We start from the raw sequence: 288,358 nt of genomic DNA, 5'->3' as shown, positions 1-288,358 counted from the left end.
AATTTGTAAATTTATCAACCGAATCTATAACTTGTTTACAAATGAAATGATCTAAGGATATGAATTTTCCAGGAGTGTGAGCACTTTGAATTGAGTTAGGTATTAAGCTTTTAAAAAATATCCGTCAAATGCATGTGTCCTGAAGAATTATTTTTAACAAAGTGAATTGCTCTATTTTGATGATTATTGTTAGAAAAATGGCATTTTCTTCCTTTAGCTCAAATAGCTTCTAAGCCAAAGAACTAAGTACTTTGGCTCAAGAAAGGCAGTGTGTTTCACAAATATGCATAGGTTCTACCCCCACCCCCACATTGTCAGACAGTTTTACATAAAGTTGATTACTTTGGTAATAGTTTGAAAATAACTATACATATCCTCATTGATAAATCTTAATACGAGAAATTATCTGAAGAATGTCACATATCCAAATGACAGGAGGCTGCACGTTTTCAACTAGTGTTTATACACCAGAGCTTCATCCTGATATTGACTGAGCTCTGCTGGTGAAGTGGTCAGTGTAATTCTCCATCACTATTATTTTTATTTTCAAAAATCCATCAGTTATATTGAAAATTTCTCTCAATGTGGCATTACCATCAATAGGTTTGCAAAGTAACAAATTTTCCCTGACTTCAGTTTCAACAACATTTTCAACTACACTTATTGATTCATCCACCTGCAAATCAAAATGAGAAGATTTTATTTTCTAAATTTATTTTTCTCAAATATCCTGAGATGGGGAGAATTCTTCTTTCTATTGTATTCTATCTGTAAGCAGAAACCATTTGAAACGTCTTTGCATGTGATTCACCAAGCATTGTTTCAATTGTATCAATAACTGCAGGTATCGCCATTTCATCAAATGATATCTTTCACATTTTACAATTCATAAGCAATCTTGTACACAATGCAAGCAGTCCTTTTGATTTTCCATAGAAGGATTTTTTTAAAGGTTAAGTTTTGCTTATTGAAAGCATGTAATTTTCTCTAGAAAAATTCTTTTATTTTGCCAACACTACTAGAAAGATAAAGTAATTTTACTCATAAACAAGTTATAGTTTTAGTTAATAAGTCTACAAATTTTTTTTCATAATTCCCCATTTTAAAATGTGTACTTTCAAGATATTTCAATTTATTAGTTTTTATGTTATCTAAAACAAAAAGATCCCTACAAAACAAACCCAATAGTATTTCTTTTTATCAACAATAAACTCCAGTGATAAATATGGTGATTTGTACTTTCTAGGTTTGGGCTTTTTACTGTTCATTTTTGTATTTCTGCTGTATAAACTCAGTCGATTCTCTCTTCAAAATATTTATTTGTCCATTATGAAGAGGTATTATTTCACTTAAAAATAGAAAAAAATTAAGATAATTAAACTTTAATTGTTTATTTACATTTAATTTAACTTGAAATTTCCAAATAATTATGACTTTTCTGGTTGTTTTTAGAAATTACAGCTTTTTGTAAATTAGCTTATTGCCCTGTACTTATCAAAATGGATCACCTTGAGAAATATAACAGCTAGTATGGTATTTTTAACTTTTATGTGAAGATCACATTCAAATTCAGCAAGCATGGAGCAACACATCCATGTTAAAAGCCTAAACTAATGTATAGTGATATTAGCAGACCATATTCATAATAGTATTCAATTTCAAATTTGACCTTATTTACACATTGTACTCCATTATATTCACTATTAGTTGGAACAAATTTCCCATGTTAATTTCACTTGTTGACTTTGATTTAATTTTTTTCTCTATAAAAAAAAAGATTAAGTAGGAGCATACTCAAATATTCAATGTTTTTGGCCAGTGCTTTACCTTCCCCATGCTCCCTGTTGCCACAAAGATATCAAGTAGATCTCTACCCTAACCCTTCCCCCAAATTATAAATGATGACTTACTTGTAGGACTACCGTAGAAATATTTTGGCCAATTCATAAATAATAGGTCAGCTGGGTGTCTCAGTAGATGGAATGCTGGACCTACACAGTCAGGAAGACTCATCTTCCTTAGTTCAAATCTGGCCTCAGGTACATACTAGCTGTGTGACCTTGGGCAAGTCACTTAACCCTGGTTGCCTCAGTCTCCTCATCTGTAAAATGAGCTGGAGAAGGACATGGCAAACCATTCTAGTATCTTTACCAAGAAAACCCCAAGTGGGGTCAAGAAAAGTTGGACACGACTAAAATGACTGAACAACAACAAATTCATAAATAATAATATTAGCTCATGTTTTATAGTGCTTGCAACAACTCTCTGAGGTTTGTACAAATATTCTTATTTTACTGGTGAAAAGAAAATTCAGAGAAGTTGAGCAATTTACCCATGGCTAACAATGGTCAAAACTGGCATTTAAGCCTGTGTTCACTAAACTACAAGAATGAAAGAATTCAGTGTTATAGAAAGGCAGGAGTTAATAGGTCTGGTTTTTAATATTGGCTCTGACACCTAACTCACTGTGTGACCTTGGAGGAATCAAGTGCCCCTTCTGGACCTCAATAAAATAAGCAGATTGAGTAGGTGACGTCTAAGTATCTTTTTAAATAAGAGAATGGGGTGTAGTGGGAAGAATGCTAGCTTTGGAATTGGGGTGAAGAAACCCGGCTTCAAAATTTGCCTCATTGATCTCTCCAAATGTTTCCCTATCTGTAAAGCGAGGCTGTTAATGTTTTCAATGCCTTCGTCATAGTGCAGTTGTGAGGCTCAATATTCCATTAATTCTACTTCTCTTTTCCCTTAGACTGAGCAATGATTCTGTGGCCACGAGAGGGCGCCCATTGCCCATGTCAACCTGGTACTACCATTTCTTAAGTTTTGAAGTTTTTTTTTTTTCCTTTAACTGAGACTGCTTCTCAGTAATGTCTTATTCTAGAATGTCAGAGCTGGAAGGGGCCTTAGGGATCATTCAGTCTAACCCTCTCCTTTGGCATCTGTACAGCTTTGATAGTAAATTATCTATTATACAGAAAATCTACCTCCCTATAAATTCTACCCATTGCCTCTAGTAATGCCTTCTGGGGCCAAGCGGAGCAAAGCTAATTCTTTTCCACCTGACAGCCCTTCTAGGATTTGCAAACAGCTATACATTTTCTTCCTCAGTCTTCTCACTCGAGGCTTTCAACCATTCCCTATTTCTTCAGCCTATCACAATTTTTACATTTCACTGGTTGACTTCTTGACATGCTCCAGCTTGTCCTTCTTCCTGAAATGTGGTACCCAGGGCTGAACACCAAATCCCAGATTGTCAGATGTGGACAAATTACAGCAGGACTTTCAACCTTCTTTATTCTGGATACCATCCATTTACTAATGCAACTAGATTTTCATAAGCTTTTTATGGCTGTCACATCCAATTGTGGACTCATACTGAGTTTTCAGTCCACTAAATCTCCCAGGGTTTTTTTCCCTATATGAACTACCTTCTAACTATATGTTCCCCAGCTGGTATTTACACAGCTGATTTTTTAAAAAAAACTTCTTCCCTGGATCTGTGATTTTATTAGTGTAGCAACTCTTTCCACTGGTGCAGATCACAAACCATCGCTGCTTTCTCATTGTATACAACTCTTATACCCTCCTTTAAATTCTTGCAGGGGTCTGCTCAATGTGCTGTGCCTTCCAATAGGTCTATAAATATGATATATGTACCAGGGTAGCATACGCTTTAGACGTTTGTTTATTGTTCCTTCTGGCAGGGTCCTATATCTCTTTGATATATTTTCCACTTTTTCTGGGACACAATTTGTTGTCAGTAATATGATAAAGCCTATTTTATACCCCCTATGCATCTCTCTAATACTCTGGGTGATCCAGAATATTAATTCTTTGTGGCATTATGTATTACATAATTTCTAGGCATTTAGCATCACTGGAAGATTTCTAAAGACTTTGTTCAACAGAAAGCTAGTGGTCATTGCAAATGTTATGCAATTTTTCAGAATCTGTCTTGCTCTCTTATTTGCATGTTTCATTCTGACCTCAGTTCATTGTCCCTCTATGATATCTACCCGAGATATGTGTAATACTGTTAGACTGAAAAATAAGCATTTCATCTACTTTGTTTTTCTATTTTTATCGCTGGGCTGAACTCTTTTATGTGATTGTGAATCTCATTTAAGAGATTTAATCTTCAATGGATTTCACATTTATCCCTAGATACCTTAGGTATATAGTAGGTGCTGAATAACACTTGTTGAATTAAATTCAGTCCATTTTTCCTTCCATTTGTTAATATCTTTATGGATCTCTTTTCTGTCATTTAATGTTTTACTTGTCCCTCATAGCTTCATGTCACTAAAAATTTTATGAGTATGCTATCTATGTCACATAAATCATTGCTAAAAATGCTCAATGGGACAGGGTCACTAAGAAGATCCTTAGACATTTCATTAATAATTTCCATGTAATTTGACATTTATCTTTTAATCATGATTTCTGGAGTCCAGACTCAAACAGCTCCTACCCCAACTGTACTTACTATTATTTAATTCACAATGCTCCTTACAATCCAAAACACCATTATAGGAGATTTTGTCCAATTGTCTTTCTGAAATTTAGGTATACTATTTCTGTGGTACTTCCTGACATACCCTGTCAAAAAAGGAAGTGAGATTATTTTGGCATGACTCATTCTTAAAGAACAAGCTCCCAATGATCTTTGTTTTCCTTTCTAAGTACTTACAGACCATCCCTCTAATAATCTGTCCCAATAATAAACAAATTAACAGAGAAATAATAAGTAAATTAATAAATAAGTAAATAAATAGATAAATACTTTGCCAGGAATTACCATCAAGCTTATCAGCATGTAGTTGGAAAAGCCTACTTTATTTTCCTTTTTGAAATGTGAGATAATGTTTGTTTGCCTCCAGTTTTGCAGCATTTTCCCATTTTCTATGATTCCTCAAAGTAGTACATTAGCAATCACAACCAGAAATTGCTTTAGTGCTCCAGGATGTCATTCATTTATTCAGGTTACTTTGAATGCTTTAAGGGCAGCTATAGGATCTCTTACCATTTCCAAATATCTTGAGTTTCAGGTCCTGTTAAATATTTTTTTTTGCATCATCCTTAGTTGTCTGAAGAGTGCTATATTTAGTAGAGGGAATAGAAACAAAATAAGTAGTTGTGGGGTTTTCACCAACCATCCTTCCAAGCAGGAAGGAAGGAAACAAGCATTTACTAAGGGCTTACTATGTGCTAGGCACTGTGCTAAGCACTTGACAAATATTATCTTATTTTATCCTTGCAACAACCCTGGGAGGTAGGTGCTATTATTATCCCCATTTTATAATCAAAGAAACTGAGGCAGATAGAGGTAAGAGACTTGCCCAGGGCCACACAGATCTAAGGCCAGATTTGAACTTGTGTCTTCCTGACTCAAGATCCAGTGCCCTATCCATTGTAGCACCTTTCTTTTCCCCCTAACATAATAAATTAAAAAGTCTTTCTTATTGTCCTTACCATTTATGACAAACAGTTCTCTGAGGGAAGGTATTTTTCCTCTATTTCCTTGTATCACCTAGTAGGAACTTCATAAATGTCTGTTGAATTGAATTGGGCAGTGGTGGATACAGCTACAAGGCCTCGTAAGGATGTAATTGCCTGGATCTTCCAAATTAAATTTAAAAAAGGAAAGGAGGAGAAAATGCCACCTACCTATATTTGCCAAGATAGTTACCTTACAGAGGATTTATGGTTATTATACCAAGATTAGTAGTAGAGATGCCCAGCAATGAACTGGAGAAAAAATCCAAGAAATATACACAGGATCATAGATCATAGATTTTGAGATGGAAGGCAGCCCAGAGATGATCTAATCCAACCTTCTTATTTTATAGATGAGAAATTGGAGACCCAGAGAAATTAAGTGACTTAGCCAAGGTAATACAGGTAATAATTAGCAGAACTGGAATCCACAAAACAACAAAAAATAAAAAAAAATAGATGTCTATAAATAAGTGTGTAAATTAAGGGTTATAAACAGAGCAAACTAGCGATCCTAACATAAGGACTAAAATTTATCATATAGCTAATATTGGCACATGTGGGACCCAATACTGAAATATGGCTCTGGAGTGGTATAACTTAGTCAAAAGACATAGAACAGACAAAAAGGGTAGCATTATGCATTAAGAAAAATATTTACATGAGGAAATTCTGGGATTAGATGGGCCAAGTGATAGACAGCACTTGGGTGAACGTTGGCAGAGACAGAAATAGAAACTATATTGTCATTGATATATACTAGAGACCACCTGGATGGAAGGAGGAAGTAGATAAGGAATTTAGCAAAGTGATTATAAAGCTAGTATGGAGGTATGATACAGTAGTGACAGGACACTTCAATTATCTGAATATTTGCTGGAGCTTTTTTACTGTCGAAAGCAAACAGCTAATAATTTTTTCCCCTCCCTTAATGATCCTTCAAAAGGTAGAGAAATAACCAATTGTGGTAGGGCCAACAGAACTTTAGCTGCTACAGTGTTTTTCGTAATGCATAATGTCTGGTTTAATCATATGCCATATATACTGATGTGTTCATTAATTAGAATTTTTGTAACTGCAAGTTCCAACTTAAGGGGAACAATATTGTTTGCTAGAGCAACGTATGTGTAGCTATGTTGCTTAATAATAAGACAGGGCAGATAAATGGTACAGTGGATAGAGTGCTGGGTCTGAAGTCAGGAAGACTCATCTTTGTGAGTTGAAATCTGGCCTCAGACACTTACTGTCTGTGTGACCCTGAGCAAGTCACTTAACCCTGTTTGTCTCAGTTTCTTCATCTGTAAAATGAGCTGGAGATGGAAATGGCAAACCAATCCAGTATCTTTGCCAAGAAAATTCCAAATGGGGTCATGAAGAGTTGGACATGACTGAATAACAACATTAAGAGAGCTCTTTAAGGTTTGCAAAGCACTTTATATGTATGATCTCATTGGATCCTCTGAAGAACTCTGTCAGATAGGTGCTAGAACAATAATCCCCATTTTAAAGAGGAGGAAACAGGCTGAAAAAGGTTAAAGTGACTTGCCTGGGGCCATACAGATAAATGTCTGAGGCCAGATTTGAAATTGGTTCTTCCTGATCTTGAGCCCAGTACTGTCTGCCTCCTAGTTGCTGAAATTAAACTGGTAGATTGAGGTTTTTTTCCTCCTGAATGTGAGAATCTATGTGAAGCTCCCTCCATCAAAATGTAGGTCAGTTTTCATATGTAGAATCCAAGGGGAAATCTAAACTCCTCAAAGCAAAGGCTCCTTTGATCTCCCTTGATGAGTAAGCCTCAAGCAACCAACAACTCCTTATGATACTTTGAGTGTTTCCCCCAACTGATCTCACTATTTTGCCTTACATCCCCAGACTGTAGGGAACATCTCTCCCCATTTCCAAAATGTAGATAATATTCAGCTCAGCCCAAGTGAAGTAGATTTTTAGTAGCATATTCATTTTTAGTGATAACAATTTTCTTCCATCCAAACCAAAGAAGGATGAGCCTTCTAATCCCACTCAACCAATCACTGTCCTAAAATCTCTAGGAACTAGAAAAAAATGAAAACATCTCTAATGTTATGGGCCATTTCTTGTATAAGAAGGAAAAGCCTGGGGGGTAGAAGTAGAGGGTGAGCTGCTTATCTTCCCCTCCTTCGGATCTTGCCCAGATAGTTGGGGGAAAGCCATCTTTCATCCTGTGACCCTCCTCAGGAACACTGAGTATTACCATATATCCTTTCCTCCTTAGCTACTTGGAGAATTACTGTCCTTTTCCTTCTTCCACCCTCTTTCTCCCACTGACCTGAGACTGCAAACCTCTTCTGGAGAGCATCCCATCTTTCCACTTATCCTGAGACCTTTAATGGCTAACAAGTATATACTGCAATAAACCTCTTAGATCCTTACATTTTATGAGTGTGGCCCACTTATATCTCCCAAGGCTATGGCAGTTTATCACAAAATCACTCATTTAGGGAACAATTGTCTCTAAATGTTGGAAGCAATGTGAATAGGAGAGTCTGATTAATTTTCCGCTTTGATTATTTTCTGTGAAGCCCCAAAGTACACCTGACTCACTTGGAAAAAAGGAGTAAGACCTAGACACCAATACAGTGACCAAATCTGACAGTATAAACAACATTCTATTATCTTATTCCACGAATCTATGCCAAGAACTGGTAGATATGTTTCATTATCTGTTCTCTTGGACTAAACTTAGTTATTTTAAAAAGGCATGTGCAACAGAGGGATGCAATGACAGGTAACTGGGGGAAAATTAAAAAGTGTGATATGATCCTGTAAGGATATGTGGATGGATGGGTGGATAGATAGATAAAGGCATTTACTAAGCACTTGCTATGTACCAGGTACTGTGGTATGTGCTGAGGAGACAAATGCAAGCAAGCAAGATAGACCCTGCCCTAAAGGAACTTACATTCTAATGGGGAAAGATGATATTTAAAGGGGAGCTGGAAACAAAGGGAGTGGAGTTTATTGGTAACCACATGGGAGCATGGTGTGCAGGTAGCAGGGAAGTGGGATAGATGCTTGGTTCCAGGCAAGACGAGGGAGCTTACTTAACAGAGCCCCGCAACACAGAGGCACAATCCAAGGTTCTGTTAGAGGGAGATGATGAAGGGTGAAATGGTGGCAGCATGATGGGGAAATGACTGGGAAGAAGAGTGTCAGGAGCTCTGGTTATTTCCCATTAAGGCATCTTTTCCATTTAAGGAGTCCTCTATCTTTTCGAAATGAAATAGTTGTCCCCATTCATGCCTTTATGCTATTTGGACATTTTCAGCTTTTTTAGGCAGGCTCAGCGTCAAGAAATACTTGGGAACCTTTAAAACTTTTTTCACGTGAGTTCTATCTTCCGCCCAAAGGGCCTACTCTCCCTTCTGCATTGAGCCTCCAATGTTCACTTTTGTCTGAGTAAGGGTGACTCTTTCCATGGGTCTTCTCATTTCCCAGGGCCTGGGTAGGGTGCCTCCCACTGTCTTATCCCACTGAGACTTGGGCTTCTGAAGGATTCTCTTCACTCCTTTTCCCCTTTGATCTTCCTTTTCCTAGTCTTTCTCTGGGCTACGGCATGCAAATTAGTCCCCTACCGCAAGAAAGCCCTGGAACCAAGGTGGGGAGGCAGGGCAAAGTGGATCTCAATATAGGCTATGACTCTTCAGTGAGAAGGGCAGCTCTGTTGCAGTGGTGAAGATTTGTGTGTATGGAGTGTAGGGAGGTGTAAGTGAACGTGCAATTAGTTATAGGGTTGTGTGTGCATTTGAGTGGGTATATGAGTAAATAACTGTGGATAAATTTCAGCATGGGGGTATATATAGCTGTGAATGTACATCAGTATGTTGAAATGAGTAGTGGGGGTATAAATAGTTATGGCTATAGATCATGGTGTGGGTAGAGGTGGGTAGCTGTGAGTATAGGTAAGTTTGAGGCTATAAGTTATATGAGGTTGTGAGGGTTTGTGGTTGTATATATATAAGTCACTCTGTGTGTAGGCTGGTGTGTGGGTAACTTCCGGAGCTAGCAGGTTCCAAGAGTCAGTCCTCCTCCCCCCTCCCCTGCTGTATTCCATATCCAAACAAATACCAACTGGGAGATTCCACACATCCCGACTTGACTGCTCTCATTCTTACCCCTTTTTAGAGTAGGGTTAAGTTGCTGAGGCTGGTCTCTGGAATGAGCTCAGAGACATGAGGGAAGTAGGGATGACTGCAGCTGGCAGCCTCTTTGACGAGTTTGTAATCAAACTGAAGGGGCAAGAGTATGAGGACTTTGATATCTGGCTTATTGGGACGTAGTCTATAGAAGGGGGGAAGGGGAGGACTGGATAGACCTGGGTGTCTGTAATAGGATAGGAGGTCTTTCTTTGTCAACTCTTAGGCCAGTATGGCTGGGATACCAACAGCTGGTGGGGCTGGGGGTGGAGGTGGTCAGGGATGAGGAGTAGAACCTATTCTCCAATTCTTGAGTTTTGTTGTAATCTGCTCTCTTCATTCGTACGGCTCTGAAGGGGTCTCCTAAGGTGCTGCCTGTGTTAGAGAGGAATGTGGAAGCCAACCTGCAGGACCCAGAGGAAGGTGGTGAACACAGAAAGCAGCAGATCCAGAGAGAGAAAAGAGTACTGCCCTGGGATTTAGAAGACCTGGTTAGAGTCCTCATAAAACAAGAGGCTGGTATTAAATGATTTCTTAGGTCACTGCCACACCTAAAATTCTATAATTCTAACATATATAACAAGGCATAGACTGGGGGGGGGGTCATCACTCACCATAAGCATCTCATAGGATTGAGGACTGGAAGGAACTTTAAGCATCATTCAGACCAACCCCCTCACCACAAAGATGAAGAAACTTCAGCTCAGGAAAGTAAAATAGATTAGTTAAAGCAGGTTTGAATGACAGAACCAAAGTGTGAAACCAGATCCTCTGACTTCAAACCCAGCATTCTGCCTGTTGTACCGTACAGATTGTTGAACTTGGCAGTGTGGTGCTATAGAAAATGGCAATTCTAGGGTAAGAAAACTTGAGTTCAAATTTAATTTGTGTTAACTTAAATCTTTGTGACTATTGAGCAAATTACTTCCTTTTTCTGGGCCTCAGTTTTGCTTCTCGGTAAAATGAAAGAGTGATAGGTCAGAGGTTCTTAATCCTTTTCCTGTATCATGGACCCCTCTGACAGTTTGCCTGTGGACCCCTTTTCAGAATAAAGTTTTTAAGTTCATAAAGTAAAATACAACAGTTTACAAAGGAAACCCATTGTATTGAAACATAAGTTATCAAAAAAAATTTCAAGTCAAATTCATGGAACCTAGTTAAGAAGCCCTGAAGTGATCTCAAAGGTTACTTAACTGCTCTAAATCCTACAACACATGTATGGTGAGTGGCAGATTTGTACATTTACCAAGATACCAGGGCCTCACTAGCTGGGTCATCTTGCCATCTGCCCTGAAACTGGGTGCTTTCCCCAGCATTAACAGCAATCCTCACATTGAGTTTTGAATCTGGCCCTGGGTTGGAGCTGTCTGGACTGGAGAGCAATTCGATCCTCACCTCAGCCCTCTGTACTTAGCCCAGACCCCACAGCTTGTTTTTAATCCCACTCAGCCACCCACTGAGAATGGGCTGGATCCTACCATCAGTCCTGCCAGTGTATGGGTCCCTCCAGCCCACATGCCATTTTTTTTTTAGCCTCTTGGTGAGGGAACAACAATCAATTCAGTATTACCGTTGCTATTGGGAAAGGTGTGAATCTACTCACAATTCCTGTAATTGCCTGAGGGATTCCCAAACTTATTTGTCCTACCCCCTTTAAAAAAATTATTTAGCCCGCCAATCTATTTTCTTTAACCCTTTAACTTTTTAAAAAATTTGCATGATTTCTAAAAAAATATAATTTTTTTAAAAAGACATCTTAAATATAATAATTTATTGTAAATTTGTGGTTTTTTTTCCTGCATTGAAATTTTGATGATGCAATACTGCATCATGTAATTGTATTATAAACAAGTCATTACAAGCACATATGCCTGCTGATGCATGCTGGACTTCTGGACAATGGGAGACATGCTGGCCTGCTCACACTTGCATGTTAAGACCTGTTGGTAGACTTGACCACTGCTCCATTATAACTTGCATTTTGTGTGTTTATTTGGAAAATAATGTAATCACTACGACTTTAATTCTGTTACACAACGGATGAAATATGTATGAACGGTTTTTCAGAAATTTCTTCTCTTCTTTCCGTAAGCTTCCACTGCCCCTTTATTTTTTATTCAATGCCTTCTGATTGTACTGGAGGCTATACTGCCCCCGGATCATTCCAATGCCCCGCCCCACCCCAGGGGATGGTATTGCCCGCTTTGGGAAGCTATGCTAGACAAAGTTCCCTTCTCTGACTGTTCCCTCACCCCCATAGACATTCTACCCCCCGAGATAATGCAGTATCATAGGATCATAGATTTAGACTGGAAGGGACCTTGGAGGCCAACTAGTCAAAACTCCTCCTCCAAGGCAGGGACTTTTTTCTTTGTATCTCCAGCTCCTAGCAAAATGGAGTCATGGAGAGATGGCAGTGACTGAGTGTGACCATGACATCTTCTACATACATAGTGTTAGACTCAGAGTCAGGAAGACCTGAGTTTAAATCCTGTTTCAGACACTCATTTTAGCTGAGTGACCCTGGGCTAGTCATTTAGCTTCTCAGCCTTGGTTTCCTCATCTATAAAATGTGATGATAATAATAGCCCCTACCTCAAGGTTATCATAAGGATCAAATGAGTTAACACCTGTTTGTTGTTGTTCATTCTTCCTTTTTGAGGAGGACCTCGAAGAGGATCTTGATTTGCAAGTGAATTTGGATTTAATTGAGGCAGGGCTGTGCAAAGTCATCAGCCTCAGCAATTCCTCCAGAGTCATTGGAGTCCCAAATGGCAAGACATAGGTCAGGACAACTGGAGATGGCCCAATGCAGTGGGAGATTTTTTTTTTTAAAGCAAAGGGTTCTCCCAGGTCTCAGTTTGTCTGAGGCAACACCCACTCAGTGATTAAAGGCAAAAAGATGACCTAGTTTGCCTTCACAAAAGAATCAGTGTTAACACCTGTAAATCACCTGGCAAACCTTAAAAGGCTAGCTATTATGAGATGTTTGCATATTGTCTCTGTGAGCTTCTTGAGAACAGGGACACTTCCTTCCCAGTACTTAGCATTGTGGCTGGAACATAGTAAATACTTCATAAATGTTGCTCACGTGACTGGTTTGGGATTTACCTTATTTAAAGAAAACTTGAAATATGAACATTTAGATTTGTCAAGTTGATAAGTTAGGAGAATAATATTTGCTTTACAAGAAAATCTACTATGGGATTTCCTTTGGCAGTCTTTCCTGGGGCCATTTAAAATACAATTCTATTACCCTAAATTCAATTTGTAGGCAGCTTTTAAGGAAAATGCCTACTATACAAAGTGAGGACTGAGAACCAGCTCTCTAGTGGATACCTCTGAATCAGTATCTAAGACTGCAGTAGCACATCACCTGGAAGACTGGCTTTGGTTCCTAGGAAGCTATCCCCTCTCCTCCCTGACAGTCTTTGAAAGTTTGTGGTCTCCTGGCTGAGAAATAAACCACATCTTGTCATAGTCCTTCTGGGCTGCTTCTGCAAACTAGGGGATTGATGGGTGGGGCAGCTGGAATCTGGGGTTAAATCATACAGGAAATTGGTTGTATCAGCCATAGGAAAGAGGAAGCTTGAGCAAGATAAGTATCAAGGAGAGAGTATTACCAAATTTAAGCAAGGATAAATTTGATCCATACTGAGGGAATACTTTCAAATAATGCCTATTAAATGCCTATCTTTTTCTTCTTTAAAATTTTTTAAAATTGGTAACTTTTGTTTTAACGTTGCATAAATTTCCCTTCATACCCCTTCCTTTACCCCTCCCAGAGAACCATCCCATTCTTAATTTTGAATCCATTTCAATAGCTCTTGACCGTCTTTTAAAGCAGGAATTCTTAATCTGGATTTCATGGATGCCTTAGGTTTCAGGTAGTTCATGATTTAGAAAAAAAATTGTATTTAAATGGAATTTGTTTCCTTTGAAATCCTATGTATTGTATTTTATTCACTTAAAAATATGATTCTGATAAGGAACTTAGGCTTCACCAGTCAAAATGGTCTATGACACAAAAAAAGGTTAAGAATTTCTGCTTTAAAGTCTTAGAAATATGCTTTTTACTTCAGGAAGCCTTCTCTGATTAGTTCCCCCTCCCCACCCCACCATTGATAACTATCTTCCCCTCAGACCTCTCCGAATACTGTTATGTGCATTCTGTTATGTGGTAGTAGTGCATTCTCTAATGTACTTACCAGATCATCTTTTTAATTATGACTAGCTTGCTGGTGTCTCATTCACCTCCTGAATTTCAAGTCCCATGAAACCAGTCACTAAGCCTTATCTAAATCATGTATGTCCTTTGGAGGCCTAATATGGTGCTGTCTGTATACAGCGGGCACTTAATTGTTTGTTGTATTTATTGTGTTGTATTGGAGGATCAAAACAGACACATACGTATGTGTTTATGTGTATGTATGTGTAGACATATATGTGTATGCATATACACATATGTACATATATGTGTGTGTTTTTATGTGCTAAGTCAGAGTCAACAAACCATGGAAGGTAAACCAGAGCTAGAGGAGATTCTCTTACGGGGGCCACAGTGTAACAGACCCTGGATTGAGAGTATCAAGCCCAACTTACCCACAAGAGGCTGGGAGCTTTAGCTGAGCATGATTGGGAGATGATAGATGGGGGTAGTTTCCTGTCTAAGGCAAAAAGACAGAAAGCATCTGAAAAACAACTGATCTTTATGGAACCCCAGGATATATCATTAAAGATGTGGCTGCCTAGAGTCCCTCCAGTTGGGTGCTCCCTAATCCCACCTTTAAATACAACTTGAACTGTACAAACTGGGTGTCGTTGGGCAGCTAGTTAGAGCAGGGCAGAGAATGTTGGCCTTGGAGTCATGGAGACGAGAGTTTGAATCCTTGGACACTTGCGAGCTGTGTGACCTTGGGCAAATCACTTGACCTTCCTCTGGCTCAGTTTCCTCACCTATAAGATGGAGATAACATCATCACCCACCTCCCAGAGTTGTTGTGAGGATCAAAAGAGATGATGTTTGTAAAGTGCTGAATGCCAGCTGTTCTTATTATTATTGTTTTTAAATTCTATCGATGTCTTCTGTTTCTGTTCCAGTTATTTCCAATTATAATCCCCCTTCTTTTACATAGTGAGCCTTCTCTTATAAGAAAAAAGCAAAACGATTAAGCAAAGCCAATAAGACAAATCAACTGTCTGACGTTGTATACGACATTCAATATACATGACTACAAAACAAGGAAGTATCTTTTCTTGTCTCAGAGCCAAGCACGGTCCTTCTAACTATAAAGAATTTAGTTTCATTTTATTATTATTTTCATTTACATTGTTGTAGATGTTGTAGATACTGTTTTCCTGATTCTACTTAGTTCATTCTGCATTGATTCTTAAAAGCTTTCCAGTTTGAATTCCTCTCATTTGACATTTCTTATGGCCCAGTAACATAACTACTGACATTCATGTACCAAAAACGTGTTCACCAATTGGTAGATTCTAATTTTATTTCTAGTTCTGTCCTACCACAAAAAGTGCTTCTATGGATATTTAAGTATATATGGGACCTTTATTTAGTGGATCTCTGGGTCGAAGACCTTGGACAGGTAGCATAACCCCAATTTGTTTTTCAGAATGACTGGACCAATGCAAAGCTCCACTGACATTCTATTAGTGTGCTTGCCTTCCTACAAGCTGAGCACAGTAAAGATGGCCTGAACTCTGAAGAATGAATAGTATGGCTTCTTCTCTTCCCTGAGGCCCAGACAGTCATGGAGGCAAATTGGGATTGTGAGAATGGAACTGGCTTAGGGCCAGGTTTGTGGAATTTACAGTTATCCTGGAGCCATTAAATGCTTGGAGCAGCTTTTTTATTTTGAGGATATGATAAACTGGGTCATCTGTATCCAGCTTTCCAGACTTTACCACAGATACACAACCATAGAATGAGACATACACAGAAACACATACCTAATGATACACCCAGACATACAAAGACATCGACAGACAGACATACCCTGATGAGGTATATCAAGCTTCTGTCTCAAGATCTATTTTCGATAATTCAATAAATACTCATTAGGCACCATAACATCTCTTGAGTTCATCCCTTTCTCTCTACTCATATGTCCAGCCTAGTTTAGGTCTTTAACATCTTTTATCTGGGTTATTGCAGTAAACTGCTAACTGCCTTCCCTGCCTCAAGCCTCTCCCCACTCCAACCCATTCTCCACACAGCTGCCAAAGTGATTTTCTCCAAGTGCAGACTGAATAGAATCAATCACTCCCCTATTTCCTGCTCAAAGAGCTCCATGGGCTTCCCAGTGTCTCTTGGGTCAAAAATAAACTTCTTTGTTTGACATTCAAAACCCTTCACATTCTGGCTCTACCATACTTTTCAATCTTATTATGTGATTATTTTCCCCATAGCAATTTACAATCCAGTCAGACTAGACTATTTGATGTTTCTCACCTATGACATTCCATTTCCTCCAGGGATGCCCTCCCTCCTCACTTCCACCCCTAGAATGTCTAGATTCCTTCAAAGCTCTGCTCAAGTACCATGTTCTATATGAAGCTTTTCCTGACCTCCCAAAGTGTTAGTGCCTTTCTGTGTCTGAAATTAGCTTGTATTTGCTTGCTAAAAATTTATTTCTTTTTTTGTGTACCCAGTGTCTCTCAAAATAGAATATAAATTCCTTAAGGGCAGGGACCGAATCTGGTTTTTATATTCATATTCCCAGCATGTAGCACAGTACCTTGTACATAGTAGGCACTTAGTAAATATTTGCTGTTTGATCAATTGACATCTAGGCACTGTACTACTGTAGGTGCTGAGGAAACAGTGACAAAAATGAAAAAAGAAGTTGATGCCTTCAAATAACTTCGATGGCTAATCCCACTCTGAACATCCCTTCAGGCTGTTCTGAATATGATCTAAGGTCTTCACTGAGCCTAGACTCCATCATGTAGGCCTTGGCTCTTGGAATGTGTATTAAAGAATAGAACTGGGTGCTACCCTAAGGGAGATCACATTCTAATAATAGGGAGACAAGGACCTAACTCAACAGAAATAATTTGCACTCAAGTGCAGGGAGGAGCAAGAGATTAATCATTATACTAAAACCATCCATGTGTACAGAGCTGTAGGGTTGCAAGGCATTTTCATAGGAGTTGTCTGATCTGAATTTTGCAATAACCCTGTCAACAACCAGGCTTTTCTTTCTTATCTCTGTATTCTCAGCCCTTTAACTCAGTCCCAAACTAGCAAAGAAAAAAGAAAAGGAAGAAAGGAAAAAGAAACAGTGTTTGTCCAGAAAGAGCTTAAATTCTTTTGAGAGAATCAATCACAAGTATTTATTAAACTCTTAATATGTGCTAGGCACTCTGACAAGCTTGGAATACACAGTATCCCCAGTAACAAAGTTATTTGGGATAATATACTTGGGACACAAGGTTACCCATGGGATACAAAGGAAAAGCAAAAACAAGGGATACAAATACAAAAGCAAGGACAGCTCCTGCCCTCAAGAAGCCTATATTCTAATGGAGAAGACAATATATATGAATCAAACATAAAAGATAAACACAGAATTTATTGAAGGCAACCTTAGTGGGTGTAGTGGTATAATCTGGGGCTGAGGGGAGCCTAGGAAATGTTTCCTGTTGGAGGGAACACTTACATGGAATCCTAAAGGAAACTAGGGATTATAAAAGTCAGAGATTGGGAGGGAGAGAATTCAAGGTATGTGATACAGCCAGTGCAGAGTTATGGAGATGGGAGATGTACTGTTGTGTGTGACAAACATCAAGTATAAGTCAGTATGGCTGGATTGTAGGTAGAGTGCATGCAGGGCAATAGGATATAATACAGACTGGAAAGATAAGAAGAGGCCAGGTTGTGAGGAGCTTTAAATGCCAGATAAGGAATTTAAAATTTGATGCTGGAGGTAATAGGGAGCCTTTAGAGCTTATTGAGGAGGGGTGTGTGAGTGACGTAGCTTAATTTGCACTTAAGGAAGATCGATTTGCAGCTGAGTGGAGGATAGATTGGAATAGGATGACACTTGAAGAAGGGAGGCAATTGCAATACTCCAGGTGAGTGGGGATGAGGGCCTGAACTAGGATGGTGGATGTGTAAGAGGAGGGAAGTGGATGGATGTGAGAGAGGTTGTAGAGAAAGAAATTCCAAGGTTTGGCAATAGATGGGATATAGGAGGTAAACCATATATTCAGGATTTGAAGATGACACCAAAAACACAAACTTGTTTAACTGGAAGGATGGTGGTATCGTGAACAGTCAATAGAGAAATTCAAAAGTGGTGAGGGTTTTGGGGAAAAGATAATGAATTCTATTTTATACATGTTGAGTTTGGGATGCCTATGGGGCATTAAGTCTGAAATATCCAGCAGGCAGTTGATGATGAAAAGAATGGAACCCAAGAGAAAGACTAGAGTTAGATAAAGTGATCTGGGAAACATTTGCATAGGGATGATAATTGAATGCATGGGAACTGATGAGGTCACCAAGTGAGATAGTATAGAGGGAGAAAAGAAGAGGACCTAGGGCAGAACCTGATTGGATGCTCATAATTAATAGTTGTGACGTGGATCAAAATCACCAAAATAGACTGAGAGAGCACTCCGATTGAAGGAGAACCAAGAGAGAAGAATCATGAAAACCCATAGAGAAGAGAGTATGTAGGAGGAAAAGGTGGTCTATGCTGCAGAGAAGTTAAAAAAAAACGAGGAAGAGTAAATTAGATTTGGAAATTGAGAGCATTGGCAACTGCAATTTCAATTAAATGATAAAGTCAGAAGCAAGATTGCTGAAAGTTTAGGAGAAAGAAAGAAGAATGGAAGTGGAGGCAGTTATTATAGATAGCTTTTCCCAAGGAGTTTAGCTGACAAGAAAAGAGATATAATGTAATAGCTGACAGACATGGTAGGATCAAGAAGTTTGTTTTTTTTAAAGGATGAAGAAGACATTATCACGTTTGTAGGCAGCAGGGAAAGGGCCAGCAGATGGGGAGAGACTGAAGATTATGGAGAGAATGGGAGTGCTGGTAGTAGCAATTTGTGGGAGAAGTTGGGAGGAGATGGGATCAAGGGTTCTTATAGAAACATTGGCAAGGATAAGGGCTACTTCATCATTAGAGACCAGAGAGAAGGAGGATATTGAGGGGAGAAGATACTGTGATGTTGTGAAGTGAGGAAGGGAGAAGAGGGAGGTCTTAGCTAATGGCCTCAGTTGTTTTCACTTGGAGGTTTGTTTGTTTTTTAAGGTAGGGGTGTGTGTGTGTGTGTGTGTGTGTGTGTGTGTGTGTGTGTGTGTGTGTGTGTGTGTGTGTAGAGACCAGAGTACCTAGCTGAAGGGCAGGAGTGGTGAGAGAGAATGCAGTCTTGTAGAGTAAACATAGTTAACATAGGTAGGGTTTTTTTGGGAATGTGGATTTCTTTCAGAATTCTTAAAATAAAGTCAAAATATGCATAATGAAAATTTACAGAATTTACATAAAGAACTCTATTCTGTCTCCTGATCCTCTTCCTGATTCCTTAAGGTAGGTGATCACCAAGATTTTGTCCTCTAACTTCTCTTCTCCCTCCACTCTCTCATTTGGCAATATTCCCTTTTAGTACTTCAACTATCACCTCGACACAGGTTACTCCCCCATGCAAAGCACTAACTCTTATCACTCCGCTAATATCCAGCTCCATATCTCTAGCTTGGCACCTCAAACTGAAAGTTTCCAAAGTTAAGCTTATTAATCTTCCCCCTCCCCAACCTGCTTCTACTCCAAACATCTTTATTTCTAGCAGTAATTCAATTTTAAATTTCATTTTTAAAGGAGGAGATGGCATCCAGGTGAAATATTTAGGTTTCATCTTGTGCTAGACAGAATGTTAATTCATTCTTGGTCACTGACCACTTTAATACCGTTAGTAAGTGATCTTGGGGAGGTATATTGGGCAGATATGATGGGAGTATTATATGTGACTTTAGGGTAAGGACAACATTGAGCTAGGGTCCTTTTCTTACCCCAGTGTTGAGAGTAATTTAAGAGTCTTGTTTCCTTGTTATACACTAGAAAAAGCTGAAATGAGGCATATTAAAGGATTCTGGAGGAACCCTAGCACACAGCAGGATTTACTGCAGAGGAGGAGAGAGCATTCAAATCTTACAGTTCCCCTAGAATGACTTTCAGAAAAGTTCAGCTAACGTATGTGATGTTCATTTGTTGGGTGTTAGTAGTGGATATGGGGCCATATGAATGATGGTGGTTAAAAGATTCTTCTCTATCGAATCAAACCAAATATCCCTCCTGTCTTCAAACAGCTTGACTAGAGCACAGTCAGCATATTCATTGATTCTGTTAAATTCTATCCAAGGGACATTTACTAAATATTAATTATGTCAGACTGGGTGTTGTAGACACAAAGAGTAAAAACTTTACGGTCCCTGCTCTTGAGGGACTTACAACAGAGATGATAATTTTTTTTGTCCAGATGTATAATTTTATCAGTATAGGCAATTTCTTAGTGTGGAAGCTCCTTCCACCAATGCATGTATCTATGGCTCATCTGTAATTTATAGTCTTAAAGAGTTGTTTGGGAGCACTAAAAAGTTAAACAATTTGCCTCTGGTCTGCACAGCTCATATGTGTCACAGTAGATACTCGAATCCTCATCAATGGTCTACTACCCACTCTGCCACTCTCCACCTCTCATTGTGAGATTAGAGTATTTTAGTTTGCCCTCTGATAGCAGCACTCGGGGTGAGGTGGGGGTGGGGGGCAGATAGCGGGTCAGCCTCTTACACTTGGAAGGGCCAGTGTGGTTGAATCTGATTTGCTCCCTCTGTTTTCAAATGAGATCATGTACATAAAGTGCTTCATAACCATAACATGTTGTACACATTCGAGTTGGTGCTGTCGTCATCATCACTACTATTATTATGGGACAAGTTGACGGCTCTTTGAGTTTTTCTCGGAACACCACCCTCGCTCTAACAAATGTTCGTGGGAGGCTGGAATGCAACCCATGTCTGTTTCCTAAGCTGTTGAAAGTGAGTGCTGTTACTCATCATTGAGCAGAGGCTGGGGGACCACCTGTCAGGGATACTGAAGGGGAGATTCCTGCTTTGAGTGGGAGTTTGGATTAGTTGACCTCTATGGTCTCTCTCAACTCCAAAATTCTATGATTCTCTATTTCAAAGACTCTACGAGTATCCAATGATGAAAGTCGAGGACAGTGTATACGCTTTTAAGGTGCTCTAAGTTGTACAGAGGCTCTGGGATTTGGGGAGGCACGAGGCAGGCACAAGTCCAAGCACTTTTAACCCCAGGAGCACAATAATTGGCCCCAGATTAGCTCATCCCTTTCTTCCCTTCAAACCTTGAAGCTGAAATTCTTCCCAAAAGCAAAACGAATTATATTGATACTTTTATTGGGGTCATGGAGAAAGTAAACATCTGCTTGGCAGGAGACTGAAGTCATCAGACTTTTCTAATTCCTCTTTTGAGGGTTGGATGAGCTTGGGGAAGGCTCTAGAGAACCTTCACTGATGAGCAGCAAAATTCATATTAGCTCTGCCACAAATCCAGAGGTTACCGGCCACCACCACGGAGAACTCAAGACATTGTTGTAGGTCGGGGAGGTAGACCGAGAGTTCATGTTGGTTTTATCTTTTCATCCCCCTGAGCCTTCCTTTACTCTTGTGGCTTGTTGTCTCGGCTTGGCAGGAAACAGACAAACAGTGGCTGGGTTCTGAGCACTGAGGTGACTAAGAATGAGAACTGACTATTGCTCACGAGAAGAGGACTCTTAAGAGTCACAAAATTCTAATTAGATTGTTAGAGCCGGAAAAGACCTTAAGTCACATCTAGCTCAATTTCCTCATTTTTAAAAAAAAACTCCAACTCCTTAGTACTTTCTGTGTATATATTCTGTTTCTATTTAATTCTATTTACTCTTTTGTTTCTATTTAATAATAGCTAACATTTCCGTAGTCCTTACTATGTGCCAGGCGCTGTGCTAAGCACTTTCCGATTGTTATCTCATTTGATCCTCACCACAACCCTGGGAGGAAGGTGCTATTATTAACCCCATTTTACATATGAAGAAACTGAAGCAAACTGAGCAAACTCACACGGGCTGGATTGGAACTCCGGTCTTCCTGACTGGAGCCAATGCTCTATCGCGCCACCTAGTGTATGTCTCTGTTTCATTTTTATCTTTGTATCTCCAGTGCTTAACACAGTGTCTGGCATGTACGGTAGAAAATGCTTGTTGAGTTGAATTTTACATTTAAGGAAAGTGAATCGCCCAAGGTTGCACAGCTAGTGAGTGGTAAAATTGAGACAGAACTGGGTCGGTTCATAATAGTTGGCATTTATATAGGTTTGAAAAGTTCTTTACAGATGTCATGTCATTTGATCCTCACAAAAACCCTTCAAGGAAAGTGCCATTACTGTCCTCATTTTGCAGATGAAGGTGCTGAGGCTGAGAATAGTTAAGTGACTTGCCCAGGGTACCACAGAGCTGGTAATGTTTGAGGTAAAATTCCATCTTCAGTCATTTATTTTTTCAGTTGTGTCCAACTCTTCATGATCCCATTTGGGGTTTTCTTGGCCACGATACTGGAGTGATTTGCCATTTCCTTCTCCAGCTCATTTTACGGATGAAGAAAGTGAGGGAAACAGGGTTAAGTGACTTGCCCAGAGTCACACAGCTAGGAGTGTCTAAGGCTAGATTTGAACTGAGGTCTTCCTAATTCCAGACCTGGTGCTGTGTGCACCGCACCATGTAACTACCCAAGCCTAGCACTCTGACCATTGGGACACTTAGCTACCTCTTGAGGTTTCTTGCTCTGTACAAGAGCAAGCATAGAGGAAAATGTATAACAATTAATATGTGGTATATAAAATACATATAAAATAATATATATTAACTATGTATACAATGATATATAATCAATAAATAGGGTAATACTTTCAGTACTCCCCCGGCACCCTTTCTTCACGTGGGTCCCTTGGGAGAATCCACCTCATCAGATAGCAGCCTCTAGCCTTAAGCCTTAAGCTTTTTTTGTTAGACTCCTTTGGCAGTCTAATGAAGCCTAGGGACCCCTTCTCAGAATAATGTTTTTAAATAAGTAAGACTACAAAGAAAAACAACTATATTGAATAAGCTATCTATTTTTCTAACATTTAACTATACCTATATCACCTGTGTCTATATCTATATCTAAATTCACAGACTCCAGGTTAAGAACTTGCTTTAGGGCATTCCAACAAGCATGGCCTATCAAACATGGCATCTCTTTGCAGGAGAACGGTCCATGCTACTCTAACTGGTTGTAATGAGCTGTGGTGTTGGCTTTTTTATTACAAGATAATTCAGCCAGTGGAATGACAAGCACATCTTCCTGACTAGCTCACCTAGCAGTTTCTGTTCTTGCAGACAACACCAGGGACAGTGTTGCAAGGTGACAGTCTCCCCATACCACGGCCCCAGTTTGATCTGTAATTTCCCCAAATATCCCTGAGACACTGGTTGAGTGGCAGTTAACTGAGCTTAAAACCCTAATGGAATATGAGCTTGAAATAGAAATAAACTGTGGAATTGCCCAATGCTCTGGGTCACCCTGCCACCATCCAGTGCCCTACTAGGACACCGTAATCTCCATCCAAGATAAACTTGGGAAGGATCTCAGAAGACCATAATTCAGATACTCCAGAGCAGCAGACAGAATCTGATCTTACAATTTAGGGTCATGGCTTTGGAGCTGAGAGAGACTGCAGAGGCCAGCTAGTTTGACCCTCTCATTTTACAAATGACCCAGACAAATTAAATGACTTGCCCAAGGTGACACAGATAGTAAGCATCAGAAGTGGAGTCTGAGTCTTGGCTGAGCAGATGTTAGCCAGCTGGCAGCAATGAAATTATTCAGGCAGCCCAGGGTGGTGATTCTGGAGACCTATGGGGAAGAGAAAGGGCACAGGGAATAAGCATTTATTAAGCGCCTACTTTGTGTCAGACACTGTACTAAACATTTTACAAATATCATCTTATTTGATTCTCACATCAACGCTGGGAAGAAGGTGCCACTATTATCCCCATGTTACAATGGAAGAAAGAAACTGTATGGATTAGAGTTACCCAGGTAGTATCAGAGAGAGCAAATTCTGTCTCTGAAACACTGCCTCTGTGACCCTGGGCAATATACTTAACCTTTCTGAGTCTCAGTGTCCTTGTGGGTAAAATGAAAAGATTGGATTAGATGGCTCTAAGGACTCTTTGGTCTCCAAATCTATGATCCTATATTTTCTCATAAAATAGTCCCTTAAGTATTTGAAGGCAGTTATTATACATTTCTTAAATCTTCTCTTTTCTAAATGAAACACCCTCAATTCCTTTAATATCTGTGTGGCATGTCTACAAAAATCAACAAGACTTTCATCTCTGTCTAGCAGCTAGATGGTTCAGTGGATAGAGCAGTGGGCCCGGAATCAGGAACATCTGAGTTCAAATTCAGCCTCAGACACTTACTGTGTGACCTTGAATAAATTTCCTTCTGTCTGCCTTATTTTTTTCAATTGTAAAAAGGAGATTATAATAGCACCTACCTCCCGGGGTTGTCGTGAGGAACAAACGAGATAAAGTGCTTAGTGTAGTACCCAGCACATAGTAGGAGCTATAGGAATGCTGTTATTGTATTTTCAGCACAGTGCATGACACATAGTAGGTGCTTAACAAATATTTGTTGATTATAGTTTTCAGGTAGAGAAACTCCAGATTTTGTATAGGCCGAAACTCTTAACATGTAGTACTTTTTGATTTGGGTCCTGTTGCTGGCAGAGACCTCTGATTATCACTCGAACTTCTTGCCAATTTAGCTTGTGGAGCAAAGAGAAAGAACTCAACAGCTGGCCCCAGTCAAAAGAAATATCTACCTGTCATCTTGTCCTGGAACCTCTCTTGTGTGTCCTGAGACCTCAGTTCTAGTTTTTGGTGGTTAGGAGTTGTGAAATCTGTCTCTGCATCACCTCCTTGGCTTCTCTCTCATCACTTCCCTTTGCCCATTCATCTCCTGGTCCCCATCAGGCAGATAAAGCCCTGTTGCTTTGGAAGGAAGAAAAAGAAGGAAAGAGGCCAAAGTGTGAGGGAATAATATAAATATTAGTCCTAGATACACAATATTAGAACCAGAATGTTGAAATTAAAGGAAATGATCCCTCCTTCTTGTTAACAACTGACAACATATTTATTTTAAATAAATAAATACATAAAATTAAAAAGTGGGAGGAAGAGTCATTTGGTGGAAAAAATGCTATATTTGGAGACAAATATATGGGTTGGAACCCCAGCTCTGTATTTGCTACTTGAATAACTTTGGTAATTTGGGCCTCTGTTTCCTTGTCTCTAAAATTAGATAGCTTCTAAGGTCCCTTCCAGCTTCTCAGCTATGATCCTATCATTTTAGATGATGTCTAATGTTCTATGATCCTGTGAACTATAAAAGTACAGTGATTTGGGATAATTATCTCTAAAATTTATCTCTAAAAATCTCTCCAGCTTTAAGACACTGTAATTTCTGACTTCTTTCAGTTAGTATAATGGGTCAGAGATAGAGGCAGAAATATAGACCAGATCTTCTGACTTCCAGTCTTTTTCATCACACTGCTTATGCTTTGGTGTTTTAAATATATTCTTTAGTAACATGCAGCCATAGCTTCTTCTGTGGAAATGAGCTGATGGCACAGGATCATAAACAGAAAAATGAAACCAATCAGAGTGCTTCTGCTGAGCAGCATGAATGAAACCCCAAGTAAACAGGTGCAAAAGAGGGCGATGAATTGTAAAAACAAAGAACCACTCATCGTGCTTAGCCCCACTGGGCAGATCTACAAGCTGGAGGGGGAAGTTGCAGAGAAGGCTTGATGTTTGGATAAACTTGGTAGCGATCAGAGCTGATCTAAAGCATACTGGGCTGCTTAGAAGGCAGTAGGGTCCCTGTCTCTGGAAGGCTTCAGGCAGGGGTAGGAGATTTTATAGACACATGTGTTGAACTCAGTGATTTCTAAGGCCCCTTCTAAGTTTGTGGTATATGTCACTATTAACATTTGATCTCAGTAGTACCACTCTCTGTGTTTTCATAATAAAAACTAGCATTTCAATAGCACTTTAAATTTTGCAAAGTGTTTTACAAATATTATGTCATTTGACATTCACGGTACTCTGGGACTATTATTATCCCTATTATGTGCTATTATTATCCCCCTTTTAGAGATGAGGAACCTAAGACAAAAAGAGGTTAAGTGACTTACCCAGGGTCACATAGTAAGTGTCTGAGGCAGGATTTCAATTAAGGTATTCTTTATTCCAAGTCTAGGACTTTATCCACTATGTCACGTAGTTGGACGCCAAAGACAGCTAATATTCACCAATTTTAGAGGCAATAACTGTTTTTACTTATTATAAAGAAGGGCTCATTTAGTGTGTATGTGTGTGTGTGTGTGTGTGTGTGTGTGTGTGTGTGTGTGTGTATGAAGACAGTATATCCAGAAATGACTATAATTTTTTTAAAAGGACATTAATACATTGTCTGTAGGGGTGGAGATGGGAGGGAAAGAAAATAAATACTTGTTAATTGAAAAAAATTTAATTTAAAAAACAAATAACTTAAGAAAATATTTTAGAATCTAAAAGCATGACTAATCATTGTAGCTATGATCTGCTACCACCCCTCAAGCAACTTTTCCAAACTTGAATTGCCCAAGAATCACAAAGGCTTCTTCTTCTGGTCATTATTTCACAAGATGCCATCTTTGGATTTGTTTGTTTGATGCTATAGGACATAGCGCTTATATCATGTTCAGTTTTCAAGGTCCTGGGCTGTCTGTGGCATTTGAGTCTGTAGAGTCCCAGCCCCTGCTGGTGACAGCTCTGAGAGAATAAAAAGTCTTGGGCTGGGGCTGAAGGCTTGAGACAGTCCTCCCTTGCCATATCTTTTTACATTCCTGGGTCTTGATGTCATTTTCCTCAGCCACTTTGGGCTGCTGATCCAGGATTAGCTCCTGCTTCCCTTTCCTTCCAAGCAGACTTATTTTGTGAATCTCTTCTTACCTGGAGCTGGTCTCCAGCTGTTTTTCCAGCCCCTCCGCAACTCTGGCCATGTCACCAGAGGCATGACCGTCTCACCATGGCCTATACACCATGTTGACAACCTCATTCAATGACTGTCTTACTTTCTGTATGTCTCTCATGAATCGGTATGCTGAGAATCAACCAACAAGCATTTATTAAGACACTACTATGGACCAAGTACCACATTAGGGATAAAAATACAAAAGTGAGTGAGGCCGTCTCTGCTTTCGGGAAGCTTACATTCTACTGGAGGGTGGGGCAGAAATATAAAAAATCCAGAGATAAGTAAATGTGGGATATATAAAAGATAAACACAAAGCAACTTGATGGTGGTGCTAACAATTGGGAAAAATCAGAAAAGAGGTGACATTTGAACTGAGCCATGAAAAGAGCTAGTTTGGAGGGTTTTCTCTTATTGTTTTTTCCTTTCTGGGAGTATCTTTTCAACCCAGTTTTTATAGGATCAAAGCAATAATCAATGATGGACAATACTTCCTTTTTCATTTTATTGAATCCCAACGGCACCACTCTGAGGAGGGATAGCATTCTTACGCCAATTCTCCAAGTGATACAGTAAGGTATAGATGGAGAGGTAGATGTGAGAAGCAGCGATCACTCGCAGGTTTAAATGGTAACAGAAGGCTTGGAAGAGAAGGTGGGGCTTTAGCTGGGCTTTGAAGGATGAGACGGATAATATCGGACTAGGTGAAAAGGATGAAGAAGGGCATTGTGGCGGGGGGGGAATGTGTGCTGAATTGAACTCTTGAGTTGAATGCCAGTATTCTTCCTTCTCTGTTCCTGGTTTCTGTCTCTCCTTCCCTTTCCTGACTCTAGCTTACACTTCTTTTTTTTTAATTTGTGAAACCATGAATCTTGATTATATAAGGCTTGTTTTTTTTTTCTTTAAGGCATATAATACTTATGAAACAAAATGACTGACTGTTATCTCTCTATTTCTGATGGAGGCACTGTTGTCCTTTTGGTCACCTGGGTTTGAAACCTGTGACTCACCCTCAACTTCTCAGTGTCTCTAACTTCCCCTATCCCATCAGTTGATAAGTCTAGTCAGTTTTACTTCTGCAGCACCTCTCAGATCCTTCTCCTCCACTCTGCTCCCAAGACTACCACCCTTGGTCCAGCCCTCATCACATCTTGTCTGGACCTTTGCAGCGGCCTCCTCATCAGTCCTCTTGCCTAAAGCCTCCCCCTTTTCCAATCTGTCCTCTGTACAACTGCCAAAGTGATTTTCCTGAAGCACAGTATACCTATGTCACCTCACTGCTCAATGGGGTACAGTGACTTCTTATCTACCTTTAGGATTAAATACACATTTCTCTCTTTGGCATTTAAAGCCTTTGCTTAGCTGACTCCAGGCTACACTTCCAGGAATATTGAACATTATAGCTCTATATAATCTAACCAAACTGATCACCTTGTGCTCTATCTTCTGTCCCATTCAGTGCCTTTGCGTAGAATATTCTGCCTGCTTCGAATGTATTCTCTTTTCACCTCTGCCTCTTAAAATTCTTAGTGTACTTCAAAACTACACAAGGCCTCTTTTAATCCTCTGACTGCTAGGACTTTCCCCTAAAAAGTTACACTGTATTTACTGTATTTACCCATGTATAAGATGCATCTTTTTTTAGAAAACTTTGGGGTCTAAAAACTAGGTGCGTCTTATACAGTGGTTGTAGATTTTTTTACTTGCATTTCCTGCTTTTTCATGCTTGTTGTATTTGCGCTCGTTGTTTCGCATTTGTTACTGGTATATTAGGTTACATTTTGCCACGTTCTGCCCAGAAATGGCTCAGAAAAGATTTTCATACAGTGCTGAATTCAAGTTAAAAGTGATCCAGTTTGCAAAAGTGAATGGAAATCGCACTGCTGAACATAAGTTTGGTCCTCCTCCAACTGAGAAAAGAATCCGAGACTGGCTACAGGAAGAAGAAACCCTACTGAAAACGCCATGGCAAAAGAAGTCCATGAGAGGCAAGTCAGCAAAATGGCCAGATTAGAGAGGGAATTGAAGATATGGATTGAAGAGCAAAGGGCAATTAGAATTCCTGTGTCCACAAAGATGGTTCAGCATGAGGCAAGAAGAACTGCTGATGAAAAAGAAGTGAACTGATTTCAAAGGACACAATTGGTGCTTCAGGTTCATGAAATGGAATGGACTATGCATACATACACACACCAAGACTTGCCCAAAAGATGCCTGAAAGCTATGAGCAGATGAATAAAGCTTGAGTTCTATAACTTTATGTAATACATTTTTTTTTCAAATTTCGAGCCCCCAAATTAAGGTGCATCTTATACACGGGGGAATATGGTATTTCGTCTATGCTTATATAACTTACGTTTTGCTTCCCCTGATAGAATGTAAACTCCTTGAAGGCAGGGAGGATCTGTTTTGTTTTTGCTTTTGTATTCTTGGCACCTAAGACTGTGCCAGGCACTTCATCTGTTTAATCAATATTTGTTGATTGAATGATTCCTTGGAAAAGTGTTGCCTAAGAGGAAGCATGCATAGTAAGGACTGTTCAAACAGCACAGCTCCACTTCTGATGGATGGCCAGAACTTAGCATCTGGATTCTCCCAGCTTTCCTTTGGTGACTCAAATTTCTTTGTCTGGCTGGCCCCAATCCCTCTCAGATCAAGGAAACCAAATCCTCCATCTACTCTTTTCCCCTCAAACCCTTTGCTCTGTAAGAAATTTAAGAACAGAGCCACTGACTGTTTCTTACGGCCTCCTGAAGAGTTTTCGCACAGAATTTCACAGGGGGAGAGAAAAGCAGGCATGTGTTGAAATATTGTTCATGGTACTCCTACTGGGAGGCCTTTCTTTGAGGATCTGATAGCGCTCAATCTCATTTAAGATATTTTAAGTAAAATTCCTCATGGAAACATTCCCACAAGAGAGGGGAAGATCCCAAAATCTTTTGTTCTGGACTGCTTCCCTTATTAGCCACTTTTAATCAAAGGGAGATTTTTAGGGGATATTTACCATTCTATAAAGACAAAATCATAGGTGGGTTGGCTGAGGTTAGCTGTCATTCTTCTCCTTTTCCATTTTTCTATTGGACGGTTATTGTACCAACTCAGCTGTTCAGTCCTTATCTGGCCCCTTTCAGGTGTGGGGTTTTGGTGGCAGCCAACTGACAGCAGGGCTCAGAGTGTACCTCCTACTCCTGGAAAGACTCCATCTCTGCTGGGATGGGGGTCAAGGAGGGCACCAGGGTGTGACGTGCTCAGGATGACCAATGTTACAAATACCAGTTCATAGCTAGCTTTGTGCCCACCCCATGAGGTCAGCACAGGCTGTGACTGTTCCCAGCGTCATGCTGGCACAGACAGGACAGGCTCTGGTATTGCCTTCCATAATAGTCACCTGATCCTTGAGTCGGTGGGCAAACTTAGCCTGAGATTATATTTCCCTGACTGGCCTGACAGACAGCCTGGGTGATAAAAGGAGGAGGGAGGAGAAGGTCGAGATGGAGTTGGGAGAGATTGAATAAAGGAACCCATTTGCCTCTGAGAAATGCTGTTATGCTTGGCTGGGGCATTGCTGCCTCAAGGGTAGTAATTCCTCTAAATGACAGTGGCATTCTACAGGGATTAAGTGCATCGTTTGGAAGCTGTCTCCCCACAGGGGGTGATGGGCTGCATGGGACTAAAATTATGTCACTAACCAAGCATGCATCATTTTTCCAACATGCACTTTCCTCCTTACCCACTCCTACTTGCCCAAAGAAGATACACTAGTGGGATCATTTCCAACTATGTCTGTCACCCAATGTCATGCATTGCCATTCTAGAGACAGTGAGTGATGTCACTATTCACAGGAAACATTAGAGTCATTCTCAAGATCCTTCAAATCCCTGATCAAAACTTACCCGTTCCAGGAAGCTTTCCTTGGTTAACCCTGTCCCACTCCAAGCTCTCTTTAATTCCGCATACCCTCCTCAACTGTGTTTGCGCTGTTTTATTCATTAGCTATGTCTCATGTCCCCTTTCAGAATGGGAATAAACCAATTAAACATTTAAAGGTAGAGGATTTCTAATGGAAGTAGAGAGCTAATTTTGGGTACCTAATCAATAAACATTTATGGTGGTAGTGCTAAGTAGTGACTCTTAATTGTGGGTATATGAATTTATACACATACACACATGCTATATTTTGATATAATTGGTTTTCTCATGCATTTCTTTTGTGCATTTAAAAACAGTATTCTGTTATAGGCCAAATGAGACCTTGATGCAAAAGTGTTAAGAACTCCTGGGTTAGGGTGTTGTCAGTGAAACAAAAGGACTAATATTATTCCCAGGGAGGCAGAATTACTTGCCAAGATATGAGCATGAAATAGATAACTAGTTAAAGGGCAAAGTGGTCCCTTAAATTTTTGATCAAATTACTTAATTTATTTTTTTCTCCTTTTTTTGGACCAGACCTGTGATTTCATTGGTGGATACAACCTCAACTGAGGAAACTCTCTCTTAGCAATGGAAATAAGCACCTGTTTGACAACTGATAATCTTAGCTATGGTGGGCAGTGAAAGGTTAGGTGATTGGCCAAGGCTAGCCAGCCAGTGTGTTTCAGGGGCAAGACTTGAACCTGGATCTTCTTGACTCTAAAGTCTCTCCCCACAAACTAAGGGATGAACAGGTACCATAATTAATAGACTCGTTAATTAACCATTTAAAAAGTAAAGAGATTTGAAATGTCTTGCCACAGTCTTAGAAATTTAGAGCTGGAAGGGACCTTAGAGTTTTACATATGCTTTACAAATAGAGAAAATTAAGCCTAGAATGAAGAAATGAAGAATTAACTTGTTCAGACCACCAAGTAAAGAAAATTCAACAGACACAAAGTACCTACTACATGCTTGTAGTAGCAGAGCTGGAATTAGAATCCAGGTTCCCTAACTCCTAGTCTAGGCAGAATTTTTTTCCCATCGTATCATGATCTCTCTCTCTCTCTCTCTCTGTCTCTCTCTCTCTCTCTCTCTCTCTCTCTCTCTCTCTCTCTTTCTCTCTCTGTCTCTCTCTCTCTCCCCTTCCCCCCCACCTTTGTCCCTCCCTCCCTCCCTGCCTCCTTCCCACTCTCCCTCTCTGTCTCTCTCTGTCTCTCTCTGTCTCTCTCTCTCTGTCTCTCTCTGTCTCTCTCTCTCTCTCTCTCTCTCCTTATTTCTTTTTTAGGCTTCTTCTGATCATCTTATTCCCCAATCTCTTACCTCAGCTCCGCATTGTGTTTAGTATAGAACTCAACACACCACAGATGCTTAACATAAGATATGTTGACTGATCAGCTGAAACAGTGGAGAATCTTGCTTGATGGCAAATGCTGAGATCAAATTTCAAAGAAAAAAAAGAGTACAGCAGTCTCTGGGATTACTTTCCCAATCCAAACTCAAGTCCCCAGAGGTCAGCTGGCTACATATATGCCTTCAGGGTTCTAGAGGTAACCCTGAGGGATTGGTGGTGGGGATTTCTAAGCCTGCTCATGAACCCCCATCTGGTCAGTTTTCCCCAGTACCAAGTACCCAGTTACCCATATTCACCCATACGTATCAATTGACCAATTAACATATGGTATTAGCTTTTACAAAGAAATGTTAACTGGAAAGATAAAAGAACCAAAGTCCAAAGACCTCCCAGAGTAGGAGTTCATGTGTCTCTACTACTTAAGTCTCTGGAGTGATTTGGCTCAACCAATTACAAAATTGTAAAGTGACCCAAAACATTCCCTGCTACCAGGTTTCCTTTTGAGTGTTGAATAGCCAGTGGATGAACTTCTCCTCTTGTATTCAGGGCATATTATCTTGGTTGCCAGGTAGAACTACTGCTGACCTGTTTCAAACAGGTCACTCCTCAGGGCTGGCTCATTAGCCTAAGCTTGCATGGCTGCCAGCAGAATCTGTCATGCATTCCAGCTACCGGACCTCTGGTCATCCTTATGACATTGCAAAGCTCATGAGGTCCTAGCCCACTCCATTCTCTCTCCTGGAGTCATTCACCTAAGATCAGAAAAGAATGAAGAGAAGAGACAAAAAGAGAAAAACCAAGCATTCGTGGTCATATGATGACGGCCAGGTAGGGAGATAAGGTAGCCTAGTGACAAGCACCTCTTTCTTCCCTCTCCTGTGCAGAAGCAGGGCATTGTTTCTTCCCCCTTACTTGGAAGGCAAAGGGGAAAAGAGTGAGATTTCATCTCTTTCTGCCTTTTCTGTGCACATTCAATTTCAGTTTAGCAGCCAGTTAAATTGCTTCCCTTCATCACATAGTAAATCTGTAAAAAACAGAGTATCTGCAGCTGCTCTGAAATGGGGAGGGAAAAGATCCTTTCCCATATGTCCTGGAACCAAGTTCACCGAGCCTCCATATGTGTTAGCACCAGGAAGAACATCTTGCACGTGCTCTAATAACTGCGATCTCATTAGTCGGTTTCCTCATTACAAAAGTATAAGTAAACAGTCAGGCTGTAGCAGTTTGGCAATGCCAAAGAATGTTCAAAGTGCCAAACAACTGCATTCATTTCCCATGCCAGCACACAATATGTTTAAGATTCTGCAAGCTAGGCTTCAGCAGTATGTGAACCAAGAACTACCAGAAGTGCAGGCTGGTTTCAAAGACGCAGAAGAATGGGAGGCCAAATTGCCAACATGCCCTGGATTATGGAGAAAGCAAGGGAGTTCCAGGAAAACATCTACTTCTGCTTCATTGACTACAATAAAGCCTTTGATTGTGTGGATCACAGCAAAATGTGGCAATTCCTTAAAGACATGGGATTCATCTTACTTACATCCTGGGGAACTTTTATGAGAGTCAAGAAGCAACAGTTAGAACCAGACAAGGAACAATTGATTGCTTTAAGATTGGGAAAGGAGTGCAATTAAGCTGTATACTGTTACCTTATTTGTTTAACTTATATGCAGAGTGCATCATGTGAAATGCCAGGCTGGATGAATCAAAAGCCACAATTAAGGTTGCCAAGAGAAATATCAACGATGTCAGATGGGCAGACGATACCACTCTGATGACACAAAGTGAAGAAGAGTCGAGAAGCCTTTTGATGAGGGTGAAAGAAGAGAGTGTAAAAGCTGGCTTGAAGCGTAACATAAAAAAGAAAAACTAAACGAAGATCATGACGACTGGTCCAGTCACTTCCTGGCAAATAGAGGGAGAAGAAATGGAAGCAGTGTCTGATTTTATGTTCTTGGGCTCAAAGATCACTGCAGACAACAACTGCAGCCATAAAGTAAAATATACTTGCTCCTTGGAAGGAAAGCTCTAGAAAATCTGGACAGCTTACTAAAAAGCAGAGACATTACCTTGTTGACAGGTAAACCATAGTTAAAACTATGGTTTTACCAGTAGTAATGTATAGCTGTGAGAGTTGGACTATAAGGAAGGCTGAGTGCCACAGAATTTATACTTTCAAACTGTGGTGTTGGAGAAGACTGTTGAAATTCCCTTGAATAGCAAGGAGTCGAATCAGTCAATATTTAGATTAATTCAGACTACTCATTGGAAGGACAAATACTGAAGTTTAAATACTTTGGCCACATAATGGGAAGATGGGAGTCTTTGGAAAAGACCCTGATTATGGGAAAGATTGAAGGCAAAGGGAGAGTGGGGAAGCAGAGGATGAGATGGATAGATAGTCATAGAAGTAATGAATATGAACTTGGACAGACTTCAGGAGATAGTAGAGAACTGAAGGACCTGGTGTGCTATGGTCCATGGGGTCACAAAGAGTGGGACAAGACTGAATGAATGAACACCAAGAAGGCTGTAAAAAGCCCCGTGTCCCTGTGGAGCTAATGTTGTTTCTTTGCCTTCAAAGTTAACCTGACTCTGGTTGATTTGGCTGTCTGAAATACTTTGACCTACTTTGTTCAGTCCATTTCTGTCACAAATTTCTTTGACCTCAGCAGCTCTTAACTGAGGAGCAGACTTGGTGGTGATTTAAGAAGTGGTGAAACTCATAAGACCTTCCTTATATCTAGGACTAGAGCCCAGATGTTCTGTCTCCCAGTCCAGTAGCTTTTCCCTTATATCTCATGGCTCACGGGATGTCTTTAGCTAGAGAAGAGCTGTCCTGAGTCATGTCCTCAGTTATGTTTAGCTAAGGTTCTCTGACTCCTTTCAACTTAGAACAACTATCTAGTTCAGTGAATAACTACATTATTTTTAAACACCCTTCAGCCACTGATTCTTTGGGGTTTTCAGAGAGAGAGACAGAGACTGAAAGAAACAGTCAGGAGGAGGGGAGAGGGGGTGGAGTGGGGTGAGGTTAAATTAAGGCAGAACAGGATTTAATTTCACGTTTTAAGTATTTGAAGAAATTTAATGGAGCCCAGGGGAAAATCCTTCAGCCAGGAACAAAGATTTTTTTTCAAGCTGATTAAATTCACGTGTTATTAAGCACCTACAATGTGCTTACACACATATTCACAATACTAGGCACCAACGACACGGAAACAGAGATGAAACCTACTTTTGAGGAACTTGTGTTTGACCTGGAGAAATAATATGTACACAGATAAGTGTATCCCTGAGCCTAGGGAGTCCCAAAGGGAGGTTTCCATGAACTTAGTCCAGTGATAGAGGGGTGATACTTCTTGCTTGAAATCCAAGGGAGAGAAAGCACTGCACAGAGGGAGTGGAATATAAAAGAGTGTAGACAATTCTTCTTACTCCTCTGATTCCAGAGGTGGCTCTTCCTCCTCAAAAGAGATAGCTAGGGGGCTCATTGGATAGAGCACTGGGCCTGGGGTAGGGAAGATCTGAATTAAAATCCAACCTTATCTACTTACTAGGTGTGTGACCTTGGGCAAGTCCCTTACCCTGTGTTTGCCTCAGTTTCCTCCTCTGTAAAATGGGGATAATAACAGCACCTACCTCCCAGGGTTGTTGTACAGATCAAATGAAATATTTGTAAAACACTTAGCACAGTGCCTACTGCATAGTAGGTGCTATATGAATGCTAGCTATTATTATCATTATTATTGTATTTTTCTGACTTCCAATCGCTATTTGTCTTTGGTGCATCCCTAGTCTGGAGATCAATCAGGAATACCCTATGTCATTCTGGTCATGTAGAATTATAAGCAGCAATGTGGTTAATAGCCAGAGCATGTGTCCTTTTATGTGGGAGGTATCCCAGTCTAGTAAATCGCAGATTTCTCTCATCACCCTTGGTGCATAAGTAAATAAAATATACAATGTGTGTGTGTGTGTGTAAAACATGACAATTTTGGGCAGGGAGAGCACAAACAACTTGGTGGGGGTGGGGATCAAGAAAGACTTCCTTGAGACTTGAAGGAAATGAAGACTTCTAGGGGACCAAGGTGTCAAGAGGGAGTCCATTTCAGGCACAAAGGGACAGCTCATGTAAAGGGATGAGGATGGAAGATGGAATGTTGTGCATGGAAAATAGCAAAAAGGTCAGTTTGGCTGAATGTACAATAAACCCAGAAAGATAGAATGGAGCCCAATTTGAAAGGACTTTACGTGCCAAACAAAGACATTGACATTTCATACTATAGTCAATAAGGGAGCCATCAGAGTTTATCAATCAAGTAAGTGACGTGGTCAGACCCGGGCTTCAGGAAGTAATAGGAAGTAGTAATATGAGGAATGGATTTGAAAAGGTAGAGACTTTCGGCAGGGAGGACAATTAAGAGGCTATTACAATAGTCCAAGAGAGAAGTAATCAACACCTGAACTAGAGTGGTGGCCATGTGAGGGAAGAGAATGGTATGGACACCAGAGGTGTTGCCAAGGGAGTTCTGATAAAACTTGTCAACTGATTAGATATCGTAGGGAGGCAGGAAGTGATAGAGAATAAAAAGTTGAGGAGGACTCTAAAGCTATGAACTTGGAATGCATATGGCATCTTCAGTGAATTTACGGAAGACCCAAAAAATGGATGATTCAGAGAAGCTAACATGTAGTAAAAAGGAAATGGATGGATCTAAATACTAGAAACCCCATAAAGAACAAAAAAACCAGAATTGGTTTGCAAATTGCATAATAGTACATTTGGATCCTGGTAAAAATAAGCTATAATTGTGTAATAAGCTGTAGTTGTATGATACTATTTGGTACTCAAGGTAAATAAAATCCTTTATTTTTAATATCCTTTTGATATTCTGTGTCTCAAATTATTATTAATAATGGCTAAAATGTATATAACATTTTAAGGTTTGCAAAACACAAATATCTCATTTAATTCTATTTGGCAAAATAGGAGATTAATATCATCATGCACTGGACCTGACTCAGGTTAGTCTACTGGTAGTTTAGGTCCAATATTAGAATGAAAGAAAATATAGGTTATTCGACAGTTAACAAAAAGAAGCTTAGTTAGATAGACATAACATACTCAAAAAAGGATAAGGAAATCTATCTGGTCAGTAGGGCAGGGCGTGCTGACTCCGCTGGCTCTGGAACATCTGTCTAGTGTGACGATCCCCAACTCTATATGGGCTCATATCTTGCTGCAGAGAAACTGAGACCTGGGAAAGACCTTAGCTTAAAAAGGCCAAGGTCACCCACTGCATCCTGGGCCATCACCAGTCTTCTTGACTTTGTCTTGCCACTGGAGGACAGAGCGAGACTGATAATTTTGTGTAGCTCTGTCTCACCTAAATCCAATTCATTCACAAGTCGAGACATCACCCTCATGATATCGTGGGTCCTCTTCAAGAGCGAAGGACAAACAAACAACAACAACCTGGTCACCACAAAGCTGGACCATTTGTAAGGGAGTTTAAGCCTTAGCCTCCTGAGCCAATCAAGTCTTGGGGACAACTTCTTAGTAGATAAAGAGCTAAGCTAATCCTCATGGGAAGGGAGGAGAGCTCTAATAGATACTGATCCTATCTTAAGTGTCAAGGAAGCATTCACATATCATGGCTAGTATTCAACAACTGGACTATGTCTATTCAAATCTAGGAAACTGGTAGATTGTACCTGTGACAAAATTTCTGTTCTCATACTAATGGTTTATTCAAATGATGGCTGCTCCATTCACAAGAACTTGTCAGGACATCATAATAGTACATTTTGAGGCTGGCAAAAATAGGCTATAATTGTGTGATGCATAATCTGTAGCTATATAATACTATTAAGTCCCCAAGGTAAATTGTCACCTTTATTTTTAACATTCTTTTGAAATGATATCTCAAATTATTAATAATAATAGCTAGCATTTATGTAACATTTTAAGATTTGAAAAGTGCTCTGCAAATACCTCATTTAATTTTCACAACAACTCCAGAAAGTAGGGGCTTTTTTTATAGATGAGAAACCTGAGGCAAATAGGTTAGTGACTTGTCCAAAGTCACATTTACTAGTGTCTGAGGCCAGATTCTTCAGTTCAGGTTTTCCTGACTCCACATCCAAGATACTCCACTGTACCACTTAGCTGCCTATATATAAACGAATTATTAGGTTCAACTAAAATCAACAAATATTTATTAAGTACCTACTATATGTAGATTATATCTTGTTAAGGATTGGGAGAGGTATACACACACACATATACATGTATATATGTATTTATTTATATCTATATATTTCCACCCTCACTGAACTTAGGATAAGCCACATGTACAAATCATTATAATAAAAAAATAGAACAATAGGGAGATAAAAAGTGCTATTTGAGGTATGAAGAATTAAGATCATTTCCACCTTGGGATGTGAAGGAAGGCTTCATCAGGGAAGCAGAAATATTTGGGAAACCACTGGTCCACAGAGACATAGTCTATAGTCTACTAATTTGCTGACTTTCATGGACATTATGGACTTCAGCCACAGTATTTATTTTCATACCAGGGATCTCTGAATTTATTGGCATGGGTAGTCCCTCATTTAATGTACATCCTATCCCCTCCATGCATTGTCTCTCAGTCAAGCAGTGAGTGAATCAATATGCATTTATTGAAGCTCCCATGTGCCAGGCACTAGGCTAAGGTGCTAGAAATACAGAGAAAGGCAAAGATTGTCTTTGCCCTTGAGAAGCTCACAATTTAATGGGGAAGACAACAGGAAAACAATTATGTACAAACAAGCTCTATACAGGACAAATAAGAAAAAAATCATGGAGGCTGGGGAAGCCAGGAGGTGGAGATGGAGAGGGAAAGCATTTCAGGCATGGGGGATCACAGCCAGAGAAAATGCCTGGAGCTGAGAGATGTAGTGTCTGGTTCGAGGAATAGCAAGGAGGCCAGTGTCAATGGAACTAAGAGTACATGCAGGGGAGTAAGGTGTAAGAAGACTGGAAAGGGGCCTCCAGGAGTGAGGGGAGTGAGTTCTGAAGGGCTTTGAACACCAAACTGAAGACTTTATATTCAATCCTGGAGGTGACAGGGAGCCACTAGAGTTTATGCAGTCACCTCAGTACATTCCTCTTAGTAGAGCAGTTCCTTGAGCGGAGGAACAGTCTTACTTTCTGTCTTTGTAACTCTAGCACCAAGCACAATGCCTGGCACAATGCAGGTGCTTAAAAAAGTGCTTGCTCACTTATAACCTATATCAAATTGCTTACTGTCTCAGAGAGGGGGTAGGAGAGGGAGAGGGAGAGGGAGAGAATTTGGAACTCAAAATTTAAAAAACAAATGTTAAAAATTGTTTTCACATGTAATTGGGGAAAAAGGTAAAATATTTAAAAAAGAGAAAAGTGCCTGTTGAGTGATTTGTTGATTGGTTAGTAGACAGTCTGAGAGTTTCACTGGCTAGAAATATTTATCACCTGGTGGCATTTATGGACGATAAACTCTCCAAACTTAGTCTGGTCTTTAGACAACAGATACACAGTCCATCCCTAGAACCTGTCTTCAAAGCCCTTCAGGCTTGGGAGGGGCTGGCAGAATTTGCACTACTTCAGCATAGTGTCTGAGACCCCAGAGTGGGGTGTGCACCATGATGAGGTCGATATTAAAACAGGATTTTAGTGGAGGCCAGACACAATATATAGCATAAAATGATGCAGCTCACCCATTGGAAAATCTTGGAATATCTGTCAGATGCTGATGTTCAGGCCAAAACAGATGTTCCAGATACTGACTTCTCTGTCTCCCATCCCTGAGTTTTCTAGCTGCTGTACCTGTTCACATTTTTTCAGATGGGTCAAGAAGGACATGCTTCTTTCTGTCTGGTAGCTAAAAAGAGCGATGTTTACCAGCCATTCATCTCCTAGCCATGCTCTCAGTTCTATCAACTCCCGATGAGTCACCCAATATTTTTCTCACTCCTCTAATTAACTATGTGGCTCATCCTTCGGGCCTATAAAGGCCAGACTGACATTCACAGTCTTTGTCATTGCTGCAACTGGAGAGGACTCTCTACCTGCCCATTCCTCAGAGTAATACAAGAGAAAATCATTTAAAATTTAGAAAGATTTTAAATGGCTTGTACAAATAGGAAGATTGATTTAGTCTTATAAAGCATTCTGGGGGCACAAGATGAGATAAATTAGGTCACCTTAAAACTCTGTCCCCTGACTCTTCCTACAATTTGCCCCATTTCAAATTCCCACTATATCAAGGCACATATAGGTTGATAGATGAGAGAAAGAAAGACAGAGAGAGACAGACAGAGAGAGAAAGAGAGAGATAGACACACATATAGAGTGGGAGACAGAGCGATAGAGACAGAGAGAGACAGAGAGACAGAGAGAGACAGAGAGACAGAGAATCTTTATTATTTACTTGGTACTAGGCATTGTGCTAAGCACTGAGAATACAAACACCAGCAAAAAACGAAAACAGTCCTTTCCCTCAAGGAACCAAACCTTGTTCTTTATTTTTTTAAAACTGCCTTTATTCTGAACTCAAACACCAAAAAAAGAGCATTTCCATACACATAGAATGCAAAAAAGAATTCCATATGAAATTATGAATCTCCATTTCATACATCCTGTTTCAAAAAAGGTATATAACAAATTTTACATATCACGTTCAAAATTGTCCTGCTTGCTTCCTTATCTTCTCTTCTATGCATTTAAAAAATGTTACAATGGCCCTCTTTTGGGGGGGAAAGGGATATCACTGTTATTAAACCTCCCTCCTCCTGAATGGTCTTCCTCAATTAAACAAAAAGAAAACAAACAAACTCTTATAGCAAGTAAGTATACTCAAGCAAAATAAGTCCATATAAAGGCCATGTCCAAAAATGTGTTTCTGTACCTTGTGTCTCTCTCTTTGTCAGGAGATGGATGGGTTTAACATGTTTCATCATAAGTGCTCTGGAGAATGTTTGGTCATTGTTTTAGTTCTTAAGTCCTTCAAAGTTGTTTTTCTTTACAACGTTGTTGTCTGTGTATAAATGGTTTTCTTGATTCTAATCATCTGTCATTTCATTAGTACATCCTACCCAGGATTCTCCAAAATTGTCTCTTTTGTCACATTCTTTCTAGGTTTCTTTGGACTCCTGTGTTTGCATTTCAAATTTCCTACTCAGCTCTGGATTTTTCATCAGAAAAGTCTTCTTAGGGGCAACTAGGTGGTACGTTGAGTAGAGCACTGACTCTGGAGTCAGGAGGACCTGAGTTCAAATATGGCCTTAGACACTTGACACAATTACCAGCTGTGTGACCTTGGGCAAGTCACTTAACCCCAATTGCCCTGCCTTCCCCCCTCCAAAAAAAAAGTCTTCTTTTCTCTTAAAGTTCTACTTAATCCCCCATAGGGTTATATTCAGCTTTTCTGGGTAAGTTATTCTTGGTTGCAAGCCTATCTCTTTTGCCTTTTGGAATACTTCATTCCAAGATCACTTCTTTGGAAGCAGCTAGGTTTTGTGTTATCTTGACTAAAGTTCCTGGGTATTTGAGCAGCTTCTTTCTGGATGGTTGCAGTACTTTTTTCTTTGACCTGGGAGCTCTGTATTTTGGCTAGGATATCTCTGGGACTTTTCCTTTTAGGGTTCCTTTCAGGAGGTGATCAGTGAATGCTTTCTATCTTTACTTCACCTTCTGGTTCTAATAAATTGAAGCAGTTTTCATTCATGATTTTTTGAAATTTAGTGTCTAGACTTTTTTTTTAAAGAAAAAAACCATTGTTTTCATTGATTCTTAAATTATCTTTTCTTCACCCATTTTCCAGGTCAGTTGTTTTTGATAACATATCTTGTATTTTCTTTTATATTTCAATCTTTTGATTTTGTTCCAATATTTCTTGTTGTGCCATTGACTTTTGTTTGGTAAATTCTAGTTTTCAGAGATTTCATTTCTTGGGATATGGTATACATAATCTTACATAGTCTCCTTATCCTCTTTACAATTCTATCCTCAAGAATTTTTATTTCATTTTTTTCTTACTTCATTTCTTCTAGATATTCATATGGTTCTTGTAGAAAATCCTTCTTTCCCCCGCTTTGAATTTCTGCTTGCAGTTGTTATGGAGTTAGACTTGTAACAGTTTTGATACTGCTTGTTTTTGATTTATTCATCTCTCCAGCTTTCTATATGCTGGGCATTGAATTAAGGCTTTGTGCTGAGTCCAAACTCTGCTGTATGCTGCACTTTTGGGTGTGGTGGTAAGTGCTGTGTGCTTTCATTCTGAATCCTATGGGTTTTTGCAATGACCTCTACTGTTGTGCCCTGCTTTCTAGGGTTACCTGGTTGTATCTTTGAGGTGCAGATTTCTGGATCTTTGGCACTTTCTCTGTTGTCTCGAGACCATGCTAGTCATGGCCCCCGAGGCTGGGTGGTCCTAGTCTGAACACTGTAGTGCTATGCTGGTTATTGTCCTGCCTGGGACTTCCAAGGCCCCTACCATGGATTTCTGACCACCCTGGAGCGTTGTCAGAGAAGCATTCTGTTCTTGTTGCCCTCAGACACAAAGGCTTGAAGGCTATATATATATATATATCTCAACTCTGGTTGCGCTGGTGTTTTTTTCACTGGAGGGACCACCTTTCCTATTACCTGTGGGCATCTGGCTGAGTTTTTCTGAAGTTCTGGGACGGAAGATTCATTTACCAAATTCACTTTCTTAATTATTATTTGGTCTGGTGTGAACTTCAGGGCTTGGTTGGTGTAGGTAGGTATTTAAGAGCTAGGTGGTCTGTCTTACATTTTGGTATCCATTTTGGCAGGAAGTCTCATTTCTTTAGATGAGGCTACTGAAAGGTTGATTCTTTACCTGGTCCTTTCTAGGGCCTGAAACACTGGTTGGAAAGGTTTAGGGGATCAAAATCAAGAGAAACTTGGAGAACACAGGAGGGAGCAGGTATTCTGAGGAGTTAAGAGTCAGGGTTGGTGCCTTGGGCTAGTGAGCAAAACAAAGCAATTCAAACTGTAAAATAAGGACGATAAAAGAAGGAACTATAGCAGAAAACTGAGTATATGGTAGAAGTCAATGAAGTCAGTTGCTGAAAGTATCTGCAAAACCTGCAAACTTCTAACTAGCTAATATTGTATCTAAGGCCAAGAATAAAAAAATTACTCCCCCATAATTTCATAGTAATTGTTTTGGCTACTTTTTGTATTTTCTTCTGAGTTCTTCAGGACTGTCTGCCAAAGATAACTGCCTCACTTGCTTTGTTTTTTTTTTTTTTGAGGTGGGGGGCAGGGCAATTGGGGTTAAGTGACTTGCCCAAGGTCACATAGCTAGTACATGTGTCAAGTGTCTGTCGCTGGATTTGAACTCAGGTCCTCCTGACTCCAGGGTCGGTGCTTTACTCACTGTGCCACCTAGCTGCCCCCCATTTGCTTTGCTCTTGTTACAATTTTGCTTACCTTCTTGGGCCGTAGCATTTTTAGTCCAAATCATGGTTTTAGAGACTATGCAGTGGGTGAATTTTGCTTTCAAAAACGTGTATTTAGTTCTGCCTTCTCACCTATATGTGAATTAACCAGGGAAGGTGCAATTTAAGGAACAGAAAAATAATTAAACATAAACTTCTGCTACAAGGTCTTCTTTGAAATCAATCATTAGAATAGGTACTTTGGAGAAATCGGCACCTTCTAACATTATGAACACCCCTTTTCATGTGCCCAGTAATTGTAAATTGCTTTAATATGAATGATAGTTTAAAAAAAGTTTAGGGCTCTACTGGGCCATGACTATTTGGAGTATTTGTGTATACAATGGCACCAGATAGAAGTTCAGAGGGAGCCTACAGCAGTGTAAGTTCAAAGTTGGGAAATTAAGGTGGTTCAGTGGACAGAGTGCTGGACCTGGAATCAGGAAGATGTGAGTTCAAATACAGATTCAGACACTTCCTAGCTGTGGGGCCCCGGGAAAGCCAATTAAATTCTGTTTGCCTCAGTCTCCTCATTAATAAAATGGGGATGATAATGATAACACCCACCTCCCAGGGTTGCTGTGAGGATCAAAGGAGGCATTTCTTAAGGAATTTGCAAACCTTAAAGTGCTATATAAATGGCGGTGGTGGAAAGGACTTTGGCGATCATCTAGTTAAATATCCTTATAAGAAACCAACTCCCACCAAGACTAAGAGGCTTGCTCAAGGTCACTCAACCGGAAGCTGGGTTTTCAAATTCAGGTGTTGACTCTAAATATTAGTGTTCGTTTTCTGTACTGGAATCAGGAGATACCTATGGCTAAAGTGCTGTATAACTGAGTTATTATTACTCTTCCGTTCCTCCCATCCTCTTTATGAACCATAATTAATTTCAATTGCTGCTCTATAATACAAAGTCCCTGCATAGCATCCTCTATGACACTGCCTCCCACATCAAACTCATTGTCTCCAGTCCTTTCTAGAAAGCAGCAATGATAGTCATCATCATCATGGTCGATAATAGGTAGCATTTATCATGACACTTACTATGTGCCAGACACTGGCACTAGAGATACAAAGAAAGGCAGAAAAACCACTTCCTGCTCTTAAGGATCCCACAGTCTAATGGAGCAGACAATCTGCATATAACTCGATAAGACATATTCACTGTGAATGGAGGGTAATTTCAGAGGGAAGGCGCTAGCGAACGGGAGATGAGGTGGAGTGGGAAAGGCCTCTTGCAGAAGGTGGGATTTGAGCTGAGAATCTGGAACGGAACCTGGGGCACTCGAGGGATGCTGTCGTTCCCAGCCAGCTCCAGGCCCACAGGGCCTGGGAAGTCAAAACCAAGGCCCCCACACTAGGCTCTTTCTCAGGATGGGAACCGTAGCGGTAAGATACGATATATTTCCTTTTGCACAGGAGAAGGTGGTGTGCGGTGTCTAAAGAGGGGGTATTTTTGTACTCTCGGGCCTTCTTCCTGGCCCTGCGCTATGCTACGACCGCCTCCACCCGGATTGATGCGGAGGGGCTGCATGACCCCGGGATAAGTCTCCTGCCTCCCAATGTCAAGGAGAGCTCTGTGCCCAGACTGCGCCTCCCGGCTAACGGGCTCAAGTCCGCGCCAGGACTGAGTCTGCCCTCAAGGATAGCTCTGCATTTCTCTCCGCCAGCCTCGGGACTCGCGGCCTCAGTACCCCCTCCCGACTAAGCAGGTTAGCGCTATGCGCCCCTCTGCCTTCCTCCGAGGGCTCGACTACGCCTGGCGCTCCTTTCCCTTTGGGTAGCTCTGCGCCCTCCCGGCCTGTGCTTCTCCCGTGGCTAGCGCTGGGCTCTCGCTACCTTCCCATCTGCCTCGGCTCCGTGGGGGGCTCCTCACCCCCCATCGTTCCCTTACATCGGTAGCTATGCCACAATGCTGTTCCCAGTCTGGGGACGGTCCCCGTCCCTGAACCGCCAAGAGACCTGCCGCCCCCAGCTCGGCCGGGGTTTGGGAGTGAGGGACTACACGGCGGAGGAGGAGGAGGAGGAGAAGGAGGAGGCGGCGGCGGCGGCGGCGGCGGCGGCACCTCCTCCCCTCTCTTCCCTCCCCCTCCCCCTCCTGCTCTCCCTCCCTTCTGCCCCTTTCCTCCCCCTCCTCCCCTCTGGCTGCTCCCCTCCCCTCCCCTCACGGTGCCGCGCAGCGGGGAAGGACAAGGGGACTGCAGCGGGCCGGTGCGGACCCCGGGCACTTTGCGCACCCGGGATCGACCCCTTCGGTCTCCGCTCGTCCTCCGCTCCCTTGTCGCCTGCCGCTGCTTCGTCCCGAGCGGTCTGTCGCCGCATGGTGCTGGCCGCAGCCATGAGCCAGGAGCCGGAGACCAGCGGCCGCGAGCAGCCCGACAGAGATGCCCGCACCCTGGCTGCCTCCGCAACCGCCGCCCCCCCAGGACTCCTGGGACCCCCGGGCCACCGAGGAATGCAGCAGCCGCTGCTGCCGCCACCTCTGCCACCGCCGCCACCGGCGCCTCAGGCCGCTTTGCCTCAGATTCTCCAAAAGTAAGAGGATGGGGAGGAGGGTGTCGTGTGTGTGTGTGTGTGTCTGTGTGCGTGTGTGTGTCTGTGTGTGTGTCTGTATCTGTAGGCACACCCTTTAGATACCCCTTTCCTTTGCTTCATCCTCCACCCCAAACAGTGTTTTTGCTGTGCTTTCTCTAGGGCTTATGGCCAAGACAAGTTTTCTTGAGGGGAGATATGCCTCTTATCTGAATTATTCTGGCTCTGCGTGTCTCTGTGTGTGTGTGTGTCTTTGTGTGTGTGTTTGCAGGGATGGGGGTGGGGGCGGGCAGGGAAATACCTTGAACAGCACATCAGTCCACAGGGGTTCAGACAGACCTGTTTCCCCATCTCCTTGTCCTCCCTGTTCAAGGGATGTTCCTGGAATTCTTCCAGACTGGAACAACTCAAATCGGAGGAAAATCCCGGCGGAGCAGCTCGCTTTGGGTGAGCTCCCCGGGAGCTTCACTGGGGCATGTGGATGTTGGTGTGGACTGTTTTTGTATGCGTCGTGTGTCACACACACACACAATTCCTTTAATTGTGGGCAGAGAACAAAACAACGAGATTGAGCGATGGTTGGTGAGGGGGATTATAAGCAGTTCTTTTTGTTTGTCTTCGATTTCCCCAAATAAAGACAAACTCCTTTCTTAGGAAGGTCCTCTTCACCAGAGGAGCTCAGACACACAGGCTGTTTTCTCGCATTTATGTCGAATGCCATCTTGTAGTCATTGTGAACGAAGTCACTTTTGGGGTGAATTTTGGGGTTCTCGTTTTACTGGAATGTAAGCGGTTGGTAGTTTGTGGATGTTAAAAATGTCGAAAACATTTTAGAGGTCGCTTGTGAAAGGAAAGCAGGCAAAAAGTCAAAGGTAGCATGAATTTTTTTTTGCTGTTTGAATTTTTCAGGCATTGGTTTTAAGGCCTACAGGGCTGATACCTTTCTCAATTCCCTTAGAGGTGGTACATGCCTCTTTCCTGTAATGAAGTATTCAAAATTGTCTTTAAGAAATATTAGAAGGTATGAATGCAAAGTATGTGGGAGAAACAGGACAACCAGAGAATTACATAAGAATATAATAAAGCTTTATATTGAGCATATGTGGGAGATGTCTTTTAATGTCCCATCCCAGACGACTTTAAAAAAAATTGTTTTGGTACTTGAAATTACACAAACTTATTAAAATGTGTTCAAAAGTGTCCAGATATTATGAATAAGTGGCAGTAAATTTAAATTTAAATTTCACTGCTTTGAGGACCGGCATATAGATCAGTGAGAGAACAGGGAAAATTTGTTTGTCACCAAAGTTCTTTGACATCATGACATCTGCAAAGTGTTTCCAGATTTCTTTTTGGAGTGGCAAAGTAAATAGTTTATACAATAATAAAGTTGGCTTTAGTGTTTCTCTAATAACCACTTTTTGCTTTAATTGGCTATCTTGTGAAACTTTCAACAGTTGGTGAATTTAGAAATGACTATTTTTATATGCTTGCTTCTGTTTTTCTGAAAGCGTGATTGTTATTTCAAATATGACTTGAAGTATATTTGACAGATCATATAACTTAGTATTTTAACCCTCAATTAAGACATAAATCATCCCAAGAAAATTATTTCGATATAATATGGATTTTTTGAAAATTAAATTAACAATAGTTAATTGAAAAATTTTGAATGTCTTTACTTGTAGAACCAACATGTAAAGTGAAATTGTGTTTCACGATACAGTTTATCGAAATCATTTTAGCATGATAATTAGTTAACTTTTCGTGCCGTTTATTTTTAACTGGAAAAAATGAGAAACATTTATTTTTATAAAATCCATATATGCATGACTGATTGTGAAATGTAGCTTGAGCCTGAGGGTTTTGGAGGAAATTAATCACTTAAAATTGAATTTTAATTGCCATATGTATAATATTCCCCACCCCCACCCCCAAAGCCTTCCTCCTCATTTAAAGAAGCACATCCCTGGAATGTCTCGCTTTAAAAAATAAGGATGAGTTTTACAGAGATGTCCCCGACGCCTGCAATCCTAGTTGTAGGCACCAAAAAACACTTTTCTTCTTTTGGGTCTGGGTAATGGCGCAAAACGCAGGTGCAATGCCCAGGGACCAATGAGTTTTTGTCAGCGAGAGCTGATGTTTATATTTCAGAATCTTTCTTTAGAAGGATGATTTGGGACCTGTCATCCCCTCTCTACACGCTCAAATACCATTGGAACTAGGCATAAAATGGCAAGCCTTACAGGTCCATCTTTAATGCGCTGAAATTCGATCTGGTTATTTTGAAGCAACGTTTGCATAATTCAATCTGAGCCACCATCTTTATATTATAATTAGTCGCTCTTTACACCGCCATCTTTGAACAAAAGTTATAAAGTTAAATTCCACCACAGAGTGAACAATTCAACTCTTTTGATTGGCACATATTTTGAAGGGAAGTTAGTAAACTAACATTTTTAGTTAAATTCTCAATGAGAAGAATACATAGATATTTCAAATGTTTTTTTAGGGGACTTACCCCTTCCTCTTTATAATTAATTATTAAGTATATTTGTGGAGAGGGATTTTGATCTGCTTAAATAAGATGGATACAGTAATCTTGGTTTGAAGGACTATGGGGATACTTTCACCTACATACTTTGTTAAAAGTTGCCAACTTTCATCAGTAATGTTTAAAACTGATAAAATACGGGTGCAGCCTCATAATCTCAATTAGCATTTAAAGTAGCCTTATAGACATGTGTAGTAAAATTCTAAAATAATGAGAGTTTGGGATGTGACTAATGGAAACCAGTATCATTGCTTTATTGTAAAAGCATATACAAAACCATCATCATTTATGTTTGTTTTGTTGGATCAGAAGTTCCTAAGAGAGAGGGGTGTGTGTGTGTGTGTGTGTGTGTGTGTGTGTGTGTGTGTGTGTGTGATCTCTTTGGTAGTCTGTTGAAGTCTAGAGACCCCTACTTTTCAGAATAATTTTTAAAAAAAAATTAACAGTTGAAGGAAATGCTAGTGAAAATAGAGATGTTATTTTTTTTCCCATCCAGATTCACAGATCTCCCTGAAATCTATCCACAGACCTACAGGTTAAGAAACCCTGTGTTAGAGGCTACTACTTTTCACTATGTTTCGTTTTCTTACTATTATGCTATAAGCTTTTGAGTATTGGTCTATCCTACCCTCTCCCTATCACCCTCCTTTAGTAATTAAGTCATTAGGAGGTTGCAGGCACTTAAAAGATAGTGATAATAATGCTTTTTTGCTTTTCACTTAAAAAAATCAGTTAAAGGAAATTGAAAGCATCGTCTTATTGAGTTTAAATGGATGATCAAACCATTTTCACAGAAAGTCATCAAAGTAACACACAAAGTAGACCTGGTGTAAGTTTAAAAAATCTGAAGCTAAAATTTTATGACTTGATTGACAAGAAATATTTATTTTGATAATGGACAAAGGAAATAGCTGGTAAATGTGTCTGGACATTTTACATGGAATCTTCTGGTGAGAACGCCCTCATATTTTCTTTCTAATGATATGGAATATTTTTTCTTGCTGATATTCAACCCCATTTTCTTACTAATTTATAAGGCATCATATGACTTGCACTCTTGTCTAATATTTAAAAAAACTATGATGTTTGTTGAAAAATTCCCATCTACCTGAAATAGTTATACCATCTTATACAATGAGCATAGAAATTATAAAAAGATGTGAACAAATGGATGAATTTTCTAAAATATATGATCAGTGAAATGCAGCAGCATATGTACAGCTGATTTGTTATAATACTGAGTGTTTTATAAATAGATATTTCTATGTTTATTGGCCTTTAAAATGTTAATTTATAAATAATAAAAAACATGTAAAATAGTTAAGTGTTTGTTTTGCATTTGATAGACTGAGTCACCTTACTTTTATGTGTGCGCATCATGAAAATACTTTGTACACTATAGTTTTGTTTTCTGATGTTCAAAGTTATATGAATAACAGTGAGATGAGATACCTTCACTATCTTCAGAACAGGTAAAGTGGACACTTTATTATAAATGTAGAACACATGAAAAGTAACAAGTAATTTTAGATAACTGTGGCTTTGTACATTCTGAATGTATTCCTAAGGTTCTGCCCATAAGAGTACCGGCAGGATGCAACCAACAATAGCAGTAGTTTGTAGCGAGGGTCCATTAACTTTGAAAGATATGCTTAAGATTTATATCTAGAATTTGAGGGAAGGAAATTAAGAGCTTACCAAAGAGGAATATTATCCCAATAGAAAAATTTAGTACTTTTTAGCACTAAATTTTGTCTTGAGGAAAGACAGAATTTTAGACATCTGTGCTTTAAAAAAAATCTCTTAAGTTTGGGCTGGTTTTAGGGGGAACAAGAATACACATGTTGGAAGAATTTTGAAAATTTTAAATACCATCTTAAAGTGCACATAAGACAGGCATTCAGCAGGGCAAAACATCTGATAGGATTAAATCACTTTACTCAAAAGAGGGAAGGACAGAGGCAAACTTGATTCTTGGCTTCCTGAAGTCTCTTCTTAGTCTAGGAAGACTAAGGGACAATAACAGATTTTTTGGGGGGGGGGCGTAGTTTTTATTTGATTGTTTTAAGGAAAATTTGTCTTCATTGTCTATTTGGCACACAGAATTGGTATTTAGATAAGTGTAGTTATCCAGTTAGGAGTCTTTTTTCAAGTCCCCAGAGAGGTCAGTAATATGAAATGTAGTGCATTATTCTCATTAGTTATGGTAAGGGGCATTATTACACATGGTGCACAGAGCTGTTATTAAACTGTACTTAAACTGGTGCTACAGGGGAAAAAGAACCATTCTCTCTGCGTGCTCTTACTCTTCTGTCACTTCTGTTTTGCTCTTTTCTTGCCTTTTTTGCTAAGCGGCAGGTTTCAAAATCCTAGCTCTAGATGTGGTCTGAACTGCATAGTCTTATATATCCTTAGATTTCCAGCAAAAGCTCAGGGTGCTATTCAAAATGAAATAATGCCAAACTGCTAAGTTTTTTTTCCCCTTTTTCTAATCTTTCTTTCTTTTTCTTTCTCCCTTCTTTCACTTCTTCCCTCCTTCCCTCCTTTTCATCTCCCTCCTCCTTCTTCCTTCTTTCCTTCCTTTCTTCCTTCCTTCCTTCCTTCCTTCCTTCCTTTGTTCCTTCCTTCCTTCCTTCCTTTGTTCCTTCCTTCCTTTGTTCCTTCCTTCTTTCTTCCATTCTCTTTCTTCCTTCTCCTCTTCCTCCTCTTCCAATCAAATTGAATATTCTCCCCACTCCTCTTCCCTGGCTAGCTGCAAGGATTAATTCTCAATAAAGAACTTAGTACAATCAAATTAATAACAGGGTCAAGAAGCAATATTGTAATGATGTTGGACATTGAGTTTGGCTCATGGATTATAGAATAAAATAAAAAGAAAAATAAGCAAAAGTGACTGATCTGAAGTCCCAAAGGAAGAAAATATAAGTAGAACCTATTTCATCTTCCTGCCTACCTCCAGTACGCCTTGTCTATCTGGAGCTGAAAAAGGACTCTCATTACACAATATCTTACTTAATCTGATTTTTGTTTCCAGCCACAGCAATGACTGTGAGGACCCAGCCAGTATGTATATACTTTTGTACATTTTAACATGGAGAATTGTTGCTTAGTTTTACAGCTGTAATGGGTGATAACCATATTTAGAGTTAGAATGTAGAAAACTTTCACAGAGAGCAAAGTAGAGTAATCTGTATTTCAGAATACGGGTACAGAAGCTAATGCTTGGTTCACGTAAAGAAACATATGACAAAATAGCAGGGAATTTCCACTTTATTCCATTAAAGTTGACTGGGTCTCAGATGTATGACTATGTTCTCTATATGGGAAACCCAATATTTCTCTTCTGCAGTTCCCACTGGTGAGAAGGCTGGGAAATGTTTGCTTTAATTAAGAAGTTGGATTTTTAATCGGGTGTGTGAATTTGATCTCTGAAGCTGTGGCAGGGATGTTAGTGCTGTGCAGATGTGTGCTCTTGCATGATGGGTGGTCAGGACAGAACAGAATCAGGAAAGAGAAATTCTAAAAAAATCATTCTTTTACAGGGGAAATACAGCTGATTATGTCTGGGTTCACCATTGTTATTTGGGGAGGGTATAAAGGGGAAAATAGGTTATTTTAGTTTGGGTTAGTGCACGGCCAATCAATAACTACTGTTTAAAGACTTCCCAGTCAAATAATGCAGTCATCACTGATCCCCTTCTTTCCTCTTATCTCTTCTGGTCTTGCAAAATCCCCTAGTGGTTTATGAGAAAACTTTTCCCTCTTGCTGACAGCATATCAGTAGGGGTAGTGGTGGTACACATTGATGCTAATGCAATTTGTAGGCAAGAAGGGGACAATTGAACAACTTGTCTTAAACGGTAAGACCACACTATATAGTTCCTGGAAGAACTATATTGCTTCCTGGAGGTTTCCCGTATGTTTGGAGGTAGAAGAGGCAGACTTGGTGGTATGCATGGACTGGATTTTCTCCCCTGAAAACAATTTTCACGCTTCTTTTCTACTTCATATTGCATTTCATTAAGGATGTCCCTGAATTGTCATTTACTCAAGACTCTTCTTTCACACTTGATTTTCTCTTGATTAAGCCAATCATCTACTGAGGCAGAGACAACACAAATCGCAATGTCCCAAATTGGAAAACCACCATATGCTGTTGAAATATTTTAAATATTTTTTTAGAGGGGGCAGTGCCCCTAAAGATACTTTTCTTTATTCATGCATATGCATAGACATCACAATGTGGATTTATTAATTTAAAGCAAATATAATCATTAAATAATAATAGTAAAAGGACCTAATTTAATGAAAGAAATATATGCTGAAAGATAATCTTACAATTTTATTTTGCAAATGACTAAAAAATCATTTAGTCCAGTCTCTAGTCAGATCATGATTCCCTTCTATAACATCCTTAAGAAGTAACCATCTGCAATCTTAAGACTTCTAGTGACAATGAACTAACTACCTTTCAAAGCAATTCATTCCCCTTTTGTATAGTTCTAATTATTAGGAATTTTTTCCTTAACTTGGACCAAAATGTATTGTCCTGTTGTCCAAAGATCTGTCCACTAAGAACCAGACAAACCTTGTCAGTTTTCTGCATGTTGACCCTTCAGATATTTAAAGACAACACTCATGTCCCCCTCAATCTTCCCTTCTCTTGGCTAAATGTTAAAGTTCCTTCCCATAATTTTTGTAGCTTTCCCAAGTTTATTGCTGGCTGTTAGAACTGGTATGAGAAGACAGTTTGTGTAATGAGGCAAGAGGATTTGGGTGATTTTATTTTGAAGCTGTATTATCAGAAGTGGCCTTTTGAGTAGATGAATTGTTGTACCAAAAAATTTAGGTGATGCTGGAGTTTGTCAAATGTAAGAAATGAGTATCTTTCCTGAAAATTAATTCCAAACAAAACAATTCCTTTAAGAGAGTCATAGAGGAAAGAATACTGAGTTGGGAATCGTGAGGTCTGGGTTTGGGAGCTGGTTTTCTCATTTATTAGCTGTGTGAACTAAGGCAAGCTTTGTCATCTCTTTTGTCCTTAGTTTGACTTCTGTAAAATTGGTAGAACTGAGTTGTTTCTAATGCTAACATCCTAGAACTGTATGACAGAACATGTAACATATTTAGTGCCCTTTATAAAATATAGTTGCATTTATCTTCCACCACTTAAAAACTTTTAAGTATATGGGCATGTATCTGTAAGGGTCACACTGGCTGTATGACCCTGGGCAAGTTACTTAACCTCTCTTTACCTTGGTTTCCTCAACTGTGGAATGGGAATGATAATAATAGCATCTTTTCCCCAGGTTTGTTGTGAGGATCAAATGAGATAATATTTCTAAAGTGCTTCCTATAGTATCTGACACATAGTAGGTGCTATATAAATGCTTATTCCCTCTCTATAAGTAAATAAAAAATTAAAGATCAGGTAAATGCCTTTTCTGTTATTTACAAAGAGCATCACTCACGACCTAATTCCTTAACTCTGTGATTCAGAGATATCTATAGTAACGTTAGAAAAAGTTAGATTATCCTTTTTAAAAAATGTTTGGAATCTTAAGTTCAAATGATTATTTTGGGGAACCAGATTATTATGATTTAGTTTACAAAAAGGATAGTATTATTTACTTAAGAAAAAAATCATCAATGATTATATGTTTAATGTAGAACATGGTATGCTAGAGGGAGAGTCTTAAAATTTTCCCTTGATAGGAAATTTGCTTGTGAGGCATATAAAAGTATTAACAATATACATTTGTATTGTCATCAGTATTTACTGTGCATTAATCTATATTGTGCTTTGAGCAGGTGCTGTTCACATATAGGAACAACAGAAAATTTCTTTTTCTCCCTAGGAGATTTCCAAAATTTCTCTACCTCTTCTGAGAGGTCGGAGTGCTTACTATAAATTGGTATAGGCCTGAATCTTGCATATGTGACTTATTTTTTTCCTTAAGCCTGCAGATGCCACTAACACTCACATGTGCTGTCATTTCCCAGGCATCCACATAGTTGATCATATTTACCATCTCCTAGGACATTAGAGAATCTTGACTTAATATTTGAAAAATCATAAAAAGGCCTTTGAGAAAAGAAAGGAGATGAGTTATGTTGTGATTTACAGTTTTTTTTTAATTTATTTTTAACTGGGTTTGGGCTGGTTAGTCTCTATATTTAGAATCCAGGAACTGATCTCAGCTCCATTCTCTTCATTTTACAGATGAAAAAAGTGAGACCCAGAGGGATAAAGTGTTTTGCCCAAGGTCATGCTAGGAGTCAGTGTCAGAGTACTAAAACCTAGATCTCCTGACTTGTAGACCCATATGATTTACACTATGCTATGCTTTTCAGGGTTTCTAGAAACAGAGAGAAGGGAACATAACCTGTTTATGAATTAGTCATTGATCCTTTTAGCTCCGGTCTGCCAGACTTCCCCCATCATGATTCAGCAAAGTGCTCTTCTATGTTTCCAATCAACTCTTTGCCTTTCCTAGGTCCCCCTAATCATGGGTTTGTCTTTCTACACCTTGGCAGTAGATATGCTCTCTCAAAGTAACCTTCCAAATTTTGCCCTCTTGCCAAGTAGAAATTCAGCACTGACCTGTCTCTTTCTAGCCCAAGGTTAGTTTTCAATGAACATGTAATTATGATCTCTTTAATGGACAGAAAACATACACCCTGTTTTCAGCCACCTTGAAGACTTTCTGTTGTTCCTCTCTCTTTTAACATTGAAAAATGAAGTGTTCAGTGAAGGGTTACTTTTAATATTTTTATTAACAAGAAAATAATTTAATTTATTGATTAAATTTTTTCACATACTTGCAATTTTATATAACTATTATTAATGTAAAAGCCCAACATTTTATATAATTTTATAGAATATGTACTTGCTATCGAGATAGAAATGGTACATTAGTTTAAAACAGAATACTTGGGCTGGTAAAACCAAAAATTTAATAGATCAAGCTTTACCTAATTCCACTATGGACAAAACTCTATGCTAAGTGCTGTTGGGGATACAAAAGTCAGAAACACATAGTAGATAGGCTTCTTTATGGAACTTACAGCCTAGTAGAATACATCAGTCATATAAAAAATGACCAATATAGTATAGGACATACTGGACAGGAGAGGTGCAAACTGATTCGTAGAACATAATACAAACTTGGATTTTAGAAATAAAACATACGTGCCCACAAATATTTTTGTAAACTTGCCGAGCTCCCATTAGCCCTAATAAAAACTTGATGGTTCCCCAGTCACTGGATTGTGCCCAGAGCCTGTTCCTACCAAACCTCTCTTGCTGAAAGCTAAGTTCAAAAAGGAGGAATATAAGATGGTTGTTTTTTTCCTAAATATCCATATACCAGACAGACTGTCATTGACTGGAATGGAAATAATTTGAAGCTATTGTAACTTTTGTTATACCATCCAGTGTTTCAGATACCCTCTTAAGCATCTTGAGGCTGCACTGCTTCTTTGATGAAGGTCTTTATCAACTATTTCAGTCACTAGCGCCAGCTGACTTAAAAATGGGTGATGAGCTGCTCTGCAGCCTAATCTAGGAGTGTCCTGGAGCTTGTTGCTGACTCCCACTTTGTTCATCTTTTTTAGATTTAAGTTACATATCTATTTTTACATATGCCAAATAAGTACCCTTGGTCCCATACAGAGAATATGATGGAGGCTGTAGTAAAAAGAGCCTCATATGAGGCGTCAGTGAGAAAACTGCATTCTAGTCCAGGCTTTGCTAGTAACCATTCAACCCCGTGCCTTAGTTTCCCCACCTATAATGTAATGTCATGGGAACAATGTAATTTAGAGCTGGAAGGTTCTTTAGAGATCTTCTGGTTCAAGCTCCTCATTATACAGATAAAGAAACAGAGTCACAAGTTCACATAGGTAGGAAGCAGCCAGACTATGATTCAAAATTAGGTTTGCTAATTTCAAATCCTGTGATTTATTCACTGTTCCAAGCTGACTGCCAGCCTGACCGGGATACTTTGGGAAGGAAAATGATCCTTTTGGTAAAAAACCTGGATTTTGGGAGCAGAGCAGAGGCAGTTAAGGAAATCCTATGTAAATTCAAGATGTAGTATGATTACCATACTGTTACAAATACTTGCACCTTTAACAAAAAGTGTTCACACTATGAAAACATAACTATTGACACATAATATTTTAGTATAAAGGTATGGATGAAACTAATCTGAAAACAAAATAATTTTAAAAATTAGCAACTTCGAGAAGGACCAGTGTTTTTAGGTGTTTGTTTCTAGCTGTATATGCTCTTATTTTAAGCTGAAATCCATACCCCATTTTAAATTCCACAAGCAGTTATAACCAGGCATCTGATATGCATGACTGGCAAGATCTGAAATTGAGGCTAGGCAGAGTATATAAACAGCTATAATCCTCTCAGCATGTGTTAAAATAATAGCCAATATAATCGTTTGATTCAGAAATCTAGTGAATGCCAGGATTCCCTAGATGTATGCCTCAGTTCAGAAAACTGTAGAATGTGGTCATTTAGTCCTAACCTTTCAAGGTCTGGAGAAGGAAAGTGACGTACCTAAGAACAATGCAGCTAGTTAGTGACTTATAGTTAGAACCCACGATTCTTGCCTCCCTTTGTTTATTTTTAAGAGTAAAAGTTCAAGTTTCATTGATTACAAATTTCAATTAAATTTTCATTTCATTTAGTTTTAAATCTGCTTTTAGTGACTGGCAAATGATGATTATATAATGTGTTAAGTACCCACAGTGCTCAGGATGAGGTGGGTAAGTGGAGAGGAAAAGAGAGGGACTGGCTTTGTAGTTTAGTAGAGGGTAAGAAACACACAGACACACACATAGACACATGTACAGAGCACCAGAGAGATGTAAACCAGAGCCATGTGAATTCTAAGAGGTCACTGATGTGGGAGTGGAGGGCGTCTGAATTGGACTTCAAAGCAGAGAGTCCTGACTTGAACTTGTCTTTGTTGTTTCCCCCCCTATTTTGGGAAATGTATTTCAGTATAATTGGTTTCCTTTGTAATTCTGTGTATTTTATTCTACTTATTTAAAAATATTCTGAGAAGGGGGCCATAGGCTTTATTGGATAGCTTAGAGGGGTCCATGACATAAAAGAGTGAAGAATACTTATTTTAAAGGATATATCATAAACCAAGAGCTAAAAAGAAACTTAGCAATCATTTAGCCCAATCCTCTCATTTTGTAGGTGAGGAAACGGGTGCAAAATGGTAAAGTGACCTGTTTTAGGTCACAAAGGTAATAAGTAGGAGACCCACAACTTGATTCCAGGTAATATCACTCCAGACCACTACACGTGTTTCTAAATTTTCTGTAGCAATGGTCCATTAAAAAAAGAAACAGCAGAAAAAGATTACCCACACACTTTTCATAAAGCAGTCTATGCAATAATCTTAGCCAGTGTTTTGTTTTAAAAAATCAAGAATTTGTTATAAATGTTAAAATATGCCAATGTAAAATAGGATAAAAATAATAAAATAATATAAATAATTGCTGAACCACCTTCACTGTCATAGGGTCACAGGTTTAGTGATAGGAGAGATGTTTGAAGTCTTCTGGCCCATTACCTCTCATTTCGGGCAGCTAGGTGGCGCAGTGGATAGAGTGCTGGGTCTGTAGTCGCTAAACCAGGCCTTCTTCATAAACTAAAGTTAAACATATTTTTCTTTGAAACCAGCAGTATGGGCTTACACTATCAGGGAAGAGAATATAATTGTTTTATTGGGGCTAAGTACATCTAAGTTACTAGTGGGCAGTCAAGCCAAGGACCCAGGTTGATCAGTAGCAGTCTGTTACTTCTTGGGACATCTGTAGTCCAATGGAAGGGTTTGGTATGACTTTAAATCTCAGCCTTTAACCTAAAGGACCTATTGTACATCTCCTGAGCCTCTAATACTTCCTGAAAAAGCAGAGTTACAATAGGCAGCTAGCCTTAGTAGCACAGCAGACTTGGGGCTAGCCTCTGCTAGCTGAATATTAAAAACCAGGTACTTGAAGCAATTTCTTCCTGCTGACTCAGAAAAGATTCCCAATGGCATTTACAACCACTCTTCCATTCATCTTCATCTGACTTTTTACATCTTCTCTACAACTGTCATGCTTTTTTGGGGGAGGAAGTCAAGCTTAATCAGTAAAAACAGATAAATGATTAATAAGCAGAGTAAAGTCAAGACATCACCCACAGGATTGTATAGCTCTACAGCTAGGTCTCCATTAGCATGAATAATGAATCCCATGAAATAGCTTTATTATTCTAATTTACATTCCATTGGCCTGGAAACAACTGCCATATTTCACAAAATTATAACTTCGAATAGTGTAAAATAAAATACATGTAACTATCTCATGACCTTCATTATTAGCACTAATTGGGACTTTATTTATATTTGTTTTTTTAATTATGTTTTTTAGTAATACCTTTTGTTTTTGTTTCACATTCATTTGGAATATATTCCTTCCCGATTTTGTGCACAGCAAGCCACCTATTTTTAAGGAATACTTAAAAAAGAGAGGAAAAAAACATTTCAACAAGAACAACACATTAACCATTTCTGACAGTATATGTAATACTTTGTGCTCATAGTCCCCTACTTCTCTGCAAGGAAGGAAGGGAGGTATATTTTTCTCAACTCATGTTCAGGAGCCAAACTTGTTCAATATAATTACACATTTTTCAGGTTTTAAAAGCATGTTATGTAATTTTTATTTGTAATTCTTGTTTTTATAGCACATTCATATCTGAATATATCTTCCTCTGCCACCAGCAAGCCATTCCTTTTAAAAATTTTAAAAAGAAAGAAAAAAAGGAGTTGAACAAAACTAACCAATATGTTGACTGTGTATATCAATATATAACATTCCATGTCCATAGTCCTGCCCCCTCTCCACCTCTGTAATGAAGTGGAGAGCTGTATTTTCTCAATTCTTTTCTCAAGGCTATTTAAAAAAATACTTATTATACATTTCTCCCTTTCCAGAGTGCTATAGTCCAGTCAAAGTGGCCTTATTATTGTTTCTCACACATGGCCCTCCATTTTCCCTCTTCATGCTTTTTTCCTGGACATCTTTCATATCTAGAGTGTTCTTTCTGACCTTTGCCTTAAAGCCCTCTCTTACTCTAAAATGCAATTTATGTACCACCTTCTACACGAAGCCTTTCCTGATTCTCGTCAACTGCTAATTACCCCTCTTCTTAACTACCTTGAATTTGTTTGTTTGTATTGGAAATGTAATTTCTCCTCATGGAATATGAACTCTTTAAGAGTAGGAATTCTTTGTATTTGTATCCCAGAACCTGTTGATTGATTCTTTGGGGCCCAGCTTGGTCATTATAATTATATATTGTACATTTTTTCTGTTCTTTCCATTTATGTAGCCATTGTACATATTGTTTTCCTAGTTGGGCTTACTTCAGTCTGCATGGGTTCATGTAAGCCTTCCACATGCTTCTGTGAATTGTTCGTATTTGTCATTTCTTCAGATTCAGTATTTCATTACATTCATGTACCACAGTTTTTTTAGCTACTCCTCAATCTCTAAGTAGCTGTTTTGTTATCACATGAAGTACTGGATAACTCAGTCTGTTTTTCTTACATTAAGCCTGATATTTTAAAATATAATTTTATTTTTATTCAAAATTTAAATATCAAATAGTGTTTCCATATACACAGAACATAAAAAGGACTGCATATGAAATCATGAATATCTATTTGATGCTGCTTTCTTTAAAAATCATATATTAAATTCAACACATTACTTTTATAACTGTTCTCTGTGAACTTTCTTCTGTTCTATTTTGTGCATTCAAAAATGTTTCAATGACCCACTTTTTCAGATCACTGTTGTTAACCTCTCCCCCCTCACCCTTCTCTTCTTTAAAATCAGAGAAAAAAAACCCTTGTAACTAAATAAATAGGTAAAGTTAAACTAAACAAATCTACATAATGGCTGTTTCTAAAAACATTTATCTCTTTTTGCACTTTTAAGTCCATCACATCTCCAGCTGAAGCAGCCCATGCTCTGTGAGAAAAAGGAGGACTCATGTGCCAGACATATCAAACTACCCCCACTGCCTCTATCACCACCTCTTCTCAGACCTTGATGGAAAGAGCCCAGGACTCTGACCCCAAGAATGTTGAGAATAGCAATATCTTCCAGACCACTAGAACTTCTTCCTGCCTGTTCCTCATAGCTGTTATGGGAGGTGGGGGTGGGGGTTAATCTCTGCCTCACCTTCCTCACCACAACAATAATCAGCATCAGGGACATGTGCAGACCCCATCAGTTTGCTCAGCTGATGCAGACTCTCCACATGGAGGAACCTAGAGTGTTTGCCTCTGGGAAAATGGTGATGGCATGTGAAGGAAGTATCTTGGAGAGACTGTGGAGCATGAGTAGGCTTTAGTAGCTGCTTCTGGTTGGTTAAGCATGTATGGAAGAGGAAACTCTATGATTGGCTTCAGAGTCATTTAGAAAGGCTTGTCCACTTCAATTACTTCCTCTTTTATCGCACTTGCTCTTGGGGGATCTTGTTGACTCCTTTACTAACAGCATCTAGTGGTGGGAGGGCTGCTTTGTGAGTTCAAAAGGTCTGGAGGGTTCCTTGGCATCCTGACATTATAGAGTTCCTAGGTTTTACAATCAGTGTAGCATCAGTGCCCTTGGGAGCATAAATTGATCTTTGGGAGCAGCAGTTGAAAGCCAGGCCAGTTATAGTTGAAGTGCTGGCTCGTGTGGCAGATATGAACTTGGTGGGACCGTGGTTTTGAAGCCTATTCTTCCAGAGACTAGGGTGGTGTAGGGGAGAATGTGCTCTTCCCCACAATGGTTTTTTGTGGGGGGGATCTAGCTTTGCTCTTACTATAGCTTTGAAATAAATATCCTAAAGTAAAAGCTAGTTGATATTGTGGTTAAATGAAACTGGGATGCTAGTCACTATCTCCTAGCAGTGAGTGGAACATAGTCAGTTGGGACTTGAGTCAGTGGTGGTAGAGAAGAGAGATACCCTGGCCTCAGAATTACTTCCTGAAACTCCAAAGAGCAGATGTAACAGCCTCGTTCTTGTAGAGGGAGCTAGAACATTTGTGCTGCACCATCAATCTTAACTACTGACCAATTGGCTGAGAAGCTCAACAGCCCTGGGAATGGCAGCACCCTCCAGACCATATCTTACTTCCATCCCAACACTTGAAATCATTGTCTGGAAAACCATCCCCTGTGGAGATGAGGTCTGGCAGTTGCATTTGTGGGTTCTAGAAAAGGAAGTTCTCACCACTAAAATCCTTGTCACTGTCAAATGGTTCAATATCAGAAACTGATCATGATTTTTATTACCAAAAATGATGCATCTGCTTTGCTGTGGCACCCTAAGGACCACGGGACCTTTCCCTCTGACATGTAATGGAAACCTACACATGTGTTTCTTCTCCATTAGAATGTGAGCTCTTACAGCAGGCAGGGTGGCTAGGTGGTGTAGTGGATAGAGTGCCAGGCCTGCAATCAGGGAGACTCATCTTCCTGAGCTTAAATCTGACCTCAGACACTTACTAGCTGTGTGACCCTGGGTAAGTCACTTAACCTGTTTAGGAGTTTCCTCATCCGTTAAATGAGCTGGAGAAGGAAACGGCAAACCACTCTAGTGCCTTTGCCAAGGAAACCCCAAATGGGGTCACGAAGAGTCAGACACAACTGAAATGACTAGACAACAATTTATTGGCTCCTATCCTCTCCTCTTCTTTCTTTTCTTCTCTTTCATCTCTTTTCCAAGATTAGGAAGTTTATTTTGCTTGTGGCTGCTCCCTCTCCATGTTCTCCCTCTTAATACCCCTCACTTCCCTGTTGAATTTGATGTATTTTTATACATAACTTTGTGTGTGTAATGTGAGCTTCCATGTATTTAGCCTTCCTTTGTTTGGTTCAGGTTAGAGTGAGGTTCATGTGATGCCTGCTCTCCTCACTTCTTCTAATCATGTTTCTATAATCTTTTCATGCACCCTAATTATGAGAAATAGCAAGTTTCACCTTCTTAGTCACCCTTTCAACAACGGTATATTCCTCTTACCCTTTTTCTTTTCTTTACCCTCTTAAAACCTGATGAACAGAACCAGTCCACCCCTAGGACCTTAGTTTTTCTAATTTGACTGCCTCAGTACCCTTTAAAGACACCAAAGTTCTAAAGGGACATGTTTCTTTTCTGCCACATCATCATAGAGTTTAAAATTAAGATTTAATTTTAATTTAATGTATTAAAGTAATTATTAAATTTCTGGCTATTAATTATTATAATTAATTATTAAATTTCCATTATCTTACTGAAAAGGCCTCTAGTTTATTACCATTACACATTATGCTGGCTTTTAGGTTTAGATGGATACTACTTAACATATTAAGGAAATATTCATTTATTTCTATGTTTTCTAGGATTTTTATCAGGGAGTTGTATCTTGTCAAAACCTTTTTCTTTACCTAATGATATACTCACATGATTTTTGTTGTTCTTGCTGTTAATATATCAGTTATGTTTATAGTTTTCCTAATATTGAACCACATCTGCATTTCTGTTATAAATCTAGCCCTCGTCATAGTGTATAATTTTTTTGATGTTGTTGTTACCTCGCTAAAATTTTAGGGTAAGAATCTAGGTAGCCAAGTAGTGCAGTGGATGGAGCACTGGACCTGGAATTAGGAAGACCTGAATTCAAATTTGATCTTAAATACTTACTAGTGGCATGAACTTGGGTGAGTCACTTAACCTCTGCCTTAATTTCCTCAACTGTAAAATGAGCGTAATAGTAGTACCCACCTCCCAGGGTTGTTGTAAGGATCGGATCAGATAATAATATTTGTTTAATGTGCTTAGCCAATATTTGTTTAATGTGGGTAGTACAGTGCTACGGTAACACATAGTAGGTACTACATATAGTCAAGCCTCAACTTTTGTGGGGGATAAGGTTTATAGAAAACAGCATGAAAGTCAAAAATGCAAATGTTGATAGGTTGAATCTATGGGAAATAGGGGCTTAGGCGCCCTCACCAAAAACTGTAATCTTTCTCAGAGATCGCTGAAAATACACTATTCTGCATACAGTTCTTTATAACAAAACATTAATTCTGATAATATATACTTTTCCTAACACAGTAACCAGGAAATAACCCATAAAATGTAGTATACAAAATAAAGTTGGTAACATGCAAAACATTTTTTTCTTGGTAGTAATTCCCTATAATTTTGTGACCTTTTGTGTTAACATCTCAATAAAAAAACCAGCATATTGATTTCAGACAATATTCACTTTTCATAATGTAGAAAATCTACAGTACCATAAATACTTTCCTCCTTTTTGCAGATAAAATGAAATATCAATATGCTAACACCAAACTTGCAGTCCACAGTGACTTGCAGTCCACAGTGGCTTGCAGACATTCCAGCATGAAGTTTATCTAACACCTTTATTTTCTCACTTATGAAAATATGCAACAAATGAATGGGGAGTTCTTTATCCTACAATGGTATGGTGAACAGTGAAGTGCCTAGTGGGATACTAGCCACTTCTCAAACTTGTACACACTGGGCCTCTCAGTTTTTTTCTCTGCTGTGCATAGCTATGAATATGTGTGGCTGCCAGTGTGAAAGTAAAAATGAGGTTACTAATAAAATCATGGGAATACTTGAAGTCATGAAAATGAAATGCACAAATGTTGATGATTGACTGTAAATGCTAGTTATCATTAAATTATTAGAAAAAAATTTTGCATTGATATTCAGCAGGGATAGTTTTATTTCTCTGTTTTGATTCTCCATGGTTAAGGTATCAAGATCAGCTTGGTTTCATATGAGGAATTTCATACTGTTTCTTCTTTCCCTATTTTTCAAATAGTTTTGGAGTATTGGAATTAATTATTCTTTAAATGTTTGATAGAATTCATTCATAAATCTTTCTGGTCCTGTATTTTTTTTTATTTGGGAGTTCACTTATGGCTTGTTCAATTTTTTTCTTCCTAAGATTGGGTTGTTTGAATCCTCTGTTTCCTGTTCTTTTAATCTGGGCATATTATATTTTTTGTAAACATCCATCCATTTCTTTTAGATAATTAGTTTTATTGGAATATAATTGGATGAATAGTTGCTAATAATTTATTTTGTTTCTTCATTGTGAATTTACCTTTTTCATTTTTGATACTGGTAATTTGATTTTCTTTTTCAAGTCGTTAGCTAATTGCTTATTTCATCTTTTCAAAATAGCTCCTAGTATTATTAATTCAATAGATTTTTTACCTTCAATTTTATTCATCTCTTTTTTAATGCTCAGGATTGTTATTATTTTGATAGGTAATTAGGGGATTTAAATTTGTTGGTTTTCTAGGGTTTTTTTAGTTGTCTGCCCCATTCTTTGATCCTCATTTTCTTTTATTGATGAAAGTATTTAAAGATAAAATTGTTCCTAAGAATTACTTTTTTCTGCATCCCTAAAATCTTGGTATACTGTTTTATTGTGGTCATTACCGTTAATGAAATTATTATTTATGTTTCTATGATTTTTTCTTTAATCTATTCATTCTTTAGCATTAAAGTATTTAATCTCCAATTAATTGTTAATTATTTTTTCGATGCCCTTTATTGAATATAATTTTTTATTGCCTTGTAGCCTATAAAACTTGTGTTTATTTCTGCATTTCTGCATTTGTTTCTGAGGTTTTTATGCCATGATATATGGTCATCATTGGTAAAAGTACGATGTAAACACACACATACACACATACCCCTTTCTATTCCCATTGAAAAAAATCTCCAGAGGTCTATAATATCTATTTTTTGAATATCCTTTTTGGGGCCTTGATAGTACACTGTTTGTCTTGTTTATTTTTTGGCTAGATTTCTCTAGATTTGAAAGGAATATATCAAATTTCCCCACTTTTATAGCTTTGTTGTTTATTTTTCTCTGAAAGTCATTTAAATTTTCCCTTAGGTATTCAGATGCTATGGAATTTGGTACATATGTGTTTAGTATTGATATTAATTCATTGTTTATGATATTTTTAAGCAAAATATATTTTCTCTGTTTATCTCTTTTAAATCTGTTTTTGCAGTTACCTAGTCTGCTAGGGCAGGTAGATGGCATAGTGGATAGAGTGCTGGGCCTGGAGTCAGGAAGACTCATCTTCCTGAGTTCAAATCTAGACTCAGACACTTGCTAGCTGTGTGACTCTGAGTAATCACTTAGCCCTGTTTGCCTCACTTTCCTCATCTGTAAAATGAGCTAGAGAAGGAAATGGCAAACTACCCCAATATCTTTGCCAAGAAAACTGCAATGTGGTCACAAAGAGTTGGACACAACTGAAAATGACTGAATAACAGTAAGTCTGAGATTATGATGGCTACTTCTTCCTTTTTTTTTCACTTAAGATGAAACATAATAGATTGTTCTCTAACCTCTTGTTTGAACTATATGTGAATATTTATATTTCTTCTATTATGTGTGTTTCTTGTAAACAACATGTTTTTGGATTCTCCTTTCTAATTCATTCTGCTGTCCTCATTTGTTTTGTGCGTGAATTCATCCCATTGATATTCACAGTAATTATTGTTAATCCATGTTTTCCCTCTATCCTATTCTCTTACATCTTTACTTCCATTTGTTTCCTGCCTCTTCATTATAAAGAACAGAGTGATGTGAGGGGAGCATGCAGAGTACTAGTATGCTAGTTTTGGTGCAGTCTTTGCTTCTCTGTCCCTCTTCTGTTTCCCTCACTCTGCACCACATCACAGGTTCTTATCCTTTCCTTCTTTTCATTTAAATCCTTCCTCAAGATCCATCCTCCTTAGAGTTTGTTTTGCCTAGGACTAATACCTCCTGTAATCTACTTTAACTCTTAATACCCTTCTCCCTTCTCCCCTTTCCTTCCTGTTTTCCTGGTGAGTGACATGTATTTCTATACCCAACTTTGTGTGTGTTCTTCCTTCTTTGGACCATTTCAGATGAGAATAAGGTTCAAGTATCATCCATTCTTCCCACATTTTCTTCTTTATTTATTCTCCTACTTGTACATCTCAATTATGTGAAATAATTTTTCTCACCCTTTTCTTTCTTCTTCTCCCCTCCAGTGTATTCCCTTTCCTCATTCTTCCCATTCTTCTCTTATCATCAAAACATAATAAAATCACTGTCATGCTCTTTATATAATTAAACTTCCTCCAAGCTCCCCCCCATAATAAGACTCTGAGGGGAATCATCACTAGCAAGACTGTCATCTCCCCTTATTAAAATGTAAATAGTTTATCTTTGTTTAGTGCTTTATAATTGCATGCTCATGTTTACCTTTTTATGTTTGTCTTGATTCTGGTATTTGTACTTTGAAGTATCTATGCAACTTTAGTCTTTTCATAGGAATGCTTGGAAATAATTTTTTTTTCATTGAAGGTCCATTTCTCTCTATATTAGGAAGGCAGAATTTATGATTTCAAAGAGAATCTCATATGTGCCTAAAAAGTCCAGAACCACAGGATACAAGGAATTCTCTAGGCAGAAGGCAGGAGAACTAAAGCATGTATTTACACTCCACAGTAACAAGCCCACAAACCAGTGTCCCCATTTTGATATTTTCATCAAAAGCTTCCAGGCCCAATAAGTCCGCCTCACAAGGGTAACCAGGAGGCCACAGAGAAGCGAGATGGTCTAAGGCAAAATCGTATACATGCTTCCCCTCTACGGTAAGAAGATTACCCACTAGCCTCCAGTCAGCTCTGCTACTGGCAGCTCAGCTTCGGCTGTAGGTGTCTCTGGCTCCAACCGGAAAAGGAAAGGAGGATCTTCAAGCTGTCCTCTCCCCTCTTATAGAGTTTTTGACATCATCAAGTACCACCTGAACAACCAGGGCCGATTGGTTCTTGACTTGGCTCCTCCCCCTGGCGTAGACCAGGTTAACACACCTCCCCTCAGCCAGCCCCATGACTCATCACAGGAAGTTCTCTGATTCCTGGCATGGTCGCTGGGCTTCCTGCCCTGGAAGAGCAAGCCCCAGTGTCCAGGGAAGCTCAATGAGTTAAGCTGAGTCATTCAAAGAAAACAAAGTCCATTCTGGTTATACCCTCCCTTCCTATCTCTCCTCCCACCCCAGTAACATCATACTCTGTTTTTCTGGATAAATTATCTTTTACCTTACATAATATGGTATTCTAAGCTTCCTGTTTCTTAATATTGGTACCTGCTATGTCTTGACCATTTATCCTTGGTACTTGAATTCTTCCTTTATGACCATTGGTAGTATTTTTTCTTTGACCTGGAAAATCTGGAATTTGAGCATGAGGTTGGTAGTGTTTTCCACTTTGCAATGTCATCAGAAAATTAGATACATGTTTTATAGCTAAAGAGGAAAAATCTTAAAAAAAAGAAAGAGACATCATTTAGAGATTTGGAAACTGAGGTATGATTTAAAAAGGATTATCAATTTGATTGAAGAAATTTGGGGCATTGTGACTTTTTAAGTGAAAGGTGAATCACCAAGAGTTAGAAGGTTCTCATTTAAGCTATTGAGATTGATAGGCCAAAGAACTGGGTTAAAGGAGCTGGGCGATACAGGAATTTGACCCAGGAACCTAGCTGAAAAGCTGCCCTGTTGGGGCTGTGACAGTTAGAAACAGTCAACTGATGGAAGACTTCAGCTGCACGAATCCTGATTGGTTAGAGACATAATTGACTTTATTAGAAAATGGTTCCAGTGATGGCTATTGCTCTTCAGATGCACCTAGAGCTGGAGAGGGGTGAGCATGTTGCTCTCTGCTGCCACCTCTGGCTTGAGAAGGAAAAGCAGAGAAGGCTTAGCCCCTACTGTAATAGCCTACAGCTGGCTTCAAGAATCAACCTGAGTTGTGCTGCCGTGAGCACCACTGTGATTGGGCAGTGCAGCATCTGGGTGAATGAATAACTGGCTGGTTCTGTCAGTTGAGTTCAGCGAGAGCAGGTTGGATGAGCTTGGCAGTTCTTTATCTTAAAAGAGAATGGCTGTTCTCCTTAAGAGGTTAAAACTTTTTAAATGCCTTCTAAGGGTGATTGCTAATTAAGAGTCTGCAAATACTATGTTAGAGTAGAGGAGATAAGAGAATTTCCTTAATTGAAGAGTAGTGAAGATCAATGGTCCTGCATTGACCAGAGAAGGAGTTTCACATGATACAGATGTTCCTGAACCTAACAATGACATTGAATCGTTCAGTCTAGATTTCTGAGTTACCCGAAGCACATGAATGTACCTTCCTCATGTGTTTCCCTGCCAGGTTCCTGGAAATGTGTGTTTGCTCTTCACCATAAATTTTCTGTGCATTGGTGGGACAGTGTTATCCAGGTTGATATGTGTATTATGATATGTTTTATTATTTATACATTTGCTTTTAACATATATCTATAATTTATTCTTTTGCTTTATTGTTATCGTAATAATAATTAACATTTATGTAGTTCTTACTATGTGTCAGGCACTGTGCTAACCACTTTTCAGTTATTTCATCTGATCCTCACAACAGCCCTGGGAGTTAGGTGCTTTTACTATCATCTCCATTTTATAACTGAGGAAACTTAGGTAAACAGAGGTTAAATGATTTGCCTGGGATCACAGGCCAGATTTAGGCTCAGGTCTTCCTGACTCCAGAACTGGTACTCTATCTATTGTACCACTTAGCTTCCTCAAAGATATAAAAGTGCCATTATTGAGAGTAGCTTATGTCATAGAGAGAAAACACGTTGGATGGGGGCTCAAAAACTAGAGTGGTGAGTAGGAGAAGTGTATTACCCTCAACAAGGTTACCCCTTAGCATCCCGAGCTTGAATGTAACATGTAGGTATAGTTCACTTCTGGGAACATAGACTTGCCAGGGTAAAAGCAGGTTTCAATGAGTAAACCAATCCCAGAGAGTAAATAGAGTGTTGACATGCCCCATGAGAAGGAATATACATACATATATGTATGTATGTGTAACATACAAATACATGTACCACACACATATACACACATTTTGTGTGACATGAGTGAAGTCCTGTTGTACATTTGATACATTACACTGACATCTTCTCTTTCCTAGAATGGACAAGTTGCTAGTGGTGAGAATAGAAAATGGATTTCTCCTTTATAGGCTGGCATTGTGGACATCTTATTTTAAAACAACAGCTAAAGGAGTTCATATTGCTTTATTTTCCCACCCCCCCCAGCCTGCCCATTGGGGCCGTTGATGTTTCTTAGGTGCTAAACAGTTACCCGTCACATTAAAAAGCAGTGAAATCCTAAAAATCATAATTTTGGAGCTAGAAAGTGACCTTAAATTTGATCTAATCCAGCCCCCTCATATGTACTTTGCTGCTGAAGCTGGGATAGGATTATTTTGTTAAAATGTGGGTGTAATAAGCGTTATTATTTGATGTATACCTAAGCTAGGTATGTCTGTTTTTTTTTAAACAGAATAAGAGAACTGAAGCATAAAGAGAGGTCCAGAGGCTTTAACTCTTACACTTACAATGACTTTCTGGCAGGAAGAAAGACGATACTCTGTCTCTTATGAAAATGCTTAGGTGGTGCTTTAGCTCCCATTATTTGAACTTGAATATTTAGAAATTCAGCAGGAAATAGAAGGTGACAGCTTAGTCTGTTGTGTCAAGTGAGCATCCAGAAATGAATGGGGCATCTGGGAGTCTGTGTTATGTGTGAACTAAAGAGCCACAGGTGTATTTACATTTGTTTATTTATAGCATATTAAAATTGTAGGTGACCCAAAGCAATGGAAAGGCACATAGTAGCCATAAGTAGGAGACAGCATATTACTAGTGATAATTTATTTGTAATTTGGAATATTTATGAAAAAACATATACAGAAATCACATTGGAAAGAAAGCATAAATACATTTCATATCTCTGCTGGTGGAAGGAGTATTCATTTTGAATTCATGGATCTCCATGTACATTGAAATATCACCATTCGTAACACAGCTGCCAAATTGTTTTTTTTAAAACATAGCTCTGACCATGTCCTTACCCACCTCTTCACCTTCCCCTTCTCCCAAAGAAAATTTTCAGTGGTTTATCACTAGGATAAAATACTGACTTTTCATCCTTGAATTTAATGTCCTGATTTTGGCTCCCCCTTACTCCTTGATACAACAAAAAACGTCTTAACAATTAGAGCAATACAGAAGTGGGATGGATTACCTCAGAGGTTTCCACTCACTGGAATTCTTTACATAAAGGCTAGATGACAGCTTTTCAGGGATGCTATTCTTTTTCAGGTATGGGTTGGACTAGGTGGCTTCTGAAGTCCATTCCTTCTCAGGAATTTTGATTCTTGGATTCAGATTCTTATTAACAACTCTCGGTCATACTTACTTGTTAGCTGACACCCTTAAATGTATTATTTCCCTTGATTGATATAAGTTCCTTGAGGAGTTCTTGGCACACAGTAGGTACTTAATAAATGCTCATTGATTCGGATTGATATTTACTTACGTGATGTATCCCTGTAGTAGAATGTAAGTTCCTTGATGGCGGGGACTGTTTGATTTTTTGCATTCATATCATCAGCACCTTTCCAAGAATTTTGCATATTGTTAGCATGTTATTGTTATCATCACTCTCCTCATGGAACAAAGGTACGTGTCCAGCTCCATGAGAAGCATTCCATCCAACTCCCTGATATAAAATGTTTGTTGAATTGAATCAAGTTATCATAAGAAATAATGATGGCTTAACATTTATACATCATAGTTACACAATGCTTTATATACATTTTCTCATTGTATCTTAATAAACAAATATTATTATAACTAATTTTACAAATGAGGCTCGGAGAAATTAAGTGATTTGCTAAGGATTTTAGAACTAATAAGTTAAAATGATAGCATCTGAATTCCACCAGGGGACAAAGTGGGAATCCAATCCATGGGCTTCTGAATGTAAGGCAGATTTTCTTTCTATCTCACTTCAGTACTTTTCCATCTGATATGTGGGGTTAGCAACCTATCTGTACCAACCAAAAAAAAATCACTCCCACTCTCTAGAACTTTAAATTTAATATCATTTTTAAAGAGACCTTCTACAGGTTAACAGTTTTGAACTAATTTTGTCTGCCATGTTTGGGACTAGACTGGCAGTGAACAGAGAGTATGTGTGATTGTTATTACATTTTATTGAAAGTTTAAGCAGATATATATGCAATGCTGTTTTTTTCCTCTAACCTATCCCTGTCTATTTCATTCTTCTGCCTTTCTTTGTATTTTTCCCTTTAGCATGGTATGGTAAACTCTGCCCTTCAGTACCCTCTTCATACCTAATGTTCGGAGTTGTTCATGTAGTTTGGAATGGCAGAGGCCAAATTCAGTAGCTCTCCATTACCTATGGAATAAAATACCAACTTGTTGGCCCAGAACTCAAGGCCTTTAACTATCTGGGTCCAACTTAATCTACTAGCCATATCTCACATAATTCCTCCATTGTACTATATGTTCCAAGGCCAAACTCTATTTACTTAATGTCCCATTTTTTTCCCCAACCATTTCCTAACGTACCTTAGCTCATCTTTCCCCAATGCTTGTATAACAAGGTATTTATTTTGAATTTAGTAAACCTAAAGATTGGAAGAGGCAACAGACAGAGACATTAAAACGTAAAGAAGTCTTTTTCATATATAAGGGAAGCCTCCAGCACCTCAGACTTTGAGGTTTAAGGCCAGCCAAAAGTGAGCTTGATGCTTGGGCCCAGACTGCCTTTGTGTTTTTGTACCCCGTTGCTCAGCTGCATGAGATGGTAGCAGGAATTGAGAAAGTAAGTTGGCTGACCACTGTAAGTGAAGGTTATTGAATGAGAGAGGCTACAGCTCACCTACCTCTTGCTCTTGAAGCTCTGAGAGAATTAAAGTGCAGATACTTACCAATCTTAAGCTAAGAGCCAGCTCTGCAACAGTCCAGCTATAATACCCAGCTGAGCCAGAGCCTGGTGCGTCTGATGATGACCATAGCTCCCTAAAGAAGAGCAAATGCAGCAGGCCTGCCCATTTAATAGAGACAGCTCACCTTAAGAAGAGCCCAATGGTAGGACAGCCTGCCCGTCTCATTCTGGCAGGAGCTCTGTGGCCGAGCATCCTTCCTTGTATAGCTGAATAGCAGCTGAGCCCAGTGAGGAGCCAGCTCAACAGCCAAACAAACCGCTTGATCCAGCCTAGCAGCAGATCGAGCCATCCAGCCAAGGATGAGTCAGTCACAACTCAGCTGAGCTGCCCATCCAACAGAGATTCTGTGCCCCAAGAGGAGACAGTGCAGCCAATAGTGAAGTAGTTCTTCTGTCACCAAACTGGTGCTCTGCCTCACAATGAACTTCATGAGGATTCTCTAGAGAAAAAAAGGACGTTGATTCCCTATTGTTGCAGAGTGGTAAGTTGTGAATCTTGGGGTGTGTTTTCGCTGCACGTGTGACTCTATATATATTATACTTTAAGTCTGTGCCCACTCTTCCCTCATGTACACGATGCACATTTATAGATGTATGCTCTGGGTATTTTTTTTGAAGAAATGCTTTGTAATTACTGTCTTGCTATACCATTTTGGGAGGGAGGATATTATGAACTTAAATACCCCAAACTTAAACAACTCAAAAAGAGCATTTCATATACACAAAAGATTATAATTATAATAATAATAATTAGCATTCATATAGCACTTTAAGGTTTAAAGTGTACATTTCAAATACTATCTAATTTTATTCTCCAGTAACCCTGGGAAGTAGATTCTGTTATTAGCCCCATTTTATAGATGAGGAAACTGAGGCAGACTTTAAATGATTTGATTAAGGATGCACAGCTACTGGCTGTGACAGGATTTGAACTTAAGTCTTTCTGACTCTAGGTCCAGCATTGTATACAGTGTGCCACCTAGCTGCACCATGTGAAAGATTCTATATGAAGCAGTGATTATCCATTTCATGCTGCAGGCTTTAAAAAAGTATATAATAAATTCTACTCACTACTTTCAAAACTGTCCCACTTATTCGTACTTCCTTCTGAATTCCCTCTTGTTTTTTTCTGTGCTTATAAAATGTTGCAATGGCTCGCCTTATTGGAAGGTATTACTATTGTTAACCTCAAATTAAAAACAGAAAGAAAGAAGAAAATGCCATGTACAGTGGCTATGTCCAGGAATGTATGTCTCCATACCTTGTGTCTTTCACTTTTCTCTCAGGAAGTAACATGCTTCATCATAGATCCTTTGGAAACATAGTTGATTTTTCCTAGATCAGAATTATTAAGTCTTTCCAAAATCACTATTGGTTAGAGAAATGCAAATCAAATCAACTCTTAGGTACCACATCTCTCCTGTCAGGTTGGCTAACATGACAAAACAGGAAAGTGATAAATGCTGGAGAAGATGTGGGAAAATAGGAACATTGCTACATTGTCGGTAGAGTCTTGAACTGATCCAACCATTCTGGAGAACAATTTAGAACTATGCCCAAAGGGCTATAAAAATGTGCATACCCTTTGACCCAGCAATACCACTTCTAGGGCTGTATTCCAAAGAGATGATACAAGTGGCAAAAGGACCTGTATGTACAAAAATATTTATAGCAGTTCTTATTGTGGTGACAAAGAATTGGAAATCAAGGGGATGCCCATCAATTGGGGAATGGCTAAACAAGTTGGGGTATATGAATGTAATGGAATACTATTGTGCTATAAGAAATGAGGAACAGATAGACTTCATAATAACCTGAAAAGACTTACATGATCTGATGCTGAGTGAGGGGAGCAAAACCGGGAGAACATTATACACGACTACAGACACACGGTATCTGTGATGACTAACTTTGATAGACTTGGCTCTTCTCAGCAATACGAAGTTCTAAGACAGCTCCAAAAGACTCATGATGGAAAAAGCTATCCACATCCAAAGAAAGAATACGGAGTCTGAATACAGATTAAGGCAAACTATTCGCTCTCTTTTTTTTCTTCTTTTTTGGTTTTGTTTCTTTTTTCTCATGATTCATTCCATTGGTTATAATTCTTCTTTACAACTCAACTATTGTGTAAATAAGTTTAATGTGAAGGTATATGTAGAACCTATATTGGATTACATGCTGCCTGGGGTTGGGGGAGAGGGGAGGATGAGGGAGGAGAGGAAGGAAGAGAAAATTTGGAACTCAAAAACTTGTGGAACTGAGTGTTGTAAACTAAAAATAAAAAATAAATTTAAAAAAGAATTATTAAGTCTTTTAACATTGTTTTTCTTTACAATGTTACTGACCTTGTATAAATTATGACTTGGTTGTACTGTCTCCAATCTGTGTCAGTACTATCAAGGATTTTCTGAAATTCTCTATTTTGTCATTTCTTATGGTGCAATATTTCATTATATTCATACACAACAATTTATTCTTGTTATGCTGTTTGAGTTAATGCCTTTTCTAAGAGCTAAATCTATTGATTGATTGTTAAAGACAAGCTCACTGATGGGGGCTTATTACATTATGAGGAGGATAGGCACCAGTAGAACCTTGGGTAGCAATTGCTGCTTTGGGAATCCAAGCAGCTAGTGATGGTGAGTTGGGGGAGTAACCCCAGAAGTGGTGTTTCATTTGTAATGGAATCAATTCTGTCTTTAATCGTTTAAATCTTTTTTTTCTTCATTCAAAACCAAGCTCAGGCATCACCTCTTCAGTGAAGCTATTCCAACGGTGTGGTATATCAGTGGAGTAGGAAGAGTACTGAATTAATTTGTAGTAACAAGACCTAGGTTCACTCCAATTCTTACATCATAATTTTCTAAGATAATCATAGGTTAACTAAATGGTGCAGTGTATAGAATGCTGGGCTTGGAGTCACGAAGACTTGTTTAAATCTGGCCTTAGACACTAGCCATGTGATCCTGGGCCAGTCATTTAACCCTGTTTGCCTCAGTTTCCTCATCTGTAAAATGAGCAGAAGAAGGAAATGGCTGACCACTCCAGTATCTTTGCCAAGAAAACCCCAAAAGGGGTCATGAAGAATCAGACATGACGGAAATTATTGAACAGTGACAAAAAGATAACCATTCCATCTCCCTTTGCCTTACTTTCTTTTTCTCTAAAATAGTAATAACACGTGTACTACCTACTTTTGAGGGTTGTTGTAAAGAAAGTGCTTTGTGAAACGTAAAGTACTGTATAAATGTGTTATTTGTTGTTATTGTTTCTCCTAGTTTTCAGTGAGATTTTTGTTATTAGGAATCACAGAAAACAAATCAATCTAGTCTCTCCTGCAAGTGTGTCTACTTTTTGATTCAGTGTAGTGACATCTCAAACAGAATATTGTGTATTTCTTTTATTAACACAAATTTTTTTTTGCATTCTGAATTCTCTCCCTTGCTCCAGTCCCTTCTCTACCCTTTGAGAAGATAAACAATATATCAGTCATACATGTGAAATCATACAAAATGTTTCCATATTACCCATGTCATAAAAAGCAAGAAAAATAAAGAAAGAGAAAAATTTATATTTCAATTTGTATGCAGACTTCATCAGTTCTCTCTCTGGAGGTAGATAGCATTTTTCATCCTGGGCCCTTTGGAATTTGTCTTGAAATATTATATTCATCCGAGTAGCTAAGTCTTTCACAGTGGATCAGCAGTATGATGTTTGCTGTTTCTGTATACAGTGATTTTCTTGTTCTTTGACTTCCCTTTGCATCAGTTTATACAAGTCTTCTCAGTTTTTTTGAAACCTTCCCCTCATCATTTCTTATAGCACAATAGTATTCATTCTATCACAGTCATATACCACAACTTGTTAAGCTGTTCCCCAATTGATGATCATTCCCTCAATTTACAATTCTTTTAAAAACATATTCTTATTTATTTTGTTAAATATTTCCCAATTACATGTAATTTAAAAAATATTCATCTTAAAAAAATTGAGTTCCTAATTCTTTCCCTCATTCCGTCCCTTCCCCCCAGGCCCTGAGAAGGGCAAGCAATATGATATTACTTATACATGTGATGAAGTCATGCAGAACATATTTACATATTAGCCATGTTGCAAAAGAAAACACAGACACCCACACAAACAAGAAAAATCAAGTTCAAAAAGTATGCTTCAATTTGAACTCAGAGTTCATTAGTTCTCTCTCTGCAGGTGGATAGCATTTTTCATCATAGATCTTTCAGAATTGTCTTGGGTCATTGTATTAATCAGAGTAGTTAAGTCTTTTAAAATAGCTCATCATTACAATATTGCTGTTATTGTATACAATGTTCTCCTGGTTTTTCTCACCTCACTTTATGTCAGTTCATATAAGTCTTCCCAGGTTTTTCTGAAGTTACCCCCCTCATAATTTCATGTGTCACAATAGTATTTCATCACAATCATATACCACAACTTGTTCAGCTATTCCCCAGTTGATGGGCATCCTCTCAATTTCCCGTTCTTTTCTACCACAAAAAGAGCTGCCGTAAACATTTTTATTTTTTAAAAATTTTTATTTTGGGGGTTTTTTAAAAACACTTTTTTTGTACAAATGTGTCCTTTCCCCCTTTTTATTTCTTTGGGGTACATACCTAGTAGTGTTATTGCTGGGCCAAAGGGTATGCACAGTTTTATAGCCCTTTGAGGTATAGTTCCAAATTATTCTCCAGAATGGTTGGATCAGTTCAGGACTCCGACAATTCATTAGCATACTGATTTTCCCATATCCCCTCTAGCACTTGTTATTTCTAATAGGTAAGAGGTGGTACCTCATAGTTGTTTTAATTTGCATTTCTCTAATCAATAGTGATTTGTAGCATTTTTTTTCCCTTATGACTATAGATAACTTTAATTTCTTCTTCGGAAAACTCTCTGTTCATATCCTTTGAGCATTTATCAATTGGGGAGTGATTCATGACATTTGACTCAGTTGTCTATGTATTTAAGAAATGAGGCACTGATGTAAAATTTCCTCCCCATTTTTCTGCTTTCCTTCTAATCTTGGCTACATTGGTTCCCTTTTTAATTTAATATAATAAAAATTATCTGTTTTACATCCCCTAATGCTTTCTAGCTCTTGCTTGGTCATAAATTCTTCTCTTATCCATAGATCTGACAGGTAAATGATTCCATGCTCCCCTAATGTATTTCAGATATCACCTTTTATGTCTAAATCATGCATCTATTTTGACCTTGTCTTGGCATACAGTGTGATATATCGGTCCATACTTAGTTTGAGCCAAATTGCTTTCCAGTCTTCTGGGTAGTTTTTGTTAAATAGTGAATTCTTATACCAAAAGCTTGGATCTTTGCATTTATCAAACACTAGTCAACTATGGTCATTTACTACTGTGTATTGTGTTACTTAATCTGTTCCATTGATATACCACTCTATTTTTTAAACTAGTATCAGTTTGTCTTGATAATTACCACTTTGTAATACAGTTCGAGATCTGGCCACTTTCCTTCACGTTTTTTTCATTAATTCCCTTGATATACTTGACCTTTTGTTCTTCCAGATGAATTTTATTATTATTTTTTCTACCTTTATAAATTAATTTTTGGTAGTTTCATTGGCATGGCACTGACTAAGTAAATTAATTTAGATAGAATTGTGATTTTGATTATATTGGATTGGCCTAAGCACGAGCAATTAATGTTTTTTCGGTTGTGTAGATCTGACTTTATTTGTATGAAAAGTGTTTTATAATTATGTTCATATAGTTCCTGAGTTTGTCTTGGCTGGTAGACTCCCAAGTATTTTATATTGTCTGCAGTTATTTTAAGTGGAATTTCTCTTTCTATATCTTGCTGCTGGAATTTGTTGGTAATATATAGAAATGCTGATGACTTACATGAGTTTATTTTGTATCTTGCAGCTTTGCTAATGTTTTTTCAAGTAGCTTTTTAGTTGATTCTATAGGGTTCTCTAAGGATACCATCATATCATCTGCGAAAAGTGATAGTTTTGTTTCTTCTGCCTATTCTAATTCCTCTAATTTCTTTTTCTTCTCTTATTGCTATAGCTAGCATTTCTAGTACTATATTGAATAATACTGATGATGATGGGCATCCTTGCTTCAGTTCTGATCTTATTGGGAAGACTTCTATCTTATCCCTGTAATAGATAATGCTTGCTGATGGCTTTGGATAAATATTACATGGCATTTTAAGGAAAGCTCCATTTATTCCTATGTTTTCTAGTGTTTTTGGTAGGAATGAGTGTTATATTTTGTCAAAAGCTTTTTCTGCATCTATCGAGGTAATCATATGTTTTTTAAATTGATATGGTCAATTATGCTGGTAGTTTTTCTATTACTGAACCAGCCTTGCATTCCTAGTATAAATCTCACCTGGTTATAGTGTATGATCTTTGTGAAATATATTGCTGTTATCTTCTTGCTAGCACTATATTTAAAAATTTTGTATCAATATTAATTAGAGAAATGGGTCTATAGTTTTCTTTCGCTGTTTTTGCTTTTCCTGGTTTAGTTAGCAGCACCATATTTGTGACATAAAAGGAATTTGGTGGGACTCCTTCTTTGCTTATTTTTCCAAATAGTTTATATAGTATTGGAATTAATTGTTCTTTAAAGGTTTGATGGAATTCATTGGGAATTCATCTGGTTCTGGGAATGTTTTCTTAGGGAGCTTGTTGATGGCTCATTCAGTTTCGTTTTCTAAGAGGGTTATTTATGTATTCTATTTCCTATTCTTTAATCTGGGCAATTTATATTTAAGATTCAACCATTTCACTTAGATTATTAGATTCATTGGCATATAATTTAGCAAAATAGTTCCTAATAGTTGATTTAATTTCATCTTCTTAGTGATGAATTGACTCTTTTAATTTTTGATACTGTAATTTAGATTTCTTTTTTTAAAAAAATCAAATTAACCAGCAGTTTACCTGTTTTATTGTTGTTGTCTTTTTAATAAATACAGCTCCAATGTTATTTATTAGTTCAATGTTTTTCTTACTTTTGGTTTTATTAATCTCTTCTTTGATTTTCAGGATTTCCAATTTGGTGTTTAATTGGGATTTGGGATTTTTATTTTGTTCTTTTTCTAGTTCTTTTTAGTTGTATGCCCAATTCATTGATCTGCTCTTTTTTTGTTTTATTATGTAAGCATTTAGAGACATGTCTTCCCCAAGTACTGTTTTGGATGCATCTCATAAATTTTGGTATGCTGTCATACTTTTTAGTGAAATTCTTGTTTCTGTGATTTGTTCTTAACCTACTCATTTTTAAAGATTAGAATATTTAGTTTTGGCAGTTACCAGACTTCTCAACCCACAAACACCAAAGACAACAGAGAAGAACTGCAGAACCATGAAATAGCGGAGGGAAGCAGGACTCCAGCCCAGGACAGCCTGGATGGTCTCTGGGTAAGGTCTATTGCGCACGGAGCTGGAAGCAGAGTGGAGCATGGGCAGCGGCAGGACCAACCAGACCGGGAGCCAGGCAGAACAGGCCCTAGCACCCTGAATCAGTGAGCTGTGGCAGTTACCAGACTTCTCAATCCACAAACACCAAAGACAACAGAGAAGGTTAGTGGAAAAAGCTGCAGGGGACAGAGTGATAGGAGTTCACAGTTCGGTCACTGCCCCAGGGGCAGCGGAGGTGGGGCAGCTACAGAACTACAGCTGCAGTTGCTTCTGGCCCCAGGCCCACCTGGTGGGAGGAATTAAGTGGCAGATCAGAGCAGGAGTGCAGAGCCTGCTTAATATCTGAGTCAAGTCCAGGTTGGTGGGTCTTGGGGAAGGAGGAGTGCTGGTGTGGCAGAGCTGGCTGTATAGAAATAGTTCTGAAAACGACAGTGCATCCCCTCAAGCTTGGAACAAAGTACTCTTTACTCTACAAGCAGTCATACCCTGACAAAAAACTCAAGTCAAGTAAGGTGGCTGGGAACATGGCCAGGCAGTGAAAACAAACTTGGATTCAGTCTCAGACTTTGGAATCTTTCTTTGGTGACAAAGAAGACCAAAACATACAACAAGAAGAAGTCAACAAAGTCAAAGAGCCTATATCAAAAGCCTCCAAGAAAAACATGAACTGGTGTCAGGCCAGGGAAGAGCTCAAAAAGGATTTGGAAAAGCAAGTTAGAGAAGTAGAGGAAAAATTGGGAAGAGAAATGAGAAGGATACGATAAAACCATGAAAAACAAGTCAATGACTTGCTAAAGGAGACCCAAAAAATATGGAAAAAAACACTGAAGAAAACAACACCCTAAAAAATAGACTAACTCAAATGGCAAAAGAGCTCCAAAAAGCCAATGAGGAGAAGAATGCCTTGAAAGGCAGAATTAGTCAAATGGAAAAGGAGGTCCAAAAGACCACTGAAGAAAATACTACCTTAAAAATGAGATTGGAGCAAGTGGAAGGTAGTGACTTTATGAGAAATCAAGATATTATAAAACAGAACCAAAGGAATGAAAAAGTGGAAGACAATGTGAAATATCTCATTGGAAAAACCACTGACCTGGAAAATAGATTCAGGAGAGATAATTTAAAAATTATTGGACTACCTGAAAGCCATGATCAAAAAAAAGAGCCTAGATATCATCTTTCAAGAAATTATCAAGGAGAACTGCCCTGATATTCTAGAGCCGGAGGGTAAAATAGAAATTGGAAGAATCCACAGATCGCCTCCTCAAAAAGATCCCAAAAAGAAAACTCCTAGGAACATTGTCACCAAATTCCAGAGCTCCCAGATCAAGGAGAAAATATTACAAGCAGCCAGAAAGAAACAATTTGAGTATTGTGGAAACACAATCAGAATAATCCAAGATCTAGCAGCTTCTACATTAAGGGATCGAAGGGCTTAGAATACAGTATTCCGGAGGTCAGTGGAGCTAGGATTAAAATCAAGAATCACCTACCAAGCAAAACTGAGTATCATGCTCCAAGGCAAAATATGGATTTTCAATAAAATAGAGGACTTTCAAGCTTTCTCAGTGAAAAGACCAGAGCTGAATAGAAAATTTGACTTTCAAACACAAGAATCAAGAGAAGCATGAAAAGGTAAACAAAGAGAAATTATAAGGGACTTACTAAAGTTGAACTGTTTTGTTTACATTCCTACATGGAAAGACGATGTGTATAATTTATGAGACCTCAATATTAGGGTAGCTGAAGGGAATATGCATATATATATATATATATATATATATATATATATATATATATATATATATGTGTGTGTGTGTGTGTGTGTGTGTGTGTGTGTGTATATATACAAACGTGTATGTGTGTATATATATATGTGTGTGTGTGTGTGTGTGTATATGTATATATATATATATATATATATATATATATATATATATATATATATATATATAGACAGAGGGCACAGTGTGAGTTGAGTATTGATATCTAAAAAACTAAAATCAAATTAAGGGATGAGAGAGGAATATATTAAGAGAGGGAGAAAGGGAGAGATATAATAGGGTAAATTATCTCGCATAAAAGTGGCAAGAAAAAGCAGTTCTGTAGGAATGGAAGAGAAGGCAGGTGAGGGGTAATGAGTTAATCTTGCTCTCATCGGATTTGACCTGAGGAGGGAATACCATACACACTCAATTGGGTGTCTTACCCCACAGGAAAGAAGAGGGAAGAAGATAAAAAAGGGGGGATGGTAGAAGGGAGGACAGATAGTAGGAGGAGGTAATCAAAAACAAACACTTTTGAAAAGGGACAGTGTCAAGGGAGAAAATTCAATAAAGGGGGATAGGTTAGGAAGGAGCAAAATATAGTTAGTCTTTCACAACATGAGTATTGCGGAAGGGTTTTACATAGATACGCATGTGGCCTGTGTTGAATTGCTTGCCTTCTTAGGGGGGGTGGGTGGGGAGGGAAGAGGGGAGAGAATTTGGATCTCAAAGTTTTAAAAACATTGTTCAAAAACAACAACAAAAAAGTTTTTGCATGCAACTAGGAAAGAAGATACACAGGCAATGGGGCATAGAAATTTATCTTGCCCTACAAGAAAGGAAGGGAAAGGGGGATGGGAGGCGAGTGGGGTGACAGAAGGGAGGGCTGACTGGGGAATGGGGCAACCAGAATATATGCCATCTTGGAGTGGGGGGGAGGGTAGAAATGGGGAGAAAAGTTGTAATTCAAACTCTTGTGAAAATCAATGCTGAAAACTAAATATATCAAACAAATTAAATAAATTTTAAAAAAGAATATTTAGTTTCAAATTAACTTTTTATCTATGTTTCCACAGCCCTTTATTTAGTATAATTTTTATTACATTATGATCTGAAAAGGATGTATTTATTATTTCTGCTTTTCTGTATTTGGTTGTGAGGTTTTTATGCCCTAGTCAGTTTTTTTTGCAAGTGCCAGGTACCCAGTTTCATTTTCAATATTTGGGACTGGTTAGTGAAAGGTAGCTGAAGGAACACTTTTCAGGACCAGAATGTTAAGAATTTGTCATTAATTCCTTCACCTAGTGGTATAATTTAAAGAAATGGTTGGGTTTGTTGAACCAATAATGAAATTTAAGATATTTAAAAATTTTTTTTTAATCTTGAAAAACATCTTTTTGGGGATGATGATTAAAACAAAGTGTTACAAAGTCTTACAGTTCAATGCCTTAACATAGTAATCCTTTACATTGGCATAGCATTGTAGTTTATTAGAAGGAATTCTGGACTTGGGAGAAGGGAAACCTAGAATGAAGCTCAGCTTCATCACTTAGTGGCTTTGGGATCTTGAAAAAGTCATTTAGCCTATGTGTACCTATTTCCTCATCTTGATCAAAACAGAGAAACCTCAGAGCACTCTTTTGTTGCCAAATAGCATGTGAGAATTTTACTTTAGAAGTATTTGGAATATGTTATTTCATGATTCTTCTCATAAAGCTATGAAGTAGGCCAAAAGAAATCTTTACTTTTATTTTGCAAATTCAGAAATCTAGAGCAGGGCTGAGTCCAGCCTGAAGTCACACAGGTAGGCTCTGTAGTAGCCAAACCTAAAAACTCAAATCCTTTGACTCCTCAGACACACTCAGTTTTACACAGACAGCTGGAGTACTAACTTTCATCACTACTCTTTATATTGGAATGAGATTGTTCATGTGTTCCTTTCGAAGAAACACATGTTTTTCTCTTTGTGAAAGGAGCTTCTCTGCTTGTATGTATGTAAAGATTCAGTCTCCCCTGTCTCCCATATAAGTGCGACTAGTTTCCAAACACATATCCTTTCTAGATGAAGCCAGTTCAGATGAGTTGCCTAGTCACTTAGAAACAAGATCCAATTTTTATTGAGGGTAATTTCACTCTTCCAGTCATCCAGGTTCACAACCTTAAAGTCGTTCTCAATTCTGCAGCTTCAGAGCCATTGTTTGGTTTTTTTCTCTCCCTTTCCCAAGATGAATTAGTTGACAGGTCTGGTCAGTTCTACCTTTTAAATCTTGAAAAATTGAAGTGCCATTGATTCCTTTCATCTCCTAGTGGCAGTCATTTCTCAATCCTCTTGCCCTTCCTTCCTCACTAAAATTGCATACTAGTTGCTGTTCTGTGGATTTGCATTCCAGCTCTAGCTGCCATACTTTTCCGCAGGCATGTGTAGAATATACTCACTCTTCTCTTCACCTCATAGAATCCTCAACTCTGGGGCCACTTGCTAGGGAAGCCTTTCTTGATTAGAAAATTTTTCCGATCTTGTTAATGTTCTCTTCCCTCATATTGTTTGATATTTGCTTAGCTGTGGATTTCTCTCAGTAGAATGAATTTTTAAAAATTTTATTAAATGCTTGCTGTGTGTCAGTCACTGTACTAAGTGCTAGGGATACCAGTACAACATGAAATAGTCTGTGAGCTTACATTCTAAAAGCAGAAGACAACACGTATTAAGGTGTAGTGGCCAGGGAATGGAGTTTTGGAGAAGTGAATTGTAGAGGAATCAATTAATGTTCTTTTTCTAAAAGCAGTTGTACTTTTATGGTTATGGTACCCAGAACAAGAAGTGGAGGAAGTCAGCGTTGGTATGAGCGTTACCCCAGAGGAGATAGCAAGATAGCCCGGGAACATGACTGGATGAGATGTGAAATATAATCTTGGCTCTTTTAGGGTTACCTTCATATAATGGATTATACAAATTCGCTTTCTCCGTCACTAATCCAGCTCAGGTCCTAGGTTGGAGTTCCAGACTGAGTTAGATTAATTTCCCCAGAGACTAGGGGCATGGATTCTGGAGGTCCAGTGTGTAGCCTCCTGGTCCAGGTAGGGAAAAGGAGGGTGTAGGCGTGGCACAACAGATGGAAAAATATTCTGGGTGGACAATTGGCTGGAATGTGAAGAATGTAAATCCTTTCAGGGCAGGCACTGTTGTTCCTTTTGGGTTTATATCTCCGTCTCCTAGCACGGTAGCTTATATATGACGGGTACTTAAATGCTTGTGAATTAAAATTAATTTCTTATCTTGTAGTGATATAAGATCAGAAAGCTATAGAATGTTCCCTTTCATCTCTCTGAACCGTCTGGAATGACCCTGCTCAGTTTTCCCCCAAGTGGCATGTGACTTGCGGGCATGCTTTTGACTCGAGTGTGAGTGGGCCAGGGAAGTTAAATTGAAGGGAGCCCTGATTTACAGACTGTCTAGATTTAACTGAGGCTACAGCAGTTTTATTAATAGAACATGCTGCATTTCCTTTTTATAAAAATATGAAGATCACTGTGCTCAGGAAAATGCCCGGTGACTTTTCTGTCTTTAGGGCATGCCCATCACCAGGCTAAAATTAAAAAGTGAAGTCAGGCCCTTCTTGGGGTCTATTTTTAAACTGCTTTAGCATATGAATGTGAGTGTGAAATCTTTCTTTAGCGCTCTCTTAACTCAATTACTTACTTATTCAAAATATTCTCTCCTCAAATTCTTGAGTTGTAGCCAGGTCTACCTAAAGTGGGCGAGCCTTAGAAAGGGTCAGGTGAGGTACATGTGACGTTGTATCTTGTAGGTATCTGTGCATGTTTGTATTCCTCTAACCCTGAATGGCAAGATGGAGCCAGTTAAAATATGCACATTCGTCTTTGGACTTCTGGTAGTGGTTAAAGGTAAAATGTTACCTGTTTGGCAAATATTCTTCACTCATACTTCTTTGTGGTCTCAAGGAAAGAAAAACCCTTGGGAAAATTTTACCACCTGCATATTAAAGACAGACCTTGTCATTCAAGCAGAAAGTGAGAATGGTCCCTAGAATACCAGGAGACTGGTGACAACAGGTGGGGAGAGAGAGAGAAAAAAAATAACAAGTGTCATTGCTGTCTTTCGAGCCAGCGATGAGTGATGAGATCAATGAGGGAAACCTTCAGAAACCTTCTTAAATTCCCCCTTTCAGGTCTTTTAATGTGTTCTTTGAAAGATGTGAAGCAAGTCAGGGTAGAGGACACATCTTATCCCACTTCTTCAGACTCTGGCCTAAATTTCCGTTTAAAGGCAATTGACTTTCAGAATTCTTTTTTTTTTTTTTGCATTCTTCAAAAATCTTCCTATAGGTGTGCTTCAAAGGACACAAACTTTTTTGTTTGTTTGTAATCATAAGTTCCTACAGTAGTTTTTGTTTTGACTTTGAAAATATGTCTCAGAACAACTATTTTAATTAATTTTATGCTTCAGAGATATCACTTGATGTACTTTTAAATAAATGTATATAGTCTGTTTTCAATTCTGCATCAATTTGTATAACTTCGAAGTTTTCTCTATCCAAATGGTTGTCATTTTTAAGCAATGCAAAAATTTCACTCTAGTTTTGTGAAGCAGGAAAGCCATCCTTGAGGATAAGCGGAAGATTAATTTAAAATGCCAATTACTTTTGCTAATCCGCTGACAGTGAGGTTGTTTATGGCCAGTAATGGAAATGTTTCCAGCTCACTTCTGTGGGGGGGGGGGGGGGAGAGGGAGGTCTTCATATGATTGTAACCAGAAACAGTATTTCTGAAACTACCTTCATCAAAATGCTTTTCAGAAAAGTATGAAGTGTTTACAGATCCAGGCCATCTGTCTGAGAAATCTATTGGCTTTAGTTAGTAGTTCAACAAACCATTTACATGCTTTAACATTGCCCTCAATAAAAAATTGGATTAAATTACAGCAGTACTGGAAACATAAGGTTGTTTTCAAGTTTTAAAAATTTACACATTCATTTGGATACAATCAATTTGGAGAGAATGGCTGTTACAGCAAAAAAAAAGTTTCAAATCTAACTTTAAAAAAAGTGATGGTGGAAGTGAAGGGAAAAGTATAGATTAATATATTCTTTAGAAAAACAAAGCATTGGGAAAATGCACTTAGTGGTTATTGGATAAACTTGTTCCTTTGATCTTAGTGAAGGAACACGACCTTTTCATGCTAGAGAGCTGCTGAATTAAAGATCTTCTGTTGTTTTTATCTCTTTGAAAGAGTTTATTCCTGTGTAACTTCAGTTTGGTAGTCTCTATAGCACTGAGAGGAAATTATTTTTTTTCACAATTTAGCTTTACTTTGTGCCATAGTGAGAATGATGTACTTGGGTCAGGAGAGGAGGTAGTTTTGTTAAAATAAAAACAGTAAAGATCATTAATGTTTTCAAGACCCTCTTGGATAGCATTCCATTTTTCATAACTACAGAGAAGGCTAAGTGAAGACATAGATCAGACTTACAGTGTGTTTCTGGTTGGGTCCAACTATAATTTTTCAAAATTGGGTTATCTTTGTTTTTGTAACTTATTTGGTTGTGAAATGCCCCAAGCTTTTCCCTCTATTTTGATTCCTGGAATTGATGGTGTAGCTATGAATGCCCCCTCTGTTTATTTCAGTTCAAATTTTCATACCCATAATTTGTAAACATTAAATGGTGGTGCTAATTCCTGCTGAACTAACTTTGTGTCTCCTTAACGCAGTCAATGTACATGTTTTCTCAGGGAATTAAGCTGAAAAAAAAACCAGAAATAACATTACTCACTTTCTGTTTCTGCTTAATAAAAACTTTAGATATGAATAGGCACGAAAACATTTATCTTTAAATAAAAGATTTAAAAGAGGCTTACTTTTAAATTACCCAACGAAAATGAATGTGTGCTTTACATGAATACAAAGTACACTAAAATCTTGAATTTAAAAAATAGCAATTAATTAGGAGAGTATTCATATTACAGAAGACTTTGTTGCAAGACTCATTTAAATAGGTATCTACTCTGTGGATTTAAAATGGGCTGTGATGAGCAGAAATTCATATTACATGTAATTCTTCAGGGACATGTATAGCATAATTTTGGTGTTAACCTCTAACATTCTTCTGGGAGTAAATAAAACATACAAGTGAAAAAATTATTTTCAATTATCAACAATACAATGTCAGAAAGGCCACATAAATACTCTTAATTCCTCCTGTATTCCTAGAGGGAAATGCCTTTTTTTTGGGTGCTTCATTATCATCCATATACAATGAAATGAAAGGAAACCATCATACTATTTCCTTTTTCTGACTTTAAACCAGTTCCTTGTTATTTTATTTAGAATACAAATGTTTGGGGCTCTTGGATCTGAGTATGATGGTAAAATTTTAATATTATCACCATTTTACTTTTATTCAAGCTTGGCCAGGGAATCAGAAAACACCTCACCCCAGATTTTATAATCTAGTTAGAATTATAGAATCTTAAGACTTGAAAAGCCTCTCAATCAAATTCCTTCTTTTGGCCAACAAGGAAATAAGCCCCTATGATTCACCCAAGATGACAGAGCTAATAAATGTCACAGGCATTATTAGAACTCGGTTCTCCTGATTCCTAATCCATTGTTCTTTCTACTGCAACATTTGGCCTTTTTAGTTTTCTCACCCTTCTTATGCCTAGTGAGGTTATAATAATATTTGGTGATATTTTAAGAAGTTAAGATTTGCAAAGTGCCACAGTCCTTTGAGATACTACAGTTATTATCATCCCTTTATAGAGGAGGAAACAGATCAGAAAGCTGAGGGGTGTGTGTGTGTGTGTGTGTGTGTGTGTGTGTGTGTGTGTGTGTAAAACTCCACAGAACCTGACAGAGTAATAAGATGAGAAGGATCCTTACACGCTTTTCTTTCATTTGCCTCATGTTCTGAATTTGCCTCTGTACATTACACTTATTTTGAGCTGGCTGCTGCCCCCCTTTGGTCACATTGATCTTTCACTGTTAACTGTGTCAGCTACAGGAATTCTACTCAGTTTTGAGTCCCTGAAAGTTTATTCCTTTGTGCTCCATTTCAACCTCCTGAGACCTGAGTTTTCCTCTGAACTCATATGCGTTAAATTATGATTCTCTGTACCACTACAAGTGCTAAAGCGTCCCTGAGTGGTATTCCTGAATAAAAACGCCACGAGGACAGGCTGGCTGCCAAAGAAGCAGCCCAGTGAAAGATCTAAAGGTCACCTAACCTAGTCCCCTTGACAGGCTGTTCCCTTAAATGAGCTTTGCAGCGAGAACAAGAAGTATCCACAGGTCCACTCCAACAAACCAGGAGGCATCTGGTGCCAGGCAGCATCAGGAAATGCAAGACTGTGGTTGTGCTTTCTATTTTTGCTAAAATTCTTAACTAGGCAGTGAGGTGGAGCTGGGGATAGAGTGCAGGGTGTGGAATCAAGAAGCCCCGAGCTCACTGACTACCTGTGTGACTCTGGGCAAGTCATTTCACATCGCTTTGCCTCAGTTTCCTCAACTGTAAAAGAAGGATAATAATGGTACCCAATTCCCAGGGTTGTTGCGAAGATTAAACAAGATAATATGTGCAAAAGTACTTAGCACAGTGCCTGGCATGTAGAGGGTGCTGTATAAATGCTAACTTATTCCCTTATCTGCTTCCCACCTCGTTACTTTTCCCACTACGAATCGTCCAGGATTTTTGAGAGAGTTAGCATTTGCTTATCTATTTACTTCCATGCTATGCAACATGCCACATCTTGTGATGACATGCTATATTATGCGGTTGACACATAACATCATGCCACAGACACACCATGTGAGTGCAGCAGACTATGTAACATACAGTGCCGTGTGATGATCCATCATGTTATATGAAGCCATACTACATCATGTGACACACATGCTACATATCAGTTGTGTCACACAATAGAAACACAACACCATGTGACAAATGTAATATCATGTTACAGACATACCATATCATGTGACACACTTTTCTGTGATAACACATCATGTGACTGATGCACTGTCACCATATCATGTGACAGATACATCATGTGATATCACACTGCCAGATAAGTGGGAAATGACTTTGGTGTAAAAGACATCAATACAATTTTTAAAATAAAATGAAAACCAATAATTTATCTTGGCTGCCATTCCTTGTCACTTTTCAGGATTAAGTATTTGCTAGTTGAAGCTGTTTAAAAATTATTATTTATTCACTTTAAAAATTCTTAAAAAATTTTTTTTGTGTTCCAGATTCTCTCCTTCCTTTCATCCCTGCTCATCCCTCCCCCACCCACTGAGGAAAAAAGCAGTATGATGACAGTTATACATATAAAGTCATGCAAAATACATTTCCATGTTAGCCATGTCACCAAAAAGCAAGAACAGTAAAAAGATTGAGAACATCATACTTCAGTTTGCACTTCGTAGCTCCTCAGTTCTCTCTCTTTAGGTAGATAGCATTTTTTCATCATGAGCCCTTTGGAATTGTCTTGGATTATTGTATTAATCAGAGTAGCTAAATCTTTCACAGTTGATCATCTCATTACAATGTTGCTGTAACTGTGTACAATGATTTCCTTATTTTTGCATCAGTTCATATAGGGCTTCCCACACTTTTCTGAAACCATCCCCCTCATCATTTGTCACAGCACGATAGTATTCCATCACAATCCTATGATACAATCTGTTCATCTATTCCCCAATTGATGAGCATCCCCTCAATTTCCAATTTGCCACCACAAAAAGAATTGCTATAAATTTTTTTGTACATGTAGGTTCCCAACCCTATTTCCCTATTGGGCAAGATAGATTTCTCTACCCAACTGAGTGTGTATATATATTTTTCCTTCTTTGAACCAATTCAAATAAGAATGAGGTTCAAGAATTGCCTCCCTCCCTTTTTCTCTCCTCCCATGTAAAAGCTCTTCCTCACGTGTCTCTTTTGTGTGTGAAGATTTACCCCATTCTACTGCTTCCTTTTCCATTTTTCCAGTGCTTCCCTCTTTTTCACTTCTTCAGTTTTTTTTTTAGATCATACCAATATAACCAACTCACACTCATGCCCTCTGTCTATGTAGATTCCTTTTAACTGTCATAATAACGATAGGGTTCTTAGGAGTTACGTGTATCATCTTTCCATATAAGAATATAAACAGTTTAACTTTATTGAGTCTCTTATGATTTCTCTTTCATGTTTATCTTTTTATGCTTCTCTTCTTGAGTCTTGTGTTTGAATGTCACATTTTCTATTTGTCTCTGGTCTTTTCATCAGGAATGCTTGAAAGTCCTCTGTTTTGTTAAATACCTATTTTTCTTCTTGAAGGATTATACTCAGTTTTGCTGCATAGGTTATGCCTGGTTGTAACCCTAGGTTTAGAACATCATATTCTAAGTCCTTTGTGCTCCTCACTGTGGCTCCATATTTTGAATTGTTTCTTTCTGGCTACTTGTAATATTTTTTCTTTGACCTGGGAGTTCTGGAATTTAGTTATAGTATTCCTGGGAGTTTTCACTTTCAGGAGGTGATGGGTAGATTCTTTCAATTTCTACTTTGCCCTCCATAACTAAGATATCAGGACAGTTTTTCTTGATAATATCCTGAAAGATGATGTCCAGGCTCTTTTTTTGATCATGGTTTTCAGGTAGTCCAATCATTCTTAAATTATCTCTCCTTGAGATATTTTCCAGGGCATTTGTTTTTCTGATGAGATATTTCACATTTTGGACTGTTTTTTTCATTCTTTTGACTTTGTTTTATTGTTTAGTGCTGTTTCATGGAGTCATTAACTTCCAGTTGCACAATTCTAATTTCTAAGGAATTATTTTCTTCAGTGAGCTTTTCTACGTCTTTTACCATTTGGTCTATTCTGCTTTTTAAGGAGTTCTAGAAAAGAACTCCTTTTTGTGCCTCTTTTAACCTTTGAATAATTCTGTTTTTTAAGGTGTTATTCAGATTTTTTTTGCTTCCTTTTCCAAGGTGTTAGTTCTCTTTTCATAATTCTCCTGCATCACTCTAATTTCTTTTCCTATTTTTCTTCTACCACTCTAACCATTCTTCTTTAACTGTTCCAGGAATTCTTGTTGGGCTTGTGTCCAATTAGTATTTATTTTTGAGGGTTTAGTTGTAGCAATTTTCATGTTGTTGTCTTTTGAGTTTGTGTCTTGGTCTTCCTTGCTACTGTAGTAGCTTTTATGGTCAAGTTCTTTTTTGTTGTTATTTGCTCATTTTCTCAGCTTGTTTGTTGATTTTGAACTATAGTCAGGCTCTGCTCACCTGGGGTAGGTAAGCACTGTCCCAAGCTTCAGGCTTTTTCACGTTGCTATTTTCCAAGATAACTCTGTGGATCTGCAAGTTTTTGGTGCTTCCAAGGTGGTATGATCCAGGGAGAAATGTAGTCACTGCTCTCTGGGTCTGCCATCACATTTTTGCCCAGGAAGGGCTCCTGATCCCTTGCAGCCACAAACATTAATGCTCCTCTTGGCCCTAGAACTGTGACCAGGTCCCTTGCTCTCCTGTGGCTGCAAGTGCTAATGCTCTTATCTGTCTTGGGATTGGAGCCAGGGTCCTTGCTCCCTTTTGACTGACCATAAGAGCTTCTTTATGCCCTGGAATTGTGAGCCAGAACTGTATATGGGCAATAGAGCTGCCAGTCAGTGCCACTTGTACCCAGTGCCAGCAAAGGGTCCCCTGTAACCCTTTTATGATCAGTTATCCGACTCTTTTATCAAGTCAAGGCTGAGAGTTCCTGAAGCTACTGCTGCTGCTGCTGTCACAGCCATCTCCAAGGCCCACTGATAGTGCTGCCACTGTGCTCCCTCCAGGCCACAGACCTCTCCTGCAGGTCTCTTAAATTGTCTTAGGATGAAAAAATGTCTCACCCTAAACATTTTTTGACTCTGTTGCTCTAAAATTTTGTTTGAGGTGCTATTTTAAAGTTGTTTGGAGGGGAATGTTGAGTGAGTTGAATCAGGCTGCTTCCTCTGATCCACTACCTTGGTTCTGTTCTGTTGAAGCAGTTTCTAGAGTCTTTTAGCTCTTCGTTGTAGTGATTTCTTTATAATCAGTAGAAGGTATTTAAGAAATCATTAGAGTCTGGGTTGTTGTCTCTTCCCTTAACTATTTTTCCAGCATCAATAACTAGTTTAAATAAGTCAAGGTTGATTTGTTTTGATTGTACCACATACCTTCCCATTTTTATTTTTCTAATTTGGAAGTAAAGATCCTCTCCCTCCCCTTGGCCTACAGAGCTAGTAGTAATATTGCTGAGTCAAAGGGTATGCATAGTTTTACAGCCCTTTTGGCATTGTTACAAATTGCTCTCCAGAATAGCTGGATCAGTTCATAACTCCACCAAGAGCGCAATTTTCCCACATCCCCTCCAACTTTGATCATTTTCCTTTTCTGTCATATTAGCCAATCTGATAGGTGTGAGGTGATATAGCAAAGTTGTTTTATCTAATCAATAGTGATTTAGAGCATTTTAAAAAATGTGACTATAAATAGCTTTGATTTCTTTGTCTGCCTGTTCATATCCTCTGACCACTTATCATTTGGGGAATGACTTGTATTCTTATAAATATGACTCAGTTCTCTATATATTTGAGAAATGAGGTTTTTATAAGAGATACTTGCTGTAAAAACTTTTTGCCAAATTTTGCTGGACAACTCCTAACCACACTATAACATGGAAAGTAAATATTATGTGTATACCAAGTATATAACATGTGTTATAGTGACATTACAATATGCCAAAGATTTAGTAAGTCAAAAAACTTCACCCAATTACACGTTCATTTCTTCTGGGTAATTTCCAGGTGGGATTCTTGATTTTCATGTATGAATGAATGAAAAAGCATTTATTATTCGCCAAGCACTGTGGTAAATGCTGGAAATACAAACACAAAGTAGAGACAACCTCTGACCTTCAGGAGTTTATATTCCAATAGGAGGAGACAACACAGGGAGAGAGAGAGAGAAAGAGAGAGAGAGAGAAAGAGAGAGAGAGAGAGAGAGAGAGAGAGAGAGAGAGAGAGAGAGAGATTACCAGGGAAGGGAATTTTGTTCTAGGAGTAACAGACATGATGAATGGAGCAAAAGGGCAGTCCATTGACCTGCCCTTTCCAGAGGCAATGGGAGTATTGATTTGGTTACAATGTTATCCACTTCCCCCCACGCTTAGAACATTTAGCCATGAGGCTGCCTGCAAGGAAACATGATTCCTGATGGTCTGAGACCACTTAACCTGTGAACTACATACCTACATAAGGAGGAAGATACTTCAGAGAAGTCAGTCTTGAGTGGTAAGGGTAGACTTTTGAATGAGAGACTGGAGATGTTCCTGGTGCCACAGACATGTGAGGAAAGTAAGCCTCCTGATGTCCTGCGCAACACCTATAATCTTAGTGATGCTAACAGCACAGTCCTCTCCATGAGGCAATCTTGTGTCAAGCTTATAATCTGTTTCCTGACTCCCTGTTCACAGGGATTGCAAAGTATGTCTTAAAACAAAGCAAAATAAAGACTCATTAAAAAAGTCTTCTCTATGAAAATAAGGAAAAAATATCTTCAGAAATTTGAAAGGTAGAAGAATGTCACACAAAGTCAAAAGAAAAGAACCACCAAATGCCTGAAACTAAGAAGCAAATTAGAGTCTCTTTCCGAAGGGGAAGGAACTAGACACTCTGAAGAGGAAAGAGCTGCTGACCCCAGGGAATAAAGATGTGGGGTGATATTTATAAAAGAAACATCAAGTATAGATCAGAAGAAGAAGAGTGGTAGTTAGTGATTCTCTGCTCATGGGTACTCATGCAGTTTGACAGTCACCTTGATAACTATAGTGAAGTCTATTTTATATCCAGGGCATGCACCTAAGTAAGACGTATTAGAGAATCTCCCAAGACTTAAACTGGATGACTAGTATGTAATTTTGTTTATTCGTGTGGACATGAATGATGCTACCAGAAGGAACAAGAAAGCATTGCTGAAAATTATACACTCTTGGGCAAGAAGTGGAATATCTTAGAGGTACGGGTTTTTGTCCCTACTGCCCACTAAAAATAAGGGGTTCAGAAGAGAGAGGCAGATTTGTGAAGTGAGTAGCTGGAGAAGAAGATACTGTCTGAGAATTGGATTTGGATTTCTAGGTAAGGATATAAAGTATAGGAATAACAGGTTCCTAGTCAGGGATGAAGTATAGCCAGCAAAGGCTAGTGATTAAAAAGGACTTTACACTGAAAAGAAAGGGGGAGGTTGAAAAGTGCCTATCGGCATTCACCAAGCCAGATCCTAGAGACTGAGTAGCTACAGTGTCAGAAGAATAGGAATTGAGACTAGCAGAAGTTTATGAGAGGCAAAATCCAAGAAAAGAACTAGAAATTAAGCCTGTAGTATCAGACGTCTATACATAAATGGAGAGGCAAGGAGACAAGTTTGACTTTATATAGATTACACAAGCTAAGATTTTATGAAATGAGGCCCATAACTGAATATGACTCTTGATAGTAATAATTAATTCAGAAGAAACAGAATAGGTAAAAGGGAGAGAAGGATAGAAATAGGGCATATATTTGTAAAGCATATCATAATTGCAATATTCCACAGACCACCTGAACAGACAGATGAAACTGATGAGGAGTTCAGGAACAGATTATGTATCTGTCATAGAGTTTATGTAGTAATAATGAGGAACTTGAATTATCTAAATGTATGCTCAATAATTTCTTGACAATTTCTTTCTAACATTAATGATAATTTCAAAAAGTAGAAAAACCAGCAAGGGGAGATTCTATTCTAGATCTGATTCTCACCATCACAGAGGAACTGTTTGGGGTGGGAATGATAGGGCTTTTTTTAAAATGGTGATCACTCCATCTTAAAATTTGTAGTAGAGAAGGTGAGAAAAGCTGGACATAATTGGAAATACACACCAGATTTTGGGAAAGAAATGATAGGCAGTCTCTTATGGATTGAAATTCTATAGGACGAGTGAGATGGAATGGGAAACTCTCAAGACTGTGATTTTAAAGACACAAAAAGAGACATTTCCAATGGGGAGGAAAAGGGGGAGCTTTTCACAGAAGCCAATATGGATGCATAGTAAAGTCATCATTGAACTTAGATTTTAAAAAGGCATATATACAGAAGGTGGAAGCAAGGGCGGGTAGCAAGATGAATGAATGTGCCTGATACAACCCTGTTAGAATAATATTAAGAATGCTAAAATTAAGAATGAAGGTTGGCAGTGAAATGTAAGGATAACAAAAAGTTGGGTTTTTTTAAAAAAGGTATTCTTAGGAAAAGAAGGGCATCAAAGAAGGGACAGGACCATTGCTCAGGGTGGGTTAGGCTAAGATGGACCATAGAAGGCAGAGCTGCGCAGTTTTTGTTCTGCATCTGTTTTCTCTGCAAAAGAGAATGACTTTTGGACTGGAAAGTATGGAACCAAAATGGCTAATAAAGTACTGCAAAAATTGGAAGATGTGATTGCTTGGACCACTCTCAGTGATATTTGAAAAATTGGGGAAAAAGAGAGGTTCTGCAGGATTGAAGAAAGTGAAATGTTATTCTGATTTTCAAAATAAGGAAGAAGGTGGAATCTGAAAACTAGACCACTGAGATTGATTGATTATACCTGATAAAATTCTAGAAAATATTATTAAAGGGATTGTTAATGAACAGATAGGGAAAAATAGATTATTGTAAAAAGTCAGCATGACTTCATTAAGTTCATGTCATGACAGACTAAATTTCTTTTTTTGACAAGGTTACTAAGCTGGTAGGTTAGAGAAATATAGTAAATATAGTTTACCTAGGTTCTTAACATTTGCTTAATTAGATCTACTTTAATTTTGAGTTTCCTACAAAACTAAGAAGGTAAAACCAGGGCGCTGTCATTAGTTTGAAATTCATTATAACATCTGGTGCTGTGTTTGCATTCCACTGGCTGAAACCAGGATCCATGTAAATTGCTGGTTTTGCTATTCTCCTACTTGATTCTCTTTAGTAATGGTGTTGAACACAGTTAATTATATTGGGTGTAGCAGAGGGTGGGGGAAAGCATATACATTTATATTTTGAAGGCAGAATATTTAAGGGGTTTCAAAATAAAATTCAGCAATGCATGAAATAATTCCAGGGCAGAAGAAATGAAACAAAGAATGAATTTTTTTGGGTAACACTATAAGGAAAAGCACTGCAGCAAGATGAAATACTAATTAGGAACACCACCCTCATAATTTATGGAGGGAATCTACCCAAGGCTTTTCACACTCTGAATTCCTAAACACTCCCAACTTTGGATTTTTCACAGGATGGTTTTTTTATGCATGACATTTCTATGTTGTGGACTTTACCCTTCTCCACACGCCTCCTCCCAACTGTTTCCTTCAAATATTGCATAATCTACAAGCAAAACATTGCTGCAGGAGGGGGAAAAATTAGATTTATAGGATGCATATGTTTTCTATGGCTTCTAGATTCTCTCCCCTCCTTTTCATCTCCCCCTTTCCTGGTTTTAACAAGTTTTTGTTCTTGCCCCTGGCTGCTTTACGTGATCAAGCTGTTTGCTCCCCGTTCCAACCAAATGGTACTCAGTGCATATGATATACATATAACATATCTTGGATTTTTCATGGGGCAGGTTGGGCTATAAATCCTTGGTTTTATGAAACAGCAAATGCTTAAGAGATTTTGGAGCTTTTCTAAAACCTTTCATGGGTAGTTACAATGCCAGTCACCTGAGGATACTATGTTTGTTTAAATAAATCCAAATGTATCGAAAGTGACTTTTGAAATTGGGGATCGCAGACACCTGATAGGATGTCCTGGGCTTTGGACGAATATTCCCTGCCTGCAGCTGGCAGTCTTTGAGTTCACTAATGATGATGTTTGTTGTCGTCGTCGTCGTCGTTGAAGATGATGATTCTGGCGTGTGGAATGAAAACAGTGGCTTTGTGGATTGCTCACACTTGGTACAGGGGAGTGTGCCCTGTCAGAACTAGCTCCTTTCCAAGACTGACTGACTGACACAGAAGTTTCTACCAAGTATGTAACATGTGTATTTGAAAAATTGGGATGTGTTTAATTGTGGATTTTCCCGTGAGCAAGTTTATCCCAAAGTTATAGTGAAGTACATGCATGAGTCTGATGTCTGTGAACACAGCTAGCATCTCTGCCTCGTCTCCTTCCCCAGTGATTTAGCGTTGCAAGCTAATAAAGCTCGTGCTTGTGGCATATCCCAAGAAAATCTTGTCTTGAAGCTGACCAAGTTATATGAAACTTGAACTATATGGAGTTATATTTTGGGGGACATAATGGACACATACGAGTCCATGTATTTAATGAGACCTTTTTTATACTGGGTTCTATTTAATTAAAAAAAACTTGACTACACAAAGTGCTCTGTCATGGGAGAGAGGGAAAATTGATTGAGTTAGATGACACCTATCAGAAAACATGGAATGTCGTTTTTCTTATCTCCTTAGTTGAAGTTTTTGGTAGGATCAATAATGAGTTTCTGAAACATTGCCGTGGCAGTTGATCTTCACCATGTGGTTTGTTTGTCCTCAGTCGTGAAATCTTCCCCAACTGAGTTGAGCCCATAGTGATGGAGAGAGTGGATTGTCAGAGATGGAAGGAACATGAAGGCTCTCTGGCACTAACGGAGTAAGATGCGGAGACATAACACACTCCCACCACAGCAGGTGGAGCTGTGTGACCATGCCACTATACTCCTCAATTTCTTTATCTATAAAATGGGACGAAGGCATACACTTAGTTACCTTATAGGACTGTTATTAATAAAGCACTTTGTAGACTTTAAAGTATGATATTAAATGTGTGACATCATCATTGTCAGGTCATAAGATTCATATATAGAAGAGACCTGGTGGTGTAGTGTATAGAGTGCTGAACCTGGAGTCAGGGATACCTGAGTTCAAATCCAGCCTCAGACACTTACTAGCTGTGAAACCTTGGGCAAAGCACTTAATCTTTGTTTGTCTGAGTTTCCTCATCAGTAAAATGGAGACAATTACGGTGTTCAAACACACACCGGAGGTTTTTGTGAGGATCAAATGAGATAGCACATAGTAAACACTATATAAATGTTTATTATTATTATTATCATCATCATCATCATTATTATTACTAACCCCAGCCTCCAATGTTACAGAAGAGGAAACTCTCCTGGGAAGGGAAAGTGACTTGCCCAAAGTCACAGAGCAAGTTGGTAGAAAAGCTGGAGTTATAATCCAGGTGTTTTAGCCCAGCGTTTTCTGTTTTTATTGTATGCCACACTGCCTCTTCATGTGTCTTAGAAGCCTGTTACTTAAAAGGACAATTAAAAAATAAAACCAGAAAATATAAAGTGTTGAGTTAGTCTGGTACTGTTGTATATCAGGCTGTTATTTTGGGGAAGAAATTACTGTGTTTGGCAAAGGCCTGGGATGCTTGTGGCTTTGGAAGGAGACCCAGAGCAGACAGTTAGCCGTGTCATTGGGTGTGTTGGCTTCTTCAGACAGAAGAGACTGAAATTATTTTCAAAGTAGAGGAAGGAAGGGGCAGGCCACTGGAACAACCATGAAGGGTTATTTCCGTGGCCAAATTGCTCATTCATAAAATGCCCCTTTTTCCCTTTCCACATGGCATTTGTCCACCTCCGTATTTCACACTACAGGCATCCCATCCTCTTGAAGCAAATAAAAATCCTAGAATTTTAGAACCAGGAAAAGCCTCCAGAGGACACCTAGAGCAGCCCATTCATTTATTTTACACAGGGAGTAAATGAGAGCTGAAGGGGAGAGGCTGGCAGCTAAAGAATGGGGACTGAGCAGGATCTTGATTCTCTGGACTTCACCATCTTTTCTTCTCATCCAAATGATACATGACTTTAGCACCCGCTATTACTTGCAAATCTTTTGTGATCTAGACCCTGCCAAGGGCATTTGGTCAGCTTTAGATGCCGACAGTCGCTAGTTAAAAGCACATAGGCACCTGTATGTAGTAACACTGAACTGTCTATGTAGATGAGGCCACTTATCTGAGGTGAGATTTGAAGGGCTCAGTTTGTGCAGGTGGGTTTGTTAGGAAAAAGACAAGTCATAGAAGAATGATTCTTATGTTACAGGGCACCAACCCACAGGGCACCCTTGAAAGCATTCTCTTTACAAGATCTCTTTTTATGGGTGCTTAGTGAAGAAATAATCTGCACCTTCTCCCATTTCTCTTTTTGCCTTTTTTGCCTTTCTGATGCTCTCCCTCTCTCAGTAACTCTTCCCCCTACTCTTCCCTTTCCATGACTCTTTCCCCCCACCATGACTCAATGTCTCCATTTCTCTTTCTGTCTCTCTTTCCCTCCCTCTTCCACATATATACATGCTTACACTCTTCGAGTTACTCTTCTCTGTCTGTGTCTCTCTCTGCTTTGCTCCCTCTCTCTGTCTTTCTCTGTCTCTCTTCTCTCTCTGTCTCTGTGTCTCTATTTCTCTGTCTCTGTTTCTGTCTCTCTGTCTCTCAGTCTCTCTCTGTGTCTCTCTCCTTTGCTCTCTCTCTCTGTGTTTCTGTCTTTCTCTGTCTCTTTCTCCTCTCTTTGTGTCTCTCTCTGTCTCTGTCTGTCTCTCTGTCTCTATCTTTTCCTCTCATCTCCCTGTCTCTGTCTTTTCCTCTCATCTCCCCCTCTAAATCTATGCTCCTCAGCCCCTTTCTGCCTGGTACTAGATCCCTCTCTCCACGATTCCGTTCTCCACCTTGACTTCCTCCCATACCCACTGCACTCTGTTAACTCTCCTTTTCTCTCCTTCATTCTGACTCTGCATTTACCCTGACTTTGTCTCTTTCTCATTGGATCTCTGCGTTCACATCTGATGCTGTCCTTGTTGCTTCCTCTTTTCTACCCGCCCCTGCCTCTGCTTCTGCCTTTGTCTTGGTTTCTTTTTATTTACCTGTCCTTAGTTTCCCCACCTTGGCCTCTCTGCTCCCCTCAGCCTCCACCTCTGTCTGCCTCTGTGCTGGCTTCTTTGGCACTGAGCCCTGCCGCATGCCCTTCCTCCTCTCCCTCTGTCTCAGCTTCTTTGCTTCCCCTTAAGCTCCATCTGCCCCTCTTCCTGCCTGTGTCTGTTTCCCTGCCTCTGTGTGCCTCCTGTTTGTTCTTCCCTTCTCTGTGGTCATCACTGCCCGCCTCTCCATATTCTCATCTATCTCTACCTGTCTCCTTCTCTGAGAGTCTTTATCTTTCTTTTGGCCCCATCTGTCTCTGTCTTGCTTCCTCTCTGCCTGCCGGCCTCTCCCTGTCACCTCTTTATCTGCCTGTCTATCCACCTTTCTGTCTGTTTTTCTGTGTCTGTCTTCCTGTCTGCCCCTCTCTGTCCATCATTTGCCCTCTCCTGCTCTCGCTCTATCTGCAGTCTCTGACTCTCTCTGTCACTCACTTTTGCCTGTTTCTCTGTGTGTGTCTGTTTCATTCATCATCTGTTTCTCTGCTCCTGTTGAGACTCAGTTGGACAAACATTACACACCTATTATGTGTAAGACACAGTGCTGAGTGGTAGGGATATGGAGATAACAACAAAATGCTTCCTGCCCTCAAGAAGCTAACATCTGATCATCTCTTTCCTTTTCTCTCCCTTATGTTCCTCCTTCCATGCTCTCTCCTCACACTCTGTCATCCTCCTTTCCCTTTGTCACCTTCCCTTCTTCTCTTTCTCCTGTCTCTCTTCTCTACCTCCACATACCTTTGTCGTTTCTTTGTACACATCTATGCTAGACTGAGGAAGGCATTAGGAAGTTTAATAATGCATATGATTTATTAATACTTAAAAAGAACTACAAAAGATCCACTATTTCATCAGTGTGGATACTCTTTCCACCAATGCAAATCACCACCTCTCCACATCAGAATATGCAATCTTTATAAGTTTCTGTGTCCCAAAAAAATCATCACCTCATGACCAACCTTCAGACAATGAGTCTCTGAACTTAGCTAGGGTGGTCCCCAGACACAAAGCCTGTCACTGGGCCTTAGCAGTCAGTAGGACCTAACAGAGCTTATGCCCCAATGGTACAACCTTCGAGAACCCCCAGTCATTCTTATGCCATGACACAGCATCTGAGTAGTATTTAGTGAAGGAATGATAAGGAGGACTCGAACTCACGGAACATGTCACTTGGTGGTATAACTTTCAGAGTATTTTTTTTTGGTCATGATTTTTCCAAATACATAGCTCTGAGCCCCTGTCAATGTAGTGATATGTCAGACCATGCAAGATAACACATGAATTCAAAACAAAAGGCATTTAATGAAATAGGGTAGCAAGGTAAATAACAAAGAATTGAATTGATCAATGTAGTCTCCGCATTCATAGTGAATGGCTGCCACATCCAAATGTCTCCAGGGGAATGCTAATCGACCCTCCAATGAATCCCACATTTTCTCCAATACAGTGAGAGAGGGATATATTTAGACCATTCCCAACATTGGTGTTGAAAATCAGAGTCGGTAGCTGCTTGTTTTAATCCCTTCTTGCTTATCTTAGCACAGCAGGTTAATGAGCACTGATTTCTCAGGAGCCAGACTGACACTTAAGCCCCTTGCCGGAGCTCTCATAACCATCACATGGGACACAGGACGCTATGCCTGGTCCCATCCCATGACTTCTCTTTTTGACACCATCATCTGTTCTGTCCTGTGCCATTCTCTCTGCAAGACTCTTTCAGCTTAAACAAACAAACCAGGAACTTATGCTGGGAGTCAAGCCCAAGACATGGGAAATTAAGTCTATCCACCAACCACATTTGTAGGCAGCTAAGTGGTGCAGTGCTGGGCCTGAAGTCAGGAAGATTCATTCATCTTCCTGAGTTCAAATCTGGGTTTTACTCAGATACTTATTAGCTGTGTGACCCTGGGCAAATCACTTAATCCTGTTTACCTCAATTCCTCATCTGTAAAATGAGCTGGAGAAGGAATTGGCAAACCACACTAGTATCTTTGCCAAGGAAACCCCAAATGGGGTCACAAAAAGTCTGAAACAATTGAACAACAGTAGACACATCTACATTTGTAGAGCTCCTTTTGGATGGGATTGGAAAGAACTTTGCCTATGTTGAGTACATATTTCAAAGAGACAAGATAATAATACCATGTTGGCAAATTGAGATATTGAGGTTCAGTGTGCAGCATACCCTTGCTTTCAGTAGGCATCTAACTAATATTTAGCACATTCTAGTAATGTAAGGCAGTGTTCTTAGTGCTAGGGAGTACGAGTGGAGCTAGAGAAGGTTATGTCAGTGAATAGTACCTGTTCTTTAGGAGATTACAGTCTTATAACTAAAATACAGAATAGTGTGATCAGTGCCCAAGAGGAATGGATACATTGCTGTATGAGCTCAAAGGAGGGCTATCTGGGTGAAATCTGAGGAGGTTTTGTGTAAGAGTTGTCATGTGATCTGGATCTTACAGGATTCTTATGATTAGTACAATGCCACTCATCAACTGTGTTGTTTTCTTCAGGGAACACCATTCCATCTTACCTTAAGATCATTCTTCCTCTGGTTTCTTTCTGACACCAGTGAAACATTACAGGCATCTTAGAGGGCACTGTCTCTCTTTTCTCCACTTCTCTCTTTCTATTTGAATAGTCCTCTTGTAGGATTATGAATGACTTGCCCATGGAAACGTTTTATTTTTTTAAATTGTTGATGTCTTTTGTTCTTACATAACTTTCATTTACAAATATATTCCTTTTCCTCTTCCTCTTCTACCCAGGGAGCCATCCCTTTTAATAAAGAATGAAAAAAGAAGATTTAAAAAAAAACAAGCTCAAGGAAACTAACCAACACATCAGTCAGATATGAAAGTAGATACAATGTTTCATGGAAGAATTTTCAACAGAATATTGCATGACTTCATGCCTTTTGAGGCAGTTTTATGCTTAGGAGAATGACAGGGGAGAGGTTTAGACGCTGCCTCTTCTTGTTTAATTTCTCCAATTTAAGCATAGCCCCCAAAGGAGCTAATAGATTTAAAAAATGTGCACTATTACTTGAGGTTAGGAATCCCACACCCACTAACCTTGGCTGCCTTCAAACCACTGGAACTAAAATACTCTTGGTCATTGGCCTTTGGAATTGTTTACACAGCTGTTCTTAAGCCCCTTTAAGAAAAACCAGTGAAGGTTAGAGCCAAAAACAGAGAGCTTGCTGCTGGACCTAGGCTGCTGCTATCTCCTAATAAATCTCAAACTGAATTCTGGACTAATGAGTTAATTGCACTATTTGAAGCAGCAGCCAATCTTCACTCCTTCCTGATTTGTTTGGGCTCATCCAATTGTCCACTGTCTTCTTAATTTCATAGTCTGCTTAGTGCCACTTGGTGGACTCAGATCCAGTAGGTATGGGTGCCATTAATTTTTTCAGAAAGCTTGATCTCCTCTGTTCAACCCAGTGGTTGAGTAAAACCCAGATTCTCAAATGCAAATGACTTAATTACCCTGAAATCTTCTATGTCACAGAGCAGTTCAGTTAACGTGGGCCTGAAGGAGTATGAAGAGGGTATTCACTACCTTCTTTAATGTTAGAGGGCAGCTTCTAGGTATTACGCTAGTGTGACCAGTGTAGTTTTTTGTAGTTTTTGCCTCCTGCTTTTCAGAGCATTTCCCCTTTATAGAATAACAGCATTAATTTGACTGTGAGAATTGTCTTAGGTATTTTATTTAAAGAGGGAGGAGAAGACCTGTTTGGATATTCTATATTAACACAAGTTTCATTTCTCTTATATAAACATTCCCAGATAAAAGAAAAAAAATAATTTTTTTTGTAGTGGGCTCATACAAGTAGAAGACCAGAAGACTTAAATGGAATAAGCCATCTGCTCTGCTTTTAACTTGAAGCATAAAAAGAGAGTTCTTTTTGAAATAGAAGAAACTTTAATTTCTGCCTGCATTTAAAATTTAATGTTTTCTTTGTGTCTGAGTGGCAGATAAGGCAAACAGACAGTTTGTATAGTTTTTACATTTTTGTTTACCACTTAAGAACTTTTAGAAAGATCCCTTAAATTAAGGCAAGTAAATCTAGAGGAGAATCATTGGGTCTGGAGTAAGATAAACCAGGCTGGACAGGTGCTAGAAGCCTGTGGATCCTAATGTGGAGACTTTGATATAATACCGCTTTTGACTACTGAAGTGCATTTCTTGTTTGGCGATTGTGTGTTCAAGTTTTATTGACACAATAACTTGAAAAGAAATTGTAAATATTATATGGTTTAAAAAACAAGCTGTATGTAATGGAGATCCCCAGTTTCTTGTACAATAATCCTTTTCTCCCCTGTTCTTTGTATATGAAGATGGTCATATTTGCTGGTGTTAGTCAAGTGCAGAATAATTTTAAAAAATTTTTTAAAGGAAAAGAAAAGACTTGCTAAATGCTGGAAATATAAATACAAAGAAAAAGGGAGACAGACATGGCCTCAAGCAGCTTACATTTTAATAAAAGACAACACATAAAAAGAAACTGATCAAGGGGTGGGGCCGGCAGGAACAGAAGAGGCTGATTCCAGGATGTGGAAGATCACTTCCCCCTTAGACATGGTGTCAGCCATGGTATGGGTGGGCAGTCCTACTGGGCAGTTTTTGGGCTCCTCACAGTCCCTCCCATACATCTTCTAGCTTGGAAATGAGTTCTGCTTTCTGTTTCTGCTCTAAGGAAAGGGAAGCAAAATAGGCAGGGACCTTTGATTATCCCATAATAAATCTGGCCAGATTGTGGAACCGTAGAATGTTAGAGATGGACGTGTCCTTAGAGATCATCTCGCCAACCACTCATTTGATAGATGATGGAATGAGATCTAGAGAGTGGAAGGGACCCTTCTAACGTTATATAGCTTAGACTTCAGTTCTCCATTTCTCACCAGATTGTACTCCTTCCTTCATTGTGTTCCAGAAAACTTCTCTTCCCGGAAGATATCTTCAGCCTTTCCTGCCCCATCCCAACCTACCTTTGTTAGTTTCATTTTATGTGTTGTCTTCTCCCATTAGAATGTAAGCTCCTTGAGGACAGGGTCTGTCTTTCTTTTAGCTTGTATTTGTATTTCCTGCATGTAGCACTATGATTGGCACATAGTAATTTCTTTCTTTTTTTTTTGGTAATTTTTTTTGAGGGGGGAAGATAGGGCAATTGGGGTTAAGTGACTTGCCCAAGGTCACACAGCTAATAAGTGTGTCAAGTGTCTGAGGCTGGATTTGAACTCAGGTCCTTCTGACTCTAGAGCCAGTACTCTACTCACTGCGCCACCTAGCTGCCCCACATAGTAATTTCTTAATAAATGCTTATTGATTGACTGAATGAACTGAGATCTTCTGGCTACAAAGATTAATGTTCTTTCCATGCTGTTCAAACCCTCCCTACCCTTCGCCCAAGCCTTTTAAAGCCTTTTCAAAGGATCCATAGAGACTAATGCATACCTTAACTTGGTTCTCCGTTTAAGGTTTGCCAAGGTGTTGGGTTTTTTTTTTAATCCTAATTTTTTTCCTTCTCTTTTTGTTTTCTTAAAAGCCAGAAATTTGACTGGGAACTCTCTAGATGATACAGACTTCTTAAGAGTAGCATTGTAATGTAGTAGATGAAGTGCCGGAATTGGAGTTGAGACCTTGGATCAAATTAAAATTCTGACTCTGACAAGCTGTGTGACCTCAAACAGTCACTCAGGCTCTCTGGGCTTTAGTGGCCTCACCTATAAAATGGTGATGAAACCTCCCCACTTTCTAGGCTTGTAATGAAGATAGCACTTAATGAATCTTAAAAACTACATGAATTATTAATATTATTCAAAGCAAGTTTATTGAGCCCTGGAAACAATAGAAAAGTCAGATAAATTGATTAAGGACAGAGTTTGGGGTCCACTTTAGGAAAATTATTCACACAATGCCTGAAGGTATGTGGGTATGTTATATATATGTATATAGCACACACATATATTACATATATTTATGCACATATATGTATTTGCATGTTTGTGTTTTCATATCACCTGGGTCTTTTCCCGTTCTTACATGAACCCCTAGAAAAGCAACCCCAGGTCAAGATACTATGTAGATCTAAATCCGTATTTGTGAGCCTCCGCGGATGTGTTTGATCTTTAGCTGGAGAAAACTGTTATTTTCGTGCAAAGGCATTTAATGAAATAGAGTAACAAAATTTAACAATTGAATATTTCTTCCATAAGTTTGGTGCATGTTCTCCCACAAATACATACAGCATAAGTGGGAATAGTAGATATTGATAGGGATCATGTATGGAGGGCACACATATAGGGAACACATGCAACCACAGCACATAAGTGAAGTTACACACACAGGAAACATTGCACAGGGTAACCGAGATGGAGGGTACATAATAGACAGCATTTGGATAAAAACCATGTGATTTTTGTGTGACCGTGAGGAAACATAAACACTGTTGTCATGAAAATGCTACAGGTCACCTTATAGGAAGAGAAAATCAGAGTTTGTGAAACATGGTGTGACATATCATGGCATGACGATGTACAACATGGCATGGCACATGTGATATGGTTGGAACAGTACGGCAACATTGAGATATGGTATGATAGTGTGACATGGTGCAACACGTGCATGATGCGCTATGACGTATATGTGGTATGGCATGACATGTATGATATGGTGTGACATGGTGTGACACATTTTTGTCAGACCAATCCTGATGTTTGCAAGTATTCTGGCCCAGATGAGCAAAGGAACTTGGCCAAAGTCACGTAGGTTTTAAGTGACAGAGATAGAATTCAAATCCAAGAACTCTAACTCCAAATCCAGCACTTTGTAAGACTAATGATGAAATGTGCTATCCATTTATAGATAAATGAGGGACTTAGGATGTGGAATGAATATATAGGCATATATATATGACATATATGTCATAATATGTATTATATATTTGTCTATAGAACATTGGGAGGATTTGTTTTGCTTGACTATGCATGTTTTTTGCAAGAAATTTGCTTTTTTCCCCCCACCTTTTTTTCCCCAATGGGATGGGTAGTATGAGGGAGAGAAAATGAATTTCTGTTAATTTAAAAAGTAAAGAGGTAGGGGGTGCAATAGACATGAAATTCTGCATAAACTTGTAGTTGAGGTCATAGTATTAGTTTTAGGTGGTGTCACAAGACATGTTCACGAAGCAGAAGTAATATATAAATGTTTATAATGTGAAAACAGAACACATCAATAAAACTGAGTCATTAAAAAATGAAGGCAGTATTCATGTCTTGCCTATTCTTCAGACTAACATCCTCAGAGCCTTAAAATATTCCTAGTATGGTGAGGTTTCAAGTTCATTCACCTTTTGGGTTGTCTTTCTCTGTCTTTCAGCTTGTTAGTGAATCAATAAGCATTTATTAACCATTTACTATGTTCAGGAACTGATAGGCTTGTGGCTTACAAAAATACAAATGTAATAGTTTCTGTCCTCAGAGAGCTTATATTCTATCAGGGGAGACAACACATGCTATGATCATATGTATTCAAAATAAATAGCAAATGTAGTTAGGCCTTGTCGATGTTATTCCTAAAACATGAAATCCAGAAATGAAGATATTAAAACAGATGTGGTCTGACCATAGCAGAGCATAGTAGGACTACAACTTACCTTTTTCTGAACACTGTGCATCCTTAGCACACTATTGATTCATATTGAATTTGCAAGTTACTAAAATGCCTAGATCTTTTTCTTTAAAAAATATCATAAAGTCTTAGTATTTTTTATATCACCAAAATTTCTCTGAGCATCCCTTCTCTGCCCTAAGAGAGCTATCCCATATAATTTTAAAGAAAAAAAAATAAAAAGAAGTAAAAAAGCAGCAAAGCTGATCAACTCATCAAAATTAGTCTGGAAATATGCAAATGTACCACAACTATGGCTCTTCTACCCCTTTAAAGGATTAAGGGAAGGGATGTCTTCTAATATCTCTTCCTTGGGGACATTCTTGTTCTTTGCAGTACTTACTTTTGATAGCTTTGTGACTGGTTTTTTCCATTTACATTGTTGTAGACATTGTGTGTGTGTGTGTGTGTGTGTGTGTGTGTGTGTGTGTGTGTTTGTAGGCTTTGTTTATGTCATTCTGCATCGAATCATGTAAATCTTTTCATACTTTTCTGTAGTTTTGATATGTCATTTCTTAAAGTACAGTACTATTCTATCATTACTGTAATTTGTTTAGCCCTTCCCCAGTTGATGGGCATTTACTTCACTTCCAGTTTAAAAAAATCACAGTATATGTAGAGCTTATATCAGTTTCCATTGGGGTGGGGGGAGGAGAGAAATGGGGAGAAAATTTGAAACTGAAAATAATAATGGAAGTGAATGTTGAAAAGAAAATATAAATAAATTTAATTTTTAAGAATCACAAATATTTTGGCATATGTCAGGACTTTCTTCTTATTAATGACCTAAATGGGGCAAAAGCCCAGTAGTGGAATTTCTGAGTTAAAAGTATGGGCGTTTTTATAACTTTATTTGCTTAATTCCAAATTGTTCTAATTGTACTGATTCACAGCTCAACCAATAATTAGTGTGCCTATCTTTCCATAATCCCTCTAGCATTAACTGTTCTCTTCTATTGTCACCTTTGCCAATTTGCAGGGTGTGAAATGATACCTCAGTCTCCCGAGTCTTTTTCACATGAATTTTTTTTGTCCCTAACCCCCAAGTCTGGTATTTGTGCAGATTTAGAGCTCAGAGGAGAGGTCAGGACTGGAGATAGGGGTTTGTAAGTTATCTACATAGAGGAGCTACATTCCTGTCAATCACTGACCCATTCTTATGCCAGCATCTCAATGGAATTTTCTTCTAACAAAGAGAAGGCTTGGCCTCAATCAGAGAAGATGAGCCACTATCCATGGATGGTACCTAGTGCACTGTTTTTTACAGTTCTCCAGTATGTGAGCCTGTAGTTCTCATATTAAATTATTTTGCATCACATATCATCTTGTTTTTATTTGTAAATTTAAAAAATTTTGAGAGTATCTAGTTTTATTTTTCAATTAAAGACTTCCACATAAGAATTCTGTATCCTAAGTTTGGCTTTGTTACTGCATGTGTGGTCCAGTCACTTCTCTTTCCTTACTTTAAAGGACCTCATCTGAATGGATGGTTTTAAGATTTTTTTCTACTTTAAAGTTCCTTGATTCCAAATCTTCCATTTCTTCCTTTACTATTCTCTTTTAAAATATACTTCTGTCTGGCAGTGATGGGGGCTGAGGAATTTTGGCATATACATACCATTTATGCACTTTTCATTATTGTGGATAAACCTGAAAGTCCATTGCTGTCATACATGACCTCATGGGTCTGATTGCCCTTGGCAGTCCTGATCTTCCAAGGGCATGTTAGAGAGAAGAAGCTATTTTCAAATGAGTTACACTGACTGTGGATTCCATTATATCAAGTGCTTAATGCACTTCACGTAACAACTGACTGCCTATGAGATAAGTGTGGAAAAGTGTGCTGCTCTTTTCTAAGTGGGTGATCTATTTTTGACACTGAGACCAATGACAAGCCAAAGACAGTTCTACTGTTTTTTTTTCTTTCTATTTTCCATTTTCCCCCTCACTCCCACCCCCACCCATCTGTTGACAGCACCGTCTCTATCCCTGACATGTCACAGGCAAATGAGAAGGCAGATAGCTTTGGTATTTAGCCACCTAGATAAGAGAATGTGTAATTTATTTGTCTTTGCTATTTTAGTCAGCAAACTTCAAGTGATCTACTGTGGGGGGGGGGAAGTCATAAACCAAGGTATCACTAACCATTGTGTCATCAGGAAACATGGAGAAGAAGATTTCAGTTGCTGCTTCTTTCTATTTCCTGGAGAAGAAATTATATAAAGGAAAAAAATGAAAATAAAGAGCTGGTTGTAGGTACCCTCACAGCATATATAGTTTTATACAATAAATAATAGGGGGAAATGCCAGAAGAGAAGCATATTTTAAAAGCCAGAAACTCTATTTTACATATATTACTATAGCAATAAACACTCACATGTTGGAAAATTAGAATTTTAAAAAATTCTCGTTTTATTCGGAGTCCTTACTTGTTTTCAAAATATAGTAACATTTTTATGTAGTGATATGATGGGAGATTAAGAGCCGCACACACTTATGGGCAATTTAAATAGGCAAATACTTTATTGGAAAATTCTGTATACACAGTGTGGGTCATTAATTGGCCTGAGGAATGAGACAGACTTTTGTGTCTACTGTCTGTTGTATTCACATTTGGTAGCTAGGTGATCCTGTACCAACCACGTCTCTCTGGGTCTGTTTCCTCCTCAAAGTGGGCATGATATACCATCTATCCTTATAAGCTTCATGTGGTGGTGAAGATCAAATGAGAGAATGAATGTGAAAGCACTTGGTAAACTACAAAGTACTGAACATGCAAAATAGTTCAGATCCTGACCTACTATGAGGTATCAGTGTGACCTTGAGCACTTCAATAATTCATTAAACATTTCTTAAGCACCTGCTATGTCTCAGGCACTGTGCTATGTGCTGGGGATAGAAAAAGATGCAAAAAACAATTCCTGCCATCATGAGCTTATAATCTAATGAAGGTGCTTACTTCTTTGGGTCTCAGGGTTCCCATCTGTAAGATGAGAGACATTGTTGAGGTGAGCTCTAAGACCCCTTTCAGCTCTAACTCGTGATTATTGGCATTGTAATTCATAGCTTTTAAAAAGAGAGTTCGAAGTGAAAACAGAACTCACTCAAACATGTTGTTTGTTTCTTCATTTATTCTTTTTGCAGAATGTCCAAGTTAAAAAGGACCCCAGAGTCCATCTATTCCAGCCCATACCTGAACAAGAGTTCTCTTTAAAAATGCCCAACAAATGCTCAATCAACCTTTGCTTGATGGACTATGGGGAGGGGGCCTCCACTGCCTTGTAAGACAGCTTATCCCACTTTTATTTAACTGTTAGGAAATTTTTCCTTCTGTGCAGCTGATTTCTGCTTCTCAGCATCATCTATCCCAGGTCTGCCCCAGTGGGAACAAGCAGGCACATTTTGAAGTACACCATTAAAAAATTAATAAAATAAAAAAAATTAATAAAATTTCTGAATTGAAAGTTCATTTAGCCCAGAGGTGTCACATTTACTGCCTTGTGGCCAGCAAAAGACCCCAGAGCCACCTGACCCAGATTAAAATGCAATTGGGAAATGTTTAACAAAAGACATAAAAATACAATACAACATAGATAATGTTAATTTGTGGTTTTCTAAGTCAACATCTGGCTTTTAGGGATCCCTTTCTATTTGAGTTTTGACACCCCTGATCTAGTCTAACAACTTCCTTTTACTGATGAGAGAACTTATTTTACTGACTTTACTGATGAGAAGGTATAATTAAATAACGTTGATGCTCAAGCTACCTGATATGTTTGCTTGAATACATGTTTGGTATTATAAGACAGAGCATTGAATTGTGTTCCATCTAGGGTTAGCTAAATATTTTCTTTCTTTTACTGTCCTAGTTCTAGTACTGTAAGATAAAATAAAGAGACACGGCAAAATTATTAGCCAAACAAGGATGGGAAATCTGCTGGGGCTAACTATTATATTTAATTGGTGAATAGATAAGCTTTCCAAGCTTTTAAATCAAAAGCTTCAGGGTCACAAATTGTTTTTCTTCAATAGCCAAAATTCTATACATCCCATTTCTGGAGATTTAAAATAGCTATAAACATTAATCAGGACTATTCACAAATTTCTAATTTTGATTAAACTAAATGTAAACCTTGCTTAAAGACAAAGGGTTAAATAGTTTGCCATGTGGAACCATGTTAGTGGTATGTGATTTAAATTACTTTTGATATATTTATGGCTAAATAACTGTGCTGAGTAATATGATAGGAAGCTTAAATTTGATTTACAGTAGTTGATGATTTATGCATTTTTAAAGAAAGCCACAGCTACAAAATATGAGACTGAAATCAGACCTCTATGTAATAATTGAATTGGAGAAAATAAAACTAGTAGACACATTTGTCATTTAAGACTCCAATACGACTTTATTTCACATTCTTCCAGATGTTTAATGTGTGTACTGGAGCAAAGGTTTGAAAAAGAATGTTCAGTTTTCTGAATAAGAAATATATTTGCGTAAGTGCTGCTTTGAGAAATAAGGGGAACTTCCATATCTGTTAGGCTTTCATAAAAGCCTTTTCACTTCTTTTAGGCTTTCACGTTGGTCATGCAACTTAATTTCATGTGAATTGACGTACTAAATATTTAATTTTATTATTAAATTCTGTATAATTTCTTTCCTAAAGAGTGACTCAAGTTCACTTATTAGAATGAACTAAAATTACTGTTTTTGCATAGATTTTCAAGCTATTACCTCAATATATTTTCACCAATTTAAAAATAAAGTGAAGAGAAGCATTATGTTTATATTGCTTATGACAATTTTGTTTACGAATTTGCTAGAAATTCATAGCATTGTTCTAAGTGAAGCACTTCATAAAATGAATGTCAATTGAAAGGAATTTACATTGTTTCAGTTGCCCTAACCCCACATATAATAGTAAATCTTCATTTTGTGTAATCAGTTGGTGCTGAAGTCCATAAATTAAAGCCATTTGTACATGTCTGAAAAAGCATAAGGCACTGTTTGAGTGCAGGTCATGGTGGTAATATTTCCATTTTTATATAATTCTAGAGTCAGCTCTAGAATTTGAAACACTATTTATTGAATTCCTAATTTTAAAATTGTATATTCAGTCCATTAATCCTCTTTTTTTGTTTTTTGTTAATAAATAGTCTCAAGAAATGAAAATTTTGCCCTGAGAACTACTTTAGTTCTGTCCCAGAAATTTTGGTATGTTGTCTCATTATCATTCTTTTTCACCTTGTTATTGTATCTATGACTTTTTATAAATTGACTCTTCATTTAGGATGTCATTACGTCTCCATTTAGGTCTGCATTTTTTGGCTGCGTTCCCTTTATTATTATTTTTATTTTTAAAATTTTATTTATTGATTTTCACTGTAAGGATAACTTTAGTATTTCTGCTTTTCATTTTTGTTTATAGTTTTTTTATGGCCTATATTTGTAAAAGTATTACTTGATCCTGAAAAATAAGCGTATTATTTAGTTTTAGATTTAATTTTGTTTCTTTTTGTTACATTACAAGTTTCTGAACTGTCTCCCTCTCTTCCTCCCCACCCTGCACTAGAGAAGGACACTATTTGACACAGACATATGTACACATATGTAAAACCATACTATGTATACTTCTATTTATCTGTTCTTTCTCTGGAGTTAGATAGCATCTTCCTTCATAGGTCTTTTGTAATTGATTTGAATATTTCTAATATTCAGAATAGCTTAGTCATTCACAATTATCGTTTGGACAGTATTGCTGCTACTGTATACAGCGTTCTCTTGGTTCTGCTTGTTTCACTCTTCATTATTTCATGCAAGTCTTTCTATGTTTTTCTAAAATCAACCTGCTCATCATTTCTTAGAGCACAGTAGTATTCCATCATAATCATATACCACAGCTTCTTTAGCCATTCTCCAATTGATGGGCATTCCCTCAATTTCCAGTTCTTTGCCACTACAATATTGTAGAACATATAAATTCTTTTCCTTTTTCCCTCATCATGTTGGGAAACAGACCTAATAGTGATATTGCTGAGTCAATGAGTTTTGTAACTTTTTGGACATAATTCCAGATTGCTCTCCAAAATGGTTGGATCAGTCCACAGTTCCACAGTCTGCAGTATTAGTGTCCCAATTTTTCCACATCTCCTCCAACACATGTTATTTTCCCCTTCTATCTTTTTAACCAATCTGATAAGTATGAGATGATATCTCAAAGTTGTTCTAATTTGTGTTTTTGTAATCAATGATGCTTTAGAGCATGTTTTCATATAAATATATTTAGCTTTGATTTCTTCATCCAAAAACTGCCTGTTTGTATCCTTTGACAATTTACCAATTGGGGAATGCCTCATATTTTTATAAATGTAACAAAATTCTCTATATATTGGAGACATGAGACCTTTATCCAAGAAACTGTCTATAAATTTTTCCCCATAAGCATTTTATCATTCACATTTGGAAGATGTCGTAAGTATTTTTGATATAAGTTCTCCAGGTTTTTTCAGTTCTATGGTTTTTTGTTAAGTTTTTTTGTTAGATTTTTCTAGCTTTGAGAGAGGAACATTAAAAGCTCTTTTTATTGTATTATTCTCCATATACTTTTTAAATTAAGCTAACTTTTTCTTTATGAATTTGCTATAACATTTAAAACACGTATGTTTAGCATTTATATTTATTACTTTTCTATGGTTTCTTTAAATATACTAATAGTTTCATCTTTCATCTCTCCTGATATTGTGAATTTTAATGTTTTCTTTGATTGATAGTATGATTGCCGCACCTATTTTATTTTTAGACTTGATTTATATGAAGTAAATTTTGTTCCAGGTTTTCATTTCCATTCTGTATGTGTCTTTACCTCTTAGGTTCATTTTTTTTTTTGCATAAAATAGATTGTTGGGTTTCATTTTCTTAGCCATTCTGTCACTTTTCCCTCATTATGTTATTTAATCCGTCCCTGAAACTCTTATGATTAAGAAAAGCTTTAAAAATTTAGATTGAAATTCATGTTGGAAATAATCAACTATTAACTAAACTGGTCTCTCAAAAAAAGGAATTTTCTTAGCATTAGTGTTTTTCATTGGTCAGAACAAAAGATATAAAAGCTGGCTATCAGAGCAATATTTTCTGAAAATATTTTCATCTTTTGTTCCTTCTATAGATGCCATTTTGAAGGTTTAAAATAGATGAAACATGAATCAAGACCGTTCATACATTTATAATTTTAAAATTATTTCATTTTATTTTTAATTTATGGGATAAAACAAGCATTTCCATAACATAATATAATTTAAAAACATTTTATACAAAACTACAAATCTATTATGTACAACTTGCTAGTCCCTTTAAAATTATCATATAAATTTTCTTTTTTCCTTCTCCCCCCACCCTGCCCTAGAGATGGCTACCATTAGACACAAATATGTATGTGTGTATACATATACATATATATAAAATCATTTTATGCATACTTCTATTTATCAGATCTTTCTAGTTAATTGAAATGTAAATCTTAAAAAAATTAAAAAGTAAATTAATACTTGTGTTCATTGAGATCCATCACCTGTTTGACCTAAAAGCAGCCAGGTAAAGTGGAGAAAAGCCCTGAATTTGAAGGCAAATGACTGAGCTTCCGATCTTGTGTCTGCTACTTACTAGCCAGGTGAATTTGGGCAAATAAGTAATCTTTTGGGTCCCAATTCCCACAAATGTAAAATGAAGGTTTTGGAATCTGTAATGTCTAGGGTCCCTCCCTACTCTGTGTCTATGATCTTACCTGCATGTCTAATATGAGAAAATTTGGATTTCGTGATTGCTAAGCTCCCTTCCTACTCCAAATCTGTTATTCTATGTGAGTTAAACTGTTGAACTCAGTGTCACAAGAGTTCACAGGAAGTTGGGACATCTCACCTCATAGAATATATTGTAATGAGATAGAAAAGAAAACTTTTCTTGCAGCATATAAATCTTCTCTGGGTACTTGTGGCAGAAAACTAAAATCCTCCCCTGCTGTCTTAGTGGAATGTGGAAAAATAGAACTCTAATCATCCTACTTTGGAAAGAGACCAGAAAGACCAAACATAATTTGAGAGTCCTGATGTTGGAGCTGCCCTAACTGCCTCTTAACAGAAAGGTGATGGACTCAAATGCAGAAACCAACATGACTTTTTGGACATGGCCAATATCCAGATTCATTTTGTGCAAATATGTGCTTTTGTTACAAAGGTTTTGTTTCTATTTTTAGTTGGGAACAGGGGTGTAGCGATAATGTCACCCAGAAAAAAGGAAGAAAAGAGGGTCATTGAAACATTGAAAAGAAACTGCACGGAAGAGAACAGATGGAAATTCATAAGGAATCAAAGACAAGCAAGACAGCTTTGAAAATAACACGTGAATTTATATACCTTTTAAAAAAGCAAGCAGTATGTAATAGAGGCTTGCAGATTCTTAGGGAGTCTTTTTTCTGTTCTAGCGTGCATATGGAAATGCTAAATTTTATTTTGATGTTTGTGAAATACAGAAAAATGATTTTTTTAAAAAGAAAGCTCAGATATAAGCTTCTTTGGTCTCATAATTTAGCTCAGTTTCAAGAATTTCAGAGAGCAGACAAGGGAGCAAGAAGCAGAGAGTATATTAGATACACTGATATTAGCACTGCAGACCAATTTGAAATGCATTCTTAACCCACCGCATAACACCTATTAATGAAAGACAAGAAGAAGAGCTCTGCAGTTTATGACTTAAGAAGGGTCATTTGAATGGCATTCTCAATGATTTTTTAAAAGGTCTTCCCTTTACTGATAGAACAATTAGTAGTAAGAAACTTAATAGTAAAACAAAAAAAACCCAGATTCTGTTAAAACTCTAAGCTTACCTCATTTCATTTTAAATCTTATTATTACAGACTGAAGACGCTAGATTCTGTTTAATGTTGATCGACGAATAATTTCTAAGATCCTTTCATTACCTTGTTTAAGAAAGATCTCAAATAAGTTGTGGACTTTCTGAGAGCATCAGGTATACCAGTGGAACATACTCTAGCACAGCATCTTGTCAGTGTTCCAGAGCTTATTAATTCAAATTTTGCTCAAAGCACATTTTCATTGACTCTCTCTAGGATGTATTCTAATGATGCTTTGGTACCAATTGAAAATGTAACTTATTTTATTCAAATGAAATACTATGAATGTTAAAATATTTTTCTAAAGCTTATAAATATTTGGTTAAATTTAAGTTCAAGATTTGAATTTATTCTTATTTAAACAGAATTGAGTCATCAGTGCATCAGTGCAAAGGACAAAGTGACATGAAGCTTTGTTATTTTCTTTATTGGACAAAAGCCAATGAAAAATAACTTTAGAAAAAGAATACCTAGGATTCAGGTGTCCTGGCTGTTAAAATGTTTTGCCTTGTACTGAAGCTATGATTATAGATAATTCCGTCCCATATTCTAATAGAATGCAAGCTCTTTGAGAACAGGGATTGCCTCACTTTTCAATTTGTATCACCAACTAGCATTTAACATAATATTTGCCATGTAGTATCTCAGAGCTATCAAACACAGGCCCACAGGCTACATGGAGCCTTAACCAGACTAAAATATAATTGGAAAATATTTAGCAAAATAAATAAAATACAGTAAAACATAGGTAATATTAAAATGTAAAACTAAGTCAGTATATGGCCTGTAGGAAATCTTATGTATGGATTAGTGGTCCCTGTTTCTATTTGGGAATGACACCATTATAGTCCATGATTAATAAATGTTTGTTGAATGAATTACATTTGTAAGTCATATGTTAACCATAAAGGTGCCCGTCTTAAAGTATTTTCTTCTGGCCTTACTTTTTAAGGATCTGGAATAATATCTTCTGAATGGAATATTGGGATTTATAGAATATCTTTAGTTCTCAAGACATTTTCATGCATATTATAGATTTCATCTTTTTAGTGTTCATGGAGAAACTGAGATAATGAGATTATATGATTTGCCCCAGATCAGATGACAGCTAGAATGTAAGTCTCCTTTACTGAAGCTGTGAGCAATGAGCTACCATTCCCTCAAGGAATAATTATCTGTATTCTCTTGTTATTGATAACCTGAGATGCTATTTTGCCTACAGTTTAGAAAATCAGTATTGGAGACTAAGTAAGCACCTATGCAACTATAGAGAACATATGTAATGTCTTTCTAGGTTACTCAAAAGTAAGCACATCAACACCTCTTTATTTTTGCTGCCCCATCACTTGTAATTGAATATGTTGTGACAAGGACACAGCTCGTGACTAGTGATGGGTTATATTTCAGGCAAGATGCCTTGTTGACTTTCTTCCAGTGTTGGCTGTCTCCTTTTCCATGATCTCTCTTTTATAAACAACAACAAACAACAGCTCACCATTGACAAGGATAGCACTTTGTAAACTTTAAAGCACTACATAAATAGGTTATTACTGTTTAAGTGAATGAGTCTTATGGCCAAAGGAAGCCAAGGGAATATCATCTTTGTAGACATTTGGAAGAGGCTACCCAGTGGAGCAGAATGAACCCTTGGAGTCAGAACTTGATTTAAATCCTGTCTTTACCATTTCCTAGCTATGTGACTTTGAACAAATAATTATTCCTCTTTGGGTGTCCTTTGCTAAAACAATTGAATTGGACTCTAAGGTTCCTCTTAGATCTAAAATTCTATGATTCTAAGTTATGTGGATGAGGTTACCTAGTACTAGTGTTACATGACTTAATTCTTGTATTCTTTTTCATAACTGCTCATTAAGCACCAGTTCATTTTTAGAGGGGAGAGAAGATAAAGCCCTCATCTCTAGCTAATATAATAATAATAATATTTTCATGTTGTATTTACTTAATACTAATTGACTTACCAGTATTTTCCAGGTTACTACAATCTTGATATTTCTCCAACACAAAGGGAGGTGAGATAATGTAATAACAAATATATGCATGTATATATACGTGTGTATATTTGTGTGTATACATAATATGTGTATATATTATATATGTGTACACACACATATATAGTATAATAGCCTTCTTGGAAAATTCCCATAACTGAGGGAAGACACTGAGGGAAATTTTGTCACAAATCTCTACTTATCCAGATGATTGCACCATACATCTGAACAAACCTCATGCATTTCTCATCCACAACCTAGTAAACCCTCTGGTCCCTGGTTGGAAGGTATTAATACATTTTCAGGTGAAGAAACTAAATCCATGAGTTAGAACATGACTAACACAGGTCATACAAATAGTATCAGACCTAGAATTTGAACCTAGGTCCTCTGATTACAGATTAAGTATTCTTTCCACAATATCAAACTGTCCTTAGGTTATAGCACCTTTTTTATATTTGCAGGAGCACATTAGAAGTAACATATTTATTCACCCCAGTTGTTGTTCTTCAGTCTTTTCACTTATGTCTGACTCTCCATGACCCTGCTTGAGGTTTTCTTGGCAGAAATACTGGAGTGGTTTGCCATTTCTTTTTCCAGCTCATTTTACAGATGAGAAAATTGAGGCAAACAGGGTGAAGTGACTTGCCCAGAGTCACACAGCCTGTAAGTATCTGAGGCCAGAGTTGAACCCAGGAAGATGAGTCCTCCTGACTCCAGGCCTGGCACTCTATCCACCATGCCACCTAGCTGCCCCAGAGCTGCTCTTAATTGTAATCTAGGGGCTTGCTCACATTGACTTTTTCCCATTTTTAATATGTCAACTCTTTGACCTGGGTGCTTATTTAATTAAGTTCCTTAGCTCATCTCTTTTAGCCTGTCTCCAATCTGCCTATTCAGTCTTCTTCCACTACTTCCCAAAACAGACTCTGATCCAAGTAGGCTTGTCTCTTGACTTGTTCATTGAACAAGTCTTGGGCATTTCATCCCCTGTGAACTTGCTTTCCACCTTGGTTTTTCTTGTTTTTCTCTGCTGCCATTGTGAATCCCAAGCCAACCTTCAGTTCTCACTTCCTCCATGAAGTCTTCCTTGACTACCCCCAGACTAGAGTGGTGGGTGGCACTTGAGTATAGTGGGAAGAGCAGCATTGTATGTAGAGCCAGAAGAAGTGAATTTGAATTCCAGCTCTGATAATATCCTATCTGAATGATGTTGAGCAAGTAACTGAACATCTCATCCCTAATCTATGAGATTACAAGAGCTGGGCTAGAAAATTTCCAATGGCCTGTCTTTCTTTCACTGTTAGGTTCCTATGAGCTCTCTGTCCTTTCTGCTCTTTAAGTATTTGTCTGTACCACTCGGAACTTAGCAAGATAGCAGCCCAGAATTCTTTGTATTATTTAATTTTTCATGTGTGTCCAGCTAAACTGTAAGATCCCTGAGGAGCAGAGACCTTAAATTATACTTATTTGTATTCTCCCAGATTAAGGGGGATTGTGGATACAGTAAATGTTCAGTAAATATTATCTTATTTACATGAATGAATGAATGACAATTGGATTAGAAGACAAAGAATCCCATGAAGAGCTGTTTCTGTGAGAGTGGATTTAGGGGCCAGAGATAGTAGCAAACCCTTAGACTGCTAAATTGATAACTTTTTTTCCAAAGAGAAAGGACTGAGTCTTGCCTGTCAGTATCATGAATGTCCTTCAAGACCCATCTTCCAAGTATGTGCTGCAACACTCACAAATGAGGATAGAGACAGCAACTGCAGTGCTTCAGGCATCCCAAGTGGTGTCATGTGAGGCTTTTTAGCAGTTCTCACCTTACAATCCATCTCACTCCCAAGAGTCCCTTGGGAGTGACAGGGACTGACTTGGTTGTCAGCTCACCTAAGGAGGTCTTGTGATCCTCGATTGGAAATAGACTCTCTGGCTTCCCTTCTCCTGGGTCATCTCTCCTGCCCCTAATGCTTAGGGACCTCTCCCAACGGTGGAGAGGAGCTCACTATTCTATTCTGCAGATTTTTTTTCTTCTGACTCGGAATATGATTGCTGTGATATATGTTAATTTGGGATATATGTTACTATGAAAGAAATGATTGCAAGTGGCTCAAAATATGGTGACCCCAAAAAGGGTCTCTGTAGAAAATTGGTCTGTCTGAAGGTAATTATCTGAGCCAGCCTAATCCTGGGTTTGGGTTGGGCTCAGGAAACCTTAATTTGGAAGGCAGAAAGAATCCTTAACTTAATGACATTTGCTAAAGAAAAAAAAATCTAGCTTACTGGGATTCTGTTATATGTCATTTGGCATACCAGTTTCAAAGAACCACTTGGTTTTGGACAAGGGAGCATGATACAATGTCAGAACCTAAGCCGTTGTAAAATATGCTTTAGAAAGCCAAGTCATGCACAGTGGAGGCAGAAAACCCATGAGTAATTTACACGTCCGCACCACATGTCTGTGAGCTACCCTGATGGATTTTGCCTTTTTCAGAACTATTTGATGATGGAGCTCAGACACACAGTAGCTTTTTATTCATAGTCTGCTGCTTTTGAAAGGCTAAGGAGTGTCCTCAAAAATCTTCTTTTTTGTAAGAGAAATTCCTCATCTATTTTCTCCTTCTTCTTCCTCAATTCCTATGCCCTCTGTCTCTTTCTTCTCTCTCTGTTTCTTTTCTGCAGCATATTCTCCTTTTCCTTCCCCCTTTCTTTCTCCTTCCTCTCCCATCCTTTAATAACTTCCTGAATAGGAATTCTCTATGAGCTAGACAATCTAGGCAGGGATCCTATGTTTGCTGTTTATTATCTCTGTGTTATAGTGCAAGTCCTTTAACCTTTCCAAGCCACAATTTTATCATCTGTAAAATGAAGATAATAATGTTTTTGAAACCTCTAAGTTATCATTATTATTACTTCTAGGTATGCAAGGTAGACTCACATTTCCATAAGGCTTCATTTATAGTATTTTGGAGAGATAGATTCAGTTTTTAAGCAGAAGATAATAGGTCTCTTAAATCTCAGCTTCAATTTTGGAGATTTAAAGCCTTTCATAATCTGCCCCCCCACCTTTCTAGTCTTGTATCTTACCACTCTCCACGTGCCCTATGCTCTAGAGGAACTGTCTTCCCTGATGTTCCTTGCAAAAGATACTCCACCCCCCCCCCCCATGCAGTGCATTTTCATCGGCTATTTCCCATGCCTGGAATTCTCTTCCTCCTTATATTTGCCTCCTGGCTAACTTGGCTTTCTTCAAGTCTCGGCTTAAATCTCATTTTCTGCAAAAAGCTCTTTCCAGTTCCCCTTAATGCTAATGTCATTCCTTTGTGATTGTCACCAACTTATCTTGTATGTATATGTATGTACGTGTATATGTATCTATATGTGTACATATACATATAGATACATACATACAGATAGATAGATAGTTTGCCCTCCTTAAGGGTAAGGATGGTTCTTGTCTTCCTCACTATATCCAATGCTTAGCACAGTGCCTCATATACAGTAGGAGCATAATGAATGCTTATATTGACATTATTTGACATAGGATTTCAACTTTATTAATGATAACATCTTAATTTTTAAAAATAAAGTCACAGTTTGGAACTAAGACTTTTATAAGGTCTTGCTAGCTATATAAGTTCTTAAAGGAGAGATCTTCTGGGCTATTGAGGGATATGTCTTTTGGAAAGAGTGTTTGACTCGGAACCAGAAGATCTGGGTTTGAGTTCCCTCTCTGATCTTTCCTGTCTATTGCTGGACACATTAGTTAACATAAGTCTCACTTTCATTGTCTTTGTGGACAGATGTGGACAAAAATATCTGTACTACTTGCTTCACATGGTTGCTGTGAGTAAATTGGTTTGGAAATCTTGGAGTGAAAGCTAAATATGTACAAGTGTTATTGATTCCTTTTTCAAAATGAGTTGCTGGTTAGAGTGATTAGGATAAGGAAGAGAACTGTTGAGTGGTGTATCACCTGAAGTAATGCCAGGAAAATTTTTATTTCCCTTTCTCCCTTAGACTGGAAAGGTGGTATGATTTTGTTTCCTATAAAACTCAGTTCAACAAACCATTTATTAAGCATTTTCTGTGTGTAGACTATTACTGGGAGTAGATAGAAAGTCCTTAGAAGACAGCCCCCAAACAATGGAACTTACAGTGAAGTTTTGAAGCAATTTTTTTTTTTGTATTTTGGAAGTATGGCCATTTAAATATGTAAACTGAGGCACAAGGGGTTCAGGTCACTAAACAAGTTAGTGGTGAAATCAAAAAGAAAAAAAGTCCAGTTATCCTCCCACATTCTTCAAAGTCTGGTGACTTAACCTACCAGATTTCTGTCAGATTTCCTCCGTGCTAGCATCCCTAGATGGAATTGGATCCTTATCACCTGATGGTTTAAGAATGTTGGAGAATTCTTGTCTTGGAACACTAAACTTAAACCCCTGAGTTTACAAAGAAAAATTTATGCCCATTTTCTACTGTCTGGATGGCATCTGGGACCACTGGTACTAAGCTGTTCTCTGACTTATGTACCCAGTGGGAATTGTGTGAACTGGGGAGTTCATGATGAGTGGTGAATTATTGTGCCCTTCCAGTTGGAAGATTGAGTGTTGAAAGTGACCATAAACTCATTATTCAGGTTAGGCTCTTCTTTTCTTTCTAGCACAGAATAATGGGAAATGAGTTCTCCCAACAAAATCATCCACTTACACATGCACACATACCAGCTCCATACCACTCCAGTGGGAAAGAGAGATGGCAATTTCATGGCAGCTGTCTTTTTGATAAATGTCCCCCCTACATCAAGCAAGGGAGACTGTGACATTCCTGCTATCATTGCCTGATAATCTGAAAATCTTCTGAGCTGGATTGCCTTGCTATGAGCAAGCCTGGCATACGGTATAAATTGTGTTTCATTCCTGGTGGATACGTTTAAATGAGCTTGTGGGCTTGAAATTGATAAGTAAAAAACTTAATGGAAGATCATTTCAAGAGTACAGAAAAAATAGTTTTTTTTTCCAATGCCACAGCAGCAGGATTTGGACAGCTGAGACAATTTTGCATATGGTATGAGCCAGTTATACAGTTCTTTCCCCATTTTGCCCCAACTTTCCTTTCTTACCCATGTGATACCTTAGCATATAAGTCCAAAATCGATGTGTAAGTCCTCTGTTTTCTTCTCCATTCCTCTGTTGGTAAAAATATCAGGAAGGTTTAAGGTAAAGTACTCTTTAATTTTGCTACTTGATTCATTGAATCACCAAGCATTAGAGCTGGACAGGGCCTTCAGTTGCATTCAACAGACACTTACTATCTGTGTTTTTTTAAGGTGAATCCCTAAAAGGTAAGTTTCTTGGGGGTAGGGATATTTTTTGCTCTTTATATCTAAAACCTAGCATAGTATCTGGCATATAATAGATGTTTGACAATACCTGTTGAATTGAAAAGATGCTGTGAAGAATGAAAAGATATGCTGAGGAAATTTGGTTAGAACACCCCTAACTGATTTTCCCTTAACCCTGTTGACATAATCACAGAAAGTAAAGGGCAGACAATAGAGAAGACAAATTTCTAAGGAACAAATTTTGAAGGAAGTCTAAACAACAGCATACTTTTTATTACCCCTTTATAAAATACTGAAAAGCCATTAGTCAAACTTGATGGAAATTAGAAAGACAGTTACCCCTGTTTGGCTAAAGTCCAGCACTAACCCAGGTGGCCTTAAAAAGGCTTGCTTGTCAGATCTGGATTCCATTGAGTCAAGGAAGAGCTTCAAAGAGTGTCCTATGCCCAGGTATGGAGGAAGAGTTCAGTTCTTTGCCTTTCCCTTCTACCTCTACCAGAGGACAGTGAGGAAAAAGGGATTTCTCTCTGTTCTTCCTGTTCTCTCTGTTCTTCTATCCCTCCCCCAATGGCTCCGGTGCTTTGTATTAGAACTACTCTGCCTGCAGGAGATGCTACTGCCAAGTAGAAAGCAGAGATTCATTTGAGAAAGTTCTAAGAAATGGCACTCCTGGAATCAGAGAAAAGAACCAAGTAAGGATTCTAGAGAGAGTTAGCCCTAGAAGTTGGCAATTGAGCTGCAGAGAGGAGCAAGCCCCGGTAACTTAGCTGGGAGATCTTCCCATCTGCAGCACTGCACCTGGGGAGGGGGAAGCAGCCTGAGGACAACACAATAAGAGAAAGGGCACCAGGTCTCTATGATACCAGAAGCATGAGTTGCCTTGGCCATATGTGTTCCCTGTATGTTCTAAGTTTGTGAGGCTGTGTCATTGGTGGGGACAGTGTGTACTTCAGCTTTATAAGGGAAATGTTTTATAGTTTCGGTTTTTTTTGGAGGGGGGAAGGCAGGGAAAGTGGCGTTGAGTGACTGCATCAGGTGTCTGAGGTTGGATTTGAACTCAGGTCCTCCTGACTCCAGGGCTGGTGCTGTATTCACTGTGCCACCTAGCTGCCCCTTGTTTTGTAGTTTCTGATCTTACTGGGCTACACTAGTAAACATTAGCTGCCTATTAAAGGTAAATATACAGTCGCACATAGTACCTTGAACACAAGTGAGCCATCATCTGGGGGACCCAACCTTTGAAGGCAAACTTGGGGGAATTCTCTTCTCACCCTTAGGTGGCACTAGACATTGATAACCTACAATCCTTGTCCTGAATTTTATAATCAAATAGGAGGGAGAGACATGTACAGAAATAAGTAGAATAAAAAATAAAGTACCTTAAGTATGTAAGACAGGTGAGGCCCAAAGTGTGATAATCCTTTTGAGAAAGGATTATGTCCCCATAAAACAAGATTTTGGAAAGCTTCATTGGAAGAAGCTGTATTTGAACAGGATCTTGAAGAATAACTATTTGAACAGAATGAGAGGGGTTAAGAAAGAAAGGATAGACATTTGAGGCATAGGGAACTCTGTGACAGAAAACATGGAATTTAGAGGAAATATAGTTCATTCTCCTCATTTTACCAATTGGGAAACTAGGTCAGCTCCTAAGTATTTAACACTAATTGTCAGGAAAGCATATCTGTCATTTCTTTGCAGATTGTGGGAGTGGGATGTTGCATACAATGTTGGACTTGGTTGATAGGTTGGTTTGGCTGAACTGGGTTTTTTTCCTCTTTTTAATTTTCTGATGGCTCTCCAACAGGAGGATGGAAGAAGGGATATATTAGGAACTAATATGATATAAAAACAAAAGGTATCAATAAATTTTTTATTAAAATCCTAATGGTCAGAGCGGTTACAAAAGTCTTTCCCAATGTTAGAAGTTAACCTAGATAATGGTATCTAATTCTTTTTTCTGCTGAGAGTACAGTTTTCTGTGAGCTGTGATCAGTATACATTTATAATTGGAGGGGTTAGTGGTGCTATTTATATGGGATTTGGGGGTAACTTCTAGAAGAGGTACAAAGCTACTATCTTGATTTGTTTCCCAGTTAACCCACATTTCCCCTAGATGCAAGCTTAAGGTGGAAAGAAAAAAAGTCAAATCAGTAACATATTTATTGACTATCTGTTATATGCTCAATACTTTTCAGGGCACTGTGGATAATACAGAAGTATTATGTGATATGGTCCCTGCCCCCTAGCAGTGTACAATCTCAGGGCTTTGCGGGGATAGTGAGAGATACGTAGGGTATGGTCAAGTTGTAGAGGGTCTGAAAGTCATGGAGAAGGTTTTGGATTTAGTAGGGTAGGCCACTATTTTACATTCTTAATAGGAAACTGGTGGAGTTTATAAAATGCTTTTAGGTTTACAAAGTGCTTTACATTCATTAACTCATTTGAACCTTACAAAAGCTGTGTGACAAAATTATTACATGTATTCTTACCCACATTTTACAGATGAGGAAATAGACTCAGAGAATTGAAATAGTTGGCTCATGGTTACATAGCTTGTATAGTAAATGCAAGGGATTTGAACCCAGGTCATTTCAACTCTAAATCCCTAAACCACTATGACCTGCCTCTTAAGAAGGTTGGTATCAAGTATCAACTGGGATTTCCATTTGGGGGATGTTTAGATTTGAATGAAATTGGGTGATGTTTGGATTGTTGGTGTGGTTCTTTGGTTCACCTTTGCCTTCTCCTAATCTTGAACAGTGTTCTGGTTTTTCATGTTTCCTTATTTTCTAATGAGGAAAAACTATTGTGTGGCTCTGGGGTTAACCACCAGAGTGTGTTGGTTAGCAGCATATTATGAGTAACTCTGGGAAGCTACTTTTCTTCTCATCCTATTCCTAGTGTTTCCACATACAGTTTTCCAATGCAATAGACTTTGAATAAAGCTTGAAATATTTATAAGGGCTGCAAGATGCTATGTGACACAATGCAGGGAGATGTGTGTTCTAGGGAGATAATCATGCTGGCCTCCTTGGCTGTGGTGTGGTTTATGAAAGGGATTTGGGACAGGGTTTTGAGTGATCTCTTAGAAGGGTACACTCTGAAACAAAGCATTCTTGTTTCGGTAGAGAGAATACTATTTATAGTTGAATTTAGCTGATCACTCCTCTTCAGTGGAGAAAGGAGGGTAATGGTGGAGTGAAATGTATTTGTTCTTGCTTTCTGCCTACAAGCTGTATCCTCTTGATGCTGGTGATTTCTGAGGAATGTAGTCTGGGCTTTTAGGAGCCTCTTATAATAGTTAAGAAGGAATTCTGGTGTCTTTGTTACCACATTAAAAATCGGATTATTCCATATTACAGAAATCATGCTAAAGATAGAAATATGCTTAGAATGCTCGAAGATCATGTCACATAGCAATTTTGTCTCATAAAATGAAACTGGTGTACTTTGCAAGGGACAAAGAGAATTCTTAATTTCATGCAGTTCTATTTGCCAAGCCATAAAGATTTCTTTTTCTTTCTTTTTGAAAAAATGGAAATTGATTTAGTGCTGGTTTAATTTTAGGATAGCACACATTACTTAAAAAAAGCTGGAAAGTATAGATTACAAACTCTATCTTGTAATATGTCTAAAGTTGTAAATCTCCAATGTAGATTAAGAGATGTAAAAGGAAGCTTAAGAGTGTTTTTTTGGGAGGGGTTGACGGGACCAACCTGATATGCCAGAATGTTTTGTAGTTTTCCAAAATAAGCTGCATAGCCAATTCATTTCAAGTGGATAATGTTTGAAAATATATAGATTAATCAAGGTCAGGCCAAAATAACTCACTTCTTATCCTTCTTTCCCATTCCCTCTGCTGTTATGCCTCAACTAAACTAAAGCATTTTGTTAATAGAATGTGTTTTAACACTGGAAGGACCAGAATTTAAGAATTTAAAGGACCAAACCGTGTCCATTGATGTAGTACATTTTTTATCCATAAGAAAATATTTGCCTTTTTACTTTTTTTTGTTTTCTTCTGTGAATATATTTAAAAAGAGTCATTCCTTAATAGGTAAGTAGTCAAAGAATATTATGAACAGACGGTTCTCAAATGAAGAAATACTTGTATGTGAGTCATCATTGGTAACATATAACAGCTTTAATATGTGTCTGTTTGGGTCACCCACCCTTCCATGAAAACATGGGGTTTCACAACTTGCTTAAGTCTCTGATGAAGAGGTGGGCCTCCTCTCCCATTTCCTTTGGGTCTTTGCCTTCTTGATCATAACCTCTCTTTGATCTTCAGTCTCTTCTTATCCAAAAAGATATCTTCCCCAATGACTACAAACATGCCCAGGTCTCCCCATCCTTAAACATCCTTTACTTGATCCTTCAATGCCATTAGGCTAATGACCTATATTTTTCCTCCCTTTAACAGCCAAACTTGAAGAAGTTCTGTCTGTTTGTGTTGCCTCCATTTCTTTTATCTCCCACTCACTTCTCAATTCCTTGTAGTATGCCTTCTTACCTCAGTGACCTCTGTTCTCATTTTACTTGATCTCTTTTCAGGTTTCAGCAGTATCACTTCGGTCTTATATCAACTCCTAACTCTCTGGACTCCACCCTAAAAGCCTCCTCACCCTGGAGATTGCTGTACCCTGGAGATCCTCTTCTTCCAATTGACAAGTGCTACCCTGGACCACCATTTAAGGAAGTGCTTTGTCCATCCATGTTAATTTCTCTCTTGGCTCTGCTCTCCAGAATCACTCTCTATATTTTTCCACCTAATCTCTACCTGTATTTTCCTTCTCCTTTCCAGCTCCCTGTTTCAAGTTGTTTTCATTAGAAAATAAACTTCTTGGGGGTAGGGGAAGAGACTGTCTTTTTTCCCATTGTATTTCCAATGCCTAGCCTTGTACTGGCATATAGTAAACACTTAGTAAATGTCTTATCTATCTTTTTATCTTTCTATTTTTTTGTCTTTCTTTTTTGTCTCCTTTGTCTTTCATGATGCTGGTCTCTTTTGGTTCTCTTCTTATCTGCTTAACAACTCCTCAGTGACCTTTCTGGGTTATCATCCTCATCTCACTCACTAAGTGTAAGCATCCTCCAAGGCTCTGTTCTGGGCCCTCTCTTCTCCCCGTACTCTCTCCCTTGGGGAATCTCATGTGTTCAGTTATCATCTATATGCAGATGACTCCCAAATCTATAAATCTAGCCCCAGTTCTTTCACGAATTTCAAACCTTCACTATCTTACTGGGCACCTGCCAGCTGGACATCTCAGTCTGGATGTTCCATCATTACCTCAAACTTAACATGTCAAAAATGGAACTCACGTTTCCTCTTAACCCCATGCCTGGTTTTCCTCCAGACTTTGCCATTTCTGTTGATAGTTCAGCAATCTTTTTTATCACTTAGACTTCTCCACGTTGGAATCATCCTTTAACTACTCAGTTGCTGTCTTATCAATCTTATCTCTACAATATTTCCTATTTCTCACATTTGCTCCCTTTTCTTCACTCACACCATCTTTACCCTTGTTCAGACCTAATTTGGTCTGACTTTTTCTAGTCTTTCCACTCTCTTACTCATCCTCTATATAACTTCCAAACTGATGTTCATACAACACAAATCTGACGAAATCCCATCCCCCCACCAAAAGTCTTTAATGGTTGCTTGCTCCTTCTAGGATAAATTATAAATTCCTTACCCTAGCATTTAAAACCCTCCACAATTTGGCTTCCCCTGCATTATAATATTATTTCCCATTACTCACCCCTGCAAACTTTCCCTTTCAGTCAAATAGGCCTATGATCTCTTCCCTGCGCATAATGTTAGCTGCATTTTCTGCCTCCCTGCTTTCTCATAAGTGCTTCCGCACATTTAGAATATATTACTTTTTCACCTTGGCCTCACAGAATCCCCAACTTCCTCCCAAATCCAGGAGCTACCTCTTATTTGAGGTCTGATTCCACCCTATCCAAATTTTTAGTACCTCTACCTCTAGGAATTACTTTGCCTTGCTTTTTATATATTTTGTGTCGATTTACTTGTGTACATATTGTATTCCCCAAGTAGAATATAAATTCCTTGAGGGCAAAACCTTTTGTTTTCACCTTGGTATGCATAGTACCTAGCATTGTATCATGTACCTAGCATAGTATCATAGTATCAAGTAGGTGCTTAATAAATGTTTATTGACTTCAATTCTTAGCTACATAGCATTAGAAGGAAAACGCTGGCATGAAAATATAGGATTTTGTGTCAAGGAGCAGCTTAAGATCATTGAAAGCACTGTATAGTTTTCTAAATGCAATCCAGCCCTCCACACAAGTCCTACTCTGAATGTCTCATTGTGGCACCCAGAGTTCTTGAAAGTTATGCTGATAGAGTGCAGTTTGTGGCAGCTTCTTCCAAGATTCAGAGGCTTAAAGCATCATCCTGTGACAGACTGAGTTCAATGTCTGAGGATTACCTTGTCAAGTATAGAAAGATCCATAGCCCGTATGTTGACTAGTTGGTAATGGATTCTTTGACCATGGCAGCCCATAAAACAAAGTAATCCTAAAGAGCAGGTAAATAAGAATTGTCTTCTATGATGTAAGTATAAGTAAATCAATTCTCCTTTTCCTCCCTATCCCTAATAGTCTTAAATAGACAATGTTTCTATACATTGTGATACAGGGCTAGAATGTTAAACAGTATTAGTAAAGTTCAAGAAATAACTTGGACTTAATTTGGCCATTGGTAGAGTGCTATTTATGGCAAGCACATTCAGGAGGTCTTTGTAAACAAGGGGCATTAAATCGTACATAAGTCTGACGTGAAATACTGTTAGATTTTCACTTCACCGTAAGGACAACATAGTCTTTGAATAGTAGTTGCTATTTTAAATTTTAAAAATTACAAATTGAATATGCTTCCCCTATAAAACTAACAAATGATTACTATTTCTTAGGTGAGCTGGCTGTTGAGACTCCTATTTTTGCAGATCTAAGGTTTAAATATCTAGGTGAACTGCTTCAGACTTAGTCTTTGTTGACATCTTGGTCACAGTGCACAACACGATCACTTTGGTACTCTCTCAATACTTGTGAAATGACCAGAATTTGTAAAAGGAGTTGAAGAACTGCAAGAAGAAGCTGGTATGCCTTCCTGGACTCTCGCCACTCAAAGCTCACATCCTTCCAGTCAGGGTGGAGGAGTGAGGCAGTTATTCAGACAGTTCAGGCAAAATTATTCTTAAGCTTCCTTTTTTTAGTCATTTTTCAGTCATATCAACTCTTCATGACCCCATCTGGGGTTTTCTTGGCAACGATGCTGGAGTGGTTTACCATATCCTTCTCCAGAACATTTCACAGCTGAGAAAACTGAAGCAAACAGGGTTAAGTAACTTGCTTAGGGTTACACAGCTAGTAAGTGTCCGAGGCCAAATTTGAACTCAGGTCTTCCTAACTTCAGGCCTGGCACTCTATCTGCTGCACCACCTATCTGCTCCCAACCTTGCTCAGGCCTACATTATTTAGCCTAATGGTGTTTCTGACACTATTCCTCAGGACAGCTACATCAATTTTCTATTCTGCTTTGGCAGCAATCCAAAGGAAATGTGGCCATTTCATGTAGTAAGTACAAAAGATCAATGTAAATGGCATACTTAATTGTATCATCATGATCTAAAAATAAAAAGGCAACTAGTGAATTAGGTAGATCCTCTATGGAAATGCCATCATCCATTTTTTTCCTCATTGGTCAAAATTAGTTCCAGAATAGACAATTCACTTCCTGTATCTTCCAAAAGATAGAAGCACCAACAAGAATTTATCGGCTGCTCTACTTTTATCAAAGAGAGATCTATAGCATATATCTAATTAGTTGAAGCATCTTATCAACTATATTCTGTCTACATGCCAGAATTGTTATCTGTATCAGCTATTTTCTCCTGAAAAGCCTGATTGATGGTTTATAGCTTATTTCAACCATGATATCATTTCTGGTTTTTCCTCTTTTGAATTTCAAATACTCTCCACTTCATTTTTCCTCTCATGTTTGTGACTTCGTACATAAATAAATCTCAATATTATCAAATCTATTTTTGCACTCAACTGATATTTTGCAGTAATGATTATCTTCATTTTACAGATATGGAAACAAGTTCAAAGACATTAAATGATTTGCCTCAGTGGCACAGCTGGTAAATGGCAACACTTAGATTTAAACCCAGGTCTTTAAACTCCAAGTCCCATGCTTTTTGAACAATACTAATATGAATCAGAACTATTACTCAATTAATAGTATAAAGAACAATCCTCTAGAGCAGGGCTTCTTAAACTTTTTCCACTTATGACCCTGTTTTGCCTGAGAAATTTTTATGTGACCCCAGATTATATATAGATATATAACATAGTTACACAAATCAAACATTTACTGATAATAAATCATAAAGAAATTTATTTTAAAACAGTTCTTTGGTATGCATATAATTTTGCCATTTATTAAAGATGAAAGCAGATTTGCAAACTGAGATGAAGTGCTTGTTTATTTTTACTTAAAGAATTAAATCTTGAAATAAAAAAGAATTAAATCATGGTAGAATATTTAATACTGCAGGACACAGAGCATCTTCAGCATTTTTCAGAGTTGATTGATATTTTGATTTTATAATCGTCAGTGCTGAGAATGCCGCTTCGCATGAATAGGTGGTACAAAATGGCAGAAGTATGTTTAGGGCCATTTCAGAAGTTGTTGGAAATTCTGTCCTAATACCAAGCCAGAATTCATTTATGGATTTTGTATATACAGTGAAAATACTGTAATTCATAACATACAATAGTCTCAAATCTGAACTGATGTATTTCTCTTTTTTTAAGTTTTTTTTTTTTAGTGATGGATTTCTAGCAGTTTTCTTTGGTGTTGTGTGGTCTGAGGGCATGTGCAGGACAAATTGTGCATGTTGTGTGTTCAGAACCAAGGCTGCAGTGAAGTTGCACGGTCCATTATGGGCAAGTGCTACCAGAAACACCTCAGATTCATTACCAGTTAGATTCTGAATTAATTTTTGGTCATTTTGTGTTCAGAAACCTTTTACTGTTGCCAAATTTTTCATGACCCCCACATTCAGTTACAAGACCCCATATTGGGTCATAACCCACAGTTCAAGAAGCACTGCCTAGAAGTTTTAAAGCAGATAAATTTAAATAGTTCACTGTCCTCTTCTACATATTTAACTGAATTTCAATCAGAATGATTAGGGAATAAAGTAGTTTAATCAGTTCAATATCATGTGTCTGAGTAATACTGTAGTTGAATATTGCCATATTTATCTTTTTTTGTTTGTACTTATGATTTCATTAATGTCAGGTGTTCTATAGTGAGGACACAACCTCCACTACTGCAGATAGGCAACTCTTTTGCAATTAGAGGTTTGCCCATAAACACAGAACTAGAATGTCAAAGGCAACCCTTGAACCCAGGTTGTTGTGACTCTGAGGCCAGCTTCCTATCCACTCATACAATGATACTTCTCCATTTATTTTATAGGGACATCAGTTTTCCAAGAATTAAAAAAAATGCAACCTGAAATTCTACCCAACATAATGATTAAAAGAGTTTCTAGGTGTTTGGTAGGATCTCAGGGTCACCAACAGTTATCACTGTAAAAAGGACCGTAAGTGAGGAAGGTGTAGGAGATTGGGTTTTATCTTTACTAAACCCAAGATTTATCATGGGAATTTTGAATAAATTGACATTAAGTCAAAAATGACCTGTCATTTTATCTTCTTTCCACGTAGTAGATTTTAGAATGTGAAGAAAATTTGGGTCATGGATCTTTCTGATTCTTTGTATTCTGGATAAATGGAAGCTTTCTGTACTAATGTCATGTGTTGTTTGTTGCTAGTGCGTCTCAGACCACCTTCTCAGGGGCAAGTCTGTGCCTTTATAATTCTCATACAGCACAGAACACAACATTGTGTGGGCAGTCAGGTACTTTTTAATAAAAGCTTTTAGATATTGATAAGTGTGCATGGACCACAGGTGAACGCTCCATTTTTCTCCTACTTCTTCATTATTTCTTACTGTCTAGGAATTGATGAAAGATTTCTCCTATAAGATGCCACTTTTTTTTCCTCTTAACAGTTTACAATATTACAAATTCCATGGCCAATGAAACAATGTGTGTTAAAATATTTTGTAACTGAAACAAAGTAGATGCCCATCAATTGGGGCTAGCTAAACAAACTGTGATGTATGAACAATAATGTAATATTACCGTACTACAAGAAATGAAAAGTATGAAGAATACACGAGAAAGATCTACATGAGCTGATGTAGAGCCAAGAAAAACAATTTACACAAGTACAACAATGTAAGTGTAAAAAATAAACGCATACACACATAAATCAAAATTAAACGATACCGAATTATAAAGAATAAATGTGGCCTGAAAGAAGATGTATGAGAAGAAAATTCTCACCCCTACCCTTTGCAGAGATGGGAAGTCTACACGTGTGGTGGATTGCACATATTTTTTTTGATTAGATTTTTTATTTTTAGTTTACAACACTTAGTTCTACATGTTCTTGAGTTTCAAATTTTCTTCCCTTCCCTCCCCTCCCCCTCTCCCCCCTTCCAAGACGGCACGTGGTCTGATATAGATTCTTCATAAACCTTCACATTAAACTTATTTACACAACAGTCAAGTTGCAAAGAAGAATTATGACCAGTGGAATAAATCATGAGAGAGAAGAAACAAAACCAAAAAAAAAAGAGGAAAAAAAAGAGAGCCAATAGTTTGCCTCAATCTGCATTCAGACTCCACAGTTCTTTCTCTGGATGTAGATGACTTTTCCCACCATGAGTCCTTTGGAGCTGTTTTTGAGCCTTGTATTGCTTGCTTCGTTGGCTCGGAAGAACGGTATCGCTATGTGTGGGGGATATGGAGCTTTCTGCATTTTGCGGAGGAGAGCCAAGTCTATCAAAGTTAGTCATCACAGAATCAATATGTCTGTGGTTGTGTATAATGTTCCCCTGGTTCTGCTCCTGTCACTCAGCATCATATCATGCAGGTCTTTCCAGGTCCGTATCTTCCCCATTTCTTATAGCACAATAGTATTCCATCACATTCATATCCTAAAACTTGTTCAGCCATTCCCCAATTGATGGGCATCCCCTTGATTTCCAGTTCTTTGCCACCACAAAAAGAGCAGCTGTAAATATTTTTGTACATACAGGTCCCTTTCCCACATGTGTGATCTCTTTGGGATATAGCCCTAGGAGTGCTATTGCTGGGTCAGAGGGTATGCACATTTTTATAGCCCTTTGGGCATAGTTACAAATTGCTCTCTAAAATGGCTGGATCTGTGCACTACTCTACCAACAACGTATTAATGTTCCAATTTTCCCACATCCTCTCCAGCATTTATCATTTTCCTGGCTTGTCATGTTAGCCAATCTGACAGGAGAGATGTGGTACCTAAGAGTTGTTTTGATTTACATTTCTCTAATCAATAGTGATTTCGAGCAGTTTTTCATATACCTATAGATATCTTTAATTTCTTCCTCTGAAAACTGCCTATTCATATCCTTTGACCATATCTCTATTGGGAAATGACTTTTATTAATTTGGCTCAGTTTCCTGTATATTTTAGATAGGAGGCCTTTATCAGAGACATTGGTTGTAAAGATTTTCTCCCAATTTTCTGCTTCCCTCCTAATCTTTGTAGATTGCACATATTTTTAGATTTCTTGATGCTCCTTTTCCCTCATCTTTTTCTTCTTTTGTCTTAAAAATATTATTTGCTAAGTAGGATGGCAATCTGGGAGGGGAGAGAGAAGAAATTGGGTGAAATCTAATGATATAAAATCAAAAGACAGTAATAAAACATTCAAATATTTTGTAAATTCAAGGTGCTACATATAAATATGAATTATTCTGATATAACTGTAAGCTATTCTTAGAGCAATATTAATAATAAGCTATTATCTTTCACAGTACTCCTTCCTTATAGTACGTTCATTTCTGGGGGAAAAAAATCTTATTTTGTTTTGGAAATGTTTCCTCTGGAAGCACTTGATATAAGTGGCACTTGAAGGCACTTGATATAAGAACTATCAAGGTACAAAGGAAAGAACACTATACTAGAAATCAGGTTGTCTGGATTTTGGTCCTTTTTTTGTTGTTTTTCAGTCGTTTCAGTAGTGTTCATTCAGCTCTTTGTGACTCCATTTGGGGTTTTCTTGGAAAAGATCCTGGAGTGGTTTGTAATTTCCTTCTTCAGCTCATTTTAAAAGTAAAGAAACTGAGGCAAACAGAGTTAAGGGACTTTCCCAAGATTGTACAGCTAGTTAAGTGTCTTAGGCCAGATTTGAACTCAGAAAGGTGGGTCTTCCTGACCCCAAGCCCAGCACTCTATCCACTGTACCACTTACCTGCCTGTTTTGGTCCTAGCTCTTTTATGAGTTAGCTATGTGACCTTGGCCAAGTCATTTCTCTTCCTCTGGGTCTCAGTTTCCTCATTTATAAAATAAGAGCATGTTAGTCTATTAGATGATCTTTGAGGTCTATAATTATCTACATATATATCTATAATTATCCATTGCATATTTGGATTACACATCCATTTTATTTTACTTTTTATGTTCCCCTTCCCACTTCTATTTTTAATTTTTTAAATTTTCAACTTAGACACAAAAAAATTACCTTTTTATACACGTAGCAAAATGAAAAAAGAAGATTCTACCACAACTCACTGTTTCATGTCTTTTACTTTAAAAAACAAGCATAAAATAAAATCTATGCAAATTCTAAATGTTACTTTTAAAACTGTCTTATCTGTACTCCCTACCAAATTTCCTTCTGTTCTCTTCTGTGCATTTAAAAAAATGTTAAAATACACATGCCCAATTTATACTGATTCCCTACATCGGGGCTGTCCAACTTTAGGTTTTTATTGAAACAATAGATAATGTATTTTGATTTGCCATTTTAGTGAGAGCTCTGTAGTAGCTCAGCTTCCTTTACTAAAGCATTTACGTAAATTTCTGTGCTTGTAGGCAGGCCCCATAAATCGCACTGCGGGCCCTATGTGCGGGCTGCATTTTGGACAGTCCTGCCCTACATGACAGAATTTCATCTAGACATCAGACAAATGGTCCTATGGACCTGAATAGCACTTATAAGACCCTTGCCCCAGTCTCTCCACTGAGTAGTTTACTGTGTCTGTTAATTGTCTTCAGAATTACATAGAATCATAGAGCTGCAAATGATGTGAGTAGTTATCAGGCAGTCTCATTTAAAATCTAGTTTCTTTCAGATAAGGGCCCTATCTTACTGTTGTAGCCTTGGGATTTCCTGGGTCAGCTTTGTTTATGGCAGGCATTATTAACATACATACTCATATCAAATGCTAACATTACTAGGTATAAGTTAGCTCTACAATAGATATGCAGGAGTTAAGAGCATGCCTCACATCATTAAAGTGACCTGCCCAAATGCAGTTGTTCCTGGCAGTAAGTTATTATTACACATACTTTGACTTTTCATATGACCCAAGGGCAAATAAACAAACTTCAGAGAGTCCCTGGCTGTTGCCCTCTTTAAAAAACCCAAAGACATGTGACCTCCTAATCTGCTTTTTTTCATATGGAAGCATGTCTGTCCTACTCATAAAGCATCCTCTGCAGTCCTTTCCTTGCTTTCTGTATCCTGGATTCCTCCTCCCCCATTCCCTTTATAACAGTGCCAGTGATAATAAATGGCTAAATGGGGAAATCTAAATAAAGAGGCATGGAAAGAACATTAATGGTATTTCCATGCAAATCTCTCCTCTCTTGTTGATCTAGTGAAAAAGGGACAGAATGACAAAATACCTTCAAGGAAAAATACATAGATAGAGCTCCTGGTTCTGGTTTTGAATTTAGATTGAGGTTTTTCTGACAAGTGGGTATAGGAGTTGGAGAGGTGCTCTGTCACATAATGCTGCTCAGAGATGGGCATCTACCTGTCATTAACACTGGTTGTTCTGACAACTCCTGCAAATAGAACACTATTGGTCTAGTTGTAGACATCTACGAAAGAGCAAAAAAAGCTAAATGACAAACTTCACTAATGCGTCATGTGGTAAGGATAGCTGAACATATGTCTATCTTTGTTTTATAGGCGTAGAGCAGTCAGTCACCAAGAGTTTATTAAGTGTCATGCCTTGTCTAGGTACCAGAGATTCAAAGACAAAAATGAAACAGTCCCTGCTGCAACAGAACTTCCATTTTCTCGGGGGAAACAACACATAAATATACATGAAAAAATATACAAAATAAATGACAATTAGTAGCATCATCTTTGACAACAAAGGTTGACCTACATTTAGTATAGTAATAGCTCTTAATTGATGAATTTCTCAAAGAGTGCTTTTAGTTTATTTTTAAATAAAGTTTGATTTTTAGTTTATTGTTTTAATTTATTAATACCAAAGAGGTTGTGGGGAGGAGAAGGAGGCAGATCTCTGTGTGTGTGTGTGTGTGTGTGTGTGTGAGTGTGTATGTGTGTATGTGTGTGCAGGTGCTTGCTTCTGTTTTTATTTTCCAGAAATCACAGGAATCATACTTGGGAACTGGAGTAAACACAGATCACTTAAAAAAAACCACAAGATAACCAAATCCACAAATATTTATGTTTGAGCACTCATACTAGAATCACCAGCTAACTGTGCTCTCTCGTGGAGTAGATTATTACCTCTAGGGAAGAGATGAGATAATTTTATATAGGGATGGGGACTAGACCTATGATTTTACTAGTTTAGGAAACTCCCTGGTGAAGAGACTTCTTTTATCAAGATCATCCCTTCTCCACCTAGAAAGTTGAATGGAGCACTGTAACTTGTCCAGGGTCACTGAGACAGAATGTGACAGGGGCGTCCGAGACGTAAACGTAGTTCTTTCTGGATCCCAGGCCATCTTTTTTCCTCTCTGCCATTGTTATGCAGTCACTCGATCATGTCCAACTCTTCATGACCCCGTGGATCATAGCAAGCCAATGCCATCCATGGGGTTTTCTGGGCAAAGATACTGGAGTGGTTCGCTGTTTCCTTCTCTAGTGTATTAAGGCGAACAGAGGTTAAGTGACTTGTCCAGGGTCACATAGCTAGAAAGTGTATGAGGTCAAATTTGAACTCAGGTCTTCTGGGCTCTAGGCCTAGTACTCTATCCACTGAACCATCTAGCTGCTTCTTCAATCTTATGTGCATATCCTTGATGCACTTATTTGTACTTAATATGTAATCTTATAAACTTATGTTTAACCATTATTAAATATAATTACATTTTTATTTTTAATGACTATTTAGCTCTTTGCTGTGCTTATTTGGTGGCTAGCAATAAAACTGTGCTTGTGAATCTAACAAAGAGATATGTTTTCATCTTCTGCGCATAGAACACTGTTGGTCTAGTCGTAGACATCTATGAAAGAGCAAAAAAAACCTGAATGACAAACTGTTATATGTACATATGTGTGTATATATATGTAGATACATCTAAGCATATGATAAAGTACATACACACATATCGTATGTATTGCTATAATGTGTATTTGTATATACAAATATCTAAGGCAGATATGTTCATATATTATGGGGAGAAATTACTAGTCTTCTTACCATAAGCTGACTATTATTATTAGTTTGAATTCCTTGAGATCAAGGACTACCTTTTACCTTTCATTGTATGCCTAGTGCTTAGCACAGTTTCTGGCATACAGTAGGTGCTTCATAACTGCTTACTCACCAATTGAATAACTTATTAGGACTCTCCGAGTTCCTATTTTGTTCTGATGGTTGACACAAGAGCATCCTCATATTTCTTCTTTCCTTCTTGAACAAAAACACATGATCTCTCTGAAGAATTTGCCCTCCAAGGGAGGAAAAGAAAAAGATGAGTAAATTCTTCAGTTTGAGACAAGATATTATGTTCCATAAGGGCTGGGACCGTATCTTATCTAGACTTTGTATCCCCCTCAGGCACCTAGCACATAACTCTGCACACATAGAGAGGGAATAGGGACTGGGCCTGTGATTTCATTGATCTAGGTCAGGGCTGTCCAAAATGTGTCTGCAGTGAGATTTATGCGGCCTGCCGACAAGCATAGAAATTTACATAAGTGCTTTAGTAAATGGAAGCCAAGCTACTGTGGAGCTCTCACTGAAATGGCAAATCCAAATATATTGTTAATCATTTCAATAAACACCTAAGGTTGGACAGCCCTGATCTAGGGAATTGCTAGATCAGGACTTTTTTTTTCTACCAATGCCAGTCAACACTTTCCCTGAAATTTATAATCTTAGACAGTTGCCTAGAGTACAGAGAGGTTAAATTAAGTGATCTGTCCAACCAAGGTCACATAGCCAGTATGAATCAGAGGCAGTCCTCAGATCCAGGTCTACCTGATTTTGAGGCTGGCTCTGTAGCTACTAAGCTGATCTTTCAGCGCACAGTAGGTGATTAACAAATATTTGTTTGTTGTTAACATAATCTCTAGTTTCCCAGGATGACCAGAGGCTGGTGACTTTTGTATTTTCATGTCAGTAGATCATCTGCCCAGCTTTGACCTCCATGGAATGAGCTGTCAGAAGATAGGAGGAATTTGGAGTATCCCTGCTCTTGCCAGAGTTATGATCGATAGCCTACATTTGTACCTCACTTTATTGTTTTAAGTCATCTTAGACACACTAGCTTATTTTGTCTTGTGAAAAATCTTATGTGGTAGTTAGTGAGAGCCTCATGAGGAAGGATAAAGCAGGTGCTGGTGTTCTCCTGTCTTCATAGGCAAGTCCATTTTGTCTGTTAGGAAAACCATTGTATTAGCTAGCTATGCCTTGAGATAACTGATTTCTGCAATCCGGAAGGATATGGTACCCTCTGAGGGAGTGGACAGAAAGCAAGAGATTAAGTCTCTCATAGTTGAGAGTTTTAAGGATATCTGCACCTCACCTGTCAGGAAACCAAAGATTATACACTAGAACCTAGTTCCTGTCACCAGAAGTGAATATGCTAAATAAATGTTATATTTGCTTTTATCAGTGAATTAGGATTAATTCTGATATTTCATTTGGCTATAGGACTTGACAGTATTTCTGCAGACCTCTGGCTAAGAGATCGTAAAAGGCATAAATTTCAGTTGTTTAAACAGGGTTGCTGTTGAATCAGGGTAACTTTAACATGGAATTGCTGGCTTGTGTAATGAATGACAAAGGAAGCAGTGATAATTTGGTACATCATAACAGAAATCTATTAAATGGTGAAAGAGAACTGGGTGGTAGTGTGGGAAAAATGGAGGAAGGTAGTTCATTACAATTCCTCAGTTTTGCTTCTGGATGAGAAGCGGCAAGTATGATGGATTAATACCTGGGTCTTCAGATTAGTTACTTCAAAGTGGTGAATGGTGAGAATGGGGTAGATTATCTTTAACTTAGTCTTCTTAAGTTTAGTCTTTGGCTTCTTTACCAAATTTACCCAAGCTGCGGGTAAATTGTCACATTGTCACTGTGCTTGGGATCTGTCACTTTAGGCAGCCTGCAAGTCTACATTCTTTCTTTGTAGCCAAAGCAGATATTTTTGCCGTGTGTGAATCATCTGAGGAGCGAGAACACTGGGTTGGAAGGCAGGATCACCATTATCACCAAAAAGCATTTATCAAGTGCCTACTGTACTTACCCGGTGAGTTCTGCTTGGGTCCTGTCCTTGTCAGGTCTGGGTTCTAAGACCTTGGGCAGGTCACCCATCTGTGCAATGAATATAATAATACCTGCCCTCCCAGACTAACAGGTAAGTCGTGAAGATGAACAAAGATATATAAACAGAAACTTTTAAAGCTTTCTGCAAGAGTTGTAGTTTTAAAATCTAAGGTGATTTTATTGTTCCAAATCACTATTTAATGTTCTAAGTTACTTCTTTGTTGATGGCTTTTTTCCCAGAAAAAAAAATGTATTATTTCCTAAAGGGAAAAGGACTGGGCATGACTGGGATTCAGAAACAGCATGAATGAAACACAAGGGATTGAAACTGACTTTCCAGCTGTCTCTTTTCTACCTACGCAAACAGAAATGCTTTTTTCCTCCCAGCTGCCTTTTTTTTTTAAGGAAATGTCACTGATTTTTGTGTTGGGGCAAATTTTGATTACATGTAAAAATAGAGCCCTGTTTTGTTGGAGTGGTCCTTCTGTGTCCACGAAATGGAGATTTTAGCACTAAGTATTCCACAACCATGCATTTTGGGGGGCCACAGAGCTCTCCAGTGCTGCTTTCTTGTAGGGCAGCTCCAAATCCATAGCTCTTGTAAAACCTCTAATTTTATGGTGCGTAGCTGGGGTGGCGTGTGCGCGGTAGGCTGAGTTGATTGGTAACACTAAAGTTTCCCCAGGAAGCTGGCAGGCCTGTAGGATTGACAGCCACAGCTTGGTCTTGATGACAGATGGGAATCTGCTGTGTCTGCAGGACTCCACCCCCCCACTGCTCAGATTCTGGCAAATTTTTGATGCTGTGGTCGGTTGAACGCCATTCACAGCAACAAAGCCAACTTGGTAAGGAAAGATGTGCTGCCAGCAAGACACGGTGGCTCCATCCGCTGTTTCCACCCTGTATTTCTTCCTCATTCATTTTTCTCCTCCTTTCTCCCTTCTAACACTCCCCTCTTCATTTCTCCTCCAACCTCCCCTGGGTTTTCTCAGCCTTCCACCTCCCCCCTTCCCCAGCCTGTTGTCTAGACTAGTTAGTGCAACATCCTGTCCTTTAGGGACGGGACATGGAGTATCCAGACTCTCACACCTAATGGGTGTTCGGTCTGTGACCCTTTAAAAGGTTTGAGGTTTGGATTTCACTTTGGTGTGTTTCTATCCCAGGCTGCATGTCTAGAAGTCAGAAGATATTGACTCTTTACAAAGGTCAAGTTCTTTTTATTATGGTTATTGATGATGTGGCTGCTGAGTCAAACAAAAAAAGAAAGGCCTGACATTTGCTTAGTGCTTTGGGGTTTACAAAGCACTACATATGTTGCCTCATTTGACCCTTTGCATAGTGGGTATCATAATGATTACTCCCATTTGACAGGTGAAGAAACAGGTTCAGAGAGGTGAAGTGACAACCAGCCGTTAACGGCCAGAGGCAGAGGTTTGAATCCAGATCTTTTGCGACTCCAGGTCTAATATTTTTTCCTGCTACCTCACAAGGCCACTCTAGAATTTTAAAGCACTTATATATCATTCAGTGTACTCTCACTTTACCTTTTGCCATATGGGCTATGTTATAAAGCATCAAGAAACTCCTTACCCAAACCCTGAGTGTGTTCCCCTCCATTCTAACTCCCATGTCAATTCCTCCAACAGGCTGGATGAGATCTAATTTAACTGATGTAGCAAATAGAGTTATGTCAAGTCGGCTAGCATCTACTAAGCACCTGCTATGTGCCGAGCACTGTGCTAAAAGCTGAGGTTACGAAGAAATGAAAACAATAGTCCCTGCCCTTATGGAATCTAATGGGGGAGACAATATGCAAACAAATAGATACAAAGAAGATATATACAGGATAAATTGGGAGTAGTCTCAGAGAGAAGGCACTGAGATTAAGAAAGACTTGTATAGGCTTCTTGCAGAAGGTGTGACTTTAGCTAAGACTTGAAGGAAGTCAGGGAAGCCTGGAGGGGGAGATGAGGCGGGAGTGTGGTCTGGGCATAAGTCAGAACGTAGTCTGGCCAGTGGAAATGTTTGGAGTTGGGAGCTGGAGTGTTCATGTCAGTCATTCAGCTAACATTTATTGAGCTCCTACTGTGGGCAAGGCTCATGTGTGAAGAAGAGCGAGAAGACCCCAGGTCACTGACTTGCAGAGTCCACAGTAGGGAAGATTGGAAAGGTAGGCAGGGTCCAGGTTTTGAAGGGTTTTAAGAGTTGGAGGATTTTATATTTGATCTTGGAGGTAATAGGGAGCCACTGGAGTTTATTGAATAGAAGGGTGACCTGCTCAGACCTGTACTCTAAAGATTACGTTGACAGCTGAGTAGAGGCTGGGCTGGAGTGGGGAGGCACTTAAGGCAGGGAGCTGTTGTAACTGTGAGGCTGTTGCAATAGTCCAGACATGAGATGATGAGGACCTAAACCAGGATAGTACCAGAAGAGAGAGGGGTGCATATATGATAGATGTTATAAAGGTAGGAATAATAGCATTTAGTAACTGATTGGATAGGGGGAGGTGAGAGAGGATGAGGGGTCAGGGGTAAGACACAGGTTGAAAGCCTATGTTTCAGGTAAGGATTCTATTGTATGCCTCCAAGTCATAGGCTCATAGACCTAATATTCTGCCTTCAAGTCATAGGCTCATAGACCTAGAGCTGGAAGGAACATGAGAGGCTACCTAGTCCAATCCCTTTATTTTACAGATAAGGAAAGTTAAAGAAAAAAAGGGAGGTGAAGTAATTTTCCCAAGTTCAAGTAGTAAATGTCAGCAGTAGGATTTGAACCTAGGCCCTCTGATTCTAGAAGCCTGCTCCTCCTACTCTGCCATGCAGAGTGATAATAAATGACCCAAATTCCCTTATCTGCTTCTCTTATTATGATGTATGTGCATAGAAGGCCTTATATAGGTACATACCACTTGCTTGATGTTAAGGTCAGGCCATTCAAAATCGGCCATTCGAATCTAAAGTTGGAATCCATTATTGCCAAAGAATATTTCTTTTTTTGTTGTTGTTTAAATGTTTTTATTTTGGTACACAAGAAACTACTACCAAACCTGACTTAAATTCTTTTTTAAAACTTTTCATTTTTAAATTTTTAGTTCAAAATTCTCTCCTTCACTCCAATTCCTACCCATTGAGAAGGCAAGCAATATGATACCCATTGTACCTATGAAATCATGCAAATTATATTTCCATACTGACCATGTTGCAGGAAAAAGGCAAGAAGAATAAAGAAAGTGAAAAAAATGGTTCAGTCTGCACTCATAGTTTTCTCTCTGGAGGTGGATAGAATTTACCAACTAATATTCCACTTACAGCAGTGACGCCAAACTCAAGCAGCGATGGGAGCCACTAAAGAATATGTAAGGATCCCTGCAGCTGCGTGTTACTGGGCCACCCAGGGTGTGGCTGATACATCTGATCTGTAGTTTGTATCAGGCCATGTAATTTGTAAAGTGCTTTCCTATCTGTTGTCTCACTGGAGCCTCACAGCCACCCCGTTATTTAAGCAGGAGAGATGATGTTATCCTCTTTTACAGAAAAAGAAACAGATCCAGAGAGTTGAGAAACTTGCCCAGGGTTATGCTAGCAGAGCCAGTATTGGAACCCTGGCTTTATGACTCCTGGATCTTTCTACTACTTCTTACTTAATTGTTTGCATGCTTGATTACCACAGAATACTCTCTCCCTAAAATAATGTCCTGATTCCTGAAGGAGAGGCAAGGAAAGAATGCAAGGTGAGAGGGAGTCCGCTGATCTTACAGACTTGCGATATTGTGTGACTTGTGATTCAGAAATATGCCCTTTCTCTTAATATTTGTCATCTGGTTTAAAAAAACAACAACAATGTGCCAGTTATTTCTTTTAGATTCTTTGAAGACTCTTCTCAAGTTTTTCTGAGCTTATTTTAGACAACAGTGACCTCCATTCTTCAGCTGACACAGGCCTGAATGGTTTACTAATGAACCTGGATGCCTCTGTGATGTATTTGAGAATGGTGACACCTCATTAGAATAGCTCAGTGAGGCGCTCTCCTAAGCTCTTCTCTCTTGGGGAATATTTGTATCATTTTCCCTTTCTTTTTTAAGGAGAACTGTGGATTCCAGATGCTTTTATGTGCCAGGTGTCAGCTGTAGATAATATACCAGCTAGGCCTAGAACTGCTGTCAGGGTGGAAGTGAGTATGGTGAACTGGTTACTTATGAAACATTTGCCATGGTTTTCTCAGGGTCTGTGAATGTGAGTTTTGTGGTTTTATAAACACAGTCGCTCTGAGGCAAGGCCTGCAGGATAATGATTTGAGATAATACAAATTTAATGCTTCCAGACTTAGCCCTATTAGTCTTGGGGGTGTTATTAAAATTTTTGAACTATTCTCCATTCCCCAAACATGCCATTTGCTTTTCAACCTCCTCAAATCTTGTTCACACTGTTCTTTTCTGCTGCTAAAAGCTATCCTTCAGTGCTCATCTTAGATGCTACATTCCCCCATGAAGTCTTCTTCCATTTTCCTCTCACCAGAAGTAATGTCTCTCATCTATGCTATTGATCTCCCAGAGCTATTGTAAGGAAAACACTTAAGTCTTAAAGTGTCGTATAAATATGAGGATTTAATTTTATTATGAGGGTGGTCCCGTAGTACCTGGCTTTCTTACATTCTGCCTTGTCTTGTTTTTGTTTTTGTATGTCTTAGCTACTCCCACTAGAGTTTAAGCTCCCTGAGGGCAAGGACAGGGTTTTCTTCCATTTTTCTATGCCCCACCGTGCCTGACACATAGAGGTACTTAATAATTTATTAAGTTGTACTATTATGTGCAAATTCCTGTGCTCCAAAAGGGTTATCTTTGATTTCCTCAGTGCATATCACAGTGTTCTGTACATAGTAGGTGCTAAGTTTTGGTGAACTGAATGACATTATCAGCTAAGTGCAGTGGTAGTCTTATAGCCACAGATAGCCCTTCCTTGGGCATGTTTTATAGTGTTGCCCATGTCTGAGTAATGTATCCCCTGATGTTGGTACATTATTCAGAAATGTAGAAAGTTTCATCATTACTCTTAAAGTTATTTGGCTGTAACCCTTTTGTATGTATTAGTGAGTTTTTTAAAAGTCTGATAAACATTTTATCTAATTTCTCTTGGGTTTACTTGTTTTTTAATAACAGAAAATTTCCCATCCCAGAACTCATAGAATGAGCACCAGTAAAGAAAGAAGCCAACAAGAAGGAAGAAAGGAAGGAAGGAAGGAAAGAAGGAAGGAAGGAAGGAGTATGACCTTGTTAGTTGCTTCTGCTTAGGAAAACCTTGCCTCCATCTTTGACTTCTTATACAGTTTTGATTTCTCTGAGGTTTTTCTTTTATACTACACGTAGTTCCCCATGCCCAAATTTGTCTTACAGAATGTTCTTTATAACCAAGTTTGACAATCAGTGCCTATGATAGAATCTCTTCCCAATTTTCACTCTCTTCAGGTAGTTGTTTTGGATAGGTGGTTGTTCTTCCAATTTCATAAGTACAAGCAACTCCTGCATAGGAAATTCCACATAGTAGACTCTGTAGAAATGGTTATTCCTTTCCCTTGACTACTGCAGGTCATACCTTCTCTGATACTGATTGTCTTAGAAAGTTGTATAGAACACACATGGGTTAGGTGACCTCCCCACAGTCATATGGTTGGTTGATTGATGCCCTTCGTTCTAGAAGAGGAACAAAATGACACACTATGGTGGGGACAAAGTATAGTGTGTCCCACTGTGGCTGATCAGACCAAGGAGAACTTGGAAGGCTCAGTCATATAACCAGTATTTGTCAGAGGCAGAAGTTGAATTTGCTTTAGAGACCTTCCACTATAGAAGTGTCAGACAGGAGGCCTATAGGTACATGGCAGCCCAAAGCTCCTGAGTGCAGAAACAGATTAAAATGAAATTGGGAAATAGTTAAAATCAATAAAACACAATAGGACACAGATAATGTTAATATGTGGTTTTCTACGTTAGTATGCAGCTTCCAGGGCCCTTATGTATGGTTTAGTGGCACCTGCACCCCTGCCCTACGCCAAATAGCCTTTTAATTGTTTCGATATTTGTTCATTTCAAATGGTAGATCTTTTCTCTACATGTTGTTGTAAGGCTTTTATTTTCTTCACATCTAGGTCATTGTATTTATATGTTCATATATATCAAGATGTGTTTTTTGGTGGGGCTAGTCTGCTTTACCTCTCCGCCCATTTCTGAATCTCTCAAAACACTACCACCTTTCAAGGAAATTGATTGTCCTATTTTACTTCTGATTCCATTTTTTTTGGCTAATGCCTTTTCTCGTGGGTACAATCTAACCTTCGTAGGATCATAAATTTAAAGCTGAAAAGGACTTTTGAGGTTACATGACAAAATCTAATAATAGGTTTATAGAGAGGCAGGGTATTAGAGTATAAAAAGTTCTGGATTTGGAATCAGAGGGCTTGGGTTTACTTACTGCCTGTGTGGCCTTGGGCAAGAGACTTAACCTCTCTGGGCTTTTATTCTTCATTGTGTAAAATGAGGGGGCTGTACTAGATAGGGCCGGGGATACTAGCTGAATTGAAGAAGCTGAGTACCCTACCGAGGGAGAGACAAGAGACAGCACATGTCAAGGAAGTCAAGCTATCATTGTCACATCAACCACCATTTCCCTTCATACTGTGATGGAGATGACCCAGAACCTTGAACCCAAGACTCTTGGGAATAGCAGAGTCTCTTTCACTCCTCCCTCCTCCCTCTTCTGGGGACCCACAGTCACTGAGGGGAACAAGTACTGTGGAGAAAGGGTGCACCTTCCTCACAATCACCAACACCAACTGCTGATAGAATGCCACCAGCAGAGGAGATGGGCCGCAAAATGCTAGGAATGGCACTGGTCCTGCTTCTCAGTCCAGCCCCTGTGGTCATCATTTAGAAAAGCAACATCTATCATCCTGGAAACTTGCTTCTGTGGGTATGGCAGCATCAGCTCCTGAAGACCCAGGAAAGAAAGTTCTCCTTATCAAAGTCCTTGGCACAGTCAAATGGTTCAGGATTGGAAACTGATATGATTATATCCGTGGAAATGACATTAAAGAAGAGACATTAACATATACTTTGATGCTGCACCCTAAGAACCATGACACCTTTCCATCTGATTTATAGATGAAGCCTTCTATATGTGTTGTCTCATCTAGGACAGAGATTGTTACTTTTTTTTTGGTATCCCCAGTGACTAGCATGGTGCTTTGCACATAAGAAGCACTTCATAAATGCTTTTTTAGTCACTTGTTTATTCACTCATTCACTCAGTCATTCATCTGTAAAATGGGAATATTAAGGCTTCCTTTCACTACCTGCTCCACAAGGTTGTTGCAAAGGAAAGCACCTCTTAAAATTTAAATTACTGTAGAAATTTTTGAATTGTTACTCTTTATAGTTATTTGTTACTGCTGACAAAGGAATCCTCTGTTTTTTGAGAAATCCCAAAAAGTCCTTATATTCCTCTGCTCAAATATGACTCGTTCCACATATTCTACAACCTTGACTTTCCACAAACACAGACCTGTATTCGTGGTTTTTTTCAACATGTTTGGCTCCTTAGCTACTCCTCTGTCAGCTTCTGCCAGTTGTGGTTACTGGTTTTATATATGTCTAAAAACAATTAGCTCCCCAAGTTCTTTTCTGATCTAACATCCAGTTTTTCCAATCCAGGATTCGATGATTTTTTTTTTGGAATAAGTTTATTATGGAAACTAAAATTCTTACATTTGCCTCTGGAATAAGAACCAAACGGGAAATGATCCAGACAAACATACTGCATCTTGCATTCTCCTCGTATGTCACTTTGAAATTGGAAAAATTGTTCCGTGGTCAAAAATTAAGTCTTTTGAACCAGGAAATCCTTGAAATCCTCTGTGGAAAGCACTAGTTGTATTAACCTCCAGGGCTAGACTAAGCCATTAGGCTTAGTCAACTTAATGAGGCTTAATCAATTTAGTCAATTGATTAAAACCATAGTAATTAGGAAACTTCTAAATGGTAACTGTGCTTGATAATTATGGATCACAAGATCAAGATTATTCAAATTACTAATTCCTTTCCAAGAGAAATTAGTGCTTTGATTCCTTACCTGAAGGAAGAATTTTCTCAATCCCAGTTCTCTTTCTTCCCTTTGGTCTCCAGACCTATTCTGTGATATCTTGATTTGTATTATTCCTGTCACCATCTCTTTCTTGTATGCTGATCATTTGGGACTGAGGCCAAATCAGAGAAGGACAGACATATTCCTGTTGACTGAGAATCATATTTGAGCATCATTCAGCAACGGTGTCTGGCGGGAGATCAAGAAACAGAAAGCACAGGGTCTTGAGTCTGGAACCAGCGGCCTTCAGACTCAGAATCAAGTGTTGCCTTTATGTTCTTATAGTACTGAGAGTCTACAAGAGGACTATTGTGAACAACTCATCTCTGGATGTGTGGAAGGAAGGAAACCAGTAGAGATTTGTTGTTGCTATAAATATTCTGGGCTTGGGCTAGCTCTCTATTGTTGGAGCACAATCACAAAGGACACAGCTAGTGGAGCTTCTTTCTGGGACTATTGAGAAGACCTTACTTTTCACAGATGTGCATGGCTCAGCATTTGACAGGGCATTTACTGTCCCAAAGACCATGACTGATGAGCACCAAGATGAGTGTTGGCTTATTTTACTCTCAAAGATTATCACCTCTAACCTCAGGTAATGGGAATCTTTTGCTGATAGCCTTATTTTTTTAACCCTGCTGAATGCTTTCCCCCAACCCCCACCAAGAGATATAAAACCTTTTAGCTGATGTCTGTTACCCAGTTTGCATGTGGCTGTTGTGTTTGTGTGAGCTTGGGCAAATTGCTTATCTTCTAGCCCCAGTTTCCTCAGCCATAAAATGGAGATAGTAACAGCACCTAACTACCGGGTTGTTAGAAGGATCAAATAAAATAATACATGTAAAGTTTTTATAAAATTTAAAGCATAATATAAACCTTAGTTATTATTATTGTTTTCCATGTTTTCTGTTTTGAAAGCAAATGAACCAACTCTTCCACTTAAAGCCTCTTTGATGAAGAAATGATTTTCATTTTTTTTACCTAGTCCTATCTTTGGTCTTTTCCACTTTCAAGCTGTTTCATTAAGTTGGAATAAGGCATGGTTTTAAAATAGGTTTTATTTTTTCATTTAAAATACTTAATTTTAATATTTCTGTTTTTTTAAAAAAACCTTATTGTCACTTCCTAATGACATTTCTATCTCCTGCTCCCAGTAGAACCTTTCCTTGCAACAAATAAGTACCATAGAACAAAGCAATTTATCACATTGAATGTGTCTGAAAATTGATTATAGCTCTGGGACTGGAAAGGGCCTCGGAAGTCATCTAATCCAATCCCCTTATTTTACAGAAGATTAACGGGAGATTAATGGACTTGTACACATTCACACAGTAAGAATTGGAAGTAAGATTTGAACACAGATCCTCTAGCTTCAGAGGCAGTAGTCCTTCTTTTGTACCACACTGAACATATGCCTTCATCTGTACCCATGGTCTACCACCTCTCGGCTAAGAGTCAAGAGGCATGTTTCACCAAAAAGTCCCTGCAGTCATGGTTGGTCACTGCATTGATCAAAGTTCTGAAGTCATGCACTATTGATTTTCTTTACATTATCGTAGTCATGGTGTAAATCGTTCTGATTTGCCTACTTTATATCAGTTTATACAAGTGTTTTCAAGTTTCCCAGTTTCTTCACATTCCTCATTCCTAATGGCTTAATAATACTTTATTAAATTCATATAACACAATTTGTTTATCCACTGTTCTTTGTTACTACAAAAATGCTGTTAGATATATTTTTGTATATAAGGGAACTTTCCATCTCTCTCTTCTGTGCAGTATAATGTATTCAGTAGGTATTTCAGTGGGCATTGTTTATCATATGAAGGTCGAGATCCATTTATTACTTAGCTTATTTGTATTTTAGAATAAAATGCCTATTGCCACCAGGAACAAATACAAAATTCCTTATTTGACATTCAAACCTTTCATAACCTAATCCCTTCCTATCTTTCCTGTCTTCTTTTTTTTCTTTTTAATGATTTTTTATTTGATAATTTTTAGTTTTCAGCATTGATTTCCACAAGATTTTGAGTTACAAATTTTCTCCTCATTTCTACCCTCCCCCCACTCCAAGATGGCATATATTCTGATTGCCCCATTCCCCAGTCAGCCCTCCCTTCTATCACCCCCTTCCACTCCCCCCCCCATCCCTTTTCCCCTTATTTTCTTGTAGGGAAAGCTAAGTTTTTATGCCCCATTGCCTGTATATCTTATTTCCCCATTGCATGCAAAAACAATCTTTTTTTTTTTGAGCATCTGCTTTAAAAATTTGAGTTCCAAATTCTCTGTCTCTTCCCTCCCCACCCACTCTCCCTAAGAAGGCATGCAATTCAACATAGGCCACACATGTATCATTATGCAAAACACTCCCATAAATAGTCATGTTGTGAAAGACTTATTGTATTTCCCTCCCTCCTATCCTGACCCCCTTTATTCAATTTTCTCCCTTGACCCTGTCCCTTTTCAAAAGTGTTTGCTTTTGATTACTTCTCCCCCCCCCCATCTGCCTTCCCTTCTATTGTCCCCATTTTTATCCCCTTCCACCTACTTTCCTGTGGGGTAAGATAACCAATTGAGTGTGTATGTTATTCCCTCCTCAAGTCAAATCTGATGAGAGCCAGATTCACTCAATCCCCCTCACCTGCCCCCTCTTCCCTTCCAGTGAACTGCTTTTTCTTGCCACTTTTATGTGAGATAATTTACCCCATTCTATCTCTCCCTTTCTCCCTCTCTCAATATATTCCTCTCTCATCCCTTAATTTAATTTAATTTTTTTTAGATATCGTCCCTTCACATTCAACTCATCCTGTGCCCTCTGTATATGTATATGTATATTCCCTTCAACTACCGCAATACTGAGAAACGTCTCATGAACTACGCACATCATCTTTCTATGTAGGAATGTAAGCAAAATAGTTCAATTTTAGTAAGTCCCTTATGATTTCTCTTTCTTGTTTACCTTTTCATGTTTCTCTTGATTCTTGTGTTTGAAAGTCAAATTTGCTATTCAGCTCTGGTCTTGTCATTGAGAAAGCTTGAAAGTCCTCTATTTTATTGAAAATCCATATTTTGCCTTGGAGCATGATACTCAGTTTTGTCGGGTAGCTGATTCTTGGTTTCAATCCTAGCTCCATTGACCTCCAGAATATCATTTTCCAAGCCCTTTGATCCCTCAGTGTGGAAGCGGGTAGATCTTGTGTTATCCTGATTGTGTTTCCACAATACTCAAATTGTTTCTTTCTTGCTGCTTGCAGTATTTTCTCCTTGACCTGGGAATTCTGGAATTTGGCGACAATATTCCTAGGAGTTTTCCTTTTGGGATTTTCAAGAAGCAATAGGTGGATTTTCCAATTTCTATTTTACCCTCTGGCTTTAGAATATCAGGGCAATTTTCCTTGATAATTTCTTGAAAGATGGTGTTTAAGCTCTTTTTTTTTGATCCTGGCTTCCAGGTAGTCCAATAATTTTTAAATTATCTCTCCTGGATCTATTCTCCAGGTCAGGGGTTTTTCCAATGAGATATTTCACATTGTCTTCCACTTTTTCATTCCTTTGGTTCTGTTTTATAATATCTTGATTTCTCATAAAGTCACTAGCTTCCACTTGCTCCAATCTAATTTTTAAGGTAGTACTTTCTTCAGTGGTCTTTTGGACCTCCTTTTCCATTTGGCTAATTCTGCCTTTCAAGGCATTCTTCTCCTCATTGGCTTTTTGGAGCTCTTTTGCCATTTGAGTTAGTCTATTTTTTAAGGTGTTATTTTCTTCAGTATTTTTGGGGGGTCTCCTTTAGCAAGTCATTGACTTGTTTTTCATGATTTTCTTGCATCACTCTCATTTCTCTTCCCAATTTTTCCTCTACTTCTCTAACTTGCTTTTCCAAATCCTTTTTGAGTTCTTTCATGGCCTGAGACCAATTCATATTTTTCTTGGAGGCTTTTGATGTAGGCCCTTTGACTTTGTTGACTTCTTCTGGCTGTATATTTTGATCTTCTTTGTCAGCAAAAAAGATTCCAAAGTCTGAGTCTTAATCTGAGTCCATTTTTGCTGCCTGTTAATGTTCCCAGCCAACTACCTGACCGTTGAGCTTTTTGTAAAGGCATGACTGCTTGTAGAGTAGAGAGTACTTTGTCCCAAGCTTTAGGGGCCTTGTGCTGCTGTTTTCAGAGCTACTTCTACACAGTAAGCTCTGCCACACCAGTGTTCCTCCTCCTCCAAGAACCGCCAACCCAGACTGTGACTCAGATCCAAGCAGGCTCTGCACTCCAGCTCTGATCCGCTGCTTAATTCCTCCCAGCAGGTGGGCCTGGGGCTGGAAGCAACTGCAGCTGGAAGCAGCCCCAGAGCTGCACCACTTCTTCACCCCTGGGGCTGGGGCCCACCACATACTCCTTTCACTGCATTCTAGCAGTTCTACCCACTAACCTTTTCTGTTGTCTTTGGTGTTTGTGGGTTGAGAAGTCTGGTAACTGCCACAGCTCACTGATTCAGGGCGCTAGGGCCTGTTCCACCCAGCTCCTTGTCTGGTTGGTCCTGGTGAGGCCCAGGCTGGGCTTTGATCCACTCCACTCCCAGCTCCATGTAATAGACCCTCCTCTGCGACCATCCAGGCTTTCCTGGGCTGGAGCCCTGCTCCCGCTGTTATTTCATGGGTTCTGCAGCTCTAGAATTTATTCAGAGTCATTTTTTTACAGGTGTTTGGAAGAACCTGGGGGAGAGCTTAGGCAAGTCCCTGCTTTCCAGCCACCATCTTGGCTCTGCCCCCTTTCCAGTCTTCTTATACCTTATGCTCCCCCGCCCCCGCCCCAATACATACTTTTTGATCCAGTGGACACTAGCCTTCTGGCTGTACCACAAACAAGACATTCTGTCTCTTGGATGTTCCTCTGGCTGTCCCTCATTTCTAGAATGCTCTCCTTTCTCTTCTCGGACTACTGACCTCCCTGGTTTCCTTTAAGTTTCAACTAAAATCTCACCTTCTACAGAAAGCCTTGCTTAATTACTCTTAATTCCAGTGCCTTCCTTTTGTTAATTCTTTCCTAATTATCCCTTGCTTTGTATATATTTGCTTGCATGTTGTCTTCTCCTTTAGATTGTAAACTCCATGTAAACTTCATCTTTTCCCTCTTTTTGCATCCCCAGCCCTTTACCCAGTGCCTGGAACACAGTAGGCTCTTAATAAATGTTTATTGATTGGTTTATGAGTGCTGTATTTTTCAAATTTCCTTTCTACAGATATAAATATAGTTATGGATATAATCCTTTGTTTTTTATTTTTATCTTAATGTGGGTTTTTACGGTTATAGTTTTCTTAATGCTTAACAACCATGCTGCTATAAATTCAACTAAGTTATAGTGAATAGTCATTTCAGTAGATTGTTGTAGGTTAAAGAAATGCATATGTGTTTTCCTTCACTGGATTTATACTATATTTATAGGTAGTATAGTTTTATACTTTCATGTAGAAACATAGTAATCTAATAAGATGCCAAAAGAAAATTGTGGAAGACAGAGGAATGGGACTGGAGTAGAGAGGGGAAACAAATAAAGAAAACACTCTATCTTCAGGTCTTGAAGTCTCAATTTATAAACTAATATAAAACAAATTGGGTCCTTAATAGACTGAACACACTAGGGTTTGTTTGTTTGTTTTTTGGACAGTTTACTTACACAGTTGATTGCATTTATCTGTAAATGTCATTGTGAAAAATCTCTGCTCTTCTGCTTTTATCTCCACCTACTTCTTAAATCTAGGTTTATACTTGTATAGCACATGCTTTTTCTATTTCTGTTTATTTCTCTTAAACCTCTATTCTCATTGGCATGCCAGATTCCCAGAGTGGCTGCTACATCTCCCCTCAGGATTCCAATGATAGCCCTGAGAGATGGAAGAGTATCTTTCTAATGTTATAGCTTGTAAGTCCCAACTAGTATGCTTCTTATGATTTAATATGAATTTTATTACTGATTAATGTTATCTTTATCTGTATAGTTATAAAGAGTATGTATATTGTTTTTCTTTACTACATCACCTTCATCTCCCCATGTTTCTTTGTATTCTTCATATTTATTAACATGCCATTATATTTATATACCACAGTTTACTAAGACATTCACCAATCATCAAGCACATAGTAACATTTTAGATTCACGTTTAAAAATGTTCTTAAAGCCATGATTTTTATAGATACACAACTTATTGAAATAGGTAAATCTTAATCTTCATGGTAAATGGTAATACTGAAAACTTCCTTTTAACTGGTATTACCAGGCAGTATGTTAGCACTTCCTTCTTTAGGGAAATTCCTCTCTCAGACAATTAATGATAACAATAAATGCAGTAATATTTAAAGGGAAAATCAACATAGAAGCCTAAGATATGATAATTTTTCTTTTGGTTCTATACTTGCCTGGGGTGGGAATTTGTTTTAGTTATTAATTAACCATTAGGGTCATAGCAACGTGAAAAGTACTTGAGTTCTGTAGTAAATAAAACAATTGCAATCTACAGCATGTAGATGACAATGATGACTTGACAATGGGAAGCCTTAGTTGGTTTAGGAAAAAAATGCCCCTTGACTTCCAGGAACCAAGAGAGTAGAGTAAATCACTGTAACTCTTCCCATATTCATCTCCAAACAACTGTAAGTAAGCCCCCAAACAAATCCTGGAACAGCAGACCCAGCAAAAAGACAGGGTGAAACAACCTTTGAACCCAAGAAACTTGAACAATCAGCAGGAAAGGTCTTTCTTACTTGGGTAAACGGGAAGCACAGTCCAGGACAGGAAACCAACAGTAGATCTTGCAGTGGAGCAGGTAAATGCTAATATCAGGACCCCCTACTTACCTCAGTACAGCCATTGGGAACAGCAGACTCCAGCTCTGAGAACTGCCATGTACTTCAGTGTAGCCTGAGGAAAACAAGCAATTTCTAGTGGCCAGACCTCCACATGCTTCAGCATTGCCCAGAGCAAACAGCAACTTCCAGCAGCCAGACCTTCACTTGCTTCAGTGTAGCCCTGGGGAAACACAGAAACACCCCACTGGCAGACTCCACCACTAGGACCCTGGCTCAGCACCAGGGAAGCTGCCAGATCCCTACACCCTCCAGCAGTACCAGCCAGTATCAGTACCAGGTAAACAGCCAGTGCCTGTAGCCCCTGGCACAAGAAGCCTGAGACAGTGCCCTTTCCACCCCAGGAGCATAGCTGAAATTTAAAAGGAAAAAAAGGCCAAAAAAGATGAGCAAAAAACAACAAAAAAAGAATCTGACCATAGAAAGTTATGATGACAGGGAAGATCAAGACACAAACTGCCCCAGAGAAAGATGGGAAGTAGTCTCAAGCCCAGAAAGAACTCATGGAAGAGCTCAAAAGAGCTTAAAAATCATGAGAAGTAGAAGAAAAATTGGGGAAAGAAGTGAGAGTGATGCAAGAGAATTGGAAAAAAGAGTCAATTAGCTCTTCTCAGCAATGCAAGGATCTAAGACAACTCCAAAAGTCTCGTGATGGAAAATGCTGTCCACATCCAGAAAAAGAACTATGGAGTCTGAATGCAGATTGAAATATACTATCTGCTTTTTTTTGTTTCTTCTTTCTCATGGTTCCTCCCATTGGTTCTAATTCTTCTTTACAACATGACTAATGTGAAAATGTTTAATACGAGTGTATATTGTAGAGCCTACATCAGATTGCATACTGTCTTGGGTAGGGGGAGAGGTAAGGGAGGTGGAGAAAATTTAGAACTCAAAATCTAAAAATTAATTAATTAAAAAAGAAAAACAGAAAAAAGTCAATAGCTTGGAAAAAGAAAACAGTAGAATTGGCCAAATGGAAAGGGAGATACTAAAATCCACTGAAGAAAACAACTCCTTAAAAGGTACAATTGGCCAAATAGAAAAGAAAGTACAAAGGCTAATTGAAGAAAACAAATCCTTAAAAGTTAGAATTGGGCAAGTGGAAGCTAAAGACTGAATGAGACATTAAGAATCAAACAAATTCAAAAGAATGAAAAAAATAGAAGAAAATGTAAAGTATTTCATGGGAAAAACAACTGAACTGGAAAATAGATCCAGGAAAGACAATGTTAGAATCACTGGACTACGTGAAAAACCATAATCAAAAGGAGGACCTGGACAGCATCTTTCAAGAAGTTACCAAGGAAAACTGCCCTGATATCCTGGAACCAGAGGGCAAAATAGGCATTGAAAGAACCCACCAGTCACCTCAGCAAAGAGATCCCAAAATAAAAACTCCAAGGAACATTATAGCCAAATTTCAGAAATATCAGGTCAAAGAAAGAATATTGTAAGTGGCCAGAAAGAAACAATTCAAATATCGGAGAGCCACAAGCAAGATTACATAGGACTTAGCAGCTGCAACATTAAAAGATAAGAGGTTATGAAACATGATATTTCAGAAGGCAAAGGAGCTAAGACTACAACAAAGAATCACCTACCTGGTGGTGAAGTTAAGCATAATACTCCAAGGAAAAAAATGGTCATTCAATGAAAAAGAAGGATTTCAAGCTTTCATAAGGAGAAGACCAGAATTAAACCAAAAGTGTGGTCTCCAATATCAGGGCCCAAGAGAAGCATAAACAGGTCAAAAGGGAAAAGAAAACATAAGGGACTCTAGACTGTTTACATCCCTACATAGAAAGATGATACTTGTAATTCTTAAAAATTGTATCATTGATAGTATAGCTAGAAGGAATATACACAGACAGAGAGTACAGGTATAAGGTGAATTTGAGGGAATGACATAAAAAATAAGGGATGAGAAAGGAATGTACTGGATGCAGAAGGGAGAGGTATACTAGGGTAAATTATTTTACATGAAGAGGCACTAAAGACCTATTACAGTGGAGGGGAAGACAGGAGGGTGGGCAATGGGCATCACTTGAACCTTATTCTCATCAAAGAGGAAATAATATATATAATCAGTTACATATAGAAATCTATCTTACCTGACAGGGAAGTAGGAGGGGAGGAGATTAACTAACAGGGTAGGAGACTGACAGAAGGGAGGGCAGAGGGTTGGTGGTAGACAGAAGCAAAACACTGGTGAGGAGGGAAAGGGTGAAAGGAGAGAGGGCAAACAGAAGGAAAAAACAGGATGGAGGGAAACACACAGGTAGTAATCACAACAGTGAATGTGAATAGAATGAATTCACCCATAAAGTGGAAGCAGATAGCAGAGCAGATCAAAAACCATAATCCTATAGGATATTGTTTACCAGAAACACACTTGAAACAGAGAGACATGCAGAATAAAGGCAAGGAGCTGGAGCAGCATCTATTATGCATCAGCTGACGTAAAAAAAGCAGGGGTAGCAATCCAATCTCAGACAAAGCAAAAGCAAAAATAGACCTAATTAAAAGAGGTAAGAAAGGGAACTTCATCTTGCTAAAAAGGTACCATAGACAATGAATACTAAGCATATATGCACCAAGTGGTATAGTATCCAAATTGTTAAAGGAGAAGTTAAGTGAGTTACAGGAAAAAATAGACAGCAAAACTATACTAGAGAGGGACCTCAGCTGTCCCCTCCCAGAGCTCAATAAATCCAACCAAAAAATTAACAAGAAAGAAACTAAGGAGGTAAATAAAATATTAGAAAGTTAGATATGACAGACCTTTGGAGAAAACTGAATGGGAACAGAAAGGAATATATCTTTTTCTTAGCAGCATATGGCATCTACACAAAAACTGACCATGTAATAGGGCATAAAACCCTCAAAATCAAATGTAGAAAAGGCAGAAATATTAAATGTATTCTTTTCAGATCATAATGCAATAAAAATTACTTTCAATAAAAGGCAGTGGAAAATAGATTAAAAATTAATTGAGAACTAAATAATCTAATCCTAAAGAATAAGTGTGTTAAAAAACAAATCATAGAAACAATCAATAATTTTCATTAAAGAGATTGATGACAATGAGACAACATGCCAAAATTTATGGGATGTAGCCAAAGCATTACTTGGGGAAAAATTTATTTCTCTAAATTTTTACATCAACAAAATAGTATATTGCCAATGCAATACCCACAGCAGCTGCTATGAATATGTTGGCATATTATCAGGTTTGAGTCACAAGATATAACAGATTCTCTTCATGGAAGATGAAGCCAAAGCATTTATTCAAACACCGGAAAGCCAAATCCATCATAGCAACAAAGAAATCTATACACATTATCAATTCAGCAGGCACTGACATCCCCAAGCTTTCCATTTGTTGAGCCTCATCACAAATTCCCTTAAGCAAAATCACTCTCTCTCTCATTCATGCTAGCTGCTCTGCTCTCTGCTCTGCCTGCTCTCTCTCTCCAAGCTCCACCTTACTCCAACTTTCTGCTCTACCCTTTCCTGCTCCACCTGTTCATCAGGCTCCTCCCACCACAGGTTCCATGTGACTCTGACTCATGTGACTCAGGCTTCCATGTGATCCAGGCTCAAAGCAGGTCACATAGGCCTATTAATGGATGAGAAAGATTTTCCCATTCCATTACTATTACAAATAGAAAAAGAACAGATCAATGAATTGGGCATGAAACTAAAAAAAAAACTGGAAAAAGGACAAATTAAAAATCCCCAGTTGAGTATCATATTAGAAATCCTGAAAATCAAAGGTGAGATTAATTAGATTGAAGGTAAAAAACAAACAATTGAACTAAAAAACAAATCTAGCAGCTGGTTTTATGAAAAAAAAAGCTGAATAAGATAGCTGAGCCACTGGTTAATTTGATTAAAAAAAAAGAAAACCAAATATCCAATATCAAAAATGAGAAAGGCAAAATCACCACCAAAGAAGAAGAAATTAAAGCAGTCATTAGGAAATATTTTGCTCAATTATATGTCAATAAATGTGACAATCTGAACGAAATCAATGAATTTATGAAAATATCAATTACCCAGATTAACAGGTCAGGAGATAGAATGTATAAATAAGCCCATCTTAGAAAAAGAAATTGGACGAGCCATAATGAACTCCCTAAGATACCAGAGCTCCATACCAGAACAGGAGCAGGCCCAGCCCACTGGCTGCAGTGATGATCCCCAGGCCTCTCGGCGCAGGATGGAAGTCTGTCAGAGCTAGGTGAGACAGAAGTACAGAGCCTGCAGCAGCAACAGCTATTCGTGGAGCTGTCAGCCCACAGTCTAAAGGTTTGAAACTCACCTTCTTGAACTTCTGGGAGCCAGGATGACTGAGTAAACTCTAAGAGCTCTCATCCCTCCCTTGAATAATCCAGAGAATACTGCTCTAGGAGAAACGTTGGAATAGAGGAGCCAGAAGTGGGGGTTCAGTAGTCTTTTAGCTTGGGAAACTAGGGATACCCCGTTTTGTGGTGACAGAAGGAGACCAGTGCAGGAAGGGAGGCATCCCAGCAAGCCCCACCTTAACAGACCAGTGAGACCCAGGAGGGTGGAGCCAGCAAACACCAACACCAGGACCCCAGGTGTGCCTTAGCACATCCAAGGGAATTGGCAGACACCAGCGAAGACCTATAGCTGAGACCACCCATGCCATATAGCACAGCCCTAGGGGAAGAGGAGACTTCCAGCAGCCAGATCACCCCTCCCCCACGCCTCACGTTGTGACCCCCAGGGAAACTCAGAAAGACTTCACTGGGCCTCAGTCCTTGGCACACACAAGCCAGCTCCAGCTCAGTGCCAGGTGAGCTGCAGCAGTGTACAGCTTCTAGGTGACAAAACAGCACACAAAGCCAGTAACTAGGCCCCTAGCTCCCAACACAAGAAGCTTGGGACAGAGCCCCCTGGGCCCCAGAAACAGATCCACTTAAAAAGCCAATAAAAAGCAACCACCATGAAGAAGCAAACTAGAAAAGTAAATAAAGACCATTGAATCATATTATGAGTACAGAGAAGATCAAAATGAACTCCCTAAGAAAAAATCTCCAAGGCCAGATGGGTTCACAAAATTTAAAGAACAGTTAATTCTAATATTATATAAACTATTTGGAAAAATAGGCGAATGAGTACTACCAAACTCTTTTTATGATATAAATATAGTGCTGATATACCTAGACCAGGGAGAGCTAAAACAGAAAGAAAATTGTAGACCAATTTCCCTAATGTATATTGGATGCAAAAATCTTGAACAAAATACTAGCAAGGCAATTACAGCAATATATCACAAGGATTAGACACTATGCTCAGGCAGGATTTATGCCAGAAATGCAGGGTTGGTTCAGTATTATCAATAGCTAAATGAACAGAAATCATATGATTATCTCAATAGATGCTGAAAAAGCTTTTGACAAAATACAGTACTCATTCCTATTAAAAACACTAGAGAATATAGGAATAAAGCATTCTTTAAAATGATAAGCAGTATCTATTTAAAACCATCAGCAATCATTATCTATAATGGGGATAAGCTTGAAGCCTAAACATTAATATCAGAGGTGAAGCAAGGATGCCCATTATCACCACTACTATTCAATATAGAACTAGAAATGTTAACTATAGCAATAAGAGAAGAAAAAGAAGTTAAAGGAATAAGCATAATCAATGAGGAAGCAAAACTATCACTCTTTGCAGATGATATGGTGGTATACTTAGAGAACCTTAGAGAATCAACTAAAAAACTACTTGAAATAATTAACAGCTTTAGCAGAGTTGCAAGATATAAGGATAAACCCACATGAATCATCAGCATTTCTTTATATGACCAACAAAGCCCAGCAGCAAGAGATAGAAAGAGAAATTCCATTTAAAATAACTGTAAACGATATAAAATACTTGAGAGTCTACATACCAAGACAAATTCAGGAACTATATGAACACAATTGCAAAACGCTTCATACAAATAGCTCTAAACAATTGGAGAAATATCAATTGCTCATGGGTAGGCTGAGCCAATATAATAAAAATGACAGTTCTGCCTAAACTAATTTACTTACTCACTGCCATACTAACAAACTACCAAAACATTATTTGATTGAGCTAGAAAAAATAATAACAAAATTCATCTGGAAGAACAAAAGGTCAAGAATATTAAGGGAATTAATGAAAATAATATAAAGGAAGGTGGCCTAGTAATACCAGACCTCAAACTTTATTATAAAGCAGTAATCATCAAAACAATCTGGTATTAACTAAGAAATAGAGTGCTGGATCAGTGGAATAGATTAGGCACAGGAGATATAGTAGTCAATGACCATAGTAGCCTAGTGTTTGATAAACCCAAAGACCCCAGCCTTTGGGAGTAAGAACTCGCTATTTGACAAAAACTTCTGGGAAAACTGGGAAACAATAGGACACAAACTAGTTATAGACCAATATCTATACATTATACCAAGATAAGGTCAAAATAGGTGCATGATTTAGACATAAAGGGTGATACCACAAGCAAATTAGAAGAGCAGAGAATAGTCTACCTGTGAGTTCTATGGGGAAGGGAAGAATTCATGACCAAATGAGCATTATGAAAGGTAAAATAGATCATTTTGATTGTATTAAAATAAAAAGCTTTTGTACAAACAAAACCAATTCAGTCAAGATTAGAATGAAAGCAGAGAGCTGGATAACAATCTTTACAGCAAGTGTCTCTGATAAAAGTGTCATTTCTCAAATATATAGAGAACTGAGTCAAATTTATAAGCCGTTCCCCAATTGATAAATGGTCAAAGGATATGAATAGGCAGTTGTCAGATGAAGAAATCAAAGCTGTCTATAGGCATATGAAGAAGTGCTCTAAATAACTTTTGATTAGAGAAATGCAAATTAAAACAACTCTGAGGTACCACCTCACACCTATCAGATTGGTTAATATGACAAAAAAGGAAAATGACAAATATTGGAGAGGATGTGGGAAAATTGGGACACTAATACACTGTTGGTGGAATTGTGAACTGATCCAACCATTCTGGAGAGCAATTTGGAACTATGCCCAAAGGGGCTATAAAACTGTGCATGCCCTTTGATCCAGCAATACCACTACTAGGTCTGTATCCTAAAGTGATCATTAAAAAGGGAAATGCATCTACATGTGCAAAAATATTTATAGTAGCCTTTTTTGTGGTGGCAAAATATTGGAAATTGAGGGATACTCTTCAATTGGGAAATGGCTGAACAAGCTGTAGTATATGAATGTAATGGAATACTATTGTGCAATAAGAAATGATGAAAGGCACATTTCAGAAAAAACCTGGAAAGACTTGTACAAACTGATACAAAAGTGAAATGAGCAGAACCATGAAAAGATTGTACACAGTATCAGCAAGATTGTGAGATAATCAACTATGAATGACTCAGCTCTTCTCAGCAATGCAGTGAATTCAAGACAAGTACAAAGGACTCACAAAGGAAAATGCTGTCTACATCCAGATAAAGGTCTGATGGACTCTGAATGCAGATTGAAGCACACTTTTTTCACTTACTTTATTCTTTTTAATGGTTTTTTCCTTTGGATCTGTTTCTTCTTTCATAACTATGACTAATATGGAAATATGTTTTACATGATAGCACATGTATAACCTATATCAAATTGCCTAACATTTTTGGAAGAGGGAAGGGGAGGGATAGAAATTTGGAACTCAAAATCTTGTAAAAATGAGTGCTAAAAATTGTCTTGACATGAAATTAGGAAAAAATAAAATGCTATTAAAAATGCCCCTTTCCCTGATATTTGTAAGAAAATCTCTGTTGGATACTCATGAGCTGACATGTTCTCACTTGTCCCTTCTTCGAATAAGAGACTAGGATACGCCTTTCACCACCATCTCCTTTCTTCTCTTCCTCACTACTTTCTTCCATTTGCAAAGAGCATAGGGTCCAAACCCCTTTCCCCATCTCCTTTCTCTTCTCTTCCCTTCTTGAAGCAAATGCGTTGAAAGTTGTATCAGAGGCCCTATCTCCTCTCAGGGAAATGAAGTGGACAGCAGAGGTTCCAGGGATACAGAGGGATTTTACCTCTTGTGCTTGGATATCTCTTTCCATACACCCCAAAGACATTCTTCTGCCTTCTGACATCAAAGATTTTGGGGGGAGAGGAAATTGGACATAAATGGATGATTAAGTCATTGTTGATTAGATTCTGAAATCCCTCAAGAGTCTGACCCTTTTAAAGCCAGGGAATACTACCCCTTCCAGAGGTGGAACTAGATGGGAGGCACTGAGCTGTTTTATTAAATTTCCATACCTGAGTCTCCACTGACAAAATCTGCCCCACCCCCCTCCACCTTGTAGTTCTTGGCTACAGCTTTTGACTTTAGTGCATCATTTGCCTTGCCACAACTTTGTTTATATAATTCTTACCTGGCTCACTAATTATACCTCTCCCTGTTCTCTGTCAGATGCTCATATCACTCACCTTGATGAAGAACTCATCCTGGTTTCATTCTGTCATGGATCTGAGATGCTTTCCTCTCCCATATTCAACTTTGATCCATGTCATCCTGATTACCCTGAAATTACCAGACATTGCTGCACCTGAGTTAGACCTCTGAATTGTAATCATTACCACCAAATGGCCAGCCCTGCCAAACTCACCTTGGTACACATTTCTAGGGGTCTTTGCCAATAATTTCAGCTAATTCAGGCTTAACCATCTGGTGATGTTGGTAACCACTAGGCTGATCCCATTCACTAAAAAATAAGTAAGCCTTTGAGAAGTCCTTTATTCGCTGATCTAAAGGTGCCAAAATCAAAAAGACGTGGGGGGGGCACAGAATCATACATAAGGATCCCTGTGGGCCACAATGACTTGGAAAACCACACATTTATTTATTTACTTTTTATTAATACATCAACATGTTAACATCAGATAGGAACTACATTTTAATCTGATTCAGACAGTACTTGGTAGTGTTGTGGGCTCATGTGGCCTTTGATCTAGAGCATATGTTAGGAAAATGCTAAGTTTTCGATGCCTCTCAGAAGGTGGACAACCTTCTATGCTTCTCCCTGAATAGGCACACTCATTTCATTAGTCTAAGGTATTAGTTTTAATCTGAGTTGTGTGAATTAAAAAAATATTATATTTCAATGTGATTAATTCTCTTTGTTATCCTATGTTTTTAAAAAACATTGTTTTGAAAACAGGTCCACCAGACTGACCAAAGAGTCTATGACACAAAAAAATGTAAGAACCTCCTTTTCATAGAGATTTTGTTAGTGTGGATTTACCCAACCCAATTAGCTCTCAAACCCAATCTACCAGAAACCCTGCTTTCTGCTGGAATCTGCTATATTTTTTAATCCAGTCATATGACATTGGCTGAGATGGCTGAGAATTCTTTCTGGGTTTTTTCATCATTAGTGGAGTATAGGCAAGGCCGTAGAGACTTTCTCTATCCCACGTATCATCTTGCGTTGTCTCTTTCCCATGTCTTCCAGTTTTCTCTGTCTTTGTGTCCTATCAAGAATTGGGTCATATCCTTCTCAGTCTTTTCTGGTTTGCAGTCAGACTTGGCTGTGCTCCTTCCTTACCTCTTCATAAAAGACGTAGGGTGGAGTGAGGAAGTTACATGAGGCGTTTGGCTATACATTTGTGATACTGTGAAAGGGCTACATGAGACCAAGGTTTTGTATTTGGTTGACAAATAGGCTGAATCATCTAAGGGAGAGTAAAAGCTGTAGAACTCTTTGGATTTATTTAACACAGCTGTTCACTACCCCGCCTATCTGTCCACATACATCTTATACTTCAATACCTAACTCAAAGCCCTCCTCTTTCAAGGAGTCTGTTCTATATTCTTTTCTTTTAGAGGGGGAAGGTAGGGCAATTGGGGTTAAGTGACTTGCCAAAGGTCACACAGCTAGTAAGTGTGTCAAGTGTGTGAGGCCAGATTTGAACTGAGGTCCTCCTGACTCCAGGGCTGGTGCTGTACTCACTGCACCACCTAGCTGCACCCCCAAGGAGTCTATTCTAATTAATGCCAATGCAACTCTGATTACTCTTTTTTTTGCACTCTTGCATCTGGTCCCTGTATCTTATTTGACGTGCAGTGGTGTAGTGTAGACTGTCTAAAATTGGTTTCACATTCTCTCATTTGTATAGATTTTTCCTTGACTAGACTGTAAACTCATTTCTGTTTATTTCATCTGTTTTTTTTTGCGGGGTTTTTTTGTATCTCTCCTCTCCTGTATGTATGAGACCCAACACCATGCTATATGTACAGTAGGTACTCACTGCTTGTTAACTGATAAGTAAATTGGTGTCAGTATACTTACGTGGATGACCAAAGGGCCTTGAAGAGGAAGATGTGACTCAGTGTCAAGGTAAAACTGCAAGGAAACTTTGAATATTATTCTCCACATGATATCCAGGCAGCTGATTAGCTGGGCCAGTGGGCAAGCAGGCCTGTCAGCATGCTGGTCTTTATGCAATGGAGAACATAAGTGCATTCATGAAAAACCTTGACACTCTTAGGTCTTGAGAGTGTGAAACTCAATCTTTTGGCAGCAAATCTTAAATGACATGTGCTTAAGACTGTAAGTATATACAGTTCACAACTTTGTAACTGAAGGACTTGGGAAGTTTTTTTTTCCTTTAAAGAAAGTAAATAAGGCAGTTTTAAGTTTCCAATGCTGCCATCCAAATAATACGATAAAGTGACTTCTTAGTTGTTTGGTTTTTAGAAAAACAATATGGCGTGGTACAATTAATACTCAATTTAGTTGAGTCCTTTATTTTCTGGGCCCCATCGCTTCCCTCTAACTACATATCCACATATTTATGGCCATAATTAACTATCTTTGCTTTAAATTTCATACATTTTGGGGTTAGATTATATGATAATCTGGAGTTTTTTGAACAAAGGAGAAACATGTCTCTGCGTTTGTCCCATTTTTTAAAATAGAGGCATCAAAGCCAGACTAGTAGATTAGGAAATCCTGAATATTTCTCCATACATTAGAGTTGGTGTGCAGAAGCTCTCGTGAAAAAGGTGTGTTCTCAAAGGGTTATGGGACTTCGTTCTCTTTGCTTGGGAAACCCCTTTTCTGCTTCTTTAGACCAAACATCATCATTATCTCTAAGAAACAATAGCTAGCATTTATATCGTGCTTTCAAATTTGCAGAGTACTTCCTGTAAATGGAGTCCCCCAAAAGTCTTAGCGAAGTTTTAAACTATTGCTTAAAGTTGTTGCCCTCAGGAAGCCAGTGCTTAAAGCTTCACTAAAACTTTTGGGGCACTATAGTGTACATGTGTGTGTATTTCATTCGATCCTTACAAAAAGACTACTGATAACGCCCGTTTTACAGATGAGGAAACTGAGGACTAGAGAGGTTAGGTGACTTGCCCAGGGCCATACAGCCAGGTTAGTTGTCTAAGGCAGGATTTGAAGTTTGGTCTTTTTGACTTCAGGTTCTGTACCAGCTACCTGAACCGCAGCATGTGGAAATATGGATGCTCAGTAATTACTCATGCATTAATTGGTTGAGTTGAATCACTCTTTCCATAGATAGGCATTTCTCTCAGTTCAAGGTGATATTCAAGTATACAGGCCTGCTAACTTGTTATCATTGTCATGCAATAATAATTGAAATTTTGTAGTGCTTTACAGCTTGTACATTAGTCATCATCTGTTGGATTACAGCAACCCAGCACTTCAAGTACTGTTATTCCCATTCCAGACATGAATTAGAAACTCAGAAAAAAGTAAAGTAACCTTCCCGGGGTCCCAGAGATTCTGATTCAAAGTCCAGTGCACCAGGATGCATGTCTGAGATTCAAGGCCGCCTGCTGTAGAGATTTATTCCACCTATGATAGTCCTTTCTTATGGCAGTGAGGCAGGGTCTACAGAGACCCTGGGATTCCCAAATAGTAACATGGCTGAGGAGCTTCATTGAAATTGGCGAGTGTTTGGCCATTCCCCAGTGGGAACTCACTGAAATGTGTTTTGGGAGCCAAGATCCAGAGTGCTAACAGTTTGTTGGATATCTGGCTAATAGACCTCTGTAGACCCAACGTTCTTCTGTATTCATAGTAACAGGGGCAAGAGAAGGGACCTTTCTGCTACTGAATTAGAAGTAGGAAGCATTTGAAGTGTTCCATGACTGCTGAAAAGCCTTCTGGGAGTCGGCATATAATTGAAAGAGGTCTGGGGGTTTGTCATGTAAATGTAACAACTAAACCCATTTTCAGTTTCTATCTGGGTGCTGAAAAATAAAACAGATTCTTCATCTATGGAGCGTAGCCTGGTTTCCTCCCAAATGCTCTTTTGTTCTGATATATTAATGGTCAGTCTTTGTATTTCAATGAATATAGTACATGCTGTATCTCATTAATATATGTTTAATTCTGTTTTGGAAAAGTGTGGTAGAACAAACCTACAGATATTACAGTATTTCAGTGAGTCAATCATCTCCTTAACATGAGTACCCCCTTTAATGGTACAGATCCCAACTCATCCATGCCTTCTTGTCCTCAGTCATTCTTGTATATGTATTTATTCCCATAAATCCTTTACATGGGACCTACATATAACATGTATGTAAATGCATAAACACGGGGTGTCCCAAAAGTCTTAATGCAGTTTTAAGCTATTAAGTTATTATATATTTAAGTTATATAATAATATATTATATATTTAAGCTCTAAATATATAAATACAAAGATTTTTTTCAAATGATTCAAATTTAAAACTGTATTAATACTTTTGCGACACCATGTCTGTAGGAAGCTTTATTTCCTAGTACTCTCTTTCATACCTTATACGTTGAAGTGAAATACTTGCTACTTCTCCATCATTTCCCTCCCTTTACCACCTTGTTACAAACGTGCTTGTCGCCCCTCTTGCCTAAAATTGGTCTTTCTTGAATTCTCTCTATTTCTGCTGATTAAAATCTTTCCCTTTCTTCAAGGCCATCACAGTTGCAGCCATGAAACCTTTTTTGATTTCCCTATAGTTACAAGTGATCACCGTCTTTTCACGTCTCTCATTCCTCTCTGACTTCCTCTTTAGACTTACCTTGCTCTAGCATGTATTATGTCCTAAAAGACGTTGTCCTAAGTCTTTTCTATACAGGCATGCCTTGTTTTATTCTGCTTTGCTTTTTTTATACTTAGCAGATATAGGTTATTTTTACAAATTGAAGGTTTGTGGCAGCCCTACATCAAACAAATCTGTCGGGGCCATTTTTCCAACAGCATGTGCTCACGTCATGTCTCTGTGTCATATTTTGGTGATTCTAGCAAGATTTCAAGCTTTTTCGTTATTTTATATCCATCATGGTGATCTGTGGTCAGTGATTTTTGATGTTATTGTTTTGAGGCACCATATAAGATGGCGAACTTAATAAATGTGTGTGTTCTGACTGCTCCACTGACCTGCCCTTCCCTGCCCCGTCTCTCCCTCTTCTCTGACATGACAATATTGAAATTAAGTCAATCAATAATCCTACAATGGCCTCTAAGCGTTCAAGTGAAAGGGAGAATTAATAAATCCAGCAAACTTCACTGTTGTCTTATTTTAAGAAATTGTCACAGCCACCCCAACCTTCAGCAAACACCACCTTGGTCAGTCAGCAGCCATCAACATTCAGAGCAAGACCCTCCACCAGCAAAAAGATTATGACTCTCTAAAGACTCAGATGATGGTAGCATTTCTTAGCAATAAAGTTTTTGTTTTTAATTAAGGCATCTACATTTTTTTAGACTTAATACTATTACTTAATAGATTACAGTATAATGTAAACATTACTTTTACATGCACTGGGAAACCAAAAAAAATCGTTTAACTCACTTTATTTTTTTTTCAATTTTAAAAAACATTTTTATTTATAATTTTGAGTTCCAAATTCTATTCCTCCTTCCTTCCCTCCTCCCTGAATCAGCAAGCGATCAGATGCAGGTTATACATGTGCAATTATGTAAAACATTTCCATATTAGTCATTTTGTACAAGAAGACTCAAATAAAAGAAAAAAATGAAAGAAAAAGTGAAAAAGAGCATGCTTCAGTCTGTATTCAAACAACATCAGTTCTTTCTCTGGAAGCAGATAGTATGCTTCATCATCAGTCCTTTGGGATTATCTTGGGTCATTGTATTGCTGAGAACAGCTAAGTCATTCACAGTACTTCATTGTACTATATTGCTGTCACTGTGTATAACAATATTCTTCTGGTTCTGTTCACTTCACTATGCATCAATTCATCTAAGTCTTTCCAGGTTTTTCTGAAATCATCCCATTTGTCATTTATAGCACAATAATATTCCATTACAATCATATACCACCCCTTGCTTAGCTATTCTCCAATTGATGGGTGTCTCTTCTACTTCCAATTCTTAGCCACTACCAAAAGAGAGCTGTTATAAATATTTTTTGTACAAATGGGTCCTTTTCCTTTTTGGGGGGATGTCTTTGGGATGTAGACCTAGTAGTGGTAATGGTGGATCAGAGGATATGTAGTTTTATAGCCCTTTGGAAGTGACTCGCTTTATTGTGATATTCACTTTATTGTGGTGGTCTGGAACTGAACCTGCAATATCTCTGAGGTGTCTAAGTGGTATGATGGATAGAGTGCTAGGCCTGGAGTCAGGAAGACCCAAGTTCAATTCTGGCCTTAGACACATACTAGCTATGTCACCCTAGGCAAGTCACTTAACCCTGTTTGCCTCAGTTTCCTCATCTCTAAAATGAGCTGGAGAAGGATATGGCAAACCACTCCAGTATCTTTAACAAGAAAACCCCAAATGGGGTCATGAAGAGTTAGACACGACTGAAAAATGACTAAACAGCAACAAATGCCTATTTAGCTCCATCTTGCTTTTGTGCCCAGTCTAGCTATGCTTGACCTAAGCTTCTGACCATGCAAGGAATAACAATTCTGGATGGCTTTGCAGGCTTCATCCCTAGGTGGAACTGAATTGCCTCTCTGGATGCAAGTGTAGTCTGGTGTCAAACTTCTGTAGAACTCTCATCTTCTCAATAACTCCATCCTATCTTTTTCTTACTGTTTTAGAATTCTACACAGGAATGCCTGGGTTCTCTTTATTAGTCATTTAACTGAAAACCCTGGCATTTCTACTCAAGACCAGTGCCAGAATACAAAGCATCAGCAAACACAGTTATTTAACATACCTTAGTATAGATACAAAGGAGGTAACATCCTGCTGACTAGGATGTCCCCGAAGCCACATAGAATGAGAAGTCTTTCACTTTGAAAGATATGATGCCCTCTTGCAATATTTTTTTAAAAGATACTAAATCTAGTACTGTCCCTTACCAGCCCCAAATCATTCCCATACTTTTTTCCTTACTCATATTTCTTTCTTTACTATCCTGGTAAATGCCTCTGGTTGGCATTTAAAGCTCATAACAACCTACTTCCAGTGTACCTTCTATCCTCATATTATAATCCTCTTCATGCCCAGTCAGACTGGTATTCCAACAATGCCCTGTCTTTTCTGTCTGTACCTTTGTGCTGGCTGTGTTCCACCCCCACCCTCATACTTAGAATATATTCCTTCCTCAGCTCTGCCTTTTAGGATCCCTTGTTTCCTTCAAGACTCAGTTAAAATGCCTTTTACATAAAATTTTTCCTGAACTTCCCCAACTGCTGGTACCTTTCCCCTAAAATGATCTTGTACGTACCTGTCCATTTGGAGTGATTGATTCAAGATGACCTTTATTGTTTGTTATTTTAAAATAGATTCCACTTAATGTAAGGTGGCTTTAATTTGACCAGATTTGAATGGATCACATTAGTTTTTCCTTTCTTTAGTACTCCAGTCCTGTTTAAAAGTTTCTGCTAAATTGTTTCAAAACTCCTGAAGCTGCTATTTTTGGTGCATTCTTATCCTCTCACACTTTCTCAGTTATCTATGCCTCCTCCAGTTGAGCTGGGGCATTACCAGATGTCAAAGGGTCTAGATAGAGATAAGAAAAGGAACTCTTTTTTTTTTCCTTTCCAATTTTAGCCTTTTCCTCCATTCTCCCACTAAGGAATTTGGAATTTGCTTTCCAGCGAGCTCGGACCCCACCTTGGGAGCTGGTTTGGGAGCTGTCATTTGAGCAAGCTACTAAAGAGCTATTTTACTGGCTGGCTGTAGGAAAGGAGATTATCCTTCTGAAATCAGCTTAGATTCCCTTTGAGTCTCTCTGGGAATATCTTTGCTCAGTCTCTCTCCGTTAAACTGGGAACTCCGTGAAAGCAGGGACTTTGCCTTTTGCTTGTCTTTTGTATCCCCCGCACTTAGCATAGTGCCTGGCACAGAGCAAGTGTGCTTCATAAATGCTAATTGACCGACTGTCATGAGGCCTGGGAGTTAGAGTGAATGCTCGCTGCTTGTATTTTATTGGGGCTTCTTTAAGAGGGTAATATAATGTGTTGTGTTGGAAAAAGCATTGCACAAAGGGTTACAAAACCTCACCTTTGTCCCTAATTAAGCTACTTTTTTGGATTTCAGTTTCCACTTTGACCAAATGGGAATTATAATAGTAAGCTTCCCTGTCTACCTCTGAGGATTGTTGCAAGGAACAAAAGGGGGCAAGGGTGGGGGTGATAACTGATGTAAGCATGCTGTGTTAAACTCCAAAACATTAGACACACACACACACACACACACACGCACACACACGCACACACACACACACTCTATTTGGGAGCAAATCACTTAACATCTATGAGCCTCAGTTTCCTTATCGGTGATATGGAGCTAATAATACTTCCTGTTTTTACCTTACATAATTGTGTTCAGCCTTAAAGTTCTATATAAATGTGAATAATAGTAATAGTATCAGGAGCAGTAGTAATTTCAACCTCAAGCCTTATTGGCTTCACGGTAGTGACCCATTAGCAAACTCAGCTAGTATCTTCTAATTTAAATAAATCCATTCTCCCTAAATCCTGAAGTTTCAAAACAGAAAAAACTCACCATTAGTTTTCTTTAAGTAGTCAACTCCTCAACGCTTTTTAAAAACAGGATTTTCATGCAGTTAGTTGGGACCACCCATACATCACCTAAGGTTGCCCCACACCAATCCCTTCCTTCTTAAAAGGAGGTCATGCTTGCTCAGTGGTCATTCTAGTCAGGGCAGCCAATTCGTATTAATGAAAGAACCTGTTCTTGACATCCCCCCTTCATAATCAAGAATACTTACATTTTTAAGATGGCAGCAAAGGGTTGGGAGGGATTGAGGAATTCAGTCTGTGGTTATGCAATCTTAAATTGCTCTCGTGAGGAGTTGAATTTGTGACTTTTGCCTCATTAGCATCGCATAGGGAAGCTAGTTCCTGACTTGGGATCATCAAATCATAAGGTGTTAGAACTAGACTGAACCTTGGAAATATTCAAAGTAACTCATAAACTAAGTCTTCTGGCGAAAATTTTCTCCTCTTAAAGTACCATTTGCTACCTAGGAGGTTCTGTCTCATTTTTAAAATAATACCCCTCCACACACAAAAGAAAATGCATTTCTGTTATTTAAGTCAGTGTTTCCATAGGTTTATAATAATAACAACAGGTATTTATAATACTTTTCAGTCATAATTTTTGCCTCTGCCCCAAGCTTCTCTCAAAGACTATAATTTATATATTATGCATTATTGGTGGGAGTTTTTGTACAAGGAATTCTCTTTGCTAATGAAATCACCGGCTTGGACCAAAATAATAACCACAATAACAATAATAATAAAAATAGATAATATTTACATGGTGTTATAAAGTTTTGCAAAGGGTTTCAAATAAATTACTCTATTTGGGCTTCACACCAATCTCATAAGATAGGTATTACTAGTACTAATACCCCCATCTTCCAGATAAAAAGACTGAGACTCAATGGGGTTAAGTGACTTGCCCATGATCACATAACTAAAAATTGTTGGGGGAAACATGGGCTCAGGTCTTCCTGCTAAGCCTAATAATTTGTGCATTATACCATATTTAGTTCCTGTTTTTAAGGTTTACAAAGTATTTTACAAATATTTTTTCATTTGATAATTCATTTAGAGCATATGTTTGTGCCCTTTGAATTTAAAGTTTGTAATTTCTCCCCAGATTTGTGTGTCTCCCTTCTCTAAATACTCATGACTTTGTATCTACCTTATATGATACATCTATCTCATTTTACTTTGTATTATAGTTATGAATTGAATTAGAAAATACTTAGCAATACTGAAATCCTAGAAAATATTAAACATAAAAGAAATATAGTAGAAATAGAACTGCCCATAATCAAAAGACTTGGGTTCCATTCTGAGTTCTGTCACTTACAAGCAGAGTGAAAAGGCTTGCCCTAGCCAAGATAATCTCCAAGGTTCCTTCCAGGTCTAACATTGATTTTAATTTTCCTATCTACTTCAGCAGAACATCCCCATCTAGTGGTAGCTGCTTCATCATTGGATTTGAAAAGGAATGTGAAAAAGGACAGAAGCTAGTAGATTGCTTATTGTCTCTTAACTTCCATACTTTCAGCTGATGATGCCTTGATTATTTCTGGCAGATTTTAAGATGACAAATTCATTAATTAATGAAGAATCAGAGGGAAGTTTCAAGAAGGGAAGAAGATATAACTTAGAATCATAGGTCTCTAGAATAAAAGGTTATTTAGCCATCCCTTTCCCTGCCCATCCAAAATGTGAATCCTGACGTTTGACCATTGAGTCTATGATTAAAGATCTCCAAGGACAGCGGTAACTGCCAAGGCAGGCCATTTCACTTTTGGGGAGCTCTAATTATTAGGAAGTTCTTCCTTATATTGAGCTGAAATGTGCCTCTTTGAAAATTCTGGTCATTGAACCTTCTCTACATAACAGTTCTTCAAATATTTAAGGAAAACTATCACTTCCCCCTTTAAATCTTTTTTCTAGGTTAAATTCCCACCCCACCCCATTTCCTTCAGTCTATCTTCTACAGCCTAGTTTCCAGTTTCCGTATTCTGGTCTTCTTCCTCTGAATGGACTCCACATAGCTAACACTCTGGTCCTTCAGTGAAGATAAAATTTCATTAATGTGGCTATTCCCTCTACTAGTGCAGATTGTAACCTAAAACTATCCAATTTTTGAACATATTCTCCCCTAGATCTTCTACAGAAGGCCTTACCATTATGTGGGGGACTTTCCTCTAGATCTTCTAGGTACTAGTACAGTAGTCAGACTGTTCATCTCTTACCCTTGGCTCTTGCTATTTAACCAGCCTTCTTTCTTGCCTAATCAGACATTAGTCCCTTAATATGTTTTTTTGCCCTCAAAAGCCATTGTTGGAAATAGTTTTCAGCTTACTTGTGCCCATCATTGACTTTTTCCATTTACTTTTTGAGTCATGTGCATATTTGATTCATAAGGAATTGTGCTACCCCTTTCCCTCCCGCTAACTCTCCATGCCCCAAGATTGTAAAGACAGAAGCTGTTTCATTTTTGTGTTTGTATCCTGAGGGCCTAGTAAAATGCTTGATTCGTCGATGACTTAATGATTTCAAGTCATCTTAGAAGGAAATTTCCAGGAGATTGACCCAGGGTGCTATGCAAGTTCCAGGGCTATTTAACATTTTCATCAACAGTAGTTCTGAATCTCTCGAATTGTAATCACTATTCCTGAATTTGGCAACGCCCATTTGGTGGCCTGTTTAAGAAGTGAGTGAAGGGATGACCCCTTTAATGCCCACCCCCAAAAATAATCAAACTGGGAGGGGAAGACCCTATTGTTCCATAAAAATTGATGAGCAGACAACTTTCAGAAAAACCTGGCAAGACTTACATGAACCGATGTTGAGTGAAGTGAGCAGAACCAGGAGAACATTGTACATCCCAGGAGCAACAGCAACATTGTGCAGTGACCAACTTGGACAGACTTAGCTCTTCTTAGCAATGCAGTGATCTAAGACAATCCCAAAAGACTCATGATGGAAAATGCTATCCACATCCAAACAAAGAACCATAAAGACAATTGCAGATTGAAGCATACTATTTTCTCTTTTTTTTTCTTAGTCATGGTTTTCCCCTTTTGTTCCTATTCTTCTTTTACAACATGATTAATGTGGAAATATGTTTAATATTCCCCAAGGCTCTGTTCTAGGCATGTTGACTTCGTGATCTCATCAGCTCCTATGGATTCAGTTATTATGTCTGTGTATATGATTCCCAGATCTGTTTTTCTAGCTTTAACTTCTCTCCTAAGCTCCAATTTACATTACCACCTACCTTTTGGACTTCTCCATTTGGATGTCCTATAGACATCTTAAACTCAGAACGTATAAAACTGAACTCTTTATCTTTCCTACCAAACTTTCCTGTGTCTTCCTAATTCCCTATTACTCTTGAGGGCAGTGTCATTCTCAACTCTCTCTTCTCCCTCACCTATCAAATCTGCTGCCAAGTCCTTTCAATTTTACCTTCATAAAATCTCTTATGTGTGACCCCTTTCTCTCCGCTGACATTGCCTCCACCCCGGTGCACCTCCACCCCAGTGCGCCTCCACCCCACTGTAAGACTATTGAACAGCCTGGTGGTTTATCTCCGTGCCTCACATCTCTCCCCACTGCAGTCCATTCCTCCACTCAGCTGTCAAAGTGATCTTCCTGAAGTTTAGATCTGACCATTCCATTCCCCTGTGGTTCACTATTTCTTCCAGGACCAAATAAAAAATTTTCTCTTTGGCTTTTAAAGCATTTCATAACATAGCCCCTTCCTACCTCAGTAAGGTTTCTTATACCTTGCTCCCCTCCACATGATCTATGAGCCAACGACACCGGCCTTCTTACCTTTCGTTGCAGGAGATGCCCCATTTCCTGGTTCCATTCATGTCCCCTAACTGTGCTACGTGCCTAGAAGTCTCTTCCTTCTCATCTCTGCCTCCTGGCTTTCTTTAAGTCTCAGCTGAAGTCTTACCCTCTTCGAAATGAAGCCTTTCCTGTTTTTTCCTCCTATTGCTGGTGCCTTCTCTCTGTGATTAGCTCCAATTTATTCTGCATATGTATCGTTTGTACATAATTGTTTGTATGGTGTCTTCCTATTATATTAGATGGTGAGTTCCTTGAGGACAGGCACTTGGTTTGTTTTAACCTTTCTGTTATCCTTAACACTTAACACAATGCTTGGCACATAGTAGGTACTTAATATATGCTTGTTGATGCCAAAAAAACCCCAAATTTTGAAGAAGTCATTTCTTTTTTATTGACAGTTTAATTTTTTTGTGCTGCTGTTTGCCATGTTAGACATTATTCCCATGTGTAACACTTTCCTGTTTTTACTTGAATAAAATACAAAAATGATGCATAGGCGTAAAGCTTCTGAATAATCTACAAACTTCTGGCGTCTTCCATTTTTTAAGCTTGAACCATATTTTCTAATGTACTTTTTGCCATCTTCCCCTCTATCTACCTTTGCTTTGAGGTTACTGATTTTTGAAGTACATGTTGACTTGATTTGGAGATGTTCATCAGATCCTCCACAGAACTTCTGTACTTCTTGATTCTCTGCAGTAGATGTTGGTAATGCAGTTATCTTCATGGTGGTTTTTAAAAATTGAGTTGTTTAATATGACCAGGTTTCCCGTTGAAATGATATTTCTTGTTGCATTTGGACACACACACACACACACACACACACACACACACACAGCAATTCTACTCCTTTTCTGTCTTTCTAAGGAGAAGCTATGAATTTATCCTTCCATTTGGATTTCAGTATTGATGTAATTCAGTTCTTTCAATAGTTGCCAATTTGTTAGTCATTTGAGAAACATCTCATATTTAGAGTGCCAACAATTAATATTCATAGATGCTTTAAAACTGTTTGATTCTAAGAATTTTCTGCTTTCTTCCATTACTCTTTCTCCATCAATGTAGAAACACAGTGGAGCTGGGACTAGGAGCTATTTTTATTTTTCTTTGTTTAATGTGTTGACTTGGCCCCCCAAAATCATTGTCTTGGACAGGAATCCATGAACACATATTTTTTTTAAAAAAAACCATTGTGATAACTGTATTTAAGATAATTGTTTTCCTTTTTGATCTGGTGTAATTTGTTTTATGCATTTAAAATATTGAGAGAGTATTCACCAGCTTTACCAGTTTGCCAAAGGGGTCCATGACACAAAAAAAGGTTGTGAATCCCAACTCTAGTGATTAACCTAATGGTGATGATCCTCTTTGAACTTAACTAGTTTGGTCCTTGGACAGCACTCGGTATTAGGAGGTTTATATTTAAAACCCTAATGTCTATACTGCATGGTAATGCTTCTGAGAAATTGTATTTTTCTGACCCCACCTTTGCAAACCCAGGATTATCTCCATGCTATGATGAGGCATTGGAGTATGACTTTGGGAGAGATTATCAAGGCCCTCACCAAAATATACCATTAAAAACTGAATATTTCAATGTCCCAGGTCTGATCTAAACAGGGCAGAGAACTAGTGAAATTGGTTCTCTTCTTCTGGTCACTCTGATATTATTATTAATACAGCCTAAGGTTACATTAACTTTTTTTGGCCCCCATATTTAACTATTGATTAACATCGAGCTTAGGATTAACTAAATCTGGCTCTCTTATCATTATTCTTTACTTGTGCGCTTGCTCTGTTGAATCTAAGGCCAGGATTTACATTCAGTGTGTTGGCTCTCTGAGCCTTATTTCCTTGTCTATAAAATGGATACCATATATTCATTATGCCCCTCACAAAGCTGTTGTGAATATCAAGTGAGATTTAACATATGTAAAAGCATTTTGTCAACCAGAGAGCAACAAGCATCAGTCAAATTAGTCTTGCTCAAGAGGCTAGGAAGAAAACTCTTAATTCAGTAAATAGTGGAATGCCTTCCATTGTGCTAGTGCCATTCATGGGCACTGCCTCTTTGCTGCTCTGGTCAGGATTACTCCTTCTCTGTATCAAGGAAACTCTCTATTGAGATTCTGGCATGGGAATTTGAATTCCAGCTCTATCATTTACTATCTGTTTGACCTTAGATAACTCACTTAACTTCTCTGGGCCTCAGTTTCCATAGCTATAAAATGAAGGGTTTGGAATAGAAGACTTCTGATCTCTCCAGCTCTAGATCTATGATCCTATGATAATCTAGTTCAGCTGCATCCTTTGTAATTCTTAAATGAGTATGGTATAAATGTTAGTCTGTCAACAAGCATTTATTAAGCACTTACTGTGTTCTAGGCACTGTGGTAAACACTGGGAATACAAAGAAAGGCAAAATTACAGTCCTTGCCCTCGAGGAATTCACATGTAGTAAACAACATGTAAATGACTGTACATGTGTGATAGATATAGTGAAAATGGATGGCGGTCTCAGAGGGAGGCAGCAGCAGGTTTGGGGATGGGGACAGAAAGAAAAGCTGATGTAGAATATGGGGTTTGAATTGAGTGTCAAAGGAAGTGGGGAAAGCCTGGAGTAGGGGCAAGGAGGGAGCATTCCAGGCATGGGGGACAGTCAGTGAAAAGGTATTGAGACACAAGATGGAGTGTAGTGTTTGAGAACCATCAAGAAGGGCAGCATTGCTGGATTACAGAGTGTGTGAAGGGGTAAAATGTAAAAAAAAATGTAAAGTGTAAAATATAAAAAGAGTGGAAAGGGAGGAAGCAGCCAGATTGAAGGACTTTAGATACCAAATAGAAGACTTTATATTTGGTCCTGGAGGAAACAGGAGTCATTGGACTTTATTAAGTAGAGAGTTAAACATGGTTGGACCCGCTCTCTAGCAAAGTCTCTTCTGAAGCTTAATAGGGGATGGATTGGAATTGGGAGAGACTTGAGACAAGGAGACCAATTAGAAGGCTGATGCAGTATGCCAAGTCTGAGATCATAAGAGGCAGCCACAGACAGGGTATGTGAGTGGATAAAAGGAAGTATCTGGAATAGATGTCATAAAAGTAGAAATGACAAGACTTGGGCCAGAGCCGTAAGGGACACCCATGATTAGTGGGCTTGACCTAGAGAAAGATCCAGTAAAGGACACTGAGGAGTAGACGGTAGGAGGAGAAACAGGAGAGGGTAGTATCCCAAGACCCTGTTTGTGTACCTCGGTTGAGGGTTTCTTGTCTGCTCGTGTTCCTGCTGGCTTCTCTAGTGGGACTCCTTTTCAGGTGTCCACAGAGCTTCTGGCTGTTTTTGTGCAGGCTGTGTTAGATGAAGGAGGGCCTTGCTGAGGTTTCTGGTCTGCTCGTGCTCCTGCTGGCTTCTCTAGTGGGACTCCTTTTCAGCTTCTGGCTGTTTGTGCAGGCCTGTGTTAGATGAAGGAGGGCTTTAATGAGGTCTCTTGTCTGCTCGTGCTCCTGCTGGCTTCTCTAGTGGGACTCCTTTTCAGCTTCTGGCTGTTTTGTGCAGGCCTGTGTTAGATGAAGGAGGGCCTTACTGAGGATTCTTTTTGGATTTCTTTGGCATTATTCAATCTTGTGCTCTTTCTCACATTATTGATGGAGTAAAAGTGGGAGAATTAGGCTCCCTGTACAGTCTTCTTAACTGTGTCACATCTGAGTCATTTTTGAAACCCATTTTTAAATCCTTTTCTAAATCAGGGAGTCTTAACCTGGAGTCTGTTAACTAAAAAAAAAAAAGAAAGAAAATTTCAATTACTTCATTTCAACACAATTGATTTCTGTTTCTATCCTGTGTATTTTGTTTCATGTATTATTATTCTGAGGAGGGGTCTATAGGCTTCACCAGACTGCCAAAGGGGGTCCATGACACAAAATGATGGCGCCTCCCTCCTCTAAAAGTACCAAGTATCGGATCTAGGGTGAGAGGGACTACCTAGTCATATTATAAATAGATATGGCATTTATGTGTTGCAATAATTAACTCTTGGCCTAATTACCTGAGCTTATCCCCATATAACAGCCCGGGCATTGCCAGGTTATGATTTATTGTGGCCGTGGAGAAAATCTCTATGAGCTGTAGCCTCAAGAATGACTAAATTCCTCATGACAAGATGAGTCATAAATGACATGTAGTCCCTTTCAGAGTCCAGTTTGCCACAAGGACTGAGGATCAGGAAACCTGGTTTTTAGTCCCAATTCTCTCACTTACTAGCTGTATGATATAATGCAAGTCTTGTAACCTCTGTTTGGACCTTAGTTTTCTAATCTGTAAAATATATGGGGCTGGGCTAGATACCAGATAGATGAAGGCCCTTTTTAGCTGTAAAATGCTAGGATTTTGGGTGGCTGTGTATATACCAGGGTCGGGGGGGGGCAGTATGTGAGTCTATCTTAGCAACTGGTGATTTGGGAGTATTATCCTCACCTCTAAATCTATCCCTGTAGGCCATAACAACCAAATAGGAGGAAAGTAAGTCCCTTGATGAGTGGTGATGATGTGCCAGGCATAGGACCTTGCACATAGTTGATGCTCAATAAATATTTGTTGGATGAATGACTGGTGATGATGACACTTTATACTTCGGTATAATTTTACAGTTTACAAAGCCCTTTCACACCCATTATCTCACTTGATCCTGACAGTAATCCCCTCCCCCATGCCCCACATCTAATCAGTTGCCAGATTCTGTCTATATCTCCTACATCCGCCCTCTCTTTTCCACTCCCCTTGCAGCCACTCGAGGCCCTCATTATCTTTCGCCTAGAATATTATAAGTCTCCTAACTGGTCTTTATGCTTCCAATCTCTCTTCTGTCCAATCTGTCTTTCACACATTGCCTGTGTGATCTTCCCAGTATTGCCACTCAGAGAAGTGTCGCTTCTCTGCTGAAGAACTGTCAGGGTCCTGTTGTTGCATACCAAATAAAGTATAAAGTTGCTGGTCATAGCATTCGAGGCCTCCTACAATCTGACCCTGGCCTAACCCTTCATATATTCTCTATTCCAGGCAAACTGGATTATTTACTGTCCCGCTGCTCTATCTTTGAGCCTGTATTTCTACTGCCTCACAAAGACCCCAGAATCGACACCTCCTTTCCTTTGCTAGTTCCCCACATATTCTTTCTCTCCCTTCAAGACCCAGCTTAGGTGGGATTTCTGCTTGAAGCTTTGCTCCTTGAAATATAAGAGGTCTGTGTTTTATCAAATTTCTCATGATACTCTGGACCTTTCCCTTATATTTTTCACCTTGTCTTATACAGGGTGTTCCTAAAATCTGGACACATAGGCAGTTGATGGCAATGTGGAGTTATTGCAGCAAGTTCACGTGAATCTTGCAACCTTTGCATCACAAATGATGGAAATCATATTGAAGATGTTATTTGTTAATATTCTAATTTAAATAAAATTTTGTTGAAAATTTCATTCATTTAATTTCTTGAAAATATGCATTTTTGCCTATGTGTCCAGACTTTAGGAACACCCTGTAGTTATTTGTGCACATGTCTCATCCCTATTTTTAGACTATAGAATCTTCCAGGTTAGGAAATGTCTTATTTAATCTTTGTATCTTCAATACCTGGTGGTTCCTTGCACATACATGAGCGGTCCTTAGGTGGCCCAAACAACCCAATGACACGATGAAGGACAGAATATGTTGTACAGCAGGATAAATGGAGATTCAGTCATGTTAAACTTTGCCCAAGATCACGTAACTAGTTGGTGGCAGAGCGGGGTCTTTTGTGTTTCAGTCTGTCTTTTTCTGCTGTATCACATTTCTATAATTAAAAGCATTTCAACTCTCATGGCTTGAGCAAAAGGCTTGGGTGGATTACAACAATTGGGAAACATTTCTTTTCCTTGTAGTCTATAAAAGTTATGTTCTGGGAAAACCCCTTTGATAGAGCTCACAAGTAACAGCATCCATCCTTTGATGTCCCTTGGCCCTGACCAATTTGGCCCTAGGGCATACGGCTGGATTTAGATTTAGATCTACAGGGCAGCCAAGCCCAGTTTTAGTAGCCAGCCAGTCAACAAGGATTTATTAAGCACTTATGATGTTCTAAGACTTAGATTATCGAATGTTAGTCTTGTTAACCAAATAATTTTAGAATTAAAATTGCAGCTGATTCAGTTCATTAGCAGGGAAGAGGCAATCAAGTTATATGGCATAAAATACTCACTTCATATAAATATAGAAGTTCCCTCTCTTAAACATATAAAAAGGTATGGTCATTTTAAAATCAATAAATTATGAGATGATTAGACTTATTACAGATTTATTATTTACCAAAATATGTACCATAAGTATATCATAAAGTAAAAGACTGGTGCTTTAAAATATTATTTTGGCAATTTGTAAAAACTTGATTTACAAGAAAAACATTATAGAAAAGAAAGGACTGATTCATGTGGTGATTTCTTCTGGTTCAGTGTCCAACCACCAGGTGGTGATATCAACCAGCTGGCATGAAATGTCAAGGCTATCTGGGTTTTTTTCTACCCTGAGCTTCAAGCCAGATAATGCAAGATTTAGAACCAGTGAGGTGGAATACATGACTTTAGGCAAATAATAATAATGACTCTGGGCAATAATTACCCCATCTTGGAAGATAAAGTGGAATATCACCCCTATTTATTTTCAGAGTGCTGGTATGAGGAAGCAGGTTGATGAAGTAGTTTGAGCTCCCTAGGGAAAAAAAAAAGAAAGAATGCTTTTGGATTTCTTTTCTGTGCTTCAATTTCCTCACCTGTAAAGTGAAGACCAGATAATTTCAAAGATCCCTTCTAATTCTAACATTTTTGTCATTTGAGATGAGTTTGGAGCTCCAAGGCAGCTCCAAATCAACAGCATCGCGAAAAGATGTTCTAGGTATTTTTCATATTCCAGTAAATGTCCCATAGACACAATGTGTGCGTTTGTTTAAAAATAATTACCTGTATGTTCTTGGGTAAGTCGCTTCCCTTCCTATGTTAAAATGAAAGACTGTGGACCAAATGATCTCCAAGGTTCCTTCCAGCTGATTCTAATGTTCTGTGAATCTGTCTGTTTCTGTTGAATTCTATGAATGATATTAAAAGTACTTTTCCTAATTTCTATCTAGACAACAACCATTCCCTGCACCAACAGCAACAATTAAATCAAAGCTAAAGTCTGTCTCAACTCTATGAATACTTGATTGTGCACTATTTGACTTAAGTGGGAGAAGAGAATAGAACTATTCCCATCAAGCAATAATTACCTTTCAGTTCCCCTCACTTTTTCCCATTTCAAGTATCTTAGCCTTTAAGTAAAGCTCACCCATACTCATAAATCACCTACTGAAATAAAATAACATGAAGAAAGATCCAGGAACATGGGTGGGGAAAAGGGGTAGGGCATGGGGATCATATAGTACCTCCTTTCCTCTACTGGACACCAAATACTTTCACTTTTATTTTTAAAATTAAATACTTAATAAAAGACTCAACAGTGAACTAAATTTTCTTGAGAGCTATTTAGATTTCAGTGAATTAAATTCATGTATAAATTATAATTTTCAGTCATCCTTTCTAAGGATTCCTTATCTATATCCTTTTTCTCATATGGCTGTAGTTAGTAAATACTCCATTTTAGTTCTGTTTTTTTTCCACTTTGTACTATTTCATAAAGGTCTTTCTAGATTTCTTTGTATTCCTCATACTTGCATGCCTTAATTGCATTATAGCATACCATTACCTCAATATAACATAATTTATTTAACTATTATGCTGTTGGACACTGAGATTACTCCAGTTTTTTGAACTTGCATTTGTACTGCTGCTATGTGAATGTTTGAAAAGACAGTTTTGTTTTCACTATTTCTTTTCACTATTTCTAACAGTTGAATTATAGGATCAAAAGATATGATCATTTTTATAACTTTTATTGTGTACTATCAGATTGCTTTGCAAAATGCTTCTACAAGTTTGGATTTTCCTAGTAATTAATTATGTACCCTCTCTGACCCTACCAGCATTAAGTTTTATTGCTGAGCACTTTTTTCACTTGCCAATTTACTTCGGAGACAGGGCTTCTGCCTTTGAATGAATAAAATGGCCTATATCATGATTTAGACCATTTGAGAGCTATGCCCTTAAATATTTTAGAATATGGACTTTTCTTAATAAAATGTAAACACTTGCCTTTATATTCTTTCATTATATGAAATAGAGAAAAAAAACTTTGTCTTATGAATGAGGTAGAAAGTGGTATTGTTTTTGCCAGTGGAAGAAAAATAGGCAGTGATATGTCTAGCAGTTATTTAACAAAATGGTATTTCCTAAAAATTTATCAGTGGTGCATGAGATGCTGTATATGTTACAGTGGCAATACAGACACATTATTCATTGTATCTTATTTGACTTAGAAATTGAAAATATATATAAGGAATCTGATTAATACACTGGTAGTCAGAAATATTAAAATCTCCAGAGGACCAGTCAACTCTACTCATTACAAATTTCCACCACACATCTATCTGAAAAGCTACGTGCTAAGGACTCTGCTCAGGAGTATTAAATGAAGTCCAAGGGAGCTCATGACTTAAACACTGGAGAGATTTGTTGTTACTTCTGTCCTTCCCCTACTATTTAGTAATGCATGCTCTCTAAATTGATGGTTATATGGTAAGTTTGCCAGTACTGCAGAGAAATGAGAAATAACTCTCCTCACCCAAACTCACATACCTTAGCAAGATTTATTGAAAGATTTTTTTGCCATCATCTGGGCCTTCATTAAAGGATCAGAGGACAAACACATAGGAATGGCAGATTCTTCTTACTGCGGAAAGTATGCGTTTTGTTCCAAATTTGTAGATTGAGTATCATACTACTTATCTGTGCCATCTGAGCACCAACAACCCCAGATCAATACAAACATGCAAAAACCTTCTCTTTCCTTTTATACTCAGGAAAGTCCTATCTTGGATATTTTTCAGTGAAGGCCTCATTAGTAATGTTTCCCCAGTTTTCCTTGAGTTTTAGGAGTTCTAGGACAAAGATCAGTGAGATGAGGTATTATTTGTTGCCTTGGCTCCTAGATCTGTGCTTTTGAATTTCTAAATTTTATAATTGGCTTAGAGAACAAAGGAAGGAGATGAAGAAGATAATGGGAGTTAATCTGGCTCACCTCATGGCTGACCTGGAGTCTTCATGAACATCTGCCATGTACGTCCAGCCCTTATTAGGCAATGCTTTGGGAAAATACAAAGAAAGTCGGTGATATAGTGTTTACCCTTAAGAAGATTATGATGTCCTTGAGAAGATGAGACTAACCGTGCCAACTCAACAAGCATTTACCTGGCATCTGCTATGTGCTTAGCCCTATTCTAGTGCGAGATACAAAGAAGTAAAGATTAGTTGGTAAGAGTTCAGTGTCACGGTGGCAAGCCTCTGGTGATTTGTTCTAATCACTGTGCTTTTTAACATTTTTTATCAATGATTTGAATAAAGGCATACGTGGTGTACTCATCAAATTTACAGATGACACAAATTTGGATAGAATAGCTAACACACTGGATGACAATGGTCAGGACTCAAATGAATCTTCACAGGTTGGAACATTAGACTGAATCTAATAAAAATGAAATTCTATAAAGAAAATGTAAAGTCTTGGACTTAGGTACTGAAAAACTAATTCTTCAACTATTTGATAGATGAAGCATAGATATATGGCTGCTGTGAAAAGGATCTGGGAATCTCAGTGGAGGGCAAGCTCAAAATGTGTCAGCAGTGTGATGTGGTAGCCAACAAAAACTAATGCCATCTTCAGGTGCATTAAGAGAGGACATATCTTCCATGAACAGGGAGGTGATAATCCTGCTTTACTCTGCCCTTTCCAGACCTCATCTGAAGCATTGTGCTCAGTTCTGGGCATCATGATTTAAGAAGGAAATTGATAAGCTGAAGAGTGTCCAGAAGAAGGCAATCAGAAGAATAATGGCCATTGAGTTCATTACATATGAAGATTAATTGAAGGATCTGGGTATGTTTAGCCTGGAAAAAAGAAGATTCAGCTGTGTTTAAGGGCTATGTGAAAGGCTGTCCCATAGGGGAAAGATTAGACATATTCTATTGGCCCCAGAAGGTAGAACCAAGAGCAGTGGGTTGGGAATTAAAAAGAGGTTAGGAAACACTTCTATCTGTTAGAGCTGTCCCAGCATGGGAAAGCTTGCCTTGGGAGTTGGTGGGCTCCCCCTCTTTGGATGTCTTCAAGCAGAAGCTGGATGACCACTTGTCTGGTATGTTAAGGCAAGGATTCTTTCATGTACAGGTTGGAGTAGGTGTCCCCTTTGGTTCTTTCCAACTCTCAAATTTTGTGATCCTGTAAAAGATAAAGTCTTTGTACTCAGAAAGAATAGTTAGAAAGCACAGAATTTAGAGCTGAAAAGTATATTAGAGATCAGTGAGACCAACTTCTTCACTTTACAAATGAAGCTGAAGCTTAAGGACATTGCGACTTTCCCAAGATGACAAAGCCAGTGATGAATAGAACCTGTTCTTCTGTTGCCAAGTTGAGTGTTATTTTCACTGTACCAAACTGTCTCACTCTGTGACAAAATATGAAAGACAACATGGTGTAGTGAAAAAACTGCTGAGCTTGGAGTCAGGAAGGACATGGATTTGAATTATGCCTTTTCAATTACACTAAAGGAGGGTAGTCACAATTATCCTGGTCAAGTCACAGCTGCTCTGATTGCAGTGATCCAAGACAGCTCTGAAAGACTTATGATGAAAAATGCTATCTATCCCCAGAGAAAGAACTAATGGTGTCTGGATAGAGATTGAAGCATACTTTTTTACTTTATTTTTCTTCAGGTTTTTTTTGTCTTTGTTTTCTTTCACGACATGACTATTATGGATATATTTTGCACGACTACACATGTATAGTCTATATCGAATTGCTTGCCTTCTAGGGGGGTGGAGAAGAGGAAGGGAGAAAATTTTAAACTCAAAGTTTTAAAAACAAATGTTAAAAACTGTTTTCACATGTAACTGGGAGGAAATAAAATACTAAATAAATAAAAAAATAAAGGAGTGGCAAAGGCAGCAGGGATATCTATCTCTAATAGAAATGGGGGAAATTAAACTATATAAAAGGACCTCTGCTGGCCATACATTGAATTAGTTTTAAAATGTATTATTATCAATATTTTATTGTATTTTTATTTATTTTGTTAAATATTTCCCAATTACACTGTAATCTGGTTCAGACTACACTCAGGAGTATTGCAGTCCCTGTGGGCCACATATTCTACATCTCTGATCTACAGAGTATCATGGCCAAAGAGTTCTGGAGCCAGGCAGAGAGTGAGGGTATCGCTGTCATTCCAAGGGAATTAATCCTCCTAGAGGGATATGGACACTGCTTTTACTGAAATCTAAGTTCTCTTTTCTCAACTGAGTCTTTCTCTATTAGTGTTGAGAGTTTGTTTAAATGGGGATGGGACCCACGACTTTAGAGATAATTAAGGAAAGCAGTTTTATTCTTTTGCTAACTGGGGCTTGAAGGCAAGTTTCTTTCTGTTCTCTACATCATTTAATAAATACTTTTTCTATGATTGAAGTTCATCTGGAATTTGTTGCTTGTGGATAAACTGACTCAACAAACTCAACAAACAAACAGCCAGAAATTAGTAAAATTTAGATGTTAGCAAATTTGCTTACATGGAGACAGAACCTGAGCTATAGAGAGTATTAATTATTGAGAAGCTTCCAAGATTAGAGACCCATTCCAACTGCCAAGAATAAAAAGGGTTTAGATGCCCTTCAAGCAACTTGGGGCAATCTGATTCCATAGGATGTCATTAAAAGGCAAACAGAGAAAAAATTCTTGGTTAGGCACAGAGGAGCTAAATGGCCCTTGGGGTCCCTTTTAGCTCAGATTCTGTGATTCTGAGGCAGCTACGTAATGTTGTGAGAGGACTGAATTCTAGGCTTGGAGTCAGGAAAACCTGAGGTTAATAAGATGTGAGTTCAAACCTATCCCAGTCTCTTACTAGCTGTATGACCCTGGGAAAGTCTAACCTTTCTCAGCCTCAGTTTAGGGATAATAATATCACTTATCTCACTTGGTTGTGGTGAGGGACAAATAAAATAACATACATAAAGCACTTTCAATCAAACAACATTTATTAAGTACCTACAATGTGTGAAGAACCTTGAAAATGTTAAATATCTAGAAGTCAGACAACTAGCGTTTATTAAGGGCCTATTATGCACCAAGTACTGTGGTAAGGGCTGGTGATACGAAGGTAGGGCATACAAACAGTCTCTGCTCTTAAGGAGCTCACAGTCTGCTGGGGGGGAACAATATACGAACCACCATGTTCAAACAATATATAGATAGGATAAATTGGGAGTGTTCTCAGAAGGAAGGTGCTAGGGTTAAGGAGAATTGGGAAAGGCTTTTATGCAGGTGGGACTTTAGTTGAGATTTGAAAGAAACCAAGAAAGCTGGGTGGTGAAACTGGGGCAGAGAGTGTTCCAGTCATGAGGATGGATATTCAGTGATAGAGTGGTGTCTCCAAGGAACAGCAATGTCTGCATCACTGGATTGGAGGGTATTGTAGAGCAGTGAGAAGACTAGAAAGGCAGGAAGGGGCCAGATTATGAAAGGCTTTAAAAACCCAGAGGCTTTTGATCTTGGAGGTAAGAGAGAGCCACTGTAATCTATAGAATGGGGCGTGGGGAGAGCTGGTCAGATCTACAGTTTAAGAAGATCAATTTGACAGCTAAATGGAGGCCAAATTGGAGTGGGGAAAGACTCGGAGTGGATAAGCTAATCAGTAGGCTCTTGCAATAATCTAGGAAAGAGGTAATGAGAACCTGCCCCAGAGTGCCTGTGTCAGAGCGGGGCATATATGAGACATATTAATGAAGGTGAGAGTCTGGGAGATTGGGAAGATGATGGTATTCTCAACAGTAAAAGGGAAGGTAGGGTTTGAGAGGAAAGATAATGAGCTTAGTCTTGGTTATGTTGAATTCAAGATATGCATGGGATATCTAGCATACGGATGTAAGACTGGAGTTCAGGAGAGAGGTTAAAATTAGACACATAGATCTGAGATCAGTTAGCTACTATTAATGTTATTCTCTGGGAGAATGTTGAGTTTCATAGTTTCATTCCAGTACTTACCTTGCATTGGTCCATTTCCTTTGAATCTTCTCAATCAGTAATTGTTCATGCCCAAATGAGTTTTTAACAGTAAAGTGGGCAGAACCAGGAGAACATTGTACACAGTAACAGCAACATTGTGTGATGACTAACTTTGATAGACTTGGCTCTTCTCAACAATACAGTGATCTAAGAAAATTCCAAAGGACTTGATGGAAAATGCCATCCATGTCCATAGAAAGAACTATGGAATTTGAATGCATAACATTTTCTTTTTTGTTGGTTTTTTTCTTTTTCATAGTTTCCCCCTTTTGTGCTGATTCTTCTTTCACAACATGACTAATGTGGAAATATGTTTAAAAACAACTTGATTATCAATGAGTATCAATGATTGAGAACATTATTAAGCACCTAGTACTGTATGTCCCAGACATTATACAAAGACAAAAATGAAATAGTCTCTGCCCTCAAGAGGCTTACGTTAAATCAAGGAAAACAACACATATTCATAAAACAAAATATGAAATATATACAAACCAAAAGCTTGTTTGCTTTGTGAAAAGCTCACCCCAGAGGCCAGATAAACGTAAATAATTTGGGGTTTTGGCTTCACTTGCACTCAGTGAAACTACCTACCCTTTCTTTAACAGTCCTATGAAGGAGACAACACTGCAGAATTCATTCTTGTCACTAGAACCTCCCTTCCCCTTGCCTAGTCCAGCCTAGATTTCCTTTGGAATCTGGAGCCAGGAGATAGAGATATCATAAGAATAGAAGAGATCAGTTTACACTTTGTGTGTCATCCTGGCTGTCTTGTTGATTCCTTATTGCCAGTTCTCATTTAGTTTCTCAGGCTCCATCCAGTTACTTCAAGCCACCTGCTCATAGAGTTTACATCTGTCTCCACTGGGATCTTATCCAGGGACTTTTTTCCTTTGAATTTCTTCCTCCTAATGAGAAGGGTACTGGTCTGGAATCAGAGGACCCTCCCCATGCCACTTGTGTGATCTTGGGCAATTCACTCAACTTCTCAAAGCCTTCATCTTTAAGACAAGGGAGTTGGGCTAGATGAATTCTAAGGCCTCTAAATCTGTAATCCTGTCCATCACTTGGCCTTTCTGCCATCTGTTTTAGATCTATAATCCATTAGGGGTGGATAAGAGGCTGCCATGTCTCTAACACCTGTCTGATTCCAGTTAGAAGACCATAGAATGTGATAACTGTAAGGGATCTTGGAGATTTTCTAGCCCAGCCCTGTCATTTTACAAAAACCCTGAGGACCCAAAGGAATACAAGGGTCCACTGCACTTCAACTATACTGTGCTCTCTCCTTTAAGAATCAAGTAGTTGATCTTTTAAATTCCCATTCTCCTGGTTTTTCTTGTCTCTGTATGTCTGTGGTTTCCTTTAAACAGGAAAACCTGCCTGAGCTGGTGGATGTTCAGAAGAACTAGTCAACACCATTTTCTCCCTTGTAGCATTCCTTTCTAAGTCTTCTGTCTTTCTTAGATAAATAACCCTGGGGGAGAAGTGAAGCCCACCAGAAAGGGCAGAAACCTGGTGAAATGATTGCTCCCTTTCCCCTTTTCTTCAGCTTTGGTGCTTGGGCTGCAGGCTGTGGGAGCATGAGCCCTAGATGGGGAGGTGGATGTTGGGAATCATCAAAGAAGAGCGTGGGCAGCAACATCACAGCTTTATACCTGCTTGCCCCACACTGGGGTGTCTGGCTCCCCCGCCCTCCCCCATGGCATTCCTAGTGGTTTTGTCTGCAGGGCCTCAGGGGACTAGGCTGGCTCTGTTCCCAGGGAATTTAATCCTCTCCTTTGGGAGCCAAAAGTTACCTGGCCCCAAGCCCACTGAACTTTATTAACAACCCCCCCACCCCTGATGTATGCAGTGTTAGGAATTAAGAGTGTGCCCCTAAATGCATGGCAACCTGCTCTGGGACCAGCTAATCCTTTCCAAAGGACCTGTTGTGGGGGGAGATGTGAATGGCATATGCTGAGAGGCAAGATGGATAGTGACAACCATCTCCTCTCTTCCACCCCTCCCCTCGCCTCCGCTGTCCTCCTCTCCTCTCCCACACACCCAATATATATACAGGGTGAATTGTAGCTCATCTCAGAGTGAAGGCACTAAGGCCTTTTAAAGAAGGTAGAATTTGAGCTGAGTCTTGAAGGAAGCCAGGAGGCAGAGACAAGGAAGAGAGCATGTCAGGCATGGAGGGCAGTCAGTGAAAAGGTACTGGGATGGGAGATGAGAGCTAGAGTGTCTTGTTTGAGGCACAGCCAGGAGGCCAGCGTCATTGGATCACAGAATATATGGATTGGAGTGAGGTGTACAACGGCTGGAAATCTAGGGAGGGAGCCATGTTATGAAGGGCTTGAGAAGCCAAATAGGATTTTATATGTGACCCTGGAAATGTCTGCTCAATTCATGCCACGTGGGATTATATAGTTAGCTCCATAAGTCGAGTTTAGCCAAATCTGTGTTAAAAAGCCCTGTAAATTCTTCATCTTACTTCAGTGCTTCATTGGCGTGGGTATGCCCTCTGTTGACAGAGACTACAACCTTTCTTCTTGCTATGCCTGAAAAATTTGTCCCCTTGCAGCCATCTTGGATGGACCTCTCCAAACTTAACTAGGTTTGGTCTTCACATGACCAGTTTGCTGGCCCTGTATTCCATCTTGGTATGGTACAAAATTCCATCTTGGTACTTTATTGGAATATGATTATGTTTGTGTATGACAGTACCTGTATAGTGTGTATATGTAGTGAAGGAGTTATATTTCTACAAGGAAGTTTTTATTTATATATGTTGTTATTGTTCGGTTGGGTCTGATTTCTTCGTTATCCCAAGGACCATAGCACACCAACACTGTGCATGGGGTTTTCTGGGTTAAGATAGTGGAGTGGTTTGCCATTTCCTTCTCCAGTAGATTAAGGCAAACAGAGGTTAAGTGACTCGCCCAGGATCAAACAGCTAGTCTGGGGCTGGATTTAAACTCAGGTCTTCCTAACTCCAGGTCCAGCACTCTATCCATTGAGCAACCTAGCTGCCTTTATTTGTATATAAAATGCTATATGTATGATAAGTAATCAACTTAGTGGGGCATTTTTCAGAGTAGTTTTTAGTGGAAGGTGTATGCTACACACACACACACACACACACACACTCACACACACACACACACACGCACACACAGTATTTCCCTTTGATGCCTCACTGTAGCATGTTTCAGTTGCTATGCTTGAAAGCTTTGCAAGAAGATCCCAAACTTTGATAGGATTTACCAAGTTGGAAGATCATTTGAGGACCAACCCAGCTAAGTGAGGAGAGATCATCACCAGAAGGTCAAATACCTTCTAGATGTGATAAATTTTTTTCAGCCAGGGCAACTTATGAAGACTTTCTACTGGAGTCCAGAATGCTTTGTGATCTTCTCATGGGTAAAGGGAGTACCCATGCCAACAAAATCACAAAATTCTTGAAGGGTTGAAAAGTGTGTGCACTCACAGTTCGAGCATGTTTTTACCATTAAGCCAAGTGTTTCCCACTCAGTCAAAATTTCTGCCGAAAATGTTTTCACTGCAGAAAAACAAATACTTATTGAATGCCTACAATGTACAAGACAAAGTGCTCAGTTTCCCTCAAGTGGCGAATGACATTAAGCCATGTACAACAACTGCCAAATGATTGGCCTAGATAATCCATCCTATTGTAGGAGGTCAGAAGAGGTAGAGATTTATCCTTGTAGGGGTTTGAGAGAAGTCTGAGCAGTACAAAGTGTAGTGTAGACAAAGGTAAGGGATTATTATTATTCAGTCTGTGTTAAAATTTTTACTGGCCAACCACCTGAATTCTCAGAAGAGGCTGCACCTCATTTCTTCCAAACCCAAGACCTTGCCATTACTTCTTGAGAAGGTGGAGTTAGGCAATACTATGAGAGGGTGTTCCCTGCCCATTGGCAGACACTCTTAGCTAACCAGGATGGGGTAAGCATTGCTTGCTGGTGATGCAGACTCACTAAGTTAATTCATCTCCATCATTTCTCTGGGTGGCCTGAAAGAGAGCCAAAAAGTAGAGTGAGGTATGATGGAGCTGAAGATGTGGGAAGGGAGAATGGAATTGCTTATGTATCACTTGTTGTTTTAGACCAAATTGGAAGTGTGGGTACAGAGGGATTGGAAGTGTGGGTACAGAGGGTTTGGAAGCAGAGCTGCTTGAGCTTTCTTGTCCATTCTCTGCTTCCTGCTGTGGGCCTGGGTTAAGAAGCCATTTTTCTTCAGTTCTCCCTTTTGCAAAGTCTGGAGCAGGGTGTGGTGGGCAACCATTTTCTTCTAATGACTTGCAAAATGCTTGGAAGGCAGAAAAAAAATACTCCACTGATGTTAAGTGTTCCTAATTATGGTTATCCCTCCATCATAATTAGGAAGAGCCCCAAGCTGGTTAATTGAACCCTTAACCTTGGCCTCTTTTTATTTTGAAGACTCTTTAAATTCTGCATGGTGACTATGCAAAGCCATGCTATCTGTTGGTTGATAAGAAAAGCCAAGTTGTTAGGAAAGATACTTACTCCATTTAGCCACAGCTTCAAATACCATTGCCTCTTGGGATTTTCTCCTTTTTACAAGAGCTGTTCAGACAATGAGCTTGCTGGTCTGTTGTACACAGTGCAGCCATGCCATTGGTAGCACGTGGTTTTCTTTAAGCCTCTGTGGCAGCCCTATAAAATGGAGCAGCTGTGGCTATTGATGACTCAACTCAGGAGACAGCATGGTACAGATTTAGAGTCCAGAGACCTAGATTCAGATCCTAGCAAGTCACTTAACTTCACAATTTCCTTAACTGTACAGTGAAGGCATTAGACTAGATGATTTCTCCAGGACCTTTCAGCTTTAAATCTATGGTGCTAGGATTTTGTAAACTTACCCTTGAAGAGAAAGATTGCTCTCTGAGACACAGAAGTCTCTAGAGAAGCACATGCTGTGATTTGATTTTAAAACAAACAAAAATGTTTCTGCCAAAGGCATTTTTTTAAATCATCAAACCAATGGAGAATGTTTTCAGCCAATAAAATGTATCAAAGTGATATGCAGAGTTTTGGGGAGGAAGGTTATATGAACATTGGTGATGCTACAGAAATTAGGAGACTAGAAAATGTGAGTTAGGACCTTTTTGCTTTAGTGAACTGATGTTGAAAAGTTTGTCCCTGTGCTTAGGTGGGTCATGCCGTAGGAGTGAAGGATAATTGAAGGCCAGCCTGTGTGCTCCATTGATATCCATGTGCATCCCCTCTGAACTAAATGCCAGTCAGTTCTCAAATCCTTATTAAATATGTCATGTCAAAAGAGATAAAGGAAGGTCCCTTATGTATTGGATGGGACCCCTGGGAAGGATTTACGGTAGGACATGGACAAAATAAATTTACATGGGATAAAAGGGGATGGATCAGCTTCAATCTGCATTGTACTCTTACTTGTATAGAAAAGATTACACACAGATTTACTCATTGTCAACCTATCCAAGTAACTGCTACTTGCCATAAGATTCAAATCTCTTTCCTAAAAATCTTTGGCAAGCTTACTTTTTGAACAATGCTTATGTTCATAACATTTTCCTTTCCTCTCGGGTCAGGTGGTGCTTCCTCTCTGACCCTTCCTGTGTGAGCCAAAAGCTCTGCCTGCTCTGCCCCCAGTGATCAGCTGGCCATTCACAAGCCCTCCCAGACAGGGGTGCTGTTTCATGCTTTCTTGCTGCCGTTCTCCCGACGTTTGCTTTGGCTAACGTCTCACCCACCAGCTTGGAGAATCAGCACTCAAGTTGAGGCTTGAGTTTTTGTGGCCTGTTGTTTTTTTTTTTTTTAATATGTGCTGTTACGCCATTTGGATTGCGCAGTTGCATCAATATTTGGAGAGAGTGTTGCAAAAGTTTTGTTAATTACAGATCTTCACACATTTCTACAGGCCCTAGTGTTTCAACCACCCCCAAGCTTATGGAATAATCAGAGGGTTGGTTAGTGGTGGTGGGGGGGAGTGTGTGTGTGTGTGTGTGTGTGTGTGTGTGTGTGTGTGTGTGAGAGGGGGGGGGGACAGAGAGAGAGAGATTTTTTCAAGGGGACATTTCAGTTGTAGATAAAGAATTGCTAAAGGTTTGGGTTGATTTTGTGTCGCAAGTCATGAGCCTAAAGTCACTCAAATAGATTCATGGGAGAGTGCTAAATCATAACTTTGGAGGGAAAAGAGACTTTTGTAATCAATTAGTCCAACCCCTTCAGCAGATAAATGAGGAAATTGAAACCCAAGAAGTTGAAATGATTAGCCAAAGTGGTACAATGAGTCCAGTGGGAAAGCCTTTCTGCCTGTTGCCCCTTTTATTTCCATTACAGAAATAGCTTTGCTTGATCAAAGAATTGAGTCTGGGAACTAAAAAGAAAAAGAAAAAATGCCAACCTAGTTTCCCAATTAGTCTGGGAATTATCAAGCAATTAATTAATAAACATTTATTAAATACCTACTCTGTGCCAGGCACTGCGCTATGCACTGGGGATACAAAAAAGACCAAAGACAGGCCCTGCCCTCGAGGAGTTTACACAGTAATGGAGGAAACAACATGCAAATATATGCAAAGCAAGCTCTTTACTGGATAAATAGGAAATAATTAAAAGAGAGAAGGCACTGGAGAGGGCTTAGGAAAGGCTTCTTGTAGAAGGTGATATTTTAGTTGGGACTTAAAGGAAGCCAGAGAGGTCTGTAGTTGGAATGGAGGAAGGAGAGTATTCCAGGCATAGGAGACAGCCAGAGAAAATGCCCAGAGCTGAGAGATGGAGTGATTTGTTTGTGCAACAGCCAGGAGGCCAATGTCACTGGATCGAAGAGTATATCTTGGGGAGTAAGGTGTAAGAAGACTGGAAAGGTAGGGAAGGGCCATGTCATGAAGGACTTTAAAGGCCAAACAAGGCATTTTATATTTGCTCCTGGGGGCAATAGGGAGCTGCGAGAGTTTATTAAGTTAGGTGGGTGACATGACCAGACCTGCATGTTAGGAAAATCACTTTTTGGCTGAATGAAGGAAGGATTGGAGTGGGGAGAGACTTGAAGCAGCAGACTCACCAGCAGGCTATTGAAGTAATCAAGATGTGAGGTGATGAGGCCCTGCAGTAGCATGGTGGCAGGGTGAGAGGAGAGAAGGGGATGTGTTTGAGAGATGTTTCAAATATGAAATTGCCAGTCCTTTACAACAGCTTAGACGTGGAGAGTTGGGGGTGAGGATGATAGATAGTGAAGAATCCAGCATGACTCCTAGGATGCAAGTCTGAGGGACTGGGAGGATGTTATTGTCCTCTATAGTAATAGGGAAGGTAGGAAGTGGGGAGGGTTTAGGGGGGAATTTAATGAGTTCTGTTTTGGACATACTGAGTTTTGGATGTATTTTCCAAAGACCTGGAACTTGCCTTGAGCAGATGTCAAGATCTCCAAGGGCCTTTCTCTTTAGAGAAGCGGTTTACTGTGAGGAACGGCTGGAATTGTTGGCCTTAACGTCGGCCACAAACATTGGCTCCTTTTAAAATTTTGTGATCTTTAACATTCTAACGTGTGTCTGTGACAGTGAGGTTGAATTCCTAGCTGTGGTTCTGGATTGGGTTACTGAAGAGGTTGAATCAGTGCCAGATCTGGTAGCCCAATCATTGGACATGGTCAGATGGGACTTGGCCCACCTGCTGTATCACGTTTTGACCAGTTGGCGTCAGGGATCAAGTTTTAAAAGATTTTCATCTCTAGCCTTTAAATCCCTGAGCTAGTAAGACCAGTAGTACTACTTGGTCCCCATGTCCCATAGCAAACCCTTAAATTAGCATCACCATGAGGAAATGCTTTCTTGAGAGCATCATGTGTCATATTGGCAGTATCCAAGTTAGGTCACCTAAGTGAAGTACTGAAGTCTATAATGATTGAATGTGGGAGGCTGCCTTGTTTTCTATAGATACACTACATTGTGGGTGTGAATTGACCAAACAAAGATTTCATTTGTGATTTGTGTGGTATGGACTCTATTTCCTTGAAACCCTTTCAGGATGAAAATAGAAAGTTTCAGATATTAAAACATAGTTGGAATGAAGTGTGTGTGTGTGCTCTATGTAGTCATGCTCGTGGATCATCTCAAAGTAGAATTAGTGAGATATAACTGGTATTGACCGGAACTGAAATGAGAACTTTTTCATCATCAAAATAGCAACTTACATTTATAGAATTCTTTATGGTTACAAGGTATTATCTATGGAGGGAAGTAAACTATAGCTCTCCATAACTCTAAACTGTTGTTATTATCATCGAGTTTGATGCTTAGAACACCCCTCTAAGGTATATAGTAGAAGTGTAATCATTTCCGTTTTATAGATGACTTGAGGAGGTTACTTAGTGTCTTACTTAAGTGTTACTTAGTGTACTTACTTAAGAGGTTATATGATTGACTCAAGGTCTCACAGCTGGTAAGTTGCAGAGGTAAGATTCAAACCCAAGTCATTCTGACTCCGAGCCTGATTTTCTTTTCTCTGTTCCATGTCAGCTTTCCACTGTATGACATAACTTTCATAAAGACTGTAGTGTCTGTGAGACTATGAAACATCTTACCCTGGGGTTCCTGGCCTCGCTTACTCTGACTTGTAAAGACATTTGGATGGATGAGGATGGAGAAGATTGCTTTGACTTTGAGAGTCAGAAGATAACAGGGTGTGTGTAGCTAAAGCCTTTCAATTCCAGGGATTGCCACACCTCCTCTCTCTCCTTTCTTCTGGTGTACCCACAAGTAGTTCATCTTTACTCCCCAGCTTCCCAGACTGTGAGAACTTGTGCCCAGCTTGGCTCTGAACAAGAGAGGAACGAGGGCTATCCTCACTGTTCCATGCACAATCTTGGATGAGGCTTTCTTATTGCCTCAACTTTGATTATGACATGATGCTCATTACAAGCACCATTTCCCCACCCGTGTTCTCTTAGATTGCATTGTTAGGTACTTTAAACCCTTACAGGAAAAGAGGCCACAATCCGGACAATGTTTATTCTCATCATATTATGCAAGGACCTATGATAGATGATGTGTCTGGTTTGCAGCTTCACCAGATTCAGTTTTCATATCTTGGTGATTGATCTAGGGTTTGACCGCAGTGGTTGTGTTTTGTGAATGTCATTTTCTCTTCTTTCAGCTTTGATTTCAATAAAGAGTCAAATGAACTTGCGCATAATTTTGAAGATAACCATGCAGGAGGCATCATAACATGTTCAAATAACACATCAATTATTAAAACTCCTTCAGTAGGCTTATCGCATTGTTTCTCTGTAAAATGGGGATAATCATTCTTGCACTATTTTTGACTTGTGAGGGTCCAAAGAGATAAAAAATCTTTATGTAACACTCTGAAAACTTTATGACACTATATAAATGTAAACAGATATTGCTAATGGCTTCTGGACACGCATGCACGTTTTTAATAGAAAGCAATACAATGGAGCAGCTAAGTGGTACAGTGGATAGAGTGTTATGCTTGGAGTCAGGAAGACTCATCGTTTAGAGTTCAAATCTGGCTTCAGGCACTTACTGTGTGACCCTGGGCAAGTCACTTTACCCTGTTTCAGTTTCCTCATCTGTAAAATGAGTTGGAGAAAGAAATGGCAAACCACTCCAGTATCTCTGCCAAGAAAACCCCAAAATGGAGTGATGGAGAGTCAGATACAACTGAACGACAACAGCAATATGGTGGGAAGAGGTATCTTGATATTTTCAAAGGGAGGTAGGAAAGAGGAACAAGTGCTGGACTCATAGCCAGTGCTTAATAAATCCGTGTTGCTTGATTTGAGCAGGTAGGAGTTATTGGCTACTTGCGGAGGCAGAACAAAGAAAAGGAGGATTCACTAAATACATGGCAGGGTTGAGATTCCGAAGACCTGGTGCTGAATCCCAGCTCTGTCATCTTCTAGACATGGGACTTACGGCAAATCACCTAACATATACCTTGAGATTTTAGTCTATAAAATGCCAATACTACTACTACTACTAATAATAATAATAACTACCCTGCCTACATCACATTGGTGGCAGGAAAAAGCAAATGAAATGGGACTTGAATAAGATCTAGGCTTTAGATCCAGCTAGGCCAATCACATTGCTGTATGACCTTGGCCAAGTCACTTCAGCACTCTTAAGTGTCAATTTCCTTACATTAGATTATCTCCAAGATTTCTGCCAGCTCTAACATTTAATTCTAGACTATGTTAGAAAATGAATTTATTACTGCGATGACTGGCAATAATAACTCATTTGTTTAAAACAGCACATTACTATTGTTACTTTTGTTGGCTCTAGAAAGGAACGGAAGGGGAAGGGAACAAGCATTTATTGGGTGCCTACTATGTGCCAACCACTGTAGTTACTAAGCACATCACAAATATTATTTTTGGCGCGGCAGCTTTGGGCTTCTGAGCTCTCTGTGCATCCAGGCCACTTCTCCAGACTCTGCCACGGATAAGCACCATAATATTGGCAACTCCTATGCTCAGAAGTGTTGTCAGCCTACAGGAAATTCAATCAGTGACATCTTTAGGGTCTGGTGTCTTCTAGAAACCGAGGCAGAAGTAATAGGATAAATATCCTTGGAGGTCAGAGTCTCTCTGAGAGCCCAGCCAGGGGTCTTTATCTGGACGCTAACCCTTCAAAGGGCAAGTCACTGAAACATGTTTACTTCCTGCTTCTATTTTCTGTGCCCCCTGGAGAACAGTTAGGAGAAATAACAAGCCTTACATACAAATGGAAATACAAACCCTGCTGGACAAAAACCTGACTTCCTTTCTTAAGTGAGGCTATTTCCCACACCATTTAAGTCATATTATTTGGCCAGTTTCCCCGCCTAATATGACTCTCAGTATTCCTGTTTATTGTCAGTGTGAGATGTTACCCTTTGGAAAGTTGGATAGTTTGGGGCACCCTGTGGGGTCCCTGATTGGGCTACTTTTCTCTCATTGGTGTAGACTTTAGTTTAATGTCCTCATGGGACAGGAGGCCTAGAATACCCCTATCATTTCAAGTAGAATAGAAAGTGTGTGCCTGCACACATAGGGAGCATGGAGTCTGGATCTCCTGCATCACCGAACAATCATAGACGCAAGCTAGGAATCCTCTTAGCACAGGAGCTATGTCTGCTGTGTCATCTTTCATGTATGCCCCTGTTTCTTCTGATACTTTCTCCACCCTACTGCAAGCTCTCATCCCTCACACACACGGTAGCCTTCTGGTTGGTCTCCTTGCCTCAAATTTCTCCCTGCTCAGTCCATCCTCCACTCAGTCATCAAAGTGATCTCACTAAGGTGTGGATTTGAGTATCACTCAATATCATTCAATAAACTCCAGTGGCTCCCTATTACCTCCTGGATAAAATATAAATTCCTTTGGATTTTAAAGACCTTGATAGTGTGGTCCCTTCTTACCTTTCCAGTCTTATACTTTACTCCCCTCCATGTACTCTGCAATCCAGTGACATTGATTCCTTTGTGTTTCCTTAAAAAAGACACTCCATCTTCTGACTCCATGCTTTTTATTGGCTGGGCACCAAAAAATTCTCTCAGAATTCCTATTCTGCATTTCATGATTTCCTTCAAATCTCAGCTAAAATCCCAGCTTTTGGGAAAGAATTCTTCTCCAGTCTCTGTTAATATTAGTGCCTTCCTTCTAAGATTATTTCCAATTTATCATATATATGTACATATGCATATATATACATATATACATATATATATATATATGTAGAGAGAGAGAGAGAGAGAGAGAGAGATACTGTTTGTACATAGTTGTTTGTGTGTTGTCTTGCTCGTTAGACTGTGAGGTCCTTGAGGACAGGGACTGTTTGTAGCCTTTGTTTGAGTCCTTAGCAGTGTAGCTGGAACTCTATTCATTTCACCACCCAGCTGCCCCTTAGAGGCACATATATGAACTTAATAAGAGCTTGTTGTCTTGACTTAAATCTAGGACAGAGACTCTTAACCTGGGGTCCGTTAACTTGTTTTTTGGAAATTGATAACTTTATTTCAATAAAATTGGTTTCTTTTGTAATCCTATGTATTTTTAAAATTTAATGTATTATTTTAAGAAGGGATTGATAGATATCAACTAAAGTGGTTGGTCTTTGACACTGGAAAGGTTAAGAACTTTATTTTGGGGGAGAAGCAATAGAAGTTTGGACCAGGCACAAGTCTAATAGTATTACCATGGGGATGACAAGCATATGTGTTACCCCCCCCACCGAAAAAATGTGTAATTTAGTAGAATGTGTCAGAAGATCTACTTTTGAATTTGTATGGTCTCTAAGGACAGAAAACCTCCAAATCATCCATCAGAATGCTCACAAAAGCTAAGAGGGCTCTCTAGATCTAGCCTAGATGCTAAGATGACATTTGCTAAATTTAGCAGCATGATTCAAGACTTATAAGACTAGCGACCTTCTAAGTTTGTATGCAAACAAATGTTTCCCAGCTTTGCTAATTCTTTATTCCATCCATTCCCAGGAGGTCTTAGAAAACTGGGTAATAATATTGTACCTTGACTAAACTAGATCTCTTCTGTGACTTCCATTTCCTTTTTTCTTCCTGTTTCGTGTTCTGAAGGATGATTTGTGAGACCTACCCAAGAAAAGCAAAAGGAGTTTGAGAAAGGCCTTTTCCCTTCTGAGGAGGATATAGGTGTTCTAATGTGTCTGCAGGCACCCTTTTGGGGATATTAAAAACACATTTACAAGGATCAAGAGAAGGGAAAACTGAGAGCGCATTTCCCACCTTCTCGTTTATCTGGGTTTCTCTGTAGCCATGGATGCCTTTGTGCCTCTTGGACCAGAGTAAGACTAATCTAAGCAGGCACCAGGTTTATCCCAAGTATGTGAAACCAGTGTGAGTGGTGAGGAGACTCCAGTGACAATCCCATCAGAGAATGATAACATGGCAGCAAGTCTTGGCTCTCTGTTCTGAGGATTAAGGAGCTTCAACTACACAATCACTAATCCTGTTCCAACCTGGATTACTGATTGAGTAATAGCCTTTTTGGACTTTCTTTAAAGAAACATTCTTTTTAAAAATAACATTCTTCTTCTTTGACATTCTTTTGGGACTTTAATTCTTTAAAAAAAGGCATGCATAGATGTAACCCATGAAAAGGAGTGGCAGGAGCCTAACATAATAAACTGGGAAACCACAAGTGGTCACAGAACAAATTCTTTCACTCTAATCATTTTGGGGAAGGTAAAGGGAAAAGGATGATGTCTAGCCGAGCAAGCCATGCCACTTTCCTTGAATATGTCCGTCTGTTGAGGATGATCTATGGTGTATTGGAAAGAGTCTTGGACTTGTAGTCAAACCACCTGAGTTCTCTTTTTTTCCACTTACTAGCAGTCAAGCACCATGGGCAAATCACCTTTCCTGGATTTATTTTTTCATTTGTAAAATGAAGGAGGTTGGACTAGAGGATCTCTAAGGTTCCTTCCAGATCTAGTATCTTTGATTTTCTGTCTGTCTCTTCCTCTGTCTGTCTCTCCCCCCACTCCTACTTCCTCTCTTTTGAACATGAATAGAAAACCTAAAGACTGTGGGTCTTAGGAGAGGGAAAAGAAGATGGAAAGGGAGAGGAAAAGTGGGGAGGGAGAGAGAGGGAGGGAGGGGGGAGAGAGAGAGAAAGAGGGAAAGAGAATATTAGAACTGAATAGAAGAGTGGTTCTCAAACTTCTTGGTTCTCAGGATCTCTTTACAATTATTGAGAACTCCCCCAAAGGGCTTTATATTTATCATTATTTACCATATTATAAATTAAAACTGATAAATTTTAACATTTGTTAATTCATTAAAATAATAATAAGTAAGAATATTTTAACACAGATGACATACTCTAATGAAAAAGATCTATATTCTCTAAAACAAAAACAATTCGAGAACTGTATTGTTTTACATATTTTTTACAACTTGCTTTAATGTCTAGTTTAATAGAAGAAGCTGGATTCTCATCTGCTTCTGCATTCAATCCATTATGATATGTTGTTTTTGTAGAAGTTTATGAAGAAAATCCAGCTTCATACAGATTTGTAATTGGAAAAGGAAATGATATTTTAATAGAAAATATCTTAGTATCATTGTGAAGTAGTTTTGACCTCAAAGACCCCCCTGAATGGGTTTCAGGGCCCTTCAGTAGTCCATGGACTACACTTTGAAAAACTGCTGGTCTAGAACATTCAAGACAGATAAACATGAACATCTTATGTTTGGCATGACAGAAAGCAGCCCAGGGAACAGAGAGAAAGGAGTAAGGCCCATCAGTTTCAAACCTAGGAATAAATGAGGGAAAAGAGAGGAAGCTTTAAAATTGAACTCTGGAATTCTGGAAATGTAAAGGACCCTAGATCTAGTCTAAGGCTGTCATTTGCACAGATGAGAAAAATGAGAGCAAGAGAAGGGACATGATTGACCGAAGGTGCCATATATCTAGTGAGAGACAGAACTAGGACCAGAACCCATTTCTTCCAACACCAAGTCTAAGCATCTTTCTGCCTTGTGGCAGGTTCTTCCTAACTTACAGAGATAGTCAGGAGCAGTAGACCCTATCTTCTGGGCAAATTCAACCAGTTATGGTTTCCACAATGATAGGGCTAGGATTAGAGTTGTCATCCAAGTCTACTGTTCTTTCCATTTTAGAGTGCAGGGAGACCTGACTTTTTCTTTCCTGTGATGATAGCTAGAAAACTTGATTAGCTAGAGACAGATATACAAATACCCTGAGGAATAATTTGTTCTCTATTCTTCTACCTATGATTCTTCCTAACACGAGGTTATGTCTGCAGAGCAGTAGAAGGCAATGAGAAGCATGGAATTTGGAGATAGTTGAAATAAGCTTTAGAGGACATCTATTTCTAAACCCTCATTTCACAGAGGGAGAAACTGAGGCCTGGAGAAGGAAAATGAGTTGCCCAAGATCACACAAGAGGTAACTGCCAGAAACAGGATTTGAACCCAGCCCCTCTGACTCCAGAGGCAATGCTCTTTCCATTATACTGTTACTCTGCCTCCTTTGTGTTGGAAATGACAGTACATTAGGAATAAGGAGGCCTGGGATCTAGACCTGACACTGAGATTCTGACCAAAGCCAGTTCTCTTCTGGAGGTTCCACTTTCCTCAATGACGGAGTTGGACTCTGTGATCTCTGTTGGTCCATTCTGGCTCCAACACTATGCCTTTTATGGAAAAGGAAATGTGGATGTCTTTGGCTAGGCAAAAGATGTTCTTGTGCCTTGGTTTATAAATCAATGGGATAACATTGTGAATAAAAGTCACCGAGGAGTGTGCTGATAAATGTTTAACAACCAGTTCTCTGGGGGAAAAAGGACACTGGATAAACCTTTATGTTTAATCTATATTATTAACATTTTATCTATCATTTTCTTGAGTCTACACAATCAACAAAACAATAAATCAAGCCCTGATTTGTAGTGTTTGAGAACTTCCGAGGTGTAAGTGTTCACATTGAAAATGTTAATTGTCAGATCTGCTAGTTCCAGCTGACTCCATACATACCTGATTCACCTCCTGCCTCCCACAGAAACCTTTGGACACTCAGTTTCTTATAGGTGGCCTTTTGATTCCTGACTTAAATCTGTTGTCTCTGCCCGAGTCCCATTTACTAGGTAGAAGCTAAAAATAGGACGAAGAACTCCTAAATGATGAGAAATTTCAAGTTGACAAGGTTATGGCCCTTACGGCCAGCTGTAGAATACTCTACTTAGAAACTTTTCTTCTATTGAAAATCAGGATATGGTTTCCCTCTCTTCTGCCAAAGTTGCATGTTGCTACGGTTATACCTTATGCCTTCTGTTAGGAAGCTTGTCCTCACTTTCATCTTTGTTTTGGTCACACTCAGATATCCAGAGCACAAGAGGGAAGGATAAGGAATATTCTTCTCGGGATGCATAGACCAGAGATTTTCCAGAAATGATTAAGTAATGTAATTAATGTAATGAAAAGAATCCTGGTTTTGAATCCTAGCTCTGCCACCTACCTTTGGGACTTAGGCAGGGTGCAACCTTGCCAAGCCTCTGTTCTCTCCTCTGTAGAATGGGGGTAAGGAATACTTCACAGGGTTGTTTTAAGGATCAAACAGAGTAAGGCAAGCATTCACTATAAAATCCTAAATAAATGTAAACTATTATTATAAGAAAAAGCAAGGGAAGACAGAGACAGGAGAGAAAATTATACTGGATACTTTGGAGCGGTTAGGTTGTTTGATTTTTTTTCTCCACCCTTGGGCAGAAGATGAATGTGAGAGCACAGAAAGGATGGCAGGTCCCAGGTATCGAACTATGGCTTTGGCCTATGTGGTATCTAGCTTCACTGTAAGTCAAAAGTTCAGTCCAAGCCCCTCTAGGTGGCTACAGTTGTTACGTCAGCCTAGTGACCACCATAGCTAAATGAAGGAAGAGAGAGAGAGAGAGCTGTTCTTTTCTCAAATAGAGAGATAAGTTGCTCTTTCTTTGGTATTCATGGAGGAGGTACATGGTCCAGGAGACAGCTGGAAATGTGACATTCTGTTCAGGCAAAGTTGATTGGCTAACAGAGTTGAGAGAAGGCAAGGGTGGAATCCTCCCTTTTCTGTCTTAGTAGAAGAAAATCCATTCCATCTGTTCCCTAATGCAAGTTTGTCCACTGGATAAATGGTTAAGGGAGGGATCTGAACAGCCGTTTTCTGATGACAAGTATGTAATGGGAGGAATGTCTTAAACCTTCGATCATCAGTTTCTTTAAACGGTCTTTTGGGTTGGTTTTGTTTTGTTTGTTTGTTTTTATATAACAGCACAAAAAAAGAATTTTTTTTTTTGGTTTGTTCCAGTTTCCAGGCAGTAGAAGTGATTAACAGTCCCAGATAGCTGGGCTGATTGTTGCTTTCTGTAACCTAGCAAAGAGATACCTGTGGATTGCAGATTGTGAATTCAGAAAGTCTCAGAAATTTTGTTCCCTTAACAAAAGGCCAACTGGGTGGGGTGGGGGGGTGTTGGGGAGGGTGGTTAGGGTTAGAAGGGAAGTGAAACAATTAAGAGTGGAAAGTTGTGGGAATAAGTGAATTAGTTCTTAAGGGAAGGAAGCTGGGAATGGCCTTACGGGAGAGGTCCCTGCATTCAATAGCTTATTCACAACTATGGGTTGGCTCTATTTCATAGGCTCATACTATAAATTTAGAGCTGGAAGGAACTTCCATCCTTAGGAATCTAGTCCAACCACCTCATGTCACAGATGAAGAAACTGAGGCTTAGAGAGGTGATAAGAATGGTCAAGTTCATTCAGATACTAAGTAACATAACTAGCATTTCAACCTAGATCCTCTGACTCAAACCCAGTGCTCTTTCCACTGTACCATACTGACATTTTCCTATGTCATATTAAATTAAGGGATGCTTGGGACAAGGGAGTAGAAGATTACATTACCTAAGATACCTACCTGGAGAAGAGTTTTAGTTATGAATTGGGAGTGTGGAGTAAGAGGGAGCAGAGCATCCTAGGTACAGCTATTTAAGGATTCTCTTATAAAATTGGGTACCTTGGAAGGTGTAGGGTTGTGATGGAATGAGTAGTGCCACCTTAGGATTTCTCAAGATCCCTTTTAAGGCCTTCAGGAGGAAATTATAGCGAGAGACTAGGGTAAAAGGAGTAAGGGAAGGAAACCAGGTAATTGGGCCCTGGTATTTTTATTTTAAATGACTGACATAATTAGTCTCACTAGCTCAATACCTCTTTCAGAGACCTTCTCCAAAGTCCTGTCTGTGTGGCTCTGGCCCCGGGGTGTTGATATGTGAAAAGATTCAGAACATATGGCATAAACATCAACTGATATTGTTGGCCATTTACACTGGGCATGTGTCATGCAGCAAGAATGGCTCTTGGAGACCATGTGATTTTTCTTCCAGTCTTGGGTATGTAGTGGAACTGGGTCTCTCTCTCTCTTTCTCTCTCTCTCTCTCTCTCTCTCTCTCTCTCTCTCTCTCTTTCTTTCTCTCCTCCTTCTCGTCCTCCTCCTTTTCACCCCCAAGCTTGTGACTTTGTAAGAGGAACCTTGTAAATAATCGGCATGCAGAAAGCTGGTAGAATGTCATTGGAATTTCCTAGGGAGCCACATTCACAACACCCAAAATGACCCGCGGCTCCGGGCCCTACAGGTCAGAGCTCAGTGCCTGGCACCCTGATATTTTTCAGAAAGGTAAGGTTGCATGATGTCATCCCCGTCTTCCCCCATACAGAGGAGAAATGAATAATTTTCTTCACATTTCACCAGTACACGTGACCCTCCTGATAAGTTTCCCATTGTTAAGGTTCTGTGCATGCAGACACAATTTGTCTGTTTTCTTTCCTTCTCCTCTTACCCCGTTACATTTTTTTCCCCAAACCACCAGCACCAGCAGGTTGACATGTGACCTCAGGCATGTAGATCTCCCTCCTCACTTCCAGCGTGAAAATAACATCTCCGCTTTGGGTTAGCGACTCCAGATCTTGCTTTCATTTAAGTGCGTGATTAGATAATTTTTAAAAAGAAAAATCTGACCGGAGGGTAGTCCTCAAGATCATTGAATGCCTAGGCATGGAAAAGAAAACATTTAGAATTGCCTGACTCCCAAAGTATGAGATGTTCTCAGGAGTGAAAGATTTTTGCGTTCCTGGAATTTTTGAGCGGCAGAAAGTGAAAGGTAGGGTTTTTGAGATGGGCTGAACCTATAAAATGCTCCATTTTTTTTAAAGTGGAGAACAGATTCAATCTGAAGAGGAGTCTCCGAATTAGTGAAGAAAGAACATTTTCGAGAAGAGAATGTTTGAAACGACAGAATTTTACTAACCAGCCATAATGGGCTTCTTTACCACTTTTAGAACGCTAGAAGTTAAATTCCAAGCTGGATTTCAAAAGCAGAATTTTTAGACTTGCCCCCAAGAAAGCAGTAAATGTTTAAGCTCCTAAAGTGAGATTTGGGCAAACATTTTACATGGATGTAATGAGCTGTAGCACGCTGCAGCTCAGTATGACTCACCTCATTTCTTGTTTCCCTTCAATAAACAGCTCCAGCATACACAGTAGTAGCACCTACTGGTTGCCTGCTTGCAAACATATAAAAGATAAATCCACACTTTTAAAAATGGGTGCACGTAGAACATACATCGTGGGAATTTTTTTTTTTACCAAAAAATAATGTCATTTTACGACTTTGTCTATCAGTTGCCGCTTGCGTTTTCTTGGAGTTCTTTCTTGCGTGTCCTTTCAGAGACTTCAGATAACTGTGAAGGATGGGGTTAATATTTTCACACACTCCTTCCCACCCCTACACGTACTAAACAGCTGCCACATATGATTTTGTGGAATTTGATATTTCCAACAAAATGACTTCCTTACTTTCCAAAATAATATTCTAATCAATTTTACCATAGAGAACTCAGTACATGTCAGTTCCTGACTCCTTCTAATTAGCAATGGATGGAGTCAGCAGAAGGGAAAGCCAAAAAATAGCTAACAGTGTAAAATTGGCTGTCAGGTTTAGCTATTGTTTTCAGTCCTCTGCCACGGTCGGTCTTGGTCTCCTTGGCTTTTCACCATAGGTTGGGTTTGTGGTTGGGTTTTTCCCCACCAAGAAATTAAGTGGAATGGCCTGTGTGCATGTTTAATCTAGACGGCCCAGTTGATCAACTGGTACGGCTTGTCTGATCAGTGCTGAAAGGGACATGTTCTCTTGCTGCTGTATCTTGTACAGAACTGCTGGGTTTTTTTTCCCTAAAGATTATGCAGAGAAAGCCAATAGTAGCCTGTTCCATATGTAACCTAAGATGCAGCAGGCTTCTAAACAAGCATATTTTGCCTGTTATTCTGAGAACTTTTTAAAAAATTCCTTGGCCAAGCAACTTCAACTGCTTTGATTTCTGAGTTTTTGCTTTTTTCAGAGAGAATATTATTGATTTCAAGTCTTGCTCTCTTTTAATCAAGGGAGTTGAAATGAAACATTCTCATTATGGGCAGATAGAATCCTGGAATCTCAGAAGGAAACCTAAAAGCCAACTAGTCTAACCTGAATGAGAACCGGTCCCCCATCCCCACCCCTTCCACTCCCGCCCCTTACATACCCAGCAAGTAATCGTCCAAGCTTTGTTTGAAGAAGTCCATTGAGGGGGAACCTATGCTTATCTTGTTTCTCTGTCTTTTTTTTTAAAGCTCAATGTGAACAGAGACATGATCTTAACTTGTGGAAAAAAACCAGGTGCTTAATTAGCCTGAACCAAATGACCAGAAAGGTATTACTAAGGTTGGGTGAGATTTGAATGTTTGGACTCCAGGCAGCCCAATACTAAGGAGCATGTGGAATTTCTTAAAGGACTGCAGTCACTAGATTAATCACATATGTTCATAACAGTAGTATTTGAAAATGCCAGGGCAATAGGAGGAAAACTCTGTGAAATTTAGGTAGATTGATAGTTAACAAAATTCATGGTGCTACTCATGCCATATTAAATGTTACTAGTTTTACCTACTTGGAACTCAAAATATCTCTACATTATTTGTGTACCTATCAAACGTAAACAAAAACTTTTTTTTAAAAAATTGCATTACTGGGTTTCCCTGCAAAGAATCTTATAGAACCACAAAAATACATTAGTCCAGCTCTCTATTTTACAGAAAAGGAAACTGACGCCTAGAGAGATGAAGTAGTCATGCAACCAGTTGATGACAGAACCAGGACTAGAACCTGTATCTCCCAAATTCCAATCTAGATTTTTTTTCCCATTATTTGTCATAATAGCCGTTTGGTTTGACAAGACTTTATAGTCTGTGCCTAAAGTTTACTTAAATATATCTTCAAAAGACCTGTGATTCCATTCTTTCACCAATGAAGACAGTAGGTAGTTTCATAAATTTCAGTAGAAAAGGGATAAAACACTTTGGTTAAAATATCCAGCGTGAAGAAGAAACAACTACGTGTTTAGCCATTCAACTCATCCAATGGGTGTCTACACATTTTATACTTCAGGGCTTCAGTGAATTAATGGTCTTAGCACTATAGTACTCTTGTCGTTGGTACAGCTCGCGCCATTCGAAGTCCATGGTTTCCTTCAACCCAGATGTGACCATTTTAACTTATAAAACATATTTAAAATTTTGTTTTAATTTAAATTGGTTTGAATTCTATAACTGTGAATTTATTGGAGATATTTCAGAGGGGTGAAAGCTAAATATCCTATTCCCTATGACGATTCAATCGATCATCAAGCGCTAAGCACCTGCTGCGTTCCAGGTATTGTGCCAAGCCCTAGAGATACCAAGACAAAAAGGAAACAGATCCTGCCCTCGAGGAGCTTACGTATTACTGTTTGCAAGAAATTTTATTGTGGTTTTGTTGTTTGTTTTTTTCAGTCACGTCTGACTCTCTATGACCCCATAGATGAAGATACTGGAGTGGTTTGCCATTTCCTTTGTCCAGTTCATTTTCCAGATGAGGAAACTGAGACAAACAGGGATAAGTGACTTGCCCAGGGTCACACAGCTAGTAGCTTACAGTATTTGTGCTTTAAAATGTAGAAAGTGCTTTTAAGTGTATAATCTCCAGATTTAGAACCCAGTTCAAGTAATACCGGGGGCCTTTCCTTTCATTTTGTTCACCAGGTTAGTAGTGTTAACACAGCCCCATTCTTTGCTTCTTAGAGGCTACAGTACTGTTAGTGGATTGAGTGCCGTGCCTGGAGTCAGGAAGACCCGAGTTCAAATCCAACCTCAGACACTTACCATGTGATCCTGGGCAAGTCACTTAATCTCTGTCCGCCTTTTTCTATGCCTGAAAATAGCATCTACCTCACAAGATTGTTGTAAGGATCAAATAAGATAAGATTTGTAGGGAAAGAGCTTAGCACAGAGCCTGGCACATAGTAGGCACCTCCACCCCCCCCACCCCCCCCACCCCTCCACACCCCATACTCAGGTCTCCTGATTCCTGTGGCAGTATTCTTTCTGCCTTCTCAACACTGCCTCTCTGAAGTGTTGTAGCTGACAATACTCAGGATAACAACCGGGGATTTGTGGGCTGCTATAGGGCATTCACATTCATTTTCTTGTTTGATCTTGACGACAACCCTGTGAGATAAGTGACGCAGGTGTTGTGAGCCTCGTTTCACAGACTAGCAAACAGAGGCTTAGAGATGTTATGTGACTTGCCCAGGGACACACAGCTAATAAGCCTCTGAGAGTCCATCGCTGCATTCCCAATACTAGGCTGATTCTTGATCTGAACCCCTTAATTTACAGATGAGGACATGGAGGCTCAGGGGGGATGTGACTTGTTCAAAGTGACACAATAAATAACTGGCAAAATCTGGGACTCGAACTTTTGATTTCAAGGCTAGCATTTTCCCCCTCTAGCTTGTAAAGCCCATTTTCCCATTCTGCCTGTCTATTTCATGTCATCTTACAATAAATACATTTCTGGAATGGACAGGAGTGTCTTTCAAGATACAAAAATACATTTTAAACCATATTCCAGGGTCCTCTTTGAATGGTTTTACACTCAGGGTATTTATTTTTACTTGTGTTTCTGTTGTATGCTTCCTAATTGCACAGTCAGTTTGTTATAAATGTTTGAACGAGTTAATGTTTTGTTTTTTTTTTTGTTTGCTTCTAGTTTGGCCAGTTCTGAGTTAAGAAAATGAGCTGTTTGTTTTCTGGCTTTGTTCCTTAAGTTATCAGTTCCCTTTTGCACACCCTGGTGTAGCCTACCAAGTAAATTCCAAATCACAAAATATTCATACCCTGACTTGCCAAGTGTAAAAATACTGATAGGACGTGGTTCCAGGAACTGAGCAAGAAGAGCGATCTAGTGAACCAGAGCAGTGGGCACAGTTGATATAAGTGCCTGGTGATTAGGCTTAGAACAGAGATCACTCATAAACCCAGAATGTTATAGCTATGAATACAAGTCAGACAACAAGAATATTTGTGCTTCTCCAAAGTGAATTGTTCTCAGGGGTGCCATGCTGATACGAACCATCATATGACAATAATTTTTATTTATATAGTGCTTTAAGATTTGCACAGCACTTCACATACATTATTATTTGGTTTGATTTTCCCAACAACCCTGGGAGGTGGGTCTTCCTGATTCCAAGTCTAGTGTTCTATCTCTTATACACTACCCATACTGCCTCTGAGCAATACCTTGTGCAAAGTCCAGCAATGTTCTGAGATAAATCTATCTCAATGTTAGAGAAGTCTCATCTGTGATAAATCTTAGGAAAACAAAAAGAAATGGGTAACCTCAGCCTATTAAACACCAGTCATTGTTAGGACTTTGGATATAAACCTGGTTAATGAACAATCCTCCTCTGTTCTTTTAAAGGCTTATCTGGTGAATATGAATGAGGCATTGTTGTGAAGTGTCAGAACACCTGGGTTCCAGTTCCAGCTTTCCAGGTCTGCCATTATTAACTAGCCAAGAGGCCTTGCCCAAATCACACAAACTCTATGGGCCTGAGTTTCCTCCAAAGGAAAAGGAGGGGTTTGGAGTACATACTTCGAATTCTGTTCTGGATATGGCATCCTGTGATTCTGTGATGTTAACCAGAGTTTGAATTTTAGGCATAAGGAGTACTGTTGTATTATCACCATCAAGTAGTGTTCTCCCAACTGTGTGGAAGGGTCCTAAATCCCATGCTAATTACAAAGTACAGTTTAGATGTTCTCTGTACCCGGGAAGAATTTATATCCTAGTAGATGGAACAAATAGAAAGGATTCCACTTGCAGCAGGCATTTGGAAAACAAAACCTCCATATTTGTGTGTGATTGTGAATACTTTGGTCTATTTGAACTAATGTCACTATAAAGGCCCCAATCCAGAGTGAGTGAATCTGGCATACTCTTGTCTGGTCATGAACTTTTCCTTTGAAGACATTTTGTACTTGTAGATTGTAAACCATTTCAAGGTAAGGACTGTGTTTTTGTTTATCTGTGTATTCCCTATGCTAACACAGTGCCCTTGACAAGTAAGTGCTTAATAAATGTAGTGTATTTTTTTAAAAATTTGAATTCAATTTGTACCCAACTCATGAATTCACCATTTGGTCTTCTGGAAGAGAGTTCAGTATAGCTGACTGACAAGGTGAAATAGAATCCGTAAATGGGATTACCTCTCTTAGAATAGGGGTGTGTGAACTTGTTTAATGTACATAAAAACATACACACACTCCGATATCAATGGTTTCATTTGTTATTCTTTGTATTTTATTTTATTAATTTAAAAACAGTAGTCTGTAACTTCCAAAAGGTTTCCATGACACAAAAAGAGGTTAATTGCCCTTGAAGAAAATGTCTTGTCTAATTGGAAATGTTACCAGTCCAGTCTCTTTTGGCCTAAGTGATGTGCTTTATAGTTCAATTCTTTCACCCCTGAGTTTAAGCAGCTGTGGCAGTGGCCCAAGTTATGAGTGATATCAGGTGATGATAAATGAAATTGCACGCCTAGGGTGTTTTCTGACAAGTGAAATATTTGCTCCAGCACCACAAGTAATTTCAGTTTCTGAATTTCTCCTAAACTTTCATTTAACTTATGTAACTTCCCTCTAAGGATCCCTTTGATCCTAAAGAGAGAAATTTGTTGATATGACTTTTCCTACAGGATTCGTGTACACAAAGCCAATTCTTCCTCTGGTATAGTCTTTGGGGATAGACCATGGGGACCTTGGAAATAAAGAGTTATAAGTGATTGGAAACAGCAATTTTTTCATCATTTTCTGAACAAACAGGAGCCTGTCCATGCCCCAGGCAGTTTTTCTGGGACATATGGAAGTGTCATTTCCCAGATTACCAGCTTCACCTGGCTGATATTTTCTGGACCAGAAAAATGGCTCTTGTAATTTTCTCCTTTGTGAGTTCCATACAGGAATGAAGTGGAGGATGTAAGTAAAGTCTGTTTCCTAAACAGCATTGGGGAACTTGTAGCCTGGAGGTTACATATGGCCTTCTAGGCCCTTGGGTGTAGTCTTTTGACTGAGTCCAAGTTTTACAGAACAAATCCTTTTATTAAGGAAATTTGTTCTGTGAAGTTTGGATTCAGTCATAGGGCTGCACTTGAGGCCCTAGAGGGCCACATGTAGCCCTGAGGCTACAGGTTCCCCATCTCTGTATATATACTCTAAGAAAGCAGTGGCTCACTGGTCAACAGATTCCTACAGTGGTATTCCTGAACAGGTTTCCTATTTAGTCTTTTCGTCACTCTCCGTAATGGCATGCATGAGACTTCTGATCCAGTGACCTGTATGACTGACAGTTTCTAATGGAAGAGGGCACAGTGTATCAGGATTCCTCAGAACAGCTCAGCTCATAGCAATAGGGGTCAAGCTGTACCCAACTAGTGCCTAGCACACGTGCTCAAAGTAGGATAGTAAATCTCAATTAATTTTTGGCATAATGCATACTTGAGTTTTTTTTTTAATTTATAACTTTAGAAAATTATTTTCCCTTGAGCTGATTTGCACTGGACTACAACAATGGAGAACAGTATATTTGTGAGGAAAGTTCTTGTCATCTGGCATGGTAAAGTAGAATGCTAAACTTGGAAGAGACCTCAGAGATGATCTAGTGTCCATCTCCCCTATTTGGCCACAGAGGAAGCTGAGACCCAGAGAGAGAAAAATAGCTTGCCCTCGGTCACACAGTTAGTTAGTAGTAGAGCTGAGACTAGAACCCAGGTCTCTTGAGTCCGGATGTAGTGTTCTTTCTGCTAGATTAGTGATTCTCAAGCTTTTTGGTCTCAGGACTCTTTTGCATTCTTAAAAATTACTGAGGACCCCCTCAAGGTGCTTTTGTTCATGTGGGTCATATCTGCTAATATTTACAGTATTAAAAAGTAAAGCTGACCAATTTTCAAAATGTTGATTTATTAATTATTTTTAAAAATAACAATAGCAAACCATTATATACTAATGTAAATGCCACACTTTTATGAAAAATGACTATTTTCCAAAGAATTTAGTGAGAAGAGTGTCATTGTTTTAAATATTTTTGCATATCTCTTTAATGTCTGGCTAAATAGAAAGCGGCTGAATTCTTACATCTGCTCCTGCATTCAGTCTGTTAGGATACATTATTTTGCTTAAGTATGTTAAGAAAATCCAGCCTCACACAGATATCTAGTTGGAAAAGGGTGGAACACTTCATTATGCAAATAACATCTTAGTATTATTATGAAAATAGTTTTGACCTTACGGACGCCCCTCCCCCGAAAGGATCTTGGGAACCCTCTGGGCCACACTTTCGGAACTTCTGCAACAGCTCGTACTGCTTTCTAGATGCCCAGAATGAGGCCTTTCTCCATCTATTAAAATGGTGCTGTTGCTGTTTAGCCAACTCTCCATGACCCCATTTGGGGTTTTCTTGGCAGAGATGCCGGAGTGGCTTGTCATCTCCTTTTCCAGCTCATTTTATATATGAGGAAACTGAGGCAAACAGGATTAAGTGACTTGTCCAGGGTTGACCAGTTAGTATCTGAGGCCACATTTGAACTCAGAAAGAGCAATCTTTCTTACTAGGCACTCTATTCACTGCGCCACCTAGTGGCCCCTTCTATTACAGCAGCAGAAATATAACTCGGTTCTCATTAGCCAGACTTGAATGGAGCATATTTTGTACTAATCCTTGGGTTCATCATAGGATCTTATTTAGGTTCTGGAGTAAAATTCAAGATAACTTTTTAAACCAGTAGCTTTTAGAAGGGGTCTGCCAAGTCCTACATGTTGTATATCTTTTTAACACAATGGAATTAAACTATGGGCAACATTTTATTTGTATCTCCTAAATTTCTGGACATGATAAGTACAACTATTTGCCCTTTAAATTTTATTTTATTTTCAGGCTATGGGTGTGCTTATAAAAAATAGACGCAACAGTTTCAAAGACAACAAGAGTAGAGTTTTATCTAGTCGTGCAGTATATGTTCCCTGCATGATGAACTAGCAACCAAAAATTAAACATCAGCCCTGGGGCGGTGAGCTTTCTATGGGCTGAGATGAATCAGAATGGTGTATCCATAAATTCTCCCATAGTGCATGTTTAAGCACTTCATTTACATATAATTTCCCAGGGGCCATATAATATACCTTCTAACTGACTGCTCAGTTTCCTAGGTTATGTAACTTGACTTTTGCCTTCTTCCTTAGAACAAATGTGAACTTGATCAGTGGTGATGGAACACATGTATGTGTTCAGTAGACTTGGTAAGGAGTCGAGGCAGGGCAGGGAGTGGAGGAGAGGAGGGATAGGTACCAGAAGTCCTGACCACTCCCAGCTCCCTAAATCCCTCCCAATCCAAAGTCAAGGACAAGAGGATCTCTCCTCTCTTGCTTCTCTGGAATGGGAGTAGGAGTACAATAACTAGCAAAGACTGTGAGGGGCTTCAGGCAATAACAATGAAAAGAATCTTCAGGTGGGCCACTGCCCCTAGTCGTAAAGGCAAGCAGACTTTTTAGAAAGAAGTGGATTTGTCTGACTTTCACAAAAGAACTGGTCTTTCCACTGGTAAAGATGTTCTAGTTGAGAAGGCCTGGGTCACAAAATGGTCTCCCAGGGGCTTGTAAAGAGGGAATACTCTTTGCAAAGTGCCTCTTTCCTTCAGGGAACTTATTTCAAGTACACAGGATTCAACCAACATCCTACCCATCTTGTCTCCTCCAAAAAAAATTCAAAAAAGGCATTTTGCCTCCTAAGCCCTCTGGGAAATATTGTCTTGTAGCATGAAAAACTTTGGAGAGGAGATATTAGTTCTGGTCCAGGCTCTGCCACTAACTAGTTCTGTGACCCGGAGAAAGTCAGTTCTTTTCTGTGATCCTCACTTTCTTCTTTACTAAAATAAGCTGATTGCACTAACTGAGGTAAAAGGTCTTTCCCAAGACTGACATTTTTGCATCTCATGGCTGGCTTGGGTACCACTGTATACAAGAGACAGCTTATATGTCTCTGCTCTCCCTTGCTTCTGGTTCTGTACCCATTCGCTAAGCCACCTTTGTGATGGTAAATGGTGAGCAGCAGACATTGCTTGTGTCAGCCCTCTTATGGGCTGGAGCAGTTGGGAATGGTTCTTATTTCATTGAGAAGTTTATTTCATGCTAGATTAATTCCTAACCTTGAGTGCCTGGATACCAAAGCTAGAATGGATGGTGTGAAATTATTTCCCATGGGCCACATTGACTGACAACATTATTTTCATAAGCTAGTGAACCATCAGAAGCCAGACACTTTTGATTATTGAGACTTCACTTCTACTTGGAATCCAAAGGGCAGGAGGTCAGCGTCACTTTATTGTCCGACCAGCTGTTGTTAGATGCCACCTCTGAGGGCCTTTCCCTTCTTTTCCATTGTAGCAGAAAGTACTGCTAGGGGTGTTCATTCTTTCCACAGAAAATCCCCCACATAATTTGTCTTCATATATCAAGACCGAATTTATGCCTTGTGATGAAGTGGTAGATACTGACATTTGAAAGATGAGCTATTAAAAATACTTTTAAACTTCTCCCTTTTTTTGGCATCTCAACATCTTTTGTCTGAAATAGTCTTTCAGTTTAATTGTTTTAATTGTCAGTTGAATTGTTAAGACTAGATAAACTTTTATTCAAATTGAATATCCATTTAGTAGTAGTTTGTCAAGCAAATAGCAGAGTTCTGTCAACAGTAGGCAGACAATTAGGTCTTTCTTCTTGATTTGTGCTAGGTCTCAGGATAAAACGACCACCAGCTGTATATTGTGGGCTTGATTCCAGGATTACTGATTCCCTATGCCAAACCTGCAAGTATTTTAAAATGGTTGACTACACTGGATTGAAAAGATAAACCTTCTATACATAACTGTTTAAAGATATGCATTCTCTCCCCACTCACCCCCACCCCCGACAACTCCTGGCCCAAAACACTGCACAGAGTTGGTTTTTTGTTGTTTTGTGTTTTTGGAAAATCCAGCTGAGTTCTCAGAAAAAAATATCCTTTCCCATTCTGGTTATGGAAACTCCATTGGCACCTCATTAGCACCTTGTTAGTGAGGACAGGGCGTGTTTTGGAAAAACCAGTAGGGAGGTTTGGCTGCTGTATGGATAGGGTTTTGAGTTAAGCCTAATTGCTCTTCCGAAGCTTAGCTACTTAATACTGGCTAGCATTAAGGGTCTATCACCAGCCCCTTGACCATCCTTTGCTTCCATTCATATTCTCACCTACTCAGGCAATTAGCACCTTCCTAACCCTACTCCCTCTTCATCTTTGTCCCTGTCCAACCCCAACTGCTGCCTCTGAGCCATGACAGCCTCCCCAGAGAGCAAAGGTATCTTCATCCTTGTCTGCCCTCCAGCAGACATCTTAAAATACATCTGACCCGCTCTGCACTCGGAGGGAAAGAGTATTGTCTATTGGTCGCCTGCACCTTTAGTCTAGTATAGTCATCCCTTGATTATTCACTAAGGGGAGAGAAAGGATGATCCAGAAGTTTGACTTTGGAATATGTTTCTGTACTGGCATTTAAATATGGGTGTGCCTACTGTTCTGGGAATTCACTTCAAAGAAAACAATGAAGCCATACTGTAAAGACATGACTCAGGAGGAGGGTGGAAGTGGTATGCTATTAGGATCCTATACCAACTCTTTTCCTGACCGACTCCTGCCCTTAGCTTCATACCTCCCTGAACACTTATTTCATGACAGAGATGGAGAAAGTAGCATTTTTCTGATTAAGGTACTGAACCCCCAAAGCAAAGCCACCTTCCCTCAAACCTTTCCTGAAGTGGAGGTGTTTTAAGTATAACATGGAAAATTCTCTCTTTATCTTAAGCCCCACCCTCCCATGTCCTTTGTTTAGTTATATGCTTTCCTTATTGTGCGAAGTCTATCCTGTATATTGAATATTGTAATACAGATTTTGAATTTTGAAATTCAAGTATTGAATTTCAGCACAAACCTAAGACAACAGTAGGTCATACCACAAAGATTAGAAAGACCATATCTGTCACACATCACTCTTAAGAAAATATGTGAGATACAAGAGGAATTATTCACTGAATAATTCTCACAGAACTGTGAGTGCCCATTGGAGTTCAAGGTACTATGTTGGACACTGAGAGGGATAACAAGACAAAATATGGCCCCTGGACCAGGAACTTACAATCTAATACAAAATGGCTGTTCTAAGTCTGTCACAGTACAAAGTTCCATGACATATCTGAGGAGGAGGTGATCACTTCCATCAGGTGAGATCAGGGAAAGCTTCATAAATCAAGCGGCACCTGAGAAAGCCATTCAAGGTTGGCAAGAATTTCAGCAGGCACAGATGGAGGGGCCAAGGGTGTTATGTTGTAAGCAGACATTGTGCTATGAGAAAAGGCATAGAGTGGGAAAGAAAGGATAAGAAAATATCAGGAATGTTGAGTTGTCTAGTTTGGCTAGAATGCAAAAAGGGTCCTGGGTCACATTGCATCCCCCTACCCTCTTCTTTGCTAAGGATACATGACTTTCCTTCTCTACAAAAATTTCTTGAAGGACAGAAGAAATGAACTATGTAGGATATTGGAATGGTAAGCGCAGCTCTTGGCCCACAAAGAATCTGGCTGTGGGTCCTGAGTTCAAGGACACAGATTGTGTTAGGTAGAGAGTCTTTTATAAGTGATTCTGACAAATAAAAACCAGTTTAAACCTGTTTCTTTGCAGTGCTGCCAAGCTTCTGGATAAGAACCCGTTTTCTGTCAGTAATCCAAGTCCTCTGCTTCCATCGCCTGCAAGTCTTCAACTGGCCCAACTGCAAGCCCAGCTGACCCTCCACCGGCTGAAATTGGCGCAGTCAGCAGTCACCAGCAACACTGCAGCTGCCACAGTCCTGAACCAAGTCCTCTCCAAAGTGGCTATGTCTCAGCCCCTCTTCAACCAGCTGAGACATCCATCTGTGATCACTACCCCTCACAGCCATGCTGGGGCACCCCAGCACCCAGCAGTAATGCCAAATGCCAGGTTTTCATCTAGGGGGATCACATTTTCACCTCCTGGTCAAGGACAGGGTCTGGGACCATCCATGAACCTGCCCAGTCAGGCTACCAATGCCATGGTGATGCATCCTTTTGGTGGGGTCATATCTCAGACCTCTAATCAACCAGCGGTTGTCCTGGGCATCAGCAAAACTGGCCCTGTTCCTGCTGTGGCGGGGTTCTATGAGTATGGTAAAGCTAGTGGTACTCAGGCCTGTGGTTCAGATGCTGATAGTCAGTCAAGCTTTCTGTCAACATCGGGTGCCACCTCAGCTGGGGTAACCTACGAGGGTCAATGTAGTCATACAGGACATCCAAAGCAAGATGGCCAAGCCAGCTTCCCCAAAGACTTTTATGGGCCCAATCCCCAAGGACAGCACATGACTGGAGGACAGCCCCTGGGCTTCCCTGGAGAACAGCACATGAATACACCCTGCACAGGCGGTCCTAAAGGAGAGGTGGACCCGCTGCTCCACGGCACAGGATCAAATAGTCAATGGGACTGGCCACCAATCAGCCAATCCTATGAGCTATATGACCCGGAAGAACCCACACCAGACACGAAGTTTGGGCCTTCGACCCCTACTTCCTTCAACAAGAAGCAGAGTTTCAGCAGCACCCAGAGGCGAGGGAAGGAGGAGCCCATGCTGTCAGTGAGGCCTCTCCAGGCTCATGAGCTGAATGACTTTCATGGTATCACACCTCTCCACCTGCCACACATCTGCACCATCTGTGATAAAAAAGTCTTTGATCTGAAGGTAAGGCAGAGAAGGGCAGGGCATTTGGCTCGCCTGGTCTGTTGTACACTCTATACCTATCCACCATTAAAGCTTGATGACCTTGTCTAACCATGTCATTCCTCTGCTCAGTAGACTCCAGTGACTCCCTATTGCCTGAAGAATAGAGTCCAGACTCCTGTGCTTGGCATTTGAAGTTCTTCACAGCCTGGCTCTGACCTACTTTTCTGTCCTTGTTATCCATTATCACTCTCTTAGACGTACACCACACTCTAGCCAAATTGGCTGTTCCTCACACATGACATTTTCTCTCGTGTCCCTGCTTCTGTACATGTTGTCTCTCATGCCTGGAATGCATCACCTCTTTACTTCTGTCTCTTACTATCCCTAGTTTCCTTCATATCTGAGGTTTGAAATACCATCTTCTACATGTAGTCTTTCCTGATCCCTCAAGGATTGTTCCCATCGAATGACCTTGTATTTATTTTGCATATATTTGGAATATACTTATATATTGTCTATATATTGCTATATATTGTCTCCTCAGAAAAAATTTACCTTCTATCCTTGAGGATCCTATAGAATCTTAAGGATTCTATCCATTGACCTCAACTTCAGCTCTGTTTTCTCATCTGTAAAATGGGGACGATACTACTTTCAGTGTTGTTACAAGGAGCCAATGAAATAATGTGTGGAAAGAATTTAGTAGCAATCAAGTATGATGTAAATGTGAATTCCTGCCGTTATTCATCTGCCTTCAATATGTGCTGGAGTACCCTTTGATGATTCACATCTTCTTCTGACCTAGGACTGGGAGCAGCATGTCAAAGGGAAAATGCATACTCAGAAATGCTTGACCTTCTCTGAAAGGTGAGTTCTGCTGACAAGAGTGGATGACTGTTTGTTATTGTTGTTCATCCTTCATTCTCGAAGAACTTGAAGAAAACATATGTTTAAGTCCCTTCTTTTAGCCAGTCCCCATTTCCTTTAAAAATCAACAATTCATTGCAAACTCAACTTTGAACAAAACCAAAATTGATTAAACTTATCTTTACAACTCTTTAAACTTAAAAATGACCTGCAATAGTAATAGTTTATTAGTTAATCCCTTCCTCTCTGTCTTCATCCACTGTCTTCATCCATTCATATTCATTATATATTTTTTCTTTTATTACATGATAATCAATGTGAAGGCTTAACTTTTGGTTTTGTTTTCTTTGCTTCACATCATTATATAGTAATCTTTCTATATTTAATCACATGCCTCAATTTGTCTATCTTAATTACATTATGGTGTTCCATTGCATTGATATAGCAGGATTTATTCAGTAATTTTCAAATTGTTGGCCATTTAAATTCCTTTCAGTTTTTTAAATCACAAATATTGGCACTATAAATACATTTGGAAAGAGCTCTTTTTAAAATTACATTTTAATGGAGAGCAATTTGGAACTATGCCCAAAGGGCTATAAAAATGTTCATACCCTTTGACCCAGCAATACCACTTCTAGGGTTGTATCCCAAAGAGATCACACAAGTGGGAAAAGGACCCATATGTACAAAAATATTTATAGCGGCTCTTTGTAGTAGCTAAGAATTGGAAACCAAGGGGATGCCCATCAATTGGGGACTGGCTAAAGTTGTGGTATATGAAGGTAATGGAATACTATTGTGCTATAAGAAATGGGGAGGATATGGACTTCATAACAACCTGGAAAAACCTACACGACATAATGCTGAGTGAGCGGAGCAGAACCAGGAGAACATTATACACAACCACAGATACATGGATTCTGTGATGACTAACCCTGATAGACTTCGCTCTTCTCAGCAACACAAGGTTCAAAGACAACTCCAAAGGACTCATGATGGAGAAGGCTATCAATTATCCAGAGAAAGAACTATGAAGTATGAATGCAGATTGAGGCACACTTTATGCCCGCTTTTTCCCCCCTTTTTTCTCTCTCGTTTTTGTTTTCAGGTTTTTTTTTGGTTTTGTTTCTTCTTTCTCATGATTCATTCCGTTGGTCATAATTCTTCTTCACAACTCGACTAGTGTGTAAATAAGTTCAATGTGAAGTTATACGTAGAAGATATATCGGATTCCATGCTGTCTTGGGGAGGCAGGGGGGCAGGAGGAAGAAAATCTGGAACTCAAAATTATGTAGAACTGAGTGTTGTAAACTAAAAATAAAAAACAATTAAAAAAATATAAAAAGCAAAAAAAATGGCTGAAAAACCGTCACTGAGATGGTGAAAAAAAATTACATTTTAAGGTGTTTTTCGAAAATTAGACTATTGGAGTGGATGGCATGATTATTTTTTGTAACTCTTATATGATTTTGGAAGATTGCTCTCCAAAAAGATTCCACCAATTTTCAATTCCACCAGCAATGTATAAGGATGTGTTATTTCCGTAGCCCTTCAAGCTCTGAGCTATGCCATTTTTGGTTATTTTTCCCAATTTGATGGCTTGAATTGGTATCTTAGAGCTGTTTTAATTTTAATTTTTTTTCATCAAGTATAGTTCATGCAGACTTTTTGATTTTTGAAGGGTTTTTAAACTAGTAGATCAGAACAATTGTAGGTATTGTTTGCCTAGATTTTAGCAACACATTTGATAAAAATTTCTCATACTATTCTTGTAAGAGAGATGGAGAGCTTTACGCCAAACAATAAAAAAGTTAGATGGCTTCAGGCCTGAGTCAACTGGACAGATTCAAAGAGTAATCATTTATGGTTTCAGGTTAACTTTGCAGGAGCATACTTCTGGAACCAGTGCATAATACTGTACCATTTAATATTTTTATCAATGATATGAGTAAAGGGAAGGGGAAGAGAACAAGGATTTATTCAGCACCTACTATGTACCAGGCACTATACTGAGTACTTAATAAACGTCTTGATCCTCACAAGAACCCCATCAAGTACGTGCTATTATTATCCCCATTTTATAGTTGAGGAAACTGAGTCAGGCAGAGGATAAGCGACAGGCATAGATGATATAACAACATTTTTCAGATAACATAAAACTAGGTGATAACACACTGGATAACAAACAGAGTCAATATCTGAAAAGTTCTTGACAGTCTAAAGCATTGGACTAAGTCCGATAAAATGAAATTCAGTGGAGGGATAAACGTCTTATGCTTGTGTTTAAAAATTCATCTTCATATGTACAAAATGGTAGCATCATGGTTAGAGAGCAGTTTGTCTGAAAAAGATCTGAATTGTAGTGGACTTCAAGCTATGAGTCACCAAAATGATGTTGCAACCCCCAAAATTAATGTGATCTTGGACTTTATCTTCTAAGAATAAAGAGTGATTGCCCCTTGTACTCTGCCCCAGCCAGACCACATAAGGAGTATTATTTTCAGTTCTGAGCAGCCGAGTGTAAGAAAGTCAGTGAGAAGCTGGAGAGTGTCCAGAGAAGAGCATCCATTTAATGAATTGAATCCATGTCATATGTTAAAAATAATAGGTAGCATTTGTATAGCACTTTAAGGTTTGCAAAGTGCTTTACATATGATGATTGGTCAAAAGAACTGGGAGCAGAAGGCAGCATTTAGTCTCAAGAAGAAAACACTCAGGGAAACAACTGCTGTGTTTAGGCATTTGAAAGAGTGTCATAAAATACTGGGCCTGAAGTTATCTTACTGAGTTCAGATCTGGGCACAAACACTTACTAGATGTGTTACCCTGGGCAAGTCACTTAACCCTGTTTGCCTCAGTTTACCCATCTGTAAAACTGAGCTGGAGAAGGAAATGGCAAACCACTTAAGTATCTTTGCCAGGGGAACCCCAAATGGGGACGTGAAGAGTTGGACACAACTGAAAAACAGTTGAACACCAATAATATACAGAATAGGGATTAGACTTTGACTCCAAAGGGCATAATTAGGAGCAAAGGATAGAGATTAGAAAGAGGCAAACCAGCCTTGATATCAGGAAAACCTTCCAAAAAAGTAAAGCTGTCCAAAAGTGGAATGGGCTGACTCAGAAAGTAATGGGTTCCCCTTTATTTGAAGTCTTCAAGCACATGCTAGCTTATTTGTCAGGTGTATTAAGGTGGGTGTTTCTATGGGTTGACCTAGATGGTTACTGAAGAGCCTTCCAACTCTCAAGTTCTACATTTGTGTGATTGGTAATCATTTATCTCCCCTCCAAGCCTGAGGTAAATATATAATTCTTTTTTCTTCTAATTTTTTTTACCTTTTTATGTTAATCCTTCCCTTTATTTTTTTTTAGTGCGGCTATTCGATGTGTTGTTGGTTCAGCAGAAGGAGCATTGTGCAACTCACCAAACAGCACAGCTGTTTTTAACCCACCTGGAACTGAAGGTAAGGGGTGTCCAGAGGATCACTAATATGAATATGAAATCAGGTTTCTGATGGTACCTTGTTTGAGATTTTTCAAGCCCATAGCTTCCTCCGTGTCCCATCTTCCAAAGTTAAAAATCTTCAGAAAATCAAATGTATTCTGCTTTTCTTATATTGATATTTTCAGTGTTGGGTTTTTTAAAGTATATCTTTATGTCAATGATAAGTGTTTCCAAGAGAAATTGAGAAATAATCATGATGAACGTTAGAAAGTATTTTTTTAAAAAATCCTTCTTTCCCTGTTAGTCCTAGGCAGTTGACATTTGAAAGCAATGTGACTGTCTCTTTTTCTCCCCCCACTGGCCTTATGTAATTCCTTTAGATTTTGCCTCAAATATTGGATCGTCATTTGCTGTGGTTCCAACAAGGTCCTTTGCTCAGTCAAATCCCACTTTCTCTCCCACTGCTTCCGGGACAAATGTGAGTATGAAAGCAATTTCACCTTTGTCATCAGCAGCAGCAGCATTTGTAACACTTGTTCATATGTGGTATTGGACAAAAAAGAAACATAGTCTTTCTACTATATGTCTTTCTGCTTCCAGAGTTGGATGAAATGAATGTGTTCCAGATATGGCTTAATGTAGTTTGGAAGGATATGTCCCCAGAGAGTAGTATATAACTTAATTAGGTATAGCTAGTTTCAGAGAGACAAAACTTGACACACATACTTCGAAGGGGAAAAATATACAAAAGCAAATTCCGTTTTTCATTCACATTTTTAGTTGGGACCTACACTGGCTTAGAAAAACATATTAAGGTCTTGTGGCTTCTGAAATGATTTTTGGCTTTTATACTGAAGTGGATCATGTCCCAGAAGAGAGTGATCCTAGATACCAGAATCAGAAAGGAAAATATATCTGAAAATAAAAACTATGTATTGATGGATTTTGAGGTACCATATAGAGAACTAGTTGTTGATAAAAGTTTTTTTAACTCCTTTCCTACTCCTCATAGCCTGCCTTGCATTACAAAATAGTTCCTACTCCCTGCTGCCTTCCACCACCAGCTTCTTCTGTCCCTCTATTTTATGCAGAGTCTTAATTCATTCTCTATTCTTCAGCTCTTCTTCTAATCTTTCCTGTCTTGAGCCTCCCCCTCATTTCTCCAAATCATTGTCCTTCTATCACTCTCATAAAATACAAGGCAGGGTTTGGGAAAGCAAAAAGCTAAACAAAATGTGTTTGGCTAAACTGTGGGTCTTGTGTTTGAATGTATATGTTTGTGGATGTATCTGTTTTTTAAAGAGAGAGAGAGAGAGAGAGAGAGAGAGAGAGAGTGTGTGTGTGTGTGTGTGTGTAGCTGTATCTTCTCTTAAATCTTCAGGACTATAAGGTCCCATGAGAGGCAGTGTGGTATCATAGAGGGTTAGCTTTAAACTCAAGAACACCTGAGTTTACTTCCTACCTCTGACACGTTCTGGCTGTGTGATCTTTGGCCAAGTCTCAACTTTGCAGTGCCCTAGATATGCTTTAAGATTGCCAAGCAGTTGCTGATCTACATTGGTAGAGGAGTCACTGGGAATTCTCCAGGTTGACTTTCCAATGAACTTACAGAACAAAGTAAGGCAAAGTAAAATTAAATAAAAAATGATAAACTTCTCAGGGAAAGGAACCTTTGTCTTTTTAGCACACTCTGCTATGGGTGTTTGTCTAATACTGGTAATACTCTCATTTTGACATGATATATTCTTGGAGGCCACATCTTAGAGTACATCTCTAAGAGCCAAAATCCTGATTTCTACTATTACTTGTGTGGGCAAAGTGACAAGAAAATGAGGTATAGGAGTTTATTAGGCAGCATTAAATCAGTGGATTGATGAAATGTAAAGAGTGGAAAAGAGATTTCCTTGAACCAGGAAAACAACATACACAGTGATTACAGCAATATCAATGAAAGAATAAAAACACAAAACTGAATGCTGTATAATTATAAGAAATAAGCCTGGCCTCAGAGAAGAGATAAGAACACATACTTACTTCTCTTCCTTTGCAGAGATGGGAGAGAATGAATGTGGAGCATTGTATTCATTGTCAGACTTCGTTGATGTGTTGCTTAGATTTGCTGAAATGCTTTTTTCCTCTTTCTTTTTTATTCTTTGTTCTAAGGTATGGCTTGATAGATAGGGAAGGGAAGACAGATATGTAAGAGCAAAAGATATCTGTAACAATTTTTTTTTCTTAAGAGAAGGAAATACCTGTAGTCAGTTTACAAAGGAAGCATTTGTTTCCTTCTGATTCTTAATTCAATTCAACAAATATTCATTAAGTACTTTGCACGAGGTATTGCTTAATGGGAAAAATGCTGAATGAGGGTGTCTGGCACATAGTAAGTGTTTAATGAATATTTGAATGAATCAGCGAATGCTCAAATTTCAATAGTATTTATGTGTTAAGCAACTTGGTAATTCCCTGCTCTAATAGTCACATTTGGCACACATGTGGCACACAAAGAGCATATAACGTTTGGTCTAAAGAAGAAAGAGATGATAAATTGATATTTGTTAAGTTATTTCCGTCTTCGGGGGCCTAATATTCCTGATTTCCTCAGTCAGCTTCTATGAGCACTTAAAAGGTACCTGGTGCTGAAAGCTGGGATTCTGATGTCACTGACCACCTGCAGATCCCGTTGGACCACTGGCCACAGGGAGGTTTCTGTGCCTGCTACCAAAGACAAGGGGGCCTGCAACTAAAAGTCTTTGGGCAGTTGTGTATAGGTAGAGGAGGTGAAGTCAGGGAAGGCAAAAGGATTGCAGAGTGATACCTACAATTGAGTCATTCTGTTAGGGCAATAAAGACACTCAGTGTCTAGAAAGAGAAACCTTACAGTTTCTGAAGTCCTTTCACATACAATTAAAAGAGATAGCTTTGTTCCCTCTTTCCATGGCCACTGACCATGTTCCATATAGCCAAGGGTGGGGCTATCCCTTATTGGGACTCAAAAGAACAAGTTCCAGATCCCCATCCTCTCACTTCCTAGTGCTATAATCTTGGGTAAAATCTCCTTAACTCATGGGACTCCAGTTTCCCCATTCGTATCATGCAATAGTTGGGCTCTATGCTTCCCTTCCAGTGCTAACATTGTATGACCCTATTATCCAGAGAATTATACAACTGTCCATTTGCCTCTGGTTGGTCCCTGAACCAGCCCTGACTAAATGATCAGATCACTTGCCTTTGATCTTCTCCGTTTGCTGCTTTTGATGAATGAACCAAATACAGGGCCCCCTCTGTAAGAACATCTAATGTACAGTGATTTGGTTGGCAGAACCGTAGAATGTTGGAGCTAGAAAGGGACCTTAGTCACCATTTTGCCAGACCATCTCATTGTACAGCTAGAGGCAGATGAATGGGTGAGGGGGATAGGGACTAGGAGGGAAGATCCACATTACAAAAGTATTCTTTCAGTAAAGGACTCATCAGAGGGTCCCTTTAAATTATAAGCAACTTTGTTCAACCTGTACAAGTCTACTTACATGAAACTTTTGTGAAATACAACCAAATACAGCAAAATAGAACTAATATTTTAAACAATCATTATTGTTTATAGAGCAAAAAATTGTTACCTTTAAGTCTCTCTGCTTTTGAGTAGAACCATGGAAATCTAATGGGTCACAGTGAAAATCTCCCTTTGGATTGTGTCACAGAGACCCTTCTCCTCCATACTTCTTGCAAAGGGAACTGCTTTGATAGGTATAATGGGGCAAAATCTCTTGACTTTGACTGGATGGTGGCCTTGTGTTTCCATATTTGTCTTGGGCAGTATGGAAAGATTATGTAGAATTGATTGTGCTCATAGATCACGGAGGCAGTCTGCATCTGGACTTTCACCAACTGGGGTGGGGGCTTGGAAATGATTATACCTTTGTGAAGCAGTATTCACTTTCACTAAAGCTGCTGCTGATGGATAGAACAGCGGGGAATTTATACTTGGCTCTGGAGTCATCATAAACAGAGTAGTCAGATTTCTGGAAGGTGCTGCCTGGGCCCTCTTTGGCCGTAGATAGCTTCCTAGAATCTGCAAGAGGTAGATGCAGAGTGACGGGCTGCCTGTCCCTATAAAATGGCCTTTGGGTTTTCACAGCCTGCAGTGTTTATTTAGTGCATGGTGTCAGAGCTTGAGGCACTTTTGACCCAGGGACATTTGAGGCCTTACTGCAGTTAGGCAGCTGTTAGTATTGGTTTTGTCTTCCTGCAAACTCGAGTATTAGAGCATTCACATAAATGAAGATACAGAAAGCATAGAGGAAAGTCATGGTTTGCAAAGATGCCATAGATTGTAAAGAATAAAATGTACATACTTCAGCTCATTCATGAACCAGTTGTTTCCAGCGTGAGCATTCACATCTCAGAAACAGGCAAATGCTGCAGCTCAGAGCTCGATTTCTTGTCTTGTTGATTGTCTAGACTTAAGAAAGCAATGGAGATAAGGTTAATAAGGCAGACTAGACTTAAAGTTTGTTTATGCATATGGTTGCTATTTTTTTCAAAGTCAGTTGTTAAACATTTACCAGCACATCCCTACTTTGGACTATTGTACATGTGCTGAATGCCAATCTGTCTACTCTATTCCATCTTGATGCCTTTGTATCTGCTTTGCTACATTCTGAACTTCTGGCTTCAAATGGAGACCTTGACTTGTTTGTAAATATTGTAGGAATAAATCCCAGCCTCCTGCTTTTCATGGCCAAAGATGCATCTTTGCCTACTGACAATCTAGTCTTTGTCTCCTCACAACAGGATATCACTTTGTATTTTCACAAAGCATCATAGAGTGGAATGACGGTTGAAATCAGAACCAAGCAACCTTGTTTGGATCCACAGCTTTTCCACTGACTAACTACGTTTCAAGTCATTTCCCTTATTTGAGACTCAGTTTCCCTTCATCTATAAAATGGTGGAGTTGGACTGGTAATCAGTCTTTAGGATCCCTTCTGGCTCTAACTTTTAGTGATTCTAAATAGTTAATGGGCATATTGGAGAAAGTTAGTAGAAGAACTTCCAGCCGATGTTGACCCCAAAAAACTGATCACATCATAGACCACCAATACTAATGTGCCTTAGAAATCTTTCAGAAGGTCCCAAACTCTGGAATTCACATTCACTGGCTAGTTGTATGATAACCTCAAAACAAGGATGAGATAGAAAAACTTTATTGTTGTTTGTATTCAACACTATATGAGGTAATTGTATAGTTAAAAGAGGCTCCCAGAATCTCAGAAACTCCAGTGTTTGGAAGGAACTTGCTTGGGAAGGAACTACATTTCTCTCAGTGTAGCCTAGAGTAGCATGAACTTTTTGGCTACCATGTTACCCTGCTGACTCTTGTTGAACCTCCCATCTGCTAAGACCCCTAGATCTCTTCCAGAAGAGGTACTGTCTAGTCACACACTTCATCCACCCTTAAATTATGAAGTTAATTTTTTAACCTAAGTACAGAACTCTACACATCTCCATTAAGTTTCGTCTTGTTAGATGGGCATCCTGCTAAGCCTGTCAGGATCTTTTTGGATCCTGATTCTGTCATCTCCTGTGTTAGCTGTCCCTTCCAATTTAATGTAATCAACAAATTTGACAAGAATCTCTGCCTTCAACTAATCCATTGAATAAAATGTTGAACAGCACTATATCAATTCTTAGAGACCTCATTTCAATTTGACATCAACTTATTTCAATTTGGAGGGGAGGCGTCATTCAGCTCACATATTAGAAAATTGAGGTTATTTCTACACACAAATCAACACAGGCTCATAGGTTCCAAGTCAGAAGGAAATTAGGCCACCACTAAAGGAAGTCAGGTTTAGAGGAGTGAAACAGTTTGTTGAAATTGGAATTGACGCTTTAGGGAGAAAGGGCAGCTCTTCCTTAGATTCCTGAAGCTCATTGCCAGATTTTTACAGTAACTTATGGTAGGTGAGTTCTTTTAATTGAACTCTTTGAACCTGTCTCCAAAACCTAATCCTTTCCTGCATGTCAGGCCAGGCAGTGGGAGATTTTGAAATCTGCATGCCCTGGTCTGTTTGCTGTCTTTACTTTCCTCCCATCTATAAAAAGTTTGCAGGCAAGTTGAATGATCTGGGAACCAGGCACATGAAACATCAGAAACCAGTTTGGAAGCAGTGCAGCATCCAGTTGTAAATGAGTAGTGCCGGTATGTGTCCAAATGTAAAAACCAGAGCTTCCAGTTTCTACCAGAAGAAGGGACCCTCTAGTCTGAATCCCTGGTGCAGTTCCTGTTGGTACAGGGCTTACATTCCTGATTTTTTAAGCAGGAGAGTTTTGAAGGCAGCTCAGCATCCTGCTCTCACATGTATCTAACACCTGGGACTTCTGTGGAGTCCATATGCATTAAGATGCGGGGAACAGCACGTTGCCACCTTTAAACCATGACATAAATACCCCACAAAGAAAATTCCAGTGGGTGAGCCATGACTAGGATTGTTAGATTGCTCACCAGACTTTGCTTATCTGTCCCATGGCATATCTCTTTAGAGTTAGTGCTCAATAAACGTAGAATACAGTCCTGGCATGTATCTGCACACACATGTGTTTTCTGTTGATCTCAGTGTAGCATACTGACATTAAAGTTCAAAGCTGAAATAATCAAACAAAGAAAGCAGTTATTCGTGATCCAAGGAAAATGAATCAGGCAGATACATTGAGGCACCATGCTATAGTGGTGGAAATAGCACAGGACTGGGAGTCTGGAGACTGGAATTCTAGTCCAAAATCTACTGCTGACTAACTGTGAAGATCACTTCACTTCTCCGGGACTAGGTTTTTTTCACCTGTAAATTGAAAAACCTGGGCTAGGTGACGAAGAGCTCAAATTTTCAGGTTTTGCGAACACTATATTCGCTTTTAGAAAGTCATTTAATCAAGTAGAATAGCTCTGGATCGTGTGAAAACAATCTCTTTTTGTGAAAAAAAAAATTGCAGAGATGTAGTTCCTGCTTTTGCGGAGCTTATAATTTTGTTTATTGGAGTCCCTAAGGAGGGTCCCCTCTGACATAAAGAAGTAGACAAGGAATGTAAATTAAAAGGTAATCTTACACATGTATATGTGTATGTATGTACATATATGTGTGTGTGTGTGTGTATATGTGTATATATATATATATATATATGTATATAAAACCTGCGTTTGAGGTCCGATTCTGCCACTTATTAGCCCTTTAACCTTGGGCAAATCATTTGTCTTCTTTTGAGCTTCATTTTCCCCATCTATAAAATGGAGGCAATACTTGTACTATCTATCAGGGTTACCGTAGGTAAAGCACTATATAAATGCATCATATTGCTGTTATTATTGTGGAACAATTGTATGTCTAAGTGGAACTGGGGTGGTGGTCGAAAAAGGGGACACAGGAATTTCCTGTTTAGACAAAGGAGATTAGAGAAAGCTGTCATTATCACCATTCCTTTGGTTAGTCTGGGAAAGTTTCCAGGAGGAATGGGATTTTAGAACTTGCCCAAGGGCACTCAGATATATATTTGTTAAATTCAAAAAAAAAGTTTACAGGCATTCACTTTGACCCCTTTTCTGTGTCAGTTTCTGCCCCTGTGATTGATTGCCTTTCACTGATTTAATGGTATGTTAGAAGGTATTTATTTTTGGGGAGGTGGATATTCCAGCCTAGCCAGCAGCGATTGCGTCAATAATGTGGGAATGAGAACCTCTCAGACTTTTCTTTCAAGCTAGAGAGAAAATTTCAAAGTTGACATTGCCATTTGCTCTCCTAGTCACTAGGCAGTGGGGCAAGGAGAAGTGTGCTAAAATCATTACAGAGTTTTGGGGTTACAAATAGTAACTTGGCCTAGGTGAAGTTCTATGTTAACCACAGAAGACTTGGGCACAAAGACATATACCAGCTCCCAACTTGCCAAATTCAAATGAGAAACCACTTTGCCGAACTTAATCTTGAAAGCTCACTTGATTCGCATCTCGCTTTGAACTGTTCACTCTAATTAAGGTCTGAGATCCAGAGCTCTTTAAAAGGCACTCCCATCCTTCTCCTCAGAAGGGTTCTAAATGTCATTAGCTCAGCTCAGTTACATACCTCTTACATGTGTAGATCTGTCTTTGCACAGAATGCAGAAAGCTCCATTTCCACTTAAGGGAGATGGGTGATTGCTTTGGGAACCTCATTAACAGCATGCAGACTGGTCTTTCCACTTTGGGGAAACAGTTACCACTGGGAGAGCAACTGATGTCTGAGTCCCTTTAGGGAGAGGTATGGTGTGAGGCACTTAGCCTCCTATCTAAGACTAAACTCCAAAAGAGGAATTTTCCGTGAATTTAATTGTCCTCAGTACAAAGAATAAAATGTTTTCAAAATGGAGTTGCCAAGTAATAGCCCTTGTATCAATCTCCAAGTACATTGTTATATTTACATAAGAGACAACCCAGACCTAAATCCCAGTTTGAAGATTTTACTTTATCTGTGGAAGGTGGTGGCTATGAAAATTTAAAAAATAATCTTGTGACCTGGTTGTTTTTAGAACTGAGTCTTTCTGTTTCATAATGCCTTCAAGTAGATTCATGTTTCAGTATTTCTTGAGACACTGACTGATATGTGCTAAACATTACAAACACAAGAGGGACATAATTCCTGCCCATTGAAAGCTTCTGTTTTAATGGCTTTTATTAGTCATTGTGAATGTCTTTGTTTATATGTGTGGACCCACGTGTGTAGGCATAGATTCTTCCTCCCTGTTCCTTCACCATACAAACCCTAGGAACCTGACTCACTTCCTCATACACTCCCATCGTATTCTCCCTTCTTGGATCCTCCTTCTGAGTAGCTAAAAGCTGTTGGAGAACCATATGGACTGGCCCTACTATAAATTCATATTATCTAAACCCACCTGGGTCTCACTGTTGCACTGCAGTCCTTTTTTCATCTGTAAACAATGCTCCTTTTTACTCCCCACACTGGCTTTTCATAGATTGTGGATTTAGAGTCAAAAGGGATCTGAGAGGTCACCTGGTTCAACCCCCTTATTTTACAGATGAGAATTTGAGACCCTAAGAGGTTTCAGTGATTTACTCACTCTCACACAAATTTTAATCGGTAGGGCTGGGAGTTGAACTGAGTTCTGCCTCTGACTCCAGTTCCAGATCTCTTTCCATAGTAGTATGGTCTTTTCCAAACTCCTCCATCCTGCCCCCTCCTCAAGTTTCACTCAACAACTTCTCACTGTAGTGAGAAGATTGAGGCCGTCTGACCCAAGTTTTCTCAATTACCCTCCTCCCCACCTCACAACCTTTCTACAACTTCTGCCTCTCTTCCAGGATGAGGTTGCCCTTCTCCTCACCAAAATTAACCCCTGTGCTTGTACCCTCACACCCATCCCCTCTCATTTCCTCTGGTGGCTTGCCACATCAAATATTATCCACCTCCAAAACCAGCCATGCATTTTCAGACACAGCCAATGTGTGAATTTGCTTTGTGCTACTATGTTTGTTTGTTACAAGGGCAGGCTTCTATTTGTCAGGGGCAAGGGACTTCGGGGAAAAGAGAGGGGGGTAGTTAAAGTGACAAAAAATAAGAAGAAAAGAAAGAAAAGACTAGCAATGACACATTAGAAACACACAAAAGAGAGTAGAGGTAAATTCGGAAGGGGACATTGACAAGCAGGGCAGCTGCTATTATCATGTAAAATTTAATACATGCTTCAAAAATAAGCTGTACATTATAGAGATAAAAACTATTATTCTCTCATGTTCAGGCTCTACCTATCTATTGGCTCTTTTCCCAGTGTTTGCAAATATTCTCAGGTCTTCTCTATCCATTTAAAAATGACCCTTTTTTTTAATCCTGCACCCACCTTAATATTTGTTGTTATTATTAAGTCATTTTTAGTCGTTTCTGACTACTCATGACTCCAGTAGGATTTTTCTTGGCAGACATACTGGAGTGGTTTGACATTTCCTTCTCCAGTTAAGAAACTGAGGCAAACAGAGGTTAAGTGACTTGTCTAGGGTCACACAACTAGCCAGGTGTCGGAGGTTGGATTTGAACTCAGGTCCTTCTAACTCCAGGGCTGGCACTCTTGCCAATTATGCCACCTAGCTGCCTAGAAGTATAGTTTACCTTCCCCCCTTCCTCACCAGCCACTTAATGCCTCACCATATGGCTTCAAACTCTACCACTCCACTGAAATTTCTCCCTTAGAGGTCACCAGGGTTCTGATTATTAAATCTTGTGGCCTTTTCTAAGGGCAGTCAGAAGCCTCTTCTTCGGTCTTCTGGGGCACTACTTCTCCTGACTGTCCAGCTGCTTCTTCCCTGCTTCATTGTTATTTTTCTGTCCTCCCAAAGTTTGAATGTCCATTATGGCCATCCCGCAGCCCATTTTCCTCTCAATACACTCTCTTCCTGGGTGGTCCCATTCCTCCCATGAGTTCAGTAGTAATCACTGCGCTCATGACTTCACACTCTCTCCTCTTCCCCCATGCTTTCACCCAGAATCTCCCCCCGGATGCTCCAACAGCACCTCAGATGGAAACATGACTGGAAATGAACTCACCTTCCCAACTTCCCTCTTTAGAGTCAGTATTCCATAGTGGGCAGAATGCTGGACTTGGAGGCAGGAAGACCCGAAGTCAAATTTTATCTCTTATACTGTTGCCCTTACTGACTGTGTGACCCCAGGCAAGTCAACTTTGCTGGGTTTCAGTTTCCTCATCTGTAAAACGGGGATACTATTTGTAGCGTCTATCCTGCAGGATCATTGTGAGGCTCAAGTGAGACCATATAGACCAAGCCCTTTGCAAACTTTAACGTACAATATAAAAATGTCAGCTATTATTGTTACTACTAATAGTTAAATTAAAATGTTATCTAAATGGAAACTAGGTGGCGCAGTGGATAGGATTCAGGAAGATCTGAGTTGAAATGCTGCCCCAGACACTTCTTAGCTGTGTAACTCTGAGCAAATCACTTAAAGTCCTGTCTGCCTCAGTTTCCTCATCTGTAAAATAGTGAAAATAATAGCACCCACTTCCCAGGGTTGTGATGAGTTAAAATAACATTTGTAAAAATACTTTGTAAACCTTAATGCGTATTATTGTTATTTTTATTAAATTCCCAGTCACCCAAGCTTGAAACTTCAGATCTTTGATTCCTCCAGCTTCTCCTTTGCCGTCATTTGCTGTCTCACAAATTCATTCTTCATAAGATCTCTTGCATCCATCCTTTCCTCTCATCCCTAATTCCAGCAGTGTAGTTCAGTCTCTCATTATCTCCCACCTGGACTATTATAAGAATCTCCTAATTAGTATCCCTGGTCCAGACTCTCCATCTCTCCAGTTTTTCCTTTGCACAGCTGCCATCTTGCTAATGCACAGGTCTAAAAAAAGTCAGCGGTCTCCCTTAAAGTACTTTGCTTGGCTCCCCATTGTCTAGAAGATAAAACACAAATGCCTTAGCCAGGCATTTAAGGCAATCTGCAGTCTCCCTTTCCAGCCTTACTTTACATTGCTCCCCTTCGAGCCAAACTGGACATTATTCTTTGTTCCACACTACTGGTGTTTCCTTCAACTCAAATGCCATCTCCCATGTATCATTGCCCGGAATGCACACCCTCCTTATCTCTGCTTTTCATAGCCCCTTCTTTAAAGGTACAGTTTAGGTGCCAGATCATCTGTGGAAGTTTCTCTAATCCCCAAGTATGAAAGTATTTTCTCTTTACCTCAAGTTTTTATGAACATTTTATCTAGTTCTCTCTTTAGTACCAATCACATACTACTTAGTATTACACTTCTCTGCACAGAAGTCATGTATGCTCTTAGCAGAATGTAAAGTGCTTGAGGATAGGCAGAGGCTAAGCAGTTTGCTGTCTTTTTATCCCCAGTCTCCAGAATAGCGTCTTGCACTTAAGTTCTTAATAAGTGTTTATTGAATTGAATTAACTGGATTTGTCAGCACAGAACGACACAATCCCTGCCCTCTGAGAGGTTCTGTTCTAATGTCATCAGGCAAGGGCTCATTGTAAATGGATTCCTTTTCTTCATGTATTCATTGCAAAAATACATGTCATTGTCACTGTACTACTGAGGTTGGTAGGTATCTAGTCCTGAGAGAGGATTAAATCAAATACACCCTTTTTCATAAAGCTTTCACTGATTTTTTAAAATCAAAAGGGATTTTCCCCCTTTCTCAGAGCTTTCATAATGCTCTGTTCATGCTCTGTACACATGTATTTTGTTTTGAATTCTTTTATTTTTTGCATCCCCTGCTAGTCTATATGTTCCTCGAAAACAGGGGCTATATTTTATTTATCATTCTGTCTCTCTCAGCTTGGCATAGGGCTTTGTAAATGACAGGAACTTTGCCGCTGTTTGTTGACTGAATGAAAGAACGAATGATTGAATGAATGAATGATGTATGTTTTGAAGACCAGCACTGCTGTTTGTTCCCATCAGTTTTCACAGCGGAAAGCCACTGCTGGCCGAGTGGTACACATCTGCAATCTCCCTGAAGGAAGCTGCACTGAGAATGATGTCATTAACTTGGGACTACCCTTCGGAAAAGTAACCAATTATATTCTCATGAAGTCCACCAATCAGGTTTGTTTATCTTTCCTTTTCCCTTCAGCTGCAGTCTGTATTTTGCGTTGGAATATATGAAATCTGCTATGAAAGCAGAAAAAGCTGTATGGACTTTATATAGATAAGAATGACATTAACTTAAAAAGTACTGCCTTCCACATACGGAGCTGACCATGACCAATTGAAAATTCACTTAAAGTTATCTTTTCCAGTGGTTGAGATTTTTACTTGAAGCCATAATTCACATTTCTTTACCTTGTCCCCTTTTTAGTGAGTCTCCAGTGGTGGAGCTGGGGGTAGGGTGTGTGATTGGTGAACAGAGAAATGCTAATGAACCCATAATGAAGATAGAGACAATGACCTTGGCCCCAGGAGCCCCATATTCTACCCACAGAGCTAATACTATATTCCATATCAACTCTTTGAATATGTTAGGCTGAATTTAGAGCCAGTCAAGAGCTGACTAGGAACAGTTTTTTATCAATTGGTCCTTTGTGGTAGCTGTCAACTCTCCTTTCTAACTGTCATCTAGCTCTTCCAACAGCCCTAAGCCAGCAAAGAGAGCAGTGTGAAATTATTAAAGGATATGTTAGTGTTCCACCTTACACATGAGGAGCAGAACCAGTGAATGATCTTACATTTCCTGAGGTGCCTGGTGTTCTGGGGACTGAGTATTTTTAGCTCTGTTTCCAAAGACAAAAAGGATTATTAATTTTCTGATAGGAGTAAAAAAATTCTTGCTTTTACCTTTGAATCAAGGTACAGGAGAAAACCTTTTTTCTATGATGATTCCTAACTGGCCATGATTCTTTTTCCTTATTATGGTGCCTCATAAAATTTGGCAACTCGGTCACAAACTTTCCTCCATTTATTTTGCTTGTCTTAAGGTATGTGGCCATTTTCTTTGGTTAAAGGTTTTAGAGTTCTACTTCCAAAATGAATGCAATGAGATTCACTATTCTGCTCTGGATCAGCTATTTTTTTTTGTTTCTGATAGCTGGGACATGATAGCTGGCACTACTAGAGAGTTTACATATTAAAATTACATCAAAAGTTGGTTGGCAGGGCCGGGAATCTGACTTCTAGTGCCTAACTGCAAAGTCCTTCTCACTCTGCTGTGAGCTGGACTAGAACAAAGAAGGCAGTTAATAAGAAACTAATTTTTTTTCGATTTCATATAAACTTTTCCCCCCTGAATCTGTCACAAAAGATTCAACTCGAAGGTATGAGAAAGGCTTTGAGCTTAGATAAGGGGCTTACTCTTGGAGCTTCCTAGTCACCCATGCCTCAACCGTCACGGAAAGTAGGATTGAGTTTTTTCATTCAATTTAGTTTATTTTTTAAAAAAGTTTTTGGAATGAACAAACAGGTTAAACCAGTCAAAATAATTAGTCCAGAAACACCAGGTAGACAGATTCGCATAAGAAATATCTTCACCTCTACCCCCACGCACTCATAATGTTTTATTAGAGGAGTTAAAGAGAGAAGAAAATGTGAGGTGGTCATCAAAATAGTTTTCTTTCTTCTTGACACACAGGAAACACACCTCCAGACTTTGCATGTGTCCTATAACTTCAGGCCTGTGCATTGCAGGCTTGAGTCTAATCTAGGCTCTCTAACTACCTCATTTGTGATGATGGTGGGCTAGTCATTCCCCTTCTCTGGGGCTCACCTCCCTCGTTGGTGAAACGAAGAGGTTACATTACATGATTTTCCAACATTCATTCCAAGTGCAACATTTTAGGATTCTATGATCTCCGCATCCACAGGCAGTCAGGATTCAGATACTATGGGCTTATAATTATGTCTCTAGACACCTACATCTGGCATCACCGTCACTAACAATATGAAATATTTAGTACCTAGCATATAGCAGACGCTCAAGGAAATATTTACCAATAGGCTCGATCCTAGGATAATCACTTTTGTATCTTGTCACCCAAGATGGTTATGCATATTTAAGATTTAACATGCTGTAAACTTAATAATAGCTGGTGTTCATACAACACTTTCAAGTTTTTAAAGCATTGGACATACTTCATCCTTAAACAATCTTGTGAGGTAGGTCCTGTAGGTAGTATTATCCTCAGGAGACTCAGGCTTAGAGAGGGTTAGTGACTTTTCCACATTTACATAGCTAGTATCTTACAAGCCATGTGGTCCAAGGCTCTTAGTTTTCTCATCTATTAAATGAATGCTTAGATTGGATGGTTTCTATATTCCTTTTAGCTCTAAACCTATGATGCTATTATAAGCATCATAGGCAGGATTTGAACCCGTGTTTTTCCTTATACCAAGTCCAGTGCTTTCTCTAGTATGCCGTGCTTCTTTATTATAAACTGCCATAAAAATCATAAGATCAGCCAGTCAATAAGCATTCATTAAGCCCTTGCCACTGTGCTATACAGTAAGGATTCATAAAAAGGCCAAAAAAAGTCCCTGACCTCAGAAAACTTACATTCTAACAGGAAGACAGCATGTAAATAAGTGAGTACGTACAAGATGTATGCAGAGTAGATGGAAGGTAATCTCAGAGTGGAAGTCACTAGTGTCCGGGGAGCCTGGGAAAAATCTGCAGAAAATGGGTTTTGTGTTGAATCTTAAAGGAAGATCAAGAAGCTAAGAGGTAGTATTGAGGAAGAAGAGCATTCCAAGCATGGGAAACAGTCAGTGCAAAGGCACAGGTATTTAATGCTAGATGGGACCTTAAAAGTCATGTAATCCAGCCTCACATTACAAGAGAGTAAACTGAGGCCCAGGTTGTAGGTAGCAAAGATGGGAGTCAGACCTATATTCCTTGTCTCCAAATGAAGGGCTATTTCCACTACATAATGGGACTCAAGTAAGGAATGATTTTACAATGTGACTATCTTAAAGCAAGCTTGCTTTTGATTCCACATCAATGAAACCCCCTTGGTTGGAGGCCAAGACTTGATCTTCCTACTGACAGATTAAAAAGTGCTAAAAACATGAGTCCAATAAATATCTTTCTTTTCCTTTGGTATAGGCTTTTCTAGAAATGGCTTACACTGAAGCTGCCCAGGCAATGGTACAATATTACCAAGAGAAGTCTGCTGTGATTAATGGTGAAAAATTGCTCATTCGGATGTCCAAGAGATACAAAGAACTGCAATTGAAGGTAAAGAAGGAAGGAGAGGGTTCTTGCTTTTTGTACTATGACCGTGCCTTGGCTGAGAAGGAGACCACTCAGTGCCATTGTTTGCTACCAAATATGCTTTTTTCTTTCCTTTTTCCTCTCTTTGTCTCTCCCCCTACACCTTCTTCCCTTAGTCTTCTACTCCCTTTCTCTTCCCTTTCCCTGCTTGGACTTCCTTGCCTTAAGACCCGTCGATGACTCCAGTGGGCACTGCTTAGTCTCAGTGGCTTCATCAGAGTGAGAGAGAGCTTTTGGATTATCACTCTCAGGGGTGTATCCAAAATACCCCAGCTGTAGATTTTCAGATCTGCCTGAAAGGTTCAAGTCAAAAGGCAAAGACATATTTGTCTGTCTAGGTGCCAGGACTCTGACACGTCTACGTTTGCAAGTTAAGTAATGGATCAACCACTTTCCAACATTAGATACTAAATTCCTTTGCCAGCAGTTTTATTTCAAGCTAGACCTCTGGATATTCCTCTGATTAAAGAAAACGTTTTGCTCATTTCAGATAAGGGAAAGATCTTTTCTATGTTTACATTCAGCCAAACTTGGCAGAAGTTGCTGTTCTCTTGGGATCTACCCCAAAGGACTGGAATTGAATTTCCACACTGAATTCTCACTGGAATTCTAATTAGGACTAATAGTCATAGTTATCATCATCAAAACACAAAGTCTCCAGACACTTTCTTCCTGGGAGAGAACTCAGGGTGATGCCTTTCCAAAGTCTTTCCCCCAAAACTCAGACCCTCTGTTTCTGACAGGTCAAGTGTAGTCTTTGCTGATAGCCCATTATGCCTTCTAGATATCTCATCCAGAACCCCTTTCTGGGATGCAGTGAAAATGACCATGTTTTTCATTTACACATATTTTGGCATCCTGCCATTTCAAAGGACCCAATAAATAACTTAGAATGGCCCTCCAGGGGAGACCCTGGGACTACATGAATCTGTGACAAGAGCCTTTCTCTTTCATGAAATCTCACCAGGGCTCCCAGAAAACAATTGGGTGGGTTCCATTGATCTGTCCCTTAACTGTTGTCTTAGCCAATGACTCCAAGAGGGAAAGGAAAGGAGATGAAAAACAATCAAGTTTTTCCCCTTTCTAATCAATCCTCTGCACAGCTGGCCAAGCAACATTCTTAAAGTGCAGGGATGACCATGTCACCCCTCTGATTGCCAGACTCCACTGGCTCCCCATTTCATCTAAGATCAAACACAGACTCTTCTGTTTGCTATTTAATACTTTTCAGAACCCAGCCATAACTGATAACCCTGATCATATAGCCTGCCTACCTTTTCCTTCCTGTACTCTATGGTCCAGCTAAATTAGCCTCCTTGCTAGTCTTCATATGCAACATTCCATGCCCCCATCTTCCTGCTTTTGCACAGGATGCCTACTTTCCCCACCCCCACCCCCATGCTTGAAGTGCAATCTCACCTAATCTCTTGGAATCCCTAGTTTCAAATACCACTTCCTACCTAGGCTTTTCCTGATTCCAGCCACTAGGGTCTCCTCCAGAAAATTACTTTATATTTATTGTATTTATATACTTTGTATCTATTTATGTGTATACATATTGTCTCTTCTCATAGAATGTAAGCTCCTCGAGGGCAGGGACCGGTTCATTTTTTTGTCTTTGTATCCCATACACCTGGCACAGTGCTTGCCATATAAAGGGCCCTCAATAAATGCTTGTTGACCGATTGTTGACTGACTTCTCATATTTTGCCATGTATTATGGTTATCCATGAATATGTATTGTGTCTCTCACTAGGTTGTAAACTCTTTGAGGTCAGGAACCATGATCTTCTCCATTTCTGTGTTCCACTCAGTTCTTAGCCCAGGACGATACACATAGGAGAAGCTCAATAAATGCCTCCAAGGAATGTAAGAAAAAGAGATAGAGAAGTTGAAGAGGCAGTCTGAAGTGTGTTCCTCTTACCCTCTGAAGGACTAACATGAAATTAAAGCTGTGCAGAACAGGACCAGAATGTTCTGTCACTTCAGGCCAGAGAGCTCATGAGGAGCAACACGCATTTATTGAATGACTGCTCTAAGTGGGAGGCTCTGTGGGCATCCGAAACCTCAGCCCTATGAGCCTAATGTTTCTGCTGGAAGGAAGCTCTGTGGAGCAACGGCAGTGGTGGTGGTGTTCAGTCGGGCCCGCTTCTTCATGACCCCATTTGGGGTTTTTTGGCAAAGATGCTGGAGTGGTTTATTATTTCCTTCTACAACTCATTTTACAGATGAGGAAACAGAGGCAAACAGGGTCAAGTGACTTGCCCTGCAGAGCACAGAGGCATCAAAGCTAGGACAGTGGGGAAAGGTGGTCTTTTTGGCAAGCATTGGGAGCTAGTGATGGTCTAGGCTTCCTTTCGGCACACCATCCCCATTTCTAAACCAGGAGAGTTGAGAAACGCGTGGAAAACATCTGATGAGCTGGTCAGTCACCTACATTTAAAATCATCAAGAGAGGATTCCAGCATGTGACAGCTAGGAGGGGCATTGGATATGATCTGGCCCAAGCTGTCCCCTATCTCCTACAATTTTTTTTCAGAAGAGAAAGCAGGCCCAGATTTTGCAGAGTTCATATAGATATTGAGCCTGGTGCGCAGAACTTTTTGGCACAGTGGGCTTGGAGTCAGAAAGACCTGAGTTCAAATCCAGCCTCTGTTACTTCCTAGCTGTGTGACCCTGGATAATGTCATTTAACCTCTCTGCCTCAGTTCTATCATCTGTGAAATGGGGATAATAACAGATCCAATCTCCCAGGGTTGTTATTAGGATCAAATGAGATAATATTTGTAATGTGCTTAGCCCAGTGCCTGGCACATAGTAAGTGCTATGTAATGTTAATTAGTATGATTATTATCATCATCATCATTATTATATAATTGTAATGTGCTTAGCACAATGCCTGGTATATAGTAAACACTCTATAAATGCTAACTATTATTATAAAAGGCATTGTGAAGGGGTACAAAGGCACCAAGAGCCGAAGTCCCGAAGATTACAGCATTTTCTAATTAATCTAACCCTTTGTTAAGATGTCACAAGTGTTACCTGAACATCTACCGTGTGTATATAAACCATCATACCAGGCACTGTAGTATAAATGTAATGATTGTAGCTAATATATCACATTTTAAGAAATCATTTAACATATATTATATCATTTGATACTCACAAAAATCCTTTAAAATGGGTGCTGTTATCATGTCCATTTTATAGATGAGGAAAGTAAGGCTAAAAGGTTAATTGATTTATGTAAGGTCTAGCAAGAGTCTAAACAGGTTTTGAACTCAGGCCTTCCTAACTCTAAATCTACCATGCCCCCTCATTGCCTCTGTGATATGAGATGCAAAATGAAACATACATTCTTGGGCATGATTAGTGTGGGAATTTGTTTTGTGTAACTATGCATATCGGTTACAAGAGTTTTGTTTTTTGTTTCTTTTTCTCCCCCAGGGGCTGGGAACCAGGAAAGAACAGAGGAGGAAGGGAAAGAAAATAAATGCTTGTTAATTGGGGGGGGGGGGAAGCCCAACAACAAATAAATAAAGAAGTGTAAAATCGTTTTAGTAGCTTACGGTATAGTTGGAGAGACAAGACAGAAATCTAGGGGGATTTAACCAACAAGACTATTCCGAGTTCAGAGGAGGGAGAATGACTGTGGCTTGGAGTAGGATGGGGAGGTTTTCTGAAGGGAAGGGATTTGATCAGAGCCTGGAAGTCTGGGGGGATTTGGCTTGGGTGGTCTAGAAGGGAAGAGCAATCCAGGAAAGGAAAACAATACAAATTAAATGCAGAGGTAGGAAAACACAGCAATGATAAGAACGGGACGATTTTGATAGCGCTGGTTTCTGAGGCGCTCTGTGCTACCCTGTGGCCTTAGTAATGATAACTGGCATTTGTGTCAGTTTTCTAGGAAGTATTCATGGATTTCTTCTTTGGGGTCTTACAACAACTCTCCCCCTTCCACTCCACCCCTGCCTTTTATAAGTGCAGCCCTTCTAGGTCTCTAGGCAATAGATAGCTGTACAACATGCGCATATATCTTCATTTTGCACGTGGATAAAGTAAGGTTTATACAGTCAACTCCAGGAGACTGGGCCAGATGGACAGAGCCAGAACTGGGCCTGAGCCCTCAATGAAGTAGCCTGGGGATGAAGCTTCCAAGCATTTCAGCCTTCCTGTGGGTCCATATGCACTTCTTTAGAGCCAGCATCCTTTGAATCTCTCACTATTTGTCTTAGAATCAGCATATATGGGTTCTTGTGCCGCTTATTAGTCTTATATTGTGTAGCTTTGCTGCATGTAGCTGGTAAGTATAACATTTTCTCATTCCCTGGGCCAAGAGGGCCTTCATAATCACCTGTCTTTTTTGACCTTTAGCAACATGATGAATGAGATTCAGCATTCCCCGGGCCATAAAATAAAGGTCAAAAAGTACTTGTTTGTGAATCCCTGTTTCCTCAAAAGCTCATCTTGGTCAGATTCCTCATGGTCATACTTTTGCTACATATGGAGTTGAGCATGGCTTTGGAGGGCAGATGATTATTTCCACAGAACCTCAGAGATGGAACAAATCTCAGAGACCATCAAGTCCAACAAACCCTTTGCTATCTTTTTTGATAAGTGGTTCTCCAGCTTCAATATGGAAATCTTTGATATGGAAATTGGGGAACCCATTCCATCACACACATCCCTTCCCCTATTCTACCTTCGGACAGATCTGTTAGGAAGTTTTCCCCCTCACATCAATCAAGCTAAAATGTGTCTCTGAAATGTCTGTATCTTGCCCCTAATTCTACTCTGTGAGGCCAAGCAGATCAAGTTTAATTTTTTTCCACATGACAGTCATTCAATAAACTGGAAGACAGGTATATGTTAACCTTTGTCATCTCCAGGCTAAATATCCCAGTTCTGTTAACTGATTCATGTCTAGCATGATCTGTAATCATTTTACCATCCTGACTGTTCCCTTCTGGATATACTCCAGCTTGTCAGCGGCCTAAAATTTGACTCCCAGAATCGAACATAGAACTCCCTATTTGGTGGGACCAAAGCAGGATACAGCGGAGGTATCACCTTCCTCAATGGAACTGAAGGTAGCATTTGCTTTTTCAGTGACCGTATCACACGGCTGATTTCTGTTAAGCTTGTATTCTATGAAAACATATTTTTCACAGGAAGTGTTTTCTAGCCACACCTTCCCCATCCTGTACTAGTGAAGTTGATTATTTGAACCTCAGGGTAGAACTTCACATTTATCCCTATAAATTCCACATTATTAGATTAAGCCCATTGTTCTAACCTGTCAAAATTTCCCAACTCTGTCATCTGTTATGTTAGCTCTCCCTCCCAACTTCATGTCACCTGCAAATTTGACAATCATGCCATTTTGCCTTCCATCTAACTTATCAATTAAAATGTTGAACAACAATCTGAGACATTTCACTGAACTAGAGACATCTCTCCAAGTTGACGTGATGTCATTAGTGACTATCTTTTGGGTGTGAACATTCCTCCATCATTTAACCCACCTCATCATGTACCATCATACAACCTACATCTCCCCATCTTGTCCTCAAAGATAGCGTGATTGATTTTGTTGCATGCTTTGCTGAAATAGAAGCATGCTATGTCCACAGCATTCTCACCTAACAATTCTGTCCAAAATTAGAAATGACCTGGCATGACCTCTTCTTGTTGAAACCATATTAGTGATCACTGTCTCTTTCTAAATGCTATAAACCACCTTAATAATAAAGTCTAGAATTTTGTCAGGAATCAAAGTCAAGTTTACTGGTCTACAAAATTAGCCCTCTTCTATTCAAGGATATCTTTGGTCCTCCAAGTTCTTTGACACATTACCAGCAGCATCTTAATCATATTTGTCTATTCTTTTGGTATTGTAGGATCTAAATTCTTTTGGGACTGGTGACCTCAGCTCATTGAAGATAGCTTTGTGTTTGTCTTATCTCTTAATGTACCACAGATTTAAAATCACGTTTTTCTTTTATCATTCTCAGTCCACAGATAATTCTCTGGGGGGAAGGGGGTGATTAGGGGAGAGAGAGTGAGAGTGAGAGAGAGAGAGAGAGAGAGAGAGAGAAGGAGAGAGAGAGAGAATGCATAATGAGTTGAGTAGTTATCTTCTCACTGTTGTTTATCACCATTTTATCTACCGTGAATGAGTGGATCCCTACTTCAATTTTCTCCTTGCCCCAACACAGTTTTTTAAGCCTCTTTTTGTTCTCCTTAGCAATCATTGCCAGCCTTGGTTGATTCAGAGTTCATTCTGAACTGTAAGGATCTCTTGGAGGATCATGCTCCTCTTTCGTATTTATCCTCAAGTCTCTGCCTATGGTTCCTTCTTTTTAAAAATCAGAGTTGATTGATGAACTCCCAAAGAAGCTACATCAGTACCTTTTCTCTCCTTTTCTTCAGAATTCTTTCTTAATAAATATCAATCTCTCTTGAGTCGATTTGCCTTGAAGTATGCTGTTCAGTCATTTTTAGTTATATCTGACTCTTTGCAATTCCCATATGGGTTTTTCTTGGCAAAGACAGTGGAGTGGTTTGCCATTTCCTTCTCCAGTTGATTTTACAGATGGGGAAACTGAGGCAAATGGGGTTAAGTGACTTGCCCAAGGTCTCACACCTAGTAAGTGTCAGAGGTCAGACTTGAGCTCCAGAAGATGAGTTTTCCTGACCAGACCCAGTGCTCTGTTCACTGTGCCACCTAGCTGCCCCCTATTTTAAGCTATTGCATTCTCTCTATCCTTTCTCTGAACTCTTTGAAATCCATTTTCCCAAATTCTAATGTGCCTATATTTGGCTTTCCCTTCCTCTACCACAAGTCCTAACAGAGAGTGGTTACTTGTCCCCAAAGATTTCATTATTTATACTTCAACAAACAGTTCCCATCTTCTATCAAGTCCAGAGTGGCAATTTCCCAGGTCATTTTCTTCTTTTTTTAAAAAGGATACAATTGATAAGGCAAATTAAAAATTATCAGCTACTCTGCTTTTGGCAGAAAAGTAAAAGTAATCCCAATGGATGTACAGATGGTTTCAGTCTCCCATTTCTTCTCGATCATGCTTCAGGACAACATTTATGTTGTGTTTCCTAAATTCATTATCTAATTGTTCCTGTGATCCAGGTGGTCTGCAGCATCATCTCTTATCCCATTCATTTCTTTTATCCCATCCACCTCACATTTATTTAGTTGTTTGTTTGTTTGTTTTTTAATTGAGACTGGATCTCCATAGTTCACCCAGGCTGGAAGTGTTGGAGGCACTCTCTGGCTTGATCCCAGTGCTGATTGGCAGGGAAGCTTTGGCCTGCTCTGTTTCTGACCTGGTCTTGTTTGTACCTTTTAGGCAGCCTAGTAACCCTCAGCTTCCAGGGGCTCACCATAACTGTGCTGGATTTAGTGCAAACACCCAATGAGCTTTAGCCCTATTACAACTTAGACCTCCTGAGCTCAAATGATCCACCAGCCTCAGGCTCTCCTTTAGGAGAGATTACAGGCATGTCCTGTCACTTATTTATCTTTCAAAGCACTCTTACCTTCATCATCTCTTTGGATACTCATCATAACCCCAAAAAGTAGGTAGAGAAAATATAATTATCTTCTTTTACAGGTGAGGAAACTGAGGCTTGGAAAAGTAAAGTGATTTGTATGAGGTCTCATGACTGGGAAGAGCACATCTGGGATCAGGTTTCCTGCTTTCACCTCCAGTTTTTTTTTTCTACTATATACTATCCTGTCTTTAAAAAAATTAATGAAAACATTTCTACTGACAGCCCAACCCAGGAAGGGGGAGGGAATTAAATGGGCATTTTATCTTATTCAGCCTTCATTAACCCAGGAAAGTAGCTATCAAGTCTGTTTTGTTTTGTTTTTTACTCAACCTCACCCCAACATCATCAGGGCTTTTGAGCTTACTGGTTGAGAAGCCTATCCTATATTTGAGAGCAGGAAAAATGTATTTTTTTTTAAATCCAAGAAAAACATCTATTCCAAGAGGGTATCCAAAACCTTGGGGATTTAGGGAACCTTTCTCTGGGAAATTGCTGGGCCCTCTCATCGTTGCTTGAAATTTTCAGGCAGCCACTAGAGGATGCTGTAAACAGTGGGGAAAGATGAAAAAGTTCCTTCTGGAAGTGAGGCCAGCCACACACTTAGAGACTCTCAGTGAAGAAGGGGAAGGGAATAAGCATTTATTAAGCACCTACTCTAAACAGCAAAACAGAGCTGAGTTTAAGCTAAGGGAGAGATGGTACTGGTCCCTAATATGACCGAAGCCCGGAGGCAGTCCTAACTCATTCCCCTTTCTTGAACGCTTCAGCCTTTCTCTTCACCTTCTTCCCTCCTTCTCCTCCATTGTCTTTGGGTACTGACCCAGCCTCTAGCTCGCAACCTCTCCCCTGGGACAGCAGAGAGAACTTGTAGTAGCAAGATGGAACTGATTCGGGGAAGCGGCAAAAGTCCTGACTGCAACAAATTGATTTCCTACTTTGGAGACTTTTTTTAGCTTTTTTTTTTTTTTTTTTTTTTGCCTTTTAGCAATTAGGGGAAAAATCAAGGGCTTGAACATCAAGAGACCCGAGTTCTAGTCTAAGTCTAACCTGCTGTAACCTTGGCAAGTCACTTAACCTCTGTTTGCCTCAGTTTCCTTAACTGTAAAATGTGGATATTAGTACCTTCCAAACAGCGTTGTTGAAGGGTTCAAATGAGATGTTTGTAAAAAGTGCTTAGCACAGTGCATGGCACATAGTATGCACTACATAAAGCCTTATTCCCTTCATTCTTACCTGTACCTTCCTCATCCATGAACTGAGAGAATTGAATTAGATAAGGACAGAGCCGGGGGAGGGATGCAGGAGAGAAAGAAAGGGGGAGACAAGTTGTGGAGGAGAGTGGAGGGAAGAAAAGTTACATGAGGTTAACAGCAAGAGTAGCCACAGGGGCTCTCTCTAAGAAGAGCTTAGCTGTCTAGCTTAGGTCATTATCTCATGACCTCTCTTTCAGAAGAGCATGTACTTTTTAGAGATTTTCTTTTTGGAAGAACATTGATTGTATTGCCTTTTGACCATTAGTGGAAAAAAGCCAGAATTTGATTATCAAGAAATCTTGAGTTCTGGGTCCAATGGCAAATCACTCAGTGGAACTCTCTGAGTTCCATTTTTGTCATGTATAACATAAAGGATGATTAACTTAGATGATTTCTGAAGTCTTTACTGTATCTAACATTCTGTAACTCACAGGGGGATAATATGAATATTATATTCCCAGATAGTAAATCCTATCATTCTTCCTTAGTTTTATTTTTTAAATAATTTTTATATTTCATTTTCCTGAACTTGACAAACTTCCATTAACATGAACATTTCTATATACAATAAAGAGAAAGAGGATTATATATGAAATCACAAAGTTCTATTAAACACAACTTGCCTTGCAAAACACAGAATGAATTCAGTTTGTTGGTTTCAAAGCTCACTTGCTTATCTGTGTCTCCCTCTGAACTTTCTACTGTTATATCCTTTTTAAAATTAAATTTTACTTTTTAATGAACAGAAATCTATGTTAATGCTTTAATAACCCTCTTTCTTTTTATTATTTTTTTTTGGCATCACTATAGTATTCTTCCCCTCATATCCTGCCTCCCCAATATAAAGAAACAAAACTCTCTTGTGACAGATAAGCCAAATCGGAAAAAAATAGACATGTCTGAAAATGTATGTCTCATCTGCCCCTTGAATCTATCACCTCTCTGTCAGGAGGTAGATATAATGCTTCATGGTCAGTCCTCAGAATCGTGGTTGGTCATTGCATTAATTGGATTTCTTAAATCTTTGAAAGTTGTTTTTCTTTACAGGGTTGTGGTCAGTGTATAAATTATTCTCCTGATTGTGCTTCTTTCCCTCTGTATCAGTTCATACAAGTCTTCTCATGTTTCCTGGAACCCATCCTTTTGGTGATTTGTTATAGAACAATATCATTCCATCATGTTCAAATGACATAATTTGTTTAGCTGCTCCCTAATTGATGGGCACTCCCTTATTTTCTGGTTCATTGCTACAACCAAACAGTGCTGCTATGAGTAGTGTTGTACATGAGGGTCCTTTTCCTTGGTCTTTAATCTCTTTGAGGATGTAGTAAGCACAGCAGTGGTATTAGTGTTGCTTCATTTTCCATCTTGGTAGATGATGCTAACAGTAGCACTAATGTGCCCATCTATCAGTAGCATTTTATCATGTTACACATGCATTCCTTACTGCCTTTGTTTCTTTCCATCCTGCCTCTTGAATAGAGTATCTTCTTATAGTGGCTAAGGGAATGACCTCATCCTATAGTCTGGTATTGTCAAGAATGACTTAAAGCTGATTTTTTAAATTCTTTGCCTAGAAACCTGGGAAGAATGTTGCAGCCATTATCCAGGACATCCACTCTCAGAGGGAGCGAGACTTGTTCCGGGAAGCAGACAGGTGAGGCACGTCCAGCCAGGGGACTGGCAGAGCAGAGTTGAGCCGCATGTAAAGCAAATTCTGAGCAGTCTGTGAAATTCACCCATTTTACATCATAAGGGAAGCTGAGCCAGGAGGTGAAAGCCCTGACCGTAAATCAAGTTGAGTTCTTGTTTTTACCCTCTCACCCATCCAACGTAAGAAAACTGCTTCATGGAAGGGATCCCACACATGACCAGTCAGCCAGGGTTTTATAAATACTGTTCTGGGGCCCGGGCGCATCGTCCCTCCCATCTGTCCTCATGACCTACCTAGTCAACAGTATTATCTAATTTAGAATTTAATGCCTTACCCTCAGTCTTACCTCAAAACTGCTTAGTTCATGTGCCAAGAGCTCCAATACCAATATGAACTTAGGTCCAAATGCAGCTTGTACAATTTATTTTCAAGGGGAAAGTTAATCCATAAATAATACAAATAAGTCCAAGGACTATTAACATAGGAATGTTATCCGAGTAATTCATTCCTCTACTGGCCAGTTCTACATTTTATTGAAAATAAGCTAATTCTAATAGATGGCTCTCCAAATGCCTTCAGGGGTTGGGTTCAGGCCCTGGCCTTAAGTCATTCACTCATCTAACTGACACCCTGGCACTTTGAGCCCCTTTTCCCATGGACTTTTGTAGGAATCCACTCCTCATGGGCACTGCAGAAAACAACACGGGCAAGTTTTCTTCTCCTTGACATTTTACCTTACTAGCAAGCTTTTAATTCCATGTCCTACCTCTAGCCAATCATGAAGACTTTAGAAACAAGTCTTGTATTATCCCACAGCCACCCAGTTGACTGATGATTAGAGTAGGACACACCCCATAAAGCAAAACAACCAATTTCCCATCACCCAGGGATAAATGCATTCCAGCATCAATTTCACCACTTAGATTTCTCAATGGCCATGTGTTTATACATCACACCCACCTCAAGAGTTAACATTCTGGTTGTCTGATGAAAGGATTGTCTTAAGCCTAGGACTGCTCTTTGCATAAATTTAGCCTCTGCAAAAATGTGAAAGTTGGGATCCTTCTTGTATGCACAAGTATTGGTGGGAAGAAATGGTAGGAAGGAGCTTCTTGTTAGCCTGATTCTTTGGAGCATGTCTACTTTCGTTTAAAGCTTCAGAAGTTTTTTTGTTTTAGTGGTTTCTACCTACAGTCTATTCTCAAATTATTTATGTGTATGGACAGGAATGTAGATAACATAAGAGAATCATCCACGAAACATCCATTCTGGGCTTTGGAATGAATTATTTTTCCCCCAACAGATTTAATCTTCCTAACTCTGACTTAAGCCAGTATGTCAAGCCAGGATTAAAACTTACCACAAATACTAGCATACTATCATATTTAAAGTGGCAGCCCCAGCAGTGAGAGAACTGATGTGACGTGATTTGTTTTCCATGCTCACAGTAATATGGATGGGACCCAATCTCTCTAGTGTTCCTGAATCTCAGGTTTTCTGTTGGTTCAGCTAGGTAACCCTGGCAGTACATATGAGATCTGATGGCTGTTAACATAGCTATGGTCTTTGTGACCATTAGCAACTCTGTGGTTACAAAAGGCAGGTCTGCTTCTTCTCGATAAGACCTGGAGTGGATAATTTTATCAAAGTGCTACAGTATTAGAGTGTCAAATGTATATATACATACACACACACATATACATATATATATCTTATTTAATCATCAAATATTCGTGTAGGACTATGTTTACACATGTTTATATGTGTGCTTTTCAGTATCTATGCATAATTGTATATATGCCTTTGTGTATATCTTTTAAGTGTATATCCTTGTGTACTTGTGTGGTATAGAGGGTGGTTCTGGACTTTGAGTCAGAGGGACCTAGGTTTATATCCCATCTCCTTCACTTATTATCTGTGTGGACCTTGGCAATTCACATAACTTTTCTAGGCCTTACTTTTCTCATCCGTAAAATGAGGCAATTGGAGTTGATTGCCTCTGTGTGTATGAGTGTGTGTATATATATACATGTACATATGCACATTTGTATGCATGCACACGTGTGTGTGCATTTATATGTATGCATGTACATACAGACATATAGATATGCATACATACAGCATAAAGATATACAAATAGATATATGTGGCTAGGAAATGAATAATAAATGAAATAGATAAATGTAAATTATATGTGCATACACAAATATATTCCTATATAGATAGACATACCTGTGTATATGTACGTGTATATGTATACACGTGTATATGTGTGGATGTGTATACACATATGTATATAAATACATGCATATTCCGTATATTCATAGATTTAGAGCTGGAAGAGACTGCAGAGGCAATTCATTCCAATTGCTTCATTTTATTGCTGAGAAAAGTGAGAGAGAGTAAGTGAATTGCCAAGGGCCACATACCTAGTATACACACACATATGAATCGGTATGTCTTACTGCATGAGTGCATGTATTTGCTATGGTTGATAATATGTATATTCTATGTTTAATAATATGTGTATGTTTATAAAAATATATCCATGTATTTATCAGTGTTCATGATTGTGTGTTTGCACAAGTGTATCTGTGTGTGAATATGCATTTTGGTATGTGTGTACATCTCTATACATACACATCTTCCCTCTTTTCCTTCACAGATATGGCCCTGAGAGACCCAGGTCTCGAAGCCCAGTGAGTCGCTCGCTCTCCCCAAGGTCTCACACTACCAGCTTCACTTCCTGTAGCTCTTCCCACAGCCCTCTATGTCCTTCCCGTGCAGACTGGGGCAATGGTAGGGAATCCTGGGATCAGTCCCCCTATGCCAGGCGAGAGGAGGAGAGGGATCTGACTCACTGGAGGGAAAACGGAGATGACAAGAGGGACAGGACAGACACTTGGGTTCATGACCGGAAACATTACCCACGCCAACTGGACAAAATTGATTTGGACAGCCGGATAGAAGGAATGAGGGGACACAGAGACAAGTACGGCCGGCCCGCCTCCCCGAGCACACTCCACTCTTCTTCTGGTTACAAAGGCCGAGAGGATGGCTATTACAGAAAGGATCCCAAGCTCAAACCTGACCGGTATCTCAAGCAGCAACAGGACAGTCCTGTGAAGTCTAAAAAAAAAGAAGAGACTAGATTAAGAGAAAGACACGCCCACTGTGAGGACTCAGGGAAGGAAGACATTTTGGAGCCCAAGGACAACCGGACCTCAGAGAATGCCAAGGCCAAACAGAGTGAGAAAAACAAAACCACAAAACCAGACCGAAGTCAAGAGGGAGAAACGGACACAGAAGAGAACAAAGCAGCAGAGATTGAGGTAATATATATTGCCACTTCCGCTGCAGAGGAGGTGGGACAGGAGAACCTGGTTCCTAAAAGTGTTTTGATCTGGTGAAAATGAGTTTTTGGTAGGACCTCAGAATTACTTGATGCCGAGTGTTTCTGCTGCCCTGTTTGTACAGGGTGGAGTTACAGTAAGGTGTGTGCACCAATACACTCTGCCAAGTGAGATTAGATCTTCCATCCACACAGGCCTCCCTTCTACCAAAAGTGTTGACCAATCCCAGTTCTTCAGAGAAAGGAGGTAAAGGAAAGAAGCAGCCACCTCCCACAAAATCATTATTGTGCTCCCCCATGGCCTTGGTGTGTTTTCCTAGACACGGTTAATTGCCTGCTCTGTTTTGCTTCTCTTTTCAAAAGACGTGGCAATTACATGGCCCCTTTCATCCAGGATTCTCAAAGGGCTGAGGTGGCACAGCTTCAGTTCACACAGTGAGTCAAGGGGAAGTCTTGAAGCTCCAAACTTTATAGACTAACCACTGACCTCTCCTGATGTGTAAAACCTGCTCAGTATGTCTAGGTTAGGGGTGGGTACAGAGGAGATTTTACATAAGGAAGATGATTGTGTTTTTTTCCCCTTCTGAGTTGTGTATTTTCCATACCTTTACCCCACAGTAGGTGCCACAAGATCATAGATCCATGGGCCTGGTAAGCATTGAGGCTGTGTACACAGGTGTAGCACCAAGAGAGGCATCTCTAGGGGACAGAAAATCAAGGTGATCCCCCAAGGCCTCTCATTTTGAGGAGACCTCAGCACGCAGGGAGGCAGCTAGCCACCAAGCAGGAAGGGGGGCGTCTACCAGCTGGTACCAAAAAAGAATTGATTCTTACTCACATGGATACAGTCACTCTCCAAAGCCAATGGGAAGGTCCTTCTCTTCTGACACTCTTCCAACCCTACAACTGTGCTATATTCTGTTTCTTGATGACTGTCTCCCTCTGGATTGCTCAGAAACTGATTTCTCCTTCATACAAAAGCTGAGGAACAGTATCCAGTGCTGATTTGCCCTGGGCCCTGGACCTCTTTGTATTTAGCATTCCCGGGCTGGGGCTCTGTCTATAGTGGGTACTCAGCAAGGGCTAGTTGATAAAAATACCTTTTAGTCAGCTTTCTTCACACTTCCTCACTGATCCATATCCTATCTATGGGGAAGGAATAACTGTTTTTAAACCTGACCTTCACCTGTCCCTTCCAGAGCTTGTTGCAAGGGACAGTTCTAGTCTGTGTTCATTCTGCTTGTGCTTGTACCCATTGGCCAAGAGAGGACTGAACAGTCTTTGAAAATGTTCCCCTCAACTGTGATAAGGCAGAGCTGAATCCATCTTTTCTGGATAATAACTGAAGGCTACCTGGGTTTCAGAAGTGAGCAGAGATTTGATATCAGGTGCCATAAGAAAAATCCCCATTCCATCCCAACATGGTCATTCATGGGGAGACAGCAAGTTAGCATTTTCTGGTCTCTTATTCCCTCTATGGTTTTATTTCTTTCCTGTGCCTCTGCTTCTCCTCTTCCCCCCACCCCACCTTTCCATTGATCATTGATTTTCTTTCTTCGGGTATCATAGCCCTTAGAGAAAGATAGCCACGACCAATATGTACCTGAGCTGTTTAGCATGTTTTCAGTTTGTTTTTCATTAGGCTCACAGCGCCACCCCTTGCCACAAAATGGCCCCTTAGGCATCTGGCCATACCTCTAAACATCTGCTGATTTGCCTTCTTAACCAAAGGTCCCCCACCCTTCATTCCTCATAGAGATGGGTGTCTGAATTCCATATATGCCTTCATTTCCCCAGTCAGCAGGGATCATGAGATCATACTGTCAGAGAAGATCATCTGGTCTGTCTTATCTTACAGATGAGAAAACAGAGGAGGTCCAGTGAGTTAAATAACTTTTTTAAGGTCGTGCCAGTGGTAAATGGAGGCAGATTTCAAATTGAGGCCTTCTGATTCCAAATTAAAGTGCTCTTTCTACTGGTATGCTATGTCTTAAGGTGTGCCCCTGATGTGGTTAGCAGCTCCTGCTGAGTCTTTCTGATGTACAAGAAAAACTTTTGACCCCTTTTCAATTTGCCTTTCTTAACTGCTTATCATTCCTCTGGTTATTTGTGCTGGGCCATGAATATTACCCTGCAGCTCAGATGAACCTCTGGAAAGCACTAGAAATATCTGAAGGAGAAGAGGAAAAGTAGGATGCTACTGTCAACTCTGCCACAGTGACAAAAGCTGATAGCCCCATCATATACTCCCCAAGCTAAAAAATATTTGTAGTCCCTGCAAACTATACTGAGTATATATGGAAAATCTGTAGAGACAGATCAAGCATTATGTAACATCCGTGGATCACATAATAAAGCTCCATGCAGATTTCAACAGGCACATGAGTCATATATAGATGTGTGTGTATGTATATGTACATATATATCAATTATGTAACTCCATTATAAAGTACAATAGATCTTGTAATAGGGTTATAAACAATAGTTTTTAGGGGTTCATTTTGTTGCCTATGTGCCATAAACACCCCAAATTATTTCAATGAGGAAAATGGGGAAGTATTTTTAAAAGATTGAGCTTAATGCAAAGGAAATAGGTGAGCCAGGAAACATATTTAAGTTACCCCAGTAACATCCTTGCCTTTATCTTCAGGCTCCGCCCAGACCTCCAATAACTGGAAAGTCATCTGGTCATTCAAACCCAACACAGGCTCACGCCTGCCTTGCTGTTGACATACCCGCAAAGCATAATTGGTCAGTTAACCTCAAGGTTCACACCTTGGTACAAAAGATCAAAAACTGCCCAAGTGGACCCTCCCAAAAGTATTTTGCCATTTAGAAATGAGGCTCTGAACTACACATATTCAAATTTAACTTAGAGGTGTCTCAGTAATTTAATAATTTCTATTGCACATGCTCTTATGCGGAGGATTTTTTTTCCTTTTAGGAACATCAGAATTAGGCCTTAAAAAAAGCTTTTCCCTAGTGGTATTTAGCAATAGACTTTTAAGCAACAGGTTAACAATAAGCATTTGGCAGCTCGTTGGCACAGTGAATAGATAGAGCGCTATACCTGGAGTCAGGAAGACCTGAGTTTAATCTATTCTCAGACACTAACTATATGATCCTGAGCAAGTCGTCTTACCCTTTGTCTGCCACAGATTTCTCATCTAGAAAAAAGGCTAATGATGGCACTTACCTCCCAGGGTTGTTGTGAGGATAAAGTAATATTTGTAAAGTGCTTTGCAAAACATAAAATGTTACATATATGCTAGATATCATTATCACTATCATTATTATTATTATTAACATGCAGAATATTTTATCCAGGATTGTAATAAACAAAGATGAGAATATTATCCCAGCCCCTTTGGCAAGAGAATAGTTATATGGTCTACCTCCAGACGAGTGCCTTTCATCAATCTTGTTCTTTCCAAAATGTTTCAGTCTCTGTCCCTGAAAAAGACTCAGGACACTAAGAGGGAAATTTCTATAGTCTGAAAACATTTCTAATCAGGTCCTTTGGCAAATGTAGGTACTAGTTACCATCAAATCATAGCCTCACAGAACCATAGATGTAAGAGCAGCTCTTTCTCTTGTCTTTAATCTTCTTAGTTGCAACCTAGCTAAAACATAACTAGGCTGTTTTGTTGTGCTTAGCATCTATCACAAGCTTCTCCTCATTATGGATTTAATTTATACCACACATTTGTATTTATGCTTAGTTACTTGACCTTGCTTTAATCATCTGTATGTGTCTATCTAAATCCGAAATGGTCAGCTTTGCAGCTCATTGAATGATGTTCTCTTTTTCTTCGTTGGAATCATTTGTATTTGTCCTTGAAATTTCATTCTTACGAGCATTCCATCATTCTTGAGTCAATGTCCCCTGTAGCTCACGGAATCCTACCTCTTCTGTCTCTGAATTTTTAAAAACTCTACTCTCCTAGATTCTAGGGTGAGCATTAGACTACCAGGATTTCTCATATTTCCATATCATGAGCTTCAAAATGTCATCACTATGTCCACACCAGGTTCCCATTATTTTTACATCAACTAGTTCCTTGCTATTGGTCACTGTCAAATTCAGAATAGCAATTCACCTCATTGTTTCTTTCACCTTTTAAAGAATGAAATTATCATCAAAGCAAGTCAAGAATTTAACGTATCAATTCTGATTTTTTTCAAAAGAGCGTACCAGTAGATGTCCAGGTTGTTGAAGTTCCTTGATTGCCAGTTCTGTTATCTGTTCCTAGAACTCTTCATTTTTTCTCTTTGTCCTTACATTATGGAAAATAGTGTCATCATAATAGTGCTTCTATGTCCCCTAGTTGATCTGATGCACTCCACCATACCTTCCCCCTTTGATTCATGGACTTCTTCATAGGAGCAAATCTTTGGGATACACAATCCTATTCCACCACTCTTGTTATCTAATCTTTCCTTTTGAATAAGGTATGCCCTTATGTTACTATATTTCTGTGAGGGAAATTTTACTTTCTTGAATTGAGATCTCTGACTCACTTTATTATCCAAACTTTGTACATTTCTATATAGATATGTGAGGTCATTACCACCATTCCTCCTGGCGATTGCCTCCTGGTAATTATCAGGCCCCTCTACTGATTCTTCCCCTATAATGTTCAGTTTAAAATCAAGTGTCAGGAATGTGAAGCAAGACGTTGGTAAAAACTATCCCTCAGAATCCAAGTTGGGCTTGGAGGTATTGGGGGAGGATACCAGTCAGCTTCCAGTTCTTTCCCAGGCCTAATTTGTGTGCCAAGATGGAGCAGTTCAGGGAACTGAAAATGATCTCCAGAATCTTTTATTCTGAACCCATACTCCCCTAAGAATTCCTAGAAAAGTGTTCCCCTCTAAGGGTTTGAAAAAAATGATTTGTTAGCCAAAGTTTAGGCCTGGGAAAGTGCTGTTGGGATCTTGGGAAACTTTGTTTTTGGGGTTTTCAGGCTGACCTCTTCTCTGGGTATATTTTAACTAGATAGGCCAGAGAGAGGTCACTGTTATAAGAGGAGTAATAGTGGGAGAATAGAGGGAGGAGAGGGTATGGGTAATACAGCATAATTATCCTGGGCATAGTTATTGGAAAGAGGATGTTTGGCCCATGGGGTATAGGTTGGATGGCTGCCACTTTGTCACCCTGACTATGCCAAGAGATAGTTCTTAGAATCAGGAAGTATCAGGTCACCTGTATAATTCTAATTCACTAAGCAACCCTGGACCTACTAAGGATGCCTTAATATAGGCTAGGCAAGTGGGGGGAACCTGCAGCCTCCAGGCCACATGTGGCCCTCGAGGTCCTCAAGTACAGTCTTTTGACTGAATCCAAATTTCACAGAACAAATCCCTTTAATAAAAGGATTTGTTCTGTAAAACTTGGACTCAGTCAAAAGGCCACACCCAAGGACCTAGAAGGCTACATGTGGCTTGGAGGCTGCAGGTTACCCACCCTGGGCTAGGGGTTCTTAATTTTTTATATGTATGTATCATGGACTCCTTTAGTGATCCCATGAAAGCTCCGTTCCCTCTTCTCAAAATAGTGTTTTTAAATGTTTAAAATAAAGTTTATAATATTACAGAAGAAACCAATTGTGCTGAAATAGTTACAAAATATTTTTTAGAAAGAAGTTCATGGACTCTAGGTTATGAAGAACCCCTGATTTAGGCTCACTTTGCCCACATGTGCTACCCCATACGTGAAAATGGTACCATTTGTTATTGCAGACTTAATCTGAAGATGTTTTTCAGTTCATGTTCACCCTCCTGTGCCCATTGTTGGAGTTGCTTATTTTGTTTTATCTTTGTTCCTCTAAGCTTGGGAAAGAAGAACAGGAAGATGTGGAGGAGAGTGATGAATTTATGAAAATAGAAGACTCTGATGTAGCAAATGAAAGGAAAGAGAAGGTAACTCTCATCTGAGATACAGCAAGTTTACCCTCATCCATATAGGAGCTTGTGAAGGTGTTTCCCCATTGGGAAATGTGGTACCCAGGCTAAGTAGCCATCCTTAGATATCCTACCTATTTCTCTCCAAATGAAATCTATTCACAGCCTACTTCCCTTCAAACATATGTGTACTCACATGCATACACACACATACACATACATACATATATCCAACCTAGACTTTGAGAGAGAGCTTTCTCCTGAAATCTTTGCTTCACACCCTTGATACTTGGCCATAGTCGTTGAGAAAATGTGTGCTAAAAAATACCATAAGGCTTAAGAGACCATCTTGCCAAAATAGAATTTCAAGTAATAGGACCCATAGGCCACAGAGAGCCTACATAATAACCCCACAAGTCTCAGATATCATTTGTAATGCTATGGATTATTTTATATAATTAGAGTGAAAAATCCAGTTACAGTTCCCCCACACACATACCCAGTCTGCTGCTTCTGAGGCACATAGAAATGTCCTTGGAAACTGTCCAGTTTCATAACTTTCCAGTCATAAGTTGATGTCAGATGAGGAAGATATCAGTATCTGTGGCAGGAGAAAACTGATATCCTCAGTCTGTTTTCCCAGTCTTTGGGCTATACTGAACACTGAGAAAAGTGGTTTCAGTAGGTGTCAAAAGTGAGAAATATGCATGTATATTTTTGCCCCCAGAGGCAGGAGGGATTTGCAGGATTTTGATAGCTATTTTTGCCCAAATGCCTATCAAAATGATGCCCACTGTCACAAGAAGATATTTCAGACAAGTTGAAGAGTTTTTAAAAATTTCTTTCTGTTTTAATAGGTGGTTAAAATGTGTTATTTTAAACCTAATAGTTGAATTATTTCTGACTTTTTCCAATTCAGGTGACATTTAGGGGGTCAGAGTATAGCCAAGTGACTTTTAAAAACACCAAGGGAAACACAACACTCTTTAAGCAATGCATGGCCTGCAGTGTGGGGCTTGTGAGAGGTTTAGTGTGACTGAATTACCAAGTAATTCTTTCCAGTTCAAATTAGAAGAACGCTCGGTCACTGAGCTTAGAGCATTCTCTGTGGGCCTGGTTAGAGCACTCTGGCCTGTCTCTCGACTGCTAAGGTCAATTTGTAAGCCATCTTCTGATGAACATTCAACGTTTTTATACAGGAACAAGATTGGGAAAGTGGAAGTGAGGTGGAGGGGGAGAGCTGGTACCCTACCAACATGGAAGAACTTGTTACAGTGGACGAGGTGGGGGAAGAGGAGGACTTTATCATGGAGCCAGACATCACAGAACTGGAGGAGATTGTGCCAGTTGGGCAGAAGGACAAAACCTGTCCTGAAATATTCCCCAGTGGAATGACCCCTTTAGACCTGAACACTGATCATGAGGAATTAGCCAAGGAGGCAGGTGAATCTGCTGCTGGCGGAGCTACTGAAATCAGATTCGAGTCGGACAGAGAAAGTGCTGCCTCCAGGAGCCATTCTGATGAAATAGCACTTGAAGGGCAGACAGGCATAAATCTAGACACTGAGAAGAAGCCAGCTGAACCTGAGGAAGACAGCTTTCCTAAAGATCCAAATTGCTACAAGAAGAAAGGAAAGGCAGCTGAAAACTCAGATGTTTACCCAGTCCCCACATCCCAGAAAATGTCTTCCCAAGAGCCAGCAGAGGAAGGGGGTACCGAGTCTGGTCTTTTCCTAGATGATTATAAGCTGATGGGATCCCCTAAAAATGGGACGCAGGAAGGCAGCAAACCAGAAGAGAAGCCCAGCTCCCACACAGAGACCAGCAATCAAAGCCAGGCTTGTCAAGAAATGTTGACTGAGGGTAACTACTAACTTTTTCTCATGTGCTGTTGGGCTAACTCATGGACTTTCTAACTAGAGGGCTGTAACACTGGAGTTTTGCAGGCTGCTATTAACATTACTTATAATATTGCTAATAGCATTGACTGCCTTATAAGTAATTCTGTAATAGAAGGAAGCTTACATAAGCCAAGCAAAACTGTTAAAGGCTTTTAGACAAATGGTGTAAAGGAAATAGGATAGGAGGCAATGAGTTTTCTGGGAGGCATAATCAGACAGGATGGTCTCCTTTGAGTTCACATGAGCCCAGATGAACTCCTGCTAAAATTAGTTTAGATTATCAGCAAAAACAGCAACAGTTCCTGCAGATCAGCTAACAGGCTGGCCTCTCTTGTGTCTGCATGGCACAAGTCCACATGGGCAATCCTGGGGTAGCTATTTCTGAACTGCTCAAGGGACTTAAGGAAGGAGAGGTGGAAGAATAGTATGGGGAAGGGGAAGCAGTGCTCATTGCTAAGTATATTTTGGTTCATTTTTTGCCCTCTTGTTGCCACCCAAGAATGATAGCCCACCAGGGTTTGGGAGTATGTCCCACCTTGTTCTGTAATCTTCCACATCTGTCTGGTATGGCCCAGTGAGGAGACCACTTAGAGTAGGCAGACCTGGGTTTGAGTCCCATATCTGCCATCTAATAAATCATTTAAGTTTTCTAGCTTTCAGTTTCCTCGTCTCTAAAATGAGGGAGATGGATTAGCTGATCTTGCCAGTCCTTCCCTACAACCTCTGATATTCTGTGATTCTTTGATTTGGTAGAGAGGGGCAGTGAGGTGCAGTGACTTGGAGTCACAGGCTCTGAGTTCAAATCCTGGCACTGCTGCTTCCTACCTGCATGATGGGATAAATCACTTTCCCTTTCAAGTCTGTCACCTACTAAATCATTTAAACTTTCAAGCCTTCAGTTTCTGTACCTGTCAAATGAGAGGGTTGAGCTAGATCACCTCTGAGGCCCCTTCCAAGTTCATATGCAGCCTCAAACACTTACTAGCTGTGGGACCCTGGGCAAGTCACCTAAACCTCTATTTGCCTTAATTTCCTCATCATTAACATGGGGATAATACTAGTGCCTACCTCCTAGGGTTGTTGTAAGGATCGAATGTGGTGATAACAGTGCCTGGCACATAGAAATGTCAGCTATTCATTACTGTTACTCCAACTCAAGATCAGTGATGCATGGTCTCTGAGGCGATGGATGCAGTGTGACTGTGCTCAGCCCTGCAGGGTCATAAAGCTGATTTTAAAATAGATTGAGCCTCATCTTACCTGCAATGCAAAGCTGTAAGCCAAAACCAGAAGCCAACGAGGGGAGGGAGAATATTCCCTAAAATGTCATAGTGATTCCAGCAGCATCCAAAAGACTGATCCGAGGCTTTAGTGTGTGAAGGAAGATGGTCATGATAGAACGAGGAGGTAAACGTCTTCCAATCCATCACTCGCTGCTTCTGCTCTGCCTGGTTGAATAGGAGAGCCAGGTCAGAGTGTGGCTTCCCAGGCATTCTGAAGGTCACTCCAACCATTCTCAGGGTGAGCGGGGCAGTTTCTACCTTGTCTTTTGAATCTCTGTGGAGACCACTACTGAGCCACCTTCCTGTTGCCTCAGGAAACCTGTGATATGGCCTTGGATAAAGGAGGGGCAGGCTTTCTGAAATGCCTTCCTTTCCTTGGCCATCTTTTACTCTGTCAGAATAGGCTTGAACATGTCTTTGGTACGATTGGCTGATTATCTTATATAGCATTTATAATTCATCTTTAGAAATAATGCATGACAGGTTTGGAACAAGAATGTCATTGCTGTTCTTACTAGGATTAAATGTGGGGACCTGAGCATGATCTTTTCCTCTCTCCAATCCTTGCAAAGAGGTGGATCGTGCTGAATTATGCTATAGGTGTGTTGGCTGTCCCATTTGATACCAGTAGACTGCTCCAGCCAGAGATTTAAACAGCCCTCTCTCCTTGATAAACAGAATGAAAAGATATGCCAACATTGCAGTGTGTATGCTGTTGTCTTGACATGGGTGGGGAAGGGGAGGGGAAAATCTTAATTAAGGTGCTTTGGTTCCAAATTGCAACCATTTGCCAGGTTCAATGTTATTAAGCAGCCCAGGTGACCATTGGTCAGTCACCCAGTGTACAAGATATGGATGAATTTCAGGGATCTTTCATGGCATGATATGTTTTATGAATTACCTACATTCACTTACATTTTCCAGAAAACTCCAGATTCACAGAAATCCAGTCCCTGGAGATGAGCTCATTGGCCTATAGTGAGATGGAGACGAAACAGCCTCATCCATTACCTTCCTGGGAACCAGAGGATGTGTTCAGTGAACTCAGCATTCCTCTTGGTAGGTTGCATACAGGGCTTCTTCTTAGAAGGTGGTGGTGCGAGCTAGAAGTTTTGGGTGGGCCTAGTATCTAAGGGGACCTCGAGCAATTCTTTGCATCCTTGGCAACAACCTGGGTTTATAAGGTGACATTTAGCATCACTTGCATTTTGCATCTCCTGATGATGGAGAAGATGCTTCATGGAAACAGGTTGTTAGAGTCTAATAACTCCTCTGAGCCAGGGCTAAGAGGTCTCCCCTTTTAGATGTCAGTGCTTTCATTCAAGGTAGTGAATTTAGATCTTGTGCAGGCAGGAGAGAGGAGATCTTTAGCGTCAATAAAGAAAGCAGGACACAGACCTCTAACAGATATTTTGCATGTGCACATAGAGAAGCCTGAAGGAACAGTCTCTCCAGAGGGAGATCGCTTGGTATGGAGGGAGGAATTTGGATTATGTATGAGTCAGGAGACCTTGGTCCTAATCCTGTCTCCTACTACTCCTTTCTACTAACTGTCTAGTAAGTTACTTCCTTGTCATGATCTGTCTCCTCTCTATAAAACAAGGAGGCTGGAGTAGATTGTCTGGTAATACATGAATAATGTTGCTGGTTTTATTTCAGGCAGAAATTGGAAAAATATCACAAAAAGAATTTTTAAAAAGTCAATGGCAATAAATACAATGCATACATTCACTATCTGCAAAATGGTGACTGCTTGGTCCAGATAGGGGCCTACCTGGCAACACAGCAGGATCCCTACTTCTCATTGATTTAAAAAATGCTTTGGTCTTGTTTTTTTTTCTTCCCTCAGTCATACCATTTTGATTGTGTTGAGTTCAGTAAAAGAATTACCTTCTGTTTCTTATTCATTTTGCTACCAGCCAGTGGAAACAGTGCTGAATTTGGCATTAAAGGACTAGGTTTGAAGCCTAGTTTTGTACTGTGTGAAAGTCACTCATCTTTTCTAGGCCTTAGTTTCCTCATATGTAAAACAGGAAGGTTGGGTGGGAGTAGGGAACCTGTAGCCTCAAGGCCACATGCGGCCCTCTAGGTCCTCAAGTGTGGCCCTTTGAATCCAAACTTCACAGAACAAATCCCCTTAATAAAAGGATTTGTTCTGTAAAACTTGGACTCAGTCAAAAGGCCACACCCAAGGACCTAGAAGGCCACATGTGGCCTGAGGCCCCAAGTTCCCTACCCTCGGACTAGATGATCTCTAAGATCCCTTCCAGCTATAAGTCCCATGATCTATAAGGCAAAACAAAAACAAAACAAAAAAAGAATACCATAAAACATGATAGCCTCTGCACATAGTTCTGAACAGTGGAGCTTCTGGCTGTGGATGTCAGATTTTGGGAGGGGTGGAAAGGGTTCCAGAGATTCATTCAACAGTATCTATTGAACATAATTGTACAAGCACTAGGGAGAAGAGGGGTAGGAATACTATCACAAAGTGTATCACATTATCTTTGATGGAGCTTGGGAAGTCTAGTTAGGAAGAAAAAATATACATGAAAAGTTAGGAAATAATGCCACTGGTTTACCCACAAGTAGCTTGTACTTTTGAAAGCACTTTCACATCCATTATCTGATAGTTACCTTGACAGATGAGAAAAATCAGGCTCAGAAAAAGTGAAACAATTTATCCAGGGTCACATGGCAAATCAAGATTCCTAAAAGTTAATACTCTCTTCTTTTCACTTAATTCTACTACCCGGCTTCCTCTATTTCTTCACAAGCAAAGGGAAGAATAAGAGTCTGGTGGAAGGTAGTATGAAAAATCACGAGTTCCTTGGGGATCAGTGGTGTCAGAAAAATTTGACAGCAACCTGTGGGCTGGCCTGGATCCCCAGTGAAGGAGAGGAAAGCAGAAACATTGGGGATTGGTGAAAGGGCCCAACACCGAAGAAGCCTCCACCATTTTGCTTGTCAGCCCTGTTCTGGTTGAGGCATGCCAGCAGGAACTGTCTGGTACTTCCTAACTGGCAGAAGCTCAATCCCCAAATGCTTATACTTTCAATTCAGTGGCAGGTTTATTACTGTGACTAACATATAATTACCTTCATTCAGGGGCTGTTGTTGGACAGTGAATGCAATTTTAATTATTGTAGTTAATAGAGACTGAAAATGGAAGCAAGAGTAGCCCCATATATGCTTTTTCCATACCTTATATAACTGGCTCTCATTATGATAATGCTCTTGTATATTGCTAACTTAGCTTCTTTACAGACATTTCCAATGCGTCACAAAGCAATCATATTTACATCTATAATGCCTACAGCCAACTCTCAATTATACAGAAGGTGAATTACATATAGTGCTACTATTCTCCACACCCCATGCTTCTTTCATTTCCCTCAGCTTCCTCCTTAGAGCTGTCTCACTGCTCAGTAGTGCTGGCACAGGTGGACAGGGCAAGGGGAGTAAGCTATCCAACTGACATTACACCATTAGGCACCTTGGCCCTGGTGAAAGGGTAGGTGTGGTAGGAGACAAGTTAAGGTTAACAAGACTGATTCCTGTCGGTATTGGTGGGGGGAGTTGTATAGATTGAAGTTATCTGTGAATTATCTCTATACAACATCAAAAATTGACTCTATTGCTTGGGTACTACAAATCAACAAATGTTTTCTAAGTGCCATCTTTCAGTAAGACCCAGTCATGGGGGCTCTGGGAGATATAAAATGACAAATTAGACATAGTAGCTAATCCTGGGCAGATAGGAAGGGAAGGAGGAAGGAAGGAAGGAAGGATGGAAGGAAGGAAGAAAAGAAGAAAGGAAGGAAGAAAAGAAGAAAGAAAGAAAGAAAGGAAGAAAAGAAAGAGAGGAAGGAAGAAAAGAGGAAAGAAGGAAGAAAGGAAGAAAAAGAAAGAAAGAGAAGAAGAGAGAAAGAAAGTTGTTAAGCATATACTACAATATGTGCCAAGCATTGTACTAAGTGCTAGGAATACAAATATAAACAAGACAGTCCTTCCCTTCATGGAACATGAGTTTCAATGGGGAAGCCAATACATATTGGGGAGTGGTGGCCAAGGAAGGGAATTTTGTTTAAGGAAGTCACAAGTGTGGTTAGTGGAGCCAAAAGGCCATGCCCTTTCTCGAAATAATGCCAATGTTGTTTTGATTACTGTTCCCAGGTAGAAAAGGGGATGAGTATGCGTGTCTTGTGGCATAGTAGAAAGATGACAGTAAAGCCTGGTTAGGTAACTGGGGTCAGGAGGACAAGATGAGCTCTAAACAATGAGGATGGTGTGACCTGGGGCAGGACCTAGAAGTCTTCCTGGGAGGGTGCAGGAGGTTTAACTAACAATAGGAGTCAATATGCTGAGTGTTCAGTGAGCAGTAAATGCTGTAGGAATTCTTACGGGAGAGCTCCAGGTATGTTTGGTTGGCCAGGAAGGCTTGCTGGAACACGACACTTGGAGCTGAGCCTGAGCAAAGGACTCAGATAAGCCCAGAGGAGGAGAGGGAGTGCTGGTGCAGGGGAAATGGTTTCGGTGTAGACTAGGAGGCTGGAGTGAATATTATAACAGTGATAGATTACAAAACTGTAGTGCTTTATAGCTACATATCATCACTTTACTTACATTATCTCATTTGACCTTCACGACCCCTGAAAGGAGGCAGAGCAGGTATATTTATAATGAATAGTTTCCATATGTAAATGGAGAGTAATGGAGAACCAGAGAGTTTGGTGTTGTGTCCTCTGTGTGACTTTGGGCAGGTAACTTCACCCTTTAGAGCAAGGATGAGGAACCTTCGGCCTCAAGGCCACATGTGGCCCCCTAGGTCCTCAGGTGACCCTTTGACTGAATCTAAACTTATTCTGTGAATTTTGGATTTAGTCAAAGGGCTGCACTTGAGGACCACATGTGGCCTTGAGGCTTCAGGTTCCCCACCCCTGCTTTAGAGCATCAAAATCATCTGCCAGATGAAAATAATAATCCTTGCACCAACCCTCATGGGACTGTTATAAGGAGAACTGTCAAATGAAGGTAGTTATTATTTGTGGCTTGTCCAAAGTCTCACAGCAAGCAAATAATAGAGGTAGGACTCTAGTCAATAATTCATCAACAAGCTTTTATTAAATGCCTACTGTGTGCCAGGCCCTGGGCCAAGCACAGGGGGTGCAAGTATGTAAATAAAAAGAGCTCCCATTTGATAGGAGGCAAGAACACTTGCACATTTAAGTGTGCATGTAATAAATGCAAGGTAACTGTGTTGGGTAGGCACACTAGCAGCTGGCCACATGTAGGTGATGGTGTTTGAGTTGAGTTTGAAGGGAGCAAGGATTCTAGAGTTTGCATTTAATCTTAGAGGTCATGGGGATATAGTGGAGTTTATGGATCCTGTGAGAGACATTGTGGGGCCTTTGCTTTAGGAGGTCACTTTGGAAGCTGTAGGGATGATAGATTAAGGAGAGGAGAGATCCAAATCTTTTTCAACAATACCAGAGTATCCCTCCCCTGATAGGGATGCCATGAGGAACCAAGTCTAATTGGAACAGATTGTATATGTAGGAAAGATCTTCAAATGCACATTCTATTGGAAAGACCTGAGGCTTCATTTGGGGTGCCACCCAGCTGTGTCCCAGAGGTGAGAGGGACCAGAGAGAAACATATGAGCGTCTGAGGGTGTGATTCTGAATGCGTGTTTCTCCTGTCTCTTAGAGGATGATAATAAATAACAAGAAAAGAAATGCTTGGTGAATTGAACTGGGTGTGTGTCTGGCCATATGCTGTTGCCTAATAGAAATGATTTTGGATGGTTTGCTGTATTTCGTACTAGCTCTCCTTTTGTTTAGATGAGATGTGATTGGGTATGTGATGATAGATTCATCTATCCCTCTGACCCCTCTCCCCTCTGGGACCCAACTGGGTAGCTCCACAAATGAAGCTTCAGGTCTCCCCAATAGAATGTGCTTTTAAAGATCTCCCTCTTCTTTCCTATATACACCATCTGTCCCAACCCGACTTTGGAGGAAGAGCTCAGTACAACCTGGCAGAGAATAATGAAGAAATATCTCAAATTTATGACTGTCACCTGCCACCTACCAGCCTAGGGGGTAAGGCTGAACCTGGGGCTGCACAAACCTATGCATCACTTCTTCCTAAGCCCTTCCATTTCCTGTGGGTTATGTAGTTGGGGGTGGCAAGGGCTGGGGGAGAGAGACAGAGAGAGATAGAGACAGAGACAGACAAACACAGAGAGACAGAAATGGAGGGACAAAGAGCAAGAGAAAAAAATCAGTCTGTTTTTGGATGACGTGGTGCTCAGGTGGGTGATTTCTCAGCTGACTTACCTGAGAGGGAGATGATAGAAAAACATTTCCATGCATAGGAAGAGCATTATCAGTACTGTTTGCAGCTGTATGTGTTGAGGCCATAGCGATAACGGGAAATGTCAGGGAGAATCACTTCAGCTGACCTGTTCCCAGGCTCCAAACCACGAGTTAGGAAGCAGTCACCAACCCAAAATGCAGTCAAAGATAACACCAAGGTTTGCACATAGGTGACTGAGCGAATGCCAGTGATACTGTCAAAAGCAGGGGAGTTGGAGAAGGACGTGATTTAGAGAAGACAATAAATTCTTTTTGGACATAACTGATTTTGGAACAGCCTTGGATATCTGGATATAAATTCGGAGGTGGGCAGTTAAAATGCAGGCTTGATATTGGGGATAGAGGTTTAGATTCTTACCCATTAAGCCATGAGTAGAGCTGAGATTGCCAAGGAAGAAAAGTGCAGAGCCAGCAGAGAAGGTGGAGATAGGATCTTAAAGAAGACCCCACCTTAAGCAGTCAGGAAGATAAAAAGGACCCAACAAAGAGCTGGAGAGGAGTGGGCCTAGAGATAGCAACACCACTAACATTTGTATAGCAGTTGTGCTTCGCAGGTAGCTTTTACATGTTTGATCTTCACAACAACCTTGTGAGGCAGGTGCTGTGATCATTCTCCCTCCTCCATTTTATAAGTCAATGAGGCTGAGGTTAAGCGATCTGCCCACAGTCACACAGCTAGTGAGTGTCTGCGGCAAAGTTTGAACACAAGTTTTCCTGACTTCAAGTGCAGCGCTGTACCCACCATGCCCTCTCACTGCAGTGGGAGAATCGCAGGACAAAGACACATGTTTGACTCTCTAGTGCCTTCCATCTCCTATCTGACTCCAAGGGGTAAATGCTATTTTTGAAGCAGAAAAAATTTACTTGCTAATTGCAAGCCTGGGATTCTTATCTATTTCAGGGGGCACTGAGGTAGACTGACAATCCCCCCTGCTTGGATGACCAGGAGGACAGTCATTCCATAGCTTGTGAGCTGTGCACGGCTGTTCAGCAGCTGGCTTAGAGCCATTTTCGTTTTGGATAGTCCTTCGAGCCTGGTGCCCAGAGACTCCGGAAGCTGTGTCCTACGGATGATCTCCTTGCCACCCATACTCATTTTCTGCCATATATAGTCACAGGGAATGATGGGTCTTAGGCCCTGAAGATGAAAGTGTTGGAGATAATAGAGATGAAAAACAGGTGTCCTCTGATGGCTGAAGGCTTTTCTTTCCTGACAGAGGAATAGCTACAGCCATGAAGGGAGGTCTAGGGAGTTTACTAACCCTTATATTTTATAACGCTTTAGAATTTCTGAACCCCTCTCATGTATGTACTAGAATCCGATTCTCTTGACTCTCTGAGCCCAAGGCTCTTTCCACTATTCCCTAATAATAGTGTTTATTACGGCAGAATGTACAGAGTGCTTAATTTACAGGTTGCGTGACCTTGGACAAATCACTTAATTTTTCTCATACTCAGGTAGACAGAGCACTGGACCTGGAGTCAGAAGGACCTGAGTTTACATCCTGTCATAGATACTCACTAGCTGTGAGACCTTGGGCAGACCACTTGACCAGTGTCTGTCTTGGTTTCCCAATTTATAAAGTGAGGATCATAATAGCACTTACTTCCCAGGATCATTGTGAGGATAAATGTATAAATATACATTGTAAGTGAAAATGTATAATATTGCAAATATATATTTCTGATGTATTTTACCAGCCTTTAAAGCTCTCTGTAAATGCTAGCTATTATTATTATTATTACGCACACTTTTGACTTGTCTAGTTTTCATTCCCTCCATCCACTGCTTTTACAATTTCACATTCACTGAGCATCTACTATGTGAAGAGTACTTCGGTGTTACAGGGAATAAATGGACTCAATCTTTCCCTCAGTGAGCCTACAAATTAGTAGAGAAAGATAAGGTCAAGGTACAAGTAACTGTAATACCAGGAAGGGTGTGATAAGACCCTAGGAGAGGTACAAAGTACTATGGGAATTAGGCAGAGGGAGAGATCATATCAAGTCAGGGGAATGAGGGAAAGCTTCTTAAAGGGGGTGACCTTGGATAAATCACAGCTTGTTGAGGCCTCATCTGTTTCATTTGTAAAATAGTGATAGTAACCCCTATGCCAGGAGCAGGGAACTTGTGGCCTCAAGGCCACATGTGGCTCTCTAGGTCCTCAAGTGCAGCCCTTTGACTGAACCCAAATGTCATAGAACAAATCCCTTTAATAAAAGGATTTGTTCTGTAAAACTTGGAATCAGTCAAAAGACCACACATAAGGACACAAAAGGCCACATGTAGCCTGGAGTCCACAGGTTCCCCACCCCTGCCCTATGCTATCTACCTCATAGGTGAGGATTAAGTAAAATAATGAATGTTCATAGCCTTTGACCCAGCAATACCACTTTTAGAGTTGTATCCCAAAGAGATCACACAAGCAGGAAAAGGACCCATATGTACAAAAATATTTATAGCAGCTCTTTTTGTAGTAGCAAAGAATTGGAAATCAAGGGGATGCCCACCAATTGGGGAATGGCTGAACAAGTTGTGGCATATGAAGGTAATGGAATACTATTGTGCTATAAGAAATGGGGAGGATACGGACTTCGTAACAACCGGGAAAAACCTACACGACATAATGCTGAGTGAGCGGAGCAGAACCAGGAGAACATTGTACACAACCACAGATATATGGATTCTGTGATGACTAACCTTGATAGACTTTGCTCTTCTCAGCAACACAAGGTGCAAAGACAACTCCAAAGGAGTCACGATGGAGAATACTATCTACATCCAGAGAAAGAACTATGGAGTCTGAATGCAGATTGAGGCATACTCTATGCTCGCCTTTTTTTTTCCCCTTTTTTTTCTCTCTTTTGTTTTTGTTTTTGGGGTTTTTTTTGGTTCTGTTTCTTCTTTCTCATGATTCATTCCATTGGTCATACTTCTTCTCCACAACTTGACTAGTGTGTAAATTAGTTCAATGCAAAGTTATACGTGGAAGATACATTGGATTCCATGCTGTCTTGGGGAGGGAGGGAAGAAAATCTGGAACTCAAAATTATGTAGAACCGAGTGTTGTAAACTAATAATGAATGTAAAAGTAAGCAGTTTTGCAAACTTGAAAGCAATATACAAATATGAATTATCCCTTGTTTTTCCTAGGGATATACCAAAATTTGCTGGGACCCTGGCCAGGCCCAAGCCAGTCTTTGTCCTCAAAGGCTAACCACACACTGAGGACAAGAGGACAGTCTGTCATATTTCTAACCTATTTTCTTCCCTGTTCTTGGATAGGAGTAGAGTTCGTGGTGCCCAGGACGGGGTTTTATTGCAAGTTGTGTGGTCTTTTCTACACTAATGAGGAGACAGCAAAGACAAGCCACTGCCGTAGTTCTATCCATTACAGAAATCTACAGGTAAGAAAGAGGCTCTGTTGACCTGAGAGGCATTGGCAGGACTCTGTGCAGGGATCAGGGCCTCTTCCCAGAGGTGCGGTAGGGCAGCATGCCTTCTCCCATTCCACCTCTCCCTCCCTTGTCAAAGCCCCGGGGAACTCAGATTTACTGAGGAAAGCAAGTGTGTGTCTGCCCCAGGTCTGCCACAGATAACCCCAAACATACTGAACTGTTTCCTTATGAAGAAGCTGCACGTGAGATTATCACGAAGATGCTCTTGATTCTAAAAGTGGTTTATAAGGTCATTTCTGCCATCTTCTCTGCATTCCCACCCCACCCCCCAATTAAATCCCAGATTTGCTCAGTGGGAAATCAGCAGCATCATGACATTTTAGTTAAAAGAACAATAGTTTGTTGAACTGAGCTGAAAGGGACCTAAAGATCATGCAGTCCAGCCTCTTCATTTTACTTTAGAGATTATTAGATGTTTCTAGGGTGAGGGATGAGTTAGCAGCAAAGGCATAGTTTTGAAGTCTGGAATCCAGGAACAGGGCTAGGAGAGGAAAGAAGAAAAGACAGATGTAAGAGGCTGACTTAACAGGACTTGGCAGGTGATTGGATTTAGGAAGTAAGGGGGAGGAAACAGTCAAAAATAAGCACAAAGTTTAAGAGACAGGGCAGTCGTGCCATCCACAGAAAGAATGAAGTTTGAAGTAGGAGCAATTTTAGGGGAAAAGATAAATTCCATTTTAGACATACAAATTTTAAAGTGTCAGTAGAAGAGCAAGCTGAAGATGTTCTCTGGGTAGTTAGAAATTCAGATACCACCGATCTCTGACTCTTCTGCAGAATATAGTGTCCCTGAAACACTTTGTCTTTAAAAAAAATCTTTTAGTAACTCTGTTATTGTTATCTTTGGTTTCAACATTGGGCAGTCATCGCACAATACACTCAGTCCACCTGCCCCCTGCCTCACACAGAATTGAGCCCAGCCTTGTAACTAAGAAAAATAAAACAAAAACAGTTTATTCACTGACTGTGTTTGACCATGCGTGCAACATTATAATCCCCTTCTGGTACATTTCTCCATTTCTGCTGAAGTGAAGGAAACATGTGACACAGTGTATTGGTCTTTTGGTAAAATCATGAGTTACCGACGATCGCGGCGTTGCCGGGAAGTTTGGAGGGGAAGGACTGCCTCGCTCCTTCTGACCCCTCCATCTGAATACTTTGCAAACAAACTCTGTAGGTTGTGTGGCGACATGACCTCTCTACGTGGCCTCTTTGTTAATAAAAAGTAAAGAACCGGCATTTACATAGTGCCTTAAAATGTTCAAAGCGCTTTACCTCCATCGTTATCTCCTTGGAGCTTAACAAGCTTATGAGGTATTATTTGTTATTATCATTTGCATTTTTTAGATGAGAAGACTGAGGCTTAGATAGGCTAATTGACTTGACCAAGGTCACACAATTAGTATCAGAAGTAGAATTTGAAACCAGATCTTCCTAATTCCAAGTTAAGCTCTTTATCCCACTATGCCACAATGCCTACTAGCACGGGACAGGAAGTTAGGAGACCTAGGGTGTAGTCCTGGATCTTCCACTGGTCAGCCACGTAACTTTTTAGACATATACCTACCTCTTGGCCTCAATTTTCATATCTGTAAAATGGGGCAATGATGACTGTCCTGCCAATCCCCCTGAGTTATGATGAGTTAGTTTTATTATGATAAAAATGTACTTTGTAACTGTCGAGCATTGTGCACATATAATCTGTTATTATCCAGCACCTAGCACAGGGTCTGGTCCAAAGCAGGTGCTTGTTTAGTCATTCTCTTGGAATTGAATTTTCTTTTCCTTCCTATCCCAGAAGTACTTGTCCCAGCTGGCAGAGGAAGGCCTAAAGAGCGACGAACAGGGCAGCAGCCCGAAGCCGGACGACTGTGGTGTCGGAATTGTGCCCCACTTTGAGAGGAAAAAGCTCTGACACAGCGGAAGCGAGGAGTAGGAATGAGGGATTGCCGGTGGTACCTTGCCGATCTCCAAGGCAAGACTACTGCATCTTCTCCTTCAAGATGAGGAAGGGAAGCAGAGCGAGGGACACGTTGTTTGGGTTCGCACCCAGAGAACCAGGAAAAATGCTCCCCAAACTGTCCCCACCACAAAGCAGTCCTGGCGCGTCTAACAGGCGGAGCTGCATGCCCTCTCTACGTGTGCGCGTGTGTTTCTTTCTCTCTCAAACCCTTCTTCAAACTCTCGCCTGACTCTCCTTGCATTCTGTACCCACGTCCTTTTCCTTTTCATAAAATCTGACTCCTCAGGGATTTTTAACAAGGTTTAAATTCTTGATGGGATGTAACACATCAGGCCAAAAGAAGGGAGGGTTATCCAGGGGAAGGGCCTCAAAGAGAGAAGTCTGTGGAAAGAGATACTGGAATGAAATGGTATTCATCTCTGTTTGCTGTTTGTTGCTTGGGATAGCCCAGAGCTCTAGAGTTAGAATATCACCAGGAAAGGTAAGGAGTATATTCCTAAGGAGGCTGATTAAATCTCCTTCATTCTCCAAATGTATGGCCAAGCCATCATTTTTAGTAACCTGTTTTTAAAGATCTTTCATTCAGTTATTTCTAAAATTTCATCAGCTTTATGTCTTAAATGAAAATGAAGCAGACTTTGAAAGACACCCAACAAAACCTTCCTTCTGAAAGCTTAATTTCCCTCCAAATTAATCCCTTCCTTCTTTCTACACTGCACTTCCCCCCACCCCAATTTGAGGAGAAACGAGGGCTTGTTTTATTTTGGACAGTGGATTTGGTATGGATTCAGTTGGATTAAAATGAAGCATACACTTCCTCTGCCTCCAGCTAAAATAGCAGTTGGTGTGTGTCTGGGACAAATGACTACCTTAAAGCGGTGCTTGGAGTCGGATTGAGAAACACCAAAACAATGAAACTGCCAGGCAAGATCTTGTCCTTGACTCACCCGAAGGGGCCAGCATGCTGGGGTTTCTGGGTTGCATTCTTCTCAAAAACCTCCTAACCCAATGATCTTAGGATGCCCCTTGAGCTTTGGGATGAGCTGAGGAAGAAAGAGGTTGCTAAACTTAAGTCTATCCCTTGAGGTTCCTTTGACCTAGGTTTTGTTTGGGGGCCCTTTACACCTGGATTAGGGGAGACTGTAGCTAGCTAGGGATGATCTTTGAAGCTTCTTGCCGTGAGGCTTTTAATAAATCTGCACTCAAACTCTTTGCAGATCTGAGGTGGTCAGAGGGATCATTCCTACATTAGATAGATCTTACCTTTCCAGGCCAGAAGCTTGCTCAGTTGCTCCGAGCCACGTTGTCCCTGGCCAGTGAGTCAGTTATTCCATGTGTGGTATTTTGTTCCTGGATACTTTTTGTGAAGTTCCCAGTCCTGTTGGTGAAACCTCAGAACAGTATGAAGAGGAGCCCAGTTCTGCCCCATAGAAGTCGACACTTCTGCAATGTCAATCTGACCTTCTTGGGCCTTTAAAATGGAGGCAGTTAAATCCTTAGAGATTCCTAGCATTTGGTCTTACCACCCCTGGCAGACATAGCATGAGAGAATTATTAATTTCTTGTGGTAGGTTAGAACTCAGTGGACATTTCAGCCATCGGGTCCGGGTCTGATAATAAATGATAATAAATATCATATCAGACACCATAAACATGATAAGATTGTGGAATATATACTTTGAGCAAATGCAGCCAGAGAGGAGAAACAGATATTGGAAACCCGTGTGTGTATGAGAGAGAGTTTCAGGAAGGCACTAAAGGAAAATAAACCAGTTTGGACATGTCCAGGTCAGGGCTTTACCAAAGCTGAAAAGCCAAATTTGTCATTAGAACATTTTAGAACCTCAGGAAGGTTGGTTTGTGAGAGACATGAAAGGGTTTGAAGACTGGGGCTCAATCCAAACCTGCTCCCCTGTCCCCACACATCATGTATCCAGTTGCCAAAGGTAGCCTGTGAACAAGGAATGTTTGTACTATGTCCTCAGCACTGGCTGTTCCTTCCTTTCTGGGAAATATCCTGACCTCATATGTCTCTATCTTGCCATCACAGAGAGGGGAGGGGATGCATTTCCCAGCTTTTCTAGGGTTGTGCCACTCATTAAACCAGATTGGGATAAACCTTACACCCTCACCATCAGAAAGGTGTTGCAGAGGATCACCTGGCCACGGAGGGTGGCAGCCTACTCTTCCCCCCAAAAGTGGGACAATCCCCTGCCATTGTCTATTCCATATGGCAAGGTTTCCATGGAAATTTGGATTGGCTGCTCCCCTGAGGAACTCTTAGGTCTTCCTTGCTAATAAACTGAATATGTCCATGGTGGAGGGTGGAGAGTTGTTCACTAACCATGTTTCTTAAGGCTTTTTTCTCTTTTACTCCATCAGGATCCTCTATTTACAAAAGATTTCAGGATATACATGTGTACATATATACATATATAATATATATTTTTATACAATACCATTGGCATGATTCTTCACCAATCTTCATAATTTGCACTTTTTATTTCTATATGTATTGAACCAGTACAGTGTTAAAAGCAGCCCAGGCAAGTTCTTATTCTGTTTAAAAGGCGTTTTTCTGCAATGTTTGTTGATCACTTCCAAGTGTCTTCCCAAAAGGGGGCTCAAAAGCAGTTACCATTTTTAGCAATAGATACGTTGTTCCCTGGATCAAATTCAGGCTTTAATATTACAAAGACCTGCTTTTAAAAAAGAAAACAACCTCCATCTCCACCCCGCCCCCCAAAGAAAGCAATATTCAGTCACTGCCCCCCCCTCCCCCCCCCCCGCCCCGCCAGAGAATTCAGCAAATAAACTGTTGGCTTGAACACTAGCTTAGTGTAGTTAGAGCATCGGGCCGGTATCATCAGGGTTTTCTACTTGTGAAATATCTGAGGCTGTGATCTGTTGAATTATACTTGAACTGGACCAGAACATATTTATTGAGCTTATAAAAATCTTGTTAATTTAAGTTTTGGCTTGTAAATGGTTGGAATTTGTTGAACTTTGTTGAGTGTCTTATGAGTTGTCACTACTTTTACTGATCTGTGTAACTGACCGCAAAGTGTTTTGAGGTGTTTCATAAAAAAATGAAAAGAAAAAAAAGATTTTAATAAAGGTAATTTGAAAGCCTTTGAGTGAGTAATGATGTTGATGTATGTTCACAGGAACCAATTTCTAGCTCACTGGGTCATGGTCAGTATCAAGAGGCCATGATTGGGAGGCTTCTTATAACTGGAAGGTTTGAGAAATCTTAGGTAACTTCTTTCTGCTTATACAAAGGAGGGCTTTGGGGCAATTCCTCTGCTAACTGCAAAGTAAATAATTTATTCACTTAGCAAACATTTATTGAATCGTTGGTGTGAAAGGTATTTTTAGATATTCCCCTGCTTTCAAGGGGTGTAATACCTACTCAGTCCTGGACAAGTAGGGATCTATTCTTTTTTTAAGGGTCTACAAACTCTTTGTAATCCTAAAGCTAGGAGATTACTGGAATCTTTGTAACCTTTAGCCTTGCTTAACATTCATAATTTTTTCTGATACCTGGTTTCAATTCTTCTTGCTCAATATTGGACCCACTTTTGTTCCATCCTCCATTATTATGAGAGGATCACTCTGTTCTCTGGGTGCTAACTTGTCCATACAGTCCAAAGTTGTTTCTAAGTCCTCCTTCATTCTTCTCGTTCCTGGCAACATCATGCCAGCCCTTTTAACGTCTCTTCTAATGTCCAGTTGCCTAGGCTTTACGGGGTTGGGAAACCTGGGGCCTTGAGTCCACAGGTGGCCTTCTAGGTCCTCAAGTGCAGCCCTTTGACTAAATCCAATCTTCACTTAATAAAAGTCTCTGCCTTTGGGGCCCTAGTCCTGGTATTGACATTTCCCTTTAAGTTGTTGGAAAATATATCCAAGCAGTATGGGGTCAGTATGGGGCCTGTAATTAAAATAGCAACTCTGGGGAACTGAGAAATGGGAATCATCAAATCAGCTGTTGTACCTTGGGCATTTCCCTGGACATCTCACTGAGCCTGTTGTGGCTTTCCTTCTGCTAAGGTCTTAGAGTTCTTCACTCAGAACCTGCCACAGTGTCAAGGGATCTAGCACAAAGCACTATCAAACAAATGACAATGACTGGACCCAAGAGCAGTTGTTGGTGGCCCCATGTTGAAGTGGAACAAGCTCTCCAGGGCAGTGAGTGTCCCAGAGATCTGTTCTTGACCTTTGCTGCTTAACTTTTCTTCCTCAATGACTTGAACAGAGACATAGATGGTGCATTTGTATGATCTAAACAAGACACAAAACTGGAAGTGACAGATGACATATTGGATGACAGGGTAAGGATCATGAAAGATCTCAGTAGGTAAAACTTTGAAGTGAATATAATGAGGTGAAATTAAAGAGATAAGTGTGAACTTACACTTAGGTTCAAAAAATCAGCTCTACAAATACAAGATAGGGGAAGGATGGTTGATAACTGTGGAAAATATTTAGGAGTTTTACTAGATTAAAAGTTTAATATGTATCAGTGGTGTGTTATAGCAGCCAAAAAGAATGGATGCAATCTTAAACTGCATTAATGGAATAACATCCAAAATAATGGAAGGGATAGTCCTACTTTGTTGTATTCAGTCCTGGGCACCACATTTGATGAACGATGCTGTTAACCTAAAAAACATCCAGAGTAGGGTAACCAGGATGATGAGGATCTTCTTAATCAAGTTGTGTGAGGATTGATTGAAAGAAATGGGGTGGAACAGATCCCAAAAAAATTCATAGCAGAAATTTTATGGTAGCAAAAGAAATGGTAAAAAAGTGAGTGCCCATTGTTGGGAAATGGCATAAGAAACCGTGTTATAGGAATGTGATGAAATATTATTTCACTCAAGAAACTGAGAATATGAGGAATTCAGAGAAACATGGGAAGACTTGTATGGACTGATGATACTGAGTGAAGAAATCAGAACTAAGAGAATAATATACACCATAACCGAATAATGTAAAGGGAAAAAAATATTCAAAGTCATCAGAATTCAGATGAATATGATGAAGAGTTTGATCTTGGGTCCTAATTATGAAACATGCTTCTCACCTGTTAGTGGGGAGGTGGTTTACTATAGGTTGGTTGGTTGGTTGGTATCCATTCTTGAAGAGGACCAAAATGACATCACTATGCTAGAGTCCAGTTTCAGTGTGTCTGACTGTGGCTGATGAGACCAATACGAGCTACCACAGGTGGGGCACAAATAGTCTATGTGAACATTTGAGGTGCATTCTCTAAACTTATGCATCTTGCATTTTTTGAAGAGCTATTTCGGTTCTGCTTTGCTCGTAGGGCACAGCACCTTCTCTGATGTGGACACGCCATGCTGAGTGGTCCTCGTGCCAGTGTCTCCCATGTCACGCAATCAATTCCAAAGTTCCTAAGAGAAACCTTGAGAGTGTCCTTGTATCGCTTCTTCTGATCACCATGTGAACACTTGCCCTGTATGAGTTCTCCATAAAATAGTCTTTTAGGCAATTTTGCATTTGAACAACATGGCCAACCCATCAGAGTAGTGCTCTCTGAAGCAGAGTTTGAATGCTTGGCAGTTTAGTTCAAGAAAGGACCTTAGTGTCTGGGGTCTTATCCTGCCAGGTGATCTTCAGAATCTTCCTAAGACAATTCAAATGGAAGCAATTCAGCTTCCTGGCATATACTATATGCTATACCATACTGAATATACTATTTATTTGTTTGGCTATAGTATACTATAAGTGTGCTTGTGCTGGTTTTTTAATCTATTTTTTTCTCTCTGATACTCACTTATCTATATGTATGTATTATATATACTATTGGTAGAGAATGCTGCATATGCTGCCAGACATGTTTGATGTATCTGTTTTGTTTAACTGTCTTTACCCTGGTTATAAGGGAGGGGTTCTGGAATCAGGGGAAAGTGATTTATTTGGAAGTGATGGTGATATAAAAAGCAAAAATTACAAAAAGGAAATAATAAACCAAGCAGGTGTTAGCAAAGCCATGGACTGTATACCCTAGACAAAAAATAGTCAAACTGCACACAGACCACACATACAAGCAGGAAGGGAAAGCCAGGAGTACAGAGGCAGCTGGGAACTGAGTTTTTGTAATCCATGATTGTTGAGCTCACCTCTTCTAAAGGCAAGAGATTCTTCCATATTTCCCAGTATACCCAGAGCACAGTCCAGCCCAGAGTGGGTTGGTGAGGGTATCTATCTGTCTGATTTAGCTGTGATTCTCAGCTCCTGTGATCTGTATTGATGCCAGGACCCAGAAAACGTGACCTTCACCTTTATTAGTTCCAGCCCATGTGCTAGTGGTCCAAAGGAATCCCTCCAAGGGACACCTGTAGAAATTACTACAGGGGGCCATTGAGGACCTTAAATTAAGTTGTTTTCACCATCTTTTAACTTTCTATTGAGTTTGTCTTGGGGGCAGAGGGAAGAGGGCCTGTGTTACAGGGCATGTTGCAGGGACCGTTCAAGGTCCATCAGCTCCCAGATTGAAGAGTCAGGGAGAAGGCTACCGACTCCTGGGAAACACTGGGGATTATTGACCAGCAGGCACATGGAAATATCCCCAGGTCCTCAGAATGGTCTCTATCTGCTTTCCCAGTTGTCTTCATCATGCACTTGACCTTCCCTTCACCATTGTGTCTATATTCTGTGTGCAGTCTGTTTACCTATTTGAACAAAGTCCACATCCTTGTTAACACCCGCACAGCCCATATAAGATGTGTTTTATTTTGTTTGGCTAGTATACTATAAGTGTGCTTGTGCTGAGTTTCTTTTTAATCTTTCCATTTTTTTCTTCCTGATACTTATCTGGCCACTATTTAACCTCTTTGTGATACCAGCCCTCAAAAAAGGAGACTTTGCTAAGGGAAGATAATCTTCCCACCCACTATAGGGTAGAGGCTGCAACCAGAAAAATGGCTGGAGTTTGCATTTCTTCATTTTCCCCCTGGAGAATAATGGCCTCTTCCCCAACACACATTCTGAAAAGCAGTCTGACTGGGAAATTCAGATCCTTTTAGGCTTGGCTAAAATTGCCTCCCAAACCTGTCTGGTGAGGAAAAACCTGGCTCCACTGAGGGAAAAGTGCGACGTCGGGCAGCCTGCCAGGGGAACCCAGCAGGTTAGGACAGGGTTGAATCCAATAAAGCAGTTATATTGGAGAGTTCCTGGGCAGCACTCAGTGTCCCCATCACTTCAGATTCCTGGTCTCCATAAAACAAAGAAAGAATGGACTATCCCAGTTTAGTGGCAAGAGACGTTGTGTTAACGTTCAGCAGGTTGATGTAGCGTCCTCCTCATCACTAACTCAATATGTGATCTTGGTTAAGTCCCTTAACCACTCTGGGGCTCAGTTTCCTTACTTGAAACAAGGTATTAATAATATTTTTATTACCTACCTCACAAGGTTCTAGGCAATTCAATAAACAGTTCTCGAAGGATCTGCTATGCTAGGTGCTGTGCTAAGGGCTAGGGATGCAAAGTAAAAAAAAAAAAAAACAAACCAAAATGTAGTGCCTGTCCTCAACAAGCTTATACTCTACTTAGGATACAACATGTAAGACAGATAAATCAATATAATGTAATTTGACAAGGGACAGAGTACTGAAAACAAGGGGCACCAGGACAGACTTCCAAAGGAGGGGGCACCTGTTATGGGCCTTCAAGGAAAATAAGAGTTCTAAAGAAGGAGAAAGCAGACAGGTGTACACTTCCAAACATGGAAAGGAGATAGCCTGCACCAAGCCATCGAGGCCAGAGAGGGAAAGCTGAGCTCAGGGTATAGTAGAGGGGTCAGTTTAATTGGAACACAGAGTACAGGAGGAGGCACAATGAGGGGGAACATCGGGAAAAGTAGGTAGATTGGAGCTAGATTGGGAAGGACTTGAAACGTCAAGCTGAGGAGAGTATTTTATCCCAGAAGCAATAAGGAATCATTGAAGATCTTTGAGCAAGAGAATAACATGGCTGTGCTTTAAGAGGAAAGAAAAAAAAAAAGAAATTTACATGATAACTTGATTACATATTTAAAAGGAATAGCAATTTGTACATAATAGATTTCCAGTTTCACATTCAATCACTATTTTTATCCTCCTATGCTATGGAAATACTTGTTTAATTCCATAAATTAAAAATAAAATAAATGTGAAAAAGGAAGGCTATTTTGGATGTTGGATTAGGAAGCATTGTTGCAAGGAAGTACTCTGTAAACCTTAAATGGGAGCTATTCTTGGTCATGGGTAAAATGGAGGTGGGGGTGTGGATTCCTCTAGCAATTTCATAGTATTTTGTGACAATAACCTAAGTTAAGAAATGAAGTTACCACATACAAATGTAAGAGCAGTGGAGGTGGATTGGAGCACCAAGTGATCAAGTAGGAGTTGTTGGATCATGCTATCATTTAGAAAAGGGTCAGAGCACACGTTCCACCAGAATGGGCGAGACTACGTGCTCAGCGTCATGGGAAGTCCACTCCTGCTACACCAGGTACCACCATTATCTGCATCAACAAAAGTACAGTACTAAACACAGTTGTTTAGGTAGGAACTCTGCCTTCACAGAGGTTACCATTTATATGCCAAGGCAAATGGAACACAGTAAGACATAAGTAAATATATATGAATGGCAAATTTCCTCTCCTGAAGCCTTATTCCAATGTCTCAGTGATAGAGAGTTTGAGTTCCTCAAAGCTGACCGTGTGCCGTAAGTGTTTACAGGCCCTGCTGAACCAGAAAGTCTTGGAATGTGGGTGGTTTGGGAGTATGGGCACACTTTCCTTGCTCCAAGTCGTTCTCACCTTACCCTTCTTCACAAGTAAAGGGATTTGGTTTACCCTGATGTGCCAACCGAGGGTCTCCCTGGAGAATAAGTGATGGCTCTCCTCAGCTGCCCGCTCTACACTAAAACATCCCACTTTCTTCTGCTTTTCCCCTTCACTGAGGGCACCACACAGCTGCCACATTTAATTCGGCCTTAGAAGCAACTTGGTAGCATAGCAGACAGAGAGCTAGACTTGGAGAGAGGAAGAACACAGTTCAAATACTGCTTCAGACCACCTGTGGGGCCCTGGGTAAGCCACTTATCTTCAGTTTTCTTGTTTGTAAAATGGGACTAATAACTGTTCCACAGGGTTGTGGGAAGGATCGAATGAGAGAATACAAATAGGCAAAGTATTTTACAAATTGTAGGTACTTAATAAAATGTTGACTGACTGATTGTGTAGTGATTATCAAGGCCAAGAACTGGGTAGTGGAATGCTCTGAAGTGATGCTTCTAGGCTCTCCTGAGTGGAGTGAGATTTTCCCTCAGAACAAAAGAACTCATGCCCAGAATGTTTTGAAAGGAGGAGGTGGGTTGGAGGGCAGGGGTAAACACCTGCACGGTTAGTACATCTTTGTGAGGTGACCAAGATGACAATGTTCTGAGCCCTATACCTTTTCTGTTTGGCACTGTAGGGGTTTATCTAGTAAGCTGAAAGTTGGAGGATCATCTCTTTCTAGATTTTTCTGCTCTGTTGCTACCCTCAGAGAAGCAGGAGGAAGAAGTAACATTTGCCCCATTAACTAATCCCCTCCCCCCACCAATGCCTTTAGAGTGGGGGTTCTTAACCTGGGGTCCATAGACTTTTTTTTGGAGGGAGGAAGGCAGGGCAATTGGGGTTAAGTGACTTGCCCAAGGTCACACAGCTAGTAAGTGTGTCAAGTGTCTGAAGTCTAATTTGAACTCAGGTCCCCCTGACTCAAGGCTGGTGCTCTACTCACTGCACTACCTACCTGCCCCGCCTTGGTTTTTAAAAAAATATTTTAACAAAATATTTTGACAAAAATATTTTGAATTTTACTATAATTGATTTCCTTTGTAATCTTATGTATTTTATTGTATGCATTTAAAAACATTACTCTGAGAAGGGTTCATAGGCTTCACCCAACTTTCCAGAGGCATCCACGACACAGTAAGTGGAGAACCCCTACCTTAGAGTGATTCTAGCAGCCAGGTCCTGTTCTTGCCACAGACCCAGACCTTCCAGTATGGAGGCTCATTCCTCCTCCCTTAGGCTGACCCCCAGCACTTCCTCCAACATGTGTCCCAGCACATTCCCTTCCCTACCCTGCCAAACCTGCCCAAGCCTCAAATCGCCAGTATTTAGGACAGAGCAGCTGGGTGGGGAAGCACTGGGCTCTGGGAATAGAGCTGGTTTTATGGTAGTTATGTCA

At 39.4% G+C, this 288,358-nt stretch overlaps 1 protein-coding gene across 1 annotated transcript; it reads left to right on the top strand.

The window, feature by feature from the left end:
- Positions 1-45,751: 45,751 nt before the first annotated feature.
- On the top strand, positions 45,752-281,248 carry RBM20 (RNA binding motif protein 20). The gene is made up of 14 exons (XM_036735908.1): positions 45,752-46,109; positions 222,241-223,309; positions 224,097-224,158; positions 227,537-227,628; positions 227,990-228,087; positions 240,093-240,236; positions 243,226-243,357; positions 253,799-253,878; positions 256,541-257,207; positions 263,057-263,146; positions 264,328-264,991; positions 267,237-267,371; positions 275,979-276,100; positions 277,950-281,248. Exons 1-14 carry the CDS (start codon positions 45,895-45,897, stop codon positions 278,064-278,066), a joined length of 3,687 nt encoding a protein of 1,228 aa, XP_036591803.1. The 5' UTR covers positions 45,752-45,894; the 3' UTR covers positions 278,067-281,248.
- The last annotated feature ends 7,110 nt before the right edge of the window (positions 281,249-288,358 follow it).

The sequence above is a fragment of the Trichosurus vulpecula genome, chromosome 8 (genome assembly GCF_011100635.1).
Source record: "Trichosurus vulpecula isolate mTriVul1 chromosome 8, mTriVul1.pri, whole genome shotgun sequence".
NCBI lineage: Eukaryota > Metazoa > Chordata > Mammalia > Diprotodontia > Phalangeridae > Trichosurus > Trichosurus vulpecula.
This window is presented reverse-complemented; position numbering and strand designations above follow the sequence as displayed.

What these genes read in the sequence shown, in the direction of transcription:
- RBM20 (XM_036735908.1), top strand. Translation starts at nt 45,895, where the DNA reads ATGGTGCTGGCCGCAGCCATGAGCCAGGAGCCGGAGACCAGCGGCCGC. An exon ending in AAAAAGTCTTTGATCTGAAG is followed by an intron (nt 223,310 to 224,096) that starts GTAAGGCAGAGA and finishes CTTCTGACCTAG; the next exon opens with GACTGGGAGCAGCATGTCAA. An exon ending in TGCTTGACCTTCTCTGAAAG is followed by an intron (nt 224,159 to 227,536) that starts GTGAGTTCTGCT and finishes ATTTTTTTTTAG; the next exon opens with TGCGGCTATTCGATGTGTTG.